At 39.6% G+C, this 288,358-nt stretch overlaps 1 protein-coding gene and 1 long non-coding RNA gene across 2 annotated transcripts; both read left to right on the forward strand.

The window, feature by feature from the left end:
* The first annotated feature begins 5,968 nt into the window (after positions 1-5,968).
* LOC126251362 (uncharacterized) lies at positions 5,969-99,892 on the forward strand. The gene is made up of 3 exons (XM_049951740.1): positions 5,969-6,064; positions 53,623-53,744; positions 90,213-99,892. The coding sequence occupies exon 3, from the start codon at positions 90,229-90,231 to the stop codon at positions 96,478-96,480; it is 6,252 nt and encodes a 2,083-aa protein (XP_049807697.1). The 5' UTR covers positions 5,969-6,064; positions 53,623-53,744; positions 90,213-90,228; the 3' UTR covers positions 96,481-99,892.
* Positions 99,893-240,656: 140,764 nt separating this feature from the next.
* LOC126253148 (uncharacterized) lies at positions 240,657-252,344 on the forward strand. Its single transcript, XR_007545911.1, has 3 exons — positions 240,657-240,729; positions 251,207-251,332; positions 252,036-252,344. It is a non-coding gene; the product is annotated as an uncharacterized LOC126253148 (long non-coding RNA).
* Positions 252,345-288,358: the final 36,014 nt, after the last annotated feature.

Raw genomic sequence — 288,358 nt, forward strand, 5'->3', positions numbered from 1 at the left:
CTTTAAGTACCTTGATGGAAATGCCATCAATTCCGTAAGAGCTTTTACTTTTCAGTGAGTTTATTATTTTACTGATTTCAGAGTGAGAGGTTGGTGGAAATAGTTGTTTCCAACTGCACAGGTATGGCCTCTTCTATTAGTAGCCTTTCCTCTTCTAGTCAAGATCTAGATCCTATTTTCTCCACAACATTTAAAAAATGATTATTGAAAATATTTTCAATTTGTGATTGTTTGTTAGTACACTTGTCATTCAGTTTTATGGCTCTAAAGTCTTCCTGTGCTCTTGGTTGCCCTGTGTCCCTTTCAATAATATTCCAAATTGCTTTAATTTTATTATCAGAGTTACTGATCTCAGGCATGATACACATGCTTCTGGACTTTTTAATAACTTTTCTTAGTACCACACAATAGTTTTTATAATATTGAACGATTTCGGGGTCAGTACTCCCTCTTGCTGTTAGGTACAGTTCTCTTTTACGGTTGCAAGATATTCTTATTCCTTTAGTTATCTAAGGTTTTTTATATGTTTTCATGGAATTATGTTTAACTATTTTCTTGGGAAAACAATTTTCAACTACCCTTAAAAATGTATCGTGAAATAAGTTATATTTCAAATTTGCATCGGGTTCCTTATGCACTTCATCCCAGTCTAGCTGCTGTAGGCTTTCCCTAAAGTCTGCAATATTTATATTGTTAATTGAACGCACTGCTTTGAAATTCTGATTTGATATACTGCATGGAGCTATGTCATGTACTGTAACTAAATGTGCATCATGATCTGAAAGACCATTCTCAACAGGATAAGCATTTATGTCCTTAAACTTATCTTGGTCTATAAAAAAGTTATCTATCAATGTCCTGCCGTTCTTTGTTGTCCAAGTAGGAAAATCATTGACGGAGCTCAAATTGAAAGAACTGAGTAACACTACAAGGTCATTCTTCCTATTACACTCTTTCAGGGAATCAACATTGAAATCCCCACAAATGATAATTTGCTTCCCCCATCTGACAGATAGCACAACAAAGCATCCAAGCTGTCCAGAAATAGCTGGAAAGCATCCAAGTTGTCTAGAAATAGCTGGAAATTCCTGAGGGGGACCTATACACTGTTACAATTATGAAAGTGCCATGATTTAGTTTTAGTTCAGTGGCACATGCTTCCATATGTTGCTCTACACAAAAATTTTTAGTTTCTAAATTTTTTACACTGTGGAAGCTTTTGACATATAGGGCAACTCCTCCTCTCATCATATTATCTCTACTTACATGTGCAGCTAATTTGTACCCATTGATGCTAACCTTTTGCATATCAGTGACAATGTGATGCTCAGACAGGCATAGTACATCTATTACATTCTCAGTTTCTATATCTTTTAAACAAAGCAGAAGCTCATCAATTTTATTCTTCAATCCCCCAATATTTTGATGAAATATACTAACATTATTTTCACTTTACTTTTGTGAGTATCTTGAACTTTTTTAACATCTTTAGCACTTGCCTGGCTGAGTTTCCCACTGACACTGATCCTACACTAAAAAATAGTTTCCACCATGAGATGTAGTTCCTCCCCCCTTTAAATTTCCTGCTATCAGCCCAGCCAGTTTACCCTTCCATTTCTTGTTGAGTTGTAGGCCATGTCTTGTATAGTCCCACCTACAGAGTGAATCAACAGGAACCACACCACTGTGTGACCCCGCACCAGATCCAAGTAGCCGTTCCAACTCCAAATTAACTCCCCTGACAGAAGAGCTCAAATGAGGTCGGTCGTGGCGCTCCAGAACCGACACAAACCAAACACTGGTATGACTCAATGTTGATGCAATCTTTTCCAGGTCACACTCTATGCTGTACCCCGGATCTCTGTCAATACTGTTGCCTGGCCCACCCACAATAACCATGGTATCTTCCTTATTAAAGCCTCTACATAGTGAACCTAAATCCTCTGTAACCTGCCCCAGTCCAGCACTAGGTTTGAAAAAACTAGTGACCTGGTATTCTGACCCTAATTCATCCTGCAGAAGTTGGCCCACACCCCTAGCATGCGAACTACCTAGCAACAAGACTTTCTTTCTCTTTGCAGACTTCCCTACATTCTTATTTAATTTGCTGCTGAAAGCTTGTTGAGCCCTGTCTACATCTACTTCTGTGAGAGGCCCGTCAGTTTCTGACTGAGGCGACAGGTCAAACCTATTTTGTACATTAATAACAAAGCTGTCAGAAGAATTTTTTGGCCTGTTCCTTATGCCTATTGCCACTTCCCACCCCTGTTTACCCTTCTCCCCCCTTAATCTGCCAAGTTCTCGCCTAGCCTCATCTAACTCAGCCTGAAGGGCACCAATTTTCCCCTCCTGTTCCACAATCTTTCTATCTCTACTGCATAGCCTACAGAACCACTAATGAGTCTCAAATCGGTGGCTGCACTGGGGAAAATGTGGCCTGCTAAAGCGCCACTTCTGTCGGATCGTAAATCATCTAATTTGTTGACATATTCATGCTCGAGAGTTTTGCCTACAGCTTATGAATTATTTATGTATCGGAAACAATGAAAAATGAAAGTAGATCAATTAACAACTTAGGACACTATGAATCGAAAGTCACAAACTGATTTTTGGAATCTTTTTGAGCGTTGCATTTATTAAACGCAACACAGAAGTAATGTTTACAATGTGTAATTAATTATGCCTGGAAGAATTATCAAAATGATGTTCACTAAATATCACTGGCATTTGTGTTTGATTCAAGATCATCATCATCGCTTGAGGACATGGTATTGATGATAACTTCATAAATGGCTATTTCCATTATTCCATCTCTTGTCCAGTACTCTTGCTCCAGCTGCTGCACATTCCTGTTCTAAGGTCCTCTGCAGTAACTGAAAAGAAAGCAACATCAACAAAATTCTGCGATCTTTATTTCGACGTGTCATCAGTCACACTGTTCTCCCTGAAACTGTGTTTTATTTTAGCCTATGCAAATTCTGTCGGATTTGGATCGCATTTGTAAGGCAGTAAATGCACTACTTTGTGACTCTGCTGTCCACAATGTACACTTTCACGGCTGGTCTGTTTTCCTTTATTGCAGACAACAGTTCGGCCTTCCTCATTGAGTCGCTGCAGTTTATTTGCCGGTTTCGCAACTGCTCTAACAGCGTGATCCTGAAATCATATTTATTTGGCATTCTGTCTAATTTCCCGCTGTGGTATGGCGAATTATCCATACAATCACAGAATTGGGTGGAGTTTTATGAACCACCATATCTGCAAAAAACCCATGCCATCAAGGTTCGCAAGTTTCGTCAACTTCAACAAATTCGCAAATTAGTGGAAACATTTTTCTTGTGTTAGACATCCTGACAAATTAAAACTGTGTGCCAGATCGGGTTCTCAGGTTCGAATCTCGGTCCAGCACACAGTCCTAATTTGTCAGGAAGTTTGAAATCAGCTCACTCTGCTACAGGGTGAAAATTCGTTCTAGTTTCTTGCATCCCGCTGCAATTACTCAGCAGAAGGTAAAGTAGAATAGCAGTACAGACTTCTTTAAACTTTAAATGACTTTTTCATGTTACTGTAAACATACATGTTTTACAATAGTGGTAAAAGTAGTAAACACTACTCGCAAAAATCGAAGAGTAATTAATAGGCAATATCTTGGTGAGATATGGTGCCGCATTTTTGTACCCGGTTATCGATTTCTTGATTATAACACTAGACAATTGACGTTCCGAATTTGCATACAACATCGTCAAAGTTTTTAACTATGTGAAGGCCTCTAATTTTAGTTTACTGAATAGTGCTTTTTGGCAACATCAATATGTACTTTCTATTTTTGTTGTGTTTCATCACTATTTTTATTCATTAATAGCAATGCAACAATAGTGCCGACAGATGTGGTTTCTAAGAATAGCTGCACTTCTGTAACAAGTACTTGTGGCGAGTTCCTGAAATAAACTTGCCCCAGTGACTCAAAGAAATAAACTTGAGTAGGTTTTTGTTCTTATGTAAATACCTCAGCAAATTCTTACAGAAGTTACAGCTTGGCATTGGCAGCGCTAGGAGACAAATGAACATCTTTTAAGTAGTGTCAATTTTCTCTGCTTCTGGCAGCACCAGCGAAATCGTTAAGTTGTCGTGGCCAAACGGTATATAAGCTACCAAGCTGTGTATGATCACTTCAGGCGTACAAACGCTGAAAATCTTCTTGAGAAGATCGCAATTCACGAAAAAAAAAAAACACTTGAGAATCATGCGAGTTAATATCATGTGACCTGAATTGACTTGCCGTGTCGTGACGTAACGGACAGTGTGAATACACCTTGACGTGACAGTGACGTGACAGACAGTGTAAACCTGCTTTTAGTGTCGAAAAGTAGAACGGCGCAGTGACAGATGTGCCAAAACAAATGTACCATTGGAAGTATTATATATGTTGTAAAAATAATAAATATTGTTTTCAAAAATAGAAACGTAATTAAAAGATGATCTCTTGGTGATATAGCTTGCCACATTTTTGTATCCTATTTTGAATACTGTATTTGTTGGTACAATAAAGAAAAAGGCTTAGGAACTTGTATATGAAATTCTCAAAACGTAGTGAAGTCCACTGGTTTTAATTCATTCAACAGTTTTTCAGGGTAACTGGATTATGTACACCCCTGTTCCAGTTCTTCACAAAAACATTTATTTTTTATTAATATTTCGTTTTCTATCACGATATTTCTTCAGTAATAATAATGTGAGAACGATGGCCACTGCTCTGGTTTTTACGCACGACACTGTAAACTTCACTTGCCTGTCTCATAAAGAAATTCTAGTGGAAAAGCTTATGCAAGTACTTGCGTCGATTTGCTGAAATTAACTTGCCCAAACTACTTGCATAAATGAAATTGCGCAACTCTTGGTTGTAATGTAAACATCTCTGCAAGCGGCTGCAGAAGTTACAGGGCCTCACGCTACTGGACGCAGAGCCATAGTCTGTGGAGCAGTTGCCTGTGGACCGAGGTCGAGTTTCTTGAGTTCAGAATGAAATTTAAGATTTTACGACAAATGGATTTTAAGAGTTGTGGGCGGTAGTTTTGTGGTCACTTCTTTCGCCCTTCTTGTAGATGGGTGTGGCCTGTGCTTTTAAGTGTCTTTGTAAACAACTGATGAGTTGCTACATAATTAACATGTCCTGAGCCATAACAGAACAAGCACCTGTAAATTTACATATCCCTATCTAGAACAATATTCTAGGAAAAAAGTATTTCACACATGACGTTTAAATTATTCAATATCCTGCATAGCCGTTCAGAAGAGAACGAAATAAAAATTCATTTAGTAAAATTTAAGTCGTTTCTGATAGAACATTGCTTTTATCCAGTAAAAGAATTCTTTAGTTATATACTACACTGTCTTTAAATTGAAGTTATGAATAATATGTACCACTGTAATTTATTTTCATTCATGCATTTTTTTTTTTTTTTTTTTTTTTTGGTGACTGAAATTTGTCTGCATTATCATTGTCTACGTCTTGCTCTGTTTCTGAAATCTCGCTTGTCCTTAATCCAATATACTATTAGAATATCTAAAGTATGAGAAAAGACTAATAGTTAAATGTTGGTGATTTCAGGAGCGAAAATGTGTATGCTTGTGTGTATGTAGAAAACAGAGCTGTGAACGTACCGCAAACTATCTGCAAGAGCTAAGTAATTAATTATTATTTTTTTAATAAGAAATATTCCCTCTTCTCTATAATACTACAAATTTTTCATTAACTAAAATTTTCATTAATTAACATTTTCATTAATCGATACTTATATTAATTAATATTTTCACTAAATTATATGTTGAAATATGAAATTTTTCTTTTCCTCATTTACAAATTCTTCATCCTATCGACGTAAATTGCTGTATCAACTCTATCAAAGGACACCCTTGGAAGATGTGACATTTCGATAATGTCTATTCTGTAGCAAAGATATTGGGATGGACCAATACCTTGGTTCAAAATACCGCGAGAGAAGTTTGCTATTGTTTTGATTGTATTGTGAATCGTAGTGTAGTATGGAAGGAAGAACTAAGAGTGGTGAGTATAAATCTTGATGTGATACGTAATAGACATGTAAAATGTTTGGGAGGAGTTGGGATGGGGAACGTCGTTTTAACTTCGTAGTTTTGTTGTAGCGTAATAACTAAACATCCATGTTGGATAGGAAAACATTTAATGGTTTTTGTGCAGTTCTCGATTGTTTTTGGAGCGTTGAGTGAAACTTAGGTATTTTTCTGCGAGTGTAAGTGAGTGGAGCTGTGTCTTCATTCAGCCGAAATGACACACACTGAGTAAATTGTGGACAGGTTAGGTTACTCAGAGCATTTGTTGCTAGTGTTTGTAAACGACTGCTGCTGTAGATGCAATGCACGGTATTTATGTATGTGGCATCCAATTTTTTTTTTTTATAAAAGTGAAGTGGTTTACTGATTGTGGATTGCGTAATATAATTCTACGCCGATCTCCCGTTATAGTGCTTTCGCACTATATTTTGATGGGAGATTGGTTGTAGTGGATTGTAAGATTTTTCGTGTTTGTGGCAAACTGTTTACGTATTGTGCGAAGTATAGGACCGCAATCCTGATAATCCACAATAAATCTGTGAGAAACTTACTGAATCTTATCTGTAATAACCTGGGATTCCTAAAAGGGCTGTAATTTGTGGGATGTTTGTGCATCGCTTGTAAAATTAATGACTGTAAATTCTGTACGTTTTTGAAGACCCTAGATTAAACTCGAATAATGCAAAATTAGATGTGGTTGCAGTTTGGCACAGGCAATAAAATGACTAATGATTATGATTCAATTTATTGTGTGTTTTTATTACGCGAAATGTGTCACTTTGGCTTATAATAGTAGGGTTGGTATCTGGACTGTTAAAGATATTTGAATTTAACAAAACTGTTTGTAAGTGTCTTCAAGAATATAAAATGATTGAAAGCAATAAGACTATGAAGCTAACCTAATGGAAGGCAAAGTATTACAAGATTCTTTAAAAGTTAATGTAAGCCAAGACATGTATGAGGGAGACAGATGGAAAATTAGTTAATAATTAATTTGTTGAAATAAAGCTGGGTGCGTTAGATGAAATCTATTCTCTGTCTGACAAAAGGATAAATGCTTGTATATGATGACGTTTGAATAGAATTAATTAAAATTAGAGGGAGAGTATTGCAATTTGTCTACATAGTGTAAGGACCGACATTTCTCGGGACCTGGAAAACTTCTGCAGTTATTCTGCTTCATAATTGAGGGCACTGACAGTACATAGGAAAAAGGAAATTTCGCTGTGGCAAACTATAAAATTATGAGACAGAATTGCTGATCCATACTTAATTTTGACAGATGAAATATTTAGTAATACTGGCAGTCACTGATCTCTGAATGTATGACACTTTCTTAATATGTGTGTGTCTTACATGCTTGAATTTGTGCGCATGTAGATAAGTAGTTAATTGTGTAATAGCTATCAATTAAGTTAATATTACACCATAAGGATGTTAATTACAGCCTATTTCTTGTTATCTATTGAAGGTTTCACTTGTTTCAACGTATTTCTTGGGGGGAAAAAGGATCATAAGGGACAGTTTTCGCATACTTTAATGTAGGTTTTCATACCCATTTAAATGTAGGCCTATGTCTAAGTATTAAGTATATTTAGTAGTGCTGTATCTACTTGGAGAATTGAAGGTTTAGAATTCTTTTATTTCTCATTTCAAAACGTGTAAAGCCCATATTGCGCATATGCAATCTTAAACCTAATTTTTCTTGTATACAAATTTTGAGTTTTAACATTATTTTAAATGCATTACACTACTGTGTTAATAGTATATACATATATTAGTGTTCCACATAACTCCAGTGACTTCATGAGCTAGAAGTGTTTGAGCTGCCTTAGAAAATTTAATTCTGGGGTTTTATGCAGCTGTTGTGACAAATGTTAATGTTGGGGGGTGGGGGGTGGAGATGTAGTGGCATGGGAATTCGAGAAGTAGATGGGTCTATTCCATGGTATTGCAAATTTTGTTCAAGGGATAGGAAAATAGCTGAATAGCAAGAGAAGCTTGGAGCCCTTAAGGATGAACTGAATAGTGCTAGGGAGGAAGAGATGAGGTTAAAGGGGGAGAATGGTGAAAACCTGTGGGAAGTGTTGGCAAGGAACAGGAACCACAGAAAGAGAACAGTATTGACAGTTTCATCAATTGCACAAACCATATATATATATATATATATATATATATATATATATATATATATATAGAGGGAAACATTCCACGTGGGAAAAATATATATATAAACAAAGATGATGTGACTTACCAAACGAAGTGCTGGCAGGTCGATAGATACACAAACTAACAAACAAACACACAAAATTCTAGCTTTCGCAACCAACGGTTGCTTCGTCAGGAAAGAGGGAAGGAGAGGAAAAGACGAAAGGATGTGGGTTTTAAGGGAGAGGGTAAGGAGTCATTCCAATCCCGGGAGCGGAAAGACTTACCTTAGGAGGAAAAAAGGACGGGTATACACACACACACACAAACACATATCAATCCACACATATACAGACACAAGCAGACATATTTAAAGACAAAGAGTTTGGGCTCCTGCCAGCACTTCGTTTGGTAAGTTACATCATCTTTGTTATATATATATATATATATATATATATATATAACAGAGGGAAACATTCCACGTGGCTGGTCTTTAAATATGTCTGCTTGTGTCTGTATGTGTGGATGGATATGGGTGTGTGTGCGAGTGTATACCTGTCCTTTTTTCCCCCTAAGGTAAGTCTTTCCGCTCCCGGGATTGGAATGACTCCTTATCCTCTCCCTTAAAACCCACATCCTTTCGTCTTTCCCTCTCCTTCCCCTCTTTCCTGATGAGGCAACAGTTTGTTGCGAAAGCTTGAATTTTGTGTGTATGTTTGTGTGTCTGTCGACCTGCCAGCACTTTCATTTGGTAAGTCACATCATCTTTGTTTTTAGATATATTTTTCCTACGTGGAATGTTTCCCTCTGTTATATATATATATATATATATATATATATATATATATATATATATATATATATATATATATATATATATATATATATATATAGAGAGAGAGAGAGAGAAGTAAAGATCTGATGTTAGATAGTGGCCTGGAAGAGGTATGGACCAGATCTTGCAGGAAAAATTGGGTGACAGCTACCACTTCATTAGTTTTTTAAAGCCTAGTCCCTGTCTTAGCCAAGTGATAGAGGCTTTAGGATCATTGTGCAAGGGTTTTACAAAGCAGGATCATGTTGTCGTAGTTAGTGGAGCGGAAAACAGAATTGATAGGGATCGGTGCTACAGTATTGGGCGTGACCTGGTAAAAATAGCATCTGCAGTGAATTGTACAGATGTTGGCTTCCAACTGTTATTTGGTATGATTGGCCCCAATAGAACAGCTCTGTCAGGAGGGTCAGTATTGAGTTTGATCAGCTGCTTCCAGTGGCTACTTTGTCAGGCATAAGTTTGGTTCCTGTTGATGCTATTGGTAGGTGAGATTTCACAAGGCATGGCCTGCATCTCAGTAGGAAAGGGAATGGTAAATTGGCCAGGATGATAGCAAAATATTTGAGAGGTGGAGGGGTTACTGAAACTCACGAGAGTATCTTTTTTTAAGGCTAAGCTCAGTATCCAGTGATTGTACATTGAATGAAATTAAGCTTAATGACAAGCTCAGACAGTCAGGTACTGGAGATATTGAAATATCATAAAAGTACAATGAAAAATAGTGTTAGTATTTTGCATCACAATATCAGGGGATTAGAAAACAAAGTAGATGAGCTTTTTTTTTTGTTTGTGAAGATTTAGAAACTGAGGGTGGAATAGATGAACTAGGCCTGTCTGCACATCATATAGTCACAGGTATGGAAAAGGTAAATGTAGGTGGATGTAAGCTTTCAACACATGTAAGTAGAGACACTATGAAAAGAGGAGAAGTTGCTGTATGTGTTAAAATATATCAGTGTGAAAAATTTAAGAACTAAAAAAATAGTGTAGAGTGACATATAAGCATGTACCTTGAGCTTAAACAAAATAATAGTACTTCTATAACTGTATGTATAGGTCTCATTGGGAGATTTGCAGCTATTTCCGAAAAACTTGCGCCATTCGTTACGCTGTTATTCATACGGGGAGAAGCAAATTATTGTGTGTAGCAGCGCACAGATAATGTTTTTATAGACCGAGATGAACTTGAACAAAAACAATGGTCTTTCTGATAATGGACAGCTTTTTACAGATATGACAGCTCCATACAGTAATGTAAGACAGTCCTCCAAAGTAGTATGTTCAAGTAATGATTTGAGAATTGCAAGTTTTAGTGAAAGCTTGCAACAGTTAGACTATGATGAGGTGTACAGAAACCTGATGCTAATTTAAATTTTTGCCTATTTCATGATACCTTTGTTGTGAGTAGATTTGAAAACCAATTTCCCTAAGAAAATAGTGAAACACAATTTTGAGAAACCATCTAAAAAGCCGTGGCTTAATAAAGGGTTCATAATGCTTCAAATGGTTCTGAGCACTATGGGACTTAACATCTGAGGTCATCTGTCCCCTAGAACTTAGAACTACTTAAACCTAACTAACCTAAGGACATCACGCACATCCATTCCCGAGGCAGGATTCGAACCTGCGACTGTAGCGGTCGCGCGGTTCCGGACTGAAGCGCTTAGAACCGCTCAGCCACACCAGCCGGCTGCTTAATAAAGGGATTTAAAAAAATCTTGTAAACAGCAGCAGTGATGCAAAAACAGTCAAACATTATAAAAACTACTTCACTGTATTAACAAAAGTTATTAAAAAGTCCAGAAGTATGTGCTTTTTGTCTGAGATTAGCACATCTGATAATAAGATTAAAACGATTAGGAATATTGTTATAAGGGAAACAGGGCAACCGAGAGCACAAGAAGAATGTATTTCTATCAGACTCGGTGAAAAGTTTGTTAACAGAAAGTCAGGAGCAGAAAATGTTTTTAATAATCATGTTTTAGCAGAGATTGAAAATACCGCTTCAGTTGTAAGGTTCTTTTTAGTTTAGGACACAACCGGTGTCCGGCTCTTTGCCCACCATCAGGTGTTATAACTTGTGCTATGCCCCTGAACGCCATGGTGGATGAGTACAGGATGCGGTGTATCAGCAGTGAGTATAGAGCATATGCTCTGTGGTCGGTGGTGATACACCACGTCCTGTACTCGTTCACCATGACGCTCGAAGTCACAGCACAAAGTTATAACATCTGATGATGGGCATGTAAGAGCCGGAAAGCAGACATGTTATAAATGAAAAGAACCTTACAACAGAAATGGTATTTTCAACCTCTGCTATAATGCTCAGTTGCGGATTGTTTGTAATCATATTTTAAGTGTTGCAGAGAAAATAGAATCCAGAAGATGCATTAGAAGATGCAAGGCTGTTTATGGAACAAGCAATACCTATGCAATTTGATAAAATTGAAATTAAAGTCACCTCTCCCAGTGAAATTGGGAAAAATAACAAATTCACTCACAAGTATAACCTCTCATCGAATTGATGGCATTTTCAGCAGACTACTAAAAGCTTGTTCCCAACAGATAAGTAAGATTCCCTGTCACATATGTAGTTGCTCACTGAAACAGGGCGTTTTTCTGTATAGACTGAAATATGCTGAAGGAAGGAAGATTGGGTTTATCATCCTGTCGACATTGAGGGCATTAGAGATGAGCACAAGCTTGGATTGTGTCAAGGATGCGGAAGGAAATAGGCTGTGCCCTTTCAAAGAAAACATCCCGACATTTGTCTGAAGGAGCGATTTAGGGAAATCGCGGAAAACCTAAATCTGGATGGCAAGGTGCAGGTTTGAACCGTCATCCTCCCGAATAAGAATCCAGTGTTCTAACCACTTTGCCACTTCTCTTTGCATGCCATTGTTAAACCATTGCATAAAAAAGGTGATAGGTCTGATGCTAACTACTACCACCCAACTCACTTCAGACAGCTTTATCCAAAAATTTTGGAAAATTAATTTATTTGAGAGTAGCTTCTTGTATTTGTAAAAATGAAATACTAACAAAATGTCAGTTTGGTTTTCAGAAAGGCTTTTCAATAGAAAATGCTGTATGTGCATTCACTGGTCAAATATTATATGCTCTGAATAACTAAACATCGCCCATTGGGATTTTTTTGGTGGTCTCTCAAAGGCTTTTGACTCTGTGAATCATGAAATTCTTCTAGGTAAGGTTAACTATTGTTATATAAGTGGGACAGTGCACAAATAGTTTAATTAATGTTTAACTGGAAGATTACAGAAGGTTTAAATTAACAGCACAAATATCCTGCTAAAATCAGCAGGCTGCTCTAACTGGGGAGGTAGCAAGAATGATGTCCTACAGGGTTCAGTCATGGATCCCTCAGTCTTTTATCTATATATTAATGACTTGCCCCTCCGCACTCATGAAGATGCGAAGCTAATTCTCTTTGCTGATGATACAAGTATAGTAATTACACCCAGTAGAAAAGAATTAGCTGAGGAAATTGTGATTAATGCGTTTCAGAAAATTATTAAGGAGTTCGCTGCCAATGGACTCTCACTAAATTTTGAGAAAACGAAGTATATGCAGTTCTGTACAGTAAATGGCATTACACAGTTGATAAATACAGACTTTGAGCAGAAGTCTGTTGCTAAAGCAGGCTATTCAAAATTTCTGGATGTGTGCTTTTATGAGAAATTGAGAGTTGTTGCAAATTTTCTAATGGCTTTGGACGACAGTTTAAGTGCGAAGTAAATATACTAACTTCCACTTCTTTTACGAGATGACTTACTTGACATGCTCGGCCGGCTTTCCTTGCTGGTTACCCTGCTGCTGCAAACTCTCTCTTACTTTCTTCTCCGTAGTATGCTGCTAGGTACAGGAATTTCTTAAGACTCTCTCTACTTATAAAAATAAGTAGAAATACCAATTACATTTGCATGAATTAACGACGTATATTTGAACTTCAGACATTTTACAAATCCCACTCTTCACATAAATATATACTGTTTAGTAAGTCTCTCGTGTCTCCTAACGTAAGAAACAAACTAATTTACATATAAGACAAACATGGCTTAAACACCCTGTCCATTCTCACCATGAGTCAGGATACACATCTTCCTCTCAACAAGGCTAAGACAAGAGCCGCCCCCCCCCCCCATGAAAGAGTATTTTCTCGACTGTTCTTGTTGTTATAACAATGGTCACTGACATGACACAATTTCCGTACAATTTCACTAAAACCTCCATGGATCATCCAACAAGTACTTGTCATTGCTGTTCGACTGCCGCATCTACATTCTTCAAGCAACTGAATTTCAAACTTGCACACACAAACATGTGACACGCAGTAGGTAGGATTCTATAATCCCACACTAACATCTGAAATATCGTGTGTTCGAGACAGTAGAAGGCTAAGTGGTTATAGAATTTACACCGAAATTCTTGAATCACTACATATCCCTCCCCCTCAGATCGGACGTGCGATATTTTATACATAATCATTATTTAAATAACATCACTCATAACAATATACTTTTCTTGTACATGTTTATACATACATCTCTCTCTTCAACAACAATCTTTTTTTCTCTCTAGAACAATTTTTAGCTGAGCGTTTCTTTATTCTGTTCTTACCTTACTTTGATATTAAGATATGAGCAGTCACTTGAGGTTCTAATCAGCTCCTCTCTCGTTAACTCCAGGTGTCCATGACACTTGAGTAATCTATTTTCCATTCTCATTTTTTGTACTAGGCTACCTTTCCTTAGTATATAGGGTGAAGTGGGGTAAGTGTAACCATGGGGGTTAGTGTAACCACGGCTTCTGGTGCCTTAAAGAAGCTGTATTTTTACCTCTGACCTATCACACATGTTAATTTACTCCTTTCTTTGTTATATTTAATCATAAGTTGTCAAATCTGACATAAATTGGTAATTAATTTCTGGGCTTGAATTGACGTCTGCATTTTCACTCTGCAAGAGAGTGACATGTTCAGAATTTGGTGGTCTGTCATTTTTGCAGTTTTCAAGATAACTGCACAATTTTTTTGGTTACAATCTAACTTTTGCATGATAATTTCAAATATGAGATTCGTTTTACTCTTCTGATAAAGTTCTTGATATGCCAGGCATAGTTACACTTACCCCAACTTTTTCCCATGTGGGGCAAGTGTAACCGGGGGGGAGGGTTACACTTGCCCCAAACAAACTTACTGGAACATATTTATCTATTTAAGCCATAATCTTGTTTTTGCTATCACACTAGATCAACTAAATTGGCCTTCCTGTACATATGGATACCAGAATACCTGATGTGCTGGATTTGTAGGTCTACTGAGTTTGTGAGAGATATATTTTATTTTTTATTTAAGTTACTATATTTTTAAACCACGTTTCCTTTTATAAAATGACACAGAACTGTAAAGAATGCCACCATTTCAATTACAGTACAGTATGTGAAGCATTGTTTGACTGACAACAATGTTGAGCATGATACTTCATCCTGCAGCCAATGGGTGTAGCAGTGTTTAAGGGTGTGAAATCTACTTGGGACCAAAAGTTAACTCGTCACCAGAGACATCATCAAGGGGTAAAAATTAGCAAACGTGACTTTTCCAATCTCCTCACTGCTGTATGGAATGATACACCACCTGAATTGTTGAAAAGTGGTTTTCAAAAAGCAGGAATATTCCCTTACAGTAGAGAAGTAATTGATAAAACTAAATATGAACCAGAAGTCATATAAAAAGTATGTAGCTCATACCAAATCTTTGGCAGAAACAAATCCATTGCCAGTTCACGATAATGCAGCCATAGACTTTGTGGAAGCTACGTCTCTAACAGAAAGTACTCAGATTTTTGGAAAGCTTCCAGCTGAACAACCTCCAGAATTTTGTAGGCCTACATCGACTGAGCCCTGCAGTTCTCCCAGTATCAGACAGAGTTCTTTGTCAACCATTCCCAAGCTAACCAATATTTCATTATGTTCTGGAACTTCTGATTTGTCATTTGAAAGCTCATTATTGGAAACAGTCCGACAGTGTAGTCTCCCTGGTAAAACAAAGAAGAAAAGGATTGCACCAGGAGCTGAAGTTATCACTTTTCAAGATGCCATCTATAAAGAATAGGGTTTTAAAGGAAACAAGAATAATGAGGAGAAAGCAAAACAGAAAAGGATTATCGTCATAAAAAAGGGCTTGGTAATGAATAGTAAATCTTCCAAACAAAGTGCTGTTACTTTATCCGAAATGGCATCTCTGAATGTTGTGAAAAAAAAAATCCCTGATTGCTCATGTCAGTAACAAGAAAAAAAGTCTTAAGTTGAATCAGTAAGTGAAGAAAGTGAAACTGAAGGAGGCCTATCTTTAATAAGTAGTGATGAAGAAAATGGTACCATAACAACACTGGACGATCTCAGGAAAGAAATGATAAACTGTGAAGAAGAAGAAGAAGAAGAAGAAGAAGAAGAAGAAGAAGGCAAACTTTTTTGAAGCCAAAGATAAAATTACAGTTTGAAACTATTTTCTGGTAGCTTTTGCAACAAAATGTAAGAAAGTTCATTTTATTGGCCAAGTTACCAAAATTAGTGATTTAGGAGATCCAGAAGTGATTTTCCTCAGATACAAAAATAAGACAAAGTGTGGCACCACATTCTACTGGCCTGATAGAAGAGATGAGATGGAAGCTCCATCCTCTGATGTCATTTCAGTGCTGCCTGACCCTACTTTGGGTCACTGGGGAGACCTGACATTTGGTGTTACATTTGATTCATACAACATTCAGTGACTAAATAATAATTAGGGCCTAAGTGTGAATATAATAAGTTGAATTAGGGCAGTTTAGTATTAAACACAAATTGCCAACAACTTTAGTTCAATTACCATGAAAAATAATAGAAAGTGAACTTACGAAGTGAATTTTTCTTTTCTCTTGATACTAGATATTTTATTATTTTTGTTAAATTGCCTACTAAAGAAAAAAATATTACTTTTGTAGAATTTAAACTAATAAATTACTGGCCTAAAACAAAAATAAATCATCTATGAAGCATTCTGTTTCAGTGTTTTATGGTTTAGGCTAACACTTATTTTTTAGTTTAGCGAACATTTTCTGTGTAGGCCTACTCTCTCTCTTTCTCTTTCTCTCTCTCTCTCTCTCTTTTTTAAGGAACTCTGGACAAAATGAAAGTGTTCTTTTTGACAATCGTAAACTTACATGAAACGTAAAAATGTTAGTTGTGCATAGAATTCAATCTTTCCAGTATAATCCCTATAAAATTAGTGACTTTTGTCACGCTACTGTCCCATTCTCCTAGGATCAGTGTGCCTATACCTGGCTTGTGGGTTGACGTTATGTGAGCACTTCCTCTTTCCATTGCTGGTAGCTACACCCCTTTATAAAACATTCATATTTTTGGCCATAGGTCGTCCTGTCTCTATGTAGGTATGTCTGCCCTATATACTTAGCAAATGCTGGGTACGCCCCCCTTGTCCTTTCTGAGTAGGCCTCATGGTTCATTACCCTAGTATACATTCCAATGTACATTATAATTAAGTATTCTCTGGAAAAAAGAAAAATTTATTTTACACTTTGGATTCACTTTTTACTGCTTCATTTACTCATTAGTCCTCCTCTACTTCTAAAATTCTATACTCTTAGTAGATACTAAGTCTATATGTCCCTCTAGCCTACAATTTGTCAGAGTATTTATTAAACTGACATTTCCTACTGATCAGCACATGACTAATGCCACTCCTGCTTGCTTTTTCTTTCTTCTCTCACATCTCTACCTTGTCTATCTCTTCCCATTACTGCTTTACAGTTATCCCACAACTCACATGCTTTTGTCTCCCTCTTGGCGCATGAGTACTTTGCCACTATTCTTTCTTTATATACACCTCTTCGTATGTATATGATGGAGAACCGTCATAGTTCTTATATACATATGCGATGTATAACACTTTGGATTCACTTTTTACTGCTTCATATTTATAATGGAGGGAAACATTCCACATGGGAAAAATATATCTAAAAACAAAGATGCTGTAACTTTCCAAATGAAAGCGTTGGTATGTTAATAGAGACAATAAAACACACACACACACACACACACACACACACACACACACACACACACACACATTTCAAGCTTTCGCAACCCATGTTTGCTTCATCAGGAAAGAGGGAAGGAGAGGGAAAGACGAAAGGGTGTGGGTTTTAAGGGAGAGGGTAAGGATTCATTCCAGTCCTGGGAGCGGAAAGACTTATCTTAGGGGGAAAAAGGGACAGGTATACACTCGCTCGCACCCGCACCCCTCCCCCCTACCACACACACACACACACACACACACACACACACACACATCCATACGCACATACACAGACACTAGCAGACATATGTAAAGGATATGTCTGCTTGTGTCTGTATATGTGCGGATGGATGTGTGTGTGTGTGTGTGTGTGTGTGTGTGTGTGTGTGTTCCCCTACAATACCTGCTGATTCTCACATCGTGACAGGATTTTTAGTCTGTAGTTTCACTGTTTGTGTCTAAATGTATTTTTGTGTGTTGGTGTGGTCTGATTCATCAGCCTTCTTATCTAAAGATAAGATGTTGGTTATTGGAAACAAGGTAGGACTTCAGCGATGGAATAGGGAAAAAATAGATAGGTCCTCAAATGAGAAATAAGAAAGGAAGAAGAAAAAAAATAGATATGGTTGTTAAGATCTAAGAGGAGAAAGAAGGTAGCCCCAAAGACAGGGAACCCTTCCCACTCCCCTTTCCCAGGACCCCTACCCCTCAGGTACTTGAGTGAGACACCGGAGGAGGTTTCGTGTTAAATCCTCTCCTACAGAATGGACATTCCCACCTTCATCCTTGAGGTTGCCGAAGGAAATCTTAGCAACCTTATGCAAACGGCAAATGGTGAAGAATCGGGCACACTTGTTTGCGAGGGTTGTCTGAAAGGTGCGATGTGTGTTTTGTCAGCCATGATTTATTTGCTCTTGTAAACCATGCTTTTATTTACAATACTCACCCTTTTCAAAACCTATACAAACCCTCCAACGTACATCACATCTCACAAAAGGTATAAAATACTCTATACAAAATAGAAAATTTATACACTTCGGTATCACAGTTGTTTAATTATTCACCTCATATTATCCATAAATATAATACTCTATTCATTTTATTTTATGTTGACATCACTTTCCTTTTTATTCTGTGATTCTCTTAAGTTTTCTTTATTTTGTAATCGTATCCAGTTTTCTAAGCACTATGATTATAGGATAGTTTAAGATGTTAGGAATGGATGACAGAATCGTTCAAGATTTTATAGAAATTTGGTGCAGGAAAACTATTTTGGAAGAAACACTGAAAACAACTTGGGATCCGATGTTCGTCACTCCACCCATTAACTCAGCATGTTAACGTCCCTGCAGGAATATATGGCTCTGCCTGGGTCCCATGGATCTGATACAAAGTTTTTTTGTGCACTGGCAGACCAGTATTTCTCTTTAAACATCTTTTGAAAGTCTCCCCACTGCAAATCAGTCACCGCTTCACTATTTAACAGAACATTAAGTGAAGATACTCTTTTGTCTACTTTATCCTGGATAAGCTTGAATTCTTTCCACAGGTCATCTATACCTTCCTTAGTATCATTAAGTTCAGAAGATAGAATAGGAGATGCGTTTCCAGATGTTACTCTCTCGATATCTTTTTGGTCTATAATTTCTTCAACCTGTTCCTCCAAACTACTTATATTTATGATATCAGAGTTGGCTGATTTCTCTTTGAAGTTCCTTTGCACATTATCTACTCATGTATTAACACCTGAAATTTGTGACTGAATTATTGGTATTAAATTAGCCTGCTTATCGACACTCTCTTTCAAAGTACTCAACCCTTGCTTTACAGCATTAAATTTAACATTACACACATTTTTAAAGGATCCTAACTTTTCATTAAGCTCCGCTTCTACACAATTATATTTGTCTTCAATATTCAATTCTAATCTTTGTGTCAAATCCTGAAAATTGTCCTTCTGTTTCTGACTAAAGTCGGTGAACATTTGATTTACACGAATGGTCAAGGAACTAGTTAATTAATTCTTTAAATCTAATTTTAAATTCTCTACCTTACTATTTAAGGCTTCGAATTCAGTCTTTAAAGCATCCATGCCTTCGCATAGATTACTAAAGTCTTTGCTTTGTGAGTAAACTTTGGTATTTAACAATCCTAAATTTGTTGTTTGGGCATTTAATTGAGAATTTACTGATTCTAGTGTTTCTCTTAGAGCCGCATTTTGAGCATTTAAAGCTGCAGTCTGGGCATTTAGTTGAGAATGTGCTGAACCTAGTTTTTCACTTAGTCACATTTAAAACTGCGCTTTGGGCTTTGATTAAGTGTACTACCTCAGCCCAGTCTGGCACTTCTTTAGTAACTCTCATGGCCATAGCTGGTTCTAGAGTTTCCTCAACTTATTGTATGTTATCAATATTCTTACAAGCTTTAGATCTTGTAAGCATTTAACTAACTTTAACTATGGTAACTACCATAATAAAGTTCACTGAACAGTTTCTACCACTTTGTACTAAAACACTGAAGTTCTGTTTCATGCTCACCCAGCAACGAATTTGCGCTGCGTCGGTGAGTGGATGCGGAGGCAGATAAACACCGGTGAACAGCAACTGATGCCGGCGTTGTAGGATGTTGGTTTCTGCGTCCTCGCGATTTATACGAGAGCTCTTCACTCCCCGCACCTGATCTTCTTAATCAAAGTATTCTAGGCGTATTTCTTCTTAGAGAAACACACTGGAATCTTCATCTTATTTCTCAGTTCAAAATTTTGCTCCTTTATATACTTAAGCATGTTCTGTTGTCTCACAGTAGATTCTTTGTCATATTTGGTTTAGTTGCTATGGCAGAATTCCTGTTTTTTCAGTCCTTTATCACTGGTTGCCACGTTCTAACACTTTGGACAACAATGTAAGCGTGAAGTGCTTTTACGAGATGACTTACTTGACATGCACGGCTGACTTTCCTTGCTGGTTAGCCTGCTGCTTCACACTCTCTTTCACTTTCTTCTCTGAAGTATGCTGCTAGGTACAGGAATTTCTTAAGACTCACTCTACTTATAAAAATAAGTAGATATACCAATTTCATTTGCTTCAACGAACGACATATATTTGAACTTCAGATATTTTACAAATCCTACTCTTCACATAAATATATACTGTTTTTTAAGTCTCTCGTGTCTCCAGATGTCAAGAACAAACTAATTTACATATAAGAGAAAGGTGGCTTAAACATGCTGTCCATTCTCAACATGAGTCAGGATACACGTCTTCCCTTCGACAAGGCTAAGACAAGAGTACGTTCTCCACTTTTCTTGTTGTCATAACAATGGTCACTGACACAATTAGTGCAGAATAACATTGAAGCTCCATGGTTCTTCCGTACACTTTCACTAAAACTTCCATGGATCGCCTGACAGGTACTTGTCGTTGCTGTTTGACCGCCGCGTCTACATTCTTCTCGTGACTGAATTTCAAACCTGCACACACAAACATGTGACATGCAGTAGGTAGGATTCTATCACCCCACATTCACATCAAAAATATCATGTGTTCGAGATGATAGAAGGCAGATTGGTTCTAGAAATTACACCGAAATTCTCGAATCACTACAATGTTGGTTTTAAGCATATCAGTAAATTTGCCTACTATGCTTCTTTTCACTCACTGCTTTCATATGGCATCATATTTTGTGGAAATTCATCACTAAGAGAAAAAGTATTCATTGCATGAAAGTCTATAATCAGAGTAATAGCTGGAGCCAACCCAAGATCACCTTGCAGACATTTATTTTAAGAAACTCTGGATATTCACAGTACCTCCACAATACATGTTTTCACTTATGAAATTTATTATTAATAACCCATCCCAATTAAAAAATAATAGCAAAGAGCGTAGCCACAGCACTAGAAGAAAGCATGATCTTCACTATTCTGAGTTGAATCTGACTTTAGCACAAAAAAGGATGAATTAGGCTGTCACAAAAGACTTTGTTCCTTTGCCAAAATCCATTAAAAGTCTGACAGATAGCCAACGAGCATGTAAAAACAAATTAAAAGAATTTATGAATTAATTGCAGGAGAGAAAGAAAGAGGGAGGAGGAGAAACCTAGATTAGGGCTACCGGGGTACTTAACCTGTTTCATCTGCAGTATTGTCAGTGCTCATTGCCTACTTGTATATGTCTCAGTACTGTAAAGAGCTATGTGCAGGTGTCTATTGTAGCTGCACATAATGAAAAATGCACTTTGATAACTGTGCTATGCACAATTATGTGTGGCACACGATTTTTGTATGATGAGATTAGTACAATATATCTACATCTGTTATAGATTAATGTGTGCTAAATAAAGTGGGATTTTTAAAATAGAGCATGATGAAATCATGTCTCTCTCAAATTTATTGAGGCTGTCTTGCCCACCCAGAACAAAATACCAAGTGGGGCAGTGTACTGGTTAGTGTACCGGACTCTCATTTGGGAGGATGATGGTTGAAATCAACGTCCGGCCATCTTGATTTAGTTTTTCTGTGGTTTCCTTAAATCACTTAAGGCAAATTCCGGAATGGTTCCTTCTGCATCCTTCCCTCATCTGAGCTTATGATCCAATTTTTGTATGACAAGATGAGGACCATGTATCTGTGTCTGTTATAGGTGCTCTTGAATATGTGCCAGGACAGAAACTGGATATGCTAAATAAAGTATGTTGCTGATGACACGTTAAACACTTATCTCCTCCTCCTCTCCCACAAGAAACTGACAATGGCTTAAAAAAACTTCATACCAGCACTGAAGGTGCCAATGGTGTTTGCTCTCATGGCAGTGATTGCACATTGTAACAACTTTGGCAGCTTAAGGCTGCATCTGAGTTATGTAGAGAAGTAACTGTCCAGATTGAGTGTCCATTCATTCAGATGTTTCAATGGTTTTTGTGTATTATGCGTGTCACAGAATGTTGCAATACTCCTGTGATCCATTTTAGCGGTATGCGAAATGTTTCTGTGTGGCTGCCCGACAATCACTCTTCCTCACACTGACTGCTAAATAATAGCTGGGGACCAACTGGGAAAATTGATGTTAATATGAGGAGAGAGACTTAGAGGAACTGGGCATGAACAGGTAGCATATTTACCACATATTTTGAGAATATATTACTATCCTTGATCTGTAACACATAGTGTGTTATAGTTCTATGTCAGCATTAACATAGTGCCCACTGCTTCACTCTCATAGATTCTATGGTCTGCACAGATTTTTGTTTGTTTTTCTTTAATTGACTTTACATGTTGTTCACAAATTGCAAATTTTTCACACTGGTTAAGGCAATAGGAGTGTGGTCTTTCACGAATGTACATCTGATCATAAAGTGATTCTATTCTTTGTTAATCCTGCCTGGTGAGTTCATGTGATATTTCCATAGGAACTTTCATCCTGTAACATATATTTGTTAGAACTCAAATAGCAGCTTTCATAGGTTTAGCTTTAAAGATGTTTTAATATAATGAAATATTTTGATCCCGTTTCACCCACATAGGGGTTGGATTTTCAAGAAATGCTAAAACACACATTTTTTTCATTTCTGACTGAGATACCAAGAACAGATTTTCAGAGATATAATTTCAAAAATGCAAACATTTTCACGAAACATTCATTGCCTGTTTCTCCCTGTAGGGAATAACTTTCCAAAAATGCTGGAACGTGTATTTCTTTGTTTTTCTAGTGAGAAACCAAATACCAATTTTCATAGTTCTAACATCCAAATTGCCTTAATAGTGACATATTTTCAAAAAACCTCTCATTCCCTACTTTGTCTCCAAGGGGTGGAATTTTGAACAATCTTGTACTAAATGATGCCCATGTTATAAGACCAATGCAGTCTCCCAAATTTCAAGCATCTGTCCGTAGTGTTTCGGGCTGGGTGATGATTAGTCTTTGAATCATTGGAGGCCTTATTTCACCCTTTTAGGTGATGGATTTCCAAAAACATTGCAACACTTAATTCTTTTATTTCTAACCATGAAGCGAGTACAAATTTACATAGATTTAGCTTAAAAATCACTTTCAGAATGAAATATTTTCATAAAATATTTCACCCCCTATTCAACTACCTTGGAGATTGAAATCCCAAAACACCGAAACACTCAGCCTATTTCTTTTATTTGTGACTAAGAGGTCAAATACCGATTTTCTTAGATATAGCTTTAAAAATGCTTTAGTATTTCTGAAATAATGATATATTTTCAAAATTAATGTTCACCCACTATTTCCACTCCATAGGGATTAAATTTCCAAAAACACTGAAAAATATATTTCTTTATTCTTCCAGAGAAACCAGATACCATTTTCTGTAGGTCTAGCTTCAAAATTGGTTTAATAGTGACAAATTTTCAGACAACCTTTCATCCCTAATTTCACCACCTTATGGGTAGACTTCAAACAGATCACTTCTTAAATGATGCATACAATATAATATCAACACACTTTTCAAATTTCAAGTATACATCTACAGCAGTTTGGGTTGGGTGATGATCAATCAGGACATTTTCTTTTACATATAGAGATTGCATAGTATTAGCTAAAGCAGTATTAGAAATGATATGTGTTTACCTGTGACAGTTTCATTATTACAACAGTTTGTTTACAAAATAAATTTTGCTCCATAAATAATGTCGTCAGTTGTACACGAAACTGCAAGGCATTAGGCTTACCATATTTTAGTGGATGATGTGAGCAGTCTACTTTAGTTTGAGTAATGTTACATTATTGATGCCCCAGGTAACGGTACTGAAAACTAAACATGAATACAAAATTCATGTACAAATTGTTGTAACAATTAAAATATCATAGATAAATAAATGTAATTTTTAAAACGGCTTTACCGAATGCACTGAACTGATTACATAAAACCACTACATTGTAGATGTTGTGGATCAAGAGTAGTGTATTCTCAAAGTATGGGGTGAAAATGTTACCTGTTCATGTGCAGGGCACTTAAAGACAGTCATGTAAAAACATGAAATGCATTTGCAATTAGTGAATAAGGACAACTATCAGCTGTACAAGGTCTGTTCAAGAAATTCTGGAACTTTGTCCACAAGTTTTTTCTACATTTACCTTTTACTTATTGTACAAGATCTCCACAATTGATACACTGCTCCCAATACAATTTCCACTTCCGGACCACCTTTTGCTGGATTGTTTGAAGCAGTCTCTGTGAATTTTCTTTTATCTCGTGTTTGATTTTTGCTTTTATCTCATCTATTATTGTAAATCTTCATTCTTTAACGTCTCACCCAATGTAACCTTAGACCCATGTTTCGCCGCCAGTTATTCTTCTCTTAAGGAACACCTCATTCTGAATTGTGTGATCTGGAAGCTCTTCACAGATTGCAAGGCGAAGGTCTTTCTGGTCTTGACTCATCAGCCATGGGACCAACTTGGTGGCAACATGATACATTCCAAGATGCTGTGTCAGGATTGCATGACATGACCCAACTGAAAAGTGACATTCTTTTGCAATCTCTCGGACAGTCAGTCTTTAATTGGCACACACGATTTCATTGACGTTCTTGACATGAGCATTGTTGCTAGGTGTTGAAGGGCACCCTGAGTGATTGTCATCTTTAACTTCTGTCCGGCTATTTTTAAACCATATGATCCATTCGTGACATCGATTGCAGCTTAAGCACTCATCACCTTAGGCTTCCTGTATCATTTAGTGTGTCTCAGTAAAGGTTTTCCTGATTTTCATGCAAAATTTATTGCAGACATGTTGCTCCTCTAACACTGCCATCTTGAAATTCGAAACTGTGACATGCAACATTCTACTCAATACAGAACTGAACAATAACTAACAGATATACGACAATGAAACTTCCGGCAGTTACACATTAAGCAGAGGGATGTGCAATGATGCCAACCTCATTTTGCTCCTACACATCATTGGTGCGAAATTACAAGTGTTTGGAATTTTTTGAACAGAAGTTCTATAATGGAATGAAGACAATGAAAATTTGTGCCAGACCAGGACTCGAGCTCATAATTTGTGCTTATTGCAAGGGGTCACCTTACCATTTTGCAATCCAAGCACAACTCAAGGCCAGACCCCAACTTCCATATGTTGGCAACCATGTGGGTCCAACCTGTACTCGTACGTCCATTATGTATATTCCCATATGGGGGTGGCATTTTTACGTGAAAGTTGCTTGCGCAGTGTTGACGGATAAATACAATACTGCAGTGGTGTTCCACATTAGAAGCAATGTTCCTTTGGACATGCATGCATATCTGAAGGAACTTTACATTATAATCCAGAATAACACAAGCACTGCATTGTCATAGTCATGTAAATGGTCAGCATGTTGCTATGTTTTACACTGAAAAATATATTATAATTGGAAAACTGACTCATTCTGCATTATAGTGAGATGTCACAGTCATAGGTCTGTGGAACATGCAAATTTCTATCCCTTAATTTAAAACAAAAAAAGCATTTCCTCTAGGTTTATTAAAGTAAGAGTGACCCGCTTAAGATTAATAGCTGTCTACAATTAATGTAAATATTTTTCACACAGTTTGGGAATAATGCCATTTAAGTAAATAGTTTCATTTTTTTTGCTGTAACCTGTTGAGATTGACCATTGTCAGAGGTGGAATGGTGCATCACACAATATGATTGAGACAATTTTAATGTCATAGATTTTCTTTCTGACTAGCTTGTATTACAGTGAATCATTATTCTTTGAGTAGTGACATAATTCTAAGGGAATACTTTAAACAAACCTTGAAACAGCATATGTTTTACAGATAACTACATTATTCCTTGTCATAATGTTATTTTTGCAGTAGCTCATATAAAGATTAGCCATAATGGGGTAAGAAACAGATTATCAAATAAATGTTTTTGTGATTAGATCGCAAATTCTTCCACATGAGAGGGCTTCAAAAAGTAAGTTACACATAATTATGACAGGCTAAGTAACTTTAATTGAATGCTGTCCTGCACCTCAAAGTGACACAGACGCATGACACTATTTTTCAACATAGTCACCTTCAGGTTCAGTTCCACGATGATGAAAGTCCACACCTTGCGCATGGAGCTATTTGCCATTTGAGAACTGTTTTGTGACTCCCCGATGGGCATCACCCACATCTGTGTGACCATGTTGAAATTATTGGCAACATTTCACTGCAGCTGGGTGCGAGATTGCATTTGCTCCATATATCCCCAGAATTTCACACTGTGCAATACATATGTTTTACCCACAAGAATTGTACAGTACCACCTATTTCAGCTTTTGAGTATGTTTTTGGTTGCTGTGCCATTCCAATCCTGCATTGTGTGATACTCCTGTTATCCGTAGTGTAGTGGAACTATGTCTGCAGAAAACGTGCAATATGTAGGCCTACTCTTTCCTGATAATGCACCACTGTTATTGTGTAATGGTTTTATTGTGGGATGATATACCTAACTTACATTCTAAAGCCCCCAAAATAATTTCTAGTGTCAAACTCAAGGTCCATTTTATTCAAACTGTAAGTCACCTCTATTCCATGAACACAAGGTTTTCTGTTCTGTGTTCTTCATGCTTGTGCCACTCATTGATCATCTGCTATTGAATGGTTGCTGTCCTGATTCTTGTTCACATTTATTAATTTATTGTGTTCTGTAGGACCTATTGGGGAAGGAACCTTCAGGGGTATGGATTGAGTCCAGGTTAACAGAAGACGGGCAGTGCATAGACATTAAATCTGTACTCTGCCTTAATATTCTTCTTTGGCTGTGTAGCTCTTCATGGCCCTTGGCCTCCTCAACATCTTTCATCTTCATTCTCTGATTTTCTCCTCCATCCTCAGATCTCCATCTTGGTAAGGTCAGTCAACACATTGTCCAGCCATCTATGTCTCAGCTGGCACTTCCTTTTGGTGGAATGCAGTTTGTCTTTTATTGTTCGTTTGGGCATCCTGTCATCTGTCATTCTCTCCAAATGCCATAACAAGTATGTTCTTCGAAATTTGATAAATTACAGTATATCTTTTCCCTATATAAGCTCTTGTGTTTCATGGTTATACCTTACTCATTGTTCATGATGGCTTCTGTCATCAGCCCCTTTCCTGAATCACATGTAATAACTGGTCGTACAAGAGAATAGTGTACTGTTGTTGTTGTTCTTGTAATTAGAGAATTCCTGAATACATGTAAAATGGCATAATAGGCTGTTTCCTATTTGTATGATTTCTGTAATACATTGTCTCATATTATTATTGCTTCTTTAAGAGGACACCAAGCTATTGGAAGCAGCTTAGAGCTTTAAACCATTTGTTGGATGCATTTTGATCTTGGTGTTATTCAGACATGGCATTGAACATTACCATGTGTTTTGTCTTGTTTTCATTTACAGCAAGTCCAATTTTTGCTCATTCGGCTTCCATTATTTCATATTTTTCTTTAAAGAGTGTTTACATCTCTTACTACAGTTGAATTATCATCTACATATTCATATATCTTACTTAATTTAATCATTATTGTTCTTCTCTTGTCTATTTTTTTGTACCAGACTGTGCATTGCTAACTTAAACAGGACTGCAGAGAGACCATCACCCTGTTTCATTCCATCAGTAAAGTTAAAACTCTTAGTCAATTTCTTGTTCACCTGTACTTTCACTTGTACATCCTTCATTGGTAACACAACAAGCCTATTTTGCTTGTCACAAATGCCCAATTCTTCTAGTGCTTTATACAATGCTGGCCTGTAGACACTATCAAAAGTTTGTTTAAAAGCAACAGGAAGTGGAGATATAGGTCATATTCATAAAATTTTTCCATTCATCTGATAACAAACATCTGATCACAAGCACTTTTGTTTGGCCAGAAACCACATTGGTATTGTCAGAGGATATTTTCAGCACCCTTTTTTATTGTTTCATTGAGCACTCTTGAGAATACAGTGTCGGCTTTATTCAATGAAGTTGTGGCTATATAATTTTGACGAGCTGATTTTTCTGCTTCCTCATATATAGGTTGTATTATTTCAGTTTTAGTCTTAGGGATGCATTAATTTTCCCACATGTTATTCATTAGTGCATTTCATGTGTTATATGTAGTCTGCCAATTTTCTAAGTTCTGACACTTCCCCAGATCTCTTCTCTTCTCTTCTCTTCTCTTCTCTTCTCTTCTCTTCTCTTCTCTTCTCTTCTCTTCTCTTCTCTTCTCTTCTCTTCTCTTCTCTGACCCAGATGTTGCGGTGTTGGCCGTTTTTGCTTTTTCCCTTTCCTCTTCTCTTGCCACTGTATCTCCAAGTGTTCTAGTGGATCTCTTAATAGCTGGTCTGAGTTGGTATTTAGTATATCTTCAAAATATTCTGCTCATATCTGTACTATTTTTTGTTTGTTTCTGATTATCTTATAGCATTTCTATTTTTAGATGTGGTTTGTATTGATTGGAAAATTTTTCATGTCTTCGTTATTGTGTGGTACAATTTTCATGTTTCATTCTGTTCCTTTAATTCTTCTATCTCTTGAAATTTTGCTTTCAACCACTCATTCCTCTTTTTCTTATGTATGCTATGAGCATTAGATCTTAGCTCTTTATACATCTCCATATTTCTTCTTCTTCTTCTTCTTCTTCTTCTCCTCCTCCTCCTCCTCTCTCTCTCTCTCTCTCTCTCTCTCTCTCTCTCTCTCTCTCTCTCTCTCTAGTATTATTGGCCTTGCCTCATTTTTACATTCTGTGAGTTTACATTTGCCATCAAATCATTCATTTCTTTCCTTTTTGTCGTATCCCATTTGTTTCTTCCACTGCTTCCTGGATGCTGCTTCACCTCTCTTGATTCCCTATTGTTTCCTTGCCTGCTGTTAAAAATATTTAGTTTTTGTTTGAACGGGATAGATTGGTACTCACTGTAAAAATGACACATTGAGTTGCAGACAGGCACATCTAAAATACTGTTTAACACTTTCATATGTTTTAACAGTTTCGGGATCACTGTTTGTCTACATTCCAATTTGCTTTCTCTCTCTGTCCCCCCCCCCAATCACAGCTCAGGCATATCATGCTTTTACTAACATGCTAACATGTGGTCTATTTGGTTAACTGTACCACTAAATTTGGTCTCCACGTTTAGAGATTTATTCTTTTGTTAGGAAAACAGGTACCCTTGATGAGAAAGTTATTTCTAACAGCAAACAGACATGGTATAGCTCATTTCTCATTACTTTCTTCATGTAAAGTGTATCTTCCTGATAATCTCCTATATTCATTTCACTCAACTCGCGAATTAAAGTCCCCCAGAACGAGCAATAGGCCATAGTTTAGTACAATTTTACATGTGCTTTGAAGATCTTCGTGAAACTGTTCTTTTATTCATTCTCCTACCTCCACTGTCGGTGTGTATCTTGTTATTATTGTAGTATTCTGGATTTTTGTGTTTATTCTCAGTCTGCTGAGTCTTTTGTTTATAGGTTCAAATTCCAAAATACTTTTAATATCTTTTGTTATTATGAATCCTGTTCCAGTTGGACCTGTTCTTCTGTATGGTCCGCTGTTTGGCAGAGAATAGAGGCATTATCTGTCTGTCCTTGTACTTGTTCTCACTTGTTGTAGTGCCACAATATATTTAAGCTTCATGACCTCTTCAACTACACTGGTGTGCAAAACTTAAGAACAGATTAACTTGCACATGATGAGTCACTATCAAGTAACAAAGCTTGATGAAACTTGTGAACTGAACTGTACAGCATAGTACAGAGGTTAACTGAAGGAAATGCAGAACGAGAGTAGTAGAAATGGGACTTCTATTCAAAGTCTGTTATTACACTGATCACCATGGGCAGCACTGCATGCTAAGCAATGTGCTCCCATGCTGGCCAAAGGTTGGTGAGGTTCTTGTGGTAAGGCATTCCATGCCTCCAACAGTATTGTTGACAACTGCTTAATGGATGTAGGTGCATGTGGGCGTGCTGAAATGTTATGTCCGCCCATGCATCCCACACTGGCTCGATGGGATTTAAATCGGGAGAGCAGGTAGGCTGGTTCATTTGCCAACTAACCATGCAATAATGCACCTCCCCAAACCATAACACCTGGACCACCAAAACAGTTATGTTTGGGTTTTTGGACATAACCTTGTAAGGCAAGAAGGGGGAACACATAATGCACTCTGGAAAATTGTTGGACGTGATTGTTTTGGTGGTTCAAATTTTGTGATGTGGGGGGGGGGGGGGCATAATATTGCATGTCTGTACTAACCTCTAAATCTTTGAACACAGTACAGTCACTAATCAACATTATTATGACACTGTACTCTTATCCAATGTGCATTTTTTCAGGGGTGCATTGGCCCCTGACTTAATTTTTGTGGATGACTGTGCGAACACGTCAAACAGCTAAGGTGGAGGAGCTCTTGGAATGAGAGGACATTTGACGAATGGACCAGACTGTCCATTTCCCCATCTTGAATCCCATCAAGCATGTGTGGGATGCATGCACCAGTGACCATCCAGTAGTTGTCAACTGCATTGGTGGAGCAATGGAACGCTCTACCACAAGAACTCATTACCAACCCTGTGGCAAGAATGTCAGCATGTTGCAGAGCATGCATTGCTATCCGTGGTGATCCCGCACTTTATTAAGAACCATGTCCCACCTTTTGTTATGTCCAGGGGACAATCACAAGTCATCGTGACTTAAGTTTAATTATTGTCTTTGAATAATAGTGTTATTTCTGTTTGTCTCACTGTGTTTTTCTTTCTGTTGCCTTCTGTATTATACTGTAGCAGTTTGGTCTAAGTTCCATCAAGGTATGTTACTTGGCAGTGACACATCAGGTGAAAGTTACTTTCATCCTTAAGTTTTGCATGCAAGTGTGTTTCTTTCGTTTATCCTGGATTGAGTATTGTTTGTGTATTCTAAGTTGTTATTGCCAAATTTTTGTAATTTTCCTTTGTCGAAGTCATGTTGTATATCTACATCATATTCCGCAAGCCTCATAACAGTGTGTGGCGGAGGGTACTTCTGGTACCAGTAACTGCTCACCCCCCTTCCTTGCACCACTTGCAGATGGGAAGAATGTCAGTAAGTCTATGTATTACTCTAATTTCTCGAGTTGTCTGACTCTTCCCTGAAACTGCTCTCTTGAAATTTCAGTAGTTAACTTCCACGTGAAGCACAACAATTGTCATGTAACTCAGCCACTGAAGTTTGTTGAGCATCTCTGTAACGCTTTTGTGCCGACTAAATGATCCCATGATGAAATGTACTACTCTTCATTGGATCTTCTCTATCTCTACTATCAGTCCTACCGGGTAAGGACCCAAGACAGATGAATAGTCCTCAAGAAGTGGCAAACAAGCACCTTCTATGCCACTTCCTTCATAGATGAATTACACTTCCTTAAGATTCTTCCTATGATTCTCAGTCTGGTATCTGTTGTATGTCCCTCCCGTTATCCAAGGCTGTTGTAGTTCCATAATATGACTTTTTACTGGGAATCAAACAATGGAAAATCCAGGATGGAATGTAACAATGTTATGAGAAGGAAAGTTGCTACTCACCATATAGCAAGATACTGAGTTGCAGATAGGCACAACAAAAAAATTTTCAAACTTAAAGCTTTCGGCCATGGCATTTGTCAACAACACACACACACACACACACACACACACACACACACACACACACACACAGTCTCGGGAAACTGAAACCACACTCAATGTTAATTTTGTTTTTATTCTCTGGATCAGTAATTCTGAGTCCGACTGCTTCAAGATCTTGCTGAATTTCTTTGACCCACTGTCTTCCTATCTTCTTTCTTAGACTTCTCATGAATCCTGTTGTCAAGCAGTTGTCAGACACGAAAGGAATATGAGATTCTTTTCTTCTTCACTGTGCTGGTGATTGAGTCATTCTCACAAGAGACAGTTTCATCAGGGAGGATTCTCCATACTCAATCAACTTGGTATTTTTTATTGATGCATGTTCTGATAATTCTTTGTTCAGTCTTGAGGAGTTGACCGGTTCTCATTGAATGATCATTTTACTATTTATTACAATAGATAATATTTCGTAATTAGTTATTTTAGCCCATAAAATCAAGCCAAGTGTACAAAGTATGTTTTGAAAATAGGTACATATTTTGTATAGGTCTTGCTTCTAAAATCATTATAAAATCACTTAAAAACTTTACCATATAAAGAAAAATTTTCTTTTCTCTAGAAAAAATTCAGGCCTGAAAGAGTTAAGGCGACACTGCCGAGATTTGTGGCAAGGATCATTCCTTTTAAAGTGATTTCATTCATTGAATAGGTGTTACTTTCCTGTGAGTTGTTACAGTAGTTAATAGTTTGTGTAGTATAAGGTATAATTACAAGTCTTGCGCGTTTTAATACAGATCATGATGAGATGGGCACTCTGTATCAAAAAATTTCATTATGATGGAAAACAGTAAAAGTTCAAGTAGAGTTATCTTTTAAAGTAGTTGTCGTTTAGAAATCTCTGCTGTGGGGAGTTAATTGTCTGTTTGTTTCTTCGCGGGATCTACAAAATTAAGCTTTCAGGAGTGGCTGACTCATTCAGCATTGAAATTGATTTTTTTCTGGATATTAAAGCAATTTTAAACTCGTATCTCAGTGAGGCCATTTGTAATGCAGTTAGTTTAGCATTAAGTAAAGACAGTGTATTTTTATGTACAGGATACATTAATTTCATTTGAGTTTGTCCAAAACTATGCAAGAAATATTTGGGCAAATTTTCATGAAGGGCCTTTTACTAAGTTTTAAACGGTGACTGCACATTGTTGCAATACAACCTGTGTTCTCTACTGCTAGCTGTTTTTTCAGTAGGCTACAGCTTCAGCTATCCATGTGAAAATAAATATGGATACCTCAATAGTTACATGTATAACAGAAGCACATGGAAGCATATTTCAAGTTCACAGAATGTTCTACACAATGTAATTTTGTTACCTGTTTTCATATTATTGAAATTTTCACTAAAGTCAAGTTCTTGTTCTGTACATTGTTGCATATTTGCTTGGAGGTGAAGAAATCGGTCAAATGAAGAGCTGTTTTGGTTTTCTACAGAACTTAAGCATAGCTAACTGTTTGGCACAAAAAAGGACTGATAAGTAGGTGGAAATGTTTCGCTAAAAGAAGAGCTAAAGTTACTTTTGTCAAGTCACTATGATGTGTATTTCAGTGAAGAAATGACCAATTTGTCTTCTTCATGAAGCCCTATTACTCCGAAATTACGAGTTTCTACAGTGGTCATTCCTGGTTATCCAGGCTGTAGCATATTGGAAACTGTTGGCAAACATATTTCACCTGTCCATTGTCTATTCACAGTAGCTATGTTGAATGGAGCTGACTAATAAGATACCAAGTGTTTCAGATTCAACTGCTACTGATGAAAATATGTATGTACATCTATACTCTGCATATCGCTGTCAAGTGTGAGGCAAATATGGAGCACTGACCTTATCGCAGTTCAACCCTTAAAATAAAATGTAAACAATATTGCTCAACAATTGTAACATGAAAGGCTATTTCAAACAGTCAATTGTGCACAGAATTTGATTACTAATAAAGTAACACTTATAAACGAATGAAGGAAAGAAAGAAACACAATTAGGGCGTAACTCCCTGTCAACAACGAGGTTATTAAAATGGAGCACAAGCTTGGATTGGGAAGAAAATGATCCTGACATGTGTTGTAAGCAAGTTAAGGAAATTACAGACAACTTAAATGTTAATGGCAAGGCTGGGATTTTGAACTGTTGTTCTCCTGAATTCAAGCCCAGGATTAACCACACTGTGCCATCTTCCTCACTGTGCAAGTAGTTTTCATCCTGTTGAAATACAGAGATCTATTTTGACTACATGAAGTTTTTTGTCTAAATGTAAAACGAAACTATGCATTTAAGATGAAACTGACCCTATTAAGTTGCTAATAGTTGGCCCATCAGAATGACAGCTGTAAAGTTTGGAGTTTCTGAGAGAATGGTGAAAACAGCCAGAAAATTGAAAAATGGCGATTGGTGGATTTGTTTTGGCTACACCAGAGGGAAAATTCATGAACAGAAGTTCTGTCAGATACTGTAAAAAATAAAATGCTTAATTTTTGTAGGACAATAGTTTCAGCAGACTGTTTCCATTTTGCCTGTTCAAATTGATGGCAAAAAATTTAGAAGTAAAAGTGACTGCTGCTAAGCAGTTTGAAAGTAATGATTGTTGCTTATCGGAATAAATTTGCCCCTGAAATTGATTTTACAAAATTCTGAGACCTAGGTATAAATGATGTGCTATTGAAGAGTCATATGGAATGCACTCTGTGTTTGTGCCATTCATCAGAATGTCCAGTTAATGCTAGCTAGCAGTATTGTCCACAAGAATTTTTAACGGATCTGACACTCCACAACATTGAATCAAAAGAAAGCATACTTCATCAGTGCATCATTTGTAAAGGAAAAAGTGCATTGGATTTAAACTTTTCTGATATCTGCACTGATTTAGGAAAAAGTGCATTACATTCAAAGTTTTCTGATATGTTCGATGATTTTGACCCGTAAGGAGATTTTGAGAACCAACAGTTGTATTGTTAAGACTTCGGTCTGGAGCTATCCACAAACATCTTGAATTGACAATTCTCAATTTCAATGAAAAAAATCAAGCCTATAATCTTAAAACTGTGTGTGTGTGTGTGTGTGTGTGTGTGTGTGTGTGTGTGTGTGTGTGTGAGGGGGGGGGGGGAGAGAAAGAAAAACATGAAGACTGATGAAGCAATAGCTCTGTTGGGTTTTTAGGTAATTATCCATTTGTTGATCAGAATTCTGTGCAAGTTTTTCATTTAGAAGACAGTCAGGTTGCTGTGCAGCCCATAGTTTTTAGTTTGGGGGGGGGGGGGGGGAAGTACAGTACAAAAGCACCTCCGTTGTAACAACCGAAGGCACGACACAGAAGTTCGTGTTTTTATGACAGAACTGGTCAGTTTCAGAAAATTGCAGAACATTTTGTACTTTAGTGATGCATTTGGTGCTCAAACAAAACTTTTAAAACTTTATCCATTTATATTGCAATTACTAACATTATGGTATAAAAGCTGAATGAAATTTCTGTGGTATCAGCCATAGTAAATCTTCATGGTGGTGGAGGAACTGTCAAATTACTCGCAGAGTCCTACAGAAAACAAAATTACAGGGTGTGCTCAAAAAGCACTGATTGATTTTAAAGCACTGATTGATTTTATTACAAATAAGTTTTTGGACATATTGGTACAAACCCTGAATAGTCTTTGAAGTAGGACCTCTTGTGCTTTGACACATGTCTATCAATCCGTGAATGCCTTCTGGAAGTCGCTGGCGGGAATGATGTTGAGAGCCTTCGTTACAGCTGCTTGGATGTCATTGATGGGAGTCAAACTGTTATCCCTTTTCAAGCGAGGAAAGAGTTAGAAGTCTCAGTTGGAGCCATGTCCAAGCTGCATGTGGGTTGAGGCAGTGTGGCAACGCCGTACTGAGCCAGCTGTTCCCGCATCCACAGTGCGGTGTGGCACGATGCATTGTTATGGTGAAGCTTCCAGGAACCAGCGATGTCCAGTTGCATGTGGCTGACTCTTTCACAGCCTTTTGAGCACATCTGCATAAAACTGTGCATTCACAGTTTGCCCAGGAGTATACAAAACTCCTTGTGGATGACGCAGCAATGATAAAAAAAGATAAGAAGTGTGGTTTTCATCAGGACTTGCTCATCTGAGCCTTGTTTGGATGAACAGATGTGTCTACGTGCCATTCTGAATCTGGGGTTTGGTCTTCTCAGCATAGGTGTTTTGTCTTTTGGTCACACAGGAAACTCCAGGTTTCATCCCCAGTAACCATGTTATCAAGAAAATGTGGGTTCTCTCGAACACAGTTCAGAATTTCTGTTGAAATTTGCACGCGATTCACTTCTTGTTCATAATTTAAGAATTGTGGCCGAAAGAAATCAATAACTGATAGTCAGAGCCCACAAGCTGTTTCACTTTTGTCAAAATTTTGTCAGCCTTTGGTGTTGGTGGACGATTGGTGCATTGGTCATCCCTGATGAGCTCTGCACCCCCCCCCCCCCCCCCCCCCACACACACACACACACACACACTAAAAAACACTTGGGCACCTCATGGCAGTGTCCCTGTAGGCCTGCTTGAGCATATCAAAGGTTTCTGTGGAGGTTTTTCCAAGTTAGAAGCAAAACTTCATGATGTAATGCTGCTTGAGATTCTGTTTCATGCTGTGTGGCAACACTATTTCACAGCAGTTCACGAGAAACAGTGTGCTTGCCCTCCACAGGCCTGCATGCAACTGCAGACAAGGTCCTCTACCACCGCACCGAGCTGGTCAGCCTCCCCTCTGTCAGTTTGTATGGCATGCAGACAATCAGTCCTACTACTGTTTAATCACATCCTGTGTAACATTGTCAAATTTGTACAAACTTCGTAACCTAAACTCTCAAAAATCAAATTACGCTCCGATTTGGATGGTAAAGGATAGTCAAAAGAATATTTTTTGTAAAATCACTATTGTGTTCCAGTTATTTTGCAAAGGATTCAAACAGAAATGAATTTCTGGAGACTTGCCATCATTTGTTGCTAAATTCAGGTTCATTAGAGAATCTTCCAGAATTTGAAGTTTCAACTTCTGTGACCAGGTCAATGTGTTGTCTGTATTTATGACAGCAGCTGATGGGTTAGTAATATTTGTCATATTTCGTTTGAGGATCATGCTCAGATTACTTCATTCATTCTCATTGACCTTTATATAATGGAAAATTTGGGATAAACGGGATGGAATGTAACAGTATTACAAAAAGGAAAGTTGCATCTCACCATATAGTGTAGATGCTGAGTCGCAGTTGGGCACAACAAAAAGACTTGTCACAAATAAAGCATTCAGCCATTGAGGCATCATCAGCGATAGATGACAAACACACACACACACACACACACACACACACACACACACACACACCTTTGACTGCAGTCACAGGCAACTGAAACCACACTGCGAGCAACAGCACCAGTACATGTTGGGAGTGGCAACCAGGTGGGGGTGGCGGACAGTGAAGTGCTGCAGGTTCGACAGCGGGCAGGGGGGAGGGGGGTGGGGCGGAGGGAACTAGTGGAAAAAGAGAGAAGTAGAAAGACGGGGTGTGATGGTGGAATGACAGCTGCGTAGTGTTGGAATGAGAACAGGAAAGGGGCTGGATGGGTGAGGCCATTGACTAATGAAAGCCACAGATCTCTTGGGCACATTGTTACACACTTCTCCAGGGCACTGGATTTTGCTGACTCCGGAAGGTTGCCACTGTTATTGGTCTGACTGTTAGGAGAAGCTTAGTAGTTATTCAACTGTCCCAACATGGCCCATGAGTTTTCCTGCATGTGACAGCAAGTTCTAGTTGCTTTCAGTACGGTGAAGGAGTAGACAACTGACATGCTTTCGGTATGGTGAAGGAGTAGACCGCTGACAATATCAAAATTGTACCACAAATGACCTGGTTTATGTAAAATCACCCAGGAACATTACAGGTAGAAGAAAATAAAATGTAGAGTGAACAAAGAGATTGTTCAAACATTTCTAGACGATATAGAACTGTGGAAAAAAGTGTAATAAAAACCTAACTACAAAATTTAAGGTAAAGTTTTATAAAAGAGCTCAGAGAGGTAGAGGCTACAGAAAGAAGTGTAAAAAAGAAAGGATGAATTGTATAAACCAAAAAAAGTTGCTTGTAATTATGTTCATTATTGTATTGCACGTTACTGTGTTACACCCCTTATTTTACATTAAGAGTTATTTTTATTTTCAAAGGCCCAAGAACATACTCTTCCTGACACATCAAAACTTCACCATTCTCAGAAGATTGCTGGTAATTCAGAAAGCTATCTGCTAATATGTGGCTCGTCATTCCCACTTTGCCAGCTCTGTCCGTTTCCCTTTGCACTGACGCCTATTGACACTTGGACTCAGCTATGTGCTTGACCAAGCTGCGGGCCTTGACGAAGCATCGTGGCTCGTGCACTCTGTTCCCAGTACAGATGAACTCAGCTGTCCATGGTGTGGGCAGCAGATTGGAGCGGTTGGCCGCAGGCAGTCTCGGGCAGGCAAATGTATCGCATTGCACGGCTCTGGTGTCGGCATGATGGGCATTCCTTTCAACACCCCTTAAATTTTGCATGTGGTCAGCAGGTGCAAATTCAGCGACATAGCATCACTTAGCTCCATGATATCGAAAGATATGTCTGTTATGCTGGCGCTAAGTAATCAGTGACTGTTTCTGTACAGACACATTTGTAAAATGCTAAAACAAGGTTCGCGGGTGGCATGAAGTGTGTTGCCGAACGAGGTTGTCTCAGAGGGACCATTTGCTTTTTTAGTCACGCAGTTGTCAATGTCACTCCCACCCTCCCCTATCCCCTACTTGCCCCACAATGTGATCATGCTACTGGAAAACTGTAAATCATAAACCTGCTTTGCTGCTTCAGATCAAATGCAAATTTCCTTGAATGATTTTAAATTTGCCCTAGTTGTTTCACCCTGTACACTAGAGCAAAAATTTCCCACTGTCTGCTAAACTCTAAAAGGCTGCAGTCATGTTCAGTTGAGTTGCAGGCCCACAGTGTGCTTAGAGACGGGTTGAATCGTCCAGAGGATATCAACAGAGTCAAAGATAGTGAAGAATGTCATCCTGATGTTGATCCTACTGCAAACTGCCGTTTTGACCACTAAATGTGTGAGAACCAAAGCCCCAAGGGAAGAGGTAATTTCATTTACACTCTTTGTGCCACCCCGAGGCATATTCATGTCGATACTGAGCAGTGGTGTGTCTGAAATGTTTTCCGCACTGCCCTTAAGAAAACCATGATTTCAACACTGGGTTCTGACCTCCATTGTAGAGGTGTCAAAAGAAGGGGATAAAATGTGGGTAAGAGGAGATGAGACAACATCCAATTGTGAGAAACGTCCACAATGGTGTTGGACAGAATTGTGGTAAAACATGGTGCCAGTATGACATCATTAACCCATCTTACACATCACATGAACTTCTGAGATCTGTCCTTTTTTACTCATGTGTTTAACAGCTTACTGTTTGAAGTGTTGCTGAGCCAAAGGCTGATGTTGCAGGGCGTCTCACTTTTGTACCATTGCAGAAGGAGGTTGTTGGCACTGTTGAGTCAGATTTCAAAGGTAGTTAGAAAAAATGACTCCTTATTGTGTTGCATAGTGTATTTTATAAAGTATCGGCGATTTTATAACTTTAAATCCAGTTGAGGGAAAGTTCCATTTTTTTATTCTTGCTGTAGAGTTTTCGTATGGGTTCTGAATTGCTTCAATTGTGAGAGAATTGATATTGGACTTCTACGTCCAGAGTCATTATTTTTTATTCTCTCTGTTTTGTTATTAATAATATTCGACAATTCTCTCCTATTTTCTGTCAACAACTCCTCAGAATATTTTTCTCAAGGCTGAACGTTTCTTTATTTAAACAATGAAAAGTCCAGGTTGGAATATCAGTGATATTAGGAAACGGGTAGATTGCTACTCACCGTAAAGATGACATGTCGAGTTGCAGCCAGGCACAATGAAAAGACTGCTACGCATTTAGCTTTCGGCTGAAGCCTTCATCAGAAAAGAAAACACTCTCTCATTCATAAAAGCGAGCCCACCACCAGCATTCCCCCCAGGGGGTCCACAACTCTTTTGTGGATACGTGTGTAGTGAGCACAGGACCCCGAGCTAATGTGGCCTTCCTTCCTTTCCGGACTGCATACCTTCCTTTTCCGCATCCTTCCCCCCCCCCCCCCCTTCCCCCCCTCCCTCCCCGGTCACCTCCGCCTCTTTCCTTCCCTTTCTTCCCCTCTGGGAGTATGTTTTGTGCCTACGTTCGGAGACGGACGCTCGAAAATGTAACACATTCTTCACTTTCTCTGCTTGCAAGTCTTCGTCCTTCCTTTGACGTTCTCTTTTACTTATCTCTTCTCTTTACCCTTTCTCCGCTGCGGCGTTTGAGACCTCTCTTCTTTCCTTTCCCCTTCTTTGTTTTTCCCTTTCTCTTTTTTCCTCCCTGTGCGTGACTGAAGGCCGACCCACGCATTTCCATGCGTAGCCGGTGATGGGGTAACGTGTAATTCCCTGCCCGGGGTAGACAGGTAGGACACGTACGTACCCCCTGGTAACGGCCAGGCCTAGGGAGGGGTGATTACCCGAGCTGATACCTTCCAAAAGTGCCGATTGGTCCCTCCGTCCGTTTCTCGGGAGGTGTGACCTGAGGTGTGAACAATCACCTAAGGCGGGAGTGTCCTCAGAGAGGGCCCCCACAAGGGAGGAGCGCGCCATCGGAGACGCCGGTAATCATGGGGGATACTTCCGCAATGATTTCCTCATCTTCTACTATGTCTGCTCACAAGTGTAAGTTCAAGGAGTCTCAGCCACTGACAGTTCTTCCATCGTTGCCACAGTTCCTTGTTGTTTCTCGGTTTGATGAAGGTCACGACTTCTCCACGGTCAACCCTTTCATTATTCAGAAAGGTGTTGACGCAATTGCAGGTCCTGTAAAGTCTTGTTCCAGATTACGAAATGGCACCTTGTTGTTAGAAACACGTCAGTGCCCTCCAGACACAAAAATTGCCTCGTACTTCACTGCTACACACCTTCGCTGTCCGGGTGGAAGCGCACCGCACTTTAAATTCCTCACGTGGGGTCGTTTATACACGCTCCCTCGACGGATTGTCCGACGAGGAAATTCAACACTACCTGTCTGACCAGGGCGTAACGGCTGTTCATAGAGTCATGAAAAGGGTTGACACGAACATCATTCCAACCCGTACTGTCTTCTTGACATTTGACAGAGTTCAACTCCCATCGAACATCAAAGCAGGCTATGAGATAATTTCCGTTCAGCCTTACATCCCAAACCCTACGCGTTGCTATCGGTGTCAGCGGTTCAATCATACCAGCCAGTCCTGTTCCAATCCGGCCAAATGTGTTACGTGTGGCAAGGATGCCCATGAGGGTGCTTGTTCACCTCCATCCCCTCATTGCATCAACTGTATGGGTGACCACGCTGCTTCCTCTCGAGATTGCCCCATTTTTAAGACGAAAAGCTCATTCAGGAAATCAGAGTGAAGGAAAAGGTGTCGACCTTTGCTGCTCGAAAATTATTCGCCAGTCGAAAGCCCACTGTGCCTCAGACAGGTAAATACGGCACTGTCCTTGCCTCTCCCCGGCCAACAAAGGAGGCGGCCACGCAGACTTGTGATCTCACCTTTAGTGCCACAGTCGTCAGATCGGCCAGTGCAAAGTTCGCCCGTTCAACCTCCCCACTTTCGCCTGCTCATTCTAAGGCTCACCCTTCATCGGGTTCTGCTAAATCTCGAACCGAAAAGTCAGACACCAGGACTTCCAAAAAAGAGCCTACACGTGAAGATTTTTTACGTACCCCAAATTCACAACCGTCAGTTCCTCCTCCATCTAAACATCCTGTTTCCAAGAAGGCTAATAAGAAACCCAGTTCCTCTCCTTCTCCGCCACAGCCTGTCTCATCTACAGCACCACCTGGCGGTAGCCGCCCTCGGCCGTCTTCTGTGTCGACGAGGCGCACTGCTGGCGGCTGATCAGCCGGCCGATCGCTGGTGGCAGGAGCTGCTCCTGAACAACCTATGGATCAGGATCTTCTGCCTTCGGCTGACTGCCGTTCCACGCTGTCAGTCGCAAGCTCTGAGCTGTCGTTAAGTTGAGGGCAACCTTGGTCACATTCTTCCATTTTCTGTCCACCCTATGTCTATTATCCATTGGAATATACGCTGCATTTGAGCCAATCGGGATGAATTGTCGATCCTCTTATGATCCTACTCGCCGGTCATCTTCTGTCTTCAGGAAACAAAGCTGCGTCCCCACAACCGCTTTGTTTTCCCCCATTTTCAGTCGGTACGATTTGATCTCCCCGCTGTTGAAGGCACTCCAGCACATGGAGGACTCACGATTCTTCTCCATGATACTCTCCATTATCACCCAATCCCCTTACACACTTCCTTCCAAGCTGTCACTGTCTGTCTTTCCATTTCTGGATACACCTTCTCTCTTTGTACTGTACACATTCCATCGTCCACACCGATGGCACAAGCTGATCTCCTTCTTGGTCAGCTTCCACCCCCCTATTTGCTGGTTGGGGACTTCAATGCCCACCACCCGCTTTGGGGATCTCCACATCCTTGTCCGCATGGCTCACTATTGATAGATGTCTTCCACCAAGCGGATCTTTTTTGCCTCAACACTGGGGACCCTACATTTTTGTCTGCCTCCACGACAAATTTCTCTCATTTGGACCTTTCGGTCGGTACTGTTCCGCTAGCTCGGCGCTTCAAATGGTTCGCCCTTGCTGATACACACTCGAGTGACCACTTTCCATGTGTCCTTCGATTGCAGCCACACCTGCCATATTTGCGCCTGCGACGCTGGAAGTTTGTCCAAGCCGATTGGACACTTTTTTTGTCTCTAGCGACATTCGATGACCGTCACTTTCCTAGCGTCGCCGATGAGGTCACTCATATTACAGACGTTATTCTTTCAGCTGCGGAACGTTCAATACCTTGCACCTCCGAATTGCCCTGGTGCCCCCCAGTCCCTTGGTGGAACGAGGCATGCCGCAACGCAATATGTGAGCGGCGGCATGCTCTTTGCATTTTCAGACACCATCCTACATTGGCCAACTGTATCCGCTATAAGCAGTTCCGTGCGCGATGCCGTCGCGTCATCCGCGATAGCAAGAAGGCAAGCTGGGACTTCTTTACTAGCTCATTTAACACCTTCACTCCCTCCTCGGAAGTTTGGAGTCGGATTCGACGGTTATCTGGCGCGCCTAGTTTCTCCCCGGTCTCTGGGCTCACTGTCGTGCATGATACGTTTGTGGACCCCGTCGCAATTTCTAACTCATTGGGTCAACACTTTGCTGAGATTTCAAGCTTTTCAAAGTACCCGCCAGCGTTTCTCCTGAAGAAATGTGCTGCGGAAATGCAACCTCTTGCCTTCTCCTCTCAAAATCGCGAAAGCTACAACACTGTTTTCTCCATGCGGGAACTCCAACATGCACTCTCTTCTTCTCGCTATTCCGCCCCAGGACTGGATGGTATCCACATCCAAATGTTGCTGCATTTACCATACCATAGTCTGTGTTACCTCCTTCGCCTTTATAATCGAATTTGGACAGACAGTACTTTTCCCAGACGGTGGCGGGAAGCTATCGTCATTCCTGTTCCGAAACCTGGAAAGGACAAACATCTCCCCTCTAGCTATCGCCCCATTTCTCTCACGAGTAGTTGTGTGTAACGTTTTGGAGTGTATGGTGAATTGCCGTTTAGCTTGGTGGCTGGAGTCCTGCAGTCTTTTAACACCTGCCCAATGCGGTTTCCAAAACCGTTCTGCAGTTGACCATCTTGTTGCCCTATCCACTTATATCATGAACAATTTTCTCTGGAAACGCCAAACGGTAGCAATATTTTTTGATCTGGAGAGAGGATACGATACCTGTTGGAGGACAGGCATCCTCCGCACACTGTTCTCTTGGGGCTTTCGAGGTCGGCTGCCCCTTTTTTTCGCGAATTTATGGGAGAGCGCACATTTAGAGTGCGGGTGAACACTACTCTCTCCCGTACTTTCTCCCAAGAAAACGGGGTACCCCAGGGCTCTGTGCTAAGTGTTGCACTGTTTGCCATTGCCATAAAACCCATTATGGATTGTCTCCTTCCTGATGTCTCGGGCTCCCTCTTTGTGAACGATTTTGCGATCTACTACAGCTCTCAACGGACCAGCCTTCTTGAACGTCGTCTTCAAGGATGTCTCGATCGCCTCCACTCTTGGAGCATCGAAATCGGCTTCCGCTTTTCTCCCAGTAAGACCATTTGTGTTAATTTATGGCGTCGTACGGAGTTTCTTCCACCTTCCTTACATCTAGGACCTGTCAGCCTTCCGTTTTCGGATGTCGCTAAATTCTTGGGTCTTATGTTTGACAGAAAACTGTGTTGGTCCTCCCACGTTTCCCATCTTTCGGCTCGCTGTCTGCGATCCCTTAACACCCTCTGTGTCCTGAATGGTACCTCCTGGGGAGCGGACCGAGTGGTCCTCCTCTGCCTCTATTGCGCCTCGGCCGTCTATTCTTTGTCGTCTCGACTCTATCCACCAACGTGGATTACGTTTAGTGTCTGGAGCTTTCTGCACCAGTCCTATGGAAAGCCTTTATGCTGAGACTGCTGAACCTCCTCCGCTGTCCAATCGGCGAGCTGTCCTTCTGAGTCGTTATGCTAGCCATCTGTCTTCCATGCCTGCAAATCCGGCTCGTGACATTTTTTTCGACGCCTCCTTGGATTTAGGGTATGCAGGCCGCCCTTCCTCCCTACTACCACCGGGAGTCCGCTTCTGTCAACTGCTCCATTCTCTTTCCTTCCGCTTTCCTAAAACTTTCTTGACAACTTGGGGTACAGCACCGCCTTGGCTCCGTCCACAGACCTGCCTGCTCTGTGACCTTAGTCAGTTTCCCAAGGATGGTACCCCTTCACTTGTTTATCATCGGGCATTTGCTGCTCTATGCACACAAATGAAGGATGCCACATTTATTTACACTGATGGCTCAAAAACATCGTTAGGTGTTGGGAGTGCCTATATTGCTGGCGACACCCCAAATCGATTTCGGCTTTCCGACCAGCGTTTGGTCTATGCTGCAGAGCTTTACGCTGTTCTCCAGGCTGTCCAATACATCTGTCGCCATCAGCGGATACAGTATGTTATCTGTTCAGATTCTCTCAGCTCTCTCCTCAGTCTCCAAGCTCTCTACCCTGTCCTCCCTCTGGTCCATCAGATTCAGGACTGCCTCCACTTGCTCTACTTGGGGGGCGTCTCTGTGGCGTTCCTCTGGCTCCCAGGACACGTTGGCATCTGTGGAAATGAGGCGGCCGATATAGCGGCCAAGGCAGCAGTCTCTCTTCTTCGGCCAGCTATTCGCATGATTCCTTTCGCCAATCTACGGAGTGTTTTATGTCGTCGTGTTGCTTTTTTATGGCACGCACATTGGTTGACACTTCCCAATAATAAATTGCGGGACGTGAAAGCTCTTCCCTGTGCTTGGACCTCGTCCTCCCGAACGCGTCGTCGGGAGGAGGTAATTTTAACTAGACTCTAGATAGGGCACTGTCTTTTTAGCCATAGACATCTTTTTAAGTGGCGATCCTCCCCCACTCTGTCCCCACTGCTCTCAGCTGTGGACGGTCAGACACCTTTTAATTGAGTGCCCCTATTTTAATCCGTTACGCGCCCGTCTACAGCTGTCGCCTGATATATCTTCCATTTTAGCAGATGACACGCACTCAGCCGATCGTGTACTCGAGTTTATTAGTGCCAGTGAGATGACGTCAGTAATTTGAAGCTCATTTTGGGGACAACCAACCCCCTTCTATAGTGGTTTTTAAAGATTTTTTCTTTTTTTAGTTTCTCCAATTTTTTGAGTTTTGTTCCCATTGCTGCTGGTTTCCAGTTTCGTTTTTTATCTTTTCCTAAGTCACAGACTGGGTGCTAATGAGCGTAGCAGTTTTGCGCCCTGAAACCATTAAAAAAAAAAAAAAAAAAAAAAAAAAAAAAAAAAAAAAAAAAACCCTCCAGCATTCATGTCTGCTTTCTCTGGCAACTCGGACCAGAATCCAACTGCTACGTTCAGCGGCAATCTTGATTGCAGAGGGGCGGAAGAGTCCTGGTGCGGGGAGAGAAGAGCTCTGTCTGGAGAAGTGTGCAGGGACTAGATGGAGATATGAGAAGACTGCCGTGTGCAGGGACTAGATGGAGACATGAGAAGACTGCCAGGTGCAGTATCAGGAGGCTGTGGGACAGGGATGTGGGAAGGGGGAGGGGGCAGAAAAGGGAGGAGTAGGGAAGGGGACTGACAGGTGGATGTGTTGGCAGAGTGTGGCAAGAAGTGAAGTGGTGGGGTCATAAAAGGGGTGATAGGACACGTGGGACAGAAACTGTTGCCTAAAGGATGAGGGAACAGTAGGTGGAGGGGAGGATCCAGATAGGCTGTGTTGTGAATAGGACTGTTGATATTTTTATAGATATCTGGAATCCAGTATATCAATATTTTAAACAGTATCATTATCGGGCCATGATATATTGAAAAAAATATCAATGTATGGGTGGAACAAATATCGACATACTATCGTATAAAAATATCGGCTGAACATTGTAAATATACTGCCAGTTTTAGGTTGTTAAATATTCTGTACATCAACAAGCTAGCAGCCTGCGTATCTCCCTTAGAGCAATAATTGCAAGAAAACTGTTGCACTTTCACGCATGGTGATAACCATTTTGCTTACAATGATAACTGCATGTAAATGGCACAGTAAAAGGTGTCCGGTGGGTCCGTCGTTCGATTTTGTCGCATATGAGATTCGTCCAGAACACTTCATGTCGACTTCCTTGTTTTTCGTTTCTGCCAACACCAGCGACCAGGAGTTGTAGTGTCAAAATTGCGTTTTTCTGTTGGTTGCGCTGAGTGTAGATTACGTCACCATTTGACCTCACACGTCGCCTCCACAGCAAGACCAATCTTATCATTTAGTCTTTTGTTTATAATTTTCAACAACTGCATTTGAAGAATCCCTATGTGAAGAATAGCACACTATTTCCATTACAAATTATTTGTTAATTCAGAAAAGTATCATTGTCCTTGGCTAAACGCCCAATGCCACTTACTTTTCTTTAAATACTGTGTAAACTGTGCAATCTCTCCCCCCCCCCAACACCCCTCCCCTCCCCCCACATCCAGTGGTCTTAACATACCGTACTGATTCATCCTGACTTTCCTTTGAAGAGAAGGTATACAAACAAATCCATCACACAGCCATGGACACACACATGGCACCCTCCTCTGCCAGCTGGTTTATTGGCCATCTAGAGGAATCCTTCCAAGCCTCTCAAAACCACAAACCCCCTGGTCTGGTTCAGGTTCATTGATTACATCTTCATGACCTGGAATCAGGGCCAAAACACCCTATTCTCCTTCCTTCAGAACCTCTACACCATCTCTCCCATTCACTTCATATGGTCCACCTTGAACCAGCATGCACATTCCTGGATGTTGACTCTTCCTCTCTGATGGCTCCATCTACACCTCTGTCCACATTAAACCCATCAACCACCAACAGTACCTGCATTTCGATAGCTGCCATCCCTTCGACACCAAAAAATCCCTCCTGTACTGTCTGGCCACTGGAGGACAGCATATATACTTTGCCCAGTATGATGAGGGTCTCACCACAGCTGTCAGACAGACAGACCAGTCTGCAAAAAGATCTCCCATGCTATTTCCCCACACACCCCCAATTCTCCCACAACACTCAAGAACCATCTACAAAGGAGTGGCCCCTTTTTGGCCCAGTACCAGCTTGAGACTGGAACAACTGAACAACAGCCTTTGTCAGGGCTTTGATTACGTACCATCCTCCCCTGAAATGAGGGACGCCTTACCCAAGGTCCTTCCCATACTTCCTAAAGTGGTGTTCTGTCGTCCAACGTACCTCCACAACATCCTAATCCATCCCTGTGCCACTCCCAATTCCAACCCCTTGCCACAAAGATCACATCCCTATGGAATACCCAGGTGCAAGGTCTGCCCAATCCACCCACTTCCTATTCCATCCTTGTCACCCACCTAAAAAAGCAGCCATGTCTTGTACCAGCTCCGCTGCTGTTGTTGCACACACATTGGTGTGACGACCAATCAGCTGTCCACCAGGATGAAAGGTCACTGACAATCTGTTGCCAAGAACATGGTGGAAAGCCCAATGACACAACATGCAGCTGAACATAACATGCTTCATTTTAGTGGCTGCTTCACAACCTGAGTCATCTTGATCCTCCTCTTCATTGTATGCTGACCTGTGGCAACACACCAACTCATCTTTCCACTTCCCTGCTCCTCTCCTTTTTCCTACTCCTCATCCCCCCTGCCCCATTTGTCTGCCCTCAGTCTCACAACATTGTGCTTGGCAGCATTCTCCATCTAGTCTGTGCATGAGCCGCCAGGATGTATTGCAGGGAAAGTTTTCACCTGCGTGATTCAGAAAAGTTGGTGGTGTTGGGAAGGATCCATATGGCACAGGCTGTGAAGCAGTCATTGAAATGAAGGATGTCATGTTTGCCTGGGTGCTCAGCAACCGGATGGTCCACTTGTTTCTTGGCCACATTTTGTCAGTGGCCATTCGTACAGATACACAGCTTGTTGGTTGTCATGCCCACATAGAATGCAGCACAGTGGTTGCAACTTAGCTTGTAGATCACATGACAGGTTTCACAGGTGGCCCTGCCTTTGATGGGATAGATGATGTTACTGACTGGACTGGTCTAGGTGGTGGTGGTGGTGGTGGTGGTGGTGGTAGGAGGATGTATTGGACAAGTCTTGCATGGTCTATTACAGGGGTACGAGCCATGAGGAGGTATGGGGTTGGGAGCAGGGGTTGTTTAAGGATGGACAAGTATATTGTGTAGGTTTGATGGACGGTGGAATACCACTGTGGGAGGGGTGGGCAGCACATTTCTCATTTCAGGACACGACGAGAGTTAGTTGTAAACGTGGTGGAGAATGTAGTTCAGTTGCTCCAGTCCTCGGTGATATTGAGTTACGAGGGGATTGCTTCTCTGTGGTGGACGGACGGTGAGATTTTGGGAGGTGGTGGGGAGACTGGAAAGATAAGGCACAGGAGATTTGTTTTTGTACAAGGTTGGGAGGATAACTACAGCCTGTGAAGGCTTCTTGAAATACACTGGGGGTCTCACTGAAACCAGGTGCTCAAGTCAGTGAATTTTTCCATTTGCAGCCTGTATTGCTATTAGAACAATTCCTCATTCATCTCTAGTCTGATTATATACTTTTCTTACTGCATTGCATACTTGCAGGGGGTCAAATGAAAACTTTGAAGCATGTTCTCTTATGAGAGAATTCTTTCTCACTAACTCCTCTCTTTCTTGAGAAGGTTCTTGGTGTATGTCGTCTGCTGTGTATAGCACAGAACACATGTGAAATCTTACATTTCATTCAATTCCCTCAAACAAACAAACTACTTAATAACATGTGGAATGGCATCACAGTGTTCTCTTTAAGAATTGCACTACTTTTTTACTTTTAGGTGCACCAACAACTTATTGAGACAATAATGGACAGTTTACAAAAATGCATTTTCTGATGATGTTAATAATAATAATAATAATAATAATAATAAAATCTCACAACAAGAAGCGATAGAGCAATTAGATGAGAAGAAGCAGAAATTACAAGCATTGGCCAAACGACTTAGGAGATACAAAAAAAGTGAAAATAGAAGGAAACAACACCAAACATTCAACGCAAACCAAAAGAAATTTTACCAGACAATAGATAACACACACATTAAAATAGACAATCCACCAAACATAACAGACATAGAACACTTCTGGAGCAACATATGGTCAAACCCGGTACAACATAACAGGCATGCACGGTGGATACAAGCAGAAACAGACACATACAAGATGATACCACAAATGCCTGAAGTGATAATTTTGCAACATGAAGTCACCCAAGCTATTAATTCTACTCACAATTGGAAAGCCCCTGGAAAAGATAAAATAACAAATTTCTTGCTAAAGAAGTTCACCTCAACACATTCACATCTAACTAAATTATTTAACATATGGTTATAATAGAGGGAAACATTCCACGTAGGAAAAATATATGTAAAAACAAAGATGATGTGACTTACCAAATGAAAGTGCTGGCAGGTCGACAGACACACAAACAAACACAAACATACACACAAAATTCAAGCTTTCGCAACAAACTGTTGCCTCATCAGGAAAGAGGGAAGGAGTGACAGTTACATTGCAGACCCATACACATTCCCTGATACACTTACACATGGAATAACTTATCTGAAACCTAAAGATCAAGCAGACACACCAAACCCAGCTAAATATTGCCCCATAACATGCCTACCAACAATATACAAAATATTAACTTCAGTCATTACACAGAAATTAATGACACATACAACACAGAACAAAATTATAAATGAAGAACAAAGAGGCTGTTGCAAAGAAGCACGAGGATGTAAAGAGCAACTGATAATAGATGCAGAGGTGACATATCAAGCTAAAACTAAACAAAGGTCGCTACACTACGCATACATTGATTACCAAAAAGCTTTTGATAGTGTACCCCACTCATGGTTACTACAAATATTGGAAATATACAAAGTAGATCCTAAATTGATACAGTTCCTAAACATAGTAATGAAAAATTGGAAAACCACACTTAATATCCAAACAAATTCAAATAATATCACATCACAGCCAATACAGATTAAGCGTGGAATATACCAAGGAGATTCATTAAGTCCTTTCTGGTTCTGCCTTGCTCTGAACCCACTATCCAACATGCTAAATAATACAAATTATGGATACAATATCACTGGAACATACCCACACAAAATCACACATTTGCTATACATGGATGATCTAAAACTACTCGCAGCAACAAATCAACAACTCAACCAATTACTAAAGATAACAGAAGTATTCAGCAATGATATAAATATGGCTTTTGGAACAGACAAATTTAAGAAAAATAGCATAGTCAAGGGAAAACACAGTAAACAAGAAGATTACATGTTGGATAACCACAGTGACTGCATAGAAGCGATGGAAAAAACAGATGCCTATAAATATCTAGGATACAGACAAAAAATAGAAATAGATAATACAAATATTAAAGAAGAACTAAAAGAAAAATATAGACAAAGACTAACAAAAATACTGAAAACAGAATTGACAGCAAGAAACAAGACAAAAGCTATAAATACCTATGCTATACCAATATTGACCTACTCATTTGGAGTAGTGAAATGGAGTAACACAGACCTAGAAGCACTCTATACACTTACACGATCACAATGCCACAAATATAGAATACATCACATACATTCAGCAACAGAAAGATTCACATTAAGCAGAAAGGAAGGAGGAAGGGGATTTATCGACATAAAAAACCTACATTATGGACAGGTAGACAATTTAAGAAAATTCTTTATAGAACGAGCAGAAATCAGCAAAATACACAAAGCAATCACTCATATAAATACATCTGCTACACCACTGCAATTTCATAACCACTTCTACATCCCTTTAGATCACATAACATCAACAGATACGAAGAAAGTAAATTGGAAAAAGAAAACACTACATGGCAAGCACCCGTATCATCTAACACAGCCACACATCGATCAAGACGCATCCAACACATGGCTAAGAAAAGGCAATATATACAGTGAGACGGAAGGATTCATGATTGCAATACAGGATCAAACAATAAACACCAGGTATTACAGCAAGCATATTATTAAAGATCCCAATACCACAGCAGATAAATGCAGACTTTGCAAACAACAAATAGAAACAGTAGATCACATCACAAGCGGATGTACAAAACTAGCAAATACAGAATACCCCAGAAGACATGACAATGTTGCAAAAATAATTCATCAACAGCTTGCCTTACAACATAAACTTATAAAACAACACATTCCTACATACAAGTATGCACCACAAAATGTACAGGAGAATGATGAATACAAATTATACTGGAACAGAACCATTATAACAGATAAAACAACGCCACATAACAAACCTGACATCATACTCACCAATAAAAAGAGGAAATTAACACAAGTAATCGAAATATCCATACCCAATACAACAAATATACAAAAGAAAACAGGAGAAAAAATTGAAAAATACATCCAACTGGCTGAGGAAGTCAAGGACATGTGGCATCGGGATAAAGTTGACATTATACCAATTATACTATCAACTACAGGAGTCATACCACACAATATCCACCAGTACATCAACGCAATACAGCTACATCCAAACATATATATACAACTACAGAAATCCGTAATTATTGATACATGTTCAATTACCCAAAAGTTCCTAAACACAATGTAACACACACCATACAGTTAAAAGGAAGTCACGCTTGATCAAGGTCCGCGTCACTTTCATTTCGAACCAGACCTAAGGTCTGAGAAAGGAAAGAAATAATAATAATAATAATAATAATAATAATAATAATAATAATAAATAGTAAAAAAATATTCTCATTTTTGCTTCATTTGAAAGCTCGCTGCCTCCTCTTTCATCATTTTCGTGAAAGAAGTTCCCCAGCCAAATAGTGTTTTTATTGATAAACCCATATAAACTTCTACAGTTTTTCTTATCAATATTTCTTTAGGCTACGTATATTTTATTGCCTTCCAATTAACGTAAATTCTGCCATTTTTTACTAACAAAAACCCTCAGTAAAACTTGTCCTCAACAGAACTTCCTCAGCTTGAAGTATGCTACAGAGATCACTTAAAAAAAATAGAGACTTTTCCACTTCCCGGAAACTTCTCTAGTTTTATTCAAACGAAATCAAGAATATTGTTTGTGTCGGGCAACTTCCTCCACCCTTTTATTGAAACTGAGAACATTCTCGTGTGATGTGTTTTCTCTGACTCGCGTAATTCATACAAACCTAAGAATGTTCTCTGAAAGTCTAAGATTGAAGTACGTCCTCCATTTTATTCATATGAGCCAGTGGGAAATGGTGTTAATGTACTGGCTCATCGGTGTGTATAACAGTAAACTTGTGCAAATTTCAAAATATTAATTACAATATTATGATATAAAATGCAGCATCGTAATGTAAATGGCATCAGTGAAATGCATTCTGGAAAAAAGTATTTTTTTTTCAATATTCTTTGCTGGAATAAGTTAGACAAAAGAAAAGTGTGCTGTGTCTTAATTGATGTAACAATATAGTGTCTACTCATTATTTCCACTCTGCTATTATCTTAAGGATCCCAAGTCTTGCTCTGTGAAATTAACAACTTTGTGACAAATGTTTGTTTGCATACATACTAGGGAAACTGAATCTGAAAACATTGCTTGCATCTTTTACTTTTGTATTTTTGTTTTCACTGTTTGACGCCAACTGTTTTCATTGAAGAGTTCAGATTTCTTCTATCCTGCTCAGTTTACTGGTAATGCGCCCACTGCAGGTGAGAAAAGGAGGATGGAGTACTGAATTATGTCCAGCCAATGCAATATGTCTGAGATTGTATTTAACTGTCACAATTATTTTTGTATGTTCATGGCTTGAACCAAAAAAATGTAAAGCCAAAAATGTAAAAAATCAACTAATACATTAGACGTGCACTGCACTACTCTAATAGAAAACTTCACACTCGATAAACATCACTCGTTTCATTTTACTTTCTATTGTATATTTGCAATTCCAGAAAATACTTTATTTTATTCACTTCTGTACATTAAAACTATACTGCTGCAGCTTTTACACAGCAGTCTGTTGTTGCATTATTTTTACAGAACAGTCCTACCTGGATGCTGGTGATCTCGTAATAATAATACAGGACCTTGAATGAAATTCTGAAGAGTCCTTGGCTTTGCGATTACATACATTTGTGTAGAGAATGAAGAACATTTTTGAGGTAAGTTAACTTTTTTTATGTTATTGTATATGTTGCTTCTTTGTGATTTGGTCCATTTTTAATCTTTTAAAGATTGAACTCGCAAGGTTAGGTACCCAGTGGTGGGATCAACCTCATGAAACTGTCTGTATGACTATGTAGGTCAAGAACCCAAGGTATCAGATACTGCAGCCATTCGGTCTGGTCCGCATTTTCAAGTATTAAGGAAAAAAAAAAAAATTGGAATTTTTTGTGATGTTCAATAGTGTTAAAAAAGGTGTGTTACAGAGACTGGTTAGATAGTGTGATTGATAGGGAAGGGCATCACATGAAGGGGGTTATGGGTGGAATCTTGTTAGGTGCATTAATTCTTTTAAAATTTAATTATCTTTATAGAACTGACTTTGATCGCAGTTTTTATTCAATTAATTGATTTAAATGTAATTTTTTATTTCCAGTCTTTTCCCACATTATTTTAATTGTAATACCAACTTCTCCATTTTCTGTCATTTTTCTTCTTATAATTTTTTTCCTATTTGAAATTTTTGTTCATGTGTTTTTAATTAATTTTATATACTAATTTTGGTATATATTTTTTGTTTTTATCATCTTCTTTTTTCCACCAGATTATTGCATTCATAAATCGATTCCTCATTTTTCTTGAATTTCATTTTACTTATAAACAAGTCTTTCATTTAAATCCTCCTCTGCGTTATTTTGTCCATAGTGCAATAGGAATTTAGGCTATGTTTTAAATGTTTCTGTGACAATTACCATGCAAAAAAATTACACATCATGTAACGAAAAATACATTTTTCTCACCATTACACAGTTGGTATAAACAGATTATTTCATCTCTTGTTTTTTTGATCGATAGATTGGAATTTCCAAGTAATCAAACATTGTAATAGATATAATTTAATAGATGTAATTTAATAATATTCACAAAAATTCAGAGTGGAAAAAGAGTGATTATCATAATACAACTTCTTTAATGCTGTTGAGCATCACACAGAATTTACAAATCTTTTTTCATCCATTAATCGCAAACGAGGGTCCGCCAATGTGAATGGCTGTAGGATGTGATGCCTGGCATCATGGGTGCAGGGTGTGATACCTGGGATCTTAACCTACATCACCTTTCAAAAAGTTGATGCCACCATTGGGGACCTATCCTTATCAGCAAATTTAGCTCTAAAACTGTGATTTGTTTGTACTTGCCACGTTTATTGGTTTTGTTGCTCCACTCATTTAACATATATTATTAAGTGGTTGTTTCATCTTAGATTTTGAACATGTTCTGTCTGTGATTTTGTTTGCCGAGTTCCTGGAAAAACACTAAAACTATCTGCCCTAATGATAATTGTGAGGTTTGATTCTGGTGTTTTCAGAGCTTTTTGCAATAGAAATTATAAATGATTGTGACTGATTCAGTAGGATAATTGAGAGAGCAGCGTGAAAAATTTGCAGAAGACACAAACACCCACCAGATGCAGACCGCAGGAAGGTTAGCCAACTTTTGGGCAAATGGATAGTAGGAATATCAAGATTTCTGATGAGATGATTGAGAAATAATTTGTCGTGACGGATTCAGCGCTATAGTCCAAATTAAACAAAATTTGAAAAGTAGTAAAAAGCAAGACACTGAAATAGTGAACAGTGTAGTGTATTGAAGTCATGTTTCGGCAGTATATTGAATGGCAGAGCTGACATAAGGTTTCCATTGTACATTTCTTTACAGAGTGCAAGTAAATTAATAGAGTATAAGTTTAGCATTCATAAACAAAAAAAGACTGTAATTTACACAAGACTAGACAGCCATTTGGGCATTTCATAAATAGTATCTGTACAGTGAAATGTAATAATAACTTTTCATTCAGTATGTTCACAACCCTAAGAAATTTGAGATGTTTAAAAAGCCAGTGAAAATTTTCCACTTTGTAGACTCTAAAATCGTACTAGAAACTATTATTATTCCTTATTTTACAATGTATTTGCATATGCTGGTGAGATTATAATGTAGGCTATACATGTTATATGATGGGAGTGATCTGTCAATTTAATGGAAAGAAATTTCTTTGGAAGCCAAGATCATAAAAACTATTTATTTCTCGATGACTGGTTTCTTCAGAAGTTTGCTGTCATCTGATCTGAGTTCCTGCTTCAGGTTTTTAGTTTGCGACATCACATTTTACACATATGACATTTCACTTCAACAAACGCATTTGTTGCTGTGTGCATTTTATATTTTTGTCTTCTTGTTATTGACAGACCAACGTGGTTATGCTGGATTAAGAGTATAATGTGTTCTTGCTGCATTTTTTATATGTATGCATTTTTAAATTTCCAGAGATCTGAAGATGAAAACAAGTTTTTGTCAAAATGAGTCATCTTGAAATAAATAATGTTTAACAATCGTGGGTTCAGAAGAAATTTCTTTTACATCAAGATCATAATAATTTATTTTTGTTATAAATAAAAAAGAATTCTATATTTTAAAAGAGGTGCAACTTTTCCTATATTATACGTCAAATTTAATTTTCACTCTTCATTTGTGCCTATTTGCTGATGGTCTCCCTCTTTGATTCCTTCCAGTTTGTTCCAGTTCCATGATCTGTTGTGATAGTCGCTCCACTGACTTTTTCTGCAATCAAACTTGTTACATCCATTTTCTTCCTGATGACTTCATTTCTGGCACTTTCTCACCTGGATAGCTCTGCAAACAGTGTCCAAAAATCCATCTCATTTGTAATCAATCTTCCAGTAATGGGTTCGAATTGTCCTTACTTCTGTTCAACATGTCATGATGCATCTAATAATTGTTTTGAGTGTGTTTTCTTTTTGTTTCCATTCTAATTTGTTGATCCCATAAAATACTATTTAATGTCCCAATAGTGAATTTATGGCATTTATCCTGGAGTTAATTTCTTTATCTTGTTTACCATCTTGTGTAATCTTTACTTTTAGATATTTGTACTCTTCAGTGTGTGTTATCATTCTGATCCCTTCTTCCAGTGTCAAATCTTGATTTGTTCCTTCTGTTACCATTAGTTTGTTTTATTCGTATTGACATGGTGGTCAAATTTTGTATACTCCTCTATTGTTTTCCTGGTGTTATAGTCAATGTTTTCAGCTTGTGTGAAAGTTAACTTTTAGAATCTACCGGATATTTATAATGAAACTTTCCCTATTTAACATGTTATTGCAAGGAAACTAATTACCGCAAAAGGACCAAACTTGGTAGCATTAGTGTCCCAATAGTGAAGGAAGGAATCAAAGAGGGAGACCATCAGCAAATAGGCACAAATGAAGAGTGAAAATTAAATTTGACATATAATATAGGAAAAGTTGCACCTCTTTTAAAATATAGAATTCTTTTTTATTTATAACAAAAATAAATTATTATGATCTTGATGTAAAAGAAATTTCTTCTGAACCCACGATTGTTAAACATTATTTATTTCAAGATGACTCATTTTGACAAAAACTTGTTTTCATCTTCAGATCTCTGGAAATTTAAAAATGCATACATACTCTCTCCAGTAGGGTGGGTATGACATGCTGGTGAAGCATATTACAGTAATGCTGACCAGTCACACTGCGTGTCTTTGGTCCTTGAGTGCTAACCTCTTCAAACAAGAATGGGCCTACGATGAACGTAGCCGTGAAGCCACATCATACCATGACACATTCACCATACAGAGGAACATCATGCACAGTGACTGGAGGTGGTTATCCCCTCACTCGCCAGTTCTGTTTGTTCATCGCACCTCCTCACTTCAATCCTTGCGAGAAAGTGGAAAGCAAAGTCAACATGTCGTCGTGCATCCTATGGTGTGGTGCAAGATTCTGTACGATATGGATCTTGTACGGATACCATTAGAATGGTTCGAACGCCTTCCATTCTGTTGTGAACAGCATGCGAATGCCTGACAGTCGGGAAGTGGACGCAGCGTTGTCCGCCATAGCAACAGAAATTTCATCAATTACCTGTAGCGCAACCGGTCGTCGGCCTCTTCCTGGAGCAACGCCCATTTCTGCAGGTGATTCGAACTTCACCATCATGCTCCGCACAGAAGGCGGATAAAGAGGACCCTTCCATAATCCTGTCAGTTGGCGATATTATCGAAGCGCAGCTGTAGCATTACTGTTGTTTTGATAATAGAGCTTCACCAATAAGGCTCTTTTTGTCCAAACTCATTATGACACGTTAACAAGTGCACTGTGACTGGTCAGGTGTGTGAGACTATGAATCACAATGATTGATCACAGTGCTTGGTAGCTATAGTTGGAAATAGATGGTGGTGCTGTGAAGCACAGAAATCATGCACCCAATACTCTGGACATTAATGCCATCAAGTTTGGTACTCGTATGATAATTCGTTTCTGTATTATACCCTGTTAAATAGGGAAAGTTTAATTATAATCATCCGGTATATAGTTCCATCATTGATTGGGATTCCCATGTTCTTACATTTTTACTTTCAGTTTTCCATTGCCTTCTCTGTGTATACATTATGCAACACACTCTTAAAGAGTCACTTTTTCGAAACCCTGCTGTGGTCTGCCATTGCATGCAGAAGATCGAAATTTCACTTAAAGATGCCTACAACGCTGTTCTGTAATAGTGCAAAAGTGTGGTTTCTTGCATGTCAGCCTCAGGCCCAGCGATACTGCACTCTCTTTATATAGTAACAAGGCTGCAATTTTTGCTGTAGTATACATTGGTAACCACTAGGGACCATTTGGAATCATTCAACGAAACTTGGATGTGATGTAAAGCACCAATGGGTGTCATGCTTTTTCAGCCCTTCTGAGAAGTGATACTTGAATAAAATGGTAAAGGTACCCTCTAAGAACCCTCAGTTAGATGACATTGTTTGTGCTACTCTCTCACCTTTGTTGAGCACTTTAAAAATTTACCTGTACAGAGACAGCTACTTAATGATTATCAATTACCGGCCAGAGGCGTGCATCAAGCCTGCATGGGACTGCAGCCATGACAGACAGGTGAACCTCGACTCGCACTGCCTTGTCAGCTGGGCAAACCGCACCGGTTCTCGCTGGACCGAAAGGTACCCCGCCAGACCCCAAGTCCGCCCGGGTACCCATGTGGCTCGGCACCCAGTAGGCACTGTTGTGTGCACAGAACAAAATCTCTACAGCTCGTATGCAAACAGATTTTTACTTCGCAAAGTATTTACCAACATAGCTCTTAATCTCGTCTTACATTAAAATAACTGATGGCTGTTACATCAGTAACAAGGTGGATACTTAAATCTCCATCATTGCTTGTAATTGTTAAATCGACTTATTTACGTGCGTACAAAAAGTTCTATACCTTGTTGTTGTGGTCTTCAGTCCATGCAGCTCTCCATGCTACTCTATCCTGTGCAAGCTTCTTCATCTCCCAGTACCTACTACAACCTACATCCTTCTGAATCTGCTTAGTGTATTCATCTCTTGGTTTCCCTCTAAAATTTTTACCCACCACGCTGCCCTCCAATACTAAATTGGTGATGCCTTGATGCCTCAGAACATGTCCTACTAACTGATCCCTTCTAGTCAAGGTGTGCCACAAATTTCTCTTCTCCCTAATTCTATTCAATACCTCCTCATTATTTATGTAATCTACCCATCTAATCTTCAGCATTCTTCTGTAGCACCACATTTCCAAAGCTTCTATTCTCTTCTTGTCTAAACTATTTATCGTCCATGTTTCACTTCCATACGTGGCCACACTCCATACAAATACTTTCAGAAATGACTTCCTGACATTTAAATCTATACTTGATGTTAACAAATTTCTCCTCTTCAGAAGCGCTTTCCTTGCCATTGCCAGTCTACATTTTATATCCTCTCTACTTCTACAATCATCTGTTATTTTGCTCCCCAAATAGCAAAACTCCTTTACTACTTCAAGTGTCTCATTTCCTAATCTGATTTCCGCAGCATCACCTGATTTAATTCGACTACATTCCATTATCCTCATTTTGCTTTTTTGATGTTCATCTTATATCCTCCTTTCAAGACACTGTCCATTCCGTTCAGCTGCTCTTCCAGGTCCTTCGCTGTCTCTGGCAGAATTAGAATGTTATCGGCGAACCTCAAAGTTTTTATTTCTTCTCCATGGATTTTAATTCCTACTCCGAATTTTTCTTTTGTTTCCTTTACTGCTTGCTCAGTATACAGATTGAATAACATCGGCGATAGGCTACAACCCTGTCTCACTCCCTTCCCAACCACTGCTTCTCTTTCATGCCCCCTCGACTCTTATAACTGCCATCTGGTTTCTGTACAAATTTGTAAATAGCCTTTCGCTCCCTGTGTTTTATCCCTGCCACCTTCAGAATTTGAAAGAGAGTATTCCAGTCAACATTGTCAAAAGCTTTCTCTATATCTACAAATGTTAGAAACGTAGATCTGCCTTTCCTTAGTCTATTTTCTATGATAAGTCGTAGGGTCAGTATTGCCTCACGTGTTCCAACATTTCTACAGAATCCAAACTGATCTTCCCCGAGGTCAGCTTCTACCAGTTTTTCCATTTGTCTGTAAAGAATTCATGTTAGTATTTTGCAGCTCTGGCTTATTAAACTGATAGTTCGGTAATTTTCACATCTGTCAACACTTGCTTTCTTTGGGATTGGAATTATTATATTCTTCTTGTGGTCTGAGAATATTTCGCCTGTCTCCAACATCTTGCTCACCAGATGGTAGAGTTTTGTCAGGGCTGGCTCTCCCAAGGCTATCAGTAGTTCTAATGGGATGTTGTCTACTCCCGGGGCCTTGTTTCCGTGTAGGTCTTTCAGTGCTCTGTCAAACTCTTCACCAGTATCATATCTCCCATTTCATCTACATTCTCTTCCATTTTCCACAATATTGTCCTCAAGTACATCACCCTTGTACAGATCCTCTATACTCCTTCCACCTTTCTGCTTTCTCTTCTTTGCTTGGAACTGGGTTTCCATCTGAGGTCTTGATATTCATACAAGTGGTTCTTTTTTCTCCAAAAGTCTCTTTCATTTTCCCATAGGCAGTATCAATCTTACCCCTAGTGAGATATACCTCTACATCCTTACATTTGTCCTCTAAACCTTATGATGCTGTTAAGTTTATTAGAGGTTTCCTTACTAATTACTGAATTTTTGTAGTACTGTATGAGGAAATGGCAAGTATTTAAAAGTTTTTGTTGACACACACTGAAGTCAGAAGATCATATCATGGCAGAACTATTTTCACATTGCACAGTCTTCCTCCATTTTGAAGGCATCAATGCTGAGGCTTCGTTCTCTGTATGACATTTTGCAAATAATACATCATGCCAGTACACAGAACAAATATGTTGTATCCCGTAGCTGTTATTAAATTTGGCACATTGTTCACATTGATTTAAGTCTTTTTCACTATTACATGATCAAATGTTGAGGATGTCAGTACTGATAAAATATTTACTTAGCATAGTTAATTAACATCGCATTTTACCTTGTGGTGCAGCACATCTGCAACTTGCTGCGACATAAATTTTCTCTTACTCAGTTTTTGAGAGCTGCTTTACATGACGTACCTGTGTCATTAGAAATAATGCAAGCAAATACTTTGACTTTATTTCCACGTTTTCACTTTAGAGGTTTCGAGCACTTGAATTAAGTAGTGCTGCTTCCCCCAAGTGTCGACAATATTGAGGCACACTGTCTTCTTTAAATGCGATCTCTTATCCAGTTACGGTTGTTTAAAAAATTTAACAAAAACATAAATTTCATGTATAAATGTGTTGTTTTACTTATGTGGGAGTGCTTACCTTACTGTCTGTGGCATTCTCAGTACAGTGTTTCTGTAGCTGGCAGACCCATGGCACAAGCAACTGCAGTGTCAAATCACTGTCAGCTTACCTTGACGTCCCCTTCAAATACTTCCAAGAAAATAAATCGTCACCGCCTGTTAGTACCAGTTTCCAAACAAGTGTATTTTTCTGAATTCATGTTAAACTTCAGCAGTTTGATAAAGCTGCATAAACATTGATTTTAGCTTGGCACACAAAGTATTTCAGTGAGTGTCAATGTGCTTCTTCATGGGTAACTGCAACCATGAGACTTTCGCATGGCCACTCATTTTTAAATAAGTTACGGCATGTTTCGTTGATTCCAGTGATGGGTGAACATTATGACAGTATTCCTGCAACCATTTTTCCTCAAGCATATAGGATAGAACAGTGCTGAAGGAGTGGTTGTTGTATGGAAGGCGACAACAGTTCTTTAGGGAATTTTTCATATTTGCCCCCTGACCAGTAACAAATGTAATGTTCAAGAGATGGCTTGTAAATACCCCTTACATGCTTATGTTAGTTAAATTTCATCCTGTACATTTGTAGCAGTTTTCTCCAACAAACAGAAACCAATGTTTGTAGTGCAACTCCAATACTGATTGCATAATAAGAGTAAACTAATGCCTTTTAGTGTATGTGTCTGTCCATGTGTCAGTTTATGTGCACAGGCACCATCCTCCATATGCTGCAACACTTGGGGCACCACAGCCACATGATATTTGTCTGCTATTTCTTTCTCATGGCGAGAAATCATTGGTGTCTGTGAAAGATGTAGATAGCATTTTCCTGCCTTTTCGATTAAGGGCCACTGATCTCTTGGGCACATTGTTACACACTTCTCCAGGGCACTGGATTTTGCTGACTCCGGAAGGTTGCCACTGTTATTGGTCTGACTGTTAGGAGAAGCTTAGTAGTTATTCAACTGTCCCAACATGGCCCATGAGTTTTCCTGCATGTGACAGCAAGTTCTAGTTGCTTTCAGTACGGTGAAGGAGTAGACAACTGACATGCTTTCGGTATGGTGAAGGAGTAGACCGCTGACAATATCAAAATTGTACCACAAATGACCTGGTTTATGTAAAATCACCCAGGAACATTACAGGTAGAAGAAAATAAAATGTAGGGTGAACAAAGAGATTGTTCAAACATTTCTAGACGATATAGAACTGTGGAAAAAAGTGTAATAAAAACCTAACTACAAAATTTAAGGTAAAGTTTCATAAAAGAGCTCAGAGAGGTAGAGGCTACAGAAAGAAGTGTAAAAAAGAAAGGATGAATTGTATAAACCAAAAAAAGTTGCTTGTAATTATGTTCATTATTGTATTGCACGTTACTGTGTTACACCCCTTATTTTACATTAAGAGTTATTTTTATTTTCAAAGGCCCAAGAACATACTCTTCCTGACACATCAAAACTTCACCATTCTCAGAAGATTGCTGGTAATTCAGAAAGCTATCTGCTAATATGTGGCTCGTCATTCCCACTTTGCCAGCTCTGTCCGTTTCCCTTTGCACTGACGCCTATTGACACTTGGACTCAGCTATGTGCTTGACCAAGCTGCGGGCCTTGACGAAGCATCGTGGCTCGTGCACTCTGTTCCCAGTACAGATGAACTCAGCTGTCCATGGTGTGGGCAGCAGATTGGAGCGGTTGGCCGCAGGCAGTCTCGGGCAGGCAAATGTATCACATTGCACGGCTCTGGTGTCAGCATGATGGGCATTCCTTTCAACACCCCTTAGATTTTGCATGTGGTCAGCAGGTGCAAATTCAGCGACATAGCATCACTTAGCTCCATGATATCGAGAGATATGTCTGTTATGCTGGCGCTAAGTAATCAGTGACTGTTTCTGTACAGACACATTTGTAAAATGCTAAAACAAGGTTCGCGGGTGGCACGAAGGGTGTTGCCGAACGAGGTTGTCTCAGAGGGCCATTTGCTTTTTTAGTCACGCAGTTGTCAATGTCACTCCCACCCTCCCCTATCCCCTACTTGCCCCACAATGTGATCATGCTACTGGAAAACTGTAAATCATAAACCTGCTTTGCTGCTTCAGATCAAATGCAAATTTCCTTGAATGATTTTAAATTTGCCCTAGTTGTTTCACCCTGTACACTAGAGCAAAAATTTCCCACTGTCTGCTAAACTCTAAAAGGCTGCAGTCATGTTCAGATGAGTTGCAGGCCCACAGTGTGCTTAGAGACGGGTTGAATCGTCCAGAGGATATCAACAGAGTCAAAGATAGTGAAGAATGTCGTCCTGATGTTGATCCTACTGCAAACTGCCGTTTTGACCACTAAATGTGTGAGAACCAAAGCCCCAAGGGAAGAGGTAATTTCATTTACACCCTTTGTGCCACCCCGAGGCATATTCATGTCGATACTGAGCAGTGGTGTGTCTGAAATGTTTTCCGCACTGCCCTTAAGAAAACCATGATTTCAACACTGGGTTCTGACCTCCATTGTAGAGGTGTCAAAAGAAGGGAATAAAATGTGGGTAAGAGGAGATGAGACAACATCCAATTGTGAGAAACGTCCACAATGGTGTTGGACAGAATTGTGGTAAAACATGGTGCCAGTATGACATCATTAACCCATCTTACACATCACATGAACTTCTGAGATCTGTCCTTTTTTACTCATATGTTTAACAGCTTACTGTTTGAAGTGTTGCTGAGCCAAAGGCTGATGTTGCAGGGCGTCTCACTTTTGTACCATTGCAGAAGGAGGTTGTTGGCACTGTTGAGTCAGATTTCAAAGGTAGTTAGAAAAAATGACTCCTTATTGTGTTGCATAGTGTATTTTATAAAGTATCGGCGATTTTATAACTTTAAATCCAGTTGAGGGAAAGTTCCATTTTTTTTATTCTTGCTTTAGAGTTATCGTATGGGTTCTGAATTGCTTCAATTGTGAGAGAATTGATATTGGACTTCTACGTCCAGAGTCATTATTTTTTATTCTCTCTGTTTTGTTATTAATAATATTCGACAATTCTCTCCTATTTTCTGTCAACAACTCCTCAGAATATTTTTCTCAAGGCTGAACGTTTCTTTATTTAAACAATGAAAAGTCCAGGTTGGAATATCAGTGATATTAGGAAACGGGTAGATTGCTACTCACCGTAAAGATGACATGTTGAGTTGCAGCCAGGCACAATGAAAAGACTGCTACGCATTTAGCTTTCGGCTGAAGCCTTCATCAGAAAAGAAAACACTCTCTCATTCATACAAGCGAGCACACCTCCAGCATTCATGTCTGCTTTCTCTGGCAACTCGGACCAGTATCCAACTGCTACGTTCACTGGCAATCTTGATTGCAGAGGGGCAGAAGAGTCCTGGTGTGGGGAGAGAAGAGCTCTGTCTGGAGAAGTGTGCAGGGACTAGAAGGAGACATGAGAAGACTGCCAGGTGCAGTATCAGGAGGCTGTGGGGCAGGGATGTGGGAAGGGGGAGGGGGAAGAAAAGGGAGGAGTAAGGAAGGGGACTGACAGGTGGATGTGTTGGCAGAGTGTGGCAAGAAGTGAAGTGGTGGGGACATGAAAGGGGTGATAGGACAGGTGGGACAGAAACTGTTGCCTAGGGGATGTGGGGACAGTATGTGGAGGGGAGGATCCAGATAGGCTGTGTTGTGAATAGGACTGTTGATATTTTTATAGATATCTGGAATCCAGTATATCAATATTTTAAACAGTATCATTATCCGGCCATGATAAATCGAAAAAAATATCAATGTATGGGTGGAAAAAATATCGACATACCATCGTATAAAAATATCGGCTGAACATTGTAAATATACTGCCAGTTTTAGGTTGTTAAATATTCTGTACATCAACAAGCTAGCAGCCTGCGTATCTCCCTTAGAGCAAGAGTTGGAAGAAAACTGTTGCACTTTCACGCATTGTGATAACCATTTTGCTTACAATGATAACTGCATGTAAGTGGCACAGTAAAAGGTGTCCGGTGGGTCCGTCGTTCGATTTTGTCGCATTTCAGATGTGGTGTCACCGCCAGACACCACACTTGCTAGGTGGTAGCCTTTAAATCGGCCGCGGTCCGTTAGTATAAATCGGACCCGTGTGTCGCCACTGTCAGTGATTGCAGACCGAGCGCCGCCACACGGCAGGTCTAGAGAGATGTTCTAGCACTCGCCCCAGTTGTACAGCAGACTTTGCCAGAGATGGATCAATGACAAATACACTCTCATTTGCTGAGACGATAGTTAGCATAGCCTTCAGCTACGTTATTTCCCACGACCTAGCAAGGCGCCATTACCAGTTTATATTGAGATTGTAATTAATGTATCATCAAGAGCGATGTTCTCCAATTATGGATTAAAGTTAAGTATTCCAGAAGCTATGTACTATTTTTGGCTACTATAACTCCTTTTACTGTTCCAGACCTCACGCCAGTCTGCGTGAGCTTAAACGCGTGCATTTCGGCGTCCTCTAGCAACAGGGTGTTGGCTCTTCTGCCAACACATCATCAGATTCGTCCAGAACACTTCATGTCGACTTCCTTGTTTTTCGTTTCTGCCAACACCAGCGACCAGGAGTTGTAGTGTCAAAATTGCGTTTTTCTGTTGGTTGCGCTGAGTGTAGATTACGTCACCATTTGACCTCACACGTCTCCTCCACAGCAAGACCAATCTTATCATTTAGTCTTTTGTTTATAATTTTCAACAACTGAATTTGAAGAATCCCTATGTGAAGAATAGCACACTATTTCCATTACAAATTATTTGTTAATTCAGAAAAGTATCATTGTCCTTGGCTAAACGCCCAATCCCACTTACTTTTCTTTAAATACTGTGTAAACTGTGCAATCTCCCCCCCCCCCTCCAACACCCCTCCCCTCCCCCCACATCCAGTGGTCTTAACATACCGTACTGATTCATCCTGACTTTCCTTTGAAGAGAAGGTATACAAACAAATCCATCACACAGCCATGGGCACACACATGGCACCCTCCTCTGCCAGCTGGTTTATTGGCCATCTAGAGGAATCCTTCCAAGCCTCTCAAAACCACAAACCCCCTGGTCTGGTTCAGGTTCATTGATTACATCTTCATGACCTGGAATCAGGGCCAAAACACCCTATTCTCCTTCCTTCAGAACCTCTACACCATCTCTCCCATTCACTTCATATGGTCCACCTTGAACCAGCATGCACATTCCTGGATGTTGACTCTTCCTCTCTGATGGCTCCATCTACACCTCTGTCCACATTAAACCCATCAACCACCAACAGTACCTGCATTTCGATAGCTGCCATCCCTTCGACACCAAAAAATCCCTCCTGTACTGTCTGGCCACTGGAGGACAGCATATATACTTTGCCCAGTATGATGAGGGTCTCACCACAGCTGTCAGACAGACAGACCAGTCTGCAAAAAGATCTCCCATGCTATTTCCCCACACACCCCCAATTCTCCCACAACACTCAAGAACCATCTACAAAGGAGTGCCCCCGTTGTGGCCCAGTACTACCTTGAGACTGGAACAACTGAACAACACCGTTTGTCAGGGCCATCCCTGTGCCACTCCTATTTCTAACCTCTTGCCACAAAGATCACATCCCTATGGAAGACCCAGGTTCAAGATGTGCCCAATCCACCCTCTTCGTATTACATTCTTGTCACCCACCTAAAAAAGCAGCCATGTCTTATACCAGCTCTGCTGCTGTTGTTGCACACATATTGGTGTGACGACCAACCAGCTGTCCACCAGGATGAAAGGTCACTGACAATCTGTTGCCAAGAACATGGTAGAAAGCCGTATGACACAACAAGCAGCTGAACATAGCATGCTTCATTTTAGTGGCTGCTTCACAACCTGAGTCATCTGGATTCTCCTCTTCATTGTACGCTGACCTGTGGCAACACACCAACTCATCTTCTTCCCTGCTCCTCTCCTTTTGCCTACTCCTCACCCCCCCCCCCCCTTACCCCCATGTGTCTGCCCTCAGTCTCACAACATTGTGCTTGGCAGCATTCTCCATCTAGTCTGTGCATGTGCCGCCAGGCAGCACAATTTTCTACCCCCCTCCCTCCCCCCCCCCAACCCCCATCAGTACCCTACTATCCCACATCCACCCACTCCCGATTGCCACTCAATGTGACATTGGCATTCTGGCCTGACCTCCCAGAGATGGTGGTCATGTGTACTTACTTTTGTGAATGTGTGTTCTTTTCTTCTTTTCCGGACTAGGCTTTGGCCAGAAGCTAAATGTGTAACAATCTTCTTGTTGTGCCTGTCTGCAACTTGATTTGTCATCTTTACGATAACAATCTATTCATTTCCTAATATTGTTCACCAGAATACTTAATTGTTGTGTTTTGTTAGAATTTTTTGTCAATATTTTCATTATTCTCAGTGCTTATGAGCTGATTTTTCCTCTAATAAGGTTATCAATTTTATTATATGTCATTTTTTTTGTGTGTCACTGCATTTCTAATTTTTCATCTAACTATTTTCTGTACAAAACCACTGTACTTCCATTTTCTGGGCTATTTACATTATACATTGGAATATTTATTTCAGTTTTGAAGTAATCTTCATTATTAACAGTTTCTTCATTGCTTGTCATATCTGCATATGTTGGTATAGTTTTAGAGTTGACTGGATGATGATCACTGTGGCAAACTCTTGAGTATGCTCTAATGTGTTTGTTTTTAAGGCTCTTTTTTCCAGTTATTATGTAATCAGTTATTGATGTTCATTGAAGTTATCCTGATCTTTATATTTATGAATTTCTTTAAGTGGATAAAAACCGTCTATAATTTTTAGTGAATTTTGTCTACATGTATTAACTAAACTCATAATTTTACAATCCATAATAGTTTTACTGGGTTTGGATTATTTTAATTCTTTTAGTTTCCTTCAAGTAATTCTTTTGGAATAATCTTTTAAAAGTCAGAGTCCATGGCTGATAAATAGCTGCAATGTGAGCAGGATGTGCCCGTTATGCAGTTAATGATCGGCATAATTGGTGGAAGTAAATAGGATATGAAATTGTCACTGAAGTCAGATCCTGGAGCCACATAAAAACTATCAATATACCTTGCCAAGACTAGATAATGAGAATGGAAGTCCAGGTGATGCCATGCCAAGACTTGATAATGGGAAAGGAAGACCAGGTGGTTCACAGCTGTGAATTAGAACTTCTAAATGTCAGTTTTAATTTGTCTCACTATTTATGTCAAGTGAGACATTTTTTCTGTTCCATAATGTATTCATAAATATAGTTGGCAAGATGGCGTACTCAAGCCATAAGCATTTGCATCTATGTACACTATGTCTGTTTTTACAGTCACCAGCAATTTCCTCTTTATTCATGACAATGCGGCATGAACCAAAGATTGTAGTTCTTCAAACAATTAAGAGTACAAAAGATTGCCACTGCCCCAACACTAATAACTCTTGTTGATGGAAACTTACAAACAGAAAATAAGATATACTACATCATACCATTATCATTTACAATTCACTATATTTTTTCCCCTCGGGGTCCTATTCCATTTCCTACTTGTCTCTTTCTTCTACTGACCTCCAGCAATGGAGAATATAGTTATGATTAGGGAGTGATGATTTATTGTAATTTGCAACAAACAACTTTAATAAAGATACAAACCTCTGAAAATGAAGTAGTTACTTTTGGTTTGTGATGTTGGAAAAGTGCTAGGGAGTAGAGAAGGAAATAAAAATAAGGGTGGCAGCAGTGTTAAGTACTGGCAGTCTGTCTGAAAGAAAGAAAGAAAGAAAGACTAAAATTTGTTGGCTGCTTGGTTCAGTGTTTCGTTGAAAGTTAAATAAGTTGATGTAGAAAGCAGAAGGAGCATTAGGAATCAGAATTATTGACATCAGACTGGGGAATTTGTGTTAACTAGAATAACAGAGTGAAAGTTACAAGCATTTGTTTGAATGTTGGGGGAGGAAATAAGGTTTTTCATAGTTGAAAGAAAATCAATTGGCTGACATTGAACTTTAATTATAAAAGAAAAAACAAGTGTGTATAATTTGGAGTCCATTACGGAAGAAGAGTTGTGGAAAAGGAGAGGAAAGGGAGGAAAATGACTATGATTTTAAGTACAGTGCTCTACTAAAATAAAAGTTGATAAACCTCGTAAGTTATAAATTGAATGATGTTTCCACTGAAAATATTAACTGAAGGAGGAGCATAATAGGACTATGTTGGTTCAGCTGATTGTTTTAAACTCAAAACTGTATGTTATTTATCCAAAAGAAGACACTAAGGGTTGCATATTCATTATGATCTTAATAATTTATTCTTTCTTGCACAGTAAGTTGTCTGGCTGACCAGAGTTATGCATGCCAGCAATTTTCTATTTGGCAGTTACACTATAATGTTCCATGCTGTCTGTATCTTTTGTTACTCTGAACTTGGAGTTCACATCATTTCAGTGACTGCATTTGTGAATGTTTTTTTCACTATTTAACACTAAAACAGCCAAAAATATGATACTCTAGAACAGCGGGAAGGATTCATTTGCATTAAATATCTACAAAATTGTTAAAATAAAGACTTATACCTTTTCCATTCATTTTTTTGTCATATACATTTTTTAGTCGAAACCTTACCTTGAAGTTCTAACACCTTTAGATAACTGGTTTGGATACAAAATGTTGCATCTCCTCCCCAGAATGTCACTTAATTCTAAAGTGCCTGGCATATCTTAATTTATTTCACTTTTTTTTTCTAAACATTGAAATCACACCTTTGTTATATTATTGATACTTAGCATACAAACTGTCCACAGACAGCTTTTTTTGCATTCCTCACAGACACTGCTAGGCTTGTTTCCTTTGCAATTTCCAGTTTGAAATTCCCCCTCTCCCCACCCCCACCCCCTCCCCCCTTTTTTCCCCAGCTGTTTCTTTGTTTGATTGGCTTTATTGCTTTTATCCCTCTATTTGTTATATCATGTTTGCGAGCTGGTGTAAGAGCTGAAGTATGAATACCTTACGCTTCAGGTTATTTGTAAGTATTTGATTGGAGATGATCCACACATTTATTGCTGTAATGACTAGTATGTTGTAAAGAACATGTCGGCCTTCTCCTGCAAGCAACCTTAGTTGAATATTTACAAATCATTTGATCAACAACGTCGACACCATACTTTGTGGTGTTACATAAGGTAAGAGTTTTTGGTTTCTTCTTTCCTTTTTTTGCTCACTGCTTCAGTGTGTGTGTGTGTGTGTGTGTCTACATATCTGATGATATGATGTGACACACAGGGTGAGCAGCAATTCATGGCTGATTGCCGATGATGCCGTGGTGTACATGAAGGTGTCATCGTTGAGTGAGTGTAGGAGGATTCGAGGTGACTTAGAAAGAATTCCCAGTTTTTGTGATGAATGGCAGCTTGCTCTAAATGTAGAAAAATGTAGGTTGATACAGATGAGTAGGGAAAGAAATCCTGTGACATTAAAATACAGCATTAGTAGTGTGATGCTTGACACAGTGACATTGATTGAATATCTAAGCTCAACATTGCAAAGCAAATGAAATGAAATGAGCACTTCAGGTTGCTATTAGGGAAGGTGAATGATCAACTTTGTTTAACTGGGAGAATTTTAGGAAAGTGTAGCTCATCTGTAAAGGAGACAGCGTATAGAATGCTAGTGCTGCCCATTTTTTAGTTCTGCTAGAATGTGAGAGATACCAACCAGACAGAATTAAAGGAAGGCATTGAAGCAGTTCAGAGATGTGCTGCAAGATTTGTTACCAGCTGGTTCAATCATCGTGCATATGCAGAAGCATCATGAACTCAGAGGGGAATCCTGGAGGGAGAAAAAAATGCTCTTTTCATGGGGTACTGTTATGGAAATTTAGAGAACCAGGGCGTTAGGGTGACTGCAGATTGATTCTATTGCTGCCAACATACATTTCACATAAGGACCATGAAGATCAGATGTGAGAAATTAGGGCTTGTATGAAGGCTTATAGATAGGGTTTCCCGCTTGCTCTATTTGCATGTGGAATGTGGATTAGGAAAGGAAATGACTCGTAGTGATATATGGTACCCTCCACCACACACCATACAGTCGCTTTTGGAGTATATATGCAGATGTAGATGTAGAATTGCTTTGATGTCTTCATTTAATCCGACCTGGTGGGGATCCAAACTCTCAACAGTAAGTTACTCAAGAGTTTACTGGTGATAATGACATTCTTATTTTTTCCCCTTGGTACACTATCAGGATGCACTCTGGCTTATTAGCCTTTTCAAGATCATAGTGGAATGTGAGAATTTTTGTCCTACAGACATTTGGAAATTGCTCTGTGAATCTTGTTCATCGTTTCCACTAAGGATGTTTAAGGCACGTGAAGAAGCTGTCTTTTATATCATTCCGTCCTTGGTTGATAAATGGCTTCATGAAGTTAAGAACTGCATACTCTCCCAATGGCTGACTGTCATGTTGGCAAGGTATGATAAGGCATTGCAAATGTGTTTGGATATCACATCTGCAACTGTCCAAAAATTAAGTCTGTATTTGTCATGTTTATTGGCGTAAACAAATTAAATGTGCATCTTGCACCATCCTTCGCTTGGAAGTAACTACTCATCAGTTGTAATAGCTTCACCAGGGCAGTAATAGTGGAGGTAGTTTGGCATTAGCGTGTTCCATATTTCAGAAATAAGTGTGAATTGTCAGCAGGGATGTATTGAGCTCGTTGTGATTTCACATTAAAGGGGAGAAATGTGATGAGTTTGCAAGGTCTGTCTCTTTTTATTTTATCCCAGATAAAATTAAGCCCCAAGAACATGAGCATTTTGTTCTGTCCCCCCACCCCCACCTCCCACCCCCCCCCCCTTCTTTTTAAAATGATAAGCAGCATCTGTTATTATAAGGAAGTCGGAAGGCACTGATGAATCCACTGAGTAATCCACTATGTGGCAGGCATATGCCATTGACCCTTGTCTCCATCAGGATGTTTGAAGCAACCCATAGCCATGTCCATATTTGTAGCACTCGCAGATGATAGTTAAGTCTTAAAAATCACAATATACAGTGAAATGTAATTAGCACATATGTTAACACTGCCTTGAGATGTTCCATATATTAGTGATCCATCTTAGACCATGTATATGGTAGAAATGGATGGCAGTTGTAAGTGTATTAAAGTTGTAAGTGTCTTAAAGTGGATCATCAGTGAATGGAACATGTCAAACTAAAATAATTTTTGGAGATCAGAAGATGACAGAAGAGTCAGTCAAAACCATTTGTCAAAAATAAGAAAGTATTCATGCGATCCAGGCTATAGAAAGTGTTTTAGCAATTAATTGAATACCCTTTTTTTCTTTTTAAAGTCTTTTGACTTGTTCGATGTGGCCTACCAAGAATTCCTCTCCTGTGCCAACTATTTCATCTCGGAGTAGCCCCTTCAAAGCACATTCTCAATTATTTGCTGAAAGTATTCCTATTTCTGTCTTTCTCTACAGTTTTTATCCTCTACAGCTCACACCAGTACCATGGAAGTTATACCCCGATGTCATAAAAGATGTCCTAGCATACTGTCCCTTCTTGTTAGTGTTGTCAATTCTGCGAAGAACTTCCTCATTTCTTACCTTATCAGTCCACCTAATTGTCAAATTCTTCAGTAGCACCAAAGCTCACATGCTTCAATTTTCTTCTGTTCCAATTTTCCATAGTCTGTGTTTTGCTACCATACAGTGCTGTGCTCCAAACAAACTTTCCCAATTTCTTCCCCAGACTAAGGTCATGTGTGATACTAGTAGACTTCTCTTGTTCAGGCATGTCCTTTTTGCCAGTGTAAGTCTGCTGCTTTTTATATCCTTCTTTCTCTGTCCACCATAGGTTATTTTACTCTATAGGTTGCTGAATTCCTTATCTTTGCATGCTTTGTAATCCTCAGTTCTGATGTTAAATTTCTCACTGTTCTTATTTCTGCTACTTATCACTACTTTCATCTTTCTTTGATATACTCGCACTCCATATGCTGCCCTCATTAGATTGTTCATTTCATTCAGCAGATCCTGTAATTCTTCTTCACTTTCACTGGGTATAGTAATTTCGTCAGCAGGGTTAGGATTTTTATGTGCAAATTTCAGGTGAAAAAGGAAGGGAATAGGTGAAAAATAAGCTAAAGAAGGCAATTAAAGGTGCTGGTTTATTGAACTAATTCAACGGTTTCTCTTTCCTCTATTCTAGTTTATTCAATTACAAACAAGTACAGAGTGAGCACAAAGTCTTGCCCTGATTATAACAATTTATTACAGAATAACCATTTGACATAATAATTTACATTTGATGCCGTTACGTAGGTTAGAGTTACTAGTTTTTTGTAAGAGCACTTACGTTAGTAAACCTCAATGTGTACTCCCTTATTGGCTCGGAGAATGTCGAGGTGGTATTCCAGTTCCCGCCAGGTGTTTTGTAACATGTTCTGTCACAGTAACCACAGCAGCTTGTATCTTAGCCTTCAGTTCGACGACATCAGCAACTGGTGTGACAGACTCTGTCCTTGATATAACCCCAGAAAAAAAAGTCTGGCGTAATGTCTGGAGAGAGGAGTAATGTCCGGATCGGTGGATTCTTGGAATAGTCCAACACCCTGACCACCCCGTTCTCCAGACATTACGCCCCTTGACTTATTTTTCTGGGGCTATATCAAGGGCAGAGTCTTCGTCACACCAGTTGCTGCCATCAACGAACTGAAGATTAGGATACAAGCTGCTGTGGGTACTGTGACAGAACACATGTTATGAAACACCTGGCAGGAACTAGAATACTGCCTCGACATTCTCTGAGCTACCAAGGGAGCACACGTTTAGGTTTACTAATGTAAGTGGTCTTAAAAACAAAACTAGTAACACTAACCTATGTAACGGCATCAAATGTAACTTATTATGTCAAACAGTTATTCTGTTATAAATTTTTATAATCAGGGCAAGACTTTGTGCTCACCCTGTACATCAAATTATCACTCATCAAAAACAAGGAAAAAACACAAAGCTCTTGTACTTAAAGACATTAAGCATTTCTTCATTTGTAAAAGTAAGTCTGTTTCTATTAGAAGATATAATGTGTTTGTAGATGCTAAAGCTTCTTTGAACATCCACATTCACTTGGAATGGCAACTCTACGGATGTGGTGAATTCCTCCGTATGTGGATTCTTCTGAGGACTAAGACTCAGATTTGTCTTTGGGAAAGCCATCTAACTGCTCCCTAGTGAAAGTAAAAATACCCCATTGTTTTCCTTTTTCAGGATTTTTTTTTTTTTCTAATCGTTTAATAGCTGCATTGAGGTACTTGTAACTATGGATACAATAAAATTCTCTGTGCAAGTTATGTATTTTCTCGGGTAAGAGAATTGCTATGCCTTGGAAATTTCACCTGCATCTGCTGGATTCAAAGAAAGCACAAACTCTCTAATTTTATCAAAATTCTCACACAACATAGCAGCACACTCAATCGAAGATCCCCAATGAGTAATGATCAGGAAATTTGGAAGGGGCAGGCTGGTAGTTTCCCTGTAGGCACAACATGACTCAGAGCTTTCAGTAAAGTCTTCTTCAGGGCAGAGATGAATTGCTTTGCAATGTCGTATTTGTTCGTTATGGATTCACAAACCCTGTGAAGGAAGTGAACCAAGCATTTTGCATGATTCAAATTGGGAAATAAAGGTTTCAGTTGGTTTCAGCAGTTAACCAACTGAAACCATGTATAGAGTCTGGTCCGAAACCACAAGTAGTAGTTTTTCAGACTTGATACCAGTAGGCCAGAGTTTCTGGCAGAAGTCCATAATTGATTGCATTACTGTACTGGCATTGGCTTTCTGCAGCGCATACAGTTTTAACAACATGGTCTTAACTTTGTTCCATGCTAAGGGAAAAACTAAAATGTTCCATTGAGTCTATGGTTTCATCCACAGTGATTCCCATGTCTGACACTTTCTCCTTGATTCTTTTTATGGTTTCCTGGTAAACAGGCTCCATGTAGTTTTTATTCAAGTACTCTCATCAGGCTTTGACATCTTTGTATATTTTTCAAGAAAACCCTTGAAGGTTGGGTGGTTCACCTTGTTGAGTGGAATTACTACTTTGTAATAGCTGCACACAAATCAATGTTTAATTCCTTCAAATTTTGGCTTTTTGCAAACTTTGTTGACACCCATTTCATAAAAGTGTGTGCCGCGATTTGTTTGAGCTGCAGAGTCTTAGTGATTTGATGCTTAGAGCTGGAAATATGTTGTTTGATGTAGTCTCACTGGTGTTTTTCATCTGACAAAATTCCTGTATTGCAAATAGTACTTTGCATAACAGTTTCATCAGTGTCTATGAAATTTTGTTTGAATTCCTGAGCCAGAACAATAAATCTGGCACTGGACACCTTTGGCATGGTAAAATCTCGTAGTACATTCGTTTTGTAATGTAACAAAGAGCTAAAACCAGTTCACTTGCTAACTCAATGCAACTGTCACACAACACTCTTGCACCCAGTACTTAGTACTTCCATGTCGTTCTTCTCTGTGCATTGTTTCTTCCTGACTAGTCCCTTTAACTTCTGCCTACTCTTCATTATTACTAAATTGTGATCTGAGTCTATACCTGTTCCTGGTATGCCTCACAATCCAGTATCTGATTTTTATATAAACAATCATCTTCTGCATGAGTCTTTGGCATGTATACCTGAACTATTGTTGTCGGTGTTGTTTTGCTGTCGCTTCTAATGAGAAAACCCTATCACTGAACTGTTCACAGTAACTCACTCCCTGTCTTACCTATGTTGTACCATTATCTGCTGCTGCTGCTGCTGCTGATAATTATACTAGACTCATCTGACCAGAAATGCTTGCCTTCTTTCCATTTCACTATTGACCCCCACTGAATTTAGATTGAGCCACAGCATCTTCCTTTTCATTTTTTTCTACCTTCGCTATCACGTTCAAACTTCTGACATCCCACATACCGACACATTGAACATTACCCTTTGGAAGGTTATTTAATCTTTTTCTCATGGTCTCCTTGGCAGTGCCCTCCTGGAGATCTGAATGGGGAACTAATCCAGAATATTTGGCAGTGGAGAGATCTTGACACTTTCTCAGTTACAAGCCACCTGTCATGTGGATACACATTATGTGTCTTTAATGGAGTGGTTCCCATTGACTTCTACTACCTCATGTTGTTGCTCATTGCTGATTCTTCTGTCTTTTTGGGGCAGTTTCCCACCTGTAGAGCAAGAGAGTGCCCTGAACCTTTGTCCACTAATCTGTCCTTTTTGACAAGGCCGTTGGCAGAATGAGGGTGACTTCTTATGCTGGAAGCCTTCGGCCACCATTGTTGATAATTTTTATTCAGAATTTAAGCAGTGGCCAGGGACCCAGGTTGTTTTGATTACTAGTCAAAGATGCTATACCTAGGTGACAGGTGCATGTTGTAGGCAATAAAACACTATCTAACTGATGAAACAATTAATAATGGCAACACACAAATACAACTGCAAACTTGAATTACAATTTTCAATGAAAAAACCTTTCTGATAATGCGTATATCGTCATTCAAGTCAGCAATTGTTGACAATAGCAAAATGCAACTCAAATACCTTTTTAATTATGACAACAAAAATATTGTGCAAGGGAGTTCTACCAAAGAGTAATTGACCCCTCATGCACTTCGAGGTATACTTCATGAAATTTCCACAAAAATGTGAAAATTCAGCAAATTGCAGTACACTCTTGTCAAAAGTAGAAAAGATGAGGAACAGTCACAAGATGTTAAAAACTACTAAATTTGTTATTTTGGAAATAAAAGTTGAAAGTTGGCTTTTGACCCCTCTCATTGTTCTTCCATTAAGGTGTTTTTATTGATTTGCTTTCTGTAGGTTGGTTATAATTGAAGCTAGAGAAATATGAGTCATTAGTTTTTCGTTTCATTTGGTTTTAGGCTGTAAAGTGGGTGCTATCTAAGCAGTGAAGGGTTTATTGAGCCTTGAAGATAGAGATAATATTGCTGCTATAAAATGATATTGAAATAATCTGTTAAATTACAGGTAGACAGAATAGCTGGCATTTTCAGGAAGTGAAATTCTGATTACTTTCATAGAAATAGAAAAAAACTTTCTAGCTATCGGGATTCTCAGTTCATTCCTCAGGGAGGATGGAGTGATACAAAGAGGAATTTTGGAAAAGAGGAGCAGTTTCACTCAGACTCCAGGATTTGAGCATCTAATTTTTTGTGATGTACATACGAAACTCCTATTCATCCTTTCCAATGCTACCCAGTATATCCCACTGTCCTCCCTGAGGAAGGAGCTAATAGTTCCCAAAGCTAGAAAGTATTTCTACTGTTATATGTGTATGTTTTCAGTGCTTGTAAGTCCATCTCTTGAATGTAAATACTAATCAGCCACTAGGTGTATCTGTAACATTACAGTTTTCTTTAGTGAGATTTGTTGTTGAAGTTGTCTAACGTATATACTTGTGGTAGCAGGTGACAACGCATTTCTAAATTTCAGGTGCAGTTGCTGAATGAACCAATGTAAAAGTGTCTAATCATGAGTCATAAAGTGTAAGTAAGGTTGCAAGAAGTTGAATTATTGTAGATTTGTTGTGAATTGCAGATGTAGCAAAGCTGGTAGAACTGTATTGTGCACAGTTACAATTCATGAAGCTTTACTTCACCTTATTATCTGATAGCATATACTTCTTTTGAGAAAGTAAATATTGACAGGAAAGTGCAGCAGGAATACATCATGGCTGTTGGCAAGAGTATCTGTGATTAGATGAGCATTATTTGAAATTAACATCAGTTACTCCCAGATGCTTGATGATGTAAAGAATGAATAAATGCTGTTAATTGCATAGCATCTTCTTGAATCCATGTCAAAACTTGTTCTGATTTCATGGAAACAAGACCAGCTAGTTTTTAACAGAGTGGAACAACACAGGCATTGAAGTTGGATGATAATAATTATTAATGGTTTCTCCGAACAGTGGTGGTTACCTCATTAGGCATTCTTCTGTTAATTTCTCATGACATATTCACAAAAGCGTTTCAACTGCAGTAACTGGATTCAACCAGCCATTAGTAATAATCAGATTAAAAACACACAAGTATACTTGTGGTAATAGCGCAGTTGGAACATGTCACCACTTGGAGTGTGTGCTTTTAGTCTGATATGGCCACTGGCTGATCAAATGGTTGCTGCATTGTGAAGTGCTGATTGTTCTATAAGAAAATAATAAAAGATTACCAAGTATGCAATCTGTATACTTTATTGCACCAGATGTCGATAAACACTAAGTAGAGCAAGAAACGAATTGAAGTTTGTCTTGGGAATGGCTTTCGACTTGGGTAGTTCGTGCAGCAGTGTTGACCATAGTGCTGTGGTGGTCTAATAATCAGCATTAATGCCTAGTAAGCAAGACGACCTGGGTTCTAGCCCCAGCTGTGGGACAAATTTTAATTCATTTCTTCAGCTTCCAGTATTATCGTAGAAACTTTCAGATGTTTTTATTGTATCACACATTTGGTTCTCTTATTCCTGTTTTTTGATTTAGCTTTCACTGAAGTAGGTAGCTTACAGAGTAGTGTCTTTAGTTTTCTTTTATTTATTTAAAAAATTTCATTTGATTTGGACTAATGATTAATTTAAATTATGTTTTTAAGGGAGAAATACAAGGAGTTCTGTTGAAAGCATTTTAAAACTAGACTTGCAATGCCTGACTTGCTATGCCTCTTTATATTTTCCCTTGTGAGTTAAACCTTTTCTGAATAAATCTGATTTCCTTTGGGTTGGTTTACACTCCAGTGAAAGTGTGTTGGTATCATTGTTCAAGGTCTCTGGTTATATTATCATCCCCAAATGCAGTGAGAACTTTTCACATAACAACACTCTAGCATCACTTCTCTGTTTGAGGAGCTGATTAATTATTTATGTTGGGCCATTCTATGTTAACTCATCTAGGCCTCCTTGTTTGACCATCACTGATTTTATTGAAATTTTATGTGAACATTCATACATCTCCCCAATGAACATTGGTAAAATTCAATGGCCATCAAAGCAATACTGGCACTTGCTGAACACCAGGCATGACTTTGTGCAGAGTGAGTGTGAATCCCTGGAAACTTTGAGCTGTTATATCTCAGGCAATATTTTGTTGAAAGAACTGACATTTGACTGTCGTACACAACTTTGTGTGCCCTCTTAAGAATAGCAATGAGTTTTATGAACCACATAGAGCCAGAAAATTTTAGGCAAGTCTCTTGAAAAAACCAACACCGGAAACAATTGCAAAGTTTGGCTTCTTGTATCTCAGGGACTAAAGGTATGAAAAATGTGTAACTCAGCGTGTAGTAACCTAAGAATACAAGTCTCAAATGTAAAGTTTAATCTACGTATCACTTCGTAATACTGAATGAAGAAAGTGTAAATTTGAAGATTGTGCAAAAATTACAAAAATTCGGTATTTTTGACCTGATTTTGCAAACAACTATGTTCTGTAATACTTCCCAAGCTGTGCTCATTACAAAAATGAAGGCTTTAACCACAACAAAAGTTTATTCGGTTATCCAACACATGCAGACAATTCTAGATGATTTGAATCAAATTTGGACACAAATAGTAAATTTTTGATTCATCTATCTCATAAAATCAGGCTGATAATGAAACTTAATATGCAATAGGTCTGTAGTGCAAGGATGTGGAGTACAAAATTTCATTCACCTACAGTTTTCCAGTAATCTACAGATCCATTGTAAAGCATACTCAGCTCTTCTTTTGCAACTACCATTGTGTTTAAAGCTTCAAAACCAGTCTCACTCAAAAGATGAAACCACTGTTTTAAGACCCTTCCCCCCCAAATCCCCAGAACAGTGAGTTTAATTTCCAAAATGGGCTGACAAAGCTACCTAAATTGAGCAAAATAGCTGGAAAAACCGTGTTGCAAATAAAGTTTTAACTTTGTCTTCTCACATTTCATTGATTAAAGGCATGATAAGTATGAAACATTGGACACAACAACATAAAATTTTCCTATACAAAATATCATTCACATGCCGCTTTCCAAATGTCAACAGAACTGGTTCAAACTTGGTTGTGATAAAAATTACAAAAGTTGATCACATTCATTTTGCTTTTAGAAAATCTGTGTTTGGTAGCTCATTTCAAACTACAAGTCACTTCAAACTAATTACAGATAGAAAGAGCATGTTTTCAAGCATTCAGAAAGTCACATTTGATTTTCTAATATGCACTAACAGGACCTGAAAATGATGACAAAATTTAAAGGAATGTAGTGTGGTATCAGGCCACATTGCACCAACATATTGTCTATGTCTCATAGCATGTGCTTTTTATTTTTAAATTGAGTAGTAGTATCTTACTGCGTAGCATTGGTCCATGGTGGCATTGTCAATGCCAGTTCAAAAACGTGCACTTGCAACCCTATCTCCATAGGGCTCACTTCCGATAGCTATGCAGTACCAGCAGCAGGTGCATTTCTTCATTCAGGCTCCCGAACCCATAATTTGATTTCTTAAATTAAGTCCAGAAGCCTAGTGGTGGTACCTGTCTGCTTACAAAGCCATTGGCTGAGTACCTTATCTCCAATTCTCAAATGTGTACAAGTATTCCACATATGTGTCAACAAAAAAGTAATATCAATTTGGATTTTAGACTTTTCAACGTTGCAGTTTAATTTTTCGAAAATTTTGAACCACTTAGTAACTGCAGTTCATTTCTTGGAAACTGATACTATTGGCCAGATGTTGATATTGAAGGGACAGAGAATGTTTATGGAGTTGTTCTGGTATCCAACAAGCACCCTGTCATTTGGGCCAATAAAATGAATAAGTTGGGCCATGAGGATGTATAAATTTTATCAGTGCATCATTTTGTTCAGTTGATATTTCAGTAATGTTGCTGATCCTCCATGCCTATACATACATACATACATACATACATACAACATAATGACAAGGTGACAACTTCAGTTTCAGACTTGGGTCATGAGAAATTTGGCCGATACAAACTGAGCTCAAGTCAAGTGGTACAAACTAATGTTCTCTCTTACTGGCAACCATACGCTTTCTCACCATCTTTCTTTTTGTAACTTTTTGCTTTCTTCGGTTTGTTGTTTTGGAATGTAAGTATATATGTTTGATGCCATCTATATCATGGTCGCAAAAGTTGAATAGACCTTTTGGCATCAGTATTTGATTTGATGATGGCCATCATAGGCTCAAGCGAGTAGCCAATTGTTCGGTCGTGTTGTCAGTCCCATCACACAGAGAGTTTCTGTCTCCAGTGCCAAAACAGTTCCAGTCTAGATTAGTGTTTTTGTGGCTACTCCGATTGACAAAATTTGTATAATTTTTATATTATGGAGCTGGGCCATCACTGAAGTAATATATTTCGGCAATCTTTGTTCAAATCGACAAAAGTTGATCAATTTTTTAATAAACACATGTTGTGTTGTTGTTGTTGTTGTTGTTGTTGTCTTCAGTCCTGAGACTGGTTTGATGCAGCTCTCCATGCTACTCTATCCTGCACAAGCTTCTTCATCTCCCAGTACCTACTGCAACCTACATCCTTCTGAATGTGCTTGGTGTATTCATCTCTTGGTCTCCCTCTACGATTTTTACCCTCCACGCTGCCCTCCAATACTAAATTGGTGATCCCAGAACATGTCCTACCAACCGATCCCTTCTTCTAGTCAAGTTGTGCCACAAACTTCTCTTCTTCCCAATCCTATTCAATACCTCCTCATTAGTTATGTGATCTACCCATCTAATCTTCAGCATTCTTCTGTAGCACCAAATTTCGAAAGCTTCTATTCTCTTCTTGTCTAAACTATTTATCGTCCATGTTTCACTTCCATACATGGCTACACTCCATACAAATACTTTCAGAAATGACTTCATGACACTTAAATTTATACTCAATGTTAACAAATTTCTCTTCTTCAGAAACGCTTTCCTTGCCATTGCCAGTCTACATTTTATATCCTCTCTACTTCGACCATCATCAGTTATTTTGCTCCCCAAATAGCAAAACTCCTTTACTACTTTAAGTGTCTGATTTCCTAATCTAATACCCTCAACATCACCTGACCTAATTCGACTACATTCCGTTATCCTCGTTTTGCTTTTGTTGATGTTCATCTTCAAGACACTATCCATTCCGTTCAACTGCTCTTCCAAGTCCTTTGCTGTCTCTGACAGAATTACAATGTCATTGGCGAACCTCAAAGTTTTTATTTCTTCTCCATGGATTTTAATACTGACTCCGAATTTTTCTTTTGTTTCCTTCACTGCTTGCTCAGTATACAGATTGAATAACATCAGGGAGAGGCTACAACCCTGTCTCACATGTACAAATACCATATCATATTGCAAGTTGTTTGAAATAATGCAACAACTAACAGTGTCCAACATGCCCTCTTTGAAAGAACAAGCTACTGAAACATATAATGTAACTTGTGAATTTTCCCAGTGAAATCTCTGAGCAGTGTCTTTAACGACAAACAAATGTTTTTTAGCAAAGCAGATCAGAGCAGTCAACTCAGTTTCTCGTAAGTCACCCTTCAACAACTTCAAATACTGACTCTGGTGTTTTGGCATACAATTGTGACTAGTCAGCTTTCAAATTGTGATGAATTTTTTAGTAAAGATGTCAACTGTTAATAAACTTGTTTCCAATGTCTCACGATCAGTGTGAACCCACTTTTTGAATTCTGTTGATTATTCTGGATCCCATTCATTGAATACTTTTTCCAAGTGTGCCATTATTGCTTCTTCAACAGGACAATTTTGCTATCTTTGTAACACACAGCTCTTTGAATACAAATTACACTGCTGGCCACCGTAAATGCAACACCCTGAAGGAAGCATCCGAATCAAGTGAAATGTACACCATGGGTTTGCAGCGATGAGATATGCAACTGATTAGAATATCAGCGCAGACGCACATCACGCGCGCCTGTGGCGCCACCTCATAGCGCCATTTAAGGCTTGGCGATTTCGACGAGTGTACGTTCGGCACGTGTGTTTACTTTGTGGTTGTTTCACAAGACGATCAGTTATGCCCCGTAGACAACTGCGAACATCGTTTGATCAAGTATCCGAGTTCGACAGAGTAAGGATAGTGGCTTACCGAGATTGTGGATTATCTTACAGAGAAATCGCTAGTCGTGTTGGACGAAACCAAACAACTGTAATGCGGATATGTGACCGTTGGATGCAGGAGGGTACGACGGACCGACGTGGTCGATCGCATTCACCTCGGTGCACCACTGCACGTGCTGATAGGCAAATTGTGCGCATGGCAGTGACGGATCGTTCAGTGACATCCCGAACCATAGCACAGCACATTGCATCTGTAACGCATCATCCAGTGTCTGCGCGTACCATTCGACGCCGTTTACAGCAGAGTGGTCTGTCCGCAAGACGTCCATTGCTTCGTCTACCGTTGACGCAGAACCACAGATGTCTCCGTCGCCAATGGTGTGATGACAGATGGATGTGGACGGCAGGATGGAATGACGTTGTCTTTACTGACGAGGCACGCTTCTGTCTGCAGCACCACAATGGTCGGATTCGAGTGTGAAGACACCGCGGAGAGAGGATGCTGGACAGCTGCATTATGCACTGCCACACTGGTGTTGCACCGGGTATTATGGTATGGGGCGGTATTGGATATTACTCTCGCACGCCTCTAGTACGCATTGCCGGTACTTTAAATATCTGGCGCTACATATCCGACGTGCTGGAGCCAGTTGTCCTTCCTTACCTTCAGGGCTCGGCCACAGCCATATTTCAACAGGATAATGCACGACCACACGTGGCACGCATTGTCCAAAGGTTCTTCGTCAATAACCAGATTGAATTGCTTCCCTGGCCGGCTCGCTCTCCGGATCTTTCGCCGATAGAAAACATGTGGTCCATGGTTGCTCAACGAGTGACCCAGATTACATCCCCAGCTGCCACACCAGATGATCTTTGGCAACGTGTGGAAGCTACTTGGGCTGCTGTACCCCACAAAATTTTGAAAAGCCAATTTCAGGTCCAAATGTATTACAGTACATTGCATACAGCTCCTTCAGATTACACAACAGCAGTCACTTTTGTATGTGTTTTGGAACCACTTAGCCGAACTGACACACCTTCCTCCTTACCTGGACACATCCTACTGAATTCATACTCTTCGTAAAAGTTTTCAACTCAGTCAGTAACCATTTTGCCAGGCTTTTGCTATCTTTTGCATGCATCTGGTATAACACAAATGCCTTTCTCTTTAACTATCAGGCTGACTTGACAGTGTGCTGTGAAATGCCGAACTTTGCTACTGTTTTCTGTATTGGCCCCAATTTTTGTAGCCACAGTCAGTAGTTGAAATTTTCTTGCCCTGTTGGGTATACCAATTTCCTTTCTTAGTTCCTCAGTGAGATCAACATAATCTTTACATAAGTTAAAACATTTTTTGGATTGGCTTGGTTGACTTTTTCCTGCAGAAAATCTAACGGCAGATGTGATCTCGCCTGCAATTGGACATTGCACATGTTCAGTTTCCTTTTTACGTAGCTATGATTGTCTCTAGCAGTTAACCTCTGAATTTTCAGTGGAGTAGTGCCTATAGAAGTTAAACTTTGATTTAGTGTTCCCAAAGTATCCATTTGTAATTCATCTGAAGATAGAAAATCTGAATTTGAATGTATGTGCTTTGCATCTTGTGTTAATTTTGTTTCCAGGTATAATATTTCTTTTTGCACCATTTTTGAAACGATTGCCCATGGTAAGATCTACATTTGACAATGTGGTTTTTCTTCCCAAATGGATTGTAACAGCATTTTTGTGCTATTTCTTGCATGTTGAGGCATTTTTCTTTTTGATTTGGTCATTACCTGCAACTTGGACCTCCCATTATAGAGCCATAAGTAAATTTTGCTCCACTGACCATCTGTCTACAGACTCTAGCCCAATTTTCTTTGAATAAAATTTGTATTGTGGCATTTTGATGGTATTTTTTCCAATCCAAAGATTAGCACTCATCAAAACACTGGCATATTACTGGAAAGTGATTCTACTGAGTTTTAATTAACCTTGTAAGGATCTAAGCAACGAGCACACCAGTGCAGACTGCGCCGAGCGTTAGACTTGAAGAATACACTGTGTGTACTATTCTCTCTGTTAAACAAATAGTGAAACACAGTGCATTTTATGCTGAATCTTGTTAGTCCACAGGGGGGAATACAGGCTTTCTACAACAAGCAGAGGCTGTTTTTGTGGGCTAGTGGGTAGTCTTGTGTCAGGGGATGGGGTGCATATCTGCAAACCGGTCAGTTTAGCTGGGGGAGGCCAAAGATTTAGTCAGCATAAGGCAGCAGGAAGGGTTGGCCACAGGACCTTGGTTCTGCAACTGAGTCTATGTTCGTTGCTGGAAGACTTCAGCCATTTCTGCAAGAGGTGGTTAACGATGTACAATCATGACATAAAATGTAAACAATGTCACAGTGGACCAACACCATATAGTGAGATATTACTTGTCGATATACAAATAAAAAATATGTCCAACAAAACACAGGCCACAGTTTGTTGAAATAGAAATTTAGAAAGCATTACGTGCATGATATTTCATATTTGGAAAACCCTATGTTGCTAAGTTATGTCCAGGTTGTATGTTTATCATGCCTTTAATCAGTGAGATATAAGAAGCCAAAGTTAAAACTTTATTCGCAACATAATTTTTCCGGTTAGTTCGCTTTGATTTATGTAGCACTAGCTTTGTGCCTGCTGCTTCACTTGCATAGACTATATGGTCTGCACAGATTTCTCTTTTTTTTAAATTGAATTTGTATGTTGTTGTGTCCACTGCTTATGTGTGAATCTACAAACTGTGCAAGCAGTGTACACAATTAAAGCTCCAGACAGGATATTAAAATTTAATAAAGCAATTCTTTGTAAAAGATTTCCAGATTTAAAAAAGAAAAATTTAATTGAATTTATATTTATACAAATCAGTGGTCTATAAACAGTGTAGCTGGTATCTCAAACAGATATCCCTGTACACGGAATAGCATTTAAACATGATATCTATTTTACATTCAATAATGATTAGTTTGCACAGTAATTACAATAAAAATAATTTTATAAACATGTGGTAGGCTTATTGAAAAATTAATGTATTAAGACCCGCTTCTTTTCTATGCAGTTTTAACGAAACCATTGTATCATGGAGACTGTTAAATAGCATTCTTTGTTTAAGGTCACTAATTGCAACACTTTCAAAACTTCCCACATTTGCTGGTAAGGTCATAGAAGCATTGTCTCTTTCAAATTTTTTTTTGTTGATCCTGCCAGTTCATGTGATGTTGTTTCCATAGAAACTTTTGTCCCCTAGCGTGTACTTCTTCATTTATAATGAAGTAGTCAGATATCAGTTTTCATTGATTAAGCTTTAAAAATGTTGTAATATTACGAAATATTATAAATACTTCCATCTCCTGTTTCACCCTGTTTGCAGTTGCATTTTCAAAAATGCTGAAGTAGGTAATTTTTTTTTCCTTTTCTTTCTTTCTTTATTTCTGTGACTGAGAAACCAAATAACAATTTTTCATAGTTATAGCTTCAAAATTGCTTTAGTAGCGACATATTTTCAAAAAACCTTTCATCCTTTTAGAGGTGGAATTTCGAAAAATCCCTCCGTAAACAATGCCTCCTGGTGCTTTGGGCTTGGCAGTGATGAGTCAGTGAACCAGTCAGAACATTTTCTTCTATACATAGAGATTGTTAGCCCGTATTAGAAATTAAACCCACTGTTCTGGAAGGATTAAAACAAGTTATTTTGAATGAGACTGATTTTGAAACTTTAATGTTCATCTTTCCACAAAAATTGTCATCTTACTGACAAATTTGTATTCCGCATCCTTGTGCTACCAAGTTGTTGTGTACTACATTTCTTGTTTTGCATGTATTTACCCTTAAAGAGATAAAAATTGGAAATTTTAATTTTCTTCTTTATTCGAATTATCTAATGGTCTTTTTAATGAGCCCAGTTTGGAAAGTTCCATAGAACATAGTTTTTAGCAAAATCAGGTAAAAAATACTGTATTTTTGAGCTTCGTTGCAAAATCAACTTTGCACTTAATTTATTCAGTATTGGAAAGGGTCATGTGAATGAAACTTTGTATTCGAGAACTTTGATTTCTTAGGTTACTACATGCCAAGTTCTAGGTTTATCATACTTTTAGTCCCTGAGATGTAAGAAGTCAAACTGTGAAATTTATGGCCAAAATTCATTTCTTCCAACAAAATAATGCTCGAGACATAACAGCTAAAACGTCGCCAGAAATTCACACTCGCCCTACTAAAATTTGTGTGTGGAATCAAAAAAGTGACTATATCTCAGTCAATATTGCTTTGATGAATGTTAAACTTCACCAATGTTCATTGACAAAATGTGCAAGTGTTCTTATAAAATTTCTTCGAAATCCATGACGGTTGAGCAGGAAAATGTTCTGAAAATAGGTGATTTGACATGGAATGACCTAATTACTTTTTAACGAAACATCTTTTTGTTGAGTTGAGTTACTGCACTAGTTTTTGTGTTGAGTGAGGAATGGAAACTTGTAAATTATATACAAACACTTGTGTATCACCAATTTTTGCGGCACCCAAAGTGGTAAAATGTGGACACAAGTAGAGGGAAACATTATAGGCATCCTGCTCTATCACATTCCAATTGTGGCATTATTACAAAGTCAGCCATTAGGTATGAACTAGTTTCAGATATTAACATATCCTCACTATATGCAGAGTGAAACGGTTGATAGGGAAAGTGCAGTTGTGTGTTTTTACCATACCATTATTGGCCAAAAACTGAAGAAAATTGAAGATAGCAATTAATTTCCTCCCATTTTATTTTTGGGTGCTACATCTGTTGTTTAAATGGTGTTGCAGTGAAGCAGCATTCATAATGTGCCAAATGTAACTTGCAGCACATTACAATTGTCGATTGTGGGCATGACAGAAGTGCCCGTGCAAACTCGATAAAGAAGGTTGTATGAATATTAGCCCAAAATGTATCCTTCTTTCATGAGTTAGTGCAAAAGCTTTGTGTGCCCCTGTTATAGGGCAAGTCAAAAAGGACTTAACAACCTAGGATATTGAAATTCATTGATATCACTTACATAATTGGTAGATTTGTCATTTTGTAACAAACAACCTGAAGTTTCACATAAAAGTCTCAAGTGTCATTTTCGTTTGATGTGACTACCATTTGTGATGTGGCAAACATCCCATCAGTTATCAGTTTCTTCCTACACTTGTTGCAGGAAATTCAGTGTAGCTTGTGCAGTGGCAGCGTAGATTCAGTTTTTCAGGTCTGCTAAATTGTTTGGTAGGGGAGGAACATACACATTGTCTTTAATGAAACCCCGTAGAAAGAAATCCAGTGGTGTCAAGTCTGGGGCTGGCTGTTTATGGCCAGTCCACTTATCTGGAAAGTTATTATCGAGGAAACCTCAAGTTTTCATGAGGAAATGAGGTGGTGCACTGTCTTGCTGGTAGTAAACCACCCCATCTCGGTCATCTTCATCAATCTCTGGAATTAAAAAGTTTACAACCATATCCAGATACACAAAACCAGTGACAGTTTTCTCCGTGCAGAAGAAAGGGCCACACACTTTCAACTTGGTAAGAGTAAATTTGCAAAGAGTAGATCGTAGACGAGCATGGAGGTTCTTTGGCATATTTGGTGTGAAGTTTATGGTGAACAGTTGTTGCAGAGTTTGTTTTGTGGAACCAAAACACACGGCAAGCATGCTCCACACCAGTGAATGAAGCCATTTTAACTGGGCAGTACACTGGTGCTCCTGGAAGTGGAATAGAATCATGATGCTCTTTGTAAATCAGACATGACTCACCGTGTATGTAAATCTTGATGATGCATGATCACTCTTATGTGGTGCAAAAATGAAGTTGCTGAGTGTGTTAAGTAATAACACTAGACAAAGATTCTTATGTCTGACATGCAAGATATTTTGCTCTTCAGAATGTGATATATGCACTGCAGTGCAACTGGCTATTGTGGATTAATACATATACAGTTCACATACAGTTTGTTGCTTTGTCTGACGCTAATGCTCAGCTGAGCTGTTTTCATGGCCATCTGCTGGTTTCAAACTGCATTGTAGAACCCACTATCTGGTTTCCCCTTCCACTAACGTCTCTGTCCATTTTCATTGTATTCAATACTTACTTTCATTGCTGTCTCCCTTGTCCTCTTCAGATATTCTTCTGTGAAGTATTAATTTAATACTAGTTGTTTTGAAAGGTGTTGTGTAATGATGTTGAACATGCAGATGTTTGAGGCTCTAACTGTATGCATTGGGGTTATAGGGAAAGAAAAAGGATCAAATAATGAAAGTAGTAGAGGAAATGAAATTGTGGACAGCAAATGTTGCATGAAGTGAATGTTTAGTGTAAATACTTGAGTCCATTTGAAGTTACCACCAATATCAGTGGCTCTCTTCCACTCTGATCCTTCTTCTTATATTTGTTTTTTCAGTATTAAATCTTGTTAAGAGAAACTTGGTATTTCAGAGGGAATCATTGTAAAGAAACTGCTCTGCTTGTTATGTTGTGTGTAATAAAAAAAAAAAAACACTAATTTTATTTTCTGTTTCAGAAACAACAGCTTGCCCATGACACGAATTTCTACAAGGAAATCAGTTGAAATTCAACCTAACAATAAACTTTCTGACACAGACACAAAAATAAGAGTTATAACTGGAAGGCATGACAGAAGAAAACAAACTTTGAAAACAATTTTGAGAGATGAGGCTCCAGTATTTTTGGCTCATGAAGAGGTAGTGGTTTCAAACAATCTTAAAAAAGGACGAAAATCAAGTAAAAACAGATTAAAAGGTGAGGATTTAAGTAGGCCACCACTCAGAGGTGGGCTTACAGGAACAAAGACCAGATGCATACAAGTTACAGAGGAAGTTGGAAAAGCTCTGAGAACTGGTGCATGGCAGAATCGTAACGAGGACATTGGTTCGTTATCTTGTAGAAACAGGCACCCTACAAACTGTGATTCAGACATAATGAATGTTGACAGTGCAGTGTCAAGAAAACGTGTGAACACCAACATACCACCACATAAAGGCAGCACTCCAACAATGTTGAGTAAAGTGAGAGAGAACCGTAAGGCTAGCAGGTGCTGTGCTGAATGTAAATCTGTGGTGTTTGATCGTGATAAACTACGATTGAGAGGTGCTCTTGGTGTAAAAATTTGTGACTCTTGTTGGTCAAAAAAGAAACCTAAAGAGGTACATGTAGCCACACAACCTGTATTACCTAGAGCAACTTCACCAACAGTTAAGAAATGTCTGGTGAAGCTTTTCGATGTGTCGAGATATCCTGCTGGCCATCCTTTCGGCAAAGGTTTTCTGTCACAGAGATCTCTCAAACGCAGATTTAATGAATCTCAGGTTGTTCTAAATGATACAGCTAATGAAATGATTGTGCAGCCAAAGAGAGCACGTAGAGGTGGCAGCTCAACATTTCCTGTAGAATTTGTAAATACATCCAAAGAACAACAATTCAAAGATGGTAAACAAATCTTTGAAATAAATAGCAGACAACTGAATGAAACAGGTGCAGAAGAAAGCACTCAGGCTGCTTCTAACTCCAGAAATGTGTCAAGCGTAACTACTGATGTAACCACAAGTAACAAAAATGAGAAGAGTTATAGGAGGACAAGTGACCAATCTACTGCAGAAAACACTGAGCAGGAGAAACTAGGGAAAAAGTTATCAGTTTCACCACTGAAAGTGAATGCTCAAAGATTACCAGAAAGAAGAGTTTCTAGGAAAAATAGTCTAAGCACTGAAACCATAACAAAAACAAGAACTTCCAGAAGAAGCAGCAGTAATAATGAATCAGCATCAGAAAAGAAAACATTACGAAAAAATGGCTTGAACACTGAAGTTCCATCTGAGAAGAGAACGATACAGAAAGGCAGTGAGAATGTCGAATCTTCAACAGAGAAGTCTGAGAGAAGTAGCATGAACACTGAAATTTCATCTGAGAGGAAGTCCCGAAGAAGCAGCATGAATGCTGAAATTACTTCACAGAAAAAAACAAGGACGAAAATGATAGTGGAGACTGCATCAGGAAAGATGGTGTCACGAAGTAGTAGCGTAAATGCTGAAATTGAAGGAGGGAAGAAAGTGCCGCGGAGAAGTAGCACAAGTACTGAAACTACACCTGCTAGAGTTTCAAGAAGAAATTCTATAAATACTGAAACTGCTTCTGAAATAAGGATCTTAAGAAGAAATAGCAATGAAACATCTGGAACGAGAACAAAAAGAGGAAGTAGCATTTCAAATAACTTGAGTAAATCTGCACTTCCTGTTCGAATCCAGAGTAAAAATGAAAATCTACCTGGTTTGTTAAGAAAGGGCCAAAAACAAGTAATTTCTTCAGGAAAAGCAAAAATTGCATTATCCAAATTAGAAACTAAAGGTGATAGAAACACTTCTAAAATAAGACTTTCACAAATAAGATCTGTGGCATTGAGGAAAATGTTACCAGAAGCTGCTGTTGCTAAAAGTAGTCCAACTAATAATAAAAAGACACAACTCATTCTTGAGAAGAATAAACCGAATACTGTGATCTCTCATAAAGGTAGTGTGCTACCGAAGTATAGTAAACCAAGGGAAAGGCCTCATGCAAAAAGTGTGTTAACAAGAAAAACTGGTAATGATTTCAAAAACAAGAAGAGTTTATCCCATGGGGACAGCAAGTCAGTTTTTGGTAAATTGCATTCAAAGATAACAACTGTACAACATATTAAGAAATCTGATGTTAATACATTGGACACATCTCCATTGTCAGAAAAAACTGCTGCATCTAGGAAGAGAAAAATGGATCTGCCAGACAAGACACCAGGCGTAAAGAAGCGTAAAATAGAAAGCGTGCCTGTAAGAAGAAAACAAACAGCTGTAGAAAAAGAATTCACAAGAGCTAAAAATCTCACTTACAAATGTGACATGTGCAATAATAAGTACAGTAGTCTTGCAGAGGAAAGGTTGCATGAACTTTCACATACTGGAAGGCAGCCTGTTCTTGTTTTACACAAATGTGATAGTCCTCAGGGTGTGCTTTCATTAATAAGGGAAGATGATTTTTCTTCATTAAATATTTGTAGCAGTGATAGTGAAATACAGAAAGGTGTAACGTATGAGATGAACATGACATATGATGGCAGTAATACTGAAATGAATGCAGAAGCTGATATTGGAACAGTGCAAACTGTAGAGAGGAAAGATGAAGATACAGATGCTACACAGGTTGAAAACCTTGAAAATACTGACGAAGAGAGAAAGTCAAATGTAAATAAGTCTCTTGAAATGGTGGAGACTGGTGAAATGCATGATACTGACCGCGAGAAAAGTATCCCATTTGATAATTGTGACACTGTTCCTGTGTTAAAGAAACAGGACATTGAACACAGTCAGCAGAGGATACGTAGTGATGCAGATATATGTCCACCTGCCGAGATGGATAAAAATAAAACAGACCACATTCTTGAGAACTCAAAAGCATCCAAAGCAGAGATTGAATCGTCCAAAGAAAGTTCTTCTGTATGTTCCCCAGAAATAGCTAAAAAGCCGAAAAGTTCAGATGAAATTGCTGTGCTTCTGGAAGAAATTTTTGGTGAGAGTTCAGAAGAAGATCTGATATCAGTTACGGGAATCAGGAATTTGAGACAAACAGCAGATGCAGTTAATTCAGGTATTGATAAAACAAGTAAGTCGTCAATGGAGAAACCTCCTTATGGCATGAATACCCTGCAGCACACTTCGGTTACCCAAAATTTGGCAGCAGTAGTTCCTAGTGAAACTGCTGAAGCAGTAACTCAATATTTAAAAGGAGAAACACACAATCCAGAAGAAATACTGCATCAACTGAACTATGGAGATAAAATTGTTGTAGAAAATGAAGCAAAGACCGATACAAAAACCTCAAGTGATACTGACCAGGCAGATACTAACATTAAGTTGCCAGGTGATGTGGAATTAAATAATAGCCACAAGGATTGGGACAATGAAGGAGGTAGCCGTGAAACTTCTAGTGTTAATAATATTGAAGGTGAAGTTACTAAATTAAAAGATTTTGAAGATGATGAAGGTAATAGAAAACAGCTTGTTGATAATGAATCGGAAGTTCTTGATGGAAGTCAACAAGTACAGTCACATGATGAAACAGTGTGTCTCACCAGTGCTAAGGAGAGCAATTTGGAACTTTCTACTGACATTACAGATAATAAAAATCAAAATTTGGAAGACAGCACTCATGAACTTGCAGTGGGTGAAAATAATGTCCTCGAAGACAAGACTTCTGATGACATGCTTATGACAGATGACATTTCACTTGGAGGTAACAAAGATTTTCCAAATAGTGTTACAAAAGATGATTCTGTGATATCTGTAAAAGGCAGTATAGTTACAGAAAGTAGCTGTAAACAGTCACAAATTGAGACAGTAAATCAGAATGTTGGGCACCATGATGCATATTGTATTGATAGTGCAGGAGCCAGTCCACAACACAAGTATAAAGTTGACAGTGTAGATAAACATAGCAATTCAGTTCTTGTGGAAAGTGTAAATGAGGAAGAACAACAAGCCACTGACCAAGAAAAGCAGGTTATGTTGGATACAACAAACAGCACAGTTACGCATGAAATTGTGGAAACATGTGGTAATAATGACAAGTGTGATGAGAGTGAACTACCATCAGAGATATATCGTGATGATGAGACAGTGTTAGAATGTAATGATAAGGACACTGTGTTAGAATGTCATAAAAAGGAACAATTCAAAAGTGACAAAATTTTTCACCCTGAAGATATCACTGAAAACATAGTAAATGAGGAACAAGTTGATAAAAAGCCTATAGAAATAGTGGAGGGAGAGACTGGCAGTGAGATAAATGGAAAGATAATTATTGAGCAGGTTGAGTGTGTAGATAATTCAGACCTACTGAATAAACAGAACTCAGATGAAGTTAGTGAAATAGCAAAAATAGAAAGCAATGCCTCTGAAAAATGTGACACAAATACGTCCGTTGAAACAATCAGCCAGCCTGAAAATGAAACTCATGCCCTAGGTGAAGTGACACCTCCAACAGATCTTGTACTAGCAGCTAATAATGAAAATGAAGTTAATTCTACAAAAGATTCTTTAGAGGATGTATTGCTGAATGAAATTTGTGAAGGTGAGGCAGGTGCTACTGAGAATGGATTAATAAAAGATGTTCTTCTGGTTGAGAATAAAGAAGCAAATGAAATGCTTAACATTGCATCGGATGACGTAGTTGGTGGTACCGAAACAGGCAGTAGAAGCATTGAAGTGCATTCACCATCAGAAGCAGATACAGTAGAGTGTATGGAGATAGATTCTGGAAAAAATAGTAATGATACAGCACCAAAACTGGATGAACTTAACTGCCACAAATATACTTGTGACAGTTCAGAAGTCAAGGATACAGAACTGGACCTGCTTACTCAACCTGATGGTGTCTGTGATGCCAGTCAAGAGACTGACAGTAGTTATAAGGGAACTATTAATACCACCTGTGATGTTTCTTCTAAATTAGATAACAAGATTGTTGTTTCAGATAGTGGCCAAGACATAGAATACGAGGAAATTTCTGCTACATTGGATAGTGGTCATGAGCTAAAGATTGACAATGTTGAGCAAGAGGTAGAAAGTCCAGATTCTGGTCACAATCTGGATGCTCTGAATGCTAGTCATGAAGCAGAAAATGTGCTTCAAACAGAGACTCTGGATACAGAGCATGAACAGCAGGTTCTGAATCCCAATAACGAGTTAAGTACCCAGTTTGCTTCTCAGAAGATTCAAACCTTTAATGATGGTCTTGAAATGAAAGCCACTAATGATACTAACTCCAAAGATGTTGGTGTTGATGACTGCAGTCCATGTACTGATCATGATGGTACTAACAATTCAGATGAGAGTCACCAGGTTACTGTCCAAGAATCTGCTAAAGAGAGCACACCAGTGGATGTTGATCAGAGGGCTCAGTCTGTAGATTCTACTAATTTGGTTGACACGAAGGAGAGTGAAATGGAACCTCTGATTTCCAACTGTGGAGTTGACACAACTGGAAAAAGTGAAGTAGTTGAGGCTGGAACTACAGCTCAAGAGATTGAGATTACAGATTCAAGCTGTGGTACACAGAAAGTAGTTTCAACATGTGAAGACAAAACTGATGATGATGTAAACTGTAAAATTGAGACTGAGGATGTTAACAGTGAGGCAGAGGTAGAGAAAGCAAGGCAAGGGCTAGAGACTGCAAATGCTGATCATGAAGTTGAACTTGTGAGTGCTAGTGAAGTTGCTAGCAATGAAGTAGTGGTTGCTCTTGATGCCAGCAGTGAAGGTGATGCGTTGGTTTCTGGTGATGAGGTTGGAACAGACATTCCGTTTGTTCCTGCAAATGATCTTAGCACAAATAGTGAAATAACTGCTGGCATTTCAGATTGTTGCCCATCATTAGTAGGGGTTGAAAACCTCTCTTTTAACGTCCGGCACACTGTGCCAGATGTTTTTGAGGAAGATGAACAAATACTTCAGGAGGTTGGAGATCATTCTATCTTACAAGGACCAGATTGTGCTGATAGGAATGTAGAAACATTAACAAAAGGACAAAATGAAATGCAGGAGGCAGAGATTGCAGACAATCTGAAACCTCCATTAGCAGTAGGTTTAAATGGAATGAATGAGAAAGTTATTGATGAATGCCACACGAAAATGAGAGCTGATAGTGACGAAATGTTAAAGGACAATCTAAATTTAGCTGATTCAGGAGATAATGACATTGCTGGCCTGGAACCAATATCTGATGATGAATTAGATTTCATGTAAAAGTACCAATACTGACAGGCTGTCAGTGTTGTATTAAGAGTCGTGATTCTTGAAGAATTTTGTTTGGATTGAATCTGAAAGTTTCAGTGCTTCAAGTATGTGATTTTGAATTCATTGAAGCTTGTCCAGTGTGTAAATGTTGGTTTACATTAATGATTTCTTGGTAAAGTGTACATAGCTAAGTTTATGGAACACAGGTATAAAATTATTTCATATTTCACAGTTTGTAATGTTGTACCAGCTCTGCATCTATTCATTACAATATGGTTTTACAAATTTAAATTGTTTGCCATCTTTACAAATGTCTGAGATGAGTGCCATCAAATGGACTGTTTTTGTGTTATGTGTTTGGGTCACTGCTAAGTGTCAATCAGAAAGTCTGTGGTGTTGAAGAGAAATTGAACTGTCTTCAAAACAGAATACATATAGAAAGGGGAGATGTACCTTAATTTGAGGAGTTACTTGTTTTGTTGCTCTAACATATTGAGGAAAGACTGTCAGTTGTATTTCCTAACCATTTTCTCACTTGAGAAAAAGGACTAAAGTTTAGGTACCAAAAGGGTGTCTCTGTAACTAACTTAATGATAATGTGATTGGTAGAAGATAGCTGTGGATATTGGTTGGGAGAATGTTCACTGTAACTTTATGTATTATTTGTCATGCAACCTCTGTATAAGAAGTCAATTTTTAGTGCAGTAGCATCATGTTTATTCTCAGTCTCTGGCAAAAATGATTCATTCAAAAAAATATGATGTAACATTGTGTGTTATAAAATGACATGGATTTGTACAGAGAAAAAATAGTTTTTGTGTGTTGTATCTGATACCATAAAGTATGTGTACCTAGTTTTCAGTGATGGGTATACCATGTCATTCTATTGTGTATTAAACATTGTACTTGAGAGCAGTCTCAGAAAGGTTTTTTACTTTTTTATGTACTATAATTCAGAGAGTTTTAACTGGCTAGAGTTTAGTGTATCACTGTATAATTTAATATACCAGATATTAAAAAGTCATTGAGTTGAATATACAAAAGTTTATTTCTGAAATAATTTAATTTTGTTGTTTATTTGTGTGACAAACTTTATACAATTTTATCAGTTTTTGTAACCATGAGCTAGGTTATTCCTCCAACCTAGATGGTGACCGATGGTAAGAGGATGATTTTAACGTAAAATGCCTACTTACTTAGAAACTAGAAATATATCATGCATAGTTATTTCAGAGATATTTTGGATTAATCTGGAGCTCTTGTTACGTGCTACAACTAAAAAAAAAAACCATATTCATGTGTATTTAGGCTTAGACATTCATTTATTTTGCAAAGTGTTGAAAGTGCTTTATTTTCACATTGGTATACATTTTGAGAATTATGTGAAATGTGTTTAAAGATAATTAAGTATTAAGAGAAAAAACACAAAAGAAAGAATTTAATATCAAAGAAAACAATTAGTCAACATACAAGACATTAAGAGAAGGAAAACTAAAACAATTTGTTATATGTGGTATTCATGAAAAAGGGAAACAGATACACGACATTGAGAACTCCACTTTAAAGATGAGACTGTAGAGTTAGCAATTTGTGGCTCTACATAAATCATATTTTGTCTTGTTCTGGTGTTTTTACTATGGATACACAGCTCTATTAAATTAATAACTATACAAGAGGAGGTTGTTACAGTACAACTTTGGTTGAGATGTGCATACAGTGTGAAAGCTTTCACTTGTGAGAGTCTTTACAATTTATGTTTAGTATCTGCAGTGAAAGAAAATAGAATTGACAAATTTACTTCTTATATGAACTTTAGTTGTTTACAGTCCATGATTTTTTGTGTAACTACAAGCAACTGTTTTTATGAAAGCAGTGTAAATACACATCTCAAGGGTATAAATTGGCTTTGCATTGAAGTAGTTATAACTTAATGTACATCCTTATGGCAAATAAAGGAAGATTTCATGGATAGGATGGTTATCCTTGTAAACAAAGAAATCAGGTGCTCATCTCAAAAACGGAAAGGCGAAGAAAGAATAAATTCTTCGTTAGTGTTTATATGGATTATGTTGAAATTCAAGAATTCTATCTGAATGTTTCTCTACTCTCAAATGATATAAATGATATGTTTACTAAAACAGACAGTAGGCTCAAATTATTTGGAAGGAAAATAATAGATAATATGCAGAGCAGGTTGTTATGTAGACCAAAAATGTAATCATGCAAAAAAGCAAATAGTAATAGGGGAAAGACATGTGGTAAATGGACTGATTAGAGAGATAATTTGATTTTGACTCTGCTAAAACTGAACTGAAGGTCATAGAATATAAGTTATACATGACGCAAAATATGTTGTTGAACATTGAGACAAGCTCGATTTTTGAAATCGTGAAATAAGTGACATTGTTTTGTCTTTACGCAAACTGTATTTCTTTGTTTCTGTAACCTATCAGAAATAAGAGGAGCAGGTAGGCCTCAGAGTGTGGAATTGTAAACAGTCTTCAGTTTTCAACAAAGGATTATTGATGTCATTGTGTTTCTCCATTGCTGAAACACATTGAATATCAAAGTGAATGGATCTGAATTTAATTCTCAAGTCAATCACGGGTCATTGTAATATGTTTACTGTGAGTGACATGTATTGACTGAAGATGCTTCATAATAAATTGAGGCAAGAATGAATTGTGCTTTGTCAGTTTCAAATAGAGGTATTCTCAAATTACCAGGACATGTCATCATGTTTGATTGGTACACTTCGCAAAGGGGATCTCATCATGTTTGTCCAGCTGTGTCCTAATACATGTAGTTGCAGTACAAAACTATTGTGTGTTGTAAATAATGTCACATATTTGAAACAAATGTAGATGTATGACACAGTAATTTTACTATCAACAGTAGGTTGGATGTTCAGATTTCTAGATACTTAAGATTTAAGTAAAAAGAGATATCAAATATAACTTTAGTTATTGCTTCTTTGTGTAAAGCTATAGATATTACAGATGTTATGTATAGCATTGTAGTTTTGGATTCTAATAGTAGTATTGGTTCCACAATTTCAGTGACAAATCTCAACAGTGTCATCCCCTGTATTTCACGAGGATAACACTGCTTATCACATACATTTCAGATTGTGAGCTTTTTGGCAGAGTAGGCAGATAAATGTATCAGTGTAACTAGAAATGGCAGAAATATTGCATGTTAATTTTCTTGCAAAATCTCTGATATTACTTAATTTTTAAGACTTAAAATACACACAATATAAAATCATCGGCTTTTATGATTCATAGCATAGCGCTATATACATCTCTCTCTAGAATTTCTCAGTACTTTTATTTTGTTGAGTATTTTGGAGCTGAAATATTTTGGTACGGTAATTAATGTGTACATACATGTAAAAAATAAATGTCAATATTAATTTCAATGCTTTTATTTCTACCTGAGACACCTTTTTTAATAAAAAAATATTAAGCATTTAGTCTGCAAAATCAACAAATTTATTGCAATTTTGGGAGGATGGTAAGTATTTTAACTATAGTATTGTTCCTAATGCTAATGAGTGAATTTTTTTTTTTTTAGCTTGTAGTGCACTGGGACAAAGATAATTTGCCTTCACACTTTTTATGTTGGTTGATGTTTCCCCCTTTACATCCATGAGCTAATTGTCCCCTTTTGGGTGGGAGAAAATTTGTGAGATCGTTAAGATATAGATGTAGAAGACATGAAAGGTCTAACAGTAACTGAAAGAGCATATCCAAGAAATTCTCTGACTCCTAAATACTCAAAATTTGAAAGAGTCCAGCTGTAGGATCACTTTTAATACAGTAAATCACAGGGAGGTTGCTTCTAGATAGCTTACTGGTATATCAATGAATCATTTTCAGCTTTTATCATCTATAAGCGCTCTGAAAGTAATTATTATGATTTATTTATTTAACTAGGTCATATTCAGGCTTCCAGTATTTTTATTTCATAATTACTTTAGAAATTACAATTTTAGTATAATAAATAAATAAATAGTAATACAATGGCATTAATGCAATGATTTAAATGTAATCCAATGACTGTGTGAAAAACAGCTAGGGCTTCTGCTGCTACCAACACTACTGCTATTGCTGGAGCAATAACAAAATGTATATGTAGCTATAGAGAAGTGATATTTTCTGAGATAGTGAGATCTGAGGCATAGTAATTTAGGTAGTGTATACCAGTTAGAAGTTAATGGTAAATGAGAATGATCCAGTTGGAAAGAAAGATACTTTGATCCAATTGAGTAATGAGAGCATGCAAGGAACAAAGACAGACAACATCGTTTGTGTGGTAGATATGCCACTGAACGTCTTTTGAAGCTGGAGCTGTAATTTGGTTCGCTGATATAATGAGGGAAGTTATTCCAGAGTTCGGTTCCTGCTGTGTAAAGGACTTCACTTAAGTGACTGAGTGATGGTTTGGGGTAGAAATGATTTTGCTCTGGTGGTAATGAGGGTTTCTGCTGTGTTTTTTAGACAAAAAATGTATGGTTGAGGAGAGATAGGAGTGACTGTATAGGATGATAAGTTTTCATCTAATATTACTCCTAGACTCTCCACTGAGGGAGAGGTACTGGTATTGGCCCAATTTAAGATTAAAGATTGTAGAGATTATCAATATTCTGGGCTAATGAGCCTAGAATAACCAACCAGGGTCACATGGTTTTGGATGGATTGAACTTTCACCCTATATTTTGTGGCTCTTATTTTAGTTCACATAAGACGACATTGAAATTCTCAATAGCTGTCTTAAGGCCGACTATATAAACATTCCTGACTGGAGATCAATTTTGACAGTAGTTCAGAACTTGAATGCTGTTCAGGACTCCACTCTGTTGTATAACACAAAACTTGGATTCACCAAAGGAGGTTCAACATGCTTGGCAACACCGCAAAATTGGCTATCGACACAATTATCACGGTTTGAATGCAGTCATTATTGATACGTCGTAGACACACAGTATTCGTCATCGAAAGTGTCACGTGATGAAGATGAAGGAGAGTAAACAGAAAAAGAAACAATCTTTGAACTTCTCCCCATACAAAAAAAAAAAGATTTTTTGCTGGAAATTTTATTGAGCCAGTATAATGACAGAAACTGAAAAGTTACTGTTGTCAATGAGGAAAAGACATGACTTTTTTTGTAAATACATTGTTCATAAATTCCGCACTGATTGCATCATAACTCGTGTTAGCTTCATTTTCTGTTGGTTCTGGACTTTCTTCATAGAAATATTTCATCCCGAAATATGTGTGATGTTTTATATATTTTAATACACTCTTATTAACCTTGGCGCCTGAGATTGCTTTCGTGTTGAACGAAAGCCGTCAGTGATGATTACTACATATCTCTGCACTTTGCCATCAGGAGATATGATGGGTATATGGGTACAGTCCACAGTCTCCAAAATACCAGGAAAACATGATATTTGATAAAATCTATGCTGCATTTTTTGTAATGCTATTTTTTTCCATAAGTATTTCGATGAATTCTTTCTACAGTCAGGCAGTACAGTCCGATACCTTGAGAACAACTCTGCAAACTGTTGCTACATCTATTTGAACAAATCACCAACTGTTACCGGAAAGTTTCTTGTAACACAAAATAGAAATGTTACACTGAAGTGGCAAAGAAACTGGTATAGGCATGCATATTTAAATACAGAGATATGTAAATAGGCAGAAGATGGTGCTGCGGTCGGCAATGCCTATATAAGACTAGTGTCTGGCTCAGTTGTTAGATAGGTTACTGCTGCTACAGTGGCATGTTATCAAGATTTAAGTGAGTTTGAACGTGGGTTATAGTCGGCACACAAGCAATGGGACACAGCATCTCTGAGGTAGTGATGAGGTGGAGATTTTCCCATATGGGCATTTGACGAGCGTACCGTGAATATTAGGAATACGGTAAAATGTCAGATTGCTGTAGCCGGAAAAAGATTCTGCAAGAACGGGACCAACAACAACTGAAGAGAATCATTCAGTGTGACAGAAGTGCAACCCTCCTGCAAATTGCTGCAGATTACAATGCTGGGTCATCAACAAACGTCAGTGTGTGACCCATTCAATGAAACATCATCAATATGGGCTTGCCGAAGTACCCTTGATGGCTACTCAACACAAAGCTTTATGCCTTGCTTGGGCCCATCAACATCGACTTTGGACTGTTGATGACTGGAAACATGTCGCCTGGTGAGACGAGTCTCGTTTCAAATTGTATCTTGCGGATGGACGTGTATGGATATGGAGACAACCTCGTGAATCTACGGACACTGCATGTCAGCAGGAGACTGTTTACCAGTATGGGGCGTGTACAGTTGGGACCCCTGATAGTGTAGATGACTCTTGACAGGTGACACGTACGTAAGCATCCTGTCTGATCACCTGCATCTGTTCATGTCCGTTGTGCATTCTGATAATCCCAGCAGGACAATGTGACACCCCACATGCCCAGAATTGCTACAGAGTGGTTCCAGGAACCCTCTTCTGCATTGAAAAACATCTGCTGCCCACCAAACTCCCCAGACATGAACATTATTGAGTATATGTGGAATGCCTAGTATTGTACTCTTCAGAAGAGATCTCCACCCCTCGTACTCTTACAGATTTATGGACAGCCCTCCAGGATTCGTGGTGTCAATTCACTCCAGCCCTACTTCAGACCTTAATTGAGTCCGTGCCATGACTTGTTGCGGCACTTCTGAGTGCTCGCGGGGTCCCTACACAATATTAGGCAAGTGTACCAGTTTCTTTGGCTCTTCAGCGTAAAAGTAGCATGGACATTGGAGTCGGTGGCTGGTTTCTTTTTATAGCAGATTCATACTCCCTCATTGTTAGTTCTAAAAGCTGCACTTTATATTTCCTATTCAAGTTTAAATGATTTATCACCTAATTTAGAGAAAGAGCTCGTCCATTGTCGTACTCAGCAGACACATTGGAATAGTCAGATGTCTGTAAAGTAAACGCAAGGAAACAATATACCATAATTTACGTGTAAATTTCTTGCACCCAGAATGCTGCCCACCAAACTGGTGCAGAATGCTCGGAAAACGGCAAGAGTGATGTGATTTCAGAACGTAACATTATAATAATTGTCTTTGTGGCCAATACAGCACAGAGAGTAGTATCACACAATAATAATAATAATAATAATAATAATAATAATAATACTGGAATTGACCTGGATTTGAACTTGGGGCCGTTTAAAGGCAAGACCAAAACAGAAGCTCTGACCTACCAAAACAGACGTACGAAGGGTGCTAGATGAATAACAACTCGATAAACATCTTACGTATATGTGCTTATTTTTCCTTTATTCGTCAGTGCTCGTGCAGATGCTATAGCAATTTAGGCAAATCTTCAATAGTTCAAAATTCAGTGTTACTACTACTAAAGCCGAGAGAGCACCTTTATAAGAGGCGTTCAATCATTATTGGATATTATCAGTATCAACATGTGTAATCGTCCATGGCAAATATTGCGTATTTTCCTTTCGTACTCTGTTGCTGAGAGTCCACAAAATGCCTTGAAATTAATTATATAAATTGCGAGACATATCCATGAATTGTTATAAGCACTGATAGCTTTTAATTATGCATTCTGGGCATTCACAAATTTTTAAATTCAGATAAATATGAGAGTGCGAAATTAATTGCACCTCCAGTATAACAGTTACGTTGATCAATATATTTATACAACTTCGGTGCTGTCAATAATAATAATAAGAAGAAGAAGAAATTAACACAACTAATCGAAATATCCATACCCAAGCCGGCCGCGGTGGTCTAGCGGTTCCAGGCGCTCAGTCCGGAACCGCGCGACTACTACGGTCGCAGGTTCGAATCCTGCCTCGGGCATGGATGTGTGTGATGTCCTTAGGTTAGTTAGGTTTAAGTAGTTCTAAGTTCTAGGGGACTGATGACCACAGATGTTAAGTCCCATAGTGCTCAGAACCATTTGAACCATTTCCATACCCAATACAACAAATATACAAAAGAAAACAGGAGAAAAAATTGAAAAATACATCCAACTGGCTGAGGAAGTCAAGGACATGTGGCATCAGGTTAAAGTTGGCATTATACCAATTATACTATCAACTACAGGAGTCATACCACACAATATCCACCAGTACATCAATGCAATACAGCTACTTCCAAACCTATATATACAACTACAGAAATCCGTAATTATTGATACATGTTCAATCACCCGAAAGTTCCTAAATGCAATATAACATATACCGTACAGTTAAAAGGAAGTCACACTTGATCAAGGTCCGCGTCACTTTCCATTTTTGACCAGACATAACGTCTGAGAAAAGATAGAAATAATAATAATATGCACAATTTGTCTGAAAAAAGGAAGAATTGTTCGTGAAGAATTTTGTTGTTTTGTACATAATTAAGTACAGTTTATGGCAAAAATGAAATAATCTTTAAGCTTTCGCTACTCTCTGATCCGCGTTGTTGTGTAAGTGGGAGTTTTCGTCTTCTCTATTTTTTTCTCAAAAAAACGTACAAGATCCTTAATTCTTATATTAGTTTACATATTAACTTCATTGCTGAAAATCAGGCATTCTTGCATTGCGCCCACACAACAACTTACGCTTATTATACATTTCTTTGTTAAATGTTCACTTGTAGCCATGCCAATTTAATTTCATCACTTCCTCAGACAGCGGATCTGGTCTGGGAGGTCCTACTTCCTTTGCGTCTAACTTTTCCTGGTAGTTTTCTTTTCTGTTAGTGCTTAATACAGGTTCAACAGAGTTCATGTGGACATTGCACAGGAAAGCCGATTCCTGCACAGTAGCTGGCCAGAGTGGCCGAGCGGTTCTAGGCGCGACAGTCTGGAACCCCAGCAACCGCTACGGTCGCAGGTTTGAATCCTGCCTCGGGCATGGATGTGTGTGATGTCCTTAGGTTAATTAGGTTTAAGTAGTTCTAAGTTCTAGGGGACTGATGACCTCAGCAGTTAAGTCCCATAGTGCTCAGAGCCATTTTTTTGAACCTGCACAGTAAACAACCAATTCCAAAACAAACTGCTGTTTGCGCAAACTATTAAATTCAAGTAGTACTGTTTACCAACAAGGTCACTTGACTAGAATACAAATGAGGCACTGAGAGCCATAAGGGCACAGAGTTGTATTTCAGTGAAAATCAGAGAAACCAGTGAGACCGCTTTTTGTGGATATTCAGATATACGTATAATGTGGGCCTACAGTACAGATAAACCTGACCCATCATAAGATAAGCAGATGTCAGAAGCATGATTAAATGCTAGAGTCTCACAATCGACAACTATGTGCTTAATGGTTCTCAGTGCCTCAAATGGATTACTACATGATAAATCCAAAACTTAATATACTATTTCTCATTCAAAATCCCACAAAATTGGTTTTTCTATCAGTATAACATGTACTGATCTCTGACTTGATTTTATTGTATAGTGAATGAATTGGCATATCTGTGGAGTGCCGCACTACCAAGCGGGATTTAGTGACATTGGCGTAAATTTGTCGGTTGATGGTAAGCAGTGCACGCCATGAACTGTGCACATTGTTTGTCAAATCCATATGCATTTGGCGCATAAAGCAATTACGTCACACGAGGTGCGCATGCGCAGAAGTTCATTAATATGTGCACAAGTTTCACGGAGTCTGGAGGAACAACAAAGCACAGCGCGGTAGGTTTAGTACCGTGTACTGCAGATTGTTGCATCTTCATTAAGGTTAACAGCATTCAAAGAAAAATAACCAACAAATCAGCAAGATGTCAAAACTAGGTTGTTCATGTGTGCTGACATAGCAGCCGCCACTGGTTGTAAGACAAATTATTATCTGGGCTCACTAGGTACGTAGGTGATACAGGTCATCTCTTAGTAAGGAAGGTGTAAAGCATTGTTTGTGGAACCTGATTGGGATTAATGTAGTAGGTTGTTTGCAGTTAAGTAGTTGTAAAACATTCTCGGTTTTCTTGCTGTGTCAATTCTTGATAAAATCTCAAGCTTTTGACGATATCCTCCATCGTCATCATCAGGAGCAACTGACTGTCTTCATTGCTGCTGTGACAGTCTTTTTTCTATAGCCTGTGGATGGCTTCTGATTGGTCAGCGATTACGTACTGCTGTCGCAGACAGTGCCAATGTGCGCGCCGGGGGGCACCACTGCTTCCGTCGGAACGTAACCGTTGGAAGGCACGTCTCTGCTGCTTCTCTTCATCAAGCGCTCATTTCCAAGCACAGCTCAGATGGTATCCGCTATCGCGGTTAAAGTTCTTTTGGCTCATTCTTATTTCAACAGCCTCCTTAATAACAGAATCCCAGTACGTGGAGGCATGGGACAGAATTTTTGTTTCATCGAACAATTTGTTTGTTCATGAGGCTGTGCTCCGCAATTTCCGATTTCTCCAGTTCTCTATTTTTAATATGGCGTTGGTGTTCTGCACAACGGTCGGAAACAGTTCGAATGGTCTGGCATACCGTATATAATTGCTTCCACACTCACAGGGGATATTATAAACTCCAGGGACCCTGAGGCTGAGATTGTCCTTTTCAGGGTGCATCATCTGCTTAATTTTCTTAGGAAGACAAAAAATGGGTCTTGTATCCCGTCTACATAGGACTCTTCCTATTTTGCTGGAAATAGCACCACAAAAAGGAAGAACCGCAATCGGCGTTTCATCCTGTGAGTGTCCAGTATTTTCACATTTCCTTCACGCAGGACAAAGACGGCACCTGAGATGGACGGGGTGCGGGTGGTGCCGTAGGGGCCATTGTGAATGGAAAGATGGCCACAGGGGGCTAGGGTCTCTGGGACACGGTTGGTCACATGCGCGGAGCTGGTTGTAGTGTTGTGACACCAATTCATCGAAGGTGCACATGACACACACAGGCGGGTGCCTAGGCACTGATGGATGACTGCTGGTATACACTTAGAAAACTTGCAAAACTTATGGGTCCAGACGGTGGAGCCTGGATGGAATCATTGGGAGATGGGTGCTGGTAGGTGGCTGGAGCAGATGAAGCAGAGTATGGTGCTGGCAGCCATGAAGCTGCTCCACCGGGCTACAGTCGCCAACTGCAGTGAACCTTTATGAGCTCAAGAACCTATTAAGTTCTTCCTTGGCAGAAGACTGCATGTTATATTTTTTCCTCAGAGTTTTGCAAGTATGGACCAGCCACTGTGCCCCATCATTTGACTGAGAATGAAATGGACAGGTTGTAACATGTCGGATGCCACACTTTGTACAAAAAATTTCAAAATCCTGAGTCACATAGTGTGGGCCATTATTCATCACAAGCATATGCGGATATGCTTCCAAGAAAAAAATCTTTGCGAGTGCCATGGTCATAGCTGCCATGGCTGTGAACTGGCAACAAACCACATAAGGAAATTTTGAGAATGTGTCAGTTGCTACAAGTCAAAAGCAGTTAAGGAAGGACCTGCAAAATCAGTATGAATATACTTCCAGGGGTGCTGGTAGGACAGACCACAGGGAAAGAAGCATGTGGAGCCGCTTGATGGATCACGCACTGTGGGCAGGCTGACACAGTGTGTGTGATGTGGCCAAAATGTGGTGCCAGGCCAGCAGTTTTGTATGAAAAACACCCCAGTGGCTTAAGTGGAAAAGGTGCAGGATGTTCTGCCACAATGCAGGTGGGATCACAACCTTGGGCACCTGCTCTTCAGTAGCCAACAACACACCATCAATAACGAAGAAGCAGTGACGGAGAGCATAATAATAACACAAGCGATCCAATTCCCAGCCCAGTGGTTTATCTGGCCAGCTGTGGTAGAAAATTGAACAACGTGATGGGAGATAGCATTGTCTGTGGCAGCTACCAAACTCCGAGAACTGGTAGTGGGAAAACCATCAACGATATTTTGGGCTTTGACGTCTAAATCGAAACTCAACAGTTCACCCTGATCAGATGCTGGATTGATGCCAATTGACAACCAAGAAAGAGCATCCGCATTATTGTGTTGTGCTGTGGAAATGAATCTCATAGTCGCAGCGTGATAGAAACAGGGCCCAGTGTCGATGCCGATGGTCCACTTTGTCTGGTAGAGATGCCAAAAAATGGAAAAGAGAAACCAAAGATTTGCCTGGTTGGAAGGTAATCAAGCAAGGGACTGAGTGTAATTTTGACTTCAGCAGTAAAACCAAGCTCACAGGCGGATGACCAGTGAAAGGGAATAGCTTTACATAAGAGAGCATGAAGAGGCTGAGCCACTGTTGCCACATCAGGAAGAAATTTATGGTAGTATGCAATCTTTCTGAGAAAGGTCTGCAACTCTTTGAAATTGGTAGGACACAGCAAAGCTGCAGTGGCATCGACATGTATGGTACGGTAGCCACATCGAATGGCAGGCACTGGTGTTGGTATAACTAGAAGAGGTTATTCGTTATGAGGATACATTTGGAATCATCATCCAGAGGAAATTGGAAGTAAGGTTCTGACAAGTCTGTTTTGGAGAAATATTTGCCCTTGGAAAGCTGTGCTAAGAGTTCATCCTGACGAGGTATCAATAATAGACTGTAAATTTTAAATCACCACAGAGCTAAGGTTACCATTAAATTTTGTGACAATTGCCAATGGATTGGATCATTCACTAAAGGAGATAGGTATGACAACACCCAAGGACATAAGTTGATTGAGTTCTGATTTGACTTGCTCCCATAAAACTAATAGGATTGGGCGGACACACAGAAAAGGGCAGCACACCATTGTTTTCATTGTGATGTGGACCATGAATTTGGCGGTAAACCCTTAAGCTTCCAAAAATGGAAGAAAATACCGAGCAAAGCACATCCATTTGTTGCTACAGAACTTGATTCAATACCAGATGCACTTCATCAGAAATAGAGAATCCAAAAATTTTGATGGTTTCTAACCAGAATAAATTTTCAGTGTTGGCATCGTACATAATTAGAAAGTTCAAAGGCCGAACAACTGCTTTATGCACTATGGGAGTAGAATGCTGCCCCAATGTGAGTAATTTTTGTTTATTGTTATTCACTGACAAAAGACAGGAGACAACACCAGTGAACTAAGATCCATATAGGTCTGAGAATTTAATAAAGTCACTGCTGAAACCTGTGTCTATTGGCATTTTTATCACCTTGTCCATAACACGTACTTCAATGTAAGGTTTGTGTGAGGCTACCATCACTTGGGAATCACTGTTCACATCCATGTTCGTGTCTGATGAAGGAGTCTGAGAGTTGTACACTGACATGGTATGTCCCTTTTGTCACAATAGCTACAAGGTGCAAGGGAGTGATGGGAGTGGAACATGGGGCCACTGTTGTAATGCTGATTGCTGTTGTTTAACGCAGTGGTGCCTCGTGTCATGGAGACGGTGCTTGCATGACTTTGATGTCATCGCCCCTTTGTAAGCTAAGTAACGATGGCTGAGGAGGAGAAGGATCAGTTTCTACTTCGCACCAAGCTTCTGTCTGATTTCATGCTTCCATAGACACTTCAAAAGATTGGGCAATGGTCAAAACCTCTGTGAGAGAGGGATTTTCACATTGTAAACCATGTTCACAAACTTCTCTATTGGGGGCCAAGCATATTGTAGCATCATGAACCACTGAATTTAGTGTATGAGTGCTGGTGAGCTTTGGTAACAAACTGACAGCGATGGCTAAGCCCACAGAGTTCCACTGTGTAAGCTCTATATGACTGTTGTGGCTGCTTTTGACTACAGTAGGACTCAATGCAAGCAGCAATGATGTGAGTATGTTTGCAGTGATAAGTAGAGAGCAACTGACACATTTCGTCAAAAGAGAGACTAGCAGGTATCTGAAGAAGAACTAGCTAATACGAAAGGAGGAGAAAACCATGACAGAAAGAAAGCCTTACGCACATTGGGGTTGGTGACGCCAAAAGCTTGGAAATTTTGCTGAAGGCATTTTTTGTATGTGTCCCAATATTCTGGAGAATCATCACACAGAGGAAAAGGTGGGGGTTGCGTCAATGGGGGTGAAGCCTTGTGCATTAAAGATGCTGCCAAATTTTGTAGTGCCAGGAGAGGGCCTGCTGCTGGTTGGTGAGAGTTCACTGCTGTTCAACAAGGGGTCAAAGAATTAATTCCACTGATATATTGGCCATAGTGAACCACAAAATGAAACATGCAGAGTAGATACCATCGTCACTGCCAAAAATATTGTAATATTGCACAGCCTCAATATCAGAATTTCGACCAACCAACTTTTATTCTGATTCCATATGAAGGATCATAAGAGACCTGTCAAAAAAGTATCCGACCTTTGATTTTCACGTGAAAAATAGAGACGATAGCCCAGCACCACTGTGCACAGTAAAGGAAGAGACCTTTATGCGCATGCGTGAATTTTGTCCCCGCCTTCCAGCACGTCAGTCACACTGCCTGTCGGTTGCTCAGTGAGGTGCTACACAATGTGTGTGTCAGCTAACTGAGTCTCTCAAGGTGACTGAACGTGTTGAGCAAAAATACTGCATCAAATTGTGACAAAAGCTTGGTGATTTTCAAAGCAAAACAATTCGTAAGATTCAGAAGGTGTTTGGAGAATATTCGATGGGTGTAACACAAATTGAGGAGTGGTTCAACCAATTCAAAAACGGTCGTACATCAGTGGAGAATGACCAGCGTTCTGGTAGGTCCCAACCTGCTCGGAGTGCAGCTGTTGTTGAGAGGGTGCAAAATTTGGTGATGGCCAATTGTCGTTTGACCGTGTGGGAGATTACCCAAGAGGTTGGAGTGAGTAAAGATTCTGCACATGCAATTTTGTGTGATGATTTGAACATGCACTGAGTGGCTGCGACATTTGTGCCCAAGTTGTTGTCCCGGGACAAAAAGACCTATGTTTTGACATTGCACAGGACCCTCTGGACACCACCAACAATGATCCTGGGTTTCCGAACACTGTGATAACTGGAGATGAGTCATGGGTGTACGGGTACAGCCCAAAAATGAAAAGACAGTCGTCGCAAAGGAAGCATCCAGAGTCTCCCAGGTTGAAGAATGTGCGGCAAGTGCGAAGCCAAATCAAGATGATGCTGACTGTCGTCTTTGATGTCCTGATGTCCGTGGAATTGTGCATCATGAATACACACAGGAAGGACAAACAGTGACAAAGGAGTACTATCAAGATGTTCTCTGGTGACTCTGTGATGCAGTATGGTGCAAAAGACCAGACATATGGGTGGCTAAGAACTGGCAACTGCATCACGACAACGCCGCCACATATTCATCCCACTTGTTCCAAAATTTCCTGGCCAAACATGGAGTTACAGCCATTTGCCAACCTCCCTACTCTGCAGATATGGTTCCTTGCGACTTCTGGTTGTTTCCAAAATTGAAGATGCCACTGAAAGGATCCCATTTTGAGAGTTGAGAAGAGATAATGCAGAACACAACGATGGAGCTGAACACCATTCCAAAAGAAGACTTCCAAAGGTGTTTCCAGAAGTGGAAGGATTGTTGGGCTAAGTGTGTGCAAGCACAAGGGGCCTACTTTAAAGGGGATTAGGGTCCCAACCCCGTTAGGTATTTGAAATATTTTTTCTGGACACAGGTTGGATAATTTTTAGACAGGCCTCATACTAAGGCACTGAATGATGTAGTAATCAGTACAAACACACTTAACCAAGGACTACATTAAGTCATACTCTAACAGTGAAGCATACATTAGTCACATGAACATTAGTGTGGCTGAATGCCTGGTGCACTGGCTTATATAAGGCTGTTTTGCACACGGTGCAGCACTTGCTGTACCATCTGTGCCGATGCGAGGTTGGTCATGGATGCCAGTGCTGTTTAACTATGTGTGCTCACTGTATAGGGTTATAACAGTTCATCTTGTACAAACAACTACATGCGGTATTATAACAAGTTTAAGTACTTGTTTAATATTTGATTACGTGCATCACAAATGGAAAAGCTTGTGCAGTGCTCTCAAAATACGGAAATGGATATGTGTCTCAATAGAAGTACAGTAGTGTTTTCATAGGGCTGAGTATATACAGAAGAATAATATACAGAAGAATGCAAAGGAAAATTGTGGCTGTTTTAGGTAACAATCAGCTTGGCTTTACAAAAGGTAAAGGCACCTGGGAGGCCATTCTGACGTTGCATTTTCTCTCTGATTATCTGACCATTTTAGCATTCCAACCACTCCCAGAAGTGACGGTTAATCAAGGTTCTACTGTATTTTGAAAAGTAAAGTCTCTGCAGGGGGATGAACGTTTATGAAAATCATCTATTTTGCTGTGTATGTTCATGCTCTATTGATTTGAAGACAAAGATAATCAGGCAGTTTTTTCTACCACACACTTTTCACAAAACGTAAGTGTAACTTTTAAATTCAATCTGGACCACATCAGTTACGTTTAGAACTTCCAGATCAGACATAGGCTTCAATTCTGGTACGTGCACCAACAATATGGATGTTACATACCAAGCATTGATTTGGGCTGTGAAATCAGTGATTTACTATTACTCTGTAGATTTGTCAAATGATATTTGTAAAATTTTTAAGATGATGTTCCCTGATGGTATTCCTGAATATTTTTCAGTTTTGTGTAAGAAAATGAGAGACCAAATAACTGATGGAATAACACCATATTTCAGGGCACTTATGTTAGAAGCAGCATGTTCATCATATAACACATTAGGTTTTGATCAAACTGCCCATATTAAAGATAGAAAGGAATTACAACCAACCATTACATTTTGCTCTGAGACCGTTACATAACAATGCATCATCTAAGAAATTTCTTTATCAACAAAGTGATGATTAAACGTTATGTTAGACGTTATGAAAAGTACTTTCAGAATACAACTCGTCCCTAAATAAATGGCCTATACTGGGATCAGAAAGATTCATAAAATAGTGTGTAGGCTTTTAGATATTGATGTTCAGGAGACCAAAGGCAGACAACTTATACACATCGGAACTTGCAACATTCATACAATGTATAATATCTATGTAAAGATTTTGGAGTGTCTAGTAGGAGAAGAATCCAAATTTCTGTTACCATTATTATGATGGTTGGCCTGTTCGCTGGGAAGAATTTGAAAGATTCAGCTTAAGATTAACATTCCAAATCTCAAATTTTTGAGGTGTACAACCACAAGTTTTTTTTTTTTTTTTAAACATATACCTCTAAAACAGAATTGTGCTGTTGTTCAGCCTAAATCCTACAGTGCCACTGTGAGTACTAAAAAAAAGTACAGTGAAAGTGGAACTTGATTCACAAGTTGCATACAGAAGTAGGAAACATACTTAAAACATTTTTGGCTTGTGCTTTGAAGGTTTCTGCTTTGAGAAAAATTGAGAGTATTCCTAAAGTTCTTCATAATGAACTCTTTATAATGGATAATCTGCTTCCTCTTGGGCAACTAGTTGGTACAGGCAAGTAACTGAAGAGCTTAGTAGACTGAAAGACTATGGCAAGTTGTGGTTCCTACAGAATGCTCAAAAACATTACATCATGGCTTGCAAACATGATGGAAGAGACATGCTTGTCAAGTGCAACACTAAAAAGTTTTGAAAGTTTTAGGTTCTTAGATACGAAAGAGAGAATAATGAACAGAAGCTGCTGTGACATGTTAAAGTGCGTAGAAATGATGCTTTTCAATATCCAGTAGGATTACCTTTTAGATGAGTGGGAGGTTCTACAGTATGAAAAAGATGACCTAGCTCTAGATAACAGAAGTACTGACAATTACTGGCAGCAACATGTCTCAAAAAGAGACTCATCATCCATAGAGTTAAAGCATCCAAATGTTTCAAAACTTGTTAAGGCTTCTGTCACATTATCCCGTGGAAATGCAGACATAAAGAGAAGTTTTCTATTTTGAAGTACACATTAGGAGAAGACAAGGCAACAATGACCAAAATATTTTTAAACAGCATTTTTGACTGTGAGGGCTGCTGTGGGACAACACTCAATGGGCACTACTTTCTGTGCCCATTGACTTACAACTCTTTAGAAATGGTCAGCAGCAAGCAAAGGCAAATAATACTGCTTATAAGAAAGAATGTGAAAGGAAAGGAAAAACATAAATGAGTAGAAAACAAAAATGAAGTATGGAACTGAAGACACTTGGAAAAGAAATTGACTATGAGACAGCTGTTCTGCAAGGAAATAAAAAAGAACACTAACTATCTATGGAGGCATGAGAAGAAATTCTCTCTCAAGCTTCAGCTAAACTGAAGAAAGCACCTGAAAAAAGTTATATAAAGGCATCAAAATTGTATCAGGATGTGCTTGGGAGTGCACAAATTATGAATGTGAAAAAAAGAGTGAAGAAGGGGAGGTAGAAACCATTCAGAAAAATCTTGAGAAAAGAAAATCTACTACGATTACTTCATTTGTTGCTAAGAATCCTAAGAAAGAGTAAATATATATATAATTTCTCCCTGGCAATGCCATTTTTTCCTTCATACAGATTTATTAATGGATGCAAGCACATTGGTAATTTGCCATTGGTAATCATAATTCACAAACAAAATCTACATCACACTTTCACTACTACTGACATTCTATGCTTTAGAAATGCGGAAAATATACATCTCCCGGGATTGGAATGACTCCTTACCCTCTCCCTTATATCCCACATCCTTTCATTTTTCCGTCTCCTTCCCTCTTTCCTGACGAAGCAACCGTTGGTTGCGAAAGCTAGTATTTTGTGTGTATGTTTGTGTGTGTTTGTGTGTCTGTCGACCTGCCAGCACTTTCATTTGGTAAGTCACATCATCTTTGTTTTTAGATATATTTTTCCTACATGGAATGTTTCCCCTCTATTATAATAAATATACATGTATTGTGGATGCATTGATGGAATAGAAGGCTGTGTAGTGCTGGAGTGGGAGCAGGGAAGGGGATGAGTGGGTGAATGACAAGAGGTAAAGAAAGTTGAGGCCAGCGGAGTTAATGGAAAATAGGACATATTACAGAGAGCACAGCACCAGTGGCTGCAGTTAAGGTTGTAGATCACGACTGCTTTCACAGGTAGCCCTTTGTTGGGATGCATGATGCTGAGCAGACTGCAGTAAGTGTTGGGAAAATGTATGGGACAGAGCTTGCATCTAGGTCTATTACAGGGATACGAGCCATGAGATAGGGGCTTGGGAACAGGGGTGGAATAGGAATGGATTATGATATTGTGTAGGTGTTGTAGGTGGAAGAAACCACTAGGAAGGGTGGGAAGGATAGTGGCTAGGATATTCCTCATTTCAAGGCACAATGAGATTTAGTTGAAACCCTGACAGAGAAAGTGATTCAATTGTTCCAGTTCTGGGTGGTACTGAGTCATGAGGGGAATGCTCTTTTGTGGCCAGACTGTGGGACTTGGGGAGGTGGTGAGTGACTGAAGGGATAAGGCACAGCAAATCTCTTTCTTTACAAGGTTGGAAGGGTAATTTCAGTCCGTGAAGGTCACAGTGAGAGCTCTTGAATATTTTGAGTGGGCTGTTCATCACTACAGATGCAACAGTCATAGGTAGCTAGGTAGCAACTGAAATACTTCAAACAAGAAAATGAAACTGAATCACTGACAACAGGTCCAGCAGTGGGATCTTCATTTGCCACACAAACAGCTGAAGTAAATGATTAGTCTAGGATAGAGCCCTCCACAACAGCTTCACCAGTATCAGAAGCAGCTACATACAACACAACTGCACCATTAACAAGAAAAATATTGTTGACTGATGTGCCAGCAGCCACCGAGTCAACAGGTCCAACAATTGCAGTACATCCAGAAGGAAGAAAGACAAGATACAGGAAACCTGTGCTCCTGAAGGACATTTGGTACCCAACCTCAACATAAAGGGGCCGATGACACCAGAAGATAAAAATATGAACTCCTCTTAACCATGTTTCAACAGCTGAAAAGTACCATTAATATACACTGTCTCAAAAATAAAGTTGTGAAATCTGAGATTGAAGCCATTTATACTTGTGTTGACTGTATTTGTATTCAAGAGCATTAGCGCAAAAGTTATGAAACAGAAAACATTAGCATTCTCTGTATAACTTGATTAGTAATTTTTCTAGGAAGGAAGCCAAAAACTGAGGTGTGTGCATTTATGTAAAATCAGGAGTTAAAATAAAAAACAGACCAGAAGCTGAAGCCCCGAGTGTAGAAAAATGTTTTGAAGCTACAGCAGTGCAACTGAATGTAAAAAAAGAGCAAAACAATAGTCATGTCAATGTATACAGCACCTTATGGTGACCCAGAATTTTTTATAAATAAACTTGAGGCGCTGCTAAGCATTTTAGACGATGAGAAATCATCAATAACTATATGTAGGGACTTTAATGTCCATAGAAAGTCTAATTAAAATTCAATTCCACGACATGTAGAGACTTTACTGTCAGTATGTTGGTAGAAAGTCCAATTAAAATTCAGTTCCTAAATATCCTACACAGTTTCAACTGACATTCCAAAATAAAAAGCCCTACAAGGCTAACCAATGCTTCAAAAAAACTAACTCTGGAAAATCCAGCTTGGAATGTAACAGTATTATGAACAGGTTAGATGCTACTCACCATATGGTGGAGATACTGAGTCACAGATAGGCACAATAAAAAGACCGTTGAAAAGTGAGCTTTCGTCAACAAGGCTTTTGTCGAAAATACACTCACGCAAATGCAACTCCATACACGTGACCACAGTCTCTGGCAGCTGAAGCTGTTGTGTGTGTGTTTTTTTGTCTGTTTTCAACAAAGGTCTTGTTGGCTGAAAGATCACTTTCCGACAGCTACCCTTTTCATAATATTCATAGGAAATATGATGGAACAAAAGACAGTATGTTTTCAAATATAGAAACCTCAGATACAAAAACTATGGATATTTTCCTAGGCATATATGATCACAATGTACTCATCATTACAGTTCTTGCAGTTCCAATAAATACAAAAACAGTACATCACATGTGTAAAAAAATTTTGTCCTCTGAATGCTGCAACTAGTTAACCTGTTTTTAAGGAAATCCTACTTTAACAAATATTTTTTGAGGTCCCAGTGAAACTCCCATAAGAACAATGTTATTCCTCTCTGCTTTTACCAGATCTTGTTTTAAGAAAGAAAAAGTCTGCTTTTAAGAAATACACATGGGAAATCCTGCATACTGAAATCCAGTTTTATGTAATTCCTAGATCTTGTTTTAAGAAAGAAAAAAACTGCTTTTAAGAAATACACATGGGAAATCCTGCATACTGAAATCCAGTTTTATGTAATTCCTAACATTAGCATTCCAATTTCTGTATGTTTTTGTGCTGTGCCACGTGATGAAGTAAATGATAATCAATTCAGTCAGCCGACATGTGCCTAGACCACAATAACTTGACTTCCCTTGTATCGATACCAGCAGGTGCAGTGAATGAATCAGAAGCCAATTTGCATCTTACAGGCACTGGGTCTACAAAGCAGAATCATGGCATGCAAATGTAGAAAATTTACTGTTCAACAAAAGCTGACGAGCACCTGCTACTATGAGTGACTGTGATTGTGAGTGTTGAAACTGTAACTTAAGTTTACCATGGGCATGATGGTATTTTGTATCAGAAAAGTAACAATATACTGAAGTTTTCGCTCACAGACTATTTGTCCTTTAATGGCTGTTAACCTGGTACTAGTAAAACTTTGACACTGTTAACGTGACTGGTTCTACTACAGCTCACTCATTCGAAAAACATTATTCATTTTCTGACAGGGCAGGCATGTTGTCTGGACCGCAGAAGAAGATATCACCAAGAGGTGAGTGAAAATTTATGTAGGCAGAACATTTTAACTGTGTACTTGGGAATTTAAAAGCTGCAGTGTTTTGAAACTGTGATCAGGAACAGTTTGGGAAGAGGATGGTGGGATGAGATGACATGGAACAATGCACAAGAAACTGAAAATGAAGATTGATGTCAAAAGACTAGAAATTTATGACATAAAACAAATGGCAAATGTCATCAAGGTGACAGAGGATACAGCATAGAACTGACAAGATAGTGACAGATTTTATATATTGTGTGCCTGTATTATAAGACTTGCAAGGACAGAAGAGAGTGATATGTGGTAAATATGTAAGAAGGTGATGAGATTCAGTTCAGTCTGAACAAAAACCAACAGTTGGTCTAGTAAAGAATGATGTTTCAGTTGATGATGTACCTCAGTTCTGTGCAGATGTGGGAGTAGAACTGGAACAAAATGTTTCAACAGATGTAACAGTGGGAGACAGTGTGAACTTTTACAGCAACCAGTTGTACAGTCTCAGTAATACTCATTTGTTTCATGTTAGTCCATTTATTGTAAATGACCAGGAAAGTGTACAAGCAGATGCCAAACTTGGTCTGATAACTGTTGAGAATAGAAAACAGAAAGTAGCTTGTGGAGAAGATAGGGAAGGAAGCATGTGGAAAACGTTTGATGTACTGATGGGTACAATAAAAAAACAGTTTTACTGTAGCAAATAAAAATTTTGGTAATATTGACCAGGAAATTGAATAATCTGGCTGGTGAGCTTAAAAAGTTTAATGTGAAATTCATGTGATGTTGGCTGAGTTAAAGAAAACTTGGGACAAAGATTTGCAGTTGTTTGACACTCAGGTGGAGGAAAGAGATTCTTTGATTGGAAAAAACTGTAAAACGTCCTCAGGTTTTTAGAAAGATAATATTGGAAGCATACAAAGAGTAAATCAAGTTAAAGAGGATGCACATCAAATCAACCGTAAAGTTGCTGCTGTAGAATTTGTTTATGTACCTTATCACAAAGCTTTGGACAGTAAAATTAATACTGAAAATGCAAATTTGCAGAGGTTGTCTGATAGTGTTGGAGTGACAGAAACTAATATGGATCAGCTGACTAATCAGGTTGAGAATGTAGAAACTAAACTGCAATAGCATGACAACAGGTTGACTGAAGTGGAGCATGAGATTAGAATAGGCACTGACAGTGTTGGGTGTAATTTGGTGATGGAATCTTCTGTAGTAGTTTATATTACAAGTGCACAATTTTTACATTTTGATCCATCTGCAAATGTGCATCCAAAACAATTTTGGAATAATTTTGAAAAGATTTTGTCTAATTTGTGGATCACTCGGCAAAATATCTGTTTTATTATGTCAAAATTTTTAGGTGAAGTTAGAATGTGGGGTGACTGCTTCTGAGCTGATGATATGATATACAAAATGGTTTCCAGACTTGTGAAAAGTTCAGTCCTAGAAAAGAAAATCTAGAGTTTTGCTGTAAGTTGGGTTGCTAACTTGTCATATTTGATGAATAAATTAGAGCCTGAGCAAATTATAATGGGTCTAGATAGGAAGATACCTGTGAATTGGCATAATAAAATTATTGCTGCCTCATGGATGGCATAAAAAAGTTTATTAATTACTTGAAGAGGGTTGAAAAATTATTGCAAGAGTAGGTACAAGTAAAGAGGTATTTTAGATCTCAAGAAAATGTGGAAACTCGCCAGAATGTAAATGTAAACAGAATGGGCATGTTCCATAATGATACTAGGAGAGGATATGGAAGGTGGTGCCATACTACGGCAAGTAGATCAGTTAACAGACAGCAAGGATCTGTGTATGGGTCACGATCTCCAATTTACGATGAGGAGGATTTATGAAACAGACAACAGGTGGGAGTGAGAATGAGAAATGAAGCAGAGCCACAGAGTATGAGGAGCTAGAATCCATCTGTGAAATGACTAGCACTTTCAGAATGGGAAGACACTAATGTGATCTGTTAATCGTGTTTTCATATGATACATTTACGTCTTCGCACTGAACCTGCACAATGGATTGGCAACAGTTTTGTGACTTGGGCTGTGCCATGGACACACAGAAAATGTTTTTTGATAGTTACATTTTTGTCGTTCAGTCTATACAAGTTCCACACTTGTGTGTGCCTACCAGCTTGCATCCGACTGAAAATGTGAACTCTAACCTCTCTGGGTTCCAGCTCCTTGGCAGGAACTGCATGCAGGACAATGTGTGCACTTTCACGGGTCACAATACCTCAATTTTTTTCCACACTAAATCGAACAAGACATCTCTTCACCTTTCCCACTGCCACCATGCCAGACATACATACATAGTGTGGACTTGCTCCCCTCTTCCACTACGCATGGACATTTACTTTTGTGCGATCCTCGTTCCAACAACTTTTAGGTTTTCCCATTCACGACCATGGTTGCTTCATCCGTGCTGTCCATGTGCTCATCCTTGCTAACCATGCCATGTGCCACATGTGGACAGTGTATCTCTACCCTCTCCATGCAGACGCCGGGGCAGTACACCAATGCCTGAGCCCATGACATCACCACCATCCCCACACTGTCACTCGCCTCATTCTGTGATGGCACAAGTCCCTGTCAGATGTTTCCCTAAGCTGGTGTGCCTGCAGAAAGAAAACCCCAAAATGTGGTTTGTCTTGACTGATAATCTGTTAGGCATCCATGGAATTCTGAGGGACGATGCATGCTTCATATGCCTACATAACAAGTCTCATTAGTGACCTCCTGCTGAATCCGCCCTCACAACATAAATATACAATAGCTTGGTCCTACATTATTGAGAGCCTCTAGCACCCTCCTGGCAGAGCAGTTCACATCGTTATACATGACGTACAACTGCAGAATTGGACTCCATCTCAATTTTAGCATCATCATCATACCCAAGTTGTACCTGAAGAAGTACCTGATGTAGGGCTATCTATCTTGTAAGTCTGCTGTTTCAGAAGATAAACTCAGTCTCATTGACCAAGTCTGTAGTATTATTCAGCACTGCCAGCTCCTTTCTTTTGGTGGCTCTCACATCAATTCCAGGGTTGGCAACACTCTTCCTGTCCTGGTCCGGGTGCTTCCTTGCCCAGCAGGTAGTGGTTGGGTGTACAGCATGCACTCTTTAGTTAGTTAGTTAGTTAGTTACAGGTTCCATAGATCATGTGAATGATTCTTTTATTGAAATGATGTGGAATGAGTGTTTACAGGATATGTATGCATAAGTGTGTTGATATTAATGGACACACTATGATTTTATTCCTACTCATGCAACTACACTTAAAAACTAGTTTTTTTCTGGCTACCACTTTCTAAGAAGAAATTCATCAATGGAATAGGAGGAGCCTTCCAGGAGAAATGATTTTCAATTAGATTTAATACTTGCTTTGCTACCTATCAGACATCTTAAATTATTGGGAAAATGATTAAAACTGTTATCCAGGACCTCTTAGATTCTGGAATTGTGCACCCTTCAGGAAATACCTGGTTGTCCCCTATACACCTGTAGAAGTTTCTTTCCACATGTGCGGGAACTATCATAAACTCAGTGCATGGATGATCATTGATAGTTATGTGATATCGCACATCCAGGATTCCTCACAACTACTGCACGGTGGACAGATTTTCAGCAAAATCGTCTGTCATAAGGCTTATCACTCTATTGATTAATTATAGAGGCGAAACAGTAGTGAGTTTGCTTGGGAGTGAATGTCTCAAATTTATGCACAACTACACACACTGCAAACAGTCAGGCTTATGGTTTTTCACACACATGAAAAATCTGTGACATATAATATTGGATTATTAGATGACATTTCTTCGAGCCTTGATGTTATGTACCTCCTCTTCTTCTTTGAAGACAATCTTATGATGGGTTGCTTGCTCTGCTTAAATTTCTTGCTTCTCTGAAATATTACAGGTACAGGTAACACAGATAGATTGATGGATAGGTGGCTAGGTTGATAGATAGATAGATAGATAGATAGATAGATAGATAGATAGATCACATGAAATAAGGAACTAGTAAAAGAAGTTAACTTCATACTATAAGAATTCAAGTATTTCATATTATTAGTGAACTAAACAGAAATCCACATCCTCTCTCTGTCATGGGAAGGTAAAGACAGACAGTACATGATCAATGAAACATACAATAGGAGTTTTTACAAGTATAAGAAAATTAATGTTCTTCATCTTTTTTCACTAGCTCCACAGGCTTGATTGCTGTGGGCATTCTATATTTTAATCTTTGCCATAAACTACTTAGGCCAATGAATGTATAAAGATAGACATAAAAAATAAAACATTTACCCATATAGGTTGATTGGTTGATTTGGAGGTAGGGTACCAAACGGTGAGGACATCAGTTCCATCAGATTAGGAAAGAATGAGGAAGGAAGTCGGCCAGGTCTATTCAAAGGAATGACCCCAGCATTTGCCTGAAGCAATTTAAGAAAACCACGGAAACCTAAATCAGGATGGCCGGACGTGAGTTTGAACCATCGTCCTCCTGAATGTGAGTCCTGTGCGCTAACCATCGTTCGGTAACTGTGTAGGTAAAACAGCATATGTTCCAATACAACTGCTCCCCCCCCCCCCCCCCCCCACTCCCCTACTGTATACCGGCATGGTCTGTGATTACTGGATGACAGTATACAGTAGTGGTGCCCTTTCTACATTCAGTCATAACATATTAAAATTTATTTTCAGATATAACTTATATTGTATCTTTGGCCTGACTGGGATTGAAAATATCTCTGTTGATGGTCAGTTTTATCCTCATAAATACCCTACATGTGCCAGCTCTCTCTTATTTTAGAGTTTTGTTTACATATTCTGAAAGTTTAATTTTTCAAGCCCCTGCAGTGACAAAGGGCATGTTTGAAGTTGAAGTCCATTGTTCCATTATTGCAGAGTAAAACTACACACTTTTTGCAGGTATGTGCTCACACATGTTAAACAATGTTTATTGTGTGTGCACCTCGTAAGTCTTTCGGTGCAACATGGCTAGGCAGTACAGTTTCTTTTCACAGTTTTTAGATAACGATGAATTTCTCATCATCAGAATGTCCATAGATCTGAATAGTGCATGTGAGTGAGTCCATGAATGAGAGTTTCTGATGCTGCAATGGAAAGACCCACCATTTCCAACCTGTGGTACTGGAACCATGTCATGTGTCATGTATTTCAGTGTCCAAGGCCAGCCCATACATTCAGCATCAGGTCAAGTTCTCACCAAATTTCAAGTAAGTCTATAAACATTTTCACTTTATATGGTCACATGTAGGAAAGTCTGGCATCCCTTGTTGTTACAAATGAACAGAAAATGTTTGGCTCATTGGAAGCGGATGCACCTTCACTCACTATAACACACACACAAAATGTAACCATTTCAAAGCACACATCAAGCATTTGATAATTGAATAGTTCCTCTTGATGTCTGTTTGGTCAATACACAAGTGGTTTCACATAACACATACAAAATAAGCATTATAGTTTAAGATCATTTGATTTAATTTAAGTATACTTAAGCCTATATAAATGTGCTCCTGACATGTTGGGTACATGTTTTTGTTGTTGTGGTCTTCAGTCCTGAGACTGGTTTGATGCAGCTCTCATGCTACTCTATCCTGTGCAAGCTCCTTCAGCTCCCAGTACCTACTGCAACCTACATCCTTCTGAATCTGTTAGTGTATTCATCTCTTGGTCTCCCTCTATGATTTTTACCCTCCACGCTGCCCTCCAATGCTAAATTTGTGATCCATTGATGCCTCAGGACATGTCCTACCAACCAATCCCTTCTTCTAGTCAAGTTGTGCCACAAACTTCTCTTCTCCCCAATCCTATTCAATACCTCCTCATTAGTTATGTGATCTACCCACCTAATCTTCAACATTCTTCTGTAGCACCACATTTCAAAAGCTTCTATTCTCTTCTTTTCCAAACTATTTATTGTCCATGTTTCACTTCCATACATGGCTACACTCCATACAAATACTTTCAGAAACGACTTCCTGACACTTAAATCAATACTCAATGTTAACAAATTTCTCTTCTTCAGAAACGCTTTCCTTGCCATTGCCAGTCTACATTTTATATCCTCTCTACTTCGACCATCATCAGTTATTTTGCTCCCCAAATAGCAAAACTCCTTTACTACTTTAAGTGTCTCATTTCCTAATCTAATTCCCTCAGCATCACCCGACTTAATTTGACTACATTCCGTTATCCTCGTTTTGCTTTTGTTGACGTTCATCTTATATCCTCCTTTCAAGACACTGTCCATTCTGTTCAACTGCTCTTCCAAGTCCCTTGCAGTCTCTGACAGAATTACAATGTCATCAGCAAACCTCAAAGTTTTTATTTCTTCTGCCTGGATTTTAATACCTACTCCAAATTTTTCTTTTGTTTCCTTTACTGCTTGCTCAATATACAGATTGAATAACATCGGGGATAGGCTACAACCCTGTCTCACTCCCTTCCCAACCACTGCTTCCCTTTCATGCCCCTCGACTCTTATAACTGCCATCTGCTTTCTGTACAAATTGTAAATAGCCTTTCGCTCTATGTATTTTACTCCTGCCACCTTTAGAATTTGAAAGAGAGTATTCCAGTGAACATTGTCAAAAGCTTTCTCTAAGTCTACAAATGCTAGAAACGTAGGTTTGCCTTTCCTTAATCTTTCTTCTAAGATAAGTCGTAAGGTTAGTATTGCCTCACGTGTTCCAAAATTTCTATGGAATCCAAACTGATCTTCCCTGAGGTCAGCTTCTATCAGTTTTTCAATTTGTCTGTAAAGAATTCGCGTTAGGATTTTGCAGCTGTGACTTATTAAACTGATAGTTCGGTAATTTTCACATCTGTCAACACCTGCTTTCTTTGGGATTGGAATTATTATATTCTTCATGAAGTCTGAGGGTATTTCGCCTGTCTCGTGCATATTGCTCTCCAGATGGTAGAGTTTTGTCAGGACTGGCTCTCCCAAGGCCGTCAGTAGTTCTAATGGAATGTTGTCTACTCCCGGGGCCTTGTTTCGATTCAGGTCTTTCAGTGCTCTGTCAAATTCTTCACGCAGTATCGTATCTCCCATTTCATCTTCATCTACATCCTCTTCTATTTCCATAATATTGTCCTCAAGTACATCACCCTTGTATAGACCCTCTATATACTCCTTCCATCTTTCTGCTTTCCCTTCTTTGCTTAGAACTGGGTTTCCATCTGAGCTCTTGATATTCATACAAGTGGCTCTCTTTTCTCCAAAGGTCTCTTTAATTTTCCCATAGGCAGTATCTATCTTACCCCTAGTGAGATAAGCCTCTACATCCTTACATTTGTCCTCTAGCCATGCCTGCTTAGCCATTTTGCACTTCCTGTCGATCTCATTTTTGTGACGTTTGTATTCCTGTTTGCCTGCTTCATTTACTGCATTTTTATATTTTCTCCTTTCACCAATTAAATTCAATATTTCTTTTGTTACCCAAGGATTTCTACAAGCCCTCGTCTTTTTACCCACTTGATCCTCTGCTGCCTTCACTACTTCATGCCTCAGAGCTACCCATTCTTCTTCTACTGTATTTCTTTCCCCCATTCCTGTCAACTGTTCCCTTATGCTGTCCCTGAAACTCTGTACAACCTCTGGTTTAGTCAGTTTATCCAGGTCCCATCTCCTTAGATTCCCACCTTTTTGCAATTTCTTCAGTTTTAATCTACAGTTCATAACCAATAGATTGTGGGCAGAGTCCACATCTGCCCCTGGAAATGTCTTACAATTTAAAACCTGGTTCCTAAATCTCTGTCTTACCATTATATAATCTATCTGATATCTTTTTGTATCTCCAGGATTCTTCCATGTATACAACCTTCTTTTATGATTCTTGAACCAAGTGTTAGCCATGATTAAGTTACGCTCTGTGCAAAATTCTACCAGACGGCTTCCTCTTTCATTTCTTACCCCCAATCCATATTCATCTACTATGTTTCCTTCTCTCCCTTTTCCTACTCTCGAATTCCAGTCACCCATGACTATTAAATTTCCGTCTCCCTTCACTACTTGAATAATTTCTTTTATATCATCATCAATTTCTTCAATTTCTTCATCATCTGCTGAGCTATTTGGCATATAAACTTATGCTACTGTATTAGGTGTGGGCTTCGTGTCTATCTTGGCCACTATAATATGTTCACTATGCTGTTTGTAGTAGCTTACTCGCACTCCTATTTTTTTATTCATTATTAAACCTACTCCTGCATTACCCCTTTTTGATTTTGTATTTATAACCCTGTATTCACCTGACCAGAAGTCTTGTTCCTCCTGCCACCGAACTTCACTAATTCCCACTATATCTAACTTTAACCTATCCATTTCCCTTTTTAAATTTTCTAACCTACCTGCCCGATTAAGGGATCTGACATTCCACACTCCGATCCAAAGATTGCCAGTTTTTTTCATACATATATGGTACAATATATACACATTCACATCTAGATTCAGTATAACACTTATAACCTGTGCTGAAAACGTTTCAGTACCACTTTATGTCCTTTAAGATTTCATTTTCGCCCTTAGGATACATATAAAAACATCTTACGACATTTTAAATATACAGTACTTGACGTTTTCTCTGACCATTCAAAGCCTACTTGTCTCTTACAGATTTGTTGTGAGCAGGTAATGCACTTAATCTTTGAGTTCATGCAATAATATTATCTTATACAGAATAATAATACAATCATTTGTTTTTTTTTTTTTTCAGGGTTGAAAGGACAATATATATGTATTCAGTTTGATAATATGCATGAACCACTGCCCACACATTTCGTCTGAATCACGTGCCTGTAAATCCAGATTGCTAACGAAAGAGAGGGAATCTTCATTACACATTAACCAAAACAAGCAAACATAGATATGCTTGGCCCCACCTCTTTCAAGTCTACTAGGAATGCATCTACTGATCTACAAGGAATTGTGACAGGGAATAGAAAGAAGCATTTTTTTTATCTGCTGCTGAAATCCATTGTCTAGACACTATAAAATAATTGAAAAAAAACTTTGTGCACACTTCATTGTATCTTTGTGAAACTACTTACTTAGTGTTTGCCAAACTAATTGCAGAATTCTGACAGTGCAGTGTCATATAAGTTATCGATATTACTTGTTTGAAAGTACCTGTAGTGAGTGTAATTCAGTGTACCTAACTTATACCTATATCTTCAGGATATCACTCTTGTGTGTATAATATACTTTAATATGTCACTACAAAGCTTGTGCCAAGAAAATATTGTAGAAGAACATTCAGATAAATGCATCATGAGTAATCATATTTGGCACTCATGAAGTGGGAACGTGTGGTATCTCTGCTTACAGTCACTCACGCGCAGTGAACCGGCCTTATCGCCACACCCACGCACTGTGCTCAAGGGAGAGGCTTGGTGACAAAAAACGACTAAAGCAGTTTCAGGTCAGGACACATTTATTCTTCCTAGCATTACAACAAATGACAAATACCATTCGTCACTAATGTCCGTCCATACAGGTGCGTTGCACTGGCGGCACGGCTCGATCACCAATCCCGGAGGGTATACACTCCAGTGATGAGCTGTGGCGCGACCGTGTAGACCGAGTGAGACAAAAGGCCGCATCACTGAATGTTCTGCTCCTGGCGCGACCGGAGGCGCCGTAACGTCCACGAAGGAGCAAAAGACACTTTAACAGTATGGTACACACTGCGGAACGGTGACTGTGTTTACGACCATGCGTACGCATTTATGGCGGAGTCACGTTGACTCGATGCACGTGGTCCGAGGCGGGAGAACTGTGAGACATGTGTCATGTCGCGTCGACTAGCTCGCACTGACCGCCTGCTTTGTTCCCATGCGGTCTGGTACAGCTGCCCCTACATGTGTCGTCAGTGCCATAGTTCAGCCCTTCGTGCGTTGGACAGTGCTGCTGCCACAAAGATCCTCCCTTGGAGAGCGGAGCTCTGTAGCTGTGAAAACACGGTGATCGTTCGGTGGCGCGCGTGTGTTTAAAGTTCGCACGCTGCGTGGTGGCAGTGCGTCAGCGTTGATGGGGTTCGGTCGGCATTGGAAGGGTGGCGGCCTGTGACGTCAGTGCGCCAGACCGGCGAGCATGCGGTGGGCGTGTCCTCACGCTGTCGGCTAGTGACAGCGGCAGCAGGCACTGGCTGCAACTGTCCGTAGCAATGCGCGTGAAGGCGCGCATTGCAGGTCATTGGTGGTGACGTCTCAAAGGCACTTGCGCGAGTGCGGTACCGTCGGGACTCGAACGCGGGTCCGGGAGCTGCTACGGACATGCCGGGCGGTGTGGAGCGCGATGTCTGGAGCTCGACGGCGAAGCGAATGCGGTAAACTGGCGCAGGTGCCGATCCGGCCTCAACGCCCGATGTGGCATAGGCAAAGCGACGTGAACGCGGGTCCAGGAGCTGTGACAAACGGAGGAGACGGTGTCTGGGGCTCGACTGGAGTTATCGGCTGAAGGCACTTGCAGCTGGAGGCCAGGTCTCTACAGCGGACGGCGGCTTGTGGGCGCCGGATTCTGATGGCGTTCGGCGGCTCGGGCATGTGTTTACTGGTTTGGGTGTCGTGGCACGCTGGCGACCCAGCATGGCTGTTTGAATCGGACGCGGTGGCTGGCATGTGTGACGTAATCTGCTGGCGGCTGTGGTGGGGGCGACCGGTGCGCCTGTGGTGGGCATGGTCCGGGCGGCCGTGCCAGCTGCCTGGGCATGGTGGTGGGAGGCACACGTGGCGGTGCGATGACAGCAGGCTGCAGATGTGCGTCATCGGCGGCTACGGGTGTGGGTTCCATCTGACCGCTGGCAGAGGGAGTGTCGTCCATGATCAGATCTTCTGCTGGGTCGAAGAAATGCGAGTCTGATGGAGCGGGCAAGACGTAGGCTGGTTTGACGTGGTCAATTGACACTGTCGACGGCTTCCTGTTGCACTCGATGACCCACGTTTTGCCTCCTCGGGCGATCACGCGGTGTGGTCCACTGTAGGCCGGTCCGAGAGGTGGCTGTATTGCGTCGGTACACAACATGATGTGCATGCAGTGCTGCAGGTCAGCGTGGATGAATATCTTCCCGGTGCCGTGCCGCGTCTGTGCGTGTGCTCGGAGGCCGGCCATGTGAGTGCGCAGACGTTCTGCCAGAGTGGGTGCCTCGGCGTCGTGTGGGAGTCTGATATCTTCGACAAAATTGACTGGGATTGTCAGGGATTGCCCGTAAATGAGGTCGGCAGCTGATGCGCCGATCTCCTCCTTCGGCGTTACTCGCAGGCCGAGCAGCACCAGTGGGAGTGCCTCTGGCCAAGAGGTGTTGTGGTAGGCTAGAGCAGCTTTCAGAGTCCTGTGGAACCGTTCGACCATACCATTCGATGCCGGATGGTAGCTGGTTGTCCTGTGTAACCGGGTGCCACACAGTCTGGTGATGTGCGTAAACAACGTGCAGTCAAACTGACGGCCGCGGTCAGTTGTCACGTGACTGGGACATCTGAAGCGTGCCACCCAGGTGTCAACGAACGAGGTGGCGATGGTCTCGGCTGTGATGTCTGCGATGGGGGTTGCTTCCGGCCAGTGAGTGAAGCAGTCCACCATAGTTAGGAGGTACCGCTTGCCTTGTGAGAGAGGAAGCGGGCTGACGAGGTCCACGTGAACGTGCGCAAATCGGTGTGTCGCGTCCGGGAAGGTGCTCACGGGTGCATGGGTGTGCCTCCCGACTTTGGCACACTGACATGCGGTGCAAGTGCGCGCCCATTCGCGACAGTCCTTCCAAAACCCAGGCCAGACGAAACGCACAGCCATGAGCATCGCAGTGGTGTTGGTGCCGGAGTGTGACAGTCCGTGGGCACGGTCGAAGGCACTGTGTTGGAATTTCTCCGGGAGGAACAGTCGGTGCATGCCGGTTGAGATGTCACATAAAAATCTTCCATGCGGAGCCAGGGACAGGCACCAGCTCCAGTGCAGGCCGCTGGAAGTGTCGTGACGGAAGCGGTGGAATTCTTCATCACTCTCCTGTACTTGGGCCACGTCCTCAAAGTTCACAGGGGGTGAAATAACGGCACACGCTCGGGACAAACAATCGGTGACGATATTGTCTATCCCCGAAGTGTGTCGGATGTCTGTCGTGAATTGCGACACGTAATGTAACTGCTGGAGTTGGCGTGGTGAACACTTAGTGTGGTTGTTCTCGAACGCGTGGCTAATGGGTTTGTGGTCGGTGATAATGACGAATTGTCGGGCTTCTATGGATAGTCGGAAGTATTTCACTGCCGCATACACTGCAAGCAACTCTCGGTCATAAGCACTACAAGCACGTTGCGATTCGGAAAGCTTTTTAGAGAAAAAACCGAGAGGCTGCCAACTCCCGCCGACGCGCTGTTGTAACGCCGCACCGATGGCGGCCTGGCTGGCGTCCACGACTACAGCTAAGTCTGCGTCATGTACCGGGTGCGCGAGCAGCGTCGCTTCCACGAGATTCCTTTTTGAGTCCTTGAAGCTCTGCTCCATTGCATCTGTCCAATTCACGAGGGTCTTTCCTTTTGAGGTAGGACCTTGTAACGCCTTAGTCAGCAGCTCTTGCACGGCTGCGGCGTTGGGCAGGTGTCGATGATAAAAGTTCAACATGCCGAGGTAACGTCGTAATTCTTTGTGCGTCTGCAGACGCGGCATGTTCAGTATTGCTTTCACTTTCTCCACTAGCAGTGTCGATCCGGTGGGCATAATTAAATGGCCGAGGAACTCGATTTCCGTCACACCGAACTCGCATTTAGTGGGGTTAATAACGATGTCGGCTTCACTCAGTTGCTGAAAGACGATCGTTAAGTGGCGGCGGCGGAGTTCGGGCGACTTGAAATACACCAGGATGTCGTCGAGGTACGCGAAACAAAATGGTAAGCCTCGCAAGACGCCGTCCAGGAACCGCTGCCAAGTCTGGGCAGCATTCTGAAGACCGAAAGTCATAAACAGGCTTTCGAAAAGCCCAAAGGGCGTTACGATGGCTGTTTTTTCAATGTCTTCGGGCGCCACCGGAATTTGGGTGTACGCCTTTGTGCAATCTATCTTGCTGAGCACTGCACAGCCCACCAAGGCGTAGCTGAAGTCTTGAAGGTGTGGGACTGGGTATCGGTCCGGCACTGTTCGCGAATTAAGGGCACGATAGTCCCCACACGGGTGCCACGAATTGTCTTTTTTGGGCACTAAATGCAATGCCGATAACCATGGGCTGCTTGATGGGCGCACGATGCCTTGGCGCAGCATGGCCTCGAACTCTGCCTTTGCTGCTGCAAGTCTGTCAGGCACGAGTCGACGTGGGTGACACGATGTGGGGGGTCCGGGTGTGGTTATTATGTGGTGCAACATCGAATGTTTGATGTCTCTTGGTGCACCGGCTGGGCGGGTGAGGTCAGGGAATTGTTCGAGGATGTCAGCATACGGTCCGGGGCACTTCACGAGTTTAACACTGTAGTATGCAGCCTGCCGGCGCTGTCCCGCTACCTTTAAATTCGTTGTCGCGTCGATAAGCTGGCCGCTTGCGATGTCGGCTAGCAGCCCGTAGTGGCCGAGAAAGTCTGCACCCAGGATCAGCTCATTGACGTCGGCCACAGTAAAAATCCAGGAGAATGTGCGATGTAGACCTAGATCTATATTGTGGCTGTGTGTGCCGTAAGTTTTAATAGCGGAATTGTTCGCCGCTGTAAGGCAGAGTGCCTCAGCCCATCTGCGGTCTCGTAACATAGAACGGGGGAATATCGAGAGGTCCGAACCCTTGTCGACGAGGTACCTCATGCCCGCCCCCCATTCCGCAACAAACAGACGCTTCGATATCGCACTGCAGCCGGGTGCACCTAGGTCCGGTTGCAGCTGGCGTTTGGGTGCGAGCAAGGAGAGCAGCACCTGGTTGCTTCGTTGCTGAAGTGGGCGTGGTACCAGCAGTAGCCACTTTGTGCATGCTCTGACGTCTGCAGGGTACCGTTGGAGTGGCTGTTGCTGTGTTGCTGGCTGCATGAGCTGCGCCGCCTGTCGCCTGGTCTGCTGCCGCTGCGGCGCGTGCTGCCCTCTTGCTGCGAGTGCCCCAACTGGTTGACTTGCGTGGAGAGAGCTGCCACCTGTGCGGTCAAGTTTTGCACTAGCTGGTGCAGGTCGGCATCCAATGCAGGTGCGGGAGGCACATGGCACCGTGGAGGTGGGGGACGGAGTCGTAAGCTGCCGCAGCCGCGGTGCTAGGCGCCATTGTCAGCGCATCGTGCACCCTGTCAGCCAAGTTAGCGACGGCATCCAGCTGCATCTCTGTCTGTGCGGCTATCACTGCCTGCACCTGAGCTGGGAGGCTGCGCACCCAGATAGTGCGTAACAGCGAACCTGGCACCATATCGGACTGCATGAGGCTCCGCAAGTGGCGCAGGAACTGCGAGTGCCTCCGGTCGCTGCATTCATCTTGCCGCAGCAGTTGGTGCACTTGTTGTTCCTCGGACGATGAAATCCTCCGGATCAGCTCTTCCTCGAGCCGTTCGTAGCCTCACTGCGTTGGCGGGGCGGTGATTATATCCCGCACTTCGGCCGCGTAGTTCTGGTCCAGCTGGCTCACTACGTGACCAAATTTCGCCAGGTCGCAGGTCACGTGGTTGCTCATAAATACCGCCTCCACTTGGCTGAACCACATTACAGAGTCGCGCGGCCAAAAGGGAGGCAGCCTGATCAATACCCGTCCAGTGCTTGTCGGCGTTCCGGCGGTCGTAGGAGGCGTCGGTGTAGTGGGGATTTGCGCGCCAACATTGTCCTGAGTTGTCTGTGGCTGCACGGCGTCCGCGCGTGTAGTCCATGCTTGTAGCTCACTCTCTAGCCTCGTGTTGCATGCGAGCAGTTCTTCAATGGTCTTTTGCAACTCCTCTAATGTCGCCATCTTAGTTCAGAGTCGAATCCTCGCACACGAGGAAGGTACACAGTGAAAAGAACTCGACAAGGGAAACACACGAAAAAAGAATAACACTAAGCAGTTCGCGATCGAAACATACACGCACAAAGACAATGCAAAAAAAGAGTTTGTTCAAAAAAGAAATTTTCACTACGGAGCACTGTTCGGCGCGGACGTGTACGCGCAAGCCTACTCGCAGTTCCACGTCTCTCGTACCGACGAACATTCATCACCACGTGTTTTTGTTTAGCCTCAGATCACGTCTGGGTTGCCAGTGAAGCGGGAACGTGTGGTATCTCCGCTTACAGTCACTCACGTGCAGTGAACCGGCCTTATTGCCACGCCCACGCACTATGCTCAAGGGAGAGGCTTGGTGACAAAAAACGACTAAAGCAGTTTCGGGTCAGGACCCATTTATTCTTCCTAGTGTTACAATAAATGACAAATACCATTTGTCGCTAATGTCCGTCCATACAGGTGCGTTGCACTGGCGGCACGGCTCGATCACCGATCCCGGAGGGTATACACTCCAGTGATGAGCCATGGCGCGACCGCGTGGACCGAGTGAGACAAAAGGCTGCGTCACTGAATGTTCTGCTCCTCGTGCGAACAGAGACGCCGGAACGTCCGCGAAGGATCGAAAGACACTTTAACAGTATGGCGCACTTGCGGAATGGCGACTGCGTTTACAACCGCACGTAGGCATTTACGGGGGGTCACGTTGACTCGACACACGTGGTCCACGCGGGAGAACTGAGAGACGTGTGTCACGTCATGTCAACTAGCTCGCACTGTCCGCCTACTTTGTTCCCGTGCGGTCCGGTGTGCGACGCACCGTTGCCGAAATTCAGCGTAACGGTACAGCTGCCCCTACTTGTGTCGGCAGTGCCGTAGTTCAGCCCTTCATGCGTTGGACGGTGCTGCCGCCACACTCATATCAGTAGCTTGAATTTTTTAATATGCAGTCTGACCTCTTTTTGCCTTGGTAGTACTAGACCTAAATTTCATTTAACAACATTCTATGTACTGTAGTCTCCTCCTATACACACACTCATGCACACTGCACATTTAAACACACATTTATATAAATACAATTACTCATATTATGTTGTGGCATGTTTTCTTTGGAACTAGCCACCTAAATTCTCCCTTCTGCCTTTACCAGGGTGTGTTGCATTGTTACGTGGAAAAGAAACTTAATAATAACTTATAAACTAAGAACGTAATTGTTCCATGGCTAACTAACATATCATTTTTCTCCTCACACATATATTTTTATTTCAAGTATGTGGATGTGTAAATTCAACTCCTTTTTAATTCTCAAAACCAGTCTTCTTTTATAAAAGCACAAATATTCAGAGCATGTCCATCATTCTGACTTGCATTTTTCAGTCCTTCCATATTCATACTATGATTACACCTGCAATTAATAAGTGTTGTTGTAGACAGGCACAAACTCATTATCTTTCATAGTCTTTTCAGAATGTGGCCATACTCCCACTATTATTCCTTCTTTCATTGTGTATAGATACTTTCATAATGGTGTTTTACTCACTGTGTATACAACTACTGTGTAAATTGTATATACTGCAAATAGAAATTTAGTGTGTAGACAGGTTTCCGTTGTTATTCATTCTTTCTTTCTCTGTAAATTTTCTATTATTTTAAACCTCTTTACTGTCTTAGTTTTATCCTTATAGCACACACTTCTTCACTTTAATAGTAATTAACTTACATTAAGACCTCTAGAATATAGCTTACTTGGCAGCTAGATGCCACATTTGCATTCCATCTGGAATGTTAAGTGTGTGTTGGACTTAACTGTTTCTGTGCATGTGCTGAGGCTGCTGACCTATATGTGTTGGCTCCTATTATGTCTGCTTGTCCTCTCCCTCTTGTAATGCTACTTCACATGTTTACATCTCAAGTACATTTACGTATTTTTGAATGAATTAGCACCACTGTGATCATGTTTGACTTTCAGGTTTCATCTAGCCTTTTGATATTAAACAGAATCTTAAATCACTATAACTTACCTCAGTTCCATTTAAAAAACTACAAATAAATAAAATGAAAGTGTTCTCTTAAAGCTAATTGGACAGTTGTTGAATACTTATTATACAGAAATATTTCACTTGTTCATGTACAGTACTTCAAGTGAGGTTTGACCTTTGTCAAATCCTTTTAGTGTACAAATTCTCTTAGATCTTTGTGTGGATAAAGTCCTTTTCCTTTCCACTAGTAGGGTAGGCTAATCTATTCTATGCACCTGGATGTGGGATTTTTAGTAACTACAAATGGCCCAGTGTACAAAAGCTGCCATTTATGATCGAGTTTTCCATATTTTGTAGATTTAGGATGCATTAGTAGTAATACCTTTAGTCCTACTTGAAACTGTACAGTGCACCAGAATCTTTTGCTGTACAACTTTTTCCTCTGTTCAGCCTTTTCCTCCAGACTGATCAAAACCTTGCATACTTTTCCTTCAAGTGATATATCTTCCCTGAGTATCTTAGGCACTGGTTTTTCCCCGTTGTTCACTTCTGTCATTTTAAACATCAATTCAGTAGGTGTAAGACTGACTGAAGTGTGTGGTAAGTTGTTAATGATTTGTTGAAATGGTGAGACAAACACAACCCATTTTGTGTGCTTCTGGGGTGTGTGGCACTGATGAAATTGACACCAACATCGATATGCATTCATCTTTGGCCTCTAAGCCTTATCTTTGTCTGTTCCACCATGTTAAGTCAGTTCTTTGTGATCCTTGTATGTGTTAAGGTTAATAAATGAACTACTGCTAAAGGGGTGTAATTATTGGTGAAACCAACCCGAACAAACCCCACACTGGTGACCCTGAGTTGTAACATCTTCCGTTTTCGCCATTTTACTGTGTCCGTGACGTCCACGTCGGTTATTTTTGCGTGTATTACATCGACACAGCATTCGAACAATGACTTTGGCCCAGCGCCTAACGCCGGATTTTGTGATCGACATGCATCGTGTTGCAGGCGATGTACACCCGCCAGGACTGCAAAACGATGCCTCTTACTCGGTGATTCTGCCGATTTCGCCGGACGTTTTCGAGCCTGCAACAAAAAGTGAGGTTAGGGGTGTGCATGACTCTGGCTACCAAACACCTTTGTTCCCACCACATGTGCCCTCCCTCATCGTCTGTGCAGTTACCTCTTACGGATCTCCGTGCAGTGCGGGACCAATGGCGATTTCTGCAAAGGCTTCGTCAGACAACCTACTACCGCCAGGACAATGATTTGCCATGCTGCAATCCATGCAGTACCATGCAGATACCTACCACATGACCGGAACTGCTTTGTTCACAGGTCTACCTCCTCAGCATCTGACCACGCCCACACCTACCTCGGTTCAGCATCAGCACATGCCTTCTTACTTCGATACTTCGGCCTGCAACAGAAAGAATAACTTGTTATCTGTGCCTGACCTCCACCTCCATCCCAGTGCTATGCCTCAGTGTTTTGTGCCATGACATTCACCTTATCCGCACACCATTTTCAGTGGAGTGACTATGAACAGTGAACATTCACACATTCCGTCCCACGTTCGACATCATTTCCCACACTGTGCTTCTGGACAGCTCCCACCTCCGCAGCCTCCCTGCAACACAGGTGGCCCCGGCTCTGATCATACATTGAGCTTTCCGCAGACTAACACGCGTTCTCAAACTTTGAACTTTTTCTCACCTGTCCCCCCCGTGCCGGCTCCAGTCGAGCTTCTGCTTCAGTTCTCGGCACATCTCAGTGCCTCATCTGCTTCAGTCTTCCATGACGCTTCAATCCAAACACACCCGCAACGTGTTGAGCTTCCACAACCGCAGTCGACACATTACGGTGTCTCACCCGCCTAGGCCTTCCCCGTCACGACGGAACGCGCTCAGCCACAACGTGTCACCTTCACACTGCCACCCAAACAGCCGTAGTTGTCACATCCCCTGGAGGCACACTCTCCTGGAATACTACAGCAACAACAGCTCGATTCAGGCAGTGCCCCGACTAACTCAACTCAACCTGTTCTTCTGAACATTCTACAATGCTTACCGACACAGCCGCCGTTGAATCCCGACAGAGCAACAACATGGTTCAAAATTGTGGATGAAGTGTTCTACCATTACAAACTCGATGAGTCAACCAGTTTTCTGTGCCTCATCACCCACCTGCATGACCAGGAGGACTTGACTGCTGACCTGGTCGACGCCCCAGACTCATCTACCCAGTACACTCTAGCCAAAAAGACAATTCTACGTCGGCTTGCACGCTCAACTGAGGCAGCAATACGGCAAGTGCTCCATGTTGAGCAACTAGGCAATGACAAACCTTCCCAGCTCTGGAGACGGCTACGTGCCCTGGTCAGCGCCGATCTATTCTCTGACACAGCTCTCCTCGCCATCTGGTCAGATAAACTATCTCCTCACATCTGCTTTTCTCTGGCTCGAAGGTCCCCTGAACCTGTCAAGCAAAGAATGACAATTGCTGACAAGCTACATGATGCATCGCTGCTCTATTTCGCCAGCCACTGCCTACCTGACAAGTCTCAGGTTCAGGCTCATCGCCCTGCGGCCGGACGCGGCCGGGGCTGTACTGTGCCAACCATTCCGCTCGCTCCAGGAAGCAGTAAACAAGCAACTGGGACGCCACCAGCTCCATCCATGGTAACGCCCCCACCTGAAACCGAACCTGCTGTGGCCACCAAACCTCAGCCACCGCTACTGGCAACGAACTTTTTGCAGGAAATGCAACCGCACTGCCTGTACTGTTATTTCCACACACGGTTTGGTGAGGCAGCACGGAACTGCAGACCACGCTGCTACTTCGCAAACGCTAATCGCAGGTAGGTCTGGGTGCCGCCTCCTGTGCACAACATGACAGGCACCCCCAGTGCTCCATTCTGTCCATGAACGACTGGATAATTGGGGATGACTTTACATTAAAGACATTTCATCGGGATACCTTTTCCTAGTGGACACAGGTGCCGATGTTTTGCTGCTGCCTACGTCCTTAGTGTCGTCAAACATCTGCCCTCATCATACTTCACTGCAAGCCATGAATTCAACTAAACTACAATGCTCGGTTTCAACTTCACACGTCGTCTCACTCTCCACAAACTGCAAACTCGAGTGGACTTTTTTAGTGTGCGAAATTGACAAACCTATACTAGGCATTGACTTCTTGCGACACCACAAACTTTCACCGGACCTAGTGTGAAACACTATGTTTCATCATCCATCCAAGACTCACTTCCCCTGTGCTCCGTCAAGCAAACCCCCCCGTGAGACATCGGTCCGGGCTCATCTCATCCGTACATGCTCGTCTCTGTTGACAATGTTACAAGAAATCACACACAAGTGCTTTGTCAAGCTTGAACATGTCGCTCGCCTACACAAGGAAAACTTCCAGCTCTGCCTCAGGCTCCACAAAACACAGCTCCAGCTCTACGATGCAGCAAAGGAATTACAGACACTACAGCAAGGACAAAGCAAGGTCAGTAAGTGTGCCGAATCTGCTTGCAGTCCCAGCAATCAAGCCTCCATGTGTTTATCTCCTGCTACCCCTCACAACTGTGCTATCAAGACTGCCATAACATGTACTGACAGTTCCGCAGGGCCACACCCTCCTAACACGGCAGCGGTTGACATTTAGCCGGACACAAGTGCGCATGTGCAACGAGCGTCACGTGTTCCCGAACTGAAAGCTCCTACCTCTCTCCTTCCTGACAGCAACTCAAACTATGCAACTTCGGCTCCTGCGTGCCGCCGTGCGACCGCCACTGACAACACAATCAGTGCATTCGTGCCAAGCATTTCGCCCACGACCGTGCTGCCACAGGTTGCGCCCTCAGACAATGGACTCATTAACAGCTCACGAGCTCTTCCGAGCTCCCCCGACCACAGTGCCACTGCTTTGGGCCGGCAGCCATCTTGTCGCTTTGACTCCTGGGACTTTTTGCCGCCCCAGCTCCCATCGGATCCACCAAGTGGCTCCGAACACCACGACCACACCTCGCCTGCCCCGCCTGCCACACATTGTAAACAAACCGCCTCCCGTGGCGCTGGAAACATTTCTGTCGTCACCAACAGCACGGTTCACAAGCTTCGCCTCATGCCAGGTCCCCCGATCTCCAATAAACCATGTTGACTTTGTCCCGAGCGCGTCTCCGACCTTAAAAATCAGATTTCTGAACTACTAATCTCCGGCGTCATTGAACACTCTGCCAGTAGCTGGTCTATGCCCATACATGTGACACCCAAGAAAGATGGGTCCTGGCACATGTGCGGAGACTGCCATCGACTAAATGCACGAACAATTATGGACACCTACCTCATACCCAACATTGCCGACTTTACCAGTTCCCTCACAGGTGCGAGCATGTTCTCTGTCATTGATTGCAAAAGGGCCTACAACCAGGTCCCCATGGCACCTGAACACATCAAGAAGACAGAAATCACCACCCCAATCAGGTTATTTCAGTTTCGATTCATGCCCTTCGGTCTGAGAAACGCAACCAAGACCTGGCAATGCTTCATCAACGAAGTGCTATTCGACCTAAAATTCTGCTTTGCATATCTTGATGGCATTCTTGTGTTCAGCTCCTCCATCGAGGACAACATTCGACATGTTGGCAGGCACCAACACTTTTGGATCCCTGCTCGTTCCATGGACCCCTGCTATGACTGACTCTTTCACTGCCCTCAAAAATCTTCTTGCCGAGGCATGGACCATCGCGCATCCTCATCCCAATGCGCAGCTTTTCATCACCACAGACACGAGGGTTACTGCCATCGGCGCTGTCCTTAGCCAGACAATCGACGGCCAAACTTCGCCTCTGCAGTTCTTCTCGCGCAAGCTCACCAACACACAACGGAAATATTCCGCCTTTGACAGGGAGTTACTCGCGGTCTATGAAATGATCAAGCACCTTAAGACTGACATTGAGGGACATCCTTTCCATGTTTTAATGGACCACAAACCCCTGGCTGCGGCCATTACAAACCCGCCAGCTGACCCACCTCCTCGCCACTTCAGATACATGGACTTCGTATCTCAGTTCACCACCGATGTCAGACACATAAAGGGTGCTCACAATATAGTTGCTGATTTCCTTTCATGAGTGGACGCCATCCATTCGCTGTTAGACCTCTCTGAACTGCCTAACCTCCAAATAGCTGATGAGGAAACACAAAACCTGATTTCAGACTCTACTTCTTCACGACACTTCATACTGTCTTCAACACATTGCATAATTTAGCCCATCTCGCTGTTCGTGCATCCGCCTGCCTCTTAGCGGAGCTCTGTGTTTGGAGAAATGTCAACAAGGACTGCCAGGAATGGGCACGCTCCTGCATCGCGTGCCAATGCTGCAAAGTACACAAGCACACTTCACCCCCCCTCGGCGCCTTTTTGATCCCTCCTGGGCGTTTACAGTATATTCATATTGACATTGTCGGCACCTTTGTCCCCCTCTAATGGCTTTTGTTATGTTCTCTCGTCTATAGACTGAACAACTCGGTGGGTCGCCTCCGCAATATTATGGCAGAAACTGTTGCTCAAGCTTTCTTCGAATCATGGGTATCGCGTTTCGGACGTCCAGCTATCATCACTACTGACCAGGGCAGACAATTTGAGTCGGCCCTGTTCAATGAGATTTGTAACATTTGTGCCGTCCGGCGCATCCATACCACAGCATATCACCCACAAAGTAACGGGATAGTTGAGCGCTGGCACTGCACTTTCAAGGCGGCTCTTTGATGCCACGACTCTCTTTGGATGGAGGCCCTTCCCCTTGTGCTACCCGGAATTAATGTGATCTATAAAGAAGACCTAAAAGGCACAATAGCCGAGTTCGTATATGGCCAGAACTTTGTTCTCCCTGGTGAACTCATGAGCCCTTCCACCTCTCTCCCTCAGTCTGACTTACCGCGTCAGACGCCACTTCATCAACCTCCATATCCCTCCGCTCGCCAGCCATTCCCACCCTAAGGTTCACATCCCGAAATCTCTGGACAATTGCGATACGTCCTGCTCTGAGATGACACTGTCTGTGCTTCCCCCCAACCTCCATATACTGGCCCGTACCAAGTTCTCTGGCACTCAGCCAACACCTATGACATACAGATGAAAGATTCAGCTGTTACAGTCTCTCTCAACAGACTTAAGCCTGCTCTTGTCGAGCCTTCTCCTGCCCCCCTTCAGGCCACAACCACGCCACTCACTGTCGTGGCTAAAGATGCTCCGACCACTCCCTCCACGTCGGGCTTACACACTTGATCAAGTGACTTCCAGCTCCAATCGTCGAGCTCTTCTCCAACCTCGCCCTCTACGGCGGTCTCACACACTCTGTCGAGTGACTTCCAGCTAGGTTGACCAGATGCAATTGTTTAAAAAGGAGGACAAACAGCTTCAAAAAAGGAGGGCAAAGGAAGAAAAAAGAGGACACATCAAACGGGTCAACTGCAGATGAGGATACCACCCGTCAGCTTTGGACAAGTCATGTGACTGCCGGGAATTACCAGTGAAACTAGTAGGTAATTGTTACTGATTGTCAGGTGGTGGTTAACTGAGCAATATAATAAAAATTAAAAACATTGATTGTGGTGACAGTGTGGCGTCAATTGTTTTGTTATGTCAACAACACAGAATTGTTTACAAAGCGAAAGACGTAAGACCATTCACCTTCCTTCATTCGGCACACCAGCTACCAACATCTACAATTCAAGCAGCTGCTGACGACATGTAAACTACACTTTAACCTTCCAAATACAAATAAATTGAATGACTATGAAACAATAAAATAAAACCATGACAGTTAATCTGTCGAGTTATTTCTTACCTTTATTGGCCACTGAGACGTAGGCCTACATTCCAGCTCCACATCACTTACATTCCGCTTGAAATTCATTTCTCCCTTTCTTAAAGCTGGATATTTGCAGGAAAGGACATAAGAAAATGTATACTTTCGTTTAGGCATAGCCAAGTATTTTACGTAATTCACTCGGTTAAAAATTACACTCACAAATCATACGTGCACTGCAGGGAGACAAGCCAATACAAAGCAAAGATACGAAACGAAAATTTTAAATAATCGGTATTTGCATTCGCGTAGAGGTAGATCAACAATAACATCAACGATTCTGGTGCCACCTACTAACACCACCTTCGTGCGTGTTTATCACGAAGGCTGTGCCAATTGTTAAAGTATTTAAGAAAAGAGCAATAGAATGGGACATATTGTAAATTTAACTGTATTATGCTCAACTTTGGGAAAAAGCCGGACACTGTAAAAATCCGCCCGGACCCTGGACAAAGAGCTAAAAAGGAGGACATGTCCGGATTAATCCGGACGTCTGGTCACCCTACTTCCAGCTCCAATCGTCGAGCTCTGCTCCGACCTCGCCCTCTACTCTGGTCTCACGCAATCCGTTGAGTGACCACATGCTCCCCACGTCAAGCCTACCTATGATCATGCCCTCAACGCCGGCCCCTTTGCCAGTCCCTTCGACCTCTCCAACGTCGCCTGCCTCGCCCTGTCGAGATTTTTCATGACCACCATCTTGAACGTGGACTCGCTCGAGGTGTTTGTGCCTTTCCCCCGGACATAATCCATGACATCTCAATAATACTACACGATTATACACTGTTCGTCATGTGTTTCTCTTCATCCAGTGCTCATGACACAACCTCCGCCATTCCCTACCACCTGGTGAAATGTGTTCCCCTCCCGCCCGAAGTCAACCTGGACATGCTTTGTGTGTTCGCCATGCCCACCAGAGAGAGACATCGTCGTCGTCGCTCCGTTCCACCCGCAAACTGCCAGCCTACCTGTCGCTGTACGATCAGCACACCCAGTACGACGCCCAGCTCACTTCAATGACTTTCAGGTTTGGTGGCCGAACCTTCCTTCACAACATCTACCCACACAGCTCCCCGACAATGCTGTTGAGTACTCCATACTGCGGGAAGGGGGGGGGGGGCTATTTGGCGCCATGAAATCGACGCCAACATTGATATGCATTCATCTTTGGATTCTAAGCCTTATCTTTGGCTGTTCCGTCATGTTCAGTCAGTTCTTTGTGATCCTTGTATGTGTTAAGGTTAATAAATGAACTACTGCTAAAGGGGTGTAATTATTGGTGTAACCAACCCGAACAAACCCCTCACGTGTATTGGTGTTTATAAACCTGTGAAGTTCTTTGAACATCCCCCTATTGGGTTTGGTTTGGGGTAAAATTTGGATACTAATATATGTTTTATCTTGTTTATGTCAGTAAATTCCTTCCATCTATTGCCTATGAAGTATGATGAATTGTCCATTAACAATATCTGTGGCTTCCCCACTCTCGGGAGATGATCTTCTGTAATCCTCCTAATAATACAACCTGTGGCCACAGACCGCACTGCGTACAACCAAACATATTTTGTGAAAACATCATACAAGGCAATAATATATTTTACACTTACCTTCTCTTGTGGATAGGGTTTGATAGCATCAAGGATACTAATTCTAAGGGTTCTGTGGGCATTATAGGATGTAGTTCAGTCAATTTGAACTTGTTTGACTGCTTCATCTTTTAGCAAGTAATAGACTTCCAAATTACTTGGAGAACTCTTCTGCACAAGTTGGGATAATAGCAGCACATATTTATCTTGTTGGTTCATTTGGAATCACCATAGTGACACCATACATTGTGAGTGTAAAAAATGAAATCATCTACGTAACTTTCTAGTAAACACACACACCACTGTTCTTGATTTGGTGTACACTGATGAAATAGGACTCCATTGTCATTGTTGTCAGACCATTCCAATCTTACCTTTCTCCATGGCTGGTCTCCCTCTTGAAATTGCTCCAAATCGTACATATCATTATGTGATATGATTGCTGTGTCTTGTCCTGCATAAGCAGAATCCTAATTTCAGAATTCTGTTCAGTGAATTTTAAGAATTCATTGAGCTCTTTAGGTAACCTTGACAAGAATCTGCAATTATGTTGTGTTTTCCCTTGATGTATACAATTTCAGAACTATACTCCTGCAAGTACACACACCACCCGGCTAACATTCGATGTTGTAATTTGCATGTCAGCAGAAAAGGAAGTACTTGAGGTCACAGTAGACTTTGGTGTGGTTGCCCCATAAGTAGTACTGAAATTTGTTAAATGTTCATATAACCCCGAGAGCCTCTCTGTCATGGAATATGACCGCTCAATTCAGAAAGTATTTGACTAGCAAAACTGATTATCCTAGGTGTCGGTTCCCCATCATCTTCAGTGATCTGAAATAAGCATGCTCCTAGTCCCTGTGAAGATGCATCTGCACTCAGGCAAAAATCTTGTGATGTGTCAGGGTGGTGTCATATGTTTGCACATAGTAAGGCACTGCTTGATATTTATCGGTCCATATCCATGGAATGTTTTTCCTCAAAGGATTTAGCAATGTGTCACTATTAAATAACAGATCTGGAAGAATTTCCTAAAACATGAAACCAAATCCAAATGTGCCTTGAGTTGTTCTTTATTCTGTGGCATTGGGAAATGTTTGTTCACATGAAGTTTAACTGGATCAGGTGGCGAGATAATATGACCCAGGAATTTTCTTTCCCAAACTCTGGCTTTGTTAAACTAGCTGTGACCCCATACTCTACAAGTTGGTATACATCTACATCTACATCTACACGACTACTCTGCAATTCACATTTAAGTGCTTGGCAGAGGGTTTGTCGAACCACAATCATAATATCTCTCTACCATTCCACTCCCGAGCAGCGCGCGGGAAAAATGAACACCTAAACATTTCTGTTCGAGCTCTGATTTCTCTTATTTTATTATGATGATCATTCGTACCTATGTAGGTTGGGCTCAACAAATTATTTTCGCATTCGGAAGAGAAAGTTGGTGACTGAAATTTCGTAAATACATCTCGCCGAGATGAAAAACGTCTTTGCTGTAATGACTTCCATCCCAATTCGCGTATCATATCTGCCACACTCTCTCCCCTACTATGTGATAATACAAAACGAGCTGCCCTTTTTTGCACCCTTTCGATGTCCTCCGTCAATCCCACCTGGTAAGGATCCCACACCGCGCAGCAATATTCTAACAGAGGACGAATGAGTGTAGTGTAAGCTGTCTCTTTAGTGGACTTGTTGCATCTTCTAAGTGTCCTGCCTGTGCCAAAAGCCTTACATGTTCTTCCCGTGTGGGAGTAGCTATTAGCAGGTCATCAGCATAGAGAGTGACTCTACTGAGGAGTTCCAATCCCAAAATTTTGTCCAATAAGGAAATGAAAACACTTGCACTCATGTTCAAGCCAAATGGCAAAACACAAAATTCATGGCTCCTGCCCCCACATACAGAGGCTGTGTAACTCCTACTATCTTCATGTAAAGCTATTCACCAATATAATGCTTTTAAATCAATTATAGTGAGGTATTTAACATCGTGAATTTTCAGTAAGTGTTCTTCGAGGTTGTCAGGGTATGACCTGACAGGAGCAATGATTTTGTTTATACGAGACCTGTTTAAAAAGTATGTGACCTTTGGCCAGAAAAAATATTTCGAATACGTGATGGGGTTGCGACCCTAATCCCCTTTAAAGTAGGCCCCTTGTGCTTGGACACACTTAGCCCAACAATCCTTCCATTGCCTGAAACACCTCTGGAAGTCTTCTTTTGGAATGTGTTCCGCATTATCTCTTCTCTACTCTCAAAACGAAATCCTTTCAGTGGCATCTTTAATTTTGGAAACAAACAGAAGCCACAAGCGGCCATGTCTGGAGAGTAGGGAGGTTGGCAAATGTCTGTAATTCCATGTTTGACCGAGAAATTTTGGCTCAAGTGGGAGGAATGTGCAGGGGCATTATCGTGATGCAGTTGCCAGTTTTTCGCAGTCCACATGTCTGGTCATGCCAAAGTGCATCATGGAGTCGCCGTAGAACATCTTGATAGTACTCCTTTGTCACTGTTTGTCCTTCCGGTGCATATTTGTGATGCACAATTCCATGGACATCAAAGGAGACAGTCAGCATCACCTTTATTTTGCTTCACATGTGCCGCACTTTCTTCAGCCTTGGAGACTCGGGATGCTTCCATTGTGACGACTATCTTTTTGTTTCTGGGTTGTACCCATACACCCATGACTCATCTCCAGTTATCATGGTGTTCAGAAACCCAGGATCATTGTTGGTGGTGTCCAGAAGGTCCTGTGCAACATCAAAACGGAGGTCTTTTTGTTCCAGGGACAACAACTTGGGCACAAATGTCGCAGTCACTCAGTGCATGTTCAAATCATCATGAAAAATTGCATGTGCAGAATTTTTACTCACTCCAACCTCTTGGGCAATCTCCCGCACAGTCAAACAGCAACCTGCCATCACCAAATTTTGCACCCTCTCAACAATAGCTGCACTCTCAGCAGTTTGGGGCCTATCAGAATGCTGGTCATTCTCCACTGATGTGCGGCCATTTTTGAATTGGTTGAACCACTCCTTAATTTGTGTTACACCCATCACAACTTCTCCAAACACCTGCTGAATCTTATAAATTGTTTTTCTTTGAGAATCACCAAGGTTTTGTCAAAATTTGGTGCAGTATTTTTGCTCAACACTTTCAGTCATCTCGAGAGAATCAGTAATCTGACAAACACATTGTGTAGCACCTCACTCAGTGACCGACAGGCAGTGACTGACATGCTGGAAGGTGGGTGCAAAATTCACACATGCGCATAAATGTCTTTTACTTTACTGTGTCCAGTGGCGCTGCACTATCGTCTCTATTTTGTGCATAAAAGTCAACGGTCGGATACTTTTTAGATAGACCTCTTACTTCATGCATTAAGCACAGCTAAAATAGGGCTATGATATGGGTAATAGGAGTGTTGTATGATCTTCCAATTAATCATCCTTTCAACTTCTTTCCTCACAGCTTCTCTTTTTGTCCAAGGTAATTGGATATGAAGAAAAGCAGAATGCCTCATGTGGGTAAACATCCATTTTGTGCCTGTAACCCTTCATTAATCTGGGGTGCCTTCTAAATACTTGAACATACCAAAGTATTACTTCTCGTAATTCCTCCTTCTGATCCTCTGACAAACAAGCAAATTCACTTGCCTTGGTTTGGACAGTCTCTGGGTTCACGTCTTCTCAGATGGCTGCTCACCCTTTTCTGTATCAAGAAACAGTACATTTGGATATGATAATTGTACTCTTATATCAGTACTTGGTTTGAGTATATTTTTAGTTGGGCTGATTTTAAGTAAATTTACTGACAGCATCTGATTGTTGATTGTAAAGAAACATTTTCCATGCCCTATGTCAGTCTGCATTTTGTATTATCTAACAGTATCCATTCCAATAAGACATTTACTACAAGTTTTTCCACCACCAGAAAAATACACTTTAGGGAAAAATTGCTGGTGGTAATGGGTGTTAATGCCTGAAGTTTAACTTCTTTTGTCTAACTCCCAACTGCAGTCAGAATATGACAATTCTGCACCAGAAATACTATATTGGTTACCTTTGCAGCTTTTTAAACAGACCTTGTGATGTTTCAGTTGTCAATGCACCTGCATCAAGTATCACAAGTACATCTAGATGACAAATCTGGGCTCTAATTATGGCCTGCACTAACTCCTTATTATGTGGGCATTAATTCAGCTTGCACTGACTCCTCGTTATCCTTATTTAAGGTGTTTACATCCTCCCAGCACACATTTCTTCTTTCATATTTACCCTTTGCATGCCCTCAGTCCTTTTATTTGTTTGCAAATTGGGCTTATCATGACCTGTTATAGTTTTCCTGATTGGTTGGAAGGGTTAGCCTCTTCACTGTGAGTAACTTCAACTATGTACTTGTTGTGGATATGACCTCACCAGGTCGCATCTTGTATTGCTCAGGAATTAAATTCTCCGTCATCTTGACCCCCACTGGATACATATGCTGTTGATTGTAATTGCCAGATGGAGGACTACTGTATGGTTTATTTGTGGTCGATTCCTGACAGTCACTGTATTAGTTACTCCCATCTGCTGGGGGTGCATTGTGAACTTTTTGGCCACAGCTCCTGTGTCTGGTATAAGCCAGTTTATCATAATTCTGTTTGTGATTTCCTTTGAAACCTCATTTGTACTTTTGATTTACCCCACTACCATAACTATTTCTTGTATTATTGTTGTTATGAGGTACATTAGTGCCAACTGTGTTGGTTATTGCCACCATTGCCATTCTGTTCTTGACTATTTTGCGGAGGCGCACACTGCATATTAATGTTCTATGGTTGCGATGACCCCTCTTCGTACACTACTGGCCATTAAAATTGCTACACCAAGAAGAAATTCAGATGATAAGCGGATATTCATTGGACAAATATATTATACTAGAACTGACATGTGATTATATTTTCATGCAAATTGGGTGCATAGATCCTGAGAAATCAGTACCCAGAACAACCACCTCTGGCTGTAATAACAGCCTTGATACGCCTGGACATTGAGTCAAATAGAGCTTGGATGGCGTGTACAGGTACAGCTGCCCATGCAGCTTCAACACGATACCACAGTTCACCAGTTGCTCGGCCACCATTGACCAGATGTTTCCAATTGGTGAGAGATCTGGAGAATGTGCTGGCCAGGGCAGCAGTCGAACATTTTCTGTATCCAGAAAGGCCCGTACAGGACCTGCAACATGCAGCTGAGCATTTTTCTGCTGAAATGTAGGGTTTTGCAGGGATCAAATGAAGGGTAGAGCCATGGGTTGTAACACATCTGAAATGTAACGTACACTGTTCAAAGTGCCATCAATGTGAACAAGAGGTGACCGAGACATGTAACCAATGGCACCCAATACCATCACGCCGGGTGATACGCCAGTATGGTGATGACGAATACATGCTTCCAATGTGCGTTCACCACGATGTTGCCAAACACGGATGTGACCATCATGATGCTGTAAACAGAACCTGGATTCATCCAGAAATATGACATTTTGCCATTCGTGCACCTAGGTTCATCATTGAGTACACCATCGCAGGCACTTCTATCTGTGATGCAGCATCAAGGATAACTGCAGCCACGGTCTCCAAGCTGATAGTCCATGCTGCTGCAAACATCATCAAACTGTTTGTGCAGATGGTTGTTGTCTTGCGAATGTCCACATCTGTTGACTCAGGGATTGAGACCTGGCTGCACAATCCGTTACAGCCATGTGGATAAGATGCCTGTCATCTTGACTGCTAGTGATACGAGGCTGTTGGAATCCAGCACGGCATTCTGTATTACCCTCCTGAACCCACCGATTCCATATTCTGCTAACAGTCATTGGATCTCGACGAACACGAGCAGCTATGTCGCAATATGATAAACCGCAATCATGATAGGCTACAATCCGACCTTTATCAAAGTCGGAAACATGATGGTATGCATTTCTCCTCCTTACACGAGGCATCACAACAACATTTCACCAGGCAACGCCAGTCAACTGCTGTTTGTGTATGAGAAATCGGTTGGAAACTTTCCTCATGTCAGCATGTTGTAGGTGTTGCCACCTGCGCCAACCTTGTGTTAATGCTCTGAAAAGCTAATCATTTGCATATCACAGCATGTTCTTCCTGTCGGTTAAATTTCGTGCCTGTAGCATGTCATCTTCGTGGTGTAGCAATTTTAATGGCCAGTGGTGTATATTAAGTCAATTAAATCGAGAGCAGATAAGAAATACTATATATATTTTTCAGGTGCAGTGATCAGCTTTTCCCTGATACGAGAAGATGACTTTTCAGTGTTTTGGTACATCCACATGAGAAACTGGGTTTGTCAAATACCTGGTTTTGTTTAAGTATTTTTTGAAATACTTCCTCCCCCAATGTTTACAACTGAATGGTGGTAGGTTGAAAACCTCTTTATGTAGCCTTTCTTGGACTACTAGGTATGGCATCTCTCAGCCATATCTGTTGCCCACAATAGAATATCGACCTGTGTATACCCCAGATGGAACTGGATCTTCTGTGCCTCTGTCCAGCTGTGGGGTAACATGTAGTGAAAAGCTCTGATAAACACTATAGGGTCATTCTCTTAGATGCTGTTGAAAAAATCGGAAATTGCCTATGACGGAGCAGACCCTCGTTCACTAATAAAGTAGACAAACATGCAGTATTGTCCAATGCTGCTGTGGAATTGTTCAAATGCACATGACTATGCCCTGGATATGTGTGCACAATTTGTGTTGACATTGGCAGTGCCTGTTGCATGTTGTAATTACTTTCTTCTCCATCTGAAGGGCTGTTGGCAAATGATTGAGAAGTGTAAGGTATCTATCCTGCCTGACTCCACCTGACTGCTTGCTATTGGCTTCTCTCTTGTGACATCTACAAAAGTAATTAGACTGCTCTGCAACTTCTCTTCTGCTGCTTTTTGGCCTAACTCAGTGCTAGCAATTAATTCATTTTCCCTTTCCTTTACTACCTCTTCAGCTCCTTCAACATAGTTATTATGCTCCTGTATGACCTTACCTGTGAGGGTCGTGCTCTTATCTAGCATTCCCACAGCTCTGTCATTTAAATTCTTTACTTCCTTTTTGATTTTTTCGTGTGCTTCCTTTATAAACTTAGAGCCTAAATCTAAATTACTCAGTTTTACCAACAGCTCCTGTACTACTTCTGGCAAATTTTTATATAAAGATTGCAACTCATTAACAGTACCTGTCACAGTTTCTAAATTTTTGCAAGTTTCTGACTGAGCCTCTTGCATCTGAGTCTGCACATCACTCGCACTCTTTAGCTTACCTGCCATTTCCTCTTGTGCCTTTTCTATAAATGACACCTTTTGATCTAGTTTGTTTATCTCTTGATACAAATCAGTGAATAATTTTACCTATAATTTCTTCCCCATAGCTGCAAGTTTCCATATTAAATCATTAAAAAGTTCAGTGCATAGGTTTTGACTTAAATTATTGAACCTCTGGGAGATGTCATTTTTAAAACACTCAAATGTTTGCTTTTGTTCATTTTTAAAATCACGAAATTTTCATCAAGTTTTTTGGTTTGTTATGTAGAAAAATTATTAAATGAATTCGTCACTAAGTCAGTGGGGCCTTTATACTTATCCTGCACTGAATGCATTGATGATGCATTAATGTCTTGTGAACCTACTCAGTCTTGTTCTGTCACATTTGCAACGAATTCTTATGACATGGAGAAATTGAAATTTATTGATTTCTTATTAGCACTTTTTGCACTGGCTTCATGCGAGAAAATGCTGTGAGATGTGGAAATTAGTCTCATCTACCATGAGCATGACAGCATCTTGAGGTAAGACATTATTGTCATCAGCATAAACTGAATTTGTGTAATATTTCCAGCTGTTGTCAATATGATTTGACATTTTCAGCATTACTATCATTTGTTGTTACACCCATTGTGATGACATTTTGTATTTCTACACTATTTTCATTAGTTGGCACAGCCGTTTTACCTGGTTCCATTTTGTAAATCATGTGAAACAAAATTGAATTTTAAGGATTGCAAGAATTTTCCCAATCTGTACATGATGTATTCTATGCCAGTATTGCAGCTTATTGTTGCCGTTTACAATGTTTGTGTCTACATTTCAAAAAATCTAAATAATGTTAATTCAAATCTCTAATGATTTTTAAGAAAATGCTTCAGATTTATTACTGGATGGAGTAAGACACTGATACTACTTTTGATCAGAGTGTTACCAAGCGCAGTCATGCGAACTGTAAGTTGGATTTCTTTCCTACCTTATAGATAGTCTTCTTAGATGTTGTTGGTACAATTCCTCTGGTTAACCATTTGTAACTTATGCATACCATGTGGTGTTTGCCCTTGGTTTTCTCTTGGCAGTCTTATTCCAGTCATGAAACAAATTAAATAAGAAAGCAATTAGTACAGTAGAAAGTTACACATCATGTTTTATAACATTGAATTATTGCACCTGTCTAACCTATCTGGCACCATTCTGGGAATGGTCACCAGTAATAATTTTAAGAATAATAATTACAATGGAAATTTGCTGGCACTGTACAAGAAGCACAACAATAATGAGTTTACTTGGGAGTGTGTGTCTCAGCTAATTTACACACAGCAACACACAATCCAGACAGCCAGGTTAATGATTTTTTGTGTGCACAAAAAATCTGTAACACACAATATTAGATCATTAGATGATAGTTCTTAGGGTGCTGATGTTATTTATCACCTCTTCTTCTTTGAAGACAATATTGTGGTATCTAGCTTGATTTACTTAAATTTCTTGCTTCTGCAAAGTATTACAAATACCAGTAATGCAGATAGGTGGATCAGGTGAAATACGAAACTAGTAAATGAAGTTGACTTTGTACTGTAAGCATTAATGTATTTCACATTATCAGTGAAATAAACAGAAATTCACATCCTCTCTCTATTATGGATAGGGAAAGACAGACAGTACAAGATTGAAAAAAACATGTAATAGGAATTTTTATAAACATAAGAAAATTAATGTTCTTCATCTTTTCTTGCTAGCTCCACAGACTTGATTGCTGTGGGCATACTGCATTTTAATCTTTGCAGTAAACTACTTAAGTGAATGAATCAATAAAGATAGACGGAAAAAATAAAACATCACCATTTTTGGCCTCTAGTAGCAAACCATCTCCAAATGATACACCATTCAGCTGACAGTGATGACTCTTTGAATGGCTGTGCTGACCCCAGTTGCAAAACTGAACAGTCTGTGTACATTTTGTTACTTTACACGCTTGAAATTCCACTACAGTGTTGCTGGGTAGGCGACTTCTCTTACTTATGTCCTCCCTAAACAAGGAAATTTTGACTATTACAGTGTTTACATATACCAACAGACAAGAGCAATTGTGAAAGCTTGCACTTAACTAATTAACTGATTAAAATACAACCATTATTTACACAATTATGACACCAACACCTTGTTCATTTCTGGCAAGATGTTTCAACTTGAGTTTTGAAGCACTGCATGGTGAAGTTTTAGGCTTAACCTCATTTTGCTGCGGTGAAACAATTTCTTCATTTTTACAGTAAACAACAATGTGCTTGTGCTTACCATAAAATTAATGACTGCAGTTAAAATTCTTCATTTTTGGTATTTTATGATTAAAATGGTTGAAATATGCAGTCACAACAACAAGTTTACAACACGAATGCACACGAAAAACATAAGTAAATTCAAGTAATCTTCTTGCATTGACAGAAAGATTGACCGCTATAAATCCCTACTTATAGTAAAGTTGATATGTTCTTTAAAGATATTACACAAACAAATTGCTGCGGAAATAAAGGCACAAAAATTAAATAACAAGACACTGTAAGCAAGGTTTTGCATTTGACAGTAGTGTGACAGCAAGACTTTCATGCTATACATCAGATTTAGAAAGACGTGTGGCGCCGATGAGATCGACACCCGCATCGATATACGTTAGTCTCTAGACTCCGAGCATCGTCTTTGGACACTACGCTAAGATTATCTTTGCTCTCTTCCACCATAACCAATTCTTTGTAAGCCTTGCTTGTGCATGCAACTTTGGCTCCTGCACACTGCCGTGCGACTGCCACTGACAACACAAACAGTGCACTCGCGCTTAGCACTTTGCCCGCGACCGTGCTGCCAGGGCGCGCCCTTGGACAATGGACTCACTAACACTTTATGAGCTCTACCGAGTTCACCTAACCATGGTGCCACTGCTTCAGGCCGGCGGTCATCTTGTCATGTTGACTCCTGGGACACTTCGCTACCTCGGCTCCCGTCGGATCCGCCGAGTGGCTCCGAACACCACGACCACGCCTCGCCTCACCTGTCCCGTCCGCCACACATTGTAAACATACCGCCTCCTGTCCCTCCGGCAACATTTCCGTCGTCACCAATGGCACGGTTCACAAGCTTCGCCTCACGCAAGGCCCCCCGATCTCCAGTAAACCACGTCGACTTTGTCCCGAGCACATCTCTGACCTTAAAAATCAGATTTCTGAACTACTAAGCTCTGGCGTCATTGAACCCTCTGCTAGTAGCTGGTCTACGCCCATACATATGACACCCAAGAAAGACTACCATCGACTAAATGCACAAACAATTATGGACACCTACCCCATACCCAACATTGCCGACTTTACCAGTTCCCTTGTAGGTGTGACCAAGTTCTCTGTCATTGATTGCAAATGGGCCTATGACCAGATCCCCACGGCACCTGAAGACATCGAGAAGACAGCAATCACCACCCCAGTCGGGTTATTTCAGTTTTGATTCATGCCCGTCGGTCTGAAAAACACAATCCAGACCTGGCAACGCTTCATCAACGAAGTGCTATTCGACTTAAAATTCTGCTTTGCATATCTGAATGACATTCTTGTGTTCAGATCCTCCATCAAGGACAACATTCGACATGTACAAACTATTATGAACACTCTCGCGGCAGCAGGCATCGAGACCAACCAGGACAAATTACAGCTACATCAACCCGCAGTCATTTTTATTTGTTTTCGGGTCTCTGCCGACGGCATTTTTCCATCCCCTGAGAAAGTACAGACTATACTAAACCTACCCAGACCTGCATCATTCAAAGAGCTCTGGCGCTTTCTGGGGACGGTTAATTATTATCGCTGACATCTACCTCGGGCTGCGGAGATTCAGGATCCACTGACGGATGCCTTGGCAGGCTCCCACAATTCTGGATCTCGGCCCGTTCCATGGACCCCTGCTATGACTGACTCTTTCACCGCCCTCAAGAATCTTCTTGCCGAGGCATGGACCATTGCGCATCCTCATCCCAATGCGCAGCTTTTCATCACCACAGACACGAGGGTTACTGCCATCGGCGCTGTCCTTAGCCAGACAATCGACGGCCAAACTTCGCCTCTGCAGTTCTTCTCGCGCAAGCTTACCAATGCACAATGGAAATATTCTGCATTTGACAGGGAATTGCTCGTGGTCTACGAAGTGATCAAGCATTTTAAGACTGACATTGAGGGACACCCTTTCTATGTTTTAATGGACCACAAACCCCGGGCTGTGGCCATTACAAGCCTGCCAATGGACCCACCTCCTCGCCACTTCAGATACATGGACTTCATATCTCAGTTCACCACTGATGTCAGATGCATAAAGGGTGCTCACAATATAGTTGCTGATTTCCTTTCACGAGTCGACGCTGTCCATTCGCTGTTAGACCTCTCTGAACTGCCTAACCTCCAATCCGCCGACGAGGACACACAAAACCTGATTTCAGACTCTAACTCTTCACTACACTTCGTCTCCACCACCTTCCCTGGCAGTTCTGGTGAGATCTGGTGTGACAACAGTACGGGCACATTATGCCCCCTCATCCCAACCACACTCCGTCAAGCTGTCTTCAACACATTGCATAATTTAGCCCACCCTGGTGTTCGTGCGTCCACCCACCTCGTAGTGGAGCACTTTGTGTGGAGAAATGTCAACAAGGACTGCCAGCAATGGGCACGCTCCTGCATTGTGTGCCAACAATGTAAAGGACACAAGCACACTTCACCCCCCCTTGGTGCCTTTTCAATCCCTTCTGGCGTTTCAAGCACATTCATATTGACATTGTTGGCCATCTACCCTCCTCTAACGGCTCTCGTTATGTTCTCTCGTCTGTTGACTGAACAACTCACTCAGCCAACACCTGTGACATCCAGATGAAATATTCAGCTGTTACAGTCTCTATCAACAGACTTAAGCCTGCTCATGTTGAGCCTTCTTCTACCCCCCTTCAGGCCACGACCACGCCACTCACTGTCGTGGCTCATGACTCTCCGGCCACTCCCTCCAGGTTGGACTTACACACTCAATCGAGTGACTTCCAGCTCTCCTCCGAACTCCCCCCCTACACCGGTCTCACGCACTCCGTCGAGTGACCCCATGACCCCCACGTCGAGCTTACCTACCATCATGCCCTCGCCACTGGGCCCTTCGCCGGTCCCTTCAACGTCTCCACCGTCGCCTGCCTCGCCCTGTCAAGATTTCATACGCCCCCCCCATCTTGAACGTGCCCTCACTTGAGGTGTTTGTGCCTGTTCCCCTGGACATTATCCATGATATCTCTATAATACTACATGATGATACACTGTTTGTTGTGTTTTTTCCTTCATCCTGTGCTTATGACACATCCTCTGCCATTCCCTGCCACCTGGTGAAATGTGTTCCCCTCCCACCCGATGTCGACCTGGACATGCTTCGTGTGTTCGCCACACCCTCCGGAGACATAGTCGTCATCGCTCCGTTCCACTCGCAAACCGCCAGCCCACCTGTCGCCTCATGACCAGCATGCCCAGTACAACGCCTGGTGCACTTCTACGACTTCCAATTTCGGTGGCCGAACCTTCCTTCACATCATCTACCCACGCAGCTCACTGACGACGCTGTCGAGCTGACTGTGGTCCAGCTCCCACGGACCATCCCTGCCGACGCCTTGGTCACCCCCCCCCCCTCTCGTCCCCCGCCCCCAGGGCTCTCAAGAGTACTCCATACTGCAGGGTAGGGGGGAGGGGGGGGCTATGTGGCACCGATGAGGTTGACACCAGCATCGATATACATTTGTCTCTAGACTCCGAGCATTGTCTTTGGACGCTAAGCTAAGATTATCTTTGCTCTCTTCTGCCATAACCAGTTCTTTGTAAGCCTTGCTTGTGTAAAGAGGTGAATGAACGAACTACTGCAAAATGTGAGTGTTGTTTGGTGCAACTGACCTGAACATGACTCCTCAGACGTTTAAACACGAAAATGATATACTTAAAGTATATATTTTTAGAATCAGGAGGAATCACAGAACTTTCTTTAGTAAAAATGTTCTATTTTTTGGGTCCCGTGATGTCCAGTCTCTTTAAAGAGGCTCTGTGTAACAGTAAAGTATGTGATACAGTCTTTACTAAATTGTTTATTTTAATGGCAGATACATATGCATGTGGGACTGCTGTATGGCTGTCTCAGTTGGATAAAGAAGGGGATGAAGGTACATACGGCTATAGCCTTTGTGAGTAGATCTTTACAGCAGTCTGAGAGAAATTGATGCGTCACGGAATTAGGAAGTGTTAGCTATAATTTTTAATTTACAGATATTTCAGCAGTAACTATTGGGACACGAAGTGATTATTTATAGCAATTCATGGCATTGAATTTGTTACAAACATGCTGACTTAAACAACAGTGACAAACAATTTGGGCTTTATATTTACAATAATATGATATTGAGATAAAATATAGTAAAGAATCTGAAAATGTAGTCTCAGATGCCTTATCTAGGAGCACAAAGGATGGGGTGAAAATGGAAACCAGTTGTTGTACGTGGGAGAGGTACACATTTTTGCTGCAGTAATGATGACACATGAGGGAGGTCAACTGAGAAGGGTTTGCAAAGAATTACAGTGGGAGCAGAATCAGGGTGATAATCTTGACATGAAATGTCTGCTTGCGTCTGTGTATGTGCGGATGGATATGTGTGTGTGTGTGTGCGCGTGAGTGTATACCTGTCCTTTTTCCCCCTAAGGTAAGTCTTTCCGCTCCCGGGATTGGAATGACTCCTTACCCTCTCCCTTAAAACCCACATCCTTTCGTCTTTCCCTCTCCTTCCCTCTTTCCTGACGAGGCAACCGTTGGTTGCGAAAGCTAGAATTTTGTGTGTATGTTTGTGTGTCTATCAACATGCCAGCACTTTCGTTTGGTAAGTCACATCATCTTTGTTTTTATATATATATATATATATATATATATATATATATATATATATATATATATATATATATATATATATATATATATATATATATTCTCGATGGAGCTCCCCCTCACTTCCACTGCCAGGTCTGAGTTGCAGGAAGTGATCCATTTTTTGAGTGCCTAGGGCATTACCCACTATGACATTCATCCTCGGTTATGCAAAGTCTATGGGCCCTTGAATTGACATAAAAAAAGTATGAAAGTGGGTTGACTTTTTTCAGGTTCATAAACATTTTATTTTTATCTTTTATTACTTGTATATTGTAATTTCATGTACTGACATGTTCCATGATCTTGGAGATTTGCTCCTCAATTTGGTCCTATGGAACTTGATGTGTAAACAAATAAAAATAAAAAGAGTTCAAGGATGGATGTACAGACATCCATGGTGAACACAGCATTCTGGTCAGTCTTCAGTTTTGGCTGAAACTATTACAAAAATGGAGAAAGAAGTGCTTGAAGATTGGTGTGTGACAGTTTGTGAACTGTGCAGATGGATCCCTGAAGTCAAACAGAGTACAACTGACAAGATTCCAACCAAAAATTTGCATTATCACAAAGTGTGTGCAAAGTAGCTTTCCAAAATGCTCACCAATGACCATAAATGGCAATGTGTTAGAGTTGAGTACTATGGATTTTTGGATTCAGTTGTCACACTGGTGATGAAATCTGGGCACACTACATGATACCTGAAATGAAAGAAAAGTCTTGGCAGTGGCAACATTTGAATTTGCTGAAGCCTCAGAAGTTCAAATACACATTTTCTGCTTGCGAAGTGATGGTCTGTGTGTGTTCTGGGACAGAAAAAGTGTATTACTGAGACAGTTTATGTCTACCAACACAACAATAAATAAAGCTTGCTACTGTGAGACTTTGCAACTGTTTTATGCTATTCAAAATCAATGGAGGGGAATGCTGATGAAGAGAGTGTGTTTCATTATGAAAATACTCATTCAACAGCTCACCTCCTGGCCTAATTTGGATGGGGCATCCTTACCCAGCCCCCCTACAGCCCACCTCAGCATCTAATGATTTTCATCTGTTTTGTGTGCTGAAGTCACACCTGGGTAGAACACATTTCCAGACTGTGACGAGTTCAAAAACAAGATCAGGCACTACCTTCACAATGTGGTTGGAGAGTTTTATGACAAGGGTATACAAAAAATGCCACAGCATATGCAAATGTGCAGAGATCACAATGGTGATTATGTTGAAAAATAGCTTTCCATCAATGCAACATTGATTACCAGTAAAAGTATTTTCTATGTAAAAAAAATTGGAGACCTAGTTTTATGGACATGCCTTATATTGAAAATTTTGCTAGCAAAAATTTTTATGATCATAGGAGCTGTGAGGCATAGTGCCTTATATCACCTATGTGTAAGTTGAATGGTAATGAGCAGATAGCTTCAAAGATGAGTCATAGTTCAAGCACAACAGATGTGCTTTTATGATGTAGCAGTTCCTAATAGCTAAAATTGTGCCCAAAAGATGTCAGCATCTTCCAGCCTTAAATCAAATGTAGTCAAAACAGTATATTTCAGAAATAAACTTGTATGTTCTACGAATATTAGAGTCAGTTCTATGAGAAAGTGTATGACAATATATGTATGAAATAAAAGACGTTATTGTAAATAATAAACAGCCTATTGTTCCCCATTTCCTATCCCAAGCCTGTCCTCACCAAGTCCTTTTCTTGTCATTTCCTGTTATGTGTATATGATCTCAATGACAGTGACAGTGGAGAAAGAGTCTTTTGGAATGGTGAAGCTGGTGGAAGAGGCACCTTTTGTCTTTGGGTACAAAAAGAGTACAAGTAGTAACTGTACACCAGAGGGGCAGCTACAGACATTGTATGAGTCATAGTGAGTGGCTGATTTTTAGCCTGGGCAACCTACTGCCTATGTGGAAAGTAATGGGAAACTACCACATTACATTCCCAAGCAGTACATGACATATCTCTCCACGTGAAAGATTCCAGAGTTAAAACTTCCCCTCATTCGGATCTCCTGGAGGGGAACACATTGAGAGTATGAATATTTGAGAGGAAGAAAGTGACAGTGAAGGAAGAAAAGATAAGGATTGGAACATGGAATGTGAGGACACTACTGCAAGCAGGAAAGCTGGAGAATGCAAAGCAGGAGATAAAAAGGAACAGATTAGATGCCCTTGGTTTGTGTGAAATGAGATGGGGAGAGAATGGGGAGATATCAAGTGGAGATTAAAAGCTCTTTTACTCAGGAGAAATCAGGAATGATGAAAATGGAGTGTGAATATTGATAGGGCAAAAACTGAAAAATAAGGTAATGAAGGTACGATATATTGATGGAAGACTGATGATGATACAACTGAAGGGTAGTTCAAAAGATTTGGTGTTAATGAAGATAAATATGCCAACCAGCCAGCACAGAGATGAGGAAGCGGAAGGATATAATGAGAAAATACAAAAACTCATCGAGAAAGAAAATAGAAATGTCTGCGTTATCATCATGTGGGACTGGAATGCAGTGGTTGGTGAAGGAAGAGATGAACATGCAGTAGGAAAGTTTGGATTAGGAATAAGAAATGAGAGAGGTGAACTACTAATTAGTTTCTATAAAGAAAATTCATTAGCAGTGGGTAACATTATTTGAATACCACAAAAGGAGACGTTACACGTAGATATCAAATTTGAATAGGGAAAGATATCACTTGGACTGCATCCTGATACAAAAAAGGTTTAGGAACTGTATGAAGAATGCCAAAGCTTATCCAGGAGCAAATATAAATTCAGACCACAACATAGTAGTGAGAGAAATATAAGTGAAGTTGAAAAAATCTGGAGGGGTAAAGCGAAAGAATGACTAAACATAGAAAGACTCAAAGAGGTAGGTAAGGCATCAGATTTGGAAAAGCGATTTATGGAAAAATGGGAAAGAGGTAGTGTTGATGAAAGTGTTAATGACAAATGGATAAAAGTGAGGGAAGGACTCATGGACTCTGCCAAGGAAGTACTAGGAATTAGAGTAGCCCAAAGCACCAGGATAGAATGGATAACAGAAAACATGTTGAAGAAGATGGGAGAGTGGAGAAAGTGGAAAAATGTAGAAACTGAAGACGGCAAAAAGAGGTACAGGAAACTAAATAATGAATTAAGAAGAGAAACTGAAGAAGCAAGGGGAAAAATGGATGAAACAGATATGCAACAAAATAGAGAAAATGGACAAAGAGGGAAAGCATGAAATGATGTATAGACTGGCCAGTGAGATAGTTTTTCAATGTAAAAGAAAGAGTGGACAGTACTCTAGCAGAAGAATAGATGGCAATAATATATTGAATGTCTGTATAAGGGGGATGAAATACAAAGTGAAATTAGGTTGAAGAGGAGCAATATGTGCCGGAAGATGGAAAGGGATTCATTATCTTGGAAGCTGAGTTAGAAAAGGTGCTGAAGGAGACAAAGAATAGGAAGGCATGTCGAGATTGCCAGCAGAACTGTTGAAGAGTCTGAGAAAGAAGGCAGGAAAAGAAATAGTCTATATCTGTAATGAGATATATGACAAAGGGGAATGATCTTATGACCTCCTTGCAACAGTTATGATAACAATAGAGAAAAAGAGAAACACAAAAAATGTGAAGAGCATAGGACCATCAGTCTAATTTCTCATGCAGCTAACGTGTTGCTGAGAGTGTTGAATAGAAGGCGATATGGCAAGCTGGATAGAGTGATTGCAGAAGACAAGTTCAGATTTAGAAAAGGAAAAGGAACACGAGATGCTATTGACCTATAAGGACTATAGGGGAAAGATATATGAAAAAAGGTAGAGAAATCTTTGCTGTTTTATAGATTTAGAAAAGGCTTTTGACAGAGTTCAGTGGAACAAGCTGATGGATGTTTTGAAGAGGTAAGGAGTAGATTGGAAAAAGAGATGACTGATACAGAATCTATATTTACACCAGAAAGTAAGGATAAGGATTGGAAATGAAATGTCAGAAGGAAGCAGCATTGGAAAAGGTGTTAGACAAGGTTGTTGCATTTCCCCACTGTTGTTTAACACATGCCTTGAAGAGATTATTGCAAAAGGCTTAGATGGAAAAAGAGGAATATGTATTGGTGGAAGGAGTATAGAATGTATCAGATTTGCTGATGACGGGGTATTAGTAGCTGGAAGTGAATGTACAGTGAATAACATGCTGAAAGATCTGAATGAAGCTTGTGTGAAATATGGGATGCAAATAAACACCAAAAACAAAGAGTATGGTCATCAGTACAAGATGTAGACTGTCCAGTATTAAAATAGGACAAGCTACCATTAGCCAAGTAAGTGCATTTATATGTCTTGGAAGCACAATAACTGAAGACTTGAGATGTCACCAGGAAGTAAACACTCAAATTGCCATAGCGAAGAAGGCATTCAACAGAAAGTGGAGACTGCTATGTGGCAAATTAGATAAAGGTCTAAGGAAAAGGCTTGGCAAAAGTTTTGTCTGGAGTACAGCCCTATATGGGCAGAATTATGGACGCTGAGATGAGAGGATGAGAAAAGGTTAGAAGCATTTGAGATATGGAAGAAAGTGGAGAGGATAAGCTGGATGGAAAAAGTGAGTAATGAAAGAGTATTAGCAAGGGTTGGTGAGGGAAGATGTCTGCTGAAGGGTATAAGAGAAAGGGTATAAGAAAAAGAGGAATATGTATTGGTGGAAGGAGTATAGAATGTATCAGATTTGCTGATGACGTGGTATTAGTAGCAGAAAGCGAATGTACAGTGAATAACATGCTGAAAGATCTGAATGAAGCTTGTGTTAAATATGGGATGCAAATAAACACACCAAAAACAAAGACTATGGTCATCAGTACAAGATGTAGACTGTGCATATTCTTGCTAGCAGATGCTTTGGAAGGACTGGTTTGTGGGAGAAGACTGACATAAAGGGAAGAGGAAATTATGCGGACCTGAAGATGATGGCAGAAGACCGGACAGCCTGGAGAACTACCATGTGAAAACTTGCCTTTTGGCAGAACACTAATGATGGTGATTATAAATAAATGTTTACATAAAAATACGTGTTATTACTAATTCCACAATTACCTAATAGTTAATCGAATCACTGCTGTTATCAATTATATCTTGGCACCTTTTTGGCATGCTTTGCACAAGATTTTCTGCATATTCTCATGGTAACAATCCCCCTTCAAGCCAGACGAGTTTCATTCTTTGTAGTTTTTTCATTTTATGCTTATTTCTTGAGATATTTGGCCCGGTCACTATCATTGGACTACCCTGTATTGGCTTTCTTTTAACCTTCATCTTAATATATGACCAAACATTTTTGATCGAATTTGCATCCAGAGAGATTGCAGGCCAATCCATTGTGGACAGCCCATTGTCTTGACCCACTTCGCAACTAATGTCTTTGACTTTCTAAGAATTTTACTAGCAGCGCAATATGAAAGCTTTATTCTCTTTTGATGATTTGCAAGGAACACTGCCTCATGACACTTCAGATATTTTGCACTCATTTTACACTGCAACCAACGAAACAAAACATTCAACTCTCACACTGTTTCTCTATACACTGTGCAAAAATGCGTTGAGTGTAGACTCGAAACCATTACCAGAAATATTGCTGCAGAGGTTACATTTAAAATTATGGCATAAACTTTCTTGTGGAACTGACTGTATATCTTCCACTAATTTTTGTTGATTTGATATGTTTAATTGTTAGTATGAATGATGGTGTGAGTGCACAGTAATATAATGAATGATCTATGAAATGAGTAAATGATAGCATGGGAACTGTATCAATACAAAAGTGAGTGATTCATATTCTCAGGAGAAATTTGTGAAGTGTAACTGGCCAGTTTATGATACTGGGAAACAAGTAATATATTAAGATATTTTCATTGTTTAAAGAGGGATTTATTTAGATATTCGTAATTTTTCTAAATTTGTCCTTTTAATAAACTGCTCATAAAAGTCATTAATTTGTGATTGGTCAAATGTAAAAGATGTTGGATTATGTGGTTTTATACTGATATCAGACTGGCTATGACGTATGTAAGTATTTTGTGGACTAAAGAACTGCTTTGTGAAGTCTAAAGGCAGTTTGAAGCTCAGTCTTTATAATGCTCGGGCATGTGTAATAGGAGCTCTGCATAGATGTGATAATTTGGTGGAACATTGTGTCAAACTTGACTTTGGATTGTGTAAAGTGAATGTGAGTGAGTGAGAAAGACAAATGCATGAAAGCCCCATTTTTATGTGTGACAGAATTAACTAAAATCCACATGGCATATATGCAGGTTGGGACCGAGAACTGAGTGTTCAGAGGGATTGTGTTTTGGAATATTTGAGCAAGCATTCTGTTACAGACAATCTGTTTTGTAATCTTTTTGGTTGGATACCACAAGGTGGCTGTTATGGGTAACTGTGTGTGTGTGTGTGTGTGTGTGGTTTTTTTTTTTTTTAAAAAAAACCTGTAACTTAAGGTTACCATGGGCTTGCACACAAGTAACAATATACTGAACTTTTCACTTACAAGAGATTTCTCCTTTAATGGCTCAGTTAACCTGCTACTAGAAAAACTTATAGTTACTGTTGGTGCAACTGATTCTACTACAACAATAGGGCAGGCATGTGGACTGGACTGCAGAACAAGATATCACCAAATGGTGAGTGCAGATTTCTGTAGGTGAAACATTTTAATTGCACAGTTGCGAGAGGAAGGAAGTAAAAGGACTCAACATTTGAGAGACTATGCGTATGTTTGTTGCTGCCTGGAATTCTGTAACACAAGAGGCTGTGTTAAATCATTTTGCAATGGCTGGTTGCAGTACATAATTTGCTGCTGATGGCGACATTGATTCAGAAGAAGAATGGGATGTTTAATTAAACAAGCCCTTAGAACACCTTCTTTTACCATTAACGAAGAGATTTATGCCATGCCATTTTCTTCACATTGTGACTACATTTCCAAATTTAGACCAAATCAGGTATACAAGCAAACACTAACAACTTTGCAGTTGAAGGAGATATAATCCACACTGTAATTAAACCAATTTTATCACATAATAGAAAATGCCATATCTCTGTAAAATAATTTCTCTACAGTTTTCATATTTATGTTATGAGGAAAAGTAGAATGGGTTATAACTTTATTTGAATGTTTATTAGTGCATAAAAACTAAAGGCATTTTTGCACAACTGCATTTATATTTCTAAATCACATCTATTACATGTCAATTCAAAAATTGATTAATGTCCAAATTTTACAAACTTAATTAAAGGTATAAAAATGTCAATTATTATTATGTTTTCAGTTATCTTCTTTATTATAGAAACTAAATGCAACTAACCAAACAATCAGATAATTCCAAGAATAAAACTGATTGAATCAAAATTGTTGAACTGACTAGGAAATGTTGCATTCTCTGCATATCGGAAAGCGTCTGTTTTTGTGTGCAAGAAAGGGAAAGTACTGTGTCAGTCAGTCAGAGAAAGACATCAGTGGGGGAAGCTAGATGGTTGTTATGCTTTGATGCTTGGCAGTGTTACACAACAAACTGATTTTATAAATTGTGACTGATATAGAACAATAAAGAGGAGATGACATGGCTTTTGGAAATAAACAAATGGAAATCATCATGTGTGTAGTATGATAACTAAGCAACCCACCACCCAACTTTTGCAAACAGCTGGAAAAAGCAGAAGCAGTTTGGCGCACCAAGCAGGTAAGTGCGCGAGTTCAGATTCTTAAATTGAATGTATTCCTCTTGTCATATAACTACAAGCAGTGACATGTAGACAGATGTACTGTCATCATTGTCAAAAGTGTTAGCCAGTAATCTAATACTTTTTATAGATGAGACAGGATTACAAGTAGGATCACTGATATTTCTGAACATGCAACACTCCTGCACTTCATTGTGATGATGACATCTTGGCTTCCACACCCAAGGTTGCTGCAAGTGAAATGTTCAAAATGCTTGTAAAGGAACACTGAGGTAGGAGCTGGTGGTGAAATGATGATGATAAAGAAAAGCAGGCTATTACACAAAGTTTCACTGTTGAAGTCCAAGGAATTGATACCATCAGGAATTTCTTTCCCTCTTTTGATGTAGATGAATCAATTCTAACTTACACCAACCAACTGGAGTGACAAATTTTTCACTACAATATAGTGAGTGGAAAAAAAAAGATGAGTTCTTTATTGAAAAAAAAAATGTGTGCTGCAAAAGTGAAATAACTATACATTTACTGCATTCAAATTTGTACCACAGGACATAGGTAATTTTCTAATTAATAGCACTTATATCAGCTGAACACATTTGAATTATGCTTCAGGGTCACTCCTTCCATGTACTGTTACAATAGCATGTAGTAAAACAAGTTGTTCACCTAGAAAAATGTGTTCCACCTCTTCCTCACAACCAGATGAAAGATGTTCATCTGAAAACATTGTTTAGGTAGTTAGCATGTAGAGAATTTTCCGCTGTGAATGTACTGGTTTGATGGACATACACAATCAGAGTGAGACATGCGAGCACAGAATGTCATCAAGGCATGACATTGACTTTCAGAAGCATTTGACACCATTGACCATGAAATGCTGATACAAATATTAGGCAGCTATGGCATTTGAGGGCAACCAGGTGAATGGATAAAATCATACTTGTGCAACCGCAAGCAGTATGTATCATTAGGAAACTCATACCAACCAGAAACCAAACCCATCAAATATGGAGTGCCGCAGGGTTCGGTAATGGGGCCATTGTTATTTAATGTGTGTGTTAATGATATAGGTGTTGAGGAGGAAGAAAAGAAAATATTGTGTGCTTATGACGTGACAATACTGAATAGTGACCAAAATATGGAACAGCTTGAGAGAAGAGCATACATATCTGCAAATGTCACAGCTCAGTGGCTGTTGGAAAATGAACTGGTTATAAATCTAAAAAAGACTATGTATGCAGTGTTTAAAAACAAGGAGAAGGCTGTAAACATGGATTTAGAGGTTGATGGAACATGGCTGGAAGAAGTAGAATCTGCTAGATTCTTAGGTATTCATGTGGATAATGAACTGAAATGGGAAAAAAACATAGTAATAATGTCTGTAAGAAACTGAGCTCTGTCATATTCTTCATTATGCGGCTATCACAGTATTCAGACAAGAACCTTTTGTGTACCATGTTCACATTAAAAAAAAAAAGCAATTAAGACCATTTTAAGAAGAAAGACCTCTGAAACAAGCAGAAACTGTTTCAAGAAGTTAGGTAGCTTAACTTTTTCATCATTGTATATATACAAAACAATAATGTACATCACAAAAGGTAGTGAGGACTGGATTACAAATGCTAGTGTACACACCCACAATACAAGAAGGAAGAATGAAGTACGGAGCATACCCCACTGACTGGCAATGCTAGAAAAAGGACCCCAGTACTCTGGTATCAGACTACTAAGAAGTCTGCCTAAAAACCTGCAAGATAGTGTACTTGACAATGACTTTCCAAAGAAACTTAAAGACTATCTCATTGAAAAAGAGTTTTACAGTGTTTCAGAATAGAATACATATGCCATTAAATTTGTATATCTTGTTATTCATTATCAATGATGTAAAAATGTAAGCTAAAGGTGTAGAAAAATAAGTGATAATGAATATTAATACTTTTGACATGTCCTATATTACACGTACATTTACTGTACACAATGTTCTCTTACAGGATCAAATAAAATTCAGTTCAGTTCAATTCAATTCAACTTAGCATCTCCACCTGCTGTGAAGGGGTCATTTATGCTTTGGTGTCATGGCTTGGTGTTGTTTTGAAGGCAGACAACCAGAGGTGCTGCCACAGTGACAACACCCTGGAAAACAGCTGAAGAAGCTTCAGAGAAATATCATTATATTCAATACTGTTTTGTTCTAAGACACTGTTCAGAGTGTTGTTCTGGTGTACTGATTGATAAGAGATTTGTTCACACAAAGTTGTAATTGTTATATCAGAGCAATGAAATACAGAAGAGTTATTGAAAGATGTATACTTTTGAAGCTATCTTCCAGCCCTCAGTCCTCCACAGATGGAGAAGTCAAATGGAAAATGTATCAAGATAATTCTACAAAGGTGACCATACAAGAAAATAATTAATGCAAAAATTACCCAGGATAGCTTCATGATTATTGATTGTTTTGAAGGTAACATGTCTTCTGGGCTTAGTCCAGCCACGAAATAGTGAAGATACAGTCCATTTTGGCGATCATGACAGGTCATGAATAAGAGGTGCAAATAGAAGAGAGCTGTTGTAAAAATAAAGATTTTTCCATAAATAACAGAATGATATTGCCCAGAGCAACCAAGTTAAGGAAATACCTGGTGCGATCAAAAAGTAATGGGAATTTTTCAATTTCACAGGCTTTATAAATCCAGTTTTCAATTTTTATTTTTTATTTTGTTTGTACACTTATTCCTGATGTATGTTTGCATTTTCAGCTATTTTGAATATTTAGTTTGTTGCTGACAGTCAAAAAGGTTATATGTTTTCGAGTGTTCAGTGAATTTTCACATTTTAAAAAGATGAATCAAAGAATTTACATTAAATTTTGATTGAAAAGCGGAATAAAGTGCAGAACAACATTCTAAATGGTGACTAGGTTAATTGGTGAATCTGCTACAAGTAAGACATGAGTTTAGGAGTGGTATAAATGTTTCAAAGAGAGTCAAGATGATGTTGAAGATGACATCTGCCCATCAATTAGTTACAACAAACTACATCTACAACCTACACTTTGCAAAGCACCATGAAGTGCATGGAAGAGGGTACATTACATTGTACCAGTTATTAGGGTTTCCTCCTGTTCCATTCACATATGGAATGCAGGAAGAATGATTGTTTGAATGCCTCTGTGTGTGCTGTAATTATTCTAATCTTATTCTCACAATCCCTATGTGAGCGATGCATTGTAGTATATTCCTAGTCATCATTTAAAGCCAGTTCTTGAAACTTTGAAGCAGACTTTCTTTGGATGCCTTACACCTATCTTCAAGAGTATACCAGTTCAGTTTCTTCCGTATCTCTGCGGTATTTTCCACTGACTCAAACAAACCTATGTCCATTTACACTGCCCTTCTCTGTATATGTTCAGTATCCCCTGTTAGTCCTATTTGGTACAGGTCCCACACACTTGAGCAATATTTCAGAACTGGTTACATGAGGGAGTTGTAAGTGATCTCTTTTGTAGACTGAGTGCATTTTCCCAGTATTATACCAATAAACTGAAATCTACCACCTGCTTCACCTATGACTGATACTATATGATCATTCCATTTCATATCACTATATAGAGTTACATCCAGGTATTTGTGTGGGTTGGCTAATTCCAACTGTGACTCATTAATATTACAATCATAGGATCCTATTTCTCTTTCATTTTGTGAAGTCCACAATATTCATTTTTGAACATTTAAAGCAAGTTGCCAATCTCCACACTACTTTGAAATATTGTCGAGATCCTACTCAATATTTATGCAGATTCTTTCAGATAGTGCTTTATCATAGGTAACTGGATCATCTACAAAAAGTCTGATGTTACTGTCAATATTGTCTGCAAGGTCATTAATATACAATGTGAACATCAAGTGTTACAACACACTTCCCTGGGGCACACCCAAAGTTACTCATACATCTGACAATGACTCTCCATCCAAAATAACGTGCTGTGTTCTCCCTGCCAAAAAGGCCTCAATCCAGCCACAGATTTCACTTGGTACCCCATATGATCATACATTTGACAATAATTGTAGGTGTGGTAGTGAGTCAAATGCTTTTTGAAAGCCAAGAAATACTGCATCTATCTGATTCAGATTCAGATTCTTTATTAGTCATTCAGCATTGTTACATGCAATAGACTTCGTCAGTTCACTTAACCTATTAATTTTACAAAATAAATTTTTACATATTTAAGTTGATATTGGGCATTTCTAAAAATTCTTCTAATGAATAGAATGGATTAGTTAACAAGAAGTTACGAACATTATCTTTAAATAATTTGTCAGGCTTGATTGACCCATTTTTAGACAATTTGTTATATATTTTAATTGCCATATACTTATGACTATTGTTAGTTTTAGCTAATCTATTTTGTGGCAACAGCAGAGAAGTACACGTTCTTGTATAGTAGCCATGTCTTTCATTTGTTACACTTAAATTAGGTAGTTCAGTAAGTATGTAGTTAACACTGTCAAGAATATATAAATTAATTACTGTTAAAATTCTATATTTAATGAACAATGGTTTACAATGTGTTCTATTATCTACCTTAGCCATTACTCTGATTGCTTTCTTCTGGATCACCATAATTTTATTTATTTTTCTGCTGTTTCCCCAGAGTATTAAACCATACCTTAAAACAGATTGAAAAAAGGCGAAGTACGCTGTCCTTACATACTCAAATGTCACACAACACATCAGTCTCTTCAACAAATATATAACTCTTGACAACCTAACCACTATGTGATCAACATGAGAGTTCCATGTTAGACTGTTGTCAAGTACAATACCTAAAAACTTTGCCTTTTGTTTTTCTATTTTTGTAGTCTTTGATAGACTGAACCACATATTCTGGGTCTTTTCCTCATTTAATAGCAGACCATTGGCATTAAACCATGATGTTGCATTTTCTTTTGCCAATTTCATATCACTTACAAGGTTATCAAGTACATGGTTTACAGATAGAAAAGTTGTGTCATCTGCATACATATATGTCTTTACATCTATATTTCCTGGTAAGTCATTTATGTGTACAAGGAAAAGAAGTAGTCCCAATGCCTTGATCCAGAGCTTTCAGTATTTCATGTGAGAAAAGTGTGAGTTGAGTTCACATGATCAATGTTTCCAGAATCCATGCTGATCAGCATGGAGGAGGTTATGTGTTCAAGATACCTCATTATGTTTGAACTCATAATTGGTTCTAAGATTCTACAACAAATTGATGTCTGGGATATTGGATGTTAGTTTTGTGAATCACTTTTACTACCCTTCTTGTTGATGGGTGTGGTATGTGCTTTTTTCCAAGAACTGTGCATGGTATTTTTTGGTCAGGGATCTATGACAGATTATAGTTAGAAGAGGGGCTAACTCAACAAAATTTCAAAATAGGATCTGATAGGGATTCCATTGGGCCTTGGAGCTTTGTTCAGTTTTAATGATTTAAACTGTTTCTCAACACCACTGATGCTAATACTTATTTCACCCATCTTTTCATTGGTACAAGGATTAAATTGGGGCAATTCTCCTGGGTTCTGCTTTGTGTTACTAACGGCTTTTGCATATGATCAAACTGTCTTTGGGTTTTGTGAAAGATCATTTGACAATATTCTGCTACAGTAGTCACTGAAGGTTTCATGCATTACCCTCTTGACAGACAAATGCATTTCATTCAACATATTCAGCATCTCTCTATCTATAGCCCTATGCTTGTTCTGCATCTATTATGCAGTAATCTATGTTTCTTTAGAAGTTTCTGTACAGTGACTACATACCATGGAGGGTTACTCTCATTATGAACTGTTCTGCTGGATACATCCAGTGCATGATCAATAATTCTTTTAAACTTGAGCTATAGTTCTTCTGCATACTCCTAACCTGTGCTGTAAGTTTCAACTTCCTCGTTATTGAGATGATGTTACTGATATTTTATCTAGGTTATTGAATGTGTATATACTTCTGGTTGTTTTAGTTGTTCCTTTTACTTAATCACTGTTGACATAACTGGGTCATGTATTTGTATTTGTATTTCTTTATTGGTCCTGTAAATCGTGTTTAGGTACATATTTTGCACAAACGATGTAGGACAAGTCAGGTTGGTACAATATATACAACATCATACACTTTGTTATTTTCAAAGGATAAATAATTACAAATTATTCAATACATGTTGAATATTGATGACAAATTTAATATAATAAAATAAAATGATAGACTTATTAAGAATATTTGAGCAATTACACTACACTTTTCTGGTACTCTAAAAACTCGAAAACAGAATAGAAGCAGTGGTCAAGGAAGTACTCTTTCAGTTTCACTTTAAACTTTTGTAAATTTTGCATCTGTTTAAAATAGGATGGCATGTGATTGTACGACATTATCCCAGTATGATACACTCCTCTCTTACAAATGTTTGTACTTACTGTATTGACATGTAAGTAATGCTTCCGCCTAGTGTCATGAGGGTGGTAATCACAGTTATATTTGAAGATATTTCCATCTTTTAAAATACTTCCTTTTGTGAAATTTAATATTTCATACATATATAAGCAAGAAAGAGGCAGTATACTGAGATTTTTAAATATTGGTCTACAGGAGTCTCTGTACTTAGCATGGTTTATTATTCTAACAATCTTTTTCTGTAGCCTAAATGTTTTGTTTGTACCTACGGAGTTCCCCCAAAAGATAATGCTGTACATCAGCAGTGACTGAATACTGCCATGGTACATTGCGATCACAGAAGCACGGCTTGTATTTTGTGTGAGGATTCTTACTGCGTATGTAAGTGTGTTTAGATTTTTATTTACATGGTTAAGATGTGTCTCACATTTTAGGTTTTGCTGAATAATTATACCTAAAAATTTTGTGTCGCTCACAGATGAGACAGTTTTTCCATCAATTTTCAAAATTGGTCTTGCAGGATGTAGTTTCTGTGAATTTTGGAAATTGACTGTCACTGTTTTTTCATTATTTATTATTAGCTTGTTTGTTCTGAACCATTGTGTCAAATTTTGTATTATACCTGTAGCTGTTTTTTGTAGGCTTTCCTCATCACGTGATTTGATTAGGATATTTTTGTCATCTGCAAAAAGTACTGTTATCCCTTTAGTTATTTTTTCTGACAAATCATTAACATAAAGAATGAAAAGAATTGGCCCAAGGACTGACCCTTGAGGAACTACATATGTAATGTTTTGTGCATTACTGTAAAAATTACAATTTTTTTGTGTTTTTATGTCTTTGTATTTTATTTGAGTGATCTGTTGACGGTCATGACGGTAGGAATGTATTCACTTGTTTGGCGGCCTCGTATTCCATAATTACCTAGCTTCTGCAACAGAGTATTATGATCAATTACATCAAAGGCTTTACTAAGGTCAAGAAATATGGCAGACACATGTTGCTTATTATCTACTGCAGTTAGAATTTCATTTAAGAAAGTGTAAATAGCTGACTGTGTTGATCTGCCAGTTCTGAATCCATTTTGCGCATCACTTATTATGTTTTCTTTATTTAGAAAGGCTGTCAGCCTTCTAAGAAATAGTTTTTCAAGAATTTTACCAAAGCCTGACAATACTGATACAGGTCTATAGTTTGCAGCTTCATGTTTGTCCCCATTCTTGTACAGTGGTGTCACTTTTGCCATTTTCAGATTTTTTGGGAATATACCACTCATGAATGATGAATTGAAAATATCCGTTAATGGTTCTACGATAGATGTTACACTTGCTTTGATGATAATATATGATATTTCATCAGTACCTGCTGAATACTTATTGGGTAACCTTTTTATAATGACAGATAATTCCTCAGGTGTTGTTGGAGACATGAATAGGGTTCTTGTAAGAACTTCTGTATCTGACTGGAATGTATTGCTGTCTGGTTGTGAGTTGTAATGTTTGGTAATCAGGTGTTGTGCTACATTAAAAAAGTAGTTGTTAAATTTATTAGCCACTACTGTGGGTTTGATTATTTTATTGTTGTTTTCATGAAGTTCTATATTTTTGTGGGCTAATGATGTAGTACCTGTTTCTCTTTTTATGATACTCCAGGTTGTTTTAGTCTTATTCCTGGAATTTTTTATTTGTTTGTCATTTCCCATTTTCTTTGCTTTTGTTATAACTTGTCTAAGTATTGGTGTATATTGTTTAAAGTAGTTGATAAATACAGTATTTGTGGTTTGCTTTAAGTATTCATATAAGTTCCTTTTATTCTGGCATGATTTGGTTCGTGCACAGAATTTATAAGTGACGTTTGTTTAGGAAAGGCTATTTCAAAAAAATGTTTGTATGTGGCCATAAATTTATCAAACTTGTCATCTGTGCTGTTTGAACTGTAAGCATCAGTCCCGATTTCTCTTCTCAAGAGAGAACAAAAGTAATTTATTTTATTTTATATTTATTTATTTATTCATCCATGGAACAATAAATATTGTATGGATGTCATCAGTTTACAACACATGAGCACACATTTACATTTACAATGAAACAGGTTTCTCATATTTTGTGTAGTTTTTATAACTAGTCATACACACATTTATAATTACATAATATTTTGGTGATAATGTCATATGTTGCTAATAATCTACATCTATGTTAAATATTCTTTTACAGTATAACAACTTTTACTTACTAAAAAGCTTTGTGGTAATTTGTTATACAGTTTTATCCCATTATAAAATATACTTTTTTGCGTCTTTGCCTTGTTCTTTCTATCTAGATGGAGGTGGTGACAAGCTCTTGTTTCATGGTCATGTATTAGGCTGTTTGTGTTGTACATGTTGAGATTTTCCTTAATGAACATTATGTTCTGAAAGATATACTCACAAGAAACAGTTAGAATTCCTAGCTTTCTAAATAATTCTAGACAGTGGGCCCTGTTGTTGCTGTTTGTTATTATCCTTATGGCTCTTTTTTGTACTTTGAACACAGTTTGTATGTTACTGGCACTTGTTCCCCAAAACATGATCCCATAGCTGAGGACTGAGTGTAGATATCCGTAATATGTTATTTTAAGACAGGTATTATTGCATACCGGTGCAAGGATTCTAAGAGCATAGCATGCTGTGGATAATTTCTTTGCCAAAATGTTGACATGGTTTGTCCATTTCAGTTGGCTGTCTACATTCATCCCTAAGAATTTGGTACTTGTTACACATTCTAATTCATTTTTATTAGCTTTTATTCTAGTGGCATTGTGATTTTTGTTCAATTGAAAGTTAATATAGTTAGTTTTCTTTACATTTAGGGTTACTTTATTTTTTAATGACCAGTTGTGGACATCATTGAGAGCCTCGTTTGCTCTTTCTGACAATTGTGTTGGATTTTCACCTGTTATTACTATGTTTAGAGGGTCTATACAAGGGCGATGTACTTGAGGACAATATTATGGAAATGGAAGAGGATGTAGATGAAGATGAAATGGGAGATACAATACTGCGTGAAGAGTTTGACAGAGCACTGAAAGACCTGAGTCGAAACAAGGCCCCCGGAGTAGTCAACATTCCATTGGAACTACTGATGGCCTTGGGAGAGCCAGTCCTGACAAAACTCTATCATCTGGTGAGCAAGATGTATGAAACAGGTGAAATACCCTCAGACTTCAAGAAGAATATAATAATTACAATCCCAAGGAAAGCAGGTGTTGACAGATGTGAAAATTACCGAACAATCAGTTTAATAAGTCACAGCTGCAAAATACTAACACGAATTCTTTACAGACGAATGGAAAAAGTAGTAGAAGCCGACCTCGGGGAAGATCAGTTTGGATTCCGTAGAAATACTGGAACACGTGAGGCAATACTGACCTTATGACTTACCTTAGAAGAAAGATTAAGGAAAGGCAAACCTACGTTTCTAGCATTTGTAGACTTAGAGAAAGCTTTTGACAATGTTGACTGGAACACTCTCTTTCAAATTCTAAAGGTGGCAGGGGTAAAATACAGGGAGCGAAAGGCTATTTACAATTTGTACAGAAACCAGATGGCAGTTATAAGAGTCGAGGGACACAAAAGGGAAGCAGTTGTTGGGAAGGGAGTAAGACAGGGTTGTATCCTCTCCCCGATGTTATTCAATCTTTATATTGAGCAAGCAGTAATGGAAACAAAAGAAAAATTCGGAGTAGGTATTAAAATCCATGGAGAAGAAATAAAAACTTTGAGGTTCGCCGATGACATTGTAATTCTGTCAGGGACAGCAAAGGACTTGGAAGAGCAGTTGAACGGAATGGACAATGTCTTGAAAGGAGGATATAAGATGAACATCAACAAAAGCAAAATGAGGATAATGGAATGTAGTCGAATTAAGTCGGGTGATGCTGAGGGAATTAGATTAGGAAATGAGACACTTAAAGTAGTAAAGGAGTTTTGCTATTTGGGGAGCAAAATAACTGATGATGGTCAAAGTAGAGAGGATATAAAATGTAGACTGGCAATGGCAAGGAAAGCGTTTCTGAAGAAGAGAAATTTGTTAACATCGAGTATAGATTTAAGTGCCAGGAAGTCATTTCTGAAAGTATTTGTATGGACTGTAGCCATGTATGGAAGTGAAACATAGACGATAACTAGTTTGGACAAGAAGAGAATAGAAGCTTTCGAAATGTGGTGCTACAGAAGAATGCTGAAGATTAGATGGGTAGATCACATAACTAATGAGGAAGTATTGAATAGCGTTGGGGAGAAGAGAAGTTTGTGGCACAACTTGACCAGAAGAAGGGATCGGTTGGTAGGACATGTTGTGAGGCATCAAGGGATCACCAATTTAGTATTGGAGGGCAGCGTGGAGGGTAAAAATCGTAGAGGGAGACCAAGAGATGAATACACTAAGCAGATTCAGAAGGATGTAGGTTGCAGTAGGTACTGGGAGATGAAGAAGCTTGCACAGGATAGAGTAGCATGGAGAGCTGCATCAAACCACTCTCAGGACTGAAGACCACAACAACAACATTACTATGTTGTTGTCATCAGAAAAAGTATTTTTTCGCCATGTCTGATACTTTGTGGGAAGTCGTTAATGTATATAAGAAACAATATTGGGCCTAGTACACTTCCCTGTGGGACGCCTATATTCACATTTTCTGGGTCAGACAGGTGTTTTGATACCTGTAGTCACCCATTGATTTCTCTTTGTAGTTTTAATTTGATAAAGAGTTTTGGGAAACATCTCTTCAAATATGAGTTTAAAAATTGGCATGAACTTGATAAATTTCTGATTTGCATTGGTTTCTGCACAGACTTCCCTCCAATCTTTATATTCTAGCTGGGATTTAAACTGATACAGGGCTGATTTGGAAAACATTCTTTTGTATGTACAAAGTTTAGGAGGAGTTTCTACATGAATGTTAGTTTTTAAGATCTGGCAGAGGTGGTCTGATAGGCCCAGGTTTTGGACAACAATATGACATTTTTTACTATCAATATCTGTAGCTACATGATCTATAGATGAGGAGGATTCTTTCGTTATTCTAGTTGGACAATTAACAAGGGAGGATATTCCATAACAGCTTAGAATATTCACATATATGTTGCTAACCTTATCAGGCATATTAATGTTTAAGTCACCACAGATAATTACATTTGATTTTGGTCCAGAAACCTTGTCTAGGCTTTGATTCAGTTTTGAGAAGAATATATCAATGTCTCCACTGGGAGAGCAGTACACACAAAATATGACTAATTTTTTTGCTATGCTAGGTCCTATTATTTCAACAGCAGAAAGTTCGAAATGTTTGTCTTCACCTAGATCTAAAGGATCATATCTAACTTTAAATGACATACCTTTATTTAAATAGATACATGAACCTCCACCATTCATTGAGATTCTGCTAAAGTAACATGCAAGGTCAAATGAGGCTAATGCAATGTGTTCAATTTCCTTCCCTTTGCACCAGTGTTCAGTGATACACAAAATTTGGCTATCAAAATTTTCCAATTCTACTTCTAGCTGTTGTGCTTTGTTCTTTATGGCTTGAATGTTTTGGTGAAACACTGTTAGGCATTTGTTTCCACTTATCTTGGTGGCGCCTTTCCCTTTAGACCTGATGCTAAAAAATCCTTTAGATGAGCTGGTGGCATGGTTATTCTTCTGTTGATGACAGTGAAGGTGAGTCTGTTGCCAGTTAGACTTGGAAGCTGGTGTATCTGAAGGTATCTGCCTTATGTTAGTCTTGTAACTGAGGCCGGGTACCAAAAATCCTTGTTGTAGATTCCTCTGCTTGCAAGCATTTATCTCTTTCCCTGTTATGTGCTGTTGTTCACTGCTTTGCCCCAGCAAAAATCCTGGCTTCTCAAGGGTGGCTGCCTTCTTCTGGTGTGATGACTGCTCCTATTACCACTGCTGCTGTTGTGTGCTGTTGCAGTGAATGCCAGTGATTCTGGTTGCTTGGTTATTGATGTTGGAACTACTGCTTCTGATGTTGCTGTGACTGCTAATGATTCTGGTTCGTTGGTTTTTGATGTTGTAACTATTGCTTCTGTTGTTAGTTCTGCTGCTGCTAATGTTGGTTCAGTAGTAGGTTCCTCTGTTGCTACTGTTTTTTGGATGGTCCACTTGCGTGCTGCTCCTGTTTTTGCTGGTGTTTCTGCTATTGGAGATTTATACCATCCCAGTTCAGTGGCTGTCACTTTGTAATTGCATTTAATTGTTTCCCTTATTAAGTTTCCTAACCTGGCCTTTCCATTTCTGTTAAGGTGAAGCCCATGTTTCGTAAAACATTCTCTGTCAAGTGTGCTTGAGTCAATTAATTTCACATTGCTGAATAGCCTACAACTACTTTTAAGTTTCGCATTAATTCTGTGAATTTCCTTATTCACACATGACCATTCAGGTAAATCATGCCTGTGGGTATAGTTCACCAGTAAAATGTTTGTATTTGACAGTACTAGCAAAAGACTCACAAGCTGTTTATACATTTTCATAGCATTGTTTTCGTAAATGTCTTTCGCTCCTGCGCAGGTTACAACACTGTCCTGCTTGTCATAGTTATGTTTTACGATGTTTTCCGTCACTTCTTTGAAACCAGCACCTGGTTTAACCATGCCTGTGACTGTTGTTGATTTACTATTTACTTGCAGTTCTTGAGAAATTCCTTTGGCGTGACTGTCTCCAGAGACGTCGACTTTTGATTCTTTCTTCTTTGTCACACACGTCGGTTTTTGTTTATTTGTATTTTCACTTTGTTGCAAAACGTCGTATTTGTTTTTATCGCAAAATGTGACAGATTTTACGGAGTTTGTTATTCTTTTAGTAGACAAGGGATTACCTTTTAGCGACACTTTTATCCACTCGGACGTTGTTTCACTGTCTTGCATCACTTCACTAGCGTTTTGCATATCCTTATTGCAGGCATCACTACTATTCGACAGAACACTGTACCTGTTTTTATCTGTAATTATAATTTCATTTGCTGCCTTTGATGCCTGTCTATCGCTTCCTTTCCGCTTCTCATAACTCACCAGGTTCCCGTTTTGTGGCTTTATTGTTTTATCATTTATAATATGGCGCAACTTCTTCAGCTCACAGTTTTCATTAGTTATATGTGAAATCTCACGTCGTAGAACATCTACAACTTTTTGTAAACTTGAAATGCGTTTGTTTAGTTTTTCGATTTCACTTTTGCAGTTTTCACAGGATTCCTTTTTTACGACAGAACAGTAACTTTTATTCCCTCTTCACTATGCATCACTACACTCATCGCCATCTTGCACTCTTTTGTGTGTTTTCATTATTAAACTTACTCACAATAGTTCTAGTTTTCTCGGGTTTCGTGTTTCCTGGAATAGCGATTGTTAGTATTTGGGCATTGTGATCACTAAAACCAGTGTTTGCAGTCTGTGTGTTGCAGATATATTTATCTGTGTTTACAAACACCTGATCTATGGTTGTTGCAGAAGTAGTGGTTATACAAGTTGGTTTTCAGGTTAAAGGACTTCAGTAAGTCTTTGATTTCATCTTTAAATTTACTAGGTTTGGAGAAATCAGCATTGAAATCTCCACATATGATAATATTTTTGTTAAGGGTGTTGAAGTCCTCTAACAGCTCTTCCATATGATTATAAAAAACTTTTTTATCACCATCTGGTGACCTATATACACAAATGATTACAGAATTGCTAGTTGGCAGTTCTACTATTGAGAGTTCTATGTTTCTTCTCTACAAAATGTGGCAGCTAATTTAAACTGAGGTAGGTATGCTAGTTCTATAATGTCTTTATTTAGCCAGTGCTCTGTAAAGCATAAAACAGAAATATCACTCATATCATTTAACAAGATTTGCATTTCATTTAGTTTATTGGAAAGAGATTGAACATTCTGACAGAACAATTTAAAGTATGAAGCAGGGACTGTATAGTGTCTTGCTTGACCACTTACCTCTTTTTTACATCTAATATTGTTAGCTGTAAAAAATCCTCCTTGATTTGAGGTGTGGGTGGTGTCTTCTTGCTAGCCGGTTCCCTGGATTCTGGTCCCCGACTTTCGTGTGCTGTGGTGCTTCTAATGGTAATCCACTTGTCAAGTAGCATTTGTTTCATTTTAGGCACTTGTATTGCACTGGTTTTCATATTGTATCTATTTTGGTAAAACACTGATTTCTTCAGGTAGACTGGTCGATTCAGAGATACATGTATCTGGTTTGTACGATTATTAATTAACTTGCTCCTTCCCCTGTCTGTTCAAGTGGAATCCGTGACGTGTGAATTTATCATGACACAGTCTTTCCATTTCAAAGTTTATGGATATTCTACTTTTGTTGCAAGATTTTGAACAGTTCACTGTTTGCACTAAATGATGATTAAGCATGTCAATTTTTTCATTTATATATTCTTTGTCGAATCATTGGGGAATATGATGCAAAATGATATTTGTCTAATAAGCATTTCGGTGTGGATAAGCTCAAATAGGTCAGGTCTATTTGTTTCCATTAGATCCAACATATTTCCATTATGAATAGGGTTTTGAACTATCTGTTATAGGTAGCTTTTAGAGAAGACATTTAGAAATGTTTCACAGGGTGTCTTATCACACCCACCATGAACAATACTGTAATTTTCCCAGCTGACTGTTCTATGAGTAAAGTCTCCACTGATGATTGGTATATGAGTGGGGAATTTACATACAAGTGAACTGAGGTTTTCTCTGAAGTTTTTGGTTATATCAGGAGATGAGTCTGGTGGGTGATAGTAGGATCCAGTTATCATTTTAGGCCCACCCCTGATACTGAGTCTTGCCTAAACAATCTCGCAAGAAGCTTCAATTTCTGTCCCGGTGGATTTGTGTTTCTGGTCTACGCAACAAAGACATACACCACCTCCTTTTCCCATTTGCCTATCCTTTCAATATACACTTAAATTTTCCCCAAAAATCTCATTGCTATCAATTTCAGGTTTCAACAAGCTTTCTGTACCTAGTATTATGTGAGCCTCACTGCTTTTCAGGAAGACAGTGTGGAAGAATTAAAGAAAACGGTTCTGGAAAATTGCCAAATCACTGTAAGAGAAGTTAGTAATGATGTTAACAAATCTTTTGGCTCATACCAAACAATTTTTACAAATATTTTGGGCGTGAAATGTGTAACAGAAAAGTTTATTCCAAAATTGTTGAATTTTGCCCAAATACAGCATAGTGTAGATGTCATTCAGGAATTACCAAATGAAGTCACAATGATCCAGAACTTCTAAAGAAAGGTATAACAGGTGACAAAACATGGGTATATTGGTATGACACTGAAACCATGGCCCAATCTTCTCAATGGAAACTGACTGAAGAGCCAAGACTGAAAGAAGTTCGCTAACTTCGATCACATGTGAAAGTTTTTCTCATTGTTTTCTTTGTTTACAATGGGGTAATGCTTCAAAAGTTCATGCCTTGTGGTCATATAGTCAGTAATGAATACTATCTGGAAGTTATGTGCCATTTATGTGAAGCAGTCTGAAGAAAATGACCAGAATTGTGGCAAAACCACTCGTGGAAATTGCATTGCAAAAATGTTACCGTTCACACCTCAATGTTTGTTTGTGATTTTTTAGCAAAAGACAAAACCATTATGTTGTCTCAACCACTGAATTTGCTGGACATGCCCCCTGTGACTTGTTTCTGATCCCAAGACTAAAGAGAACCATGAAAGGACGTCATTTTACCACCATTGATCAGATACAAACAGAATCACTGAAGGAGCTGAATACAGTTAAGAAAAGTGAGTTCCAGATGTGTTTCCAAGACTGGAAAAAGTGCTGGCACAAGAGTATTATATCTGAGGGGGATTACTTTAAAGGGGACAAAGTTGATGTTGATGACTAAATAAAGATCTCTTAAGAAAAACTAAAATTTCTGTTAATTTTTGATTATACCTTGTATAGGTAAGCACATACTTTAGTGTCACTCAGAGTAATGCAAATAGTTAAGAAGAAGTTATTTTAATTTGTTTAAAAATGAGGAAAGTGTGAATTGTCACAAAAGATTGAACTGTTATGAGGACTGAAGTAAAAGGAACTAGCTGACATATCAGCACTGTCAACAGCAAGATATATTTGTATGCATGAGTAAAAAGTTTTGGCACATGAATCAAGAAGTGGTACACCAACAATATGGATGAATTCTGAATGCTGATTTTGGGGCTATAAGTGCAGCATCAGTCTCTAAGAGCATCTCTGTGACAGCTGACCAACATGACGACAGTGCAGCATCGCACTGCAGTGCAATGACCTGTCACCTGTCACCTGAGTACACAAGTATGCACTTGTTCACTTCTACATCACTAAGTCTATACTAATGACATCAGCAAAGCAATGCAGCTTGCTATGTACCCTGTTAGGTGAGCTGTAAATAGACCCAAGCAGATTTTTTTTTGTACTGATCTGTTTATGAAATCTTGTACATATATGTTACAATGATTCTTTGTTTTAGTGTCAAAAACAGGATCATGGGATTCCAGTGTTCTTGAGAGTATATATTGTTATTGCTATAAGAAATTAAAAGAGCTAACCAAACTGTCAAGTGTGTAATATCCACTATACAAGAGCTATTTGATAGTATTAATACTCTTATAACTCAAGGGGAAAATTAATAAATAGTGTGTCAGACATAAAGAGACAAGAAGATGAGTCGTCTACAAAAATAGATAAAATTTCTAAAATAGAAGAAACCAAAACAAATTTACCTAAGAAGTTACAGTCTGAACTAAATGAATAGTGTAATCCTTCTTAGAGGTAAATAGCATTCTATCAGAATCTCAACATGGATTTACAGCAAACCGCTCAACTAAATCTGCAGTTCACTCCTTTCTATTAGAGGCACTGATAGCTTTAGACAGCAAAAAACTTACCATAGGCATATTTTTAGATTTGTCAAAGGCATCTGACACCATAAATCATGACTAATTGCTACACAAGCTAGAAAATCTTGGCATTAGGCGAACAGCTAACAACTGGCTCAGCTCTTATCTTAAAAACAGGGAACAATATGTGGATATAGATCAAGAAAGGGACAATGTCATTAGGAAATATAATTCCAAGCTACTGACTGTTAAATATGGAGTGCCACAAGGATCAGTAATGTGTCCTGTTCTGTTCTTACTCTATGTAAATGACCTAAACATAAGCAATGACAGCAGTAAAATATTTCAATTTGCTGATGATACGAGTGTTCTAATTACAGGAAACTCAGAACAAACTCTTGTAAATAACATAAAAGAAGCCACTGACAAGCTAACATGTTGCTTTGATGACAATGACTTAATAATAAACACTGAAAAAACTGTAGCTATGGATATACACATAGCACAAACAAAAAATCTGATATCACCCAATCTAGAGCTATACAGACAGACAATTGCCAAAACAGCCTGTACCAAATTTCTTGGACTTCATCTACAAGACAACTTGAAATGGAAAGCACATATTGAGCAAATGAACAAAAAATTAAGTACTTCTTGTTTTGTGCTGCGTACATTAAAAAAACTGTACCAGCTACAACAACCTTCAGTGTGTGTATTACGCAGTAGTACACTCTCACCTCTGGTATGGGATTATGTTCTGGGGAAATTCTGGAGATGCCATCAAAACATTCAAAATTTAAAAAAAATTATATGGATAATCGCAAATCATGTAGACCATTGGTTCAAAAAAGGATGATCCTGCCACTTCCTTGCATATATACACTTGAAAATATAATGTATTTAAAGCAAAACTTACATACAAAAAGACCACTCATCCCCCAAAATCACACAATACACAGCTATGATAAGAGACAAAAATTTGATGTACATGTTCAAAGCGCCAACACAAAGTTATTTCAAAACAGCCTTATCCATCCTAGTATCAAACTATACAATGCCTTACCAGATACCATTAAACACATACAAAACATTGGTCACTTCAAATCTAAACTGAAGTCGTACTTGGTTGATCACTGCTTTTACACAGTAAATGAATACCTACAAAACTAAATTTTTGTGTGTTTACCCAATGTAGTCTCATTCAGAAGAACATTTGTATTTTATCTCTCTGTATATAGCGTAACAACATTTATTTAAGTATTCATCATTAGTTGATATATTAATGTGTGTTATTACGTACAAAGGTATATTATATGTAAAACTGTTAATATTAACACAAAAATCCAAATATCTCTTGCACATTGTGCAGCTGTAGATGAAATGGATCAATAAATCAATAAATAAATCAATCAATCTTGCAATATTGTGTAAATACCATTTTCTAGTACAAGATTTCCTTATACCACCAGTAATCCACTTGTTGTATTTAGTGGTTTGGATTGTTTTGTCTTTCAGTGGAAAAGCAAGATCAAAATAATATTTAAATATATTCTTGAATGTCTGAAAATTATCAGAAATGTTTTATGTACTATGCACTAGTTCCCATGATTCTTGTTGGAAATAATTCTGAAATGTTTGTACTGCAGCATTACTGAAAGTTCTGCACATGTGTGTAGTCTTCTTCATATAATTATTGGATGGATTAGTATTTACACAAAAACTTATAGCCTGTGCTAACATTTACTTCAAAATAATTGTCTTTACACTTATCAGAATTCGAAAATGAAGGAGTATATTTACAACTGGCACAATTAATGACAAGTTTCCTGGCTAGTCCATTTGATACCTCACTTTCTTCATGTAAACTAACTGGCCATCCACATATTTTACAACACACATTCATCTAAAAACCTTGTGAGGATGTGTAAATCTATCAGAAGATAACCTAACCTACCATTTACATCAATTTTGCTTTGAGAAAACTGTATCACACAAGCCAGCCGTGGTGGCCAAGCGGTTCTAGGCGCTGCAGTCCGGAACCGCGTGACTGCTACGGACGGAGGTTTGAATCCTGCCTCAGGCATGGATGTGTGTGATGTCCTTAGGTTAGTTAGGTTTAAGTAGTTCTAAGTTCTAGGGGACTGATGACCTCAGATGTTAAGTTCCATAGTGCTCAGAGCCATTTGAACCATTTGTGTATCACAATGTTTTTGTTAATCTTCGAAGCACTAATGAATGTTTCTCTAGATACTGACGAATCTGCCTGCATTTCATCATCTGTAACTTCACTTGCCACATGTTGAACACAATGTTTCCCTTTATTCGAAAATCTATTACCATGAAACCCCATGTTTCTTAAAAACACTTTGTTTTGGCTTCATACTTTACTTTTTGAGAGATTTACCAATCTATTCATCACTTTTCCTTGGAAAAACGTTAGCACTTCGAAATACAAGCATGTTTACACTATGAAATCATACAATACTGTTTTTGACAGAGCTACTGATACAAAAATGTAATTTAACCTTTAGAACACAGCAATCCACAGCCTTCTATATAAAAAATTACTGATTTTATTAGATCTTGAAGTGTTGCACGTAAAAATTTTAACATTTTCAACTTGTACAGATTATATTTAAAAATAAAATAAAATACTTCCCATGATATGTATATATATGATGTGCAACAATGAAGTAATGAGACTGATGTGAAAAGAAATGTTGCTTACTGTTTTAGTCAAGTTTAGTGTTGTCTCCTTCAAAGTAGTTCCCTCCTGATTGCACACACTTTTTCCAGCACTTCTGCCATTGATGACATTTCTGGATCTCATCTTCTGTGGACATCTTGTGTTGTTTGAAAATGGTGTCCCTTGACTACTGTTTTGACTCTTTGAAATAGAAAAAAGTCAAACGGAGTGATATCTGGTGAACAAGATAGCTGTGGTGTTACTGAAATTTGTTTTGAGGTTAAAAATTGCTGTACTGACAGAGCAGTATGGGATGGTGCATTATCGTGATGCAGAATCCAATTATCAGCAATGTTGGCACCGACACAAAGAACTCTTTTATGAAATGTTTCTAAAATTTCTTTGTAGTAATATTGCTTAACTGTTTGTCCAGGGGGCACCCACTCTTTATGACCAATTCCCTTGGAATCAAAGAAGACACAAGCCTGTATTTCATTTTTGACTTTGACATGCGAGCTTTTTTTGGTCTGTATGATCCCTTTGAACAGCATTGCAAACTTTGGCATTTTGTCTCTGGATCATACTGAAAACCCAACTTTCATCACCAGCGATAACACTGCTCAACAATTCTGCCACATTTTTCCATGTTTCTTGCTGTTGTGGTGTGAGATTTTTGTGGACCGTTTTTGCACAAATCTTTCTCATGCCAAGATCTTCAGTTATTATTAGATGAACTGTTTCTCGACTGATGTTCAGTTCTTCTGCAATCATTTTCACGGATAATCTACAATTAGATCATAGGAGTTCACACACCCTGGCCAAGTTGACATTCGTCCGTGAGGTTGATGGTTGTCCACTGCAGTCTTCATCTTCAACATTTGTTCTGCCTTCACTAAACATTTTATGCCAATGAAAAACTTGAGCTCTTGACATAACCTCCTCTCCAAAAGCCTTCTGGAGCTTACCATAAGTTGTTGTCGCGTTTTCACCCAGTTTAACAGAAGGGCGGGGAAAAAAAAAAGAGGCATACTGTTGTGCAATATTATGCGGTTCCATTTCTGTGATGAGAGACACAAATGTGTGTTCACTTGTTAGAGCATTAGAGTATAACTCACGACTGAGCAGTTGCATCAATGTGCCGCTTGGACTAGAAGCAGCTTATAGACCAAGGTCAAAGATATTGTGCCTACGCAAGCCTGCAGGATTTCCACATCTTGCAAAGAAAATCAGTCTCATTACTTTATTGTCACACCTTGTATATATCATTTTATTCAGAGAATTGCAAATTTTATAATGAGACAAAAATCTGAAAATGTGAAAAAAAATTTTTTCCCTGTTCTAACTCCCCTTAAATGCCATGTGTATCAGGGAAGTTTCAGGGCCTAACTACTAATGTAGTTGCTAAGACATTTATTATTATAAGCCTTATTCTTAAAAGTATAGGAGCACATGTATAAATGGAATTTTAAGTTGTGAATGCATATTACATGAGTGGTCATGTCAACTACTGTCAGTTGAGACAGAAGAGTTTGTGACAATACGTTTAATATATATAATATAAGATTATGAAATACGTTTAATATTTAATCCAACATGAGGATGTAAAGAAGTAAGATATCTCCATTCTCCTGACCTTGGAAAAGGTTTTGGGTATTATTTTGAGGACACTTAAAGACCATTACAAATGTAATGTGCCTCATGTTATCAGTCACAGAACTGGAAAAGGGACATTTATTTATTTCAAAGTTATTTAAAAAAGTTATACAGTGATAGTTTAATTACTTACCTGAGGTGAAGTTAGCATTATTTTATTATTTATGGATTCTTAACTTGAAAGAAATGCAAAAGTTTACATATTTATGTAATCTATAGGTGAGTCGACATTAGTTGACCCCTGACAGTTGCAGTGGGCTGGGTATGACAGTATCTGTCCTATCTCAACCAATAACATAATGCGATTTTGTAAATGTCTCTGTGGAAAAGCCTCAGTGTTGTCACAGCTCTGCAGATGCCCACTGTTTTCACCAGCAGCCATTAGTGCTTTTCAGTTGGAAGCTGGAAACAACACTATGAGCTGTTGGGGATCTTCTTGCACTGTCCTGACTGAAAGAAATGTTGTTATATGTGCATTTCTTTTTGTCTGTTCTAGCAGAAATTTTAGTGTCAATTGTAATCACTGGTTCAGCAACAAAGCATAAGCTTAACATTGTACTATCTCTTTGTAGGTGCTAAGGCATTGCTACATATTAAACCTAGTATCCATTTCATCAGAACTGAACATTACATGGTATAAAAAAGATTGAAGATTTATGTTAGTGATGTGTAAGGCTCCACTTACACAGGCTTGCAGCATTGTTATGAGAGATTTGCTTTGAATGCAATGTGATTAACCAATAATAAGACACTGATACTAAGTTTCTTTAGGTAAAAGTAGGCAAAATGACCTTACAATTTTTTTTCTTGTAAGTGAACAAATCTCCAGGAGAATGTGCACCCTTTTGCAAATTTGGCAGAGGGATGACCATCTTCATTACTACTTCATATTTAGTTTTCAGTGAAGCAATTTCTTTCTCTTCAACTATCCTATTATCTATAGTCTACATCTGTCTGTTACTGTCCTGTCATAAAGCGTGAAAGTAACACCAAAAGCGGTTATTTCAATATAAAGGCCATAAGTTAGTGAATAATGATTATAAACTTTGAGAGAAACAAAGCTTCCATTGATTGTTTTGGATGTATGATTTTCTATCTTCCATTTCCTCTTACAAATAATGGTTGGGATTTGAAAATCTTTTATGAGGGAAGTTAGGTAATATGAGATGTTAAGTATGTTTTGTAAGTCACTACGTACAGAGGAACTTATAATCAAATAAATACATTTCACAGTGGTGAAATACTGGGACTTGCAAACTGATGACTAAAAACTAGTTTTTACTGATGTGCCGTCACACAGTGTCTATTGGCTTCTCTTGGGGGTGGGATGGGAATCTGTCTTTGGAGATTATAATGGGACATCCTCCTCTAACATCACTTTTCCTCAATAGTAGTTGTCATTATCAGTATTATTTTTCAAATTTTTGATATATATATATATATATATATATATATATATATATATATATATATATATATATATATATAAAAAGAAAGATGATGAGACTTACCAAACAAAAGTGCTGGCAGGTCGATAGACACACAAACAAACACAAATATACACACAAAATTCAAGCTTTCGCAACAAACTGTTGCCTCATCAGGAAAGAGGGAAGGAGAGGGAAAGACGAAAGGATGTGGGTTTTAAGGGGGAGGGTAAGGAGTCATTCCAATCCCGGGAGCGGAAAGACTTACCTTAGGGGGAAAAAAGGACAGGTATACACTCGCACACACACACATATCCATCCACACATACAGACACAAGCAGACATATTTAAAGACAAAGAGTTTGGGCAGAGATGTCAGTCGAGGTGGAAGAGTAGAGGCAAAGAAGTTGTTGAGAGACAGGTGAGGTATGAGTGGCGGCAACTGGAAATTAGCGGAGATTGAGGCCTGGCGGATAACGAGAAGAGAGGATATACTGAAGGGCAAGTTCCCATCTCCGGAGTTCGGATAGGTTGGTGTTGGTGGGAAGTATCCAGATAACCCGGACGGTGTAACACTGTGCCAAGATGTGCTGGCTGTGCACCAAGGCATGTTTAGCCACAGGGTGATCCTCATTACCAACAAACACTGTCTGCCTGTGTCCATTCATGCGAATGGACAGTTTGTTGCTGGTCATTCCCACATAGAATGCATCACAGTGTAGGCAGGTCAGTTGGTAAATCACGTGGGTGCTTTCACACGTGGCTCTGCCTTTGATCGTGTACACCTTCCGGGTTACAGGACTGGAGTAGGTGGTGGTGGGAGGGTGCATGGGGCAGGTTTTGCACCGGGGGCGGTTACAAGGATAGGAGCCAGAGGGTAGGGAAGGTGGTTTGGGGATTTCATAGGGATGAACTAACAGGTTACGAAGGTTAGGTGGACGGTGGAAAGACACTCTTGGCGGAGTGGGGAGGATTTCATGAAGGATGGATCTCATTTCAGGGCAGGATTTGAGGAAGTCGTATCCCTGCTGGAGAGCCACATTCAGAGTCTGGTCCAGTCCCGGAAAGTATCCTGTCACAAGTGGGGCACTTTTGTGGTTCTTCTGTGGGGGATTCTGGGTTTGAGGGGATGAGGAAGTGGCTCTGGTTATTTGCTTCTGTACCAGGCCGGGAGGGTAGTTGCGGGATGCGAAAGCTGTTGTCAGGTTGTTGGTGTAATGTTTCAGGGATTCCGGACTGGAGCAGATTCGTTTGCCACGAAGACCTAGGCTGTAGGGAAGGGACCGTTTGATGTGGAATGGGTGGCAGCTGTCATAATGGAGGTACTGTTGCTTGTTGGTGGGTTTGATGTGGACGGACGTGTGAAGTTGGCCATTGGACAGGTGGAGGTCAACGTCAAGGAAAGTGGCATGGGATTTGGAGTAGGACCAGGTGAATCTGATGGAACCAAAGGAGTTGAGGTTGGAGAGGAAATTCTGGAGTTCTTCTTCACTGTGAGTCCAGATCATGAAGATGTCATCAATAAATCTGTACCAAACTTTGGGTTGGCAGACCTGGGTAACCAAGAAGGCTTCCTCTAAGCGACCCATGAATAGGTTGGCGTACGAGGGGGCCATCCTGGTACCCATGGCTGTTCCCTTTAATTGTTGGTATGTCTGGCCTTCAAAAGTGAAGAAGTTGTGGGTCAGGATGAAGCTGGCTAAGGTAATGAGGAAAGAGGTTTTAGGTAGGGTGGCAGGTGATCGGCGTGAAAGGAAATGCTCCATCGCAGCGAGGCCCTGGACGTGCGGAATATTTGTGTATAAGGAAGTGGCATCAATGGTTACAAGGATGGTTTCCGGGGGTAACAGATTGGGTAAGGATTCCAGGCGTTCAAGGAAGTGGTTGGTGTCTTTGATGAAGGATGGGAGACTGCATGTAATGGGTTGAAGGTGTTGTTCTACGTAGGCAGAGATACGTTCTGTGGGGGCTTGGTAACCAGCTACAATGGGGCGGCCGGGATGATTGGGTTTGTGGATTTTAGGAAGAAGGTAGAAGGTTGGGGTGCGGGGTGTCGGTGGTGTCAGGAGGTTGATGGTCAGGTGAAAGGTTTTGCAGGGGGCCTAAGGTTCTGAGGATTCCTTGAAGCTCCGCCTGGACATCGGGAATGGGGTTACCTTGGCAAACTTTGTATGTGGTGTTGTCTGAAAGCTGACGCAGTCCCTCAGCCACATACTCCCGACGATCAAGTACCACGGTCGTGGAACCCTTGTCCGCCGAAAGAATGACGATGGATCGGTCAGCCTTCAGATCACGGATAGCCTGGGCTTCAGCAGTGGTGATGTTGGGTGTAGGATTAAGGTTTTTTAAGAAGGATTGAGATGCAAGGCTGGAAGTCAGAAATTCCTGGAAGGTTTGGAGAGGGTGATTTTGAGGAAGAGGAGGTGGGTCCCGCTGTGACGGAGGACGGAACTGTTCCAGGCAGGGTTCAATTTGGATGGTGTCTTGGGGAGTTGGATCATTAGGAGTAGGATTAGGATCATTTTTCTTCGTGGCAAAGTGATATTTCCAGCAGAGAGTACGGGTGTAGGACAGTAAATCTTTGACAAGGGCTGTTTGGTTGAATCTGGGAGTGGGGCTGAAGGTGAGGCCTTTGGATAGGACAGAGGTTTCGGATTGGGAGAGAGGTTTGGAGGAAAGGTTAACTACTGAATTAGGGTGTTGTGGTTCCAGATTGTGTTGAAAGGAATTTTGAGGTTTTGGAGGGAGTGGAGCTGGAAGTGGGAGATTGAGTAGATGGGAGAGACTGGGTTTGTGTGCAATGAGAGGTGGTTGAGGTTTGCTGGAAAGGTTGTGAAGGGTGAGTGAGTTGCCTTTCCGGAGGTGGGAAACCAGGAGATTGGATAGTTTTTTGAGGTGGAGGGTGGCATGCTGTTCTAACCAGCAACAAACTGTCCATTCGCATGAATGGACACAGGCAGACAGTGTTTGTTGGTAATGAGGATCACCCTGTGGCTAAACATGCCTTGGTGCACAGCCAGCACATCTTGGCACAGTGTTACACCGTCCGGGTTATCTGGATACTTCCCACCAACACCAACCTATCCGAACTCCGGAGATGGGAACTTGCCCTTCAGTATATCCTCTCTTCTCGTTATCCGCCAGGCCTCAATCTCCGCTAATTTCCAGTTGCCGCCACTCATACCTCACCTGTCTCTCAACAACTTCTTTGCCTCTACTCTTCCACCTCGACTGACATCTCTGCCCAAACTCTTTGTCTTTAAATATGTCTGCTTGTGTCTGTATGTGTGGATGGATATGTGTGTGTGTGCGAGTGTATACCTGTCCTTTTTTCCCCCTAAGGTAAGTCTTTCCGCTCCCGGGATTGGAATGACTCCTTACCCTCCCCCTTAAAACCCACATCCTTTCGTCTTTCCCTCTCCTTCCCTCTTTCCTGATGAGGCAACAGTTTGTTGCGAAAGCTTGAATTTTGTGTGTATATTTGTGTTTGTTTGTGTGTCTATCGACCTGCCAGCGCTTTTGTTTGGTAAGTCTCATCATCTTTCTTTTTAGATATATTTTTTCCACGTGGAATGTTTCCCTCTGTTATATTCATATATATATATATATATATATATATATATATATATATATATATATATATATATAGTTCAAGCTAAAATTTATGAAAAAGGCATTACTTTATAAAATATTTTAGTTTTGATATTGTAATCAATAAGTAATAGTTCTGAATGTCTGGTTAAAATTATTTATTTCAGAAACATTTGAAATTACGAAATATTGGCACACTTAAAATTACTGTACTGTTTACTACTTATATTTCTGGATTCATTTATGAAATAATAATCAAAATTAATAATGTAATGGAAACTAGTAGAAATTCATTTGTTAATGAAAATTTTATACCCTTTTGAATATGGTCATTTCCACAGAGTATGAGAGTTGTAAGTTTGCCTCTGATGTGATTGAATGTATTCTTGTAATTTTGTGCGAACAATGTAATTTTGGCTTTGTTAATGTGAAATATCAAAATACTGCATGATATACTAAAATGTGAGAAAATATATTCATGCTAAAATGCTGTTTTCTCAGGTAAGGCCAAGAGGTGATTCAGGTAACCCTCAGTAACAAACCTATATGCTATATTGACATAGACAGTAGCCTTTTTCTATATAAGGGGCATTCAAAAAGAAATGAGCTGGAGGCATAATTACAGAAAACCATACCTGTTTGTTAGAAGGATTGACCCTGGCTGTTGAGACAAAAGATGGTGAATGGCTGTCTCATAAAATTCCCCTGGCTGCGATGTTAACCAGTTCTGCATGTACATCTGGACGCTGTCATCCAAGGTGAATTGTTTGCCCTTCAGAGACTTTTTAAGGGGACCAAAAATGGCATAATCACAGGGAGAGAGGTCCAGACTGTATGGAGGGTGGACGAGAACCTCCCATTTGAATTTCTGCAGGAGTGCTGCGACTGTGTTGGCTGTATGAGGGGTTGTATTGTCGTGGAGCAGAATTACCCCACAGGTGAGATTGCCTGGTCATTTTAATTTGATCTCTTGGAGAAGGGTGGTCAAGGTTTGAGAGTAATGCTGCGCATTCACTGTTGTCCCATGCTGCAGGAAGTGAATCATTTTTGGTGCACTTAAAACGGGCCTGAGGGGCAAACGATTCACCTCAGTGACAACGTACAGCTGTACATGTGGAACTGGCTAACATCACAGCCCCAGGAATTTTATGAGACAGCCATTCACTGCCTTGTGTCATAGTGGGACAAGTGTCTCAACAGCCAGGGTCAATACTTCTAACATACAGGTATTGGTATCTTTAATTATGCCTTCGGCTTATTTTCTTTGAACAGCCCTTATACAGTAAGCTAGATTGCTGTTGATATTTTTACTTGAAATACATGTTAGCAATGTCAAATGAATGGGGGGAGGGGGGAGGGGGGAGGGGGGGAGGGGGAGGGGGAGGGGGGGAGGGGGGAGGGGGAAGTGGTAAAGGAAGATACACACTTTAAAAAAATGTTTTGCCTCACCTTGGTTCCGAGAGTTTTGGAACCTGTACAGAAAACTGGAATAGAGATCAACATAAACATCATTTCTGTCCCTTTTATTGCACATCAAAACCACATATTGTATGTTGTACCACCATACAGCTAGACCTTCCGAGGTGGTGGTCCAGATTGCTGTACAGACCGGTATCTCTAACACCCAGTAGTACATCCTCTTGCATTGATACTTGCCTGTATTTGTCATGACTTACTATCCACAAGTGACTATCCACAAGTGCATCAAGGCACTGTTGATCCATATTGTCCCATACCACAACAGTGCTTCAGTGTAGATCCCTCAGCGCGGTTAGTGGGTCACATCTTCCATAAACAGCCCTTTTCAATCTATCCCAGGCATGTTCGATAGGGTTCATGTCTGGAGAACATTCTGGCCACTCTAGTCGAGCGATGTCATTATCCTGAGGGAAGTAATTCACAAGATGTGCATGATGGGGATGCGAATTGTCATCCATGAAGACGAATGCCTCGCCAGCCAATATGGTTGCACTATTGGTCGGAGGATGTCATTCACGTATTGTACAGCCATTATGATGCCTTCCATGACAACCAGCAGCATACTGGCCACACATAATGCCACCCCGAAACATCAGGGAACCTCCACCTTGCTGCACTCACTGTCTAAGGCGTTAAGCCTGATTGGGTTGCCTCCAAACACGTCTCCGATCATTGTCTGGTTGAAGACATATTTGACACTCATTGGTGAAGAGAACATGATGCCAATCCTGAGTGGACCATTTGGCATGTTGTTGGGCCCATCTGTACTGTGCTGCACGGTGTTGTGGTTGCAAAGATGGACCTCGCCATGGATGTTGGGAGTGAAGTTGCGCACCATGCAGCCTATTGCGCACAGTTTGAATCAAAACACAATGTCCTGTGGCCACACAAAGAGCATTATTCAATATGGTGGCATTGCTGTCAGGGTTCCTGCATGCCATAATCTGTAGGTAGCAGTCATCCACTGCAGTAACAGCCCTTGGGTGGCCTGGGTGGGGCATGTCATCAATAGTTCCTGTCTCTCTGTATCTCTTCCATGTTTTTGTTAAATTTTTGCCCATTTCTTTTATATCTACCCTTGAATTTACAGCTTTTGCCATTGCCATTGTGATTACTGTCACCATATGTCTGTGTGGGGTAAGGTTGCCATCCATGTTGTACTACAAATCCGTTGTTCACTTGTTGGTCCATAAATCCCTGTGGTACCATCTGTGTATTAATAGGCTTGGGTTGTACTGGTCTCTCTTCAGATATCAAAGAACAGATAGAAAGTATTCGGTGTCATGTTCAGGAAAGGTAATGAGTTTTTCCGTAGTGTGGGCAGGAAGATGGCTTTTTAAAATTTTCAGCATGTCTACCTGGTTTTACTCAAATGTTTTTCAAATTAGTCCCTTATGCTTCCATGTTTGCTATTGAATGGGTCTGAGTTGAATACTTCATGTCTGAGCCTCTCTTGTATGGCCTCAGACCAATATTTGTCCCAAAAGGCTCTTTCAAACTGTTCATAGTAGTGGCAAAGTTCCACCATGTCCATAGCCAATAGTAGAATGTCACCCTGTATCTATCCAACAACAAACCTAATTTTCTGGGTTTCAGTCCAGGTATGAGAAACACCATGGGGTTTTTTCTTTTCCCTTCAGAGGTAAATACCAGAAACTTTCGATGCCTAAGTAATCCTTCAACTCCAAGTAATGTTGACAAACACGCTGCGCTGTCAGGCATGTTTATAGTCACTTCTGGCATAGCACATGGCATTTGAACTTGCTCGACAGGTACAGCTGCAGGCAAGTGTTGCTGCATTCTGCAACCTTCACTATTTTCCTTTGATGGGCTAACCACGTATTGTGGGTAACCAGTGAAAGTATCTAACTTTTCTGGAAACATGATTTTTTTTCTGTCAAATGTTATTTTGGAATGTCAGTAGTTTTAGCAGTACTGCCTTGTGACCTTTCCTCTGCTTCCTTTAAACCTGAATCTATTTTAGCTAGAAATGGACTTTCTTTCTCTTTTAGAGCTTCTTCTACTGTATCTACATAAATTTTGCACTCTGACACTACCTTTTCAACAAGGGTGCTGCTCTTATCCAGAATCCCAGCTTCAGATTTTTCAGTTATTTCCTTTACATCTGCACATATCTTATCTCTCTGTTTTTTGGCAAATTTTGACTCTGAACCTAACTGGTCTACTCTTAGGTTTAGTACTTCTGTAGGTAAGCTTTTGCACACATCTTGCGGCTCACTGACTATGTTCATCACATTTTTTACTGATGCATCCACTTGGGATTGCGTCTTCTGAATTTGGGAATATGCTTCACGGAGGTTTTGCAATTCACCTGCTAGTTGTTCCTGTTAATTGTCTGCAGATGATACTATTTCTGTTAATGTACTTACATTGCAGGATATGTCGGTAATTATTTTCTGATTTAGTTGTTTACATAGCTCTGTCAACTTCCCAGATAGTTTGTCAGATAATTCAGTGCGTATAGTCTTGCTTACCTGACTGAACTGTTGACTAATATTATTCTTGAAATTGTTAAATGCCTGACTTTGCTGTGTAAACTGTTGTCCTATACCCTTAAGTTGTTGTGTTATACTTTCCTGAGATTCCTGTTATTTTGTAAACTGTCGTGTTATTTGTTGCATGAGTTGCATCAAACCATGTCTCTCACTAGTACTTAAATTGTTTTTGCAGACTGTTTCCTGTTCTTGCATTTGTGATATAGTGAGCAAGTAATCAAAGGAATTTTTGTTGTCGTGCCTTGAAAAAATGTTTCTCTGTGAGAACTGAGAAATTGTTTCATCGAGCGTCATAAAATTGACATCATGATATATTTTTCCCACGTGGAATGTTTCCCTCTATTATATTGACATCATGATTAGTTATATTACCAGTGGCATCATGTTTTGATAGTGGGTGGCCAACCTCTTTGTTTTTGTTGCCATTAACCAGTTCACAATTTGGCGCATAACCTTCATCTGTTGCCAACCTCAGATTTCCAACATCTTGGCATATTGCATTTTGTAATGAATTTTCAACAATGGTTATTTCCTTTGACTCCATTGTGAATCATTTTTAACAAAATTATGAATAAAATTTTTTCAAAAATGAAATTTTGTCTGTATCAATACTTTTTGACTAAAGTAGATTTAGCTGCATATTCACTTATGAACCTGATTGATTATTATCTGACACAGTCTTATTGAATCTGAATGACTTATCTTACATTTTAATGATGACTTTGTACAAATTTTCATCTTTTCTGCAGAAATGCACTTTCCATAAAGGATATTAATTGGAAGGAAAGGAGATTATCTGCTGCCAGAGAGATGTCGCCAAGCATGGCCATATAAGCATACAGTGTTGCAGCTTCCTACCTTGACCACTGAAATCAGGATTCCCGGCTTGTCTCATTTGTTGGTAGAATTTAATTTTGATTTGCTCCTTCAATGTTTTTGTCATTCTCAATCTCATGGACATGCAACAAATACAATGAAAGTTTCATTAGTTTCTTGTAACAATAATATTAATCATTTATATCAAAACATTTTATCTCAACAATTGAAAGGTCTGTTCATATTTTGCTTGGAATCGTCCTTTAAATTGTTGCCATTGACTAGTGATATGTGGGGGGGGGGGGAGTGGAAATTGATTAATAATTGCTTGAATAATTGGAAAAATAGATTGGAAAGAATAGTTGAAAGAACTTTGAAGGCAGTTTATGAATCTGTAGATGATTCTGAGTGAACTTTAACTGATATTGTGCCAGGTACTGCTTCAGATTAATTCCATTGTGTCTAGTCCTGGTTGCGACAATGTCGATGCAGGACCGCTCCTCCAGATATCACATAAATTCCTCTTGTCTGCTCCAAAACTCTTGATGCAGAATTTTGGCAGCAAGTGAAATGATGAACAGATAGGAGTGGACATCTTAACTGTGTGAATAAATTTTGCTTTTCTAATAACTTTTTGTAACACTTGTAATGTACTGTTGAAATACACATTTTTAACAAAGCTGGTACAACAGATCCAAGCATGCGTCCATACGCTACCGCTTATCAAAACAAAAGGGTGAAGATACAGGAGTTAATAAACTGAAGAGTGTATTTCTTATTTTGTTCCAACATATATTTAAAGATGTATCAAAACATTATCCTTGCCTCAAAACAACTCGTTAATTTACCTTTGAAGAGTCTATAACTCATTCATTTTACATGTACATTATATATAATAAAAGGAAAGAACAAGAGAAATAATAAGATTTAAAACACAGTGTAGCAGTTAAGTAGATATCCACTAGTAATGTGAACATGTTATGCTAAGGAAGCAAAATTATATTAGCAAATATATCATGATAAGGGCATAACAAAAAGGAAAATGGAATCTTTGGTAAACCAAATAATTATAAGCTGAAAATATTGAACAGAGAAATATACTCACACTTTTTGTATTGTGAAGGAATAGAATCGCATTGCATCTTAAAAGACCTTGAGTTTAATTATGATAATAATTTAACAAAGAGTTCAAGATAATTAAATATTTGCAATTAGTTAAGTAGGTTGTTTCTCATGACATCTTTTATCTCAATGGGGATACCTGTGGTGAAACATGTTCTTTCAAAAAAGATGTTCCACCTCTTCCTCACAATAAGATGAAAGAGGTTGGTGCAAAAATGTTATTTAGATAGTTAGTATATAGAGCACTTTTCACTGTGCATGTGCTGGTTTGATGGATGTACAAAGTCAAATGAGATGTCTGAGCACAGATCATGACAGTGGCTTGATGGCAATTGAGCATCTCCACCCATTGTGAAGGGGTTGCTTATGCTTTGGTGTCACAGCTTGGTGCTGTTTTGGAAGGCAGAGAACAAGAGATGCTGCCGACAATGACAGCACTGGAAAGACAGTTGAAAAAGCTTGAGAGAAAAGACATTCTATTTTGTTCTGAGATTGTGTTCTGTTCTGTTCTGAGAGGTTGCTCTGATTTCCTGATTCATAATATACCTGTTCATACAACACTAATTTTTATATTGGAGCAACAAAATATAAAAGAGTTATTGAAAGAAATTAACGTCATTTCGTAGCTTGAATTCTATGAAGCTCTCATCCAGCCCTCTACCCTCTTCAGGCAGAAAAGAAGTCACATGCCAAGAATTGGTGGCACTGCATAGCAGATTCACTCTACCAAGATAATTAAAGAAGATTACCATATTAAATAAAAATAAATAAATAAATAAAAATAAAAATAGTTAAGGAAAAAAATAAAGTATCCAGGAAAGAATCAAGGTGACAGATCATTTAGGAGGTAACACATCTTCTGGACTTACTCCTGCCACAGAACAATGAAGATACATTCCAATCCCCATTTAAGAAACCTCTGTGCAAGGAAAAAGTATTTGGGTCCCCAGAGAGTTTTACTGTGCCTCCTCTTCCTTTCCATAGCCTTTTTCTAAATTTTTTTAGCTAATCTGATTTTTTCATCTGGAGATTAAGGTAAGAAACTCAGTCTCTTCCTAATAATGTTATTAGGATTATTTACAAACATTTGCTCACAAGGAGCAAATCCAGTAGGCTCATTCCACAGGTTGTTAATAACAGTGTCAAAATTGTATGTATGACCAGCTCAGCCAGAGTGTTTCGCATTGCAGTATATCCTTCTGGTAAATGCTGCTGTTCTGTGTTTCACCACTATATCTGTTTCTACTAATTGAAAAATTTCAACCCCCAAACTGTAAAAACTTGAGCCATTGTCCATGCAAACAGGCAAATAAAAGTCTAGATGATTTAATAATTTACTGTTAACTAATTCTGAGTTTAATTTTTGACTGACTTCTTCACATTCAGATTTCCAGTTCCACACAACATTTTTCTTTAATAAGTTAGCCAAGCAAGGATGGTTGAATGATAGAACTTTTACAAATTTTTGATAGTTTCCAAATAAACAGAATGTGGTGTTTAACTGTTTTTTGTTTTGTTTTTTAGGTGCTGGAAAAAGTGCAATAGCTTTGAATTTCCCTCCTTCAGGTTGTATCCTTTTATCATTAATTATGTAACACAAAAATGAAATTTCTTTCTTAACAAATTAAGACTTACTTAATTTTAACTTTATACCTGCATTGTAAATAGGTTTAAGCACCTCCAAAATTGTACAGTGATCAAACGAATCAGAACTGAGAATCTAGATGTCAGCTACTTAAACAGTCACTTAATTAAATAGTTCATTACCCGTAAGTTTATCAATAGCTCTCATGAATAGACAAATGGATAAGACCAAAATGTACCAAACACTATTGATAACATGTATCTTCAGCAAAAAGGTTGTACACGGCATAGATTCTTAGCCAAACTGATGGTCCAGTAACCACAAGTCACATCAAGTGAAATAAGGAATTTAGAAGAATAGAATTTTTGCAGAACTTTGTCAGTACTAGCTGGCATGTCACTTTTCCTCAATACTATTTCAGTTAATTTCCTAGCACCAAAAACACCCACATTTCCAACTACTATCAGTGGGCTGTTGTGTCAGTTGTCTGATCTCTCAATTATTCCCCAAGCAAGCATTTTTTTCTATTTCCTTCCTTACAGTTTCCTTTTTAGAAAATGGAATAATCTAAAACTTAATGAGAAAAGGTTCATCATCTTTAAATTTTAATTTGCACTCAAAATCTTTAACTAGTTCAAGTTTATCTGAAAACACTTTACTATCTTGCACTACCACTTACTCCAGATGATTCTTTGGTTAGTTATTATACCCTGAATAATCTAAATTTTATTAGGTGAGTAACCCAAGGGAAAATCTAACTCATCATGTATTTATGTACCATTTTTTCTAGAAAATTCATTTGATACACATTATCATTACACACAGAACTAAATTTTTCTGGGGCAAAATCAATACTGACATCCCATTTACACAAGACATCTATGCTCTGGATCGGGTATTGCTAAAACTGTACATTCTAATTGCCGACCTGCTAATTCAGCAGCTAACAGTACTTCTTGTTCAATGCTTTTGGTTGCTTTTCCAGTGGCACCCATAATTCTTATATCTAAAACACACATTATTACTACATCTTCTTTGTATTTGTTGATTTAAAAAATGTCAGAGAAATCCCACTTAATTCACTCTCACTGTCCAGTAAATATTCAACATGTATTCCCTGAATATTGGCCCAAATCATAGCTTGCCATACCTCACTGTTACTTACCTTCATGTCTAAATCAAACAATGGAAACTCCAGTTAGGAATAGCAACAATGGAGGAAAAGACAGATTGCTACTAACCATAAAGAAGACACATTAAGTTGCAGACAGGCCCAATTAAGAGACACTTACATAAATCTTTTGGCCACAGCCTTCATTGTAAATGAGACACACACACTAGACATACACACAAGGAAGCACACATCACTCACACATTCGTCACCTCCAGCAGCTCAAGCCAGAATGCAACTATTGGGTGGGATGTAAGCAACATTCTGGAGGGGCCGGGGAAGGGGAAGGGATGGTAGTGTATGGGTGAGGGCAGAGAGTAATGCTGTCTGGCAGACTGCGGAGGGACTAGAATGCCAACAGGTGCAGCATAAAGAGGTTGTGGGGAAAAAAGGAGCAAAAAAGCAGAGGAGTGTGAAAGATGGGTGGGTGCATTAGCAGAGAGCAGCAAAGAGGGTGGGAGACAATAATGGGGAAGAGATGATATGGAGGGTGCAGGGATAGCATGTTACAGTAGGTTGAGGCTGGCATAATTACATGAGTGGAGAATGTGTTGTAAGGATAACTCCCATCAGCACAATTCGGAAAAGCTGGTAGTGGAGGGGAAGATCCAGATGGCTCAGGTAGTGAAGCAGCCATCTGGATCCTACCCTCCATCACCAGCCTTTCTGCATTGCACACATGGGAGTTATCATTAAAACACATTCTGTGCTCCAGTAATTATCCCGTCCTCAATCTATGGTAACATAATGTTAACACACTCTCCACTCAACAGTTTTCACCCCTTCTGTCCTATCACGTCTTCCCCATTCTTATCTTCCACCATCTTTGTTTGCCACCCTATACCAATGAATGTGCCCATCTCCCTGCACTCCTCTCCTTTTTTGCTCCTTTTTTCCCCACCTCCCTGCACCGAAACCTCCTGACCCTGCATCTATTGGCATTCTGGTCCCTTCACACTCTGCCAGACACTGTTCCTCTCTGCCTCTACCCATACACTACTATTCCTTCCCATTCCTTGCAACCTCCATATTATTGCTTCCATCCCCCATGATATTTGCATTCTGGCCCTAAATGCTGGAGTTGGTGGTCATGTGAATGAGGTGTGCTCGCTTGTGTGTATGAATGGTGTGTGTTTATTTTTTGATGATGAAAGCTGTGGCCAAAAGCTAATGTCTTTTAATTGTGCCTATCTGCAGCTTAATGTGTGTTCTTTATAGTAAGCAGCAATCTTTCTGTTGCTCCATTATCTTCATGACTTCTTCATACAACAGATACTCATTAAACCTCTCCTTATAAAAACTGTCATCCTGAGCGTCAAATTTATTTTCAGTTACATTTAAGAGATGTACAGCAAGACAATTGGAGAAGAGGAGACATTGTTCTCATCTTCAAAAAGGCAATAAAAGACTTAATAAAAACTACAGAGGAATAACCCTTATGAGTCATACAGCCAAGATTTTTGAAAGAATTTTACTAAATCGAATAAGTGAAAAGATAGAAAAGGAGCTGAGTGAAGAACAGCATGGGTTTAGGAAAGGAAGAAGCATGATTGACCTAATATTTTCTATCCATCAACTCATGGAAAAAAGTTGGGAGTATAACGAAAGGTTATGGCAAATTCTCAAGTGAACTATTCTACATTCTTAATCAAGCCTGCCCATTAATAAAAAAGAGAATTCAGTCACTGAGGCTAGAGAAAAACTAAGATGGTATGAGTATGCTATGTTAAATGACTTGAGCAACAAAAAATTAAAAGAAGAATTCAAAAAGTATCAGAAATACTATGGAGAACTCCTAATCTCAGAAAAACAGAAACATTTTGAAAGTGTCATTCAGAACTCAAATAATATCTCCAAAACATCATGGTCACTAGTAAATTGAGAAACAGGTAAATCTGGGAACCATACAACTGAAAATCACTTGCTGATAAACGGCACAATAGAAACTGATCAGAATAAGATAGGAGATCTATTTAACAATTACTTTGCTTCTGTTGGCTCCAGCATAAACAACCAGCTTAAAAATCATAAATACAAATTCAGAGGAACACCAGTGTCAGGAAGTATATTTTTGATGCCAACAAGTAAAGAAGAAATAATTAAAATAGTGAGTAGCTTAAAGAATTCCCATGCAGCAGGATATGATGGTCTTAATCTGGATACTCTTAAGAAATGTATACATAAAATTGCATCACCTTTATCAACAGTTATCAATTCTCATATGGAAGATAGTCTATTTCCAGATGAGTTGAAAATTGCCCGAGTTGTGCCTATTTTCAAAAAAGGAAACGGGAATTTAGTAGAAAACTTTCGACCCATTTCTGTTCTTCCAATAATATCCAAAATCTTTGAGAAAGTAATATACATAAGAATCCGGAACTTCCTGGTATGCAAAAAAGTGATTTCTAAGGGGCAGTATGGGTTTGTCAAGGGGTCATCCATCATTACAGCAGCATCAAACTTAATCGAAGGTGTCACTCAAGCAATAGATAATAAAGAACATGTATGTGGCATCTTTCTAGACTTACAAAAAGCATTTGACTGTGTTGATACGACCATATTGCTGGACAAACTGTGGAACTATGGCATTCGAGGCACAGCCCATAATCTGAAGAGGTCCTACTTGACAAATAGGAAGCAGTTTGTGTCTATTAGCACTACAGAGGGAACATACAAATCAGACACCACTGACATAAATTTTGGTATTCCACAGGCGTCAATATTAGGACCACTTCTTTTTATTATCTATGTAAATGATATTCAGTCCATAACAAACCATGCAACAGCTATCTTATATGCAGATGACACCACGTTAATATGCAGCAATCCAAGCTATTCACAGCTCGAAGTGGAATCCAATACTGCAGCAGGCTTAATTCTGCAGTATTTTAATGAAAACAAACTAAAATTAAACACAAATAAATCTGTCTATATTGAATTTGATCTTGGGAGGCAAAAATCTCACAAATCTTAATGGGTGACAAATACATTAAAAAACAATACTCAACCAAATTTCTTGGCCTGACACTAGATGCAGAGTTAAACTGGTCTGATCATGTGAATGATATTTGCAAAAAGCTATGTACTACCATATATGTGCTAAGAAAACTGACACCTTTTTGCAACATCACCACTCTGAGGCAAATATATTTTGCACTATTTGAATCCCACCTAAGTTATGGGATAGAGGTATGGGGATCCAGCAGTAAAGGTAATATGAAAAGTGTACTTACCTTACAAAAGAAGGTACTTAGAATTATGGGAAAGAAATGTGCCAGGGAGTCCTGCAGAAATTTGTTTAGAGAATTTAAAATACTAACTGTTCATAACCTGTATGTGCTGAAGATAATCATTATGGCAGTAAACAGTAACAAAACACTTAATAAAGAAATACACGATCACAACACTAGAGGTAGAGAGAGACCCCACATCATCTCTCATAGAACAACACTTCATGAGGAAAGCCCTCACTATGCAGGCATAAAACTACTGAATTGCTTCCATCCTAATATCTCCAAATTGCCCATTACAAAACTAAAAATGAAATTAAAATTATGGCTCCTAAACAATCCTGTATATTCAATAGATGAGTTTCTAGATTTAGTACACTTGTATGATGGAAGACCATCTATCTAAAAATATATGTAATCTCAGGTCTTAGACTGTGTCACAAACTGTAAATATTTGAATGTCAGATATGAATACTGTTACAAACTGTAGACTCCTTAATCTAAGTATGGCAATAACAACTTTTTTTCTGTATAGTCCATATATGTAACTCTGTTCTCTCAACTAAATTTAGAAAAAGTTGTGTAGATAAAAGTGCCAGCCAATAATATGTAACCCTAGTAGTAATGCTCTGACTTATCCAGAAGACTGGAACAAAAAAAAAAAAAAAAAAAAAAAAAAAACCTTTTTTTGTAATCAGTTGATGTTGAATCAAAATAAAAATAAATAAATAAATAAAATAGAAAGGGTGATAATGGTTTTTATAGACATAGAAAAGGCATATGACTCAGCTAACAGGGAAAGACTCTGGGAAGAGTTGAAGAAGATAAGTATAGAAGATGGATACATTAATGTCATAAAGACAATGTGCAGAGGACATAATTGTAGAAATTGAACACCACTGGGGAACTATGAATACTTCGAAATAAGACACAGACTTAAACAAGGAAATATTCTATATCCTGCACTTTTTAATGTTGTGATGGAGGGAATGAATAGGGCTGTTAAAGATATAATAAAAGAAAAAACAAAAAGATGAGTTTTGCAGATAATATGGTAATATGGGGTGATAAAGAGGTAGATGTATAGTTACAACTTGATGTGTGGGAGAAAATAATGAAAAGTTATGGTTTAAAAATAAATAAAGATAAGAGTGAAGTAATGGTATTTGGAAGAGACAAAGGGAGCAATGGGAATATTACTTTGAATGGAGAACCCCTCGAAGTGGTAGACAGTTTCACTTATTTAGGGAGTGAAATATCTAGTGATGGAAGAATAACCAACGAAATTAATAAGAGTTTATAGAAGGGAGGCAATTTCTATGAAACAATAAAACACCTGATTTGGAATAAGGAAGTTTCAGAAAAAGCAAAACTCCTTATGTACTCGTATATGAGTTATTACTTCTCTATTGTCACCTATGGAGGAGAAACATGGACAGTCACAGAAAGGGACTGAAGCAGACTGCAAGTAGGGGAAATGAAATTTCTCAGAGCAGTTAAGGGAAAAACAAGAATGGACAGAGTAAGGAATGTAGATATTAGAAAGGACCTTAAACAAGAAAGTATGAGAGGAGAAATCGAAAAAAAGAGATTAAGATGGTACGGGCATGTTAAGAGGATGCATGGGCAGAGACTTCCCAAAATTATGGAAGAACTAAAGATGGATGAAAAAAGACCCAGAGGGCACCCAAGAACACGGTGCAAAATGGGAGTGAGAATATCTGTGGAAAGGAGAGGTGTGACCTGGCAGCAAGTGGAGGAAGAAAAGTGGTGGGAGGACCAAGCCGAGTGGAGAGGACACATCAGTTCCCAGACCCGGCAGCAGTAGCTGGAGTGGGATCTGGATACAACAACAACAGCATAACCTTCTTTCCTAGCTGCCATTATTCCAAGTCCTAACTCTTCCTCATTAATACTTTGTTTATGCATATCATTTATTGTTTCATTGTTTAATGTGTTCTCTTCTTTATCACAATAATTTCAAATACCTTCAAATACTCTTCCTCATGTTCTTCATTACCACTTGCTATCTACTGCTGCCGGGTCTGGGAACTGATGAGTCTTCTCCACTTGGCTTGGTCCTCCCACCACTTTTCTTCCTCCACTTGCTGCCAGGTCACACCTCTCCTTTCCACAGATATTCTCACTCCCATTTTGCACCGTTTTACTAACTTCCAGTTCTTGACTGATCAGCTTTTCTTTATTTCATCATTTGACCATAAAGCAAGACACATAAATTGCTTTGTTTTCTTCAATTTCTTAAACTTTTTCATAGCATCTTGGAAACCCTTTGAAAATATTTCTTACATTGAACAGTTGAAAATTCCTTTGTTTTATCAATCTGTTTGATTATAATTTCTTTTGGTTCTTAGTGAGCTCCCTAATGGAAACAGTTTTGCTTAGCACTAGATGTGATTTAGATTATTTTTAGTTTCTTCATTATTTCTAGCTATCTTAGTATTGTTTGAGGCTGGTTTATTTTTATTTACAAGTGGCTGTTTTCTGTGTCTGGCCCAAGCATGAGCCCCAACTGGAACAAACCTCAAAATCTCTGATAGGGTCTATAATGGTTGCTTTTCATGTTTCAATCGTTGGAATTCCTCCTGTCATTTTGATTTCTGTTTGTGCCATTTACCACACAGTTATTGCTCTGATTACCATCATTGCTCTCAGAAACTTTCCTACTCACAATTTTCACCTGATAATCTCTCCTTTGTTGGTTTCTCGTTTCAAAATTCTTCACATTATCTGCAGTTATAGGTTTACTACTTTTCCCACATCCTTCAAAAAAATCATTAATGTTACTTCTGGGAGCAGACAAAAGTCTTATCCTCTGAGGAAGTTTGCTTTCTAATCCAGTTATTATGGATTCACTGCCTAACTCCTTATCTAAGTATTGAACTTTGATAATTCAGTATTGACAAAAACCTTTAATAGTGCCCCTTCTAGGATCATACTGGTCACCACATCAAAATTCACATAAAATTCTTCACTGTTCATCTTTAGACCAATACTACTCTAAAAATGATTTCTTAAAATTCTTCCCATGAATTACAAGATTACACCACTCCTGCTGTCATTCTTAGGAATCTGCCCTTAAATAACCCCTCACAAAGGACATTTTGTCTTTATCACTCTAGTTTCCAGGCAAATCATTGAATTCTGTATTAAAATGAAGAGCTTCAAAATTATTAAACTTTTTAGAAGTAACAAAAGAAGCCCCATTTGACACAATACAAACACTATGACTAGCATGCTGAACTTGACTAACTTTGTTTTCAATTTCAACAAATTTAGATTCTACATTTTCATTCAGCTCTTCCATTTTTTGTCCAATAGTTAATATGTAACTATTCTCCAATTCTTTTCCAAAGTTTCAGTTTTATAATTTAATTTTACTTTGGGTTGTTCAATCTGAATATCAGTCTCATTCCTATATGGATTTTCTGACAGGAATTAAAAACAGCTCCCATTCTCTTTTTCTCAATATTTTATGACTTCTCTTTTTGAGCTTAGTGAAGCTAAATCAATTTCCTTAGTCCCTTTCCCTAACTCATTTTCAAAACAAACTTTATGAGACACTATTTTTTGGCCAAATTATTGTTTAAAGTCACTATTTTTGTTCATTTCTACCATTATCTTGTCTGTGATCAGCCCTAATATTGATCTAAACTCATCATCTGTATACTCTTCCTGTCCAGCTTGTTTTTCTTCATGTGGTTCATGTTTACTTTTAATCTCTTCCACTACCTTACCTCTGGACTGTCCTCCTCACTCTTCACCCCTTGACATTTTGCCTGTTATCTGGCTGTCCATCACTTCATCAAAAACTTTATCCCATTATCATCATCAAATTCTCTTTCAACCACTACATCCTTTTCATCATGAAATCCTAGTTCTCACTTCCAGTGTTCAAACATACTGTCCTCACAAGATTCAATTTCATTTTTTACCACTTGTCCCTAAACATTAAATATACTGTCTTCTTCTTTCTTGTCACTCATCTTGGCAAACGGTTAATCAGACTCAACAGCAATAACACTTCACCATGCAAGTTGCTAAGCCCTCCTCAACTGCCATCTTCTTGCTACTCTTTCTCCAAGTCCCAGCATGGTCTGCTGTGTTATTAATGCTGCGACTTTAGTGTTTGCCTGCTGCCTCAAGGAAAATGGCATTGGTCATCCTTGACCTATCACTGGTCAACTGAAAATATTATGGTAGCCTCTTGTCATTAATGTTCTGTGCACTTTGGTATTCACTGCTTAAATCCAGTTTTGGTTTGGTTGTTTGTTAAACGTAAACGTATTGCCACAATATACTTGGTGGGTTTCTTCACTGTCATGTTCACATTTGGGAATCCTTTTCCTGTGCTCTCTTTGCAGTCAGCTCTTCAACTTGAAAGGCACCAACTATAAATTAAACAACCTGATTTTGGTAATCTTTTCTTGTATGCCACTTTTGGCAGTGCACCAGCCTGTAGTCATGAAACTGAAAACCTTAAAGAATAGCAGATGGTGTTTATTTAATAATATGTATTGCACTACAATTTTGAATTCACTTCTTGACATATTTATTAAACTAGATGTCATATTGTTGAGACAATGAGCAGTTTCATAACTCTGCAACACATGTAGCACCTAGAGATTCAACAACAGTTCAGTGGCATAACTTATCAGATAAATTATAACATTACTGATGCATATAGTTTTTAGAAACTCTATCAATGGATTGACTGTTATAAAAGTCTTCAAAACAAAATATTTAGCATAGCACATAACATAATTCAAATTCAGTCAATCATTACAGTAAACACAGTGTTTTGTAGAAGTCTACCCAAATAAATTACACAGATATTTCACTCTTTCCAGTCCAGTCCTTAATGAATGTTGCAAAGCACAACAATCAATCATTCCAGTGAAACTGATGGTGCAACTCTCCTACCAGTCACAACACCATTTAGTCAAAATTTTCACAAACACGAATTACAGAATTCACTAGTGGCTTCTTAGGCACTGTTATTACTAAGTTTTTAGCATATTGTTGTGGAAATGGCTCATGCAGACTTTTACAGGCAGGTTGCACATAGATGTCATGTGATTAATTATTGGGAGCAAACTGATGGTTTTGGGTGGTATCAGACTATTTAAAGACTGGTGTATTTTGGAAACTGTATAATGATTTGTAGGTTGTATTTTGCTACTCAGGATGCACTGTGTGTTAACAGTAATTTTGTTTGTGAAATATGTGGTGGTCTAGTAAATTGGAAAAGCTTATGAAACAATTTTATGCATCTGTATTAGGAATGCTCTACTTATAGGTAAATATTTTGTATCAAAAATTATGGTAAATTATACAAAAATCTCAATTAATGGCTTAATCAATAATTGAAGTAAGCTACCTTGTGCATTAAATTCAGTCACCACTTCAGAGGTAACATCAGTAATGAAAAATGTGGCTACTTCTGAAATTTAATGTTAATTATTTGGTAAATTTGTTAGTTTCACAGAAAATGAAATATGTTACTGGACAGATGGAATGCCAGTATTGCACAAGGGTGTTGTCACTATGATCAGATCTACCACTCAGTTCACTAGAAATTTACTCTTGAATGTTGCATTAAGAAGTTCAGTTATCCATATATTTTGATTAGCAAAACTTTAATGAAAACTACATACACTAGGAGAATCATCACATTAAAAATAATAATCTGAGCATTGAGTGAGAGCAAAATTCAATCTAGATAATATTTTGAGATACTTTGATGTACACTCTTTGACATAAAACTTGACCGGCGGCCGGCCGCTTCAGAGGCTAAGTCCGCGCCGATCGCGACATGGGACAAAAAAACTGGCCAACTCGCTAATTCTCTAAATCCGGTTATCTGCACAATCTGGCAACACTGTAGACTGCGGCACTTCCTGGAGGAAAACTTGTCCCATGATAGAGAAACTCTATGCTGATTACGCCTGTGGTCTAGCGGTAGCGTGCGTTGTTTCTGTTCATAAAGTCAGTGGATCGAGAGCAGCTGGCATAAAATATTTTTATAGCCTCTTCTGTCTGAATGCTGAAGACGTGAATGTAATGGTAGCGCAGATTCAATCTATTTCGCTTTGTGACACACCGATATCAAAATTTTATCCAGTAACGATTTTGCGGCAGATTTCCTGCAGACTGTCCTCCTCTGGACGCCGTATGCGGCAAAGCTCCGGGATCCATTTGCTGGCTACTGGCAGCGGCTGTGGCGACAGCAGCGGCGCTGCACTCCCCCGTTCTTTATCGAAAGCGCCTGCTACCGCTCATCGCTTTTGATGATTTAAAACGCTTTATTATTAAATGTTGCTCCACAGAAAATTTCTACAATTTCCATTCACGCTCAAAAGCAATGGAGACAGACGCCCTGACTAGTAGGCGGGTATTATATTACATTAATCGGCAAGAGCTGAGTATGGCCCGAAATTAATTTTATAGACTGGGACGAAATTAAACCAACTCACTACATTCGATGAATTTATAAATGCTTCATACCTCGTTTCTTTTCCTTTCAAACTCAATTATTTGTGCAACTTTTGGTCAATGTTTGGATGTTTTCGTCAAGCCAGAGTGAGCGTCTGTGGTGTAAAGTGTATTACAGTTCTTGTTTCATTCCTTATGGTAAGTCTATGCGATAAACTGTGTGAATACCTTGCAATGCATGCTCTGTAGCAGTGCAGGAACACTGCACATTTGGAGTTCCATGTATGGGTTCATGAAGTATTTATTGTTGATCGGAAGTGATAGTTAAGGTCATCAGATTTAAATCAGAAAAATTTGTCGTTTTGAAGGTTTCAGAGAACGGAAAGGAATTGCTAACGCCGGTGTTAGAAAACGTCTACAGTTAAATGCTATTGCAAAAATTTAGAAGAAGGGAACTATATTAATGAACATGTGCACTTCATAAACAACCTTCTGACATGTTAGACCTATATGACGAACAAAGCTCAAATTTATATCGTTGACAGTCGGTTTGAATCTTTTCAGGGTCTATTTTACAGTGAAGCACCTTGGAATTTGCAAAGCAGAAATCCATGATATTAACTTAATTTACCAAGTCGAAATCGGACGAAGATTGATGTTTAAAGGCATTCTTCAGATTTCGCATAAGAAATTTTTACTATCAGTTTGCAACTCCATTAATTAAAATGGAAAATAAAAGGTTGTAGTCAGCGGCTTCTACCGTGATTTGAACTGCTATGTCTTATAGTACAAGCACTGCAACGCACAAGGGAACCTCTGAGCTAACGACACACTGGCGGCCAGAGGCGGAATATAGTCACTGCGATGTTGCCTGAGCCTCAAAACGCAACCTTAAACACACGAACAGAGGAGGTGGAGATTACTGTTTTAACGTCCCGTCGACAACGATGTCATTAGAGACGGAGCACAAGCTCGGATTAGGGAAGGATGGGGAAGGAAATCGGCCGTGCCCTTCCTAAGGAACCATCCCGGCATTTGCCTGAAGCGATTTAGGGAAATCATTGAAAACGTAAATCAGGATGGCCGGGCGCGGGATTGCACCGTCGTCCTCCCGAATGCACACACAAACAGGTGTTACTTATGTGAAGAACGCCGTTCTTGGAGTCCAGAAATTAAATATACTTTCTAATTGTGTCATCTTGCAGTGGATTATATCGTACGAGTCTTCGATGTGGAAAACGAATGTCAAGTGAATTTAGCGAGGTAACGCCGACCTACACCCGGAAGTAAATGCACTATCAGAGTGTTGACAAATACTTGCTACGACGCTGCCATTTCTAGGCTCTCTGACGAGGCAGCTCTTCAGCGAAATGCTCGCCGTGGTTCTCCGATACAGTTCTTCAGAGTGGAGACGCGCGCGCACGTTTGGTTTTATGCGACGTTCTCCCCTGATGGTTTCTGACGTCGCCTTGTGGGCTATGTATACATATGAGACATTCAATTATCATTAATCCAGAATCGTACAAGTTTCAGCTTCCGGCGTGGAAGAAGGCTGTTGACGCCGACATTATATCATTTCAACGTAGGGAAAGCAAAACGGATCATTCAATGTTTCTCATTCAACATAAAGCATGTGAGATAATTTTCCGTAACGTTCATAATCATCTAAAAATACAAACGATGTAAAAATACACCGGAAGCTTATTCGAATTGAATATAACGCTTTGCACCTCGATGTCGAATTTGTCCACTTGCAATCTTTTTCAGCATACACATAGAATGTCATGATTACCACGAGAATGAAGAAATATGTTGGTAAGGATGCAAGCAAGAAGAGACGCAGTCAACAAATATTCTATTCCTCATGGCATTCATTTCATTTGACACGTAAGAAGAGGTAAAGCGGGAATTTACTTTCGTTAACACGAAAGATATGCCGCACATATTGATAACGAGGAAGTCTGCGTCTTCATACGTTTCCTCCTTGAAATCTGTATGCTCTATTATATACTAAGTAGCCCGATCATTGTTTCAGTAATGTTACCCTCTTGTTTGACCCCATAACGATGAACAGATTCCAAATGCATGTCTCCCTTCCTGGGTTGTTTTTTGTGGAATTCCTGAAGCAGACCACTGTGCCTTCCCCCCTCGTGGGTTAGGTCTCAAAACTAAACCGCTTTGTATCCAATGGCATAATTTATTCAGACAGCATCAGCATAAGACTATCAAAGCCTTCCATTTACAGTTGCAGCACTCTAACCAGCACTGACCAAAGTGTAATCCACTCGTGCGGTAGCGTTCTCGCTTCCCACGCCCGGGTTCCCTGGTTCGATTCGCGGCGGGGTCAGGGATTTTCTCTGCCTCGTGATGGCTGGGTGTTGTGTGCTGTCCTTAGGTTAGTTAGGTTTAAGTAGTTCTAAGTTCTAGGGGACTTATGACCACAGCAGTTGAGTCCCATAGTGCTCAGAGCCATTTGAACCATTTTTTTGTAATCCACGGTCATGGTCCTAAATTACCAGCTGTCTGCTACTGTGGCAAAGTCCGTACTACACTTTCGATTCCGCAGCATCATTTTATCTGGTAACACTGTGTAGTTGCACAGTTGTGCTACCAGGTCTGTCCTCACACTGTCAACTTTATGTATCTCACTTCTCCTGTAGCGTAGATCACGAGGAGCCGAAGTAAATGAGTGTATTCTGCATGACGTAACATTCAGTATTCCCTTCTTTGATAGCCACTCTTCATGTGCATCGATACCAAATAGGAATGCGAAAACTCTTGCGAGTGAGAGAATGACAATAACAATCGTAACAAGAACAAGCAAATAATGAATGATGTTTATTCCAACGCAGAACGAGAATGGCTTTAAATATAAAAATCTGTATCTATATCTATATCCATATCTATTGATCTTTGAGTTGGCACAATGCAAATATATTCTTAGCGTTTAGTTACTGAATTTAGTTCTGGATGTTTGCAGAGAAAAGGAAAAGTCGGTACTTCTCGCTAGTGTAATATAATGTGAACCAGCAACTACCCTTTCCTTAGAACACGACTCAAGCAGGTCCTCAAGTAGGTAGCAAGGCACTGCTGCATTCTGTTCCCTGACATTGCTCTGATGACGGTTAATGCAGATAGTTCCGATTATGAAATACAAAACGTATTGCAGGTTAGTTCCTAGGATAGTAACATTAAATTTGCGTTGTAGACGGCACATGAACGTGACGACTATCCATATTACTCATCAATATAAAAAGACAATATTTTGGGAATTTAGCAGGATTACTCAAAATTAATTCTGAAATTGGGTGACTGACTGCACAGGTGCTAAACGTCGTCAAGAGTATACGATGTCCTAATCGCATTAGGAATATGAAGATCGTCTTCGACAGCTCGCAACTTTCACATTGCTATCTCCACCCTACTCCAGACAGCCCTCGGTGGAGTTGCACTACGTTGCCGATGCTATGGAAGGCCTTCAAACCGACAACAGACCACATATTGAAAAATACAAGCGAATTCTCTTGCAGCGTAAGCTTATTGTAACTAATCTAAAAATTATTGGAGAGGAACATTGTCCTATTCAAAAAAAGTAAAATGTTACACACTGTTGACGTCAAACGGACATTATCTATGTCCTGTCTTGTGTCCTACTCATCTATAATATCAAGTGTACTATGAAAATGATTATATATAATGGATGATAGGGTAATGCATTGATACCAGATGGTGGGGGCCGGCCGGTGTGGCCGTGCGGTTCTAGGCGCTTCAGTCTGGAACCGCGTGACCGCTACGGTCGCAGGTTCGAATTCTGCCTCGGGCATGGGTGTGAGTGATGTCCTTAGGTTAGTTAGGTTTAAGTAGTTCTAAGTTCTAGGGGACTGATGACCTTATAAGTTAAGTCCCATAGTGCTCAGAGCCATTTGAACCATTTGAACTATTTAACACAAAATGACATTAAAAATTAAAGTTATTCACGAGCAGCTAGTTGAGAATATGTATGAACATTAAATGACAGGACGAACTGAAATAATATGACGAAGAGTTCAGCGCTCACTGGGAATAGAGCCCCACACATATCGTTGTTGACTACACACAAAGAGACGTCAGCCTACCGAATTTTTATCCACCAGCTGCTCAGAATAGCATCTTGAACTTACAGTCATCTCGCAAATAGTTCTGTGTCTCACTGGGAGTTAAAAACGTCAGATATCGTTAGTGTTGACAACGAATGAAAATACATTAAAAATCAAAATTATTATCCACCAGCAGATAGGTGTTCTCATGATAGAGCTTGATAATACATAATTAAATCTTTAGTGCCAGGCCAGGATTCGATCCCATTCACGCGTAATATGTGAAGGTGTTGAGGAATATGCAGTTTTGAACAAACAACAAATTGTAGCCGAGCTGTATTGCCACGAAGGGATCAAATTCCGCGTTAAGGGCGGTCTGAGTTGCATTCCCAGTTTAGAACCAATTTTATCGACATACAGAAGCTCAAATAAAAGATGGAATAAGTGTCCTGTGACCATACATAGCGTTTGTGTCGTCACTTGAAATAAATAACTAGTATAAGAAAGGTTACTGGTGATAGAGTTTCTACATGTCGCCACTCCAGACTTTATTGTGGTTCAACCTACCGTCTACTTGGTAAAGAAGGAATATCATCTTTAATGTGAATTTTCAGACCACGCAGCCATTATATCTCCTTCACTTGGTGTAGCCAGGAGAGAATGGAATCTGTCTCTCCCTATCTAAAATCATTGACGGAAGTGGGAATCGAACCCAGACCATAGGTATAACAACCTACCATCCGTCCGACAGACCACGAAATCCTCTTCTCTGCGAGTCATTTTTCTATCGTAACGCAGTTGCGCCACACTGGATGAGAATTCTGACACACAGGCTCCCTGTAGTAATTTGCAGCATGTTCAGTAAATTCATTTACTTGGTTGACCGAATCACCATGAACTAGCTGCCTCGGCTACCCAGTGCATACATTCGACTATTTTGTAATCACAGAAATAAAATCACGTAACTGCCACCTACACACAACTGCCAACAGTGTAGGATGCAGAAGTTTAAATAGGAAGTGTTCCTTTCCACTTGAGCTATTCTATTGCGCTATCTGTTACTAGAAAACGTCGTTCAGTCCAAAAGAAAAGCTGTAACTGTTTGTCTCTCAGAAGTCAAGACCTGACCATATGCATAATCTCACAGTGCTGTGGAATCCAAAAGTTCTGGAGGAATAGTTGCCGAGCTCTGGAGCTGCTGTAGCTATGTGTCAGCTTGTAGCATAGATAAGATGTCGCGAGTTCGAATACATTCAGTGCTACATTTTTTAAAACGCAATTCTGCTCTCTGCTGAAGGTATCAATCTAATGGAACTTTGAACATAATTCCCTTCACTTCTCAACCCAAAGTAGTCGCATGTGGAAAAAGGGCTAACTACTGTGACATTTTGTTCTACTCAGGTTTAATAGACAGCAGGCAGCAGATACATCTCGAAGATGTGCAGGAAGAGCGCATCGTGCCATAATAAGTCAGAAAAGTACACTCCTGGAAATGGAAAAAAGAACACATTGACACCGGTGTGTCAGACCCACCATACTTGCTCTGGACAATGCGAGAGGGCTGTACAAGCAATGATCACACGCACGGCACAGCGGACACACCAGGATCCGCGGTGTTGGCCGTCGAATGGCGCTAGCTGCGCAGCATTTGTGCACCGCCGCCGTCAGTGTCAGCCAGTTTGCCGTGGCATACGGAGCTCCATCGCAGTCTTTAACACTGGTAGCATGCCGCGACAGCGTGGACGTGAACCGTATGTGCAGTTGACGGACTTTGAGCGAGGGCGTATAGTGGGCATGCGGGAGGCCGGGTGGACGTACCGCCGAATTGCTCAACACGTGGGGCGCGAGGTCTCCACAGTACATCGATGTTGTCGCCAGTGGTCGGCGGAAGGTGCACGTGCCCGTCGACCTGGGACTGGACCGCAGCGACGCACGGATGCACGCCAAGACCGTAGGATCCTACGCAGTGCCGTAGGGGACCGCACCGCCACTTCCCAGCAAATTAGGGACACTGTTGCTCCTGGGGTATCGGCGAGGACCATTCGCAACCGTCTCCATGAAGCTGGGCTACGGTCCCACACACTGTTAGGCCGTCTTCCGCTCACGCCCCAACATCGTGCAGGTCGCCTCCAGTGGTGTCGCGACAGGCGTGAATGGAGGGACGAATGGAGACGTGTCGTCTTGAGCATTGAGAGTCGCTTCTGCCTTGGTGCCAATGATGGTCGTATGCGTGTTTGGCGCCGTGCAGGTGAGCACCACAATCAGGACTGCATACGACCAAGGCACACAGGGCCAACACCCGGCATCATGGTGTGGGGAGCGATCTCCTACACTGGCCGTACACCACTGGTGATCGTCGAGGGGACACTGAATAGTGCACGGTACATCCAAACCGTCATCGAACCCATCGTTCTACCATTCCTAGACCGGCAAGGGAACTTGCTGTTCCAACAGGACAATGCACGTCCGCATGTATCCCGTGCCACCCAACGTGCTCTAGAAGGTGTAAGTCAACTATCCTGGCCAGCAAGATCTCCGGATCTGTCCCCCATTGAGCATGTTTGGGACTGGATGAAGCGTCGTCTCACGCAGTCTGCACGTCCAGCACGAACGCTGGTCCAACTGAGGCGCCAGGTGGAAATGGCATGGCAAGCCGTTCCACAGGACTACATCCAGCATCTCTACGATCGTCTCCATGGGAGAATAGCAGCCTGCATTGCTGCAAAAGGTGGATATACACTGTACTAGTGCCGACATTGTGCATGCTCTGTTGCCTGTGTCTACGTGCCTGTGGTTCTGTCAGTGTGATCATGTGATGTATATGACCCCAGGAATGTGTCAATAAAGTTTCCCCTTCCTGGGACAATGAATTCACGGTGTTCTTATTTCAATTTCCAGGAATGTATTTTCTACATTAGCCGTCGTGTGGTAGTGATATTTTATTCTTCTTCGAACTTTGTTTGACAGCTTTAACTCAGAACAAGTTTTCTACATGCATGTAATCAATAAACTGCATGTGCATTGTCAGACTGTCATAGGTAACATCAGAGAATTAGCATATATCGTTGATGTTTCATTTCTCTCTCATGTTTACTATTATTGTTTTAACAACACTAAAGGAAACCTTACGAAAATTGTGCACTGTATTATAAGAAATGAAATAAAACTAACCATGATAACCTTACGACGAAAGTATCTGTACACAAGCATGCCTCTATCGACACGAATTAGTAAAATACTACTCACTTAGATTTTGATTGGGTCTGTGTTTAATTGGTATGCTGTGTCATACTCAAGAGGTCAAACGGACATTATCTATGTCCTGTCTTGTGTGCTACTCATCTATAATATCAAGTGTACTATGAAAATGATTATATATAATGGATGGTAGGGTAATGCATTGATACCAGATGGTGGGGGCCGGCCGGTGTGGCCGTGCGGTTCTAGGCGCTTCAGTCTGGAACCGCGTGACCGCTACGGTCGCAGGTTCGAATCCTGCCTCGGGCATGGGTGTGAGTGATGTCCTTAGGTTAGTTAGGTTTAAGTAGTTCTAAGTTCTAGGGGACTGATGACCTTAGAAGTTAAGTCCCATAGTACTCAGAGCCATTTGAACCATTTGAACTATTTAACACCTGTTGTGCAGCATTGTAAGTTTTTCAACATTGCACTATGAGCTGAAAGCATTTTCTTGCGATTTCCTTATTGATGTTTGATCTGACTGCTTGTAGCTCTTTCACAGAAGGGATAAAAACGTTACAGTCAGTGAGACTGGAACTACGAACCGTAACAGACACTTTTTTACAGGTCAGCACCTTACCACAGAGCTGGCGAGGAGGTATGGGTCTTAGCTTCCTATTACGAAGGCAATAGTAACTAGAACTCGTAAACCGCTATTTGAAGGTCGAGATTAGTTGCGGTTTCCACCTGCAACGACTTTCCTGGGCTGAAAACCGTAAATTTTCAGTCTTTTGTTACCCTTCAAGCGATAATAACTCAGATTATTCAATGGAAATGACAGGTAAAATCAAGTGAACTTTGAGGCTTAATTCCGTGCACACCAGGAAGTAACTCGTCGATCACAGAGTTGCCAAACATACGTTGCCTTGTTGCCAAATCTCAGTTACAGTACCAGCAGGAAGAAGACGAACCGATGTGATCCTACAGCGGTCTGGGAAGTGACCATAGGTGGTGTCTCCAAGTCGCGGCTGCTACGGCCTGGAATACGTAATGCGTCTGATTCGCTTTCTGTAACTAGGTTTAGGGACTGGAGCGTAGTTACTAATAATACTCAGAACTGACTGCAAACTGAGCATCATAAATCAGTAACTCTCATTGTTGTTTTTATATTTCTTTCGTAAGTGTACTCAAAACTAAGAAAGTCATTCACAGGCGTTTTCGTGCCTCGCCGATAGTCGAGCACAACATACAAATAAAAATAAAAAAGAATCTGTGTGTGTGTGTGTGTGTGTGTGTGTGTATGTGTGTGTGTGTGAGTGTGTGTGTGTGTGTTTGTGTGTGTGTGTGTGAGAGAGAGAGAGAGAGAGAGATAAATAAAAAGCAATGAGAGAGAGTGTAAAAAATTGTTGTAAAGAAATTGAATCATGGTATTTAAAGAAATCTTTCATTAAAATGACACGTTCCACATCATTACGAAATGTCGTATTCATGATCTATGGAACAAGAGTTAATCTAATGTAATCTAATCTAATCTAATCACATCATATTGATGATTAGCCATGAAGAGTCATGAATTACCGAAATTTTGGCCAATACCAGTAACCAAATCTAAACTTGAAAATAAAAGACGACAATTTTTGTAATAAACCGTGACTCCTATCAAGACCCTTTCGTCCCTGTTATCTAACCACGAAAGATGTCTGATATACCTCCATTCTGAAGTAACAAAGTGTGCATGCATTTAAAGATGAAGTGCATGATGTGAAGTTCTGTGACGGAGATACGAACCCAACACGTAATCCGATTGTTAACTAAGAAAAATCAAATGTGACGTATCGGTTTTTCTTACGAGCCGCTAGGTGTCTGAATCTAAAATAAGGATACAAACTTTTGTGCCTAAGCGACAATCGAACTGCACACCTACCGTGCATCCACGAATATAGCTTAAGTATCAGTTGCTTACTCATGAACAGTAAGATGTGTGCGTGTTTGACCAGAAATAACGACACCTGTTGCGATTGTTGGAAACACATGAACAGACATTGAAATTGCGCGTTAATTTTCACTAGCAGGTGGGTGTGCACTTGATAAAGCTAGAAATGAAATTATGAATATTTTTGTACTGGATCAGGTTTCAGACCCACATACTTACCTTTGGAGGAGACCTAGAGAAGATTGCAGTCTTGGGAAAAGGAACGAAATGACTGAACTATACTGTTCCGAGAGATTCAGATCCTCGAAAGAGGAGATACGAATTCGAATCACAGTCCAGCACCAAATTTTTAAACGTCTCTAGTTCAATCAAGTACAAGTAAAATAAGAGCCCTGTCCCTTTAAATGGCTATCGGTTCATCAAATAAAATAAAATTTCCTAATGTAAGTAAGCTTACTGGCGACTGTATTTCTGTTTACCATGACTTCCGCTGTGTCATTTCCCAACGTAAACCGGCTCTGCCCAGTTGGTAATGAAGGAACGTGATGTTTAATGCGGATTCTGGATTATAAAGTCTTTCTCTTGAGGTTACCAGAGGTAAAATAAATCTGTTTGTGCCTCTTAAAAGTAAATGCCTGAACCCACGCATTGCACCTGTGATAGCTCGTTCCACCATACCATTGTGGCCACATTACCCAGCCCCAAGAGTGTGCTGTAACGGATGATGTGCTTAGCTTACAAAATTAGTCACGGTGGAAAAAATGCGAGTCTATTAAATGGTCAAGTAGAAGCAAGCTTCTGACGCAGAGATTATGCTATTCTCATGTCAGCAGGATGTAAAGACTCTTCTAGGCATCATAGGCTGGATGTGAAGCCATTTTGATTTTTCACAAATTCAGCAAATTTCTTAGTTCGAGAAAATCCACTGTGAAGTGTGAAGTTGCCGGATAATTCGATTATTACTGTTATTATTACTATCATTTTATTCATATCGCTGCTGGAACACGACCGTAGTCTTCAGGTAAAATGCGAGACCAGCTAATATGACGTCTGGCGACCGAAAGCACACATGGACAAAATTTTTATCGCCCCTTTCCTCTCAGTGCTGAAGCTATGAGTGTAATTCAAGCGAATCTACAATATCATATTAGCTGGTCTCGCGTTTTACCTCAAGACTAAGGTCGTAGTCAAGAGTAATATACTACGACTGGAGTCAAGACTTCCTCTGGGAATGTGCCGCAGTCTACATGTTGCTAGATCGAGCATATTGCCAGACATAGAATTCTGAGAGGAGCACGACTGTATTGTCCACCTTACGTGAACGACTCGGCGGTCAATTTTTTGGTCTGAGACTGTATCTACAACACATATTGCACGCTGAAGACCCAGAAGAATTTAAAAAAAAAGTAGTTTATGAGAGCAACGTTAACCATAGCGTTCGAAGTATTCATAGTATTGTATACGTGTGTGTAAACGCCTTCCAATGACCACTCAAGAAAGACAAGGATACACAGTCTAGCTCCAATATTATAAATACGCCTCAGTTTGTGGATGAACTCAGACTTAGGTTGATAATAATTGTGAAAATTTAGCAGCACTGTACCCATTGGTGTTAAACTCGTTTTCAACCAATGATTCCCACAGCTACAGGGATACTACTTGTGATACCTCTTAGACAAAATACTTAAGCAGTGTTATCAGACGAAAAGATCAACCTGACACAAACTGTGGGAAGTTTGTTTTACAACCTTCGTACCTGGATATTCAGCTTTTTCCTATTTGAGATATCTGTGAACGTTGCTGCTTAAGACGATTTAAGCAGAAACTAAATTCCGTCAGCTTCGACAATGTTTAAAGAAATCGTCTTATTGGCACTAAATCGTGGTTTGTGAATTGTTTACCGGCCGTACTCTGCCGTATTTTGCCGGTTGGAAGGCAAAAGCTTACTGACAAATTTCACACAGAAATTACTGTTACAGTGTACTTATGGAGCCAAATGAGTGAATTGCGTATTTTCCGGTGAGAAAGAGCACTGGCAAGCAGTCTTCCCTACATTAGGTTATTTAAACTGGTGTCACTCTGAGCTAGAATGTATGGTCAGCGACTAAGTGTAAGGTCAACGTTTCGGATGCGAGTTTTGCGACTGTGAAATACTTTCCTACATTATAGAAGCGAATATTAAATTTGAACTAATATTGCGAAAATTTTGTACTTGGACAGCTTAGAATGAAAATACTTCTGTGTATTTCAAAGGGAAACAATAGATTTTCTAAAACACTGTCTGTCATACACAACTTGAAACAGGTCATGTCGACCAAATCATGTGGAAGAACTAACAGCAACGTATATCGGAAGGCAGTAAGATCTCTTGCCTTTTGGTTTGTCAGTACTCGATAGCCATTTCTAGGCGAAAGTAAATGAAGAAAGGCAGTGCGTTTTTGTTACCAAGTAACGTCTTCGTCAATTACTTTAGTTTTAAACTAATCTACGAGTAATTGCTGGTGTTTGATATTAACATGAAAAGGATTCCGTAGACAGGGAAAGAACCTGTTCTTGGGAAACTACATCTATAGTGACCAAAAGGCATTAAATGATGTTCAAGCACTTGTGTTACAGCAGCGGTATGAATAGAATGATATTAATAATAACAGTAATAATCGAATTATCCGGCAACTTCACACTTCACAGTGGATTTTCTCGAACTAAGAAATTTGCTGAATTTGTGAAAAATCAAAATGGCTTCACATCCAGCCTATGATGCCTAGAAGAGTCTTTACATCCTGCTGACATGAGAATAGCATAATCTCTGCGTCAGAAGCTTGCTTCTACTTGACCATTTAATAGACTCGCATTTTTTCCACCGTGACTAATTTTGTAAGCTAAGCACATCATCCGTTACAGCACACTCTTGGGGCTGGGTAATGTGGCCACAATGGTATGGTGGAACGAGCTATCACAGGTGCAATGCGTGGGTTCAGGCATTTACTTTTAAGAGGCACAAACAGATTTATTTTACCTCTGGTAACCTCAAGAGAAAGACTTTATAATCCAGAATCCGCATTAAACATCACGTTCCTTCATTACCAACTGGGCAGAGCCGGTTTACGTTGGGAAGTGACACAGCGGAAGTCATGGTAAACAGAAATACAGTCGCCAGTAAGCTTACTTACATTAGGAAATTTTATTTTATTTGATGAACCGATAGCCATTTAAAGGGACAGGGCTCTTATTTTACTTGTACTTGATTGAACTAGAGACGTTTAAAAATTTGGTGCTGGACTGTGATTCGAATTCGTATCTCCTCTTTCGAGGATCTGAATCTCTCGGAACAGTATAGTTCAGTCATTTCGTTCCTTTTCCCAAGACTGCAATCTTCTCTAGGTCTCCTCCAAAGGTAAGTATGTGGGTCTGAAACCTGATCCAGTACAAAAATATTCATAATTTCATTTCTAGCTTTATCAAGTGCACACCCACCTGCTAGTGAAAATTAACGCGCAATTTCAATGTCTGTTCATGTGTTTCCAACAATCGCAACAGGTGTCGTTATTTCTGGTCAAACACGCACACATCTTACTGTTCATGAGTAAGCAACTGATACTTAAGCTATATTCGTGGATGCACGGTAGGTGTGCAGTTCGATTGTCGCTTAGGCACAAAAGTTTGTATCCTTATTTTAGATTCAGACACCTAGCGGCTCGTAAGAAAAACCGATACGTCACATTTGATTTTTCTTAGTTAACAATCGGATTACGTGTTGGGTTCGTATCTCCGTCACAGAACTTCACATCATGCACTTCATCTTTAAATGCATGCACACTTTGTTACTTCAGAATGGAGGTATATCAGACATCTTTCGTGGTTAGATAACAGGGACGAAAGGGTCTTGATAGGAGTCACGGTTTATTACAAAAATTGTCGTCTTTTATTTTCAAGTTTAGATTTGGTTACTGGTATTGGCCAAAATTTCGGTAATTCATGACTCTTCATGGCTAATCATCAATATGATGTGATTAGATTAGATTAGATTACATTAGATTAACTCTTGTTCCATAGATCATGAATACGACATTTCGTAATGATGTGGAACGTGTCATTTTAATGAAAGATTTCTTTAAATACCATGATTCAATTTCTTTACAACAATTTTTTACACTCTCCCTCATTGCTTTTTATTTATCTCTCTCTCTCTCTCTCTCACACACACACACACAAACACACACACACACACTCACACACACACACACACACACACACACACACACACAGATTCTTTTTTATTTTTATTTGTATGTTGTGCTCGACTATCGGTGAGGCACGAAAACGCCTGTGAATGACTTTCTTAGTTTTGAGTACACTTACGAAAGAAATATAAAAACAACAATGAGAGTTACTGATTTATGATGCTCAGTTTGCAGTCAGTTCTGAGTATTATTAGTAACTACGCTCCAGTCCCTAAACCTAGTTACAGAAAGCGAATCAGACGCATTACGTATTCCAGGCCGTAGCAGCCGCGACTTGGAGACACCACCTATGGTCACTTCCCAGACCGCTGTAGGATCACATCGGTTCGTCTTCTTCCTGCTGGTACTGTAACTGAGATTTGGCAACAAGGCAACGTATGTTTGGCAACTCTGTGATCGACGAGTTACTTCCTGGTGTGCACGGAATTAAGCCTCAAAGTTCACTTGATTTTACCTGTCATTTCCATTGAATAATCTGAGTTATTATCGCTTGAAGGGTAACAAAAGACTGAAAATTTACGGTTTTCAGCCCAGGAAAGTCGTTGCAGGTGGAAACCGCAACTAATCTCGACCTTCAAATAGCGGTTTACGAGTTCTAGTTACTATTGCCTTCGTAATAGGAAGCTAAGACCCATACCTCCTCGCCAGCTCTGTGGTAAGGTGCTGACCTGTGAAAAAGTGTCTGTTACGGTTCGCAGTTCCAGTCTCACTGACTGTAACGTTTTTATCCCTTCTGTGAAAGAGCTACAAGCAGTCAGATCAAACATCAATAAGGAAATCGCAAGAAAATGCTTTCAGCTCATAGTGCAATGTTGAAAAACTTACAATGCTGCACAACAGGTAAGGCCTTTTTTCGCTGCTGCCAAGCGAATTTTGGGTTTCTAGGAATACGTAACTATATTTGTGAAATGCCACATCTGCATACCTCTTAAGTATGACACAGCATACCAATTAAACACAGACCCAATCAAAATCTAAGTGAGTAGTATTTGACTAATTCGTGTCGATAGAGGCATGCTTGTGTACAGATACTTTCGTCTTAAGGTTATCATGGTTAGTTTTATTTCATTTCTTATAATACAGTGCACAATTTTCGTAAGGTTTCCTTTAGTGTTGTTAAAACAATAATAGTAAACATGAGAGAGAAATGAAACATCAACGATATATGCTAATTCTCTGATGTTACCTATGACAGTCTGACAATGCACATGCAGTTTATTGATTACATGCATGTAGAAAACTTGTTCTGAGTTAAAGCTGTCAAACAAAGTTTGAAGAAGCATAAAATATCACTACCACACGACGGCTAATGTATAAAATACTTTTCTGACATATTATGGCACGATGCGCTCTTCCTGCACATCTTCGAGATGTATCTGCTGCCTGCTGTCTATTAAACCTGAGTAGAACAAAATGTCACAGTAGTTAGCCCTTTTTCCACATGCGACTACTTTGGGTTGAGAAGTGAAGGGAATTATGTTCAAAGTTCCATTAGATTGATACCTTCAGCAGAGAGCAGAATTGCGTTTTAAAAAATGTAGCACTGAATGTATTCGAACTCGCGACATCTTATCTATGCTACAAGCTGACACATAGCTACAGCAGCTCCAGAGCTCGGCAACTATTCCTCCAGAACTTTTGGATTCCACAGCACTGTGAGATTATGCATATGGTCAGGTCTTGACTTCTGAGAGACAAACAGTTACAGCTTTTCTTTTGGACTGAACGACGTTTTCTAGTAACAGATAGCGCAATAGAATAGCTCAAGTGGAAAGGAACACTTCCTATTTAAACTTCTGCATCCTACACTGTTGGCAGTTGTGTGTAGGTGGCAGTTACGTGATTTTATTTCTGTGATTACAAAATAGTCGAATGTATGCACTGGGTAGCCGAGGCAGCTAGTTCATGGTGATTCGGTCAACCAAGTAAATGAATTTACTGAACATGCTGCAAATTACTACAGGGAGCCTGTGTGTCAGAATTCTCATCCAGTGTGGCGCAACTGCGTTACGATAGAAAAATGACTCGCAGAGAAGAGGATTTCGTGGTCTGTCGGACGGATGGTAGGTTGTTATACCTATGGTCTGGGTTCGATTCCCACTTCCGTCAATGATTTTAGATAGGGAGAGACAGATTCCATTCTCTCCTGGCTACACCAAGTGAAGGAGATATAATGGCTGCGTGGTCTGAAAATTCACATTAAAGATGATATTCCTTCTTTACCAAGTAGACGGTAGGTTGAACCACAATAAAGTCTGGAGTGGCGACATGTAGAAACTCTATCACCAGTAACCTTTCTTATAATAGTTATTTATTTCAAGTGACGACACAAACGCTATGTATGGTCACAGGACACTTATTCCATCTTTTATTTGAGCTTCTGTATGTCGATAAAATTGGTTCTAAACTGGGAATGCAACTCAGACCGCCCTTAACGCGGAATTTGATCCCTTCGTGGCAATACAGCTCGGCTACAATTTGTTGTTTGTTCAAAACTGCATATTCCTCAACACCTTCACATATTACGCGTGAATGGGATCGAATCCTGGCCTGGCACTAAAGATTTAATTATGTATTATCAAGCTCTATCATGAGAACACCTATCTGCTGGTGGATAATAATTTTGATTTTTAATGTATTTTCATTCGTTGTCAACACTAACGATATCTGACGTTTTTAACTCCCAGTGAGACACAGAACTATTTGCGAGATGACTGTAAGTTCAAGATGCTATTCTGAGCAGCTGGTGGATAAAAATTCGGTAGCTGACGTCTCTTTGTGTGTAGTCAACAACGATATGTGTGGGGCTCTATTCCCAGTGAGCGCTGAACTCTTCGTCATATTATTTCAGTTCGTCGTGTCATTTAATGTTCATACATATTCTCAACTAGCTGCTCGTGAATAACTTTAATTTTTAATGTCATTTTGTGTTAAATAGTTCAAATGGTTCAAATGGCTCTGAGCACTATGGGACTTAACTTATAAGGTCATCAGTCCCCTAGAACTTAGAACTACTTAAACCTAACTAACCTAAGGACATCACTCACACCCATGCCCGAGGCAGAATTCGAACCTGCGACCGTAGCGGTCACGCGGTTCCAGACTGAAGCGCCTAGAACCGCACGGCCACACCGGCCGGCCCCCACCATCTGGTATCAATGCATTACCCTATCATCCATTATATATAATCATTTTCATAGTACACTTGATATTATAGATGAGTAGGACACAAGACAGGACATAGATAATGTCCGTTTGACGTCAACAGTGTGTAACATTTTACTTTTTTTGAATAGGACAATGTTCCTCTCCAATAATTTTTAGATTAGTTACAATAAGCTTACGCTGCAAGAGAATTCGCTTGTATTTTTCAATATGTGGTCTGTTGTCGGTTTGAAGGCCTTCCATAGCATCGGCAACGTAGTGCAACTCCACCGAGGGCTGTCTGGAGTAGGGTGGAGATAGCAATGTGAAAGTTGCGAGCTGTCGAAGACGATCTTCATATTCCTAATGCGATTAGGACATCGTATACTCTTGACGACGTTTAGCACCTGTGCAGTCAGTCACCCAATTTCAGAATTAATTTTGAGTAATCCTGCTAAATTCCCAAAATATTGTCTTTTTATATTGATGAGTAATATGGATAGTCGTCACGTTCATGTGCCGTCTACAACGCAAATTTAATGTTACTATCCTAGGAACTAACCTGCAATACGTTTTGTATTTCATAATCGGAACTATCTGCATTAACCGTCATCAGAGCAATGTCAGGGAACAGAATGCAGCAGTGCCTTGCTACCTACTTGAGGACCTGCTTGAGTCGTGTTCTAAGGAAAGGGTAGTTGCTGGTTCACATTATATTACACTAGCGAGAAGTACCGACTTTTCCTTTTCTCTGCAAACATCCAGAACTAAATTCAGTAACTAAACGCTAAGAATATATTTGCATTGTGCCAACTCAAAGATCAATAGATATGGATATAGATATAGATACAGATTTTTATATTTAAAGCCATTCTCGTTCTGCGTTGGAATAAACATCATTCATTATTTGCTTGTTCTTGTTACGATTGTTATTGTCATTCTCTCACTCGCAAGAGTTTTCGCATTCCTATTTGGTATCGATGCACATGAAGAGTGGCTATCAAAGAAGGGAATACTGAATGTTACGTCATGCAGAATACACTCATTTACTTCGGCTCCTCGTGATCTACGCTACAGGAGAAGTGAGATACATAAAGTTGACAGTGTGAGGACAGACCTGGTAGCACAACTGTGCAACTACACAGTGTTACCAGATAAAATGATGCTGCGGAATCGAAAGTGTAGTACGGACTTTGCCACAGTAGCAGACAGCTGGTAATTTAGGACCATGACCGTGGATTACAAAAAAATGGTTCAAATGGCTCTGAGCACTATGGGACTCAACTGCTGTGGTCATAAGTCCCCTAGAACTTAGAACTACTTAAACCTAACTAACCTAAGGACAGCACACAACACCCAGCCATCACGAGGCAGAGAAAATCCCTGACCCCGCCGCGAATCGAACCAGGGAACCCGGGCGTGGGAAGCGAGAACGCTACCGCACGAGTGGATTACACTTTGGTCAGTGCTGGTTAGAGTGCTGCAACTGTAAATGGAAGGCTTTGATAGTCTTATGCTGATGCTGTCTGAATAAATTATGCCATTGGATACAAAGCGGTTTAGTTTTGAGACCTAACCCACGAGGGGGGAAGGCACAGTGGTCTGCTTCAGGAATTCCACAAAAAACAACCCAGGAAGGGAGACATGCATTTGGAATCTGTTCATCGTTATGGGGTCAAACAAGAGGGTAACATTACTGAAACAATGATCGGGCTACTTAGTATATAATAGAGCATACAGATTTCAAGGAGGAAACGTATGAAGACGCAGACTTCCTCGTTATCAATATGTGCGGCATATCTTTCGTGTTAACGAAAGTAAATTCCCGCTTTACCTCTTCTTACGTGTCAAATGAAATGAATGCCATGAGGAATAGAATATTTGTTGACTGCGTCTCTTCTTGCTTCCATCCTTACCAACATATTTCTTCATTCTCGTGGTAATCATGACATTCTATGTGTATGCTGAAAAAGATTGCAAGTGGACAAATTCGACATCGAGGTGCAAAGCGTTATATTCAATTCGAATAAGCTTCCGGTGTATTTTTACATCGTTTGTATTTTTAGATGATTATGAACGTTACGGAAAATTATCTCACATGCTTTATGTTGAATGAGAAACATTGAATGATCCGTTTTGCTTTCCCTACGTTGAAATGATATAATGTCGGCGTCAACAGCCTTCTTCCACGCCGGAAGCTGAAACTTGTACGATTCTGGATTAATGATAATTGAATGTCTCATATGTATACATAGCCCACAAGGCGACGTCAGAAACCATCAGGGGAGAACGCCGCATAAAACCAAACGTGCGCGCGCGTCTCCACTCTGAAGAACCGTATCGGAGAACCACGGCAAGCATTTCGCTGAAGAGCTGCCTCGTCAGAGAGCCTAGAAATGGCAGCGTCGTAGCAAGTATTTGTCAACACTCTGATAGTGCATTTACTTCCGGGTGTAGGTCGGCGTTACCTCGCTAAATTCACTTGACATTCGTTTTCCACATCGAAGACTCGTACGATATAATCCACTGCAAGATGACACAATTAGAAAGTATATTTAATTTCTGGACTCCAAGAACGGCGTTCTTCACATAAGTAACACCTGTTTGTGTGTGCATTCGGGAGGACGACGGTGCAATCCCGCGCCCGGCCATCCTGATTTACGTTTTCAATGATTTCCCTAAATCGCTTCAGGCAAATGCCGGGATGGTTCCTTAGGAAGGGCACGGCCGATTTCCTTCCCCATCCTTCCCTAATCCGAGCTTGTGCTCCGTCTCTAATGACATCGTTGTCGACGGGACGTTAAAACAGTAATCTCCACCTCCTCTGTTCGTGTGTTTAAGGTTGCGTTTTGAGGCTCAGGCAACATCGCAGTGACTATATTCCGCCTCTGGCCGCCAGTGTGTCGTTAGCTCAGAGGTTCCCTTGTGCGTTGCAGTGCTTGTACTATAAGACATAGCAGTTCAAATCACGGTAGAAGCCGCTGACTACAACCTTTTATTTTCCATTTTAATTAATGGAGTTGCAAACTGATAGTAAAAATTTCTTATGCGAAATCTGAAGAATGCCTTTAAACATCAATCTTCGTCCGATTTCGACTTGGTAAATTAAGTTAATATCATGGATTTCTGCTTTGCAAATTCCAAGGTGCTTCACTGTAAAATAGACCCTGAAAAGATTCAAACCGACTGTCAACGATATAAATTTGAGCTTTGTTCGTCATATAGGTCTAACATGTCAGAAGGTTGTTTATGAAGTGCACATGTTCATTAATATAGTTCCCTTCTTCTAAATTTTTGCAATAGCATTTAACTGTAGACGTTTTCTAACACCGGCGTTAGCAATTCCTTTCCGTTCTCTGAAACCTTCAAAACGACAAATTTTTCTGATTTAAATCTGATGACCTTAACTATCACTTCCGATCAACAATAAATACTTCATGAACCCATACATGGAACTCCAAATGTGCAGTGTTCCTGCACTGCTACAGAGCATGCATTGCAAGGTATTCACACAGTTTATCGCATAGACTTACCATAAGGAATGAAACAAGAACTGTAATACACTTTACACCACAGACGCTCACTCTGGCTTGACGAAAACATCCAAACATTGACCAAAAGTTGCACAAATAATTGAGTTTGAAAGGAAAAGAAACGAGGTATGAAGCATTTATAAATTCATCGAATATAGTGAGTTGGTTTAATTTCGTCCCAGTCTATAAAATTAATTTCGGGCCATACTCAGCTCTTGCTGATTAATGTAATATAATACCCGCCTACTAGTCAGGGCGTCTGTCTCCATTGCTTTTGAGCGTGAATGGAAATTGTAGAAATTTTCTGTGGAGCAACATTTAATAATAAAGCGTTTTAAATCATCAAAAGCGATGAGCGGTAGCAGGCGCTTTCGATAAAGAACGGGGGAGTGCAGCGCCGCTGCTGTCGCCACGGCCGCTGCCAGTAGCCAGCAAATGGATCCCGGAGCTTTGCCGCATACGGCGTCCAGAGGAGGACAGTCTGCAGGAAATCTGCCGCAAAATCGTTACTGGATAAAATTTTGATATCGGTGTGTCACAAAGCGAAATAGATTGAATCTGCGCTACCATTACATTCACGTCTTCAGCATTCAGACAGAAGAGGCTATAAAAATATTTTATGCCAGCTGCTCTCGATCCACTGACATTATGAACAGAAACAACGCACGCTACCGCTAGACCACAGGCGTAATCAGCCTAGAGTTTCTCTATCATGGGACAAGTTTTCCTCCAGGAAGTGCCGCAGTCTACAGTGTTGCCAGATTGTGCAGATAACCGGACTTAGAGAATTAGCGAGTTGGCCAGTTTTTTTGTCACATGTCGCGATCGGCGCGGACTTAGCCTCTGAAGCGGCCGGCCGCCGGTCAAGTTTTATGTCAAAGAGTGTACATGTCAAACGTAAATTATGTAGACAACTATATGAAGGAAGGATAAATACCAGAAAAAATTAGTTATTATCAGGAGTTGTAATCATAACAGATGTAATTCAAACTTTCTATATCTCAGCATGGGGACTAGTAGTGCATTCAATAGCGGAAGATTTTGGAGCAGATATGTTTCAGTTTTACAATTACATTAAAAATCATACATTACTTTCTCTTATTATTCCTTTATATTCATTCTGAAGACAATAAATCAGCTAAAGAAACTGGAAAAAACCGTAAGTTCAGGGAAATGTCAAATATGCTGCAGGGAAAATTTTGCACAGAACATGTACTTGGTGAAACAGTTACCATAGATGAAACAATTGTACTATTTAGAATGACTTGATTGTTTAAAGCAGTTGATCTTAGATTGGCGCAAAAATACTCAGAAATATGCATTGTACAAATATTAATATCATATTATTTCATTGTGGACTAGGATCAATTTTGATTACCAAAATTCACAAATCAAGTCAAATTCAATTGCAATCATAAGTTCTCAAATTAGTGATGCTACAAAAGATGCAGATCGAAGCTGAAAATTCTCCCACACTGCTAAAGTTTGAATTTTTTTCTTTTATCTGTAAGATTACATAAACGAGAATGTCAACAGTTTAAGTAATGAGAGCAGATAATATTTGATCGCATTAGAATTCTTGAAGATGACTTATAAGTTATAATTAAGGTGTAAATGGTTTACAGTCATGATGTACACACTTAGAAGTAAATTAAAAAAGGGAAATCCAAACAAATTGCAGAGAACAGTTAAGTATAATTGTTGTTCGATGGAAAAACCTCATATCTAAAAATATATGCTTTACAGGAAACTAAAAAGCCTTTCTAATACATTTAATTTGTAATTAATATAAAATCATACTACCTTAAAGAGATACTGAGTCATAAACTCAACTACGGTACCAATATTTGCTGCACATATTATTTGGCAGTCTTGTGGTATTAATGACATTATTAAGTAAGATATGAAGTTTTGCCACAGAACATTGTTAACACACAACAAGTTAAGAGAATTTTTCCTCTCCAATAGTTTTTAATATTACTAAACAGAACTGTGCATACAAAAATATAGAATAAATTTAATTTTGATTTACAGCCTTTGCACGCCATGTACTTGACATTATTTGTAAAAGCAATTTCACAAATAGGGTAATAACGTCTTGGAATAACAGATTTTAGAGATATTAAATCACAGTGCTCTTGTGCAGAATCTGCATTGGTACCAGTTTATGTCTAATGCCCACAGATGGTTTCTACCTCAGAGCTGATAAGTCTGTAGCACATGGATCTTCTACCTTTTTCTCTGGATGAACTGATTTATAGTACAGAACCTGAGAGGAGTCTTTAAATGAGTCACGAGATACATATTTTACTTTATACTGGTCCTATTTGCCAGATCTTGATTCTTTTATCACATTGTCGTAATTAGCTGGTAAATAGGGCACATTGTTTCTTTCTCCATACTGATTTGTGGAATGCCCATATCACATTCCATTTGGCTGTACCCTGCAAGTAAATATTTTTGAGTGATTATCCTACTACTTGCTATCCTGTAATACTGGAACACATTTGAGAGAAGTACATATCAGTTCTGAGCAAAACACCCATAACTATAAAATATTTTAGTGTTATTTTTGTCATAGCATTTCATTCTATGTCTGAAAAATCTGTAATGAAAATTGCAAACACATTAGCAATTAGCTCTCCCCCTCCTTCATGCCAAATATAAAATAAAATTGGACTGCCCTATTAATTATAAATTGTGAAACTGACAAACTAGCCTCTGTTTAAAATAAAGACAACTCTCCTGGGTTGAAGGCATTAACTGCATTGGTTGTACATCAATGGTGACCACAACTGCTCTGTATAATTCACTAAATGATGAAAAATGTGGCTTCAAATAAATCTTGGTTATAGGTGCTCAGCAATAGTGAGTTGGCAATTTTGAAATTTTATCTAAAAAATTACAAACGTCTTCTTTCAGTGCATTACTTTATTCTTTCCATTCCCTTTCTGTTTTAAAGTGATTGTCCTCTGTACCATGTTTAACCCAACAGATGACTCACCATTCACCAGTTGAAATGAACATTCCTTCAAGGAGGTAATACATCATCTAGTACTTTTAAACTGCACTGAGGACTTTATTTTTTTTCTTGACTCTTTTTACTTCACTTTGTAGTGGTTAATAAAAAAGAAAAAGAGAAGAAAAGGAAAGGTTGAAAATGTGAGAAGAAATGGTGAATAAAAAGGGGGTTTTAAAATCGTTAATGACTGTGAAAAAGGGAAAGAATGAAATGCAAATCGGACTTCGTATTACAGAAAAGTTATCAGACTTCGTGATTTGGAAAAGCTGTTGTTGGGATGGTCCTTGTGGCGTTTCTGAGCAAAAGTCAAACCAATTTCCACTACAAAAATTATTGCAAGAGAACAGAGAATAACAAAATGTGATTAACAGGGGGAAATGGCGTAGATAAGAGTTCATCCTTCACCATGTTAACATGTCTTCTTTCGTGCAGCGTCCAGGTCTTCAAAAATCTCCTACTTCATTTCTGCGTGAAAAGTAGTAGCTGCTCCAAAATCTTGCAATCGTCCAGGAATCACTAATTTATACAAATCAAAATCGTCTTGAGAATAAATGCAATGTATTTTATGTTGCTGCTTCCATCCTCTGAATTTCATACAAATTTCCACAATACGTCTGCACATCAATAAGTTGTTTTTCGTCTTAATCAGACCAAGACTAGCTAATAATTTGTTACATCTGCATTAAGCTTCCGCTCTTGAGAGACAAAAGATGGATAGAAAACAAAAAGAGTTACATTTATAGTACTTTCCTTTTCTTATATATTTTCTCTGCCGTCGAGCACTCATACCGCTGCGACGGTATAATTTATATCTGAGGGAACGAGTGTAGCGCGCCGAAATTCGAAGTCCCGTTGCAACTCTTTTGTTTAAATTCTTTCCTGTGCACCATGGCACCAAGAAATACTTATCATTGTTCCCAATCCATATTTGACCAGAATGTATGGAATATTTGAGTATGGTTCTCATCAGAAATTGAAGAGTGTATACTCATATTATCTGATTTGCAATAGAATTTTGATGAGCCTCATGGACCAATTTTCCTAGGTTTTCTTGTTGTTTAGTTTGTCCTAAAATTTTAGCTTTATGTCTTTTCCATAGAGAAGTATCTGCTTCACCTTTCTACCATGCTTTCTTGTTATTTCATTAGCTTCATTAATAGGATCTTGCTCCTCAGCATTATTCAGGATTTTTAATTGTACACCTTGGCTATACTTTTAATTTTGATTATCTAATACTACTTCGTTTTCAGCAGGTGCATCTGATTTTAAATTGTCATTTTTTCTGGTTTCTTATGTTTTATACTTTTGGACACAGAGGGACAAATTTTCTTTCTCCGTTATATTGCTAGATTTGCATCATCTACTTCTGAGCCTTCAGATTCCTCTGCTGTAGTAGACTTATATCTTATACCCAGATCTATGAAATCATTGCCTTCTGACTTACTTACATTTATTAGATATTGAGATTTGTTTGCTGACGATAATAATGCTACAGCACACTTGGAACTTCTGAGTAGGAAAATAAGTCAGAAAATTCACCACTGCATTCTGAATTAGGTAAATTTAACTTAAAAGTTCAGTTCATGGTGAGAATGATGCTATTGGAACACCTGGAATTTCCAAGACAGAAATGTAGATAATTTAGATCAATCTTCAATATTCTACTTTCCTATGATTCATAATTATTTACTAGCATTTGGGTTTTCTGCAATATAAAGAGAAACCTCCAGAAAATGGACTGATTGACTGTAAAATTTATATAGTACATACCTCTGGGCAACATTGTGTAATTATTATAGTACAGTATACACAGAGAACTATCTACAATATAAAAGTTTAGCTTTGGTACATTAATGTAAAATAATATGATGAGAGAATCACATAGTTCAAATCTAAGCTGCCCTCATTTTGGTTGGTGAATGTTGATTTATAATAGGCCTACACTTGATTATTTTCTTGTTGAACTTAGCATACTTCATTATTTGTGTACTTCCCAATTTTGTACAGTCTATTTAATGTTCTGTATGCATTATCTAATCACCAGAACAGTAAATGTCTTATTGCATATTAATCATTGCACTGTAACAATGTTAAATTACACAAAGAAAATTATAAATATTGCCAAAAAACTCATTACTTTGGCACAACAATCAAAGGAGTGCAATAAGATTCCGAGCAGAAGCATTCTTCTGAGACATAAGGCTTCACACCTTAAGATCTGAATGCTATAAAAGAGCCAAGCAAATTTACATTGACATACAGGATTTTTCATCTTATGCAGCATGCATTTCTTAATGTGTAGAAACATGCTATTCAAAACTGAGAGTTTTTGAGTTATGAGGTTTTGCTATCTTCACAACAACCCAGACTTTGACAGCAGCCAATAATAACTGAACATCTCTAACGAAAGTACTCCCAAGGCTGGAATAGCAGTATCTCCATAATTTGTATTAAATTTTTAACTACCGAACATATGCTCAAACTACTCTGAAAATGCCATGCACATTGATAGTTTCTTTAACATTGAATATCAATGGCTTTAATACTCATAAATATTTTCATCCACACAGAAAGCTGCATAAATGTGTGGCCAATGATCATCAAGACTGAAGCAAACCCAAGGTGTAGGAGCACTTGTGGGTGGGGTTGGGTCATGGCAGTGAGTCATGCCTAGGGAATAGTCCATTGACAGCTTAGATAATCAGCATAAAAGGTCAAAACATTTTATTAACACTCATGTGTTTAGGAGGAGGTGGCAGACATGTCCCATCACAGCACACATTGTGCAGCAGCAGCAAACTGATGGCAACTGGGCTGTGAAGTTGGTACCCAGGAATGCTGACTCCAAGAGCACATGCAACAGCATGCAGCTCTATTAGCACAACACAGCTGCTTGCAGATGGAACCATTGGCACTGAAGACTGCCAGGTTGCTTGCCAGGGAAGCTAGTTTCCAGTGGTGGAGCTCATCACTGCAAGTGATGGAGAGTGATGCCTAGGCACCCATACTAGCATGGAAGGGTGAATGGCTGTACTACCCTGGTCTTGTTTTCACACTCCAGGGAAGGAGCCTGGCAGCAGTGGGGATGGGCCAGGGGGCAGCCCATTGGAGGAGAAGTACCGTGTCTCAGGAGGAGAACTTGATACTAGCAGATGCTGTGAGGGTGGAGGCCCAAATTCGTGGTGGCTGCATGCTATCCCAAATTACTTGGTCCCGTCTGCCTCCATAGCACAGCAGTAGCATTTCCACCTACTATGAAAGGGGCCTGGGTTCGATTCCCACCAGGGGACTGGGTGTTGTGTGTCCTTCATCATCATTGACCCACAAATCGTTGAAGTGGTGTCAACTAAAGAGAAATTGCAATATGGCGGCTGAACACCCCCACATGGGACCTCCCAGCCAACAATGCCATACAATCATTTCATTTTTACCTTGTTCAACCATTTGTCCATTTAGGTGCTGTCAGACTGCTCTTTCTTCTGCTAAAATTAATGGTTGATTATACTGGCTTGGAGCCCACGTATTGTGCCAGTGCACTGTTTTCAGTCAAATTCAAGTAAGCAAGTCTGTGGTATGATGGTGTGAAAATGGCTTGGCTCATCCTACAGGAGGTCCATCTTGCCACTGCATTCAATATTCCAGTGCTTGGCCTAGTCTGCCTTGTGATGCATAAACAGTCTGATGCTGCATCTGGCATGCCAGTACTTCAGTCGCCTTTGACTGCTATGGCTAAACTGCTAGTTTCTATAGTATTGCACAAAATAATGGTAGTGTTACTTTACCTCCCTCTTCTGGAAGATCCAGGTACCAGGTACCAGGTCTCTACCCTAGACTGATCTATGACACAACTCAGTATATGTGCACAACAATGTGCAACATTTACAAGTTTTCCTACTTAGTTTCTATGCAGCATACACCACAATGTTCAGAGGCTGTGTGTTTACTCTACAGCTCTACAGATTTAGCTCTCTGACTTCACATTTAAATACACTTCATCTTTGTTGCTTAATCTTAACCACAGGCACCATACCCTCCTCAGTAGTGTTTTACCACATCTTAAATACTAGGAAACATATTTCTGATCACTACTCATGTCATAATGCTCCACACAGAACAGTTATCTCTTACTTTTTGCTTACAAATTATGAATGGTACTGAAATCTATTTCTTTCTTAATAAATTGTCCTTAATAAATCACTTTTAATAATAAATGGTCTGACACCATTAATCTCTTATGCTTGGCATCTCTCTTGTCTATCTGGCAGTTTTTCAACACTGGAACATCATTTGGAACATTGTCCCTGAGCCAACAGTTATCCTTATGCTTTCCCAGAAAACATGTTTCCAAACCTATCCTTCCACGTGAGCCACAAACATTATTACTACTTACAATATGTTGACAGGTAGATCACTTATCACTTCACTGTAGAGCTAAACACTGACTGAATTACTCTCAAAAGCCTTGGCTCTCTGGCATCCTGCTCCCTCAAAGAAAATTCTTTGCGTCTAGTGAGACTATGTCATACAAATTAAGCCCTAATGATTTTGTTTGCAGTTGACTGATTTTTCCTTAAGACAGATGAACCTTGCAACAGTATTCCACTGGCAACAGCTTTCCCTAGCTACAGTTTTGTTCCTTCAGGTTCCACTGTGTATCACTGAAGGTCAATTTTGGCATAATGTTCAGGGAAAAAGTTTACTCTCATCTTTGCCTCAAACCCTTCACTGATATTACATCCTTCATACATGTCAGCATTGTAAACAACTTACAGTGTGATGCAAGTCTGTGATGTAGTGCTCACACTACTGTAACATTCTGAGCCCCAGGATATGCCCCTCAAAAGAGTCCACCTTGTTGGCCTGATCAATAAGTTTATGAATGAGTTTCCTCTTTCTTTTCCAAAATTCACCCTGCCCCTGGGGAAATATATGTGTCTACTGTTTTTCTGTAACATCTGCAGTACAACTATAGACATCAACAGGTTCCTGTGCATTCCCTGTATTATCTACAATAATATCATCAGCTGCTGTTCCACTCCACATAATGCAAAAGTCTGTGATACATTTTTTAACCCTTCTGTACATCTGGCCCAGGTTCCAGACTCAAATGTGAAATCTGCTACACCTCTCCAAGACAAATGTGAAATTTTATTAATGCAAGTGAACACTCCAAATGTTAATAATTCACAGAAAGGCACAGCAGTTGTGGAACAACAAACGCCAGAAATAAGTGAAACAGCAGCAGCACCATCATTATCATCAGAAGCAGCAGCAACAGCAACAAGAACAGCAGCAGCAGCAGTAGCAGAACCAACAACAACTGGAGCAGCAACACAACAATGCTTAAGGAGGAGCCAAAGGAAAAATACATCTGTGTCATTCAGTGATAATTTTTTTATGGTTTCAAGCCAAGAAGAAAATAAAAATGTGAAAAACCAGCCTGCTAACTCACAGATAAGTCACAACAACATCCTATTTTTAAACATTCAGGGTCTTGAAAGTGAAGTTGAAATTCTGGAGGAGTCATTGCCACGGAATAAGTATTCTTTCTTATGCCTATCAGAACATTGGCTTAAACCAGAACAAATACAATACTATGTACCAGAAGGTTATAAACATGGAAACTGATTTTGCAGATCTCAGTACCGTAATGGTGGTACTGTTATCTATGTTTAAAATGAATAGAGTGTAGAGCACTAGATCTTAGTTGGGCATGTGTAGAGAAACACTTTGAAATTACCGGTATCGTATGTGATATAACGAAACTTATCATAGTATGTATGTACCCTTCCCCTGACTCAGATTATAAAACTTTTTTAGATAATTTAGACAGTGTACTCTGCTACATAACGAATTGGAAACAGTATATAACTATAACTGGGGGAGACTTTAATTCAAGCTTTGATGTATCATGTAACAAACCCATTGTAAATAAGTTACTGAATATGCTAAGGCAGCACAACTTCCATCATGTAAATTCAGAACCAACAAGACTAAAAGTGTGCTTGGATACTGCTTTTGTCAACTGTGCTCATGATATGTACTCCACCACGGTAAAGGAATTTGTTTTCTCAGACCACTCCATGTTAACAGTAGAGTTAAGAAAAAAATATAATACCTTAATATTAACAAAACACAATCTCATAAAACTAACACACCAGCTGAGCATAACAAATTGGGACAAATTATTTCAAAACTGTGATTACAGTGCCCAAACAGTTTATGAAACATTCCACAATTACTTAACAGGTTCTTTAGAAGCCCATCTTGTTCAAAAGAAATATCATAAAACAAGAAAGGGTAAATTTTGGTACACCAAAGAACTGGAGAATCTAAAAAAATAAGCTACTGCTGTTGAAGCACCTTGCCAAAGTAAACAATTCTAATGAAAATAAGGATCTCGAAGAAACCACTGAGAAACAGTAAAAGAAAGAGTTACAATTGGCGAAACAAAGATACAACACAAATCTCATAAAAAATAGTAAAAACCAATGCAAAACAGCCTGGTCAGTAATTAATACTGTTAAAGGTGAAGTCAGAAACTTTGACCAGACAGTCCCAATACCAGCAGATACATTCAGTAAATATTTTGTAAGCTGTGCTGATGATATCAAAAAGTTGATCACTAAACCCAATGTAACAACTATAGATTATCTTAAGAGTACAAACCTAAATCATGATAGGGCCAGATCATCATTGCAACACTTTAAAGAGGTACGCCACCATGAAATTCTTAAAACAGTCAAAGAAATGAAAAATTCATACAGTACAGATATTTTTAATATGTCAAACAATCTATTGAAAGAAATCATACATTACATTGCAGCACCATTAACATATTCTATAAACCTGTGTCTCATACAAGGGGTTTTTCCTGATCCTCTCAAACTATCCAAGGTAACTCCAATCTTTAAGAAGGGTATCAAATCAGATCCTGCAAACTACAGACCAATTTCACTAATTCCACTACTAGGAAAAGTCTTTGAAGGCGTAATATATCAGCAGATGTATGAGTACCTAGAACTAAATGGTATGTTAAGTGCAGCACAGTTTGGTTACAGAAAAGGAAGGTCAGCTATACATGCCATAGAGCTCTTAGTCAGAGACATTTTAGCAGCATTCAAGGACCATGCTCACACACACAGGTAACCTTATGTGATCTGAGCAAAGCTTTTGACTGTGTTGACCACTCACTTTTGCTCTCTAAACTTGAGTACTATGGAATATGTGATAAAAGTTTAAAACTCATCAAATCATACATCAATAAAAGGAAACAGGTGGTGTGTTCAGAAGGTCATCGGTCAAACACTCTCAAGGCTCAACACGGAGTGCCACAGGGATCTAAATTGGGACCACTTCTTTTCCTTGTACACATAAATGACTTACCAGAAAATATAGATGTAAAGACATATATGTATGCAGATGATATAATTTTTCGATCTGTAAACCATGCATTTGATAACCTTGTAAGTGATATGAAAATGGCAAAAGAAAATGGAACATCATGCTTTAATGCAAATGGTCTACTATTAAAGGAGGAAAAGACTCGGAATATGTGGTTCAGTCTATCAAAGACTACAAAAATAGAAAAACAGAAGGCAAAGTTTTTAGGTATCATACTTGACAACAGTCTAACATGGAATTCTCATGTTGATCACTTAGTGGTTAGGTTGTCAAGAGTTATATATTTGTTGAAGAGACTGATGTGTTGTGTAACATTTGACTACGTAAGGACAGTGTACTTTGCCTTTTTTCAATCTGTTTTAAGGTATGGGTTAATACTCTGGGGAAACAGCAGAAAAATAAATGAAATTATGGTTATCCAGAAGAAAGCAATCAGAGTAATAGCTAAGGTAGATAATAGAACACATTGTAAACCATTGTTCATTAAATATAGAATTTTAACAGTTTTTAATTTATATATTCTTGACAGCGTTAACTACATACTTGCTGAACTACCTAATTTAACTGTAACAAATCAAAGGCATGACTACTATACAAGAACCTGTACTTCTCTGATGTTGCCACAAAATAGATAAGCTAAAACTAACAATAGTCATAAGTATATGGCAATAAAAATATATAACAAATTGTCTAAAAATACGTCAACAAGCCTGACAAATTAGTTAAAGAAAATGTACATAACTTCTAGTTAACTAATCCATTCTATTCATTAGAAGAATTTTTAGAAATGCCCAAAATCAACTTAAATATGTAAAAATTTAGCACTGGACAGAAGCATAGAGTGTAAAAATGGTAGAGGGAGACCAAGAGATGAATATGTTAAGCAGATCCAGAGGGATGTAGGTTGCAGTAGTTATTCAGAGATGAAGAGGCTTGCACAGGATAGAGTAGCATGGAGAGATACAACAAACCAGTCTCTGGACTGATGTCCACAACAACAACAACTTCAATAATAAATGCTATGTATGTATGATGAATACCTGCAGCCATAGAATTATAATCATGTCAGTGGCCAATTTAGAGGTGTTCCCAAGCATGTCTTATGCTAATTTAGATCCACACTGAACCTCATTCAAGTGATCAAAGTTTAGTTTTTTACAAAATAGTGACAGAAAGACAAGGCTGTGTAAGTGTGTTTTGACCAGAGGGTTGGAGCTGCCAAAATGAGGAAGGTGAAAGACTATTGGAGTTCTGTCAAAGGAATGGTTTGCTGGTAGGGAACTTTTGGTTCCGGAAAAGGGAGAGCCACAAGATTGCCTGGTAAAGTCAAGACTTAAAGAGAAAGTCAATAGTTGAGTACTTCCTGTACGATAGTGAGATGAATAGGAACATCATTGACATTAAGGTAATACCATCAGAGGCCTTGGATAGCAATCACCATTTGCTGGTAATGAACCTGAGAGGGACTAAAGATAATAAAGGGACAGAGAACCAGGAAAGATGTATAAGGGTATGGAAGTTGAAGAAGGAAGAAAGCAGGCTACAATACCTACAAGTAGTAAAGGAAAACATCCCAAAGGATGAACCAAAAACAATAGAAGAGGAGTGGGACAGATTCAAAGGAACATTATTAAGTGTGGTGGAAGCAATATGTGGGAGGATAAGGGACAAAAAGAGATGGAAAGAAACACACTGATGGAATGATAAAACAAAGGATATAGTACAGAAGAAGATTAGAGCCTTTAGGGTATGGTTCCAGAAGAGAACAGTTGAGACAAGAGAAGAATATCAGGCAAGAAAGAAGAAGCAAAAAGAGTGGTGGTGGAAGAAAGAAGAAAGTGGATTGAAGAGTGGACCAGATTGTTGGAGGAGGATAGTGAAGGTTCAAAAAAGGTGTTATATGGGATGATTAAAAGTAAGAGGAATAACAGTACGACAGCTTATGCTCGAATGGTGAAAAAAGTGGACAAGATGTAGAGAATAAGGAGGAACTCAAGAATATGTGGAAGAAGTATTTTGAAGAACTCCTGAACCTGAATGGAGACCTGGATGAGGAGGAACAAGCTGAGGAGAAAAATGAGAAGGAACAGCAAATAGAAAAAAACCTTACATGGGGAGAAATGGAAGAGGCATTGGGGAAGATGAAGGGAGGGATGTCACCAGGTCTGGATGAGCTAAGTGTAGAGATGATGAGAGCAGCAGAAGAGGTGGGGATACAATGGCTATATCGAGTAATGAAAATTGTGTGGAGACAGAAGATGATCCCAGAAGACTGGAAGAAGGGAACAATTGTCCCAATCTCTAAGAAGGGAAATAGAAAAGAGTGCAAGAACTATGGGGGGATAGCATTGATGAGTCATTGTGCAAAGATTTTTGAGAAAATTTTGGAAGCAAAAATTCAAGCAAAATTAGAAGGAAGAAGGAGAGAAGAGCAGCATGGCTTCAGAACAGGAAGGTCCATGGCAGATCTAATTTTTGCTGTAAGACAACTGCAGGAACAGCACTATGAATATGGAATAGATCTACTAATGACCTTCCTGGACATTGAAAAAGTTTATGATAGTGTATGTAGAAGCAAAGTGAGGAAAGCCCTGGAGAACAGAGGAGTAGCAAAACAGATTATTTGAAGGATAAGGGAAATGTACCATGGATACTTCTGTTTTAATTGAACATGATGATGCAGAAAAAATTCCGAGTTCCATTGTAAGCATACTGGACACCTTAGAAAACTGGTTCCAGTTAAATGGGTTGAAACTGAACATTGCAAAAACCCATATGATACATTTCAAAACCAAACATTCAAAATGTGTGGAACTTAAAATTCAACATAACAATCAACCTATGAAAGAAACTGGCATGGTCAAATTCCTGGGACTACATGTGGAAAAGAATTTAAGCTGGAATACACATATTGACTTCCTATCAAATAAATTAAGCAGTTTTGCATTTGCAGTGCAATATTAGCAAATTCCACTGAATTAGCCCCCTGTTACACAGTGTGACATTGAAATTTGCTGCAGAACAAAACTATGTGGTTGTTATGTAGTTCAGTTCCCTGATGACAATGATGAAAACTTTTGTTTGGTATCATCTAAACTTTCTTCTGGAATTGCAATTTTATCTGCACAGCTGTGTTATTTATGTTCTCACAGCACTTATCACATTCAATTATTTTAGGAATATTATTGCCTAGTAGTGGGATTAGAGAGGGGAGAGGGAGACAGCCACTTGGGGCAGGTTGCAGTTGCATCAGTCAGTCAACTATTAACCATCAACTATCTCACTATGAGATCACACACTATCAATTCTTACATGTGTACATCCGCTAATGTGAAGAATATTGTTTGTGCATGTTCATGTATTTCTTATACTCACTGATGTCTAGGAAGCAAGTTAATTCACCAAATTTTTCTATTATGTATATGGCAAGTTTATGCCTAGGTCTCAAAGACATCCTTTTAACAATCACCAAAAAGACATGCAAGTTGTATTTTGAATTAAAGGTAGATGAAAGAACTGTTGCTCGTGTTGCTGCCACTATTCAAGAGACTGGTTGCAGGGAGTCCACCCATCTATGCCATTTGACAAACCATGTTTTTGAGAGAACTAAAGACCACATTACAGATTGCTACTTTTGTTTAGCGAAAGTAAAAGGAATCTCAAGTAAATCAAAACACACAGTTTCTTATCCAAATTTGGAATCTGCAATTCATCCAATCCCGCATTTTGATTCTATCCCAATTACAAAACTACTAATAGTATGGACACTCAAAGATGAAATAGAAGATGGTCATGACAAACCAACAGATCATGAAGATCTTGAGTACACGCCATCTACAGTATGTCTACAACCACAGCAATTGTCACAGGCAGAATTGAATGCTCTTGTGATAGATCTAAGTCTTTCAATGATCCAAACAGAATTACTTCAGTCTCATCTTCAAGAAAAGAGCCTGTTACAACCAGACAATAGTATTACATTCCATAAATTACAGCTTGGTTTTTCCACTCTTTTTTTTTCAACGACATAAATAGGCTGGTTACAAAATTTGGGGTGATTCACAATCTGGAAGAATGGTGCCAAGTTATAGATTATTCAGAGAGTAGTCTCAAAGCTATTCTCTTACATAACAGAAATGAGACACCTTCGATACCAGTGGCCCTTTCCTCCAGTTAACGGAAACCTATGAGGACATGAGGCGACTCCTTAAGTATACTGGCTATTCAAATCACAAATGGAAAATCCGTGGTGATCTCAAAGTTCTGAGACTTCTTCTGGGAATGCAGACTGATTATACAAAATGCTATTTCTTGTGTCATTGGAACAGTAGGACAAGGAAGGACCATTATGTATCCAAAGAGTTGCCTTTAGGAAAAATTTTCAATCTTGGTGAAATAAATGTGCCACATGAAATAGTTGTTGACAAAGACAGTGTGCTGTTACCACCAGTCCATTTGAAATTGGGGTTCCTGAAGAATTTTGTGAAAGCAATGTACGAAGATGGCCAGGATTTTCAATTTCTACTATCTAAATTTTCTGTCATTAATACTACAAAAATTAAAGAATGAATTATCATTGGGTCTCAGATATGTCATTCAATGAAAGATATTACCTTTGAACAGTTGCTGATAGATGCTGAGCAGTCAGCTTGGCTTGCTTCTAAAGATACATGGTGCAATTTCTTGGGGAATGTAATGTCTTAGAATTATAGGGAACTGGCAGAACACATGCTGGGCTGTCATGAACCTAAGCTAATTCCAATACACACACATTTACAAACTTCTAGTTAGAAACAATCATTAGATTTACTCCTGGTATACAATACTATAAAATATATATATATATATATATATATATATATATATATATATATATATATATATACGTAGGAAATATATATCTAAAAACAAAGATGATGTGACTTACCAAATGAAAGTGCTGGCAGGTCGACAGACACACAAACAAACACAAACATACACACAAAATTCAAGCTTTCGCAACAAACTGTTGCCTCATCAGGAAAGAGGGAAGGAGAGGGAAAGACGAAAGGATGTGGGTTTTACGGGAGAGGGTAAGGAGTCATTCCAATCCCGGGAGCGGAAAGACTTACCTTAGGGGGAAAAAAGGATGTGTGTGTGTGCGAGTGTATACCCATCCTTTTTTCCCCCTAAGGTAAGTCTTTCCGCTCCCGGGATTGGAATGGCTCCTTACCCTCTCCCTTAAAACCCACATCCTTTCGTCTTTCCCTCTCCTTCCCTCTTTCCTGATGAGGCAACAGTTTGTTGCGAAAGCTTGAATTTTGTGTGTATGTTTGTGTTCGTTTGTGTGTCTGTCGACCTGCCAGCACTTTCATTTGGTAAGTCACATCATCTTTGTTTTTATATGATGCAATGCCACACTGTTCACTCATATCTCACTATCAGTCACTGCACACACTATACACACATTGTTTCATAACACAACACTCACTACACAGACAACCACACATACATTGGTGATCTCTGGGCCATTTTCTGTACAGTAAGTTCCCATTTGCTATCCTGATAAACTGAGTCAGCATCCCTCCATAATGAGTGAGATGTTGAGCTCAGAAAGAGAGAGAGGTGTTAGTACTGTGCTGTGCATAGCTTGGTGGTAAGTATTTCTAGAAAGGAAAAAAAGAAGGAAAAAAATAGATTGAAGGTATTATGTGGAATGTTGGATGTTTTATAATCGTTATTATTATTATTTATTAGTATAACCCTTTTTTTTATCAAACCCCTACTCTGTTTTATGTAAGTAATCCTTCAATGTATAAAGTGTATTGCATAACAGGTACTTTTTAGCTGCCTTTTAAAACAAGTGTATTTTTGCAATTTCTTTAATCTCTTTTGGTAATTTATTATACAGTTTTATTCCTTGGTAGAAAATGCTATTTTGAGTTTTATATTTATTTTTTCTTGGTAAATGTAAGTTGAGTCTAGTTCTTGTTGCATGGTCATCGACAGAGCTGTTTGTGCAGTAATTACCAATGTTACTTTTGATGTTTACTATTAACTGTATTCACATGGAGCAGTTAAAATCCCCAGTATTTTGAACAGCTCTTTACAATGAGCTCGACTAGTATTTGTGGTTATTATTCTTATAGCTCTTTTCCGGAGTGCATTTGTTCCCCAAAAAAGAATGCCATAGCTAAGAATTGAGTGTACATGTGAATAATATTTAACTAAATGACACTGCATGTTACACACTGATGACAGGATTCTAAGGTCATAACATGCTGATGACATTATGTTTGCAAGTACCTTTGTGTGTTCACACCACTTCAACTGAGAATCAATATTCATTCCGAGAAATTTTGCATTTGTTACACAGTCTATAGAGGTGACGTCTACATTTAATTTAACATTGTCATTTTTCCTCTTCAAACTGAAATTCATAGCATTAGTTTTCGTTATGTTCAATGACACTTTATTGCTTATTGATCAATCGTAAACTTCCTTGAGAGTTTCATTTCTCTGTGAGGAGTTCTCTTCTTTTGTCAGTGACTATAATATTGCTGTCATCTGTGAAGAGAATTTTTTCACCATGAGTAACACAACTGGGAAAGTCATTGATGTATATCAGGAACTGTATTGGTCCCAATGTGCTACCTTGGGGAACCCCTATATTAGTGTATTTTGATTCTAAATGTTTCACTAAAAGTTTAGATCTATTTGAAGTATGTGTTATCTCTACTCTTTGTACCCTATCTGCTCGGTATGACGAAACCAGTCATTAGCTACCCCTCTGATTCCTAATGCTTGTAATTTATTTAATAGAATCTTGTGGTTGACTGTATCAAAGGCCTTCGAAAAATCAAAAAATATGCCTGTGACACACTCATCTTTAGCAAGAGCATCAAGTACAAATTTTGTGAATTGTACTATGGCTGACTCCATATTTTTGCCACTTCAGAAACCAAACTGTGATTCACTTAAAAGATTATATTTATTCAGGTAATTCATTAATCTGTCTTTTGTAATTGGTTCTATTATTTTTGAGAATGGTGACAGCAGGGAAATGGGCTGGTAATTTTCTGTGTCTTCTGCATCACCTTTCTTAAGCAAAGGTACAATTCTTGCCATAGACAATGTTGTTAAATACATCCATCAAGTATTTGAAGATAAATGCTTTGCCCAAGTGACTTTTTGTGACCTAAGCAAAGCCTTTGACTGTGTAGAACATACACTACTATTCGAAAAAATGGACTTTTACGGTGTTAAAGGTAACAGCCTTAAGCTATTAAGATCATATTTACAAAACCGTAAGCAAGCCATCTGTGTTGGGAAAGAAATGTCCAGTATAGAACAAGTTGAGGTAGGTGTTCCGCAGGGATCCGTGCTGGGCCCTTTCCTTTTCCTAATAATGATAAATGACCTGCCATCATTTATCAAATCCAGAACAGTACTCTATGCTGATGATACAACATTTCTGAACAGCAGTAATGATCTTAATAGCCTTAAAACATGTGTTACAGAGACAATTGAGCAAGCTTCACTCTGGTTTAAAGCAAATGGGTTCTTGCTTAATGAAAGCAAAACCCAGCAGATGGTATTTAGTTTAAAAGACAAGTTTCCATCAGATGGTCCTAGTTATGTTAAATTTTTGGGGGTATATTTGGATGATAAACTTTCTTGGAATCCACATATTAAGTTTATTAGCGGTAAATTGTCTAGGGTAATCTATTTGTTAAGGCGATTAATGCACTGTGTACCTAAAAATTATGTTAGAGTATCTTACTACTCATTTTTCCAAAGCATCATATCCTATGGCATTATTTTATGGGGAAACTCCACTTGTGTGCATGATATACTATTGCTGCAAAAGAAAGCTATTAGGATAATTACAGGCTCACCATACAAGGCTCATTGTAAACCTGTGTTTACTCAACAAAAAATCATGACAGTAATAAACCTATATATTTATTATGTTTTAATCTACACAAAAAAGAACTTACATAAAGTAAAACGCAGGGCAAATATACATTGTTACAGCACTAGGACAAACAGCTCTATCTATACACCCTACCACAGACTGTCAAAATCAGTTAACTGTTATGAACTTATGGGCCACAAATTATTTAACAAACTTCCACAAGGTATACAAAATTTACCAGAGCAACAATACAAACAAACACTTTATGACTGGTTAGCTGTAAACCCATTTTACAATGTAAAGGATTTCATGACCTGTGATATTAAACTGTAAAGTTCTTAACAATTCTGTCCTTCTGTAGTGTGTACTGTACTGTATTGTATTATATGTATGACTTTGTCTATTGCTGGAATGGCTTAAAGACAATAAAATTATTATTATTATTATTATTATTATTATTATTATTATTATTGTTCTGGAAATGTTCCTGATGTGAAAGATTCATTTATTATATTTGTCAAGGGGCCTTGTATAATCTCTATGCATTGTTTCAGTACACGCATTGGTACTTCATCTAAGCATACTGACTTTTTAGTTTTTAGTTTTTGAACAGTTTTATTGACTTCATTCTCTGTGTTTGGAAGTAACATCATTGTATTTAGTGAAACATTATTTACAGGTGCTATATTTGTTTGTGGGAAGTTTTGCTGTAACTTCTCTGCAATACTTGAAAAATGCTTGTTTACATCGTTTGCTAAGTGTTGTGGATCACATATTACCTTATCCCTCTCCCTTAGCAGTATGTTATTCTGTGTTTGTTTGTCTCTCCCCAGTTCCTTTTTTATAACATCCAAGGCTACTTTGCTTTTATTCTCTGCATTATATATTATTTTGTCATTAAATTACTTTTTTGCAGCAATCAGCACCTTCCTATAGATCTTTTTGTCTCAATGATAGAAATTTAAGGATTCTGGATCATTGTGAATCTTTCTCATGGAAATGAGGTGTTTAAGTGTTTGGGAGGACTTCTTAATACCTGCTGTTATCCATCTATTTTTGTGAGATGTTGATACAGACATGCATACTTTTGGAAACGCCTTTTCAAAGTTCAATTTAAACAATGTGGAGAATTTAGAGAATTTCATATTCACATTAGTTTCCTTCTACACTTCATCCCAGCTTTGTTTTTCTAGTTCTTTTGAAAAATCTTTTATTATGATTTCTGATAATATCATTTGTAGGCCTGTAGTTTAGGGAATGATTTGATGTCTAATTTAACTGTTGTTATTTGACAGAGATGGCCTGATAGTCCGAAATCTTTTACAACTACATCACATTTTTTCCTGCCCATATTTGTGGCCACATGGTCAATTATTGATGCAGTCATTGTAGTAACCCTTATTGCACTATTGACCAATAGGGACATGTCTAAACTTTGAAGGATATTTATGAAGGTGCTGCTGGATTCATTTATGATATTAGTGTTGGTATTAATGTCCCCACACAGAATTATGTAGGCCTTTTTACTTAAGACTTTATCTAGAACTTCTGTTAATTTATTGAAAAAGTGTCCACACTACCACTGGGAGGTCTATACACACACAAAATGATTAATTTCTTGGTGATATCAAGCCGTGTTAATTCAATAGCTGATATTTCAAAGTGTTTGTCTTTACTTACTGTACTGAGGTCATGTTTTGATCTGAACTGTGTTCCTTGTCTGATATAAATGCGCGATCCTCCACCCCTTGAAGCAGTTCTGCAGTAAGAGTTTGCCATTTCATACAATGATAATACTACATGTTGGATTTCTGTGTCTCTACACCAGTGGTTAGTAACACAGACTACTGTGCACTTCAAAGATTGGAGCTCAACTTCTAGTAGTTGTATTTTATTTTTTATTGATTGAATGTTTTGATGGAGGATTGTTAAGTCTGTGAAATGTCCCATGTTACTCTTTCCAATGGTTTGTTTTTCTTTGTAATATCTGGTGTGTGTGATATTTGAAGTGTTAAAATCTGTCTTGTGAGTGATTGTTTCAGTATTTTTTAAACTGCTGGAGATATTCTTTAGGCAGGGGAACCTTTTGTCTGGATTTATCCTACAAAAGACCTTTTGGCAGATTATGGCTGGAAATCCCTACAACAAGTTTCACCATCCATGAATAAATGGAAAGTTACCAGGAAATGATTCTAACTTGTAAGTACATTTCAAGCTTTATTTGGCTTCCTCTTTTGATTTTCATTTAGTTCATGTTTTGTGATACAAAAAATTACTATTGTTACATGATCTGTATATTAATCAATAACAGATTCCTCCTGTATTGTTACTGAGTCATTTCCAAGTTTTGCAAAAACAGTGTATGTGGCGTATCTTTTCCAGAAAAATTGGTACATGATGGAACATTTCTGATTTCATTTTCGCCATCAGCATGTTTGATTTAGTAAAGAAACCATACTTCCATCTTGTGGCAAGACACAATATTCAAGTTTGTTGCTCTGTGTTATAAGCCACATTTATAAAAAACAAAATAATGCTATAGAAGCTTCCTTGTAACTCATCAGCCATGGCTGCTGCACAGATGTTATTTTGTTGTATCTGTATTACTAATATTGTTTAGTGTTTTGTTCTGTTAGAGCTGTAATTTTTATCAGCACTCATATCACATCCCTAAATTCAAAACTAGTAAAAATAAGCTATGTAGTAAGAATTCTGTGCAACAATACTAGTGCAGAAATGGTTAGGGCTGTATACTTTGCTCTTGTACATTCAGTTCTGAAGTATGGTATTATTTTCTGGGGAAATGTACGCCAGGCCATAACAATTTTCAAGAAACAAAAGGCAATTATAAGAATAATGAAACAAGTGAGCAGTAGAAAATCATGCAAACCTTTCTTTACAGATCTTACCCCTTCCCTGCATTTATATACTGGAAGTAGTTCTGGAAGTCAAAAAAAGTATACTGAGAAAAGAAAACCTTTTTCCTCGAAACAAAAGTGCCCATTATTACAGTACCAGATCAGACAGTGACATACATGTTAATCATCGTAATACCACACTACACTGAAGAGGTGTATATCATGCAGGGACGAAACTATACAACAGATTACCAAGACATATAAAATCTCTTCCTGAACTACAGAGCTTTAAGAAGTCTGTGACAGCCTACCTTCTGAAAAACTGCTACTATTCAATCTCACTGTATCTCATGCAAGGAAAAAATGTAATATGTAGAAATAAGTAAAAAATATACAGTATTTAAAGAAATTGTAATTATTAACTATATAGATCCAATTTCTCATAAAAATTTAAATAATTTATGTTTAATGTTTGAAAAATCAATAGGTAAAAAGGTTTTCTGTCCAATATCCTGTGTATGATGTAAGTACTGAAAAAGAGATTTATATGGACAAATAAATAAATAAATAAATCGGCATGAGAAATAACTGGCAGCCGGAGGGCTGACTTGATGATTACACGTGTGCAACTGTTTGGCACACAGTGTGCCAGTACTAATTTGTTGTACATCAGTAACAGGGACAATTTTAAAGTTTTTATATTGTGATGATTTTAATATCACAGCACACGAATACTGAATAGTATGATTTCTAATATAAACTGAGTGGTCTGCTGATGATCTGAATAACATAACACTGTAACTTATAGAGTGGCAGCTCATTGCTGTAATGCTCACGGCCTTTTTATGTATCTAGTGTTATGATTGCTGTTTATTTTAACAGTAACAAAATATTCATGATCCCATCTTAGTATCAACTATGAGAAGATGGCAATGTAAACAAATATCTTTAGAATGGTGAGATGGGCATAACATAATGCAGTTTTCAATTTTTTGTTGGGCTATATTGGAGTGTGCATGATATTATGGTTTAATGTTTTAAAATCTAGAATTATAGTCTTACTTGGTGTGTAATATACTGGATGATGTGAATTTTAGGATGGAAAACTTTAGTGATTGTGTATTCTGGTATCAATGTGCTGGTGCAGCAGGTTCTTGTATTACTTTAATACATGTATTTATGTGTTTAATTTCCATAATGGTTCACACAGACTGATGTTACAAAACTAAGCTAAAAATATTGGGGTGACAGCACCCACAGTGAGGCCTAACTTAATGAGGTGACTTTGATGCTGCTGCCTATGTCACATGGTTGCATTATGATCACAGTAGTTATGGGTCAAAATGTTGTAATAATTTTTGTACAAATGGATAAAGTTTGTTACTTTTACTTAGGAATTAAGTAAGAATTTTGATGTACTATTTTTTGGTAGCATGTATGAGTACATACATTGTGACTGTGGCATGCCACTGGCTGTGGATGATGTGCGTGGATGTAGGGCAGGAAATTAGTGACACCTGTTGATTTCCTGTAAACATGTTTGCAGTACATGCATTCAGTACTGTTTCATCTGTTGAATGTATCATGCTTGTAATAATTTCACTCCATATTTGTTGTATGACTAAGTGTAGTGTGGACATTACTCAAGTATATCTGTGGAATTTTAATTGCAGGCATGTTAAAATATACAAAAAATGTGATTGCACTACTAAGGACTATGGATGTTATATCATGTTAATTTTATTTTCAATATATATTTCATGATATTGCAATGTTCCGTAGGTCTGGTTTTTAAATGAATGGCTACATTTCAAACTATTGACCACTATAAATTACACTCAACTGTGACACAAGTTTAAATAAGGAATTATGTATAATGATGTTTATATGAGACTGATTTATGAATGACTATTCACTAGATATATAATAATGCAAGTTCTTTTGTATAATTTGATGATGTGTGACATATGCAACTACAATTCATAATTAAATAATGTGTTTAACACCACTGATAAGAGGTTGTATTGTGTATACTGAAACTTTCATCTATAACGTGATCAGGCAGACATATTTTTCAAATTATCACTATCAAATTTCAAAAAGTATACCCTTATACATTTAGCAAAACTGATCAGCCTTTCTGTGTCTCTTCTTTCCTAAATAACTTTTTTAGTAGTTTCCAAATTTGGTCATGTTTCGAATTGCTCCTTACTTCATTGCAAATATTTCTGAGTTCTTTCTCTTTTTAATGGCTTTCAAGTCATAATTTTGAATTACTTTTAACAGTTTCAACTACTATTTTCTGTTTCATCCTCCTCTGTTAATCTCAACAAAGCATCTGCAATATAATTTCCTTTTCCTTAATGTATTTAATTCTTCTTCTTCTTCTTCTGGTTCCTATCCATTCTGGATATTGGCAACCATCTTGACAGTGCTTTTCCTGTCACTTGCAGCTCTGAATAGCTCTGTAGATGCTTTGGCGGCCCATGTTCTGATGTTCTTAAGCCAGGTTATTCTTCTCCAGGCAACGCTTCTCTTCCCTGGTATTTTTCCTTGCAGGATGGTCTAGAGGAGATGGTATCTGTTGTTGTTCCGCATGACGTATCCCAGGTACTGGATCTTTCTTGCTTTCACAGTATCCAGTACTTCTTTCTCTTTCTTCATTCTTTGTAGACCCTCAACATCTGTGACATATGCTGTCCACAGAATTCTTAACATTCTCCTGTACAGCCACATCTCAAAAGCCTCCAGCTGCTTACCCAACGATTCTGTCAGAGTCCATGTTTCAACAGCATAGAAGAGGGTGGAAGTCTGATCTTCATTGTCATTGCTAAGCCATGATTCTTGAAAAGATTACTCATATTATTAAAGACAGCTCTGGCTTTTCCAATTCAAGTTCTTACCTCATCAGGAAGATCTCACTGGTCATTTATTGTAGTGCCAAGGTATGTGTATTTATGTACTTGCTCTATGTGATTTTGGCCTATCTTAATGTCACATGCAGGGACTCTGTTTTTATTGATTATCATTGTTTTTGTTTTTTGAGTGCTGACATTTAGACCATATTCAGAGCTTTTTTGTGACTATCAGAAAATATGACTGTTTTGTCAGCATATCGGATGTTGTTGATATATTTTCCGTTTAAGAGTATTTCCATCTCCACTTCATCAAGAACTTCCTTAAAGATGTGTTCTGAATAGATTTTCAAAATCAGTGGGGATAATATACAACCCTGCCTTACACTTCGTAGAATGCCTACGTCTTCTGTATTTTCTCTGTCCAGCCTCACAGAAGCCGACTGGTTCCAATATAGGTTCACAATTAAACGTAGGTCTTTATCATCCAAACCAATGCTTCTTAAAATGTCAACATTCTTCTGGTGTTTTACTCTGTTGAAAGCCTTCTGATAATCAATAAAGCAGGCATAAATGTCACAATTCGCATCTCTGCTCCTTTGAAATAGTACCTGGATACTAAATAATGCTTCGTGTGTGCCAAATGCATTTCTGAAACCAAACTGCGTAGAAGAAACTTGTTCTTCACAGATCTTGTAAATTCTTAGGTGAATGACCCTCAGAAAGATCTTTAGCAGGCGACTCATGAGGTTGATGGTCCTGTATTCGCCACAAGTCTTAGCTCCAGGCTTTTTGGGCAATGTAATAAATTTGGATTTAAGACATTCCCATGGAATGTTACCAGAGTTGTAGATGTCATTAAATATTGCAGTCAATCACTTTAAATATCCTTACAGAGCAGCTTGAGAATTTCAGCATTCACATTTTGGGACTAGGTGATTAACTATCTTTCATTACATTTATCGCAGCATGCACTTCTTCCAACAGATATCTAGATCCTGTTTTGCAATACATTTGAGGAAGTTCTGGCCGGTTGTCATAAAACAGTTGTTCTATGTACGTTTTCCATGTTTCTTTAAGCTCATCTTGTCCAACTATTATTTTTCCTTCATTATTCACCAACCTGATTCCTGTCCTTTCTCTGCAGTTTCCTGTCACTTCCCTGACTTTTTTTTATGAATATTGAAACTATCATGCTTCAATTGTAATTTCTCTATTTCATTGCACTGCTCCTGTATTTCTCTTTCCAAGGCTTCTCATATCCGTTTCCTGATCTCCTTGTTGATATTCTTGTATTCATCAGGATTAATTTTCACTTTCCTCCTCCTGTCCATCATTTTAAGTATGTCCTCAGTCATCCATGACTTCTTTTTGGTGACATTGGATTTCAGATGTTCTTCTTTAACTGATTCCGCTATAGAGTTTATCTTTTTAATTTTCTCTTTGGTGCACAAGTTACCTAACAGAGACTTTAGTTCATTATTAAGATGGACTCCTGCATTTTGTCTTATGGAAGATTCTTTCAGTTTGTGGATATCATAAATTTTGAATTTTTTCTTTTGAACTCTTTGCGTTTTGATTTTAAAGACATACATAGTCTGAATTAACATAGTCTGAATTAATAGTCTGAATTAATGTCGGCAACTGGATAGGTTTTCATTGAGAGACAGCTGTTTCTATACCTCTGATTTATCAAGACATAATCAATCTGAATCCAGGTGATATTTTTGTCTGAATCTCTTGGGGACTTCCAGGTGTAGAGATGTCTGGGTGGTAGTATGAAGAATGTGTTAGTTATTATGAATCTCCACTCTCCTGCAAATGCACTGAGTAGTTCGTCTCTCTCATTCCTTTCACCAAGTCCATAGTGACCTGTAATGTCACCTTCAGATGCCCTTTTATTTTGGCATTAAAATCTCCCATTATTATCGTAAGATCTTCACCAGTAGTTGTTGCAAAACACCTGAGATTTGGGAATAAAATTCAGCAACTTCTTCATCACTGTGGTCTATTGTTGGAGAGTAGACCTGAATAATGTTCAGTTGCACAGGTAGAGCACTTATTTGGAATAACATCACTCCCTCTGGAACAGGTACACAATTAGTGACACATTCTGTGATTGCTATAAATCCTTCTCCAGACTTATACTGTCCATTAGATGTTCCTGAGTAGTAAATTCTGTGTTCATAGATGTTACAAGAACCTGAACCTACCCATCGCATTTCATCAATGCCCATGATCTTAATGCTCATTCTTTCCATTTCTTGGATTGCATTGTTGCTTTTTCCAGCTTGAGCCCACCATCTTCACATTCCCTGTGCTTATCTTTATACTATCTTTCAATGATAATCTCTTCTTTGTGGTAGCGTTGCTCAAAACTGCCCCCCCCCCCCTTCCCAGATCTGATTTGGTTTTGAACACAGTCTTGATGTGTAACTAGGGATATCCATAGGATCTTTAATGTGATGGTTTCTTGTTGCCTTCCCCATTCTGATGCTGTTGACTAGTCTTGTTCTTCCGCCTTCAGGGATGATTTCTCATCCCAAAGACAACAGGGTGCCCTATCCTTTACCCGATCATCTGCCCTCCAAGAAGGCCATTGGCACTTGGTAGAAGGGGACCACTTGGTTTTGGACGCAATTTAACATCATGCCTGGGACATATGTATTGAATAATATAGTCAAATTGTTGAAGGAATAATAAGTCTATTATGATTCATTTTACACTCTTGCTGGTAACTCGGTGGTTTGTTGTTATATCTTTAATCACCAATAATTGCGTGGATATTCAAACACACTCACTTAGAAACAATAGCTGGTTACATGATAACAACTCAGTATCTCTCATTTGACTGCCGTGCCGTGACATGCGACCGGCGCCGTTCGTAGCTAGGTGGCGCTCCCGCGCTCAGCCGAGTTGCAGAGCGCCCCTATCGCCGTTTGCGCGTACTGTCGTGGCGGCACTGTTAAATGTATTGGCACTGTCACAACACTTTTCTCCCCTTTAAAAAATAAACTCACTTCCTTGGAGACGGACAGTGCGGAGACATCCATGGCCTCTTGTGAGGCCCCGAAAAGATCCCGCGGAGAGACACGAGAGTATGGTCGAAAATGTCCAGGACGGAAGCTTGCGCGTGGACGAGATGATGGGTGAAAATTCCGGAGCAGCATCCATAGGTGTCATGGACCTGGGGGTGTGCTCCAGCGAGATGGGTCCCGGAGAAGGCAGCGTCGCGACTGGGGCCAGTTCTGGCGTACTCGGAAGTGGTAGCGACATCGGCTGCATCAACACGTATGGTAGATCGGCAGCAGCGACAGGACTGGCTTCTCGGGCTGGTGGAGGCGAAGGAAGAGGCGGTGGCACCGGCATGGCCACCACTCGTGGCGCATCTGGTCGTAATGGCGAACAACCATGCCATCGCCCGTACGTATTTCAGAAAGCCGGTGGCCGTGAAGAGCCTTGACCACCGCTGGAATCCATTTAGGGCGAGATCCATACCCTCGTGCCCACATGTCGGCGCCCACTGAGTATTTTCCCGCACTAGGGGACACAGCACAAGGCCTGACAGGGTGAAGCAGGTGCAGTAGAGTGCGCAGTTGGCGGCCATGCAAGAGTTCAGCAGGGCTGCGATCACCTAGAGGCGTGAAGCGATAAGAACCCAGAAATTGCAGCAGAGCGTCATCTGTGGAAAAATCACTAAGGAATTTTTTCATCTGGCTTTTGAAAGTGCAGACAAGGTGCTCGACCTCTCCATTCGATTGCGGATGGAAGGGCGGTGCTGTAACATGATGAATCCCTTGTCCAGTACAAAAAGCATGGAAGGCCTGCGAAGAGAACTGAGGGCCATTGTCTGTGACAATTGTGGATGGAAGACCTTCTAGCGCAAATATTTTGGACAAAGCCAGCGTCGCCGCCGCAGTGGTGGGTGACGGACATCGAACAACAAATGGAAACTTCGAGAAGGCATCAATCAACAGTAGCCAATAAGTACCGAGGAAGGGGCTGGCAAAGTCAGCGTGCACCCGTTCCCATGGCTGCGCCGGATCAGGCCATGGAGAGGGCATTGTACGAGGTGCAGCCAGTTGTTGAGCACACTGACCACACGCAGCAACCATGTGGGTGATGTCCGAATCAAAACCGGGCCAATAAACATGCCTGCGGGCCAGGGACTTAGTCCGAGAAATCCCCTAATGGCCTTCATGCAACAGTTTGAGAACATCTTTGCGAAGAGAGGCTGGCGCCATGACCTGTGGAGATGCGCCATCCGTGGCCAGAAGAACAACACCATCACGAAAAGACAGACGAAGCCGCAAGGCATGGTAGTTGCGAAGGGGATCCGATGCCCGGCCCTTGGTCCTGTCCGGCCAACCCCGTTGAACAAAACCGATCACCTGACGCAGGACCGGGTCCTGCGCAGTAGCTGATGCGGCCTGCGAACCTGTAAGTGGAAAACCCTCAACCGCACGACGTTCTTCCTCATCAATGTGGAAACAGAGTAGTTCATCACAATCGAAAACCACATTGGGGCCCATCGGCAATCGCGACAATGCGTCAGCGTTGGCGTGCTGGGCCGTGGGGCGGTACTGAATCTCATAGTGAAAACAAGACAAGTATAAGGCCCAACGTTGCAGGCGGTGAGCTGCCTTATCCGGAAGCGACGCCGATGGGTTGAACAGAGAGACCAGCGGCTTGTGGTCGGTGATGAGGTGAAACTTAGAACCATATAAAAAAACGCTGAACTTTTTTAGAGCATAAATGATAGCGAGCACCTCCTTTTCGATTTGAGAGTAATGCCATTGCGCATCATTGAGGGTCTTGGAAGCATAGGCGATGGGTCGTTCCGACCCATCCACATACCGCTGGGCGAGAACAGCCCCTAGGCCATACTGTGTCGCGTCAGTCGCCAGAACCAAGTGCTGACCTGGACGGAATGTGGCAAGACCAGGCACCGACTGCAAATGAGCCTTCAGGCGGACAAAAGCCTGCTCACACTCGTCGGACCAACAGAAAGGGACGTTTTTGCGTAACAGCTGATGCAGAGGATGAGCTACCGCCGCCGTGGATGGAATGAATTTGTGATAATAAACAATCTTGCCTAGAAACACCTGAAGTTCTTTGACCGTAGACAGCCGGGGTAGAGTGTTAATGGCCGCAACGTGCTGACGTAGAGGACGTATACCCCCACGGGACAAGTGGAAACCAAGATACACAATGCAATGGAGGGTTGGAAGAACTGTGACTTGTCCAGATTGCACTTCAACCCAGCCGAATGCAAAACCCGAAACAGTGAACGCAAATTGCGAAGGTGCTCCTCAGTGGAGGCCCCCGTGACAACAATGTCATCCAGATAGTTGATGCAGCCGGGAACGGAAGCCGTGAGCTGTTCCAAAAACCGCTGAAAAATGGCCGGCGCGCTAGTGACGCCAAATGGTAACCGCTGGTACTGATACAACCCACAAGGAGTGTTGATGACGAGAAATTCCTTGGAAGAAGCATCCAACGGCAACAGATGGTACGCCTCCGATAAGTCAAGTTTGGAAAAGAACTGGCCCCCAGCGAGCTTGGTAAATAACTCCTCAGGACAGGGAAGAGGATAAGTGTCAATGAGGCTCTGAGCATTGACGGTGGCTTTAAAATAACCACACAATTGCAGACTCCTGTTTGGTTTAGAATCCACCACGATTGGCGATGCCCATTCGCTGGAGGTAACAGGAAGAAGAATCCCTGAAGCTGTTAACCTGTCTATCTCAGCCTTGTCAGGTGCACACAACGCCACCGGAATAGGGTGTGCCCGGAAAAACTTAGGGCGAGCTGTAGGTTTAATAGTAATGTGGGCTTCAAAATCCTTGGCATGACCCAGACCAGCAGAGAACACGGACGAAAATTCAGAACACAATCCATCCATATTCTGTTGATACGGAATATCCTCAGATATGAGGTGCACATCATCATCAATGGAGAACCCGAACAACTGGAAAGCATCATAACCAAACAGGTTTTCAGTGCCCACATGATCCACCACATAAAACGTGAGGGGCCTAACAACAGACTTGTAGGCAGTGGAAGCAACAAACTGGCCAATGATAGGAATTTTCTGTTTATTATAAGTTCTCAGATTTCGCGTAACTGGAGACAAGGGAGGAGAGCCCAACTCCAAATACGTGCGAGAATTAATGAGAGTTACTGCAGAGCCAGTGTCCACTTGCATGTGAATGTCTTTATCCAGAACACGAACAGTAACAAACAACTTATTTGTTTGAGAAAGCACACAGTTAAGGGGCTCCGGAAAGGCTCAAAATCATGAAAAGTTCAATTTTTACTTTTTTGCGTTTTCTGAATCTGCAGACTATTACCTTTTAATAGATATATAATTTATTCAATTCCGAAGACTACAACTATTTTTAAATTTTTTTTGAAATGTGTTCTACATGGGCGTGACCCACTGTGGCGCTGTTAAACTGCTGTCAAATGGTGTTATTATTAACGTCCGTGTTCATCAGGTACATTTTAGTGATGTGAGATAAAGTTTGTGTTGTGGCTAACCTGTGTTGGTTCAATATATATCGCTGGTGTGATTGTCGATTGTTTCATGTTTATTTACTCTGTCGTTATCTCGAAAATATTCGTAATTAATTTTGTTTCTTGATGGTTCAAATGGCTCTGAGCACTATGGGACTCAACTGCTGTGGTTATCAGTCCCCTAGAACTTAGAACTACTTAAACCTAACTAACCTAAGGACATCACACACATCCATGCCCGAGGCAGGATTCGAACCTGCGACCGTAGCAGTCCCATGGTTCCGGACTGCGCGCCTAGAACCACGAGACCACCGCGGCCGGCTCTGTTTCTTGAGTCTCTGTTTTGTTGAAGTATAATAATGAGTAAAAGTAAAGTTATTAGAAATCCTCTGAAGGCTTTTAAGAAAAGGAGAAATGTTGGAAAGCCAAAGGTATGTGTTATTACTGTAAACTATAAAGATGATAACCAAGTGAGTGAACCTAACCTCTCAAGTACACCTGCCCATAGCAGTCAAAGTGGGAAAGAAAATACTTCACAGAAGAAGCTTGGTTCAATGAGTGAAAACTATGAATGTTTTATGGGCGAATCAGATGTGAATGAAATATTTGATATGTCGGTTCTCAAAGGAATTTTTTCAAACTGTGTAAGATGTATTCATTGTAGTGAAGTTGGTCTGGAACTCTCCATAATAAAGCATGTAGGACTTGCTAGTGAAATACAACTGAAATGTGATAAGTGTTCATACATGACCACCTTTTGGAACAGTGTTGCAGTAACTGCAACTGAAGAAAATGGTAGCAAAATCTATGAACACAACATTAGATTTTTTTATTCCTTGCATTCAGTTGGTAAGGGTGCTACTGCAGGTGCAATTTTCTGTGGCATCATGAATCTTCCAAATCCCCCAACCAAATTTACGACCTATAATAAATTAATAGGGTCTAAAGTAGAAGATGTCTGTATAGAATCTATGAAGAACGCTGTGGAGGAGGCAGTAATGGAAAATAATGGTAACAGAGATTTGACTGCAGCGTTCGATGGTACCTGGCATAAACGGGGACACACATCTCTTCATGGTGTAGTATCTGCCACCAGTATGTATACAGGGAAAGTTTTAGATGTAGCAGTAATATCAAAGTACTGTAGATGTCCACAAAAATATAAAGGTACACATGAAAATAATTGCAAAGCTAACTATAGTGGCAGTAGTGGAGGAATGAAAGTGGCTGGTGTTGTCAGTATATTCCAGCGTTCTGAGGCGTGTGATAAAGTGCGATATGTTAATTACCTTGGTGAAGTTGATTCTAAAAGTTTCAAACATGTTCAAGGACTGAAGCCCTATGGTGATGATGTTGTAGTGCAGAAATTTGAGTGTATTGGACACGTACAGAAGCGAATGGGAACAAGACTTCGGCGACTGAAAGCTTCGTACAAAAAACAAAAACTCAGTGATAATAAAGGGTTGGATGGGAAGGGAAGGTTAACTGACAGTGTAATTGACAAAATACAGAACTATTATGGAATGGCTATTAGGCAAAATACACAAAGTGTCGACGAAATGAAGAAGGCTGTTTGGGCTCTTTTTTTTCATACTTCTTCAACCGATGAAAATCCCCAACATAGCTTGTGTCCCAAAGAAGAAGACAGTTGGTGTAAATATAACAAAGGATTGCTAACTGGTGAAGTGTACACTCATAAGCATAGTCTGCCTCATGCAATAATGGAGGTGATAAAACCTATTTTCAGAGACTTAGCAGCACCTGAACTGTTGAAAAAGTGTATTCACGGAAAAACTCAAAACCCCAATGAAGTGTAAATAGTGTTATATGGTCGAGAATCCCCAAGACTGTATTTGTTGGGATAGAAACACTTCACTTTGGTGTGTATGATGCTGTTGCAACTTTCAATGATGGCAACATTGTAAGGTGCAAGGTATTTAGAAATATGGGAATGAAGATAGGTTCTAACATGGTACGAGCGATGCTTGCTTTAGACAAGGAACGCCTTCGGGCTGCAGACAGGGCTGTAAAGAGTCTAGAAATACAAGCAAGAGTAAACAGGAGGAGGAACAAGAGGAAGCTGGAGGAGGAGTTTGCAGAGGATGAAGATAATCCATCCTATGGACCTGGAATGCACTAAAAAGTTAATCCAATCTTTGTTGCTCGATTCCCAAAACTTTTATTTTCTCATACTAATTACATGTTTTCTAAGGATCTTCCAAACATATTTGTTTCAAACTTTCAGTAAATGTTACACAGTACCTTCTGCATAATTTAACACAATCTTTTTCCAAAAAACTGTATATTTTTGAATATATAAATAAAAAATTGCAAAAAAATGTTGTGAATTTTCATTACAATTGAAAAAAATCATCTTTAATAACTGAACTAAAATTTTGTAAAATCCCTGTGTTAAGTTGTAGCCCATATTCCAATAAATAATCTGTAAAAAGTTCAACTTCCTACCTCAAATACTTTGTGAGGAAAGATGTAATTTATAAGCGTTATTTTAACATTGCAAGTATAGGGCGTTCCGGAGCCCCTTAACATCCATGTCTGATGCCTCATCCTCGTCGACAGGAACTTTAGGGGACTGACACACAGAAGCAATGTGACCTTTTTTCCTACATGAATTACACGTGGCCCAACGTTTTGGACACGCGGGCCCTGTCATGCTGTACGAAAGAACGTAGACAAGAAGGAAGTGCAGAACGAACCTGCTTCTGTGGTTTCTGTTTTCGCTGCGAGCGTTGCGGCCCTACGCGACGTTGTTAACGCGAGTGAACCGCCACCACATCTTCGTTCTCCTGTGAAACAGGCAAATTGTCCATATCAAAAGTTCACTGTACAGCGCCTACATCACACCACACGTCTATTTGCGCGCCAGCAGCGTGTGACACTTCAAAGGATTGAGCGATGCTTAGAACTTCCGACAATGACGGGTTTGGCAGTTGTAGGGCACGTTGCCGAACTTCTTTATCAGGAGCAAGCCGTAGAATAGCATCCATAACCATTGAATCAGCATAAGACTCATTATGAGTGTCCGTGACAAACTGACATTTCTTACTCAGACCGTGTAGTTTCGCCGCCCAAGCCCGGTAAGATTGATGGGGCTGTTTACGACACCGGTAGAATGCCATGCGGGTGGCAACGATGTGGCTGTTTTTGCAGTAATAGTTAGACAATAAGTCACACATTTCTTGGAAGGACAGGGAGGCAGGTTCCCGCAGAGGGGCTAACTGAGATAGCAGCTGATAGATCCGTGGGGAAATCCAAGATAGAAATAACGACTTACACATAGGAGCGTCGACAATGCCAAAAGCCAAGAAGTGTTGCCGCAAACGCTTCTCATAATCCTCCCAGTCTTCAGCGGCCTCGTCGTAAGGAGGGAATGGAGGCAGAGTAGAGGAAGACAGACGATGAGTAAGCGACGTTGACAACGCCTGAATAGCAGCCGTCAGCTGTGTTTATTGCACCTGAATAGCAGCCGTCAGCTGTGTTTGTTGTTCAATGAGTGCTTGCATAAGCTGTTCCTTGTCTGCCCCGTCACGAACACACAAATCCACAACGCAGTGAAAATATCCGACGTCGTCGCCAAAAAGTGTTATAACCTTTAATCACCAGTAATTGCGTGGATATTCAAACACACTCACTTAGAAACAATAGCTGGTTACATTATAACAACTCAGTATCTCTCATTCGACTGCCGTGCTGTGACATGCAGCCGGCGCTGTTCGTAGCTAGGTGGCGCTCCTGCGCTCAGCCGAGTTGCGGAGCGCCTCTATTGCCGTTTGCGTGTACTGTCATGTCTGCACTGTTAAATGTCGTGCACTGTCACAACATTTGTGGTCTGAGTAAACAATGACTTTGTGACCCAATAAATAATTCTTAAATTTATTGAGAGACCAGTATACTGGTAAGAGTTCTTTTCTGTACCAGGTTATATTTTTTTAAGTTTCTGCAATTTTCTACAGGTGAATGTAATGGACCTATGTTTTACATTCCCATCAACCACTTTTTCTTGAAATATATGTGCTCCCATACCTGTGTCACTGTTATCTGTCATGAGACAAAAATGTATTGACAAATCTAGTCTATAAAATTATGCTTAAAGAAAATGATGCTTGATCTTCTCAAAATAACCCTGATGACTGCATCCCAAACTCAGACCAAATTTTTCTGTACAAATTATTTAAACATGATATATTTAAAGCTTGATGAGTTGTGAATTTTCTATAGAAACCACAGACTCTAAATAAAGATTTTAATTTCTTTTTAGTTTTTGGGATAGGAAATTTTGGAGTGGTCTCGGTTTTATTTTTGTCAGGCAATATTCCATCCACTGAAATGCTTTGTCCCAGAAATTTGTTTCACTGAAAATTTACATTTTTTAAGTTCTAAAAACAAACCACCTTCCCTTAATTTGTCACAAACTCTTTTAACAATTGAAAATGTACCTACAATTTTTTTCCTTATAATTAAAATATCATTGACATAAAAAGTAATTTTAATGAGCAAATCTTTACCCAAAACAAGGTCAAATATATAAATGCAACGCATACATTGAGTCCAAACAGTACTACTCAATATTGATAACATTTACCCCCGTACGATAAAGTGGTATATTTTCTGGAGTCATGCTTAAGAGAAACTTGGTGAGACCCAGAGATAAGATCTAAACTATTCATTAATTTAACATGCTCATATTTGTGTAATAATTCATCAATATTCTCAAAGTGATCAGTTTATCTATATAAAAGTTTATTAATATAACTAGCATTAGGAACAAGTCTTGCACTGTATCTGTTTTAGAGATAAATGGAAATGCCGTGTGGCTAGGGCCTACCATTGGGGAGACCTTTTGCCTGGTGCAAGTCTTTTGCGTTGACACCATTTAGGCGACTTGCTTGTCGATTGGGATGAACCAGGCCATTAGTTATGATATTCTGTCATGCTGATCACTCAGCTACCATGGGCATACTGTATTAGAGATAACAAAAGATGTATTATGCCCCAGCTTTCCATTTTCACAACCATCTTTCTACTGCCTCTCTTTTTGAAAGAATAACATCTAGAGTTATAAAGAAAGGTTGATGAGGTCTCAGCTTTAATTTATACTCACTGTTTCTAAAATCTGTCTGGTTTTTCATCATGTACTGCTGTATCCAGCTACTAGTGCATATGTGTGTGTGTGTGTGTGTGTGTGTGTGTGCTGAGTGTAGTGTCACTGCACCTGTGTACTGTAATATATGTTGTTGTTGTGGTCTTCAGTCCTGAGACTGGTTTGATGCAGCTCTCCATGCTAGTCTATCCTGTGCAAGCTTATTCATCTCCCAGTACCTACTGCAGCCTACATCCTTCTGAATCTGCTTAGTGTATTCATCTCTTGGCCTCCCTCTACAATTTTTACCCTCCACGCTGCCTCCAATACTAAATTGGTGATCCCTCGATGTCTCAGGACATGTCCTACCAACCGATCCCTTCTTCTAGTCAAGTTGTGCCACAAGCTCCTCTTCTCCCCAATTCTATTCAATACCTCCTCATTAGTTATGTGATCTACCCATCTAATCTTCAGCATTCTTATGTAGCACCACGTTTTGAAAGCTTATATTCTCTTCTTGTCTAAACTATTTATCGTCCACGTTTCACTTCCATACATGGCTATACTCCATACAAATACTTTAAGAAACGACTTCCTGACATTTAAATCTATACTCGATGTTAACAAATTTATCTTCTTCAGAAACGCTTTCCTTGCCATTCCCAGTCTACATTAGATATCCTCTCTAATTTGACCATCATCAGTTATTTTGCTCCCCAAATAGCAAAACTCCTTTACTACTTTAAGTGTCTCATTTCCTAATCTAATTCCCTCAGCATCAACCGACTTAATTCGACTACATTCCATTATCCTCATTTTGCTTTTGTTGATGTTCATCTTATATGCTCCTTTCAAGACAATGTCCATTCCGTTCAACTGCTCTTCCAAGTCCCTTGCTGTCTCTGACAGAATTACAATGTCATCAACAAACCTCAGAGTTTTTATTTCTTCTCCATGGATTTTAATACCCACTCTGAACTTTTCTTTTGTTTCCTTTATTGCTTGCTCAATATACAGATTGAATAACATCGGGGATAGGCTACAACCCTGTCTTACTCCCTTCCCAACCACTGCTTCTCTTTCATCCCCCTCAACTCTTATAACTGCCATCTGGTTTCTGTACAAATTGTAAATAGCCTTTTGCACCCTCTTATTTTACCCCTGCCACATTCAGAATTTGAAAGAGAGTATTCCAATCAACATTGTCAAAAGCTTTCTCTAAGTCTACAAATGCTAAAAACGTAGATTTGCCTTTCCTTAATCTTTTTTCTAAGATAAGTCGTAGGGTCAGTATTGCCTCACGTGGTCCATATGAGAATATCTTTGGCTTCCCTCTGACAACCATGCCTCCATCCTTGCTACCCTCCCTATTTTCCTTTCCCTGTTGCTTTATAACCTGGGTTGTGAGTAACTGAATCTCCTTTCCCTTCTTCCCTTTCTTTCCCCTCTCTCCTCCCCGATGAAGGCACATTTGTTCCGAAAGTTAGGAACTTAAATTTTCAGTTCTGTTTTATGTGTATCTATTGGCTGTACTGAGCTGAGGTAAGTACTGGCCAGCCCCTCTATCTCTTAGTATTTGTTTCACATCTTTATATGAGATTTTCCATTAATCATTTAAACTGATAGTTCGGTAATTTTGACATCTGTCAACACCTGCTTTCTTTGGGATTGGAATTATTATGTTATTCTTGAAGTCTGAGGGTATTTTGCCTGTCTCATACATCTTGCTCACCAGACGGTAGAGTTTTGTCAGGACTGGCTCTCCCAAGGCTGTCAGTAGTTCTAATGGAATGTTGTCTACTCCGGGGGGGCTTGTTTCGACTCAGGTCTTTCAGTGCTCTGTCAAACTCTTCACGCAGTATCATATCTCCCATTTCATCTTCATCTACATCCTCTTCCATTTCCATAATATTGTCCTCAAGTACAGTGCCCTTGTATAGACCCTCTATATACTCCTTCCACCTTTTTGCTTTCCCTTCTTTACTTAGAACTAGGTTTCCATCTGAGCTCTTGATATTCACACAAGTGGTTCTCTTTTCTCCAAAGGTCTCTTTAATTTTCCTGTAGGCAGTATCTATCTTACCTGTAGTGAGATAAGCCTCTACATCCTTACATTTGTCCTCTAGCCAACCCTGCTTAGCCATTTTGCACTTCCTGTCGATATCATTTTTGAGACGTTTGTATTCCTTTTTGCCTGCTTCATTTACTGCATTTTTATATTTTCTTCTATCATCAATTAAATTCAATATTTCTTCTGTTACCCAAGGTTTTCTACTAGCCCTTGTCTTTTTACCTACTTGATCCTCTGCTGCCTTCACTACTTCATCCCTCAGAGCTACCCATTCTTCTTCTAATGTATTTCTTTCCCCCATTCCTGTCAATTGTTCCCTTATGGTCTCCCTGAAACACTGTACAACCTCTGGTTTAGTCAGTTCATCCAGGTCCCATCTCCTTAAATTCCCACCTTTTTGCAGTTTCTTCAGTTTTAATCTACAGTTCATAACCAATAGATTGTGGTCAGAGTCCACATCTGCACCTGGAAATATCTTACAATTTAAAACCTGGTTCCCAAATCTCTGTCTTACCATTATATAACCTATCTGATATCTTTTTGTATCTCCAGGATTCTTCCATGTATACAACCTTCTTTTATGATTCTTGAACCAAGTGTTAGCTATGATTAAGTTATGCTCTGCACAAAATTCTACCAGGCGGCTTCCTCTTTCATTTCTTAGCCCCATTCCATATTCTCCTACTATGTTTCCTTCTCTCCCTTTTCCTACTCTCGAATTCCAGTCGCCCATGACTATTAAATTTTTGTCTCCCTTCATTACCTGCATAATTTCTTTTATCTCATCATACATTTCATCAATTTCTTCATCATTGGCAGAGCTAGTTGGCATATAAACTTGTACTACTGTAGTAGGCGTGGGCTTCATGTCTATCTTGGCCACAATAATGCGTTCACTATGCTGTTTGTTGTAGCTTACCCGTACTCCTATTTTTTTTATTCATTATTAAACCTACTTCTGCATTATCCCATTTGATTTTCTATTTATAACCCTGTATTCACCTGACCAAAAGTCTTGTTCCTCCTGCCACCAAACTTCACTAATTCCCACTATATCTAACTTTAACCTATCCATTTCCCTTTTTAAATTTTCTAACCTACCTGCCTGATTAAGGGATCTGACATTCCACACTCCGACCCGTAGAACGCCAGTTTTCTTTCTCCTGATAACAACGTCATCCTGAGTAGTCCCCGCCCGGAGATCCGAATGGGGGACTATTTTACCTCCGGAATATTTTACCCAAGAGGACGCCATCATCATTTAATCACACAGTAAAGCTGCGTGCCCTCGGGAAAAATTACGGCTATAGTTTCCCCTTACTTTCAGCCGTTCACAGTACCAGAACAGCAAGGTCATTTTGGTTATTGTTACAAGGCCAGATCAGTCAATCATCCAGACTGCTGCCCCTGCAACTACTGAAAAGGCTGCTGCCCCTCTTCAGGAGCCACACATTTGTCTGGCCTCTCAACAGATACCCCTCCGTTGTGGTTGCACCTACGGTCGGCTATCTGTATCGTTGAGGGATGCAAGCCTCCCCACCAACGGCAAGGTCCATGGTTCATGGGGGGGACTGTAATATAACGTGGCAAAAATGTTTTTTTGGTTAAGTTTTGGATGTGTATCATTGTTTAATACAAGAAAAACAATATACCATGTCATATTACCTCCACCAAATAAATAATACATATCTTGTGTAATCCAGCATGCTGCTTCTTAATGCTGCCGTAGGTTCATCTTGATGTTACTACATCATCACATGGGAATCTTGCAGTGGTAGAAATAAGTTCCATTATTTCTTGTTCACAAAGAGTTTTATTTCGCATGCTAGATGTTCAGTGGTGAACAATAAGCATAAAATTGAGTTAAGACTGCCTCATGACTGACATAAGACTGACCTCAGACTGACCTATGGCGAGGTACAAATCACCTCTATTTATATGGTTTTAAACAACTGCTGCCATTGTTACATATCAAATATTTAGATTTATACAATTAGAATTTTTATATACATCTTCCCAAATTAAATAGAAATGTACATGAAATAAAAGAGAATAATTTCATATAAAGACAGGAAAGAATCTGTTTCTATTAAGACTATAAATTACATGTTTCATCATTGCAACAATATATTTTGTTAATTTGCATATATTAATTTACTTACTTAAAGTATAATCACCCTATTATTGGCAGGTGAACAGATGGATTAGCTTTATTGAATGAAAGGCCTAGATTCAATTAATTAAATTTTGTACAAGTAAAACTTTACATTCCTATATAGTTGTAATTACACTGTTGTTAACTAACACCAATTAAAACATGAGTCTGCTTAATTCTGCCTGAAAAATCATGTCATATTTCTACTAGGGATACAATTAGTTTTTTTGACTTAACAAAGCATAAAAAGAGCTGTCTCTTGATGACTAGCAATATCGGAAATTTTAATAGTTAATTACTCCATAATTACAATAGCAATTTTATTCCTACCATGTGCCTGTAGTTTGTATTATCTGCAAATTGTGGTGGTACATTAGCTTTTAATCCAACATGTTTCCTTGATTCTACATGCTGCTGAGGCCCAATGTAAACAATGTCAAAACAATACCTTAAATTAGTGCAAATTACTAACTTGCTCCACAAAAAACTTTGGTGTATTTGAATCCAGATAACCAGAAAAGACAAAGCCAATGCAGCAGTTTAAATTGGTGTAAATTACTGCTATTACACATATGCCCTCTTGGGGAGAGTAGTGATGAGACTGGAAGAGGATACAGGTCCAAAAAGGGTTTTGGCATGACAGTACTCAAATCAACCACCAGCTATATCTACCTGTGGTCCATGCCCCTGTATGCACAAGGCAGTGATGACTGACCCCCTTTATGATCTTCTAGTTTGTACCACTCACATCAGCTGTCCTGTGTCTTGTTACATGTTGGATTGGTTTCATGTAGTACATGGATACTGCATGATTGGATCCCATCCTCATCGCCAGTCGTGTAGTAACCAAGTAATACACAAAACTGATCCAAATAACACAAATATGTCTTTTTCCTCTGAACAATAACAGAAATAAGTCTCTCATGACTCCACATGTATCAAGACACAGAACAACTGATGTGAGCAGTGGAAACTAGAAAAACATTCAGGTGTTCAGTCAGTCCTGCTCCATGCATATATAGGTGTAGGCAACTGGTAGACTGCATGGTACACACTATGCCATGTGCATGATTCCTACTGACAGCCTCTAATGGCCAGCCCATGTTGATATAGTTGGCAGTTAATTTGAGCACACATCACAGTGACACTGCACTTGGTGCACTCACACTCAGATACAGGATACAGCAAGTACCTCATAATATTCAAAAAATAATTCCCTCAGTTTTATTTGTTGCTCCAGATTCAAGCCTTACACGTCTCCTGATTTTAGCTCTGCTATGTTATCATATTGCTCATCAAATAAGCTATTCCCAGCATAACCAACATCAAAAAATACTTCTTTTCACTAGCTTAGGTTACCCCCTGATCTGATAATTACTATTTGCACCCTTTTGAACATTTATTTTTTCATCTGAAGAAATTCTCTTTATAGGATCTGTAAATACGAATTCTTTGCTAGACGGATCAACACCTACCACAGCCTTTACAATCCAACCCATTCTCAAAATTATGTCTTCACTTAAATCTGGTATTACTAAACATCCTTGTGTAAATTCTATGTTCTCATTAGCAAAAGATAACAATACCAGTAATTTCACAGTTTTTCTATACCTACCAGCAACTCCTGTAATTTTTTATTTTCACTACTAGCATTTAAAAAAAAAATATGTACTTTGTTTAATTTTATCCTTTAACTTTCCAGATATCCCTTTTCAGATATCCCAGAGATTGGACTACCTATGTCTACCAATTACCTCCCAGATCATCAATTTGAACATAAATATGTGGCCTCCACAGAACTTCACATTCTTTCCATGCATCCTCTTCTTACAAATATAATTTTAATTTCTTTAAAATTTGTAGTTTTAACATCATCTTCGCCTACAAGTTTCTCCCTTCTGTTTGTAGAGTACTCTTAGCAATACCAGGTTCCACCTTGCATTCACATACCACAGAAATGAATTGATCATCACTAATAGACACCAGCTCACCTTCCAACCTATCCTTTATTTTCTTCCACCAATCAGGATAAGTTTATTCACAAAATTTCTCAAATTTGTCTTGAATTTTACTGTCTTTGTCAGAATGACTGTAATTAATCCAAACTGTTCAAAAAATTATAATCTTTATTTTTCCCACTTTCTTCATTAACACAATTAATATTCTTATCTTTGACCCCCTCCACATTAATTAATGACCTGCTAATATCTACTGACAAGATCTGATCTTCATGTACCATATATTCCTATCAGTGCTTTGACCTCCCCATCCTCTTCATTAACACACTTCAAACCACTATCTTCTTATTCTCTTTTTCTTAATTCCTACATAAATCATACCATTAATCTCCTCATCATAATCATCTTCATTAGTTACAACATCATTATCAACAGTAACATTAATGTTACATGGCAAAAACTCTTAACCCCCTAGTCGTTGATTAGCAGACTCAACCATTAACAGCTCAGAACCAGCTAGAGCACACTCTACCTTTATTTCCTCATTACTCATAAATTTATTAATCTCAAATTCGTCATTATTTCACTTTTTGCTTGACTATAAAAATTTCTGAGTACATCAGTGATTGACTCAAATTCTTCATTGCACACATGATTAGAGTTACTTTTATCTCTTACACTACCATTTATTAATTTAGAAATTTTTCACCAAAATATAAGCTGTTGACTTGCTATGCTTCCCAGCAATGCTGCCCATAAAATCTCTATTCTCCCCTCTCTCAAAACGCTTTTCAAAAATGTTTTGCCTGAATTTGAGTTACATCCCTCACCTTAATCTGAAAGCTCACAACGTGATTAACATCAGGTTTCTTGCATGTTCCCTCTGTTGTCTGGTCCCCTATTATCTAGCAGTCTATAGGAGCAGAAGTACTTTGAATGTAGCGTAGAGTCTTTGATAAACACATTTTCTGTGCCCATGTCTAGTGGCTAAGTCAGTTTCTCTCTCATAGCAGACACATTTACTTCTTGTACCACATGTGAGTTAATAGTAAGTGTATATTTACAAGCTGTAAATAAATTTCTTTCTTGTTTAGTATTTTTGTGAATTGTGAATTGAATTGTGGTTCATTTGTCTCATAACATACATAATCTAAATTGTTTGATGCAGGTACAGGTGACATGCCAAATTGTGGTAAAATTTCACCATAAACAAAGAACAGCTGATGTTAACAAACAGCATAATAATAATAATACAAATTACACCTTGCTTAAATTATTGTTTCATCCTCTATGAATTCTTCTGTTGAATAGTAGCATTTCTCTCACAGAATCTACTGTAGCCACAATACATACATCAGTAATAGGAATGATTCTAAAGTTTTTCCCCTGTAATTATCTTAATACCACAGCACATGAATACTGAACAGTACTGGTTCTAATAAAAGCTGAATGGTCAGCTGATGGTGTGGATAACATGACACTGTGACTTACAGAGTGGCAGCTCATCACTGTCATGCTCATAGTTTTTATGTTTATCTAGTGTTATGATTGCTGCTTATTTTAACATTAACCAAATATGCATAATCCAGTCTTAGTATCATCTATAAGAAAATGGCATTGTATGCAAATACACTACTGGCCATGAAAATTGCTACACCAAGAAGAAACGCAGATGATAAACGGGTATTCATCAGACAAATATATTATACTAGAACTGACATGTGATTACATTTTCATGCAATTTGGGTGCATAGATCCTGAGAAATCAGTACCCAGAACAACCACCTCTGGCCGTAATAACGGCCTTGATACGCCTGGGCATTGAGTCAAACAGAGCTTGGATGGCGTGTAGAGGTACAGCTGCCCATGCAGCTTCAAAACGGTACCACAGTTCATCAAGAGTAGTGACTGGCGTATTGTGACGAGCCAGTTGCTCGGCCACCATTGACCAGACATCTTCAATTGGTGAGAGATCTGGAGAATGTGCTGGCCAGGGCAGCAGTCAAACATTTTCTGTATCCAGAAAGGCCCATACAGGACCTTCAAAATGCGGTCATTCATTATCCTGCTGAAATGTAGGGTTTTGCAGGGATCAAATGAAGGGTAGAGCCACGGGCTGTAACACATCTGAAATGTAATGTCCACTGTTCAAAGTGCCGTCAATACGAACAAGAGGTGACCGATACGTGTAACCAATGGCACCCCATACCATCATGCCGAGTGATACGCCAGTATTGCGATGATGAATACATGCTTCCAATGTGCATTCACCGCGATGTCACCAAACACGGATGCGACCATCATGATGTTGTAAACAGAACCTGGATTCATCCAAAAAAATGAAGTTTTGCCATTCATGCACCCAGGTTCGTCGTTGAGTACACCATCACAGGCGCTCATGTCTGTGATGCAGCATCAAGCGTAGCCGCAGCCATGGTCTCCGAGCTGATAGTCCATACTGCTGCAAACATCGTTGAACTGTTCATGCAGATGATTGTTGTCTTGCAAACATCCCCATCTATTGACTCAGGGATCGAGACGTGGCTGCACGATCTATTACAGCCATGTGGATAAGAGACCTGTCATCTCGACTGCTAGTGATACGAGACCGTTGGAATCCAGCACGGCGTTCTGTATTACTCTCCTGAACCCACTGATTCCATATTCTGCTAACAGTCACTGATCTCGACCAACGCCAGCAGCAGTGTCGCAATACGATAAACCGCAATCGCGATAGGCTACAATCCAACCTTTATCAAGGTTGGAAATGAAACGGTACACATTTTTCCTCCTTACACGAGGCATCACAACAACGTTTCACCAGGCAACGCCGATCAACTGCTGTTTGTGTATGAGAAATCACTTGGAAACTTTCCTCATGTCAGCACGTTGTAGGTGTCACCACCTGTGCCAACCTTGTGTGAATGCTCTGAAAAGCTAATCATTTGCATATCACAGCATGTTCTTCCTGTCAGTTAAATTTTGCGTCTGTAGCACCTCATCTTCATGGTGTAGCAATTTTAATGGCCAGTAGTGTATCATCTTTAGAATGGCAATACAAGCAGTTACTAACATAACATAATTAATCATTCACTATTTTGTTTGACTGTGTTGGAATGTCTATGGCATTATAGTTCAATGTTTTAAAATCTAGAATTATAGTGTTTCTTGGTGACTAATGTATTGGATGCATGGACTGTAGTGCAGCAACCTGTAGTGATTGTATATTCTGGCATTAGATGTGCTGGTATGACAGGCTTCTGTATTAATGTAACAGATGTATTTATAAATGTAATTTCAATAATGGACATAGACTGATTTACAAAAATAAGTTCAAGTATTAGGGTGACAGCACCCACAGTGGGAGATAACATAATGGGACGATGTTTTCTCAACTCGTGCCACATGGTTATATTATGATTACAGTGGTTATAGATCAAAGTGTTCTCGTGAAATGTGCAAGAACAGATAATGTTGATTCATTTTACTCAGGAATTAAATAACAACTATGATGTACTACTTTGTTGAAGCAAGTATGAATACACTGCATGTGGCTGTGGCATGCCGTTAGCTGTGGATGATGCACATGGATACAGGCAGGAAACTAGTGACATGTTGATTTTCTGTGAACTTGTTTGTAGCAGATGAATGTCTGTTGTATGACTATGTGTTGTATGGATGTTACACAAGTCTGTCTGTCTGGAATTTTGCTTTGATAAACACTTTTAGTGCAGATACATTAAAATGAAAAAATTTTAATTGCACTATTAAGAACTGTGCACATTATATCATGTATAACAAATACTAACAAAGAGATAGAGGAGCTGGCCAGTACTTACCTCAGCTCAGTACAGCCAATAGATACACATAAAACAGAACCGAAAATTTACGTTCCTAGCTTTCGGAACAAATGTTCCTTCATCGGGGAGGAGAGAGGGGAAAGAAAGGGAAGAAGGGTAAGGAGATTCAGTTACTCACAACCCAGGTTATGAAGCAACAGGGAAAGGAAAATAGGGAGGGTAGCAAGGGTGGAGGCATGGTTGTCAGAGGGAAGCCAAAGATATTCTACTGTAAGTACTGTGCCAGCTTCCGACCAACGAGGATGCATACAGAAGTAAAGAGGTATATAGTATAAAGATAAACACAACTATGTAGGCTGCAAAGATGCGTGAATGGCTAAAGAGGAAAGGGAAAGAGGAGAAGACTGAAGAGTAAATGGGAGTGAGGTTGTTTAACGTAGGTTCAGTCCAGGGGGATGGCGGGATGAAAGGATGTGTTGGAGTGCAAGTTCCCATCTCCGCAGTTCAGAGGGACTGGTGTTGGGTGGGAGAAGCCAAATGGCACATATGGTGTAGCAGGTTCCTAGGTCCCTAGAATTATGCTGGAGGGCATGCTCCGCTACTGGGTATTGGGCATCTCCTAGGCGGACAGTTCGTCTGTGTCCGTTCAAGTGCTCAGCCAGTTTAGTTGTTGTCATGCCGATGTAAAAGGCTGTGCAGTGCAGGCATGTCAGTTGATAAATGACATGTGTAGTTTCACATGTGGCCCTGCCTTGAATTGTGTATGTTTTACCAGTAGCGGGGCTGGAGTAGGTGGTTGTGGGGGGATGCATGGGGCAGGTTTTGCAGTGGGGTCGGTTACAGGGGTAGGAACCACTGGGTAGAGAAGTTAGTCTGGGAATATTGTAGGGTTTAACAAGGATGTTACGGAGGTTAGGGGGGCGACGAAAGGCGACTCTGGGTGGTGTGGGGAGAATTTTGTCAAGGGATGATCTCATTTCAGGGGTTGACTTGAGAAAGTCATATCCCTGGTGAAGTAATTTGTTGATGTTTTCGAGGCCAGGATAATATTGTGTGACAAGGGGGATGCTTCTGTGTGGTCTGGGGACGGGGAGGAATGTATTGCTTGGGAAATCTGTTTGTGGACAAGGTCTGCAGGATAGTTGCGGGAGAGGAAAGCACTGGTCAGGTAATTGGTGTAATTGTTGAGGGATTCGTCACTGGAGCAGATACGTTTGCCACGAATACCTAGGCTGTAGGGAAGGGAGAATTTGATGTGGAAAGGATGGCAGCTATCAAAGTGAAGGTACTGTTGTTTGTTTGTGGGTTTGATATGGACAGAGGTGTGGATGTGAGCTTCAACAAGATGAAGGTCAACATCCAGGAAGGTGGCTTGGGTTTTGGAGAAGGACCAGGTGAAATTCAGTTTACATTTTATATCCTCTCTACTTTGATCATCATCAGTTATTTTGCTGCACAAATAACAAAAATCATCTGTTACTTTAAGTGTCTCATTTACTAATCTAATTCCATCAGCACCACCTTATTTAATTTGGCTACATTCCATTATCCTCATTTTGCTTCTGTTGATATTCATCTTCTCTCCTACCTTCAAGACACTGCCCATCCATTCAACTGCTCTTCCCAGTCTTTTGCTTCTCTGACAGAATTACAATGTTATTAATGAACATCAAAGTTTTTAATAGAATGAAAAACCAGCCCAAGTTGCAAATCTTTACTTTTTATTCATTTGATGGCTAGTTTCAGGCCAAGTCCCATTTTTAAATCATCCTACAGGGCAGAAAACCAAATTTACACTCATGCATAATGCAGTTATTACCAAATTCCTAAGCATATGCCAAAGATACAAAATATATCATTTTAAAAGAAAGTAAAAAATGATATTTTCGAAGGTGTCAGAAATGTGCAGTGAACATTTACATTGCATACAGATAACTGGCAGTTTACTCCCTCTGCTGTTGTAAGGAAACCTCGGGAAGGGGGCGCCCTATCAGTATATAGGAAACCTTCTTATTTATTAAAATGTTCTCCAACCATCAAGAATACAGCAGTTCATACAATAATCATATAAATCCACAATAAAATTAATATTCTTTAAAATCTTTACCAAAAGAGTCAAATACTTAAAATTACTGACGAGTTATAAAAGCAGTACAACATATGGAGTGTATTACTAAGTTGTACACCACGTTGGCACATAAAAATCATTGCATGTGAACAGCAACATTAGTATTAAAAGAAAAGAAAACAAAAAGAGTCAAATACCTAAAAACATTGACCAGTGATTTACAGCAGTGCCACGTAAGGTGCATATTACAAAACTGTATGCCATGTTGGCATGTAAAAATCATAAAATGTGAAACTGTGCAATTCAACAATAAAATTATTACTTTTTAAATCCTTTACCAAAAACAATCAGCTATTTAAAACCACTGAACAGTAAAACACAACAGCACCACTTATGGCACTTATTACAAAGTTGTAAGCCACGTAGGCACATAGAAATCATTAAATGTGAACAGCAATGACAGTATTAAAAGAAAACAAAGCAATAGGAGAAAATTTTTAAAACTTTTATCAAAAAGAGTCAAATACTTAAAATCATTGACCAGAAATACACAGTAGTGCCACATATGGCGTGTATTACAAAATTGCATGCATATTGCCATGCAAAAATCATTAAATGTTAAACAGCGCAGAAAACAAGAGGAGAACTTTTTTAAAATATTTATGAAAAGGAGTCTAATACTTGAAATTACTGATCCTTCACACAAAGCAGTGCCACATATAGTGCGTATTACAAAATTGTAAGCCATGTTGGCACGTAAAAAATCATTAAGTGTGAAACTGTACAAGTAAACAATAAAATTATTACTTTTTAAATCTGTTACCAAAAACAGTCAACTTTTTAAATCACTGAACAGTAAAACAGAATAGCACCACCTATGGCACATATTACAAATGAAATTACAATGAAATTCAGACCATTAGCTGCTTACAGGCGTTGATAAATATCAAAAGGGGGCAGTCGAAAATGTGTGCCTCGACAGGGACTCGAAGCAGAGATCTCCTACTTACATGGCAGATGCTCTATCTGACTGAGCCATTGAGAACACAGAGGATAGTACGACTGCCTGAACTTATCTCTGGCATGCTTCCCGTGAGACCCACATTTCCAACTTGCTGTCCACACGCTACATTTGTAGTGCCCCTGCCCACTATACTCATTACTCGGGGCAGTCAATCTACTGATTCCGTATGAGTTTGTGCAGTGTGAGTGCATCTGCACTGAAGAAGATAATTGGCCAGTAATCCTAATCTATATGATGATGGTATCTGTTCTTTCACACATGTCCAAAAGAACAGATACCATTGGTGATCTCGCAGCTGTCGAAGGATGAAATTACAATGAAATCCAGACCATTAGCTTCATATAGATAAAGCTTACTGGCCAATGATCTTCTTCAACTGAAGATAAATTGCACAATTTCAGATTGTAAAATTTTATTATCTGTTTGATTGTAAGTGTTGAAGCTCTCATACTTGCTAAAGAATAAAGTACATGTATGGTATTTATGAAAAATTGTCTTTTCTGGTACAATAGTTATTTGGTTATATACCCAGCAACTTACTACTCCCAGCTGCTCCCTAGCTACCATCATTCAGTATTAGTAAAGCGTGATTCAGGGAAGGTGTGTGTATTGTAATACCAGAAGAGACATAAGTGATTAAATTTACAGTTGTAAAGTTGTTTTTCTTCTCTCTCTCTCTCCCCCTCTGTGTGTGTGTGTGTGTGTGCGTGCGTGCGTGAAGAAAGAACAAAGAACATTTACTTCATGAGTGACATGAGTGAAAGATTCACAGCCAGCTGACAGAAGACAGCATTAACGAGTTGGCACAGCATCTCCATTGTGTGGTGAACTGTCCACTGCAGCTGAGTCCCACTACCCTCCACATGGTAGGTTAAGCCTTCCTTGTTTGTTGTGAATTGCTCATCAGTGTTCAGAACAACACAGACTTGGTTCAGGAGACTTGTCCTTCAGAGTCTCAGTTACTTCAGGTGCAAGCCCAACTTGAGCATTAAAGTATTGAGGTACAGGATCTACGTATGATTAACACCAACATTAAGCAGGCAGCAGAAACTGAAGAGTTGAAAGAAAAGTTAAGGAACTCCAACACCATACTAACCTATTGCAGTGGAAAGAAAATTCTGATGAGCAGATGGGGGTAGTGGATAATCAGGTTGTTTACCTATCACTGTTATGGCTGTTATATATGGGGTTATGAAATTGTCAATGGAGACTAGTGATCAAATTGTAGAAATTTTGTATTTGTTGGTTAAGTTACAATGGCAGACTACTGCCTTTCAGACTCCTGATCTGGTAACTCTTCAGTTTATTTACCCACTCATCAGCAGCAGTTTGGCTAGTACTAGTGGTCAAGTTTTCATGAAGGGGGAATGTTGAGTGGATTGCATGGCAGAATTGTTAGCCAAAGTTTGTCAGATAGACTGAGAAATGAGTTAGTTAACAAGCATTATTTCCAGGTGAAAGGTCAACAAGAAACCTTTGGGAATTATGTTGACAGTTTTGGTGTACTCAGTTAGCTTTGTGTGATGAATTCAGTGAAACTCAGATTAGTGATAATATAATTGAAGAAATGTGGGTCGAAGACTGGTCGCAAGTGGTTTTTGGTTATAACCCTAGTAGTTTCCATGACTTGGATCAAGTGATGTGAGAAGAGTAATCTCATCAGCTTTGCTGATCAGAAAAGGAGTATTGCTGGCGAAGAAAGCAGCTTGCCCAGAATGTCTTTCTCTCAGCCTCATGTCAGGAGCCAACCAGGATAAGTTATTGGAAGTTGTTTCAGGGACATTTTGCTTGGCAATGTCCAGTAACAGTAATGACAAATGACATTTTTGGAAGTATGGTTGGGGAAGGCAAGCAGGTTGACCATCTGCGACATGCAGCAAGTTAAGTGGAGTTGTAAGTCCTCTCTCACCTCTACCTGTGCTGCTCTTAACCATGAACTGGTCAGTGGACTGCTGGAGCCTGGCAGTAATATTTATTTGCTTAATTACTCTTGGTATCTGAAGACTAAGCATACATGAGTTTCCAATTTTAAAGCCAATGGACAAATAGGTTTGTACTGTTAATGGCCAGTCATTACCCTTGTTAGGTGAGATATGAGCTAATTTAAGAATTCAGCAATTCTCATGGCCTTTTAAAATCCTCATGCCGAATGTCTGTCTGTTGATTTATTATTGAGATTTAGTAGACAAAATGTGATGTGTTTTAGACTACTCTGCAAATCAGTTTGCCTTTAAGTTTCGTCCAAGTGAGCATTATCCATTGTGTGGTCATAGTTAACTTCCTGCCATTAATAATGTTGACTCAAGGAATTTCCAATCTGATTTTGGACACTTGGCAATGACAGCACCAAGACTCTTCATAATTTTCTGCCTCCTCAGGATAAGAAGGGGATTGCATGGTTCATTGGGATGGTGAACTTTCTCAGGAAGTTTATTCCGAACTTTGCTCAACAAGTGACCCCATTAAACCAACTTTGCCATAAAGAAGAGGCATTTAAGATGACAGATAATCAACAGTCAACTTTTGATATATTGAAGCAGGATCTCAGTTATGCCCCCCTAACTGCCCTTCTTGATTTACAGTGACAGTTTATTCTCCAGACTGTGGCCTCCAATTCCAGACTTGCTGCTGTCCTGTTGCAAGAATCTGACAGAGATTACATGCCGGTCACTTATGCCTTAAAGGTTTTATCAGCAGCAGAGCTGCTAGTTAATTATTGGTGCCCACTTGTACATATTTTTTTATCATTGCCCACTTCCTTTACAGTGTGAGCATTCTGTTTAAAGTAATTTATTAGTACAAACTGCCTGTTGGTTTCTGTCTCAGGTTCTTAGGCCATTGTTCATTTGATGATTTTTCTGACGTTTTGCCAGAATGAACGGCTGGCATTGTCAAAGTTTCACCTCCCATTGCTGCTGGTGTCAAGAACTTGTCATTGAATTCAGTTGCTCCCTGTGTTGTGAATTTTATTTTCATATGTTTTAAGCATTTCCCACTGTTCTTAGAGTGGAGGCATTGGTCATTTTATTTGAGTTGGAAATATTAAAGTTTCATTTGGAACATAAACATTTCTTGTTGGAAACTGACAAGTGCTAAGCTGAGTGCTGGCTAGGCCTCATTAAGACTGGGAGGATAGCATGGTGAGCAGTCCAGATTTCAGCATTCTGGTTTGTGGTAAAGCATATAAAGTGTTTGGACAATCAGTTGGCTGATGCAATTGAGCCATATGCTTAGCAAAGATCAGGAGCACCCTGGGGTCACACAGTCAGATAATAATTACCAATGTGTGCAACTATAATGATCCAGATCCCAACTCTCTTTAGGAATTGGGAGGAGCAGCAGGAAGAGGATCCAGTGTTCAAGGAGATTAAGCATCAGCTCCTCAGTGGGAAGACGGTAGCTGGGCATCAGCTTCTTAACAAGGGTCTCCTATGTTATAGTACCCACAACACAGAAAGTTAAAAACATGCCTTCCTAAGAAGTTGATCCTGCTCATGTTCAGATACTGTGGCATCTAGGGATCTTTAATAACATCATGAAAATCAAAGAAGACCCCTGTCATGGCGATCTCTTAATTCAGAGGTCAGGATGTTACTCCAGCAGTGTCAGGAATGTCAGTCAGTGAAGTCAGGCACCAATGTTCACCATGGTTCATTGCACTTGTGTCGGTAAGAGAAGCCAATGGACAAACTGACTAATTAGGGCCTCTTTCACATGCAAAGAGTGACAACAAGTATGTTTTTGTTGTGGTAGACACTTACATCCACTTTGTCTGGCTTGTGCCATATAGGGGAATCACTATGATTTGATGAATCAACACCATAGTAAGATATTTTCATACTGTGGACACCGCAAGACACTGGTCAGTGACAGTGTACATACTTTCACCTAATGGAAATTCAGGAATTTTGGTTCAGTAACACCATATATAATATCACAACCATCCCATACTGTCCTCAGCCCTCATAAGCAGAACATGTTTATAGCAACCTTAAATTTTCTCTGATTAAATAGCAAAGCCACTGTCAGGGTAGCAAGAATACATCCATTAACTGGCTTAATTTTGCATTTAATTCTGTGGTGCATGCAGCATGTAAGACAACCCCTACTTAATTAATACAGGATTACCCTGTTAATTCTTCGATCACCAATCTTCAGTCTATCGGTGAGCTCTTGCTGGATAAAATTAATGCTGACATCATTAAGAGGAATGTGAGCAAGGCAACTAACAACCTTCACCTTGCACACAGGCTGGAGGGTCAAAGCTATAATGACATTACAGTTTGGTGATATGGTTTTTGTAAAGAATTTTTGGGCCCATAGCAAGGGAGCAGACAAAATTTCTGCTAAACTTTGGCCACATTTCATTGGCCCATGTGATTTTCTGAAGATGCCCACCCTGATAAGTCTTCTAGTCAAGAATGAGGCAACTGTAGCACTAAAACCCATAGGGGTCACGCTAGTCACTTTAAAATGGGTGCTTCAGCTGATGACTATGAGTTCTGCCAAGGCTAAAAGAAAAAATAGCACCTAGGGTGATTCATTCAAATTGGCTACCCCACACTAAAGGTTTTACTTTTTTTTGGGGGGGGGGGGGAGGGGGGGGGAGGGAGCGGGAAAGGGGAAAGACTGAGCCATGTGCTCTTTTGATATCTAATCGAAAGTGCAATGTAACCTCTCTGCTGGATATAAAGCAATGTTATGCTCTGTATCCTGCCAGGGACCATGCTCCCATTCAGACATGATGGCTTAATGCCTTCTGCATTGGCTCAGTCTCAGTTGTTGCTTGCTAATAGCAGGAGAAAGGCCACTGAGCAATGCTGACTGGTGGTTATGTGGAAGCTGAAGGCTGAAGCATGCAGGCATCTGCCAGAGTTTGGTCATATCCTGAGCGGAAGTCTGGATTGCAAAATTCACTTGACAGGGAAACATGACACTCAAATTGCAAGATGGCCTTCGCTTCACCTTGCTGTTTTTTCACCTGTAGATACACAGCCAGAGTGGAGCAGCAGAAGCATATGGTCTTTTTTGATGAGTACCTTATTCTGAGCTGCAGGGTGCTTGTATTCTGTGCTCCACTTGACTCACTTGCTGCTAAAACGTGTTTATCAATAGTTGTGTTCATGAATTTGATTTTATGTTATGCTTATGTGTGCTTGTGGCCTTTGCATCTTGTGCACTGTAAATAATTGACAAAGATTGTGAGCTGAGGCTGTATCACATGTTTATCATGCATACAGATTTGATTTCCTTGTCTTAATTGTGCCCAGTGTGGTGTTCCAGTTATAGTTTTATTTATATATTATTTTATTATAAGAGTGCAAATGGTATATTTTGCTAAGAGTTATAGCTGTTTCTGTTGCAAATATTTATTTACTTATTTAATGATATATCTTTTATTGTTGCTCATTTATTTAATAATGTTCTTTGTTAGTTAGAGCTGTATGAGGTACTGATTCAAGTTGGTTGGTTTGTGGGGGTTGAAGGGACCAAACTACAAAGGCCATCGGTCCCTTTGTCCATGAGCATGAAAACCCACATGGAATAAAAACAAGTAATGCAGGTAACAAGGGAAGGTCGAGGAAGTGTTGCTGGCAGTCCACCAAGAGGTGTTTGAGAATCTGATAGTGGATGAGATCCAGCCCGGGAGCCATATCAGGGCAAGCAGCGAGGGCACTTTGGAATTCGCACTCACTGAATGGAGCATTGTATGATTCAGGGTGGCACATATGGAATGAAAGGCTCCGACGTTCCAGCCACTCTTTCAAGGAGCAGAAGGCCAATGGGTAATTCACAGAAGCAGAACTCTGAGCATAATGCTCTGCTAAGTGTTCTGAAATTGTGTCAGATTCAGTACAGACTGCTCCATTCAGGGGAAGCCCAGGTACGCTGATGGGGGTCATGATGTCCATAGAGTCACCTAATCTTGGCCCAAACCTGTGATAGAGAGGTACGGATGCCAGTGGTGGAGACATACCTTTCCCAGCACTCCTGCTTCTGTTGGTGAATAAGGCACTGGGCTCGGGCATGGAGCCACTTAAAGGTAAGGAGGTGTTCCAATGACGAGTGCTGCTTATGATGTTGGAGGGTCTGCCTGCGATCTCTAATCAACTCAGTGATGTCTGGTGACCATCAAGGCACAGTGCTCCACTGAGGGGACCCAGAAGAATAGGAAATTGCAGATTCTGCTGCAGAAACAATGCTGGTCGTTACCGTGTGAACCACCACATCAATGACGTCATGGAAAAGAGGCTCAGTAGTGGCAATGGAGGTGAACAAGTCCCAGTCAGCCTTATTCGAAGCCCATCTGGGGAGGCACCCAGAAGAGTGAGCTGTGGCAGTGATAGAAAGATTGGAAAGTCATCACTACCGCACAAGTCGTCATGCACACTCCATTGGACAAATGATAGAAGGCCAGGGCTGCAGGCTGAAAGGTCGATGGCTGAATACATGCCATGCACCACACTGAAATGTTTGGAGGAACAATTATTTAAAAGAGAAAGGTTGAGCTGTGCCAACACTTGCTCAATGACAGTGCCTCAGCATTTTGCCACCAGTCCACCCCACAAAGGGTTATGGGCATTGAAGTCGCCCAGTAACAGAAAAGGTGGCGTAAGTTGGGCTATCAGCGCAGCCAATACATGCTGTGGGACATCACCATCCAGTGGAAGATAGATACTGCAGACAGTAACAGCCTGTGACGTTCACACCCTAACAGCGACAGCCTCTAAAGGTATTTGAAGAGGCACACACTCGCTGTATGGGTAGTTAAGGACGTAGACGCAGACTCCACCAGATACCCTCTCATAAACTGCCCGATTCTTATAATAACCCCAATAGCCATGGAGGGTGGGGGTTCACAACGCCAGAAACCAAGGTTCCTGGAGAGCAATGCAAAAGAAAGGGTGAAGGCTGAGAAGTTGTCAGAGCTCAGCAAGGTGGTGGAAGAAACTGCTGCAGTTCCACTGGAGAAGGTGTGAGGGGACCGAGGAGGCAGATTATGCTGCTGGGTCATCTACCACCACCGAAGGAGAGCCTGAATAAAGAACCATTGCATCTGAGCAAGAGGTGAGATTGAGGTCGTTGGGGGACGCCAAAATCTGCAAATCGTCCTCAGACGCAGAGCTGGTATTAACAGGTGGCCCAGAGGCAACCTGAACCTCTTCCATCTGACCCAGCTGCTTCTTCTTCTTCTTCTTCTTCTTCTTCTTCTTCTTCCTCTCTTCCTCATGTTGCTCCTTAGGAGCAACCTGCGAGGGAGTCTCAGAAGGAGGGTCAGGGACAGACGAAGAGTGTGAAGCTCTGCTATCTGCTGCTCTTGGCTCCTTGAGCCACTGACTGATGTCAGCTGCCCTTCCACACGAGAGAAGCCGGAGGAGGCTGGTGTACCTCCAGTGGGGGGAGGGGTGGGGTCTGATAATCCCTTCACTTTGGGGGGTTGGTCTCCCAAAGGAGGTACCTTGGGAGCACCAGAAGAAGCAGTGTCCCCCATCACAGACATGGGGGAAGAGCCAGGGTGGCCCTGAGGGCCCACTGGAGGCTTAACAACTGCAGTGACAGCCATTGCCACAGGGGGCAATGAAGTCGCAGTCGCAGCATACGATGTAGACATCTGCACAGGATAAAGCCGTTCATATTTCCTCTTTGCATCTGATAGGTGAGCCTGTCCAGGGTTTTTATTTCCATGATTATTTGCTCCTTATTGAGAACAGGGCAGTCAGGTGAGCAGGGGGAGTGGTGCTTCCCACAGTTGACACAACTGCGAGGAGGCACACATGGAGTGCCCGGGTGCAGAGGACGAGGACGATTGCAATCACTGCATGTGGTGCTGGAAGTACAATGAGATGACATGTGACCAAACTTCCAACACTTGAAGCACTGCGTAGGGGGAGGGACGTATGGTTTCATGTCACAACAGTAAACCATCACCTTGACCTTTTCAGGCAACGAGTCAACCTCAAAGGCGAAGATGAAGGCACTGGTAGCAACCCTGTTCTCTTTGTGCCCCCTATGCACGCGCCAGACAAAGTGGACACTCCGTCACTCTTAAGTTGGCACATAGCTCCTCATCCGACTGCAAAAGGAGGTCGTGATGGAAAATAAGACCCTGGACCTAGTTAAGGCTTTTATGGGGAGTAAATGAGACAGGTATATCACCCAGATTGTCACAGCCGAGCAACGCCTGCAACTGGGCTGGGGAGGTGCATGGATCAAAATCGCCCTGCTGCACATTTTAGACAATGCTGCCACTTCCCCAAACCTATCTTCAAGGTGACCTACAAAAAAACTGGGGCTTTTTTGCCTGAAAGGTCTCTCCATAAGCAAACTAGGTACCGAGGCGAATATGGCTCATGAGACTGAGTTGCCCTACGGCTCTCCCAAGGCGTGGCCAGGGAGGGGAACAATCGGGAATCATAGGTCGCAGAATCAAATTCATTTCGTATGCACTTGGAGACTGCTGGGGCCGAGTGACCACCAGCTTGATTTGATTTAACCCTTTTATTGTTGATCACCCGCCCTGATGACACCCACTCTGACCAGGGGCTCTCCCCATGGGCGCCACCCAGCCTGATGGGATGGCCATTGCTGGGAGTCCTGGGTACTTACTCCTTGGCATACGCGGAGAGGTCCCAGCTCTGGCATCAGCAGTGTGATCCCTGTGTTGTCAGGGGGCTACCATCAAGAGGATACATGACAACCCCACCACGACAGACTGGCTACTGTGATGGATTTCGGGTGCCGAAATGGTCCAAATTGTTGTGGGCATGGAGGATGGTATGGCGCAGGGAACGAGAAGTAGGCAACCCATAAGACGT

The sequence above is a fragment of the Schistocerca nitens genome, chromosome 4 (genome assembly GCF_023898315.1).
Source record: "Schistocerca nitens isolate TAMUIC-IGC-003100 chromosome 4, iqSchNite1.1, whole genome shotgun sequence".
NCBI classification, from domain to species: Eukaryota; Metazoa; Arthropoda; class Insecta; order Orthoptera; family Acrididae; genus Schistocerca; species Schistocerca nitens.

Excerpts from the sequence above, each read along its gene's own strand:
- LOC126251362 (XM_049951740.1), top strand. The coding sequence starts at position 90,229 with ATGACACGAATTTCTACAAGGAAATCAGTTGAAATTCAACCTAACAAT.